This window comes from Canis lupus, chromosome 11 (assembly GCF_011100685.1).
Source record: "Canis lupus familiaris isolate Mischka breed German Shepherd chromosome 11, alternate assembly UU_Cfam_GSD_1.0, whole genome shotgun sequence".
In the NCBI taxonomy this organism is placed as follows: Eukaryota; Metazoa; Chordata; class Mammalia; order Carnivora; family Canidae; genus Canis; species Canis lupus.
The window spans coordinates 53,497,430-53,785,039 of record NC_049232.1 but is presented as its reverse complement, the minus strand read 5'-3'; the positions used below and the strand labels follow the sequence as shown (position 1 = coordinate 53,785,039).

Genomic DNA, 287,610 nt, shown 5'->3' with positions numbered 1-287,610 from the left:
CAAAAGCTGAAATTATAAGGTAAAAATGTCATAAAAATAAAAATTACACATTTAGCAGACAAGATCCACTTTTAAATAATCTATTATTATGCTGCCTTTATATCTGAATCCAAATCTGTATTACAAAAATATTTTATCCCCAGAATTACATCTCTATCCAGAGTTAATACTATCAGATCAAGAGTCAAACATTAAAAAAAAAAAAAAAAAAAAAAGTCAAACACTAAAAACAAGTCAAATCTATTCCATTACATATTCGTAAGTACATTTGTATAATTTAAAAAGAAAATGTATCCTTACACATGGTGGATGCTCAATTAAAGTATTTATTTCTTTATTATCAGAAGAATCAACAACAATCTGGCAAGTAACTCAAAATGCCAAAAACTTGACCAGGACAATAATTTATAACAAAGGTAAACAATGAATGAGAAAGTAAAAATTTTTGGCTGAGAAAATTCCATTAAGTCAATACTTTTACTTCATAAAGTGTTAACAACCAAGAGCACATTAGCAAGAGACTAGTAAATTATTTTGAAATTAAATATAAATTTAGCAGTCTTAAAAACAGGATCTCCTACTTAGAGACATGAATGGCCTTCATTCTTACAAGAGAAAAAAGAGTAAATGCTCTCCATTCTGTACTTCTTTCGAAAAATGTTTTACACTCTAATCATATGTAATTAACATCAAATTTACTTTCTGACCATAAAAATACACTGTCTATAAATTACTTCTTACACCAGTGATCACTATATGCAATAGATTATTTTTACAGCAAACAGCTATACGAAAATTACATTTCAACACTCTTTACCCAGACATCAGGATTCAAGTTCCTATGACCTGTAGATAAGAATGAAAATGTTGCCTGCCCATCTAATTTTATGATTCTCCATCCCCTCCAAAAATGTAAAACTGTAGCTGATAAATAATACTTGAATGGCAACTAAACCAAGTCATTAGTTCAATAAATGTACATTATGTTATTTTCATATTAAGCAGTTTCCAATAAATTTAATATCTTACATGAAAATCAAATCGGTTTCTAAAAGAAATGTCAAAAAAAGGGGCAAAATTTAATTCCCTTCCTAAGTACTTATCACTGTTGTAAAGAAAAGCTACTGTAAATGAGTTTAGACTAAAAGTCATAAACTGACTTTGGAAGAATGCATACCTAAATTGCTGATCAAAAGCGAAATCACAGAAATTAGCAACATACAATATCAACATTCCAAAATGTTATTAAAATCCAACCCAAAGCTGCCTTAGCATTTCTGGAATTTCTAATGAGATTTTCAGTCTGCTGAACAATGGCCATAAAAGGCTTTCAAACTTCACTCCATTCACAAGTAAAGTTGAAATTGAACATTTTTATTTCTTCTCTCCCTATGACAACTTCACCATGGAACAGTGAATAACACAGCTCAAGTCATTATGCTAATTAGAAATTAAATAAAAAGATGCCCTTACAATAGTTAAGTGTAAGGTGACATGCTACAACTAGAGACACAGTTCAAAAGCAGCTTTACGAATTGTGTAGTACAGGCTTACAAATGCTGAAAACATCAGGGAGGGAGCTCCTTGATGTTCTCGGTGACTGGAACTCTTAAGCATGTGGCCATTTTTCAATTATAAGGCAGAAATTAAACTATACATCAATGAGAAATATGTCAAATGGCAACCCACCCTTATGACCTAAAAGGCCGTAAGAGCTTCAAGAAACTGTATTTATTGAAATTAAGCAGACTTGTTATCTGATGAATGCAGAAAGGGGGTGGGGGGGGGGGAACACTACCTTAAAAGATCTAAAGAGAACTAAAAGCAAAGTTTAATTTATTAATGTTCCCAAACTAACCCAATGTGTTAAAAGACAGTAAAGAACACAATCTATGAGGAGCCCAAGTTTTATTTTAAGGTGTGTTCTACTTTGAACAGTCCTTCATAAAATATATTTTTAAAATAGCTGGTCAAGTCCTTTGACTAACCTTATAGCACCTGACCCACTTGAGGGATTTTTTTCTACCTGCCATAAAATATCCAATTTTTTTTTTAAAGGAAAAGGAGGAAATACACAAGCAAAAATCAGGTAGAAAACACTGGAACAAAATAACAACCAAAAAAAAATCTTCCAACAGCATTCTGAACACATATAAAAAACATATACAAAACCTAAATACCCTTTCTCATTTAGGCTGAGGCAGTTCCTAAAAAGACATGCTATTAAAATATTTAGTCATACCAAGACACATATTAAACCATTACTTTAGCATTAACGGTACCATACAGACTTAAGTTCTATTAGGGTTTTCAGCTTCTATTCTTCCTCCTTGCACTTACCCTGAACTAAAAATTCTATGCATTCTTCAGGACTCAGTTCAAAAGGCTACTTTCCAATTCAGTCTTGTACTTTGCCTATCTAAATATTTTTAAGTCTATTACATTCACCTGGAAATGATTTTGTAATGTGCTGGAGCATCGCTTGGATTTGTAGAAATGTATTTAACTCTGGCGTTACAGTGAACTTTCCATACTGTCAGGCATTTTATGGCTTCTAGAGGCAGGAACTACATAGCCCAACACCTAATGGTATAGTAACTTGTACATTGTACATATCCAATAAGTAATCATTGGACATATTTTAATAATTTAGATTTAGTTTAACTAAAAATGTCACCAAATCGAATACAATTTATTTAAGGAAAGCGCCATACTAGAGATATGTTCAAAAGCAACTCTCACAAAAAAAGCTGAGAACCTGCAATTGAAAATACCAAGTGGAAACTATATGCCCATACTTGCTACAGTCATCTTGCAGTTAGAGTTTAGTCAAAACATTTTCCTACTACATTAATTTAGTCTAACCACTGTCCACTTTATCTTATAAGTTTAATAAAATGAAATTATTTTACCAATAATGAGATTAAGTTACCCAAAGTCACAGCTAGGCAACTGAGGAGCTGTAACAGACATAATAACTACCACTAATTGAGAGCCTGTAGGTTACCTCATTCAGAACTCAACTTTAAACTGAGACCCAAGGGATGAGTAGGTATCTACCAGGCAAGGTAGAAAGTGATCCAGGTAGAAAAAAGCACCATTTGTAAAGACCCAGATGGAGTAAAATATGACCTATCTGAAAAACTGAAATTCAAATAGGTAACCCACTCTACTCAAATTTTAATTAGTTATCAAGTCTTGGTTGAGTGCTTAATAAATGCCAAGGATTCAGCAATTACCTGTAGATGAGTTCTTCATCCTCTGAAATTGTATCCAAAACTTTTATGTGCATATTTTGGGGGTGTAAAGGGACTTGATACATAAACAACTACAACACTGAGGCAGCTGGCTGACTCAGCCAGTAGAGCATGCCACTGTTGATCTTGGGGTCATGAATTCGAATTCCACATGGGAGACTGGGTTTATTTTTATATATATATATATATATATATATATATATATATATATATATAAACCATATATATACACAAAGTATATAGTATATATTCACATATATGTAAAATATATATACATACACATATATATTATATATATATATACATACACACACACACTTACTGCACTAAGTCACTGAAAGTCATTATTTTACTTCAATTTCAAAAGCCATGATTTTACTTCAATCAAGTCATAATTTCACTTCATGTAGTAGTTCTATGTAAAGAGCATTATGCTATATGCAAAAGTAGGACTTCAATTAAATTCACCTAAGATTAACTAGATTATCCACTATGTGCCAAATGCTGATAAACTAAAGAAACAATGTGTCAAACTGTACATACTGAATGAGCTGTATGTTAATGTAAAATTCTATACCATAACAGTTACATACTAGGAACTAATACAGCTTCAACTCTTAAACATGCTATATTCTTCATTCTTCACAAGTTATTTCCTTTTAATATCTGAATCTAATTTTTTGCTAAATCTGAATCTTTTAAAATTACTAAATGAGAAACAAACATTAAGGCCAGTACTAAGTATAAAGCATGCTTGTCGGGCGGCCCGGGGGGCTCAGCGGTTTAGAGCCCCGGGTGTGATCCTGGAGTTCCAGGATCAAGTCCCACGTTGAGTTCCCTGCATGGAGCCTGCTTTCCCTCTGTCTGTGTCTCTGCCTCTCTGTGTCTCTCATGAATAAAAAAAATAAAATCTAAAAAAAAAAAAAAAAAAAAAATGCTTCTGAAAGTGCAGTTAGACTATTACACACGTGTTTAAAAATTTTTTTTTTAAGATTCTATTTATTTATTCATGAGAGACACAGACGGAGAGAGAGAGAAGCAGGTTCCATGCAGGGAGCCCGACATGGAACTCAATCCCAGGTCCCCAGGATTACACCCTGGGCTGAAGGTGGCACTAAACCACGGAGCCACCCAGGCTGCCCTAAAATATATTTTAAGACTATAAAAGTATTCTATTCATCAAGTATTTTAAATTACTATTCATTCACTTCTAAAATGTATTTGTTACATGCCTAATGTATCCAGCTCAGAGTAGTGCAGACAACCCAAAAATAGTCCACAGTCCTAGAAATGAGGACTATCTTTATTACATACTACTATGGACTAATCTTCAGGTTATACTGTTAACAGGAAAAAAACAAAAAACAGTAGAGCAAAGTGTGGATAGTATACTACTGTCTAAGAAGGAGGAGAAAGAATACAAAGATATATATATATTTGCTTACATTTTTTAATATAAAAACAAACCATCAATTTTCTCTGGACAATTATCCGTAAGGGGAATGGCAAGAATAGGGTGAAGACTAGACAGAAAGTAGACTTCTCTGAATAAATTTTACCTTGTCTTGTTGACTTAAATTTGGAAACTTATAAACATTTTACATAATTACAAAACAAATTAAATTTTTAAAAGGCAATACTGAAAAATAAGCATATCCAAAGCAAAATGAAACCAGTAATCCATTCATGTATCTAGTTTATAGCATAATCACAGGGAAAGAAACCTGAATTTAATCAAGCTTCCAGCTTTCACTACCAAGTCACATGAAACACAGAGAACAGAGGATTATGTTAAACAATACCACAAAATTCAGACTATAGGACAACCAATCCAGTTAATACAACACATAAATTTCAAGGAAGAAAAAAAAGAATAAAGAAATAAAGATGAATCTATAGATAAAAGGACACTTAGGTTATCAATCAATTATAATAAATGGATCTGATTCAAATAAACTGTAAGAAAAAAAAAAAAAAATGAAGGGCCAGGATAGTAAATCTGAATGCTGACTGGGTTGTTTATTGTTTTTTAATGTAAGTTCCACACCCAGCATGGAGCCCAATGTGGGCCTTGAACTCACAACCTGAGATCAAGACCTGAGGTATGATCAAGAGTCAGATACTTAACTTACTGCCACCCAGGCACTCCTGACAGGGTATTTAATAATAAAAAAATTATTGGTAATTTGTTTAGTATGATAAGGATATGATTATGTTTCTTAAGAACTTTTACCTTTTTAAAAAAAATCTTTTATTTATTTATTCATGAAAAACACAGAGAGAGATGGAGAGACACAGGCAGAGGAACACAAAGAGCCCAATGTGGGACTTGATCCAGGTACTCCACGATCACACCCTGAGCCGAAGGCAGACCCTCAATTGCTGAGCCACCCAGGCATCCCAACTTTTACCTTTCGTAAATACACACTAAAATATATATATATGTGAATGAATGAATGAAATGATATGTCTGTGATGTGCTTCAAAATAATACAGGGCATGCAGCCAAAATTGAGAAAAGACTAGTCATATAAACTGGTTTATAAGACACTAAGTCCATTATAACATTCTATTTTTATATACTTTTTTAAGGTTTTATTTATTTATTTGAGAGAGAGAGTACGAGCAGGGGGGAGCAGCAGGCAGAGGGAGAGCGAGAAGCAGGCTCCCAGCACCTGGGATCATGACCTGAGCCAGAGGACGCTTAACCAGCTGAACCACCCAGGTGCCCCAATACTTTAAAATCTCCATAATAAAAAATTTTAAAAAGCTAATAATTACTCCTAGGGCTACTAATACTTCCCTATGCAGGAAAATAAGTGGCTGATTATTCCTCTATCATTCCTAAAATACTTATTGTCTCTTCCCATCAGTTGGCTATCTTGTATAATAATCCTTCCCCAACCTGAGATCCTCCTTACAAATTAAGAAACATGCTGATTTCCTTTGGTGCATCTTTTTCTTCAACCAGGAGATCTACCTTCCTAATACATGAGAATTGCAAGTCACTTGAACTGGAGATAAAAAAGGAAAGTAAAGGGTGAGAATTTCAAAAAGGAAAACAAATCACTGTTTTATAAAGAAGGCACTGTTATATAAAGAAGCCTTAGGAAAGAGTAAAAGAAAGTGAAGGAAAAGAAGTCTAGATTTCAGAAATAAATTCCTATATCCCTCAGTAGAGAGAGCAGAAAGCCAGATACAACAGGCACAGAGGCCTATGTTTTGGCATGAATTTATTACAAGCAAAATCCTCTTCATAACACTGCATGAACTGAAGAAGGCTAGGCTGAGCAAGTTATGTAAGTATTACAGCTCCAAGGCCACAGTAGAACCTCAGGAAGCTAATCAAGAACTTCAAGTCCGGGGCGCCTGGCTGGCTCAGTCAATAAAGAATGTGACTCTTGATTTTGGAGTTGTGAGTCTGAGCCCCACACTGGTTGTAGAGATTACTTTAAAATAAAACCTTTTAAAGGGGTGGGGGGGCGCACCTGGGAGTTTAGTCATTCAGATGTCTGCTTTTGGGTCAGGTCATGATCTCAGGGTTCTGGGATCAATTAATATAGAAAACTAATATATATCAAGGAATTACTCAAAATATGATAGGGAGACTTCTGGGTATGGAAAAGACCTGCCCTCAAGGAGTCTGTAATCTCTTCTATCATACCAATATTTTAAGTATGCCATAGTTTAGAGGTTTGGGGAAGAGGAGCAGTATACCAAATAGCTACTGCTACTGTTTTAACAACCATCATTTCAAAAGTATATCAGAATTTCTACAAATTTCCACCAAGATGAAAAAATCTTCTCTGTAATGACTACTATATAAAACTGAACTCAGATCGATTTATGAAAAGGATAATAATGGTTAGAGAGTAATAGTACACACAGATAAACATCAGTACAGAATATACTGCTTATTAACTGAAAAGAAATAGGATTATGACATTAGCAGATCAAGGAAATAAAACAGGAGATATATATTTGAATATCTGTCAGAACTTATAAGAGTCAAGCCAAGTTAATACACAAAATTACACACTTTCTTTAAATTTGGCTGGAACAGGGATCCCTGGGTGGCTCAGTGGTTTAGCGCCTGCCTTTGGCCCAGGGTGCGATCCTGGAGTCCTGGGATCAAGTCTCGCATCGGGTTCCCGGCATGGAGCCTGCTTCTTCCTCTGCCTGTGTCTCTCTCCCTCTCTCTCTCTCTATGTCTATCATGAATAAATAAAAAAATAAAATATCTTAAAATAGAAAAAGAAGAAAGACAGAGAAAGTAACCAAAAGAAAGAAGAAAAGAAAAGAAAGACAAAGAAAAGAAAAGAAAAGAAAAGAACCCACACGCCCAGCCCCCCACCCACGACCCCGGCCCGGCCGCCCTCCCCCCGGCGCGCCCTCCCTTCCTTCCCTTCCGCCCCTTCCCGTCACCGGCTTCCCTTCACCTTCCCGTCCCTTCCCGCCGGCCCACCCCTCCCCTGCCCCACGCCTCCTGCCTCCCCTCCCGCCCCACCTCCCACTCCACCCCCTCCCCCCCTCCCCCTCAAAGAAAAAAAGAAAGAAAAAGAAGAAAGCAAGCAAGCTGGAACAAAAAAACAAATCCTAGGCGCAAAGGGATAAATTTCAATATGGGTAAGAGAAATATACACTGAATGTAAGGAGTCAAGAATTACCTGGAATTACTTAGGTCTTGCATCTAATTACTAACGTTACTATTACTAATGTTACTAATGTTGCAGAAAAGGTATTACAAATGTATACACGCATACACACTAAACTTTAAGAGAATATATACCTATAAGAATCAGTTTCTTTAAAAACTCTAAGTGGAAGAAAAGATACAAGGAGAATCTGATGCAAAAAACAGCCATACTAGAGGCATCTGGGTGGCTCAGTCGGCTGAGTTTCCAACTCTTGATTTCCGCTCTGGTTGTGATTTCAGGGTCATGGGGTTGAGCCTTGAGTCCAGCTCTGCACTGGGCATGAAGCCTGCTTGAGATTCTCTCTCTCCCTCTCCTTCTGCCCCTCTCCACCTGCTCTCTCCCTCTCTCTCTAAAATAAAATAAAAGCTATACTAGAAATACATAAGCCAATATAAGCAACAAGTATAAAAAACGAAATACTAAGAGAAAAAACTATAATAATGAAGAGCATACTAGCACCTCAAAATAGAAATATGCAACATCACAAGTCATTGTTAAAAACAACGCAGTTAAATGGACCTCTCATACATACATTACTGGTGAGAATGTATAATGGTGCAGCCATTGCAGAAAACAGTTTGGTGGTTCCTCAGAAAGTAAAACATAAAAATCCCAGCTATACTGGGGGCACCTGAGTGGCTTGGTCATATGCGCAACAGACTCTTGGTTTTGGCTCAGGTCATGATCTTGGGATCATGGGATCGAGCCCCAAGTCAGGCTTCAAGCTCAGAGGGAGTCTGCCCCGCTCTCCCCCTCTCCCTCCCCACTTTGGTCCTTCCCCCTACTCACATTCTAAAATAAATAAATAAATCTTCAAAAAAAGAAAGAAATCCCAGCTATTTATTCTTAGGTATATACCCAAAATAATACCCAACATAGATATTCAAACAATACTTATACATGAATGTCACAGTAGCACTATTCATAATAGCCAAAAGGTTGAAATAACCCAAATGTCCATCTACAGATGATTGGATAAACAAAATGTGGTATAACATCCAATGGAATATTATTCAGCCTTGAAAAGGAATGAAGTACTGATACATGCTACAATACATATACACCTCTAAAACATTATGCTAAAAAAGAAGCCAGACACAAAGGTCATATATTACATGATTCTATTTACATGAAATATCCAGAATAGGTAAATGCATAGATACAGAAAGCAGATTAGTAGTTGCCAGGGTCTGAGAGAAGAAGGAATAAAGAGTTCTATGGGTGCAGGGTTTCCTTTGTATATACCAAAAATGTTTTAGAACTAGATAGATCTGACAGTTCCATAACACTGTAAATATACTAAATGCCACTAAATTGAGCACTTTAAAATGGTCAACTTTGTGTTATATTAATTTCACCTCAATAAAAATAAACACAAATATCCCCTCTTCCAAAAGTACAGTTCAAGAACAAGCATGTTTATTGTCTTCTTGTGACACAAAAACACTACAACTGTTTGCCAGATTTCTTGATATACCTAATTACCAACCTTCTCTTCTTCACTCCGATAAAACATACCTGACTAAATCTATCATTCCCTTCCTTTTAGAATCCTCACTTTCATATGGCTCAGGTCCCCTTTACCTCCTTTTCATGACCCCTCATTAATCTCTTTCATTTTGCCCTGAGAAACCCTCGTTCTACCGTGAACCACTTCACAGTCAACCTGCTCCTCTTTCTGCAGAAAAATAATCTTTCATTTCAATGTATCAAACTTTCAGTATATTAAATCTGAAATGACAATAAGACAACCAAATGGAAAAATCAGCGAGGTAGACAAGGGAAACCTGAGTTCAAGAAGAGTGACTCCTCCTCATGAACACACTGGTGTCTGATGAAACTAGGAGTGATGTCAGGAGAAGGCAATTTAGAGAAAGACTGGGCGACATGCTTTTGATCTGCTGGACCTTCTCTAACCGTATGTATCACCCTGGATCATTTGGTTTCCATAATCTTCCTCCAGATTGCCAAGTATTATGGGGAAAAAGTTATGAAATCCTTCAAAGTAAATTCACTACAAGGTCACATTGTTTCAATTTTGACTGAATACTACTTCTAAGGAATCCTTTTATTTTCTTATTGATTTGCTGGCACAGTGATTTCCCAACTGTGAGCCTTAGACCCCTGGGGAACTGCAAGATTAGTGACCACAATGGGTGCCCAGAAGCATGCATTATAAGACATATACACACATACGTATTATTATTTTTCAAATGTGCAGATGTTGTGGTTAATAAAATACTATCATGTGAAAGAATACTAAAATAGTAGCTAATATGCATTTCTCAATTAACAAATATTAGAAATATAACTACAGTCATGGGGGACCCACAAATTGCTGTGAAGTTAAAAAAAAGTTGTCATCTTCAAATTCCTGGGAACCACTAAGAGTATTCCCACTAGCACTTAAACACACTTTCCACACGCTAAGCTTCTAAGTATCCCCTGCGCACTTCCACTCCTAATTCTGCTTTCATTTTCCCAAGAAAATCAAACACATCCTCATATATTCCCTCATCCTCAATCCATCTAAATTTATTCTTTCTTCTCTACCTCTATAAATATCTGAGAATTTAGAAGTTAATGGAGTGTCTCTTCCTAACTTTTAAGACAAATTCAGATATACACACCCGATCCCCTCTACTTGGCCCACTATCCCAATCCATCAAACAGGTTTAATCTCTCCTTCTTCAAAAGTTTTCCCCTCTACCTAAAAACATTATCAGATCTACCTTATTCTACTAAAACTTTACTTGATTCCACTTTATGTTCTAGCTACTACTCCATTTCTTTCCTTCTTTTTGCTGTCAACTTCTCAGGACTGACCTATGAAAGACTGAGTCAGCCACTTGTTTCTGTAGAGATTTTGTTGAAATAGCCACCCCATTTCTTTAGATATTGTGGATGCTTTCAAAGTTAAGTAGTTAGGAAATCCTATGATCTGGAAACTTAAAGTTTGTATCCTAAAAAAAATGTCTGTCAATCAATGGGGTTCCAAAGCATGACCTATATATTCAATGTCATCATTTCCTCTGAGAATAGGTAGGTACTACAAAAGGTTTTGGAGCACAGTAAAGGACCATGAGTAAAAGGGCATCTCAAGACTATTAGTTTAACAATAGTGTGCAGGGAAGATATAAAAGATCATTTAGAAAACTACTGCAAGAAACCAGGCATTAGGCATACAGGGAGAGGAACAAAAGGGACTTTTTAAAGAAATAAGCACCAAGACTATGTGACAAAGAAGACAAAGTTTGCACCAAAATTTCAGTCCTTGATGATGTGGTTCTAAGAATGTGCATTTCCTCCTATAGTTTACTGTAGACTTATAGCTCTTCAGACTCTCCTATCTTAGGGACTGTGGAGTTCCTAAAATCTCAATTTTAATTCCATATCCCCAGTTATCAGGCATTTCCCACATTGCTACCAGGCTATCTCAGGGGTAAGCAAATCACTTAGGAAGAGGTGGTCCCAACAGACTTGGCCAAATGAAAGCACAGGACCAATGTCAGAGATGAATGGAGTACTCACCTGTGGTACCAAGCAGAGAGATTGGGGACTAAGATTTCAGGTCCAGAACTGGCTCTAGCCAAACAGGAAGAAGCAGCTATGAATTTGTTTAGAGTAGAAGCAGAGTGTCTTTGATATTCTGACATACTCTTTCTGATGTTCAAACAGACCACCATTAGAGTAGCCACTGGTAAAAGTCTCATGAGAAACAAGCCAAAAAACAAGACCGAAAGGTGAGGAATTAAATGGAGCAGACCCTATTGGTCTTTTCTCTAGGAAAAGCAGTCTTCCTTATTAAAGATGGTACAACTTTTCAAAATGGTCAATATGATACTAACCTTCATTTACAGAGTTTTCACATCCCACAAGATTGAGAAGGATATCATCATCTTTATCATCAACTTCACATCCCAGCAGCATCCAGTTTTCCACATTATCACTTTCTGAAATGGTGCTCTCTTCCTCTTCACTTGAACTGACCTCTATAATCATGACCTCTCGGATTGTACCTGGCATCTCTTCAGGTTTAGGCTGCTCAATATTCCTCTTGCATTTCTTATCACTCAACTTATTAGAATGAAGAGATGCAGGAGGACTTTGGGTCTTTTCTTTTGCTTGGACTCTAAAATTCTTTCTTTTGCATCTGTAAATACTATCTTCATCAGACAAAGTGATTACCTCTGACCCATCTGAGAGCTGGATGACCTCACTATCTGAAAGGATAATTAAGTTCTTCTGATTTGGTTTACTACTGGGTGATTCAGAATTCCCAGAGTTCTTCTCTTCATGTTCTTCCTCTCTAATGATATTTTCAAGATCTTGGGCATAATGAACTTGGCTGTAGAGCTGAAATTCCACCTCACTATCAACACTCAGTTCACTAGATGACTCTTCACGATAAAGGTCATCCTCATACGCTTCTATGGTCTCATAACCACCAAACATCATGGAAAGTCAGTAACCTTGATGCTGTAAAAGAGAAAATAATAAGAGAACATATTTTAACAGCTCAGATCATGCCTGTTTAATGCATAACAATATCACCTTAGAGCTAACTTCTGTGAAGACCATCACTGTTCTCAATGACATATTAAAATACCCTTTTCTCTTATAATACCTTTTTTTCAAGAATTTATAAATCCTGTTATGACTAATAATATCCACCTCTCCCAAATAAAAATTACTATCAACAAATTGAGTTATAGTTATTAAAGGAAATATCTTATTTTGCAGGTATGCTAGAAAGAACAGGTTGATCCTCTACCTCATAGACCATTTTTTTCCTCTAAAATGTTAAAAAATTACAAGAATAGTTTAAGTCATTATTACATCCATTCTTCATCTCTTCCCTGGTTCTGGTTCTGCATTTCATCTTTTCAGGTATACAATCTCACATAGGAATATTACTTCAACTTTTTTTTTTTTTAAAGATTTAGTTATTTGAGAGTGAGTAAGTGGGAGCACCAGGGAGAGAGAATCTGAAGCAGACTCCCACTGAGCACGGAGCCAAATGTGGGGCTCAATCCCACAACCCTGAGATCATGAGCTGAGCCTAAATCAAGAGTTGGATGTGGGATGCCTGGGTGGCTCAGCAGTTGAGTGCCTGACTTCAGCCCAGGACGTGATCCTGGAGTCCCAGGATCGAGTCCCACATCGGCCTCCCTTTGCGGAGCCTGCTTCTCTGTCTATCTATGTCTCTGCCTCTCTCTCTCTCTCTCATGAGTAAATAAATAAAATCTTAAAAAAAAAAAAAAAAAAAAAAAGAGTGGGATGTTTAACTGACTAAGCCACCCAGGCACCACAACATTACTTCAACTTTGACTAAATTCACTACAGGAAACAATCATCATATTTACTGTTTCCGTGCAGATTTTTATTCTCAATTTAAAAATTAATCTCATGGCCTTTTTTATCCTTGACTAAAAGAACACATAAAAATATCTGATAAAAAAAAATATCTGATAAACCTTGGTTTACTTTTGTACTAGCAAAAAGATGTGTCTGAAAAACATACTAAGGACCTAAATAAAACTAAGGCAAAACTTCTAGCTATAGGAGCACTTTATTTTCCTATTGTGGGCATATTAAATCTTGCTCATCCTTCAACTCAATTTATTCCTTCCACTTCCTTTTTAGCTATAAAAATATAACTTAGAAACACCAGCTGTTCTTAAGTTTACCAATTCTCTCCCCAAAATGTCAGGGTGTTCTGATGGTAGTTTTGGTAATACAACCAGCTGACTCCAAGAACCAAATAAACAAGAGCCAAAATTGCACTACCATTATGCTGGAGGGTTTTTTTTTTTTTTTTTTTTTTGTTAACAGAAATAAAGAAATAAACTTTCGTCATATACCTTAAACTTAGTCTTTTATATCAGGTATGCCTCAATAAAGCTGAGAGTAAAAATGCTAATTAAGTTCTGAGTTAACAATACTGTATTGTATACTTGAAATCTGCTAAGAAAGGTCTTAAAATGTTCTCACTGGGGGAGAAAAAAGGATGAATATATGAGGTGATGGATGTGTTAACTAATCTAAATGTGGTAGTCATTTCATATATCAAATCATGATGTTGTACACCTTAAACTTACACAATGGTATTTGTCAATTATATCTCGGGGGGGGGGGGAAGAGAAATCAACTTTTAATGCCTTTTTCTTCTAAAAGCTACAATACACCTGTTCCCTTCTTGCAATGTCCTTTAAGTTGTTATGCTGTTGTCATACAAGTTAAATGTGGCTGTCTGAATGATAATGCTCATAGCATTTATCAGTTTATATTGAAATGTTAGCCTCAGAGGAATTCAAATAAAAGATGAATTCTTTCCTCTTTATTTAATAGGTAAATTAATTCTAAAAGAAGTCAAAGGAATTGTGCTTCCTTCAAAATCCTCACTGGATCCACACTGATAAAACATAAATAACATAATTCCAGTGCAGTACAGAAAAAAATTAAAAGAGCTAAATTACAGAGTTACATATTTGTACTACTCTTGGAGCCATCCCAAAGGAAAGGGATTAAGAGCCATGGCACACCTGTGAATGTATGCCAAAAATAAACTAAGAAATATAATAAAAACTGACTTTCTTGGGCCTAGGGGTTTATCTCTTTCCTTGAAATGTAGAAAAATGAATTTAACAATTTAGCCCCTATGGCCTTTAAGAGGATTTTGTACTTCTGTACTTGAAAATTGTGCTCAGCATAACTTGCTCTTTTCTTTACGTAGCTTATGTATGCCAGGGTTAAGGTTTGCCGGAGGCCATTTTGATTTTATGTTTATGTTACTACTTTAATTACATTCAAATGCATTTAATTTTTTTGAGTGTATACTCGCAGGACAAATATGAAATTAATATATATGTCTTGAACTAGAAGACTTTCTCAGCTTTTTAATCATTATACACAATTCTCAAGCATATTTAACTAGATGAGGTCCCCGTGAGAGCCACAAAATTTTAAGTCTCACATAGACCTTTCTGATTATCTCACAAACTCCTCAATTTTCACATAAGGAAATTAAGGATCCAAAGAGATAAGGAAGCCTATCCAAGGTTATGCAGCTGATTAAGAACACAGGACAGATTCACATTACCCTGGTTCTCAGCCAAGTATTCACTAAGATTTTTTTTTAATTTGAAAATATTTTGAAAAAAAAAAAAAAAAAACAAACAAACCTTCCTTCAAAGCTATATTTGCATTGGTTCTAACACCTTTACTTCAAAAATTTCTATTTCACTTCCTAGTGGAATATAGAAACTATAGAGGCATTTTAATTGAAAGGAAAAGCATACATCTGAATTTGTCAGTTTCCTATCAAGAACCTTATCAAGTTGGTACTCAGAATACAGCAATCCCATGATAAAAAAAAAAAAAAAAAAGATGGTTCCTATATAAGAACCTACAATACCAGATTGAGAATGAAATTTATCTATAAAATTAAAATGGCCTAACAAATATTAAACTGCAAAGCCTCTCACCATTCATAAGTGGGAGTAGCTTTTTCTCCTTCACTTAAAAATCTTAAACTATACAACTTACAGCTTATTTAGACTTTCCCATTTTACTATACTATTTTTAAAGCCAATACTTATGCTCTAATAGTCTACCAACTGGTCATTCCAGACCTTTTGCTTATGTTTCCTTTCAAAGAACTTTCAGCCTCAATGTTTCTTCTTGAGGACACAGGTATGTATCTCACCATTTACATAAAATGTATAGCTTAATTTTAAGTCCAATGCTCACTGGAAACTGATTAAGACAGCTGATTTTCAACTTTAAATTTTGGCATACTTAGTGAGCTCTCCTGACAGTGACACATTTGAAACACCACTGAGTCTAGTAATAAAATCTCTGTCCATTCTGGGGCAGCCCGGGTGGCTCAGCGGTTTAGCGCCGCCTTCAGCCCAGGGCGTGATCCTGGGAACCCAGGATCGAGTCCCACGTTGGGCTCCCTGCATGGAGCCTGCTTCTCCCTCTGCCGGTGTCTCTGCCTCTCCTCTCTCTGTGTGTCTCTCATGAATAAATAAGTAAAATCTTTAAAATAAAACAAAATCTTTGTCAGATCTTCACTATGAAGCAAATCTGACTGTGGTAGAGAATCCTAACGTGTAAAACACCACTCAAAAAAAAAAAAAAAAAAAAAGGAAGCCAGAATACAAGATATTGGTGGGAGAAAATTATGTTAAATTTATTCAGACAAGTCCAGCTATTCTTGGTATACATAATCTTTGATGACAACGAATCCTATCTTAAAACACTTCCTTCACCTTTCTTAGCCCCTTCTTCCTTTTCCTACAGGGCACCTAAGCCTTGTGGCCACTTTATCCTCTTCACTTCACCCCTTCCAGAGTTCGCTCCCTCCTCTGATTATGGAAAACAGCAATCCTGAACTGTCTCCAAAGCGGAACGCTGTCTGGAATAGACACACAGCCCACTTGGAAGTCTTTGCATCGGACAAACTATTCAAAAACACAAAGTCAAGAGCTTTGCATGGGACCTGAATCCCTCAACTGCACGCTGTCGTTGGGAAACGCGCTCTGAGAAGCTTAATTTATTCATTGAGCCCTAAGATCTCCTGTGATCTGAAACAGAGGTAGTCTCAGCCTCAACAGGAGATTTCTAGAGTCCCCAGCGAGTCGGTGGAGCGGCGACTAGAGCAGAGGCCTGCGGATCCCCGGCCGGCGCTCCCACAGCACCTGCAGCTCTTCAAGTTGGAAGTTAACGGCGGGCTCACACGAAGTGAGGGATAAAGCAAATCTTAGCGAACACAGTCCGAGTCTCCCTGTTTTACATGGGGGAAGGGGCACAGCTCCCTAAATTGTTCTGGCCCCACGGCTGTGGCTGCTGCTTCTGACAGCAGAGGCAGGAGTTGGGACCGTCTGGTCCTCACAGGCCGGGCTCCCTCAGAGCGGCAGGACCTCCGCGTTTAACGGGATGACCGGCTTCCCTAAAAAAAGGGGGGGGGGGGACTAGGGGAGGGGAGGTTTAACAGGCAGAAACGCCCCCTCTCCCCACCCCCCACCGAGGCCAGGGGCGGCCAGAGCTTTCTGACCCGCGACCTCGCCCTTGGCGGGGTGAGGAGAAGCGAACACCCCAGCCGGCCGGCCGAGCCGCGTGAGGTAGAATACGACTGAAGGGCCACAGCTGCACCCTGCCCGGAGTTGGGGGCAGAGCCGGGACGCGGAGGCCGGCCAGTGCACACGCGCTAGTTCCACACCCCAGCGGGAGCGACGGAGGGCGGGCAGGGGTCCCCCGGCCGCGGGCGGCTGGGGGTCCGTCACACACATACTCACTGCCGCGGCTGCGACCAGGAAGCACCAACCAGGAACCAAAACGCGTAGAGGGACGGGGAGGGGCGAGGACAAATGAGGTAAGGAAACCTCGTCCGCGCGGACCCGGGAGGAGGGAAGGCACTTCCGGGGAAAACACAGCTCCCGGGAGTCTTCTTCCGTCCCCGCCCACCCCGCGGGCCCTCTGTGCGCGTGCGTAATAACTGTTAACCCTTTCTCTCCCTCGATGACTATCTCTTGGTTTGCCTTCTTTGCTTTGCTCCTTCGCCTTCATGACTTCTTTCAAAGATACGTAGGCAGCAGCTGTAATGGGGAACACTTGGTTTGGATCACTTGCACGCAGGAGATGCTAGTAAGTAGGCAAAACCAAGGGAGAGCTTGCACCCTTTCTGTGCCCACGAGGAAAACTACAATTCCCATGATGCCCCTGGGCGGGTTTCCGGATGGGCTCCGCCTCCTCCTCTCTTGACCTCTGGAGCACCCTTTTTGTGCCACGTGGCGTGGGAGGCGACCTGAGACCAAAGTAGGATGGAAGTGCTCGCTCAAGAGAGACCTTGCCCAGCCCACTGGGGCACCCCAGCGAGTGAGAAATCTCTTTGAGCCTGGCATCTAGCGTTAGGTGACCTTAGGCGGGTCCCTTCCACTTCTCGTTTGAAGTTGAATTTAGTTAGGACTGGGGCGTTAATGGCTGTCTTTTCCTAGAATTTGAGGCAACAGATTTAACTCTTTGTGAACTTTGAAGAGCTACCCTTTTTTTTTGTTTGTTGGTTGGTTTGGGTTTTTTGTTTGTTTGTTTGTTTTTTAAGTAAGCTCTACTCTCAACCTGGGTCTTGAGCTCACGGGGAGATGAGTCACTTGCTTACCGACTGAGCCCGCCAGGCACCCATGAAAAGCTGCCCTCTTGCAAAAAATGGAAGTTAACACTTGTCCTTTGGAAGCCTCCAGAGCAACAAGATTGTGTTGGAAGCCTCTGGCTTTTCTGATCTTCTCACACCTCAATACTTAGTAATCCATCCATACAACTTTCCATAAGGACAAAGCACTTTGTCAGTTCATTGATCTTTGGCAACAGTCCTGAAAGATAAGCTTGACTTTGGTTCTTTTTTTTTTTTTCTTAAAGATTTTATTTATTTATTCATGAGACACAGAGAGAGGTGGAGACATAAGCAGAGGAAGAAGCAGGCTCTGTGTAGGGAGCCGGATGGGGGACTCCATCCCAGGACCCTGAGGTCACGACCTGAGCCAAAGGCAGATGCTCAACTACTGAGCCACCCAGGCTCCCCGACTTTGGCTCTTCTTGCCAACATTTTTTGAGCATCTGTTAAGAGGCAGTGTTAGCAACTGGATATAGTGGTGAATTTTTTTAAAGTCTCTGCCCTCCCTGAGCCTAGCTGGAAAAACAAAATACCATTTGGATATAGTCTAGAGGTGTAGTCAGGGAAATAATTAGAAATTTTAATTAACAATGTGGTAAGTATTACAGGTTACAATGAAAGGGTAAAATTGAAGGAACCATTTTGCAGAAGAGAAAACAGGCTTAGAAAACACGGTCACAGAGGGGTGCCTGGCGGGAACAGTGAATTTAGCTTCTGACTCTTGGTTTCTGCTCAGGTGGTGCTCTCAGGATTGTGAGTGAGACGAAGCCTGTTTTGGGCTCAGCTCAGCAGGAGTCTATTTGAGAGTCTCCCTTAACCTCTGCCCCAACCCTCTGGTCCCACTCTTTGCTCTGTAGGAAGCCTGCTGCTCCCCCTGCTTGTGCTCTGTGTCAAATAAATAAATCTTAAAAAAGAAAGGGGTTTAGCATTGAAAATATATGAAGAACTTATAAAACTCAACATCCAAGGGATCCCTGGGTGGCTCAGCGGTTTTGCGCCTGCCTTCCACCCTGGGTGTGATCCTGGAGTCCCAGGATCGAGTCCCACATCAGGCTCCCAGGGAGCCTGCTTCTCCCTCTGCCTGTGTCTCTGCCTCTGTGTGTGTGTGTCTCTCATGAATAAATAAAGTCTTTTAAAAAATAAAAATAAATAAGAATAAAAGTCAACATCCAAAAAAACAAATAATCCAATTTAAAAAATGAGCAGAGGGTGCCTGGCTGGCTCAATAGAATATGTGACTCTTGATCTCAGAGTTAAGAGTTCAAGCCTCACATTGGATGTAGAGATTACTTAAAAAAATAAAATCTTTAAAAAAAATGTGTTAAGCTTTTATCAAGTGCAAGGCTTACTCTATAAATGCATTATAAATAAACCGTTTAAATTTTAACAATCTGGGACGCCTGGGTGGCTCAGCGATTAGGTGTCCACCTTGGCTCGGCATGATCCCAGGGTCTAAGGTGGAGTCCCACATCTGGCTTCCTGCGAGGAGCCTGCTTCTCCCTCTGCCTAAGTTTCTGCCTCTCTCTGTGTCTCTTATGAATAAATAAATAAAATATTTAAAATAAAATAATAAATTTTAACAATCTTTTGAGGATGATTCTTATTTACTTATTTATTTATTTTTAAGTAATCTATACACCCAGCTTGGGGCTAGAACTCACAACCTCAAGATCAAAAGTCACACACTCTACTGAATGAGCCAACCAGGTGCCCCTTGAGTTGATTTTTAATTCCTGTTTCACATAAAGGAAACAGATTCAGAAATTAAGTAACTTGCCCCAAGCCACAAGATTAGAAAATACTCCTAATTATTGTACCCAATCCTCCTATTATGACTCATGCATTCAACAGATTTACTACTTTCCCATGATCAAAATGCTTTAGTTACCCCCTTTAAGTTATGTCATAAAATCTGTAGTCCTGTGGATGGCATAAAGGGTACTTCATGAACTGACTTCTGCTCCTGTTCACCACCATGCTGCATCCTGGGCAGTTATCAGAAGACACTATGCTCTCCCACATCTGTACCTTTGCAGAAGGCATTCCCACTGCCTCCCTCTTACCTTCTTTCTGTTTTCCTAATAGCCCCAACTTATCCTACTCTGTTCAAGCCCTGGGTCTTCAGGAAGACCTTTCAAGTCAGCCAGACAGAACAGACATTACTTGCCCTGGGCTATCCTACACTTTGGATAAATTTCCATCAAGGCAATTGTATTGTTTACCTTACAGTTGTCTCCCAGCTGGATTGTGGACTCCCTGAATGCAGAAGCCTTGACATTTTTATCTATCTTCACCAGCTAATATAGTATTTGGCAGACAACAAACACTCACTAAAGGTGTTAAAAAAATGAAGACAAATTAACTCCCCAGAGGCTCTAGGAAATCAAGAATTAGATGTGGGTCCACCAGAATCACATCAGTGGAGAAACCATGTCATGACCCCAGATAAGTGGAATGCAGTGTGCTGCTCCATGACATTAAGACCGGTGACCGGTATAGGAGCACCTGGGTGGTTCGGTCAATTAAGTGTCTGCCTTCAGCTCAAATCACGATCCCAGAGTCCTGGGATCCAGCTCTAGGTCAGACTCCCTGCTCGGTAGGTAGTCTGCTTTTCCTTCTCCCTCTGCGTCTCCCGACCTGTCCTCCTATCTCCCCACTCCTGTGCTCACATGTACTCTCTCAAATAAATAAATAAAATCTTAAAAAAAAAAAAGATGGGTACAGAGATTTGTAATTAAGGAGAGTAGTGTATATATACACACCTTTTGCCTTTACATGGTGAGTTCTCATTTAGACGGTTTTTAGAAATCATGAGATCCAGTCTCCTATTGCAGTAATGGGGAAACTGAAGCCAAGAAAGGAAGAGACATGCCAAGAGTCATCTAGCAGAGGCAGAACTATCTATAATCCAAGTCTCTGAGTCTCTTCCTAAGCCACACACACACACACACACACACACACACATACTAGTTCTGTTTCCACCTCCCACGGTTTCTAGTCCACACTTCTTGAGATCATGAGTAGCAGTATGCAAAGTACCCTAAAGCTTCTCTTACAGAGAATGTTCCTAAGAGCCCATTTACTTGAAGGAAGCACCTGTTTTCCCCCAGGACCGTGCCAGTACTACATCAACAGTGAGCAGCTGTATGGGGGTGAGGGTCCAGGACAAAGCAGAAATCTGCTGCAGAGGGCAGACAAGATGGGGATATACTGTAGTAGGGTCTAAGTGAGTGTCACATATTACTCATCTTTACCCTTCTATTGCAGAGGGAGGAGATACCACCTTCCTTTTATTCCAGTTTATAGGTAATACCTAATACCTCTGAAAACTAATCATTCTGACCCCTTAACAATTGCCTTTAAAGTATTATTTATTTTAAAGTATTTTTAAAGTATTATTTAAGTTTAAAGTATTATTCATTCATCGAGGCCCTTGCTTGCCACTTCAGATATACTGTCCTCTCTCCCAACCTCGAAATGACTCTGCAAGGGAAGTATTAACACATCTTACTAGTATGGAAATTGCAACATGGTAAAGTCATATGACTCATTCTAATTCACACAGCTGGGATTCAAACCCAATTCTGGTCTGAATCCAAAACCCATGTTCTTTTCTATGCCCAAAGCTGCCTTTAGAAACTCAACTCTTTAAGGGTGGAGACTATGATGACCTACTGCTATCTTTACACCCAGTACCATTGAAAAGATCCTGGAGATTGCCCAATCTGTGGGCTGCAGTGTTGATGGCCACTACTCTCATGACATCATAGATGATGTCAGTCATGGGGCAATAGAATGCTTAGCTAGTTAAAAACTAAAAGGAAAATATTTCAATAGGGGATCATTTGACAACCAAAAAAAGGGGGAGGGATACAAGGATACATCTATACCACTTTCTAAAAAGCTATACCGCTTTTGAAAGACTGAGATCTGTATATACTGACATAGCAAGATCTCCAGGACATACGGTTATGTGAAAAAAAAGGCAAACTGCAGAGCAATATGTGTATTATATTTTGTTATATTTTTAGGATGCATATGTGTCTGTGTATAGATATGTTGTATGTAAATGCATAGAAAAAATACTGGATGAGTACCAATCAATAACAGCAGTTATTGGGATCCCTGGGTGGCGCAGCGGTTTGGCGCCTGCCTTTGGCCCAGGGCGCGATCCTGGAGACCCGGGATCGAATCCCACGTCGGGCTCCCGGTGCATGGAGCCTGCTTCTCCCTCTGCCTGTGTCTCTGCCTCTGTCTCTCTCTCTGTGACTATCATAAATAAATTTTAAAAAAATAAAATAAAAAACAAAACAAAACAGCAGTTATTGACCTTTGAGGTGGGGATTAGGGATGGGAGTGATGAAGAAGGACTTTCACTTAAAAAAAAGTGAGATTAAAAAAAAAAAAGTGAGATGTGATTCATTGAGAGCAGCACATCACTTCAGTGGTATTCCTAGCAAATTTCTTCCAAAAAATTACATAACCTGAATATACTCATGAGGAAACTATGAGACAAACACAAAGTAAGGGACATTCTAAAAATACCTACTCCACTCTTAAAAAATGTGAGTGTCATAAAACACAAAGACTAAGGAACTACTCCATGTTAAAAGAGAGTAAAAGAAACGTAGTCCCTAATAATGCAATGCATGGCCTATTTCTTTCCCATAAAGGATGCTTTTGGGATAATTGGCAAACTCGAAATAGGTTTAGATGTGATGACAGTGCTGTATCAAAGCTATTTTCCTGGTTTTTATATTTATATTAAGAGTTATATAAGGGACTATAGTTTTTTTATGCTATATCCCGTGAAGTACTTTGAGTAAAAGGGCATCATATCGTGTCTAGTGGCACCTGGATGGCTCAGTCAGTTAAGTATCTGCCTTCGGCTCAGGTTATGATCTTAGTGTCCTGAAAATGAGCCCTACCTCGGGTTCTCTGCTCCATGGGGGAGTCTGCTTGTCCCTCTTCCTCTCCCTCTGCCCCTTCCCCCTGAGCATACGCTGTCTCTCTCAAATAAATAAATGAAACCTTTTAAAATTATTTTTTCTCTTTCCCTCTGCCACTCCCCTCTCCGAAGAAAAGGAGCATTGTGTCTGAAACTCATTTTTAAGGAGTTGAGAAAACAATTGGGTTAGGAGAAGGGAGAGGAAGAAAGAATGATCACACAAATGTAGTAAAAAGTTAATGTTTTACTAGGAATCTAGGAAAAGATACATGAGCATTCTTTAAAGTACCTGGCAATTTTTCTCTAAATCCAAAATTATGTCAGAATATAAAATTAAAAGGAAAAATAAAAAGAATGTGTCAAGATTTTCCAGATAGAGAGGGCAGAGGAATCTTCTGGCAAAAGGAACAAGATTAAAAAAAAAAAAAGGGAACAAGATAAGCAGAGGAAACTGACAAATGTGTCTTCTGTGCTGAGAAACACCAGTGGCAAAAAAAAAAAAAAAAAGAAAAAAGAAAGAAAAAAGAAAAAAGAAACACCAGTAGCTCTGAGTATCCAGGACATAGCACGGTGTGGGGAGAAACGGAGACAGAGAGGAGGTTGATGAGCAGCTGGACCCACAAATGGACACATTTCACTGCTTCCCAGTCTTGGAAATGAAGATTTCAAGATTTCTTTATATTCAGCCTCAAGCCCTGCAAAAAATAATTTGAGTTCTTTGGCTGCTCAGTCATTTCATTGGTGATTTCTCTTCATACCCTAGGAAAAAACCCTAGAATATTGATGGAAGGGGACATCTAGCACAATGCCCTCATTTTGCAGAAGGGAAAGCTAAGGCCCCAAAATGAGAAGAAACTTGCAAGTTCCCAGCAAAACTTAGTGTTAACACTGGCTTCCAGTTCACAATCCATCATTCCTTCTGTCGCCCTTAAGTCTGGAAGGTTGAGGCAGAAATCGTCTGACAAGTGAAATGAGTGAATATTGCCCTTTAAAATTTGGGTGTTTTTCATTTGCCACAGATACAGACTTAATGTCTGTACAATTTTAAAATGTAATTGCAGACACTGTTGTCATTTAAAGACCATGTATTAGGACTGGTAAGGGATATTCAATTCAGGCTCCTAGTCTAAAGCAGCAATCAAGGTGATTCTCAGGAATTCTCAATGACATTGGTACCCATCTGGATTTGTTGAAAAGTTTAACATCCTTTTTTATTATTCATGATTTTGCAGTTCTTCAAATTGCAAGGTGATGGGGAGAGCATGCAATTTTCAGCCAGGCTATGAAATCATTCTTGAAAATTTAGACATTCATATAGATGGGTTTTAATTTTTTCTTAGAGACTGTTTTTCCTTATAAAATCATGAAATTTAAATATATATATACTATAAATTAAATTATATAAAGGATAATAGTCACATTACAATAAAATCCTAGGATATGGAGCTAGTATTTCAAGAACTCTATTCTCCTTTGTTATTATTCCTAGTTGGAATTGTATTCCTCAAGGCTTGGATCTAAGTGAGTATATAAGGACCATTGACTAGCAAAACCATTGAGATTCTAATTTATTTAAGAATCATTAGATTCCGTACAAGGATTCTCAAAGCATGTCATCCATAATGTGTTGAGAAGGTGCACACTCCAAAAGACATGCCTTTATTTTAAATGTCCTTAAGCCCTAAACCCACAGATTCTACTGCATGAAGGGAAACACATACTCAGACAGGGACAGAGCTTACTTAGGTGTCATTCTATAAGGGATCAGCTTTCTTCACCTGCCCGCCCCAGACTCCAGAATCATGCTTGCAATTGTCAGTCTAAACATGTCTTTATAACAACATTAGCATAAACTATTTTATCAGGATTTTAGATTGACAACAGAAAAAATTAATTGAGAATAATCAAGATTACCCTATCAAATGAGTTATATACAGTGGACAAGAGTCACCTTAAGCACAATTATATCAAATAAATTATAGATGTTATGCTTTGTGTCTCAACCATTAATACCCATTGTTTCTTACTAAATTGGTGAAACCATTCACAATGTGGGGCTTCAGAGGACTGCCACTATTCTAGTAGAGTCCATATGTTCTTCTGCCTTCAATCTGGATCTGATATTCTTCTAAGACTGATTCTAGTGTGCATTTGTGCTGTGTTTTTCTTGTATCAGACCTTTGAATCACAGAAGAGGCTGTCTCCTTATCTGTACAGTCTTCAACAACAAGATTTGCATGACCCTAGCAATCCCTGTTCTTGCTTTGCTACTAGACAGATCTATTACAATCCTGGACCCACTGCACATTTTATCAAAATGTTCTATGCCCCTCTCTCGAAAATGGCTTCTTTCTCCTGCCGTGCTATTGCCCTGGGAACTTACTCTCTAAACTTCTTTCTTCTATACCTGTGCTCAGCTGATGGGGACAGGGCAAGCTTTGATTGTTTGACTCAGTTTCTTGGCACAGAGAAGAGTCTATCTACCTAACCAAATATTACCCCTCAAAAAGCTACAGGCTGCTTAGTAGACAAAAACTCTGATTCTGTTCAGATAGTGTTATCAAAGAGTCTAGCTTCGTGTCTTCGAAGACCACCTCGGCAAAACTTTACTAGATTAGACCAGGATAGAACTGTGTGAAATGGGAGCAGGAAAGCAGTGGTCAGAGATTTCTAGGAGCATACTAGACAGCAGAGGGTAGAAGGCGTATCTCTCAGAAAAGAAAAAAAAAATAGCTGCAGGCTGCAAGGAGTACTGCCATCAAGTAAGGACTGGGAGAGTAAACAGACTAAAATGGATCTCATGTGGTATTGGAGAAGAAATAAGCATCAAAAGTCTGTGTATTTTGGTGTGTGATAAAGATAGCACTTCAAATCAGTGATAAAAATACAGAATATTTGATAAATGGCGCTAAAAACCCTGCAAACATGAAGTTAGAGCCTACCTTAACCCATTCAAAAGATAAATTACTGACAAATTACGTATGAATTAGAAAAAAATTTTTAAGTGTAGTACTTTAGGGGGAAAGAAAACATTTAAAAATTAAAAGGCAAAGTGGGAGAAAATATTTCTCTCACGTATACTAAATGATATTACCCATAGCATGTAAAGAATTCTCATAAATCAGTTAGGAAACTAAATGCCACCATACAAAAAAAGCCAAGGATTTGAATAGGTAGTTATAGACAGAGAACTAAAAACAGCTGATTAACATGAGGTGATTGATCTGCCTAATAATCAAGTAAATGGAAACTAAAACCGAATATAATTTTTTATAAATCAGACTGACAAATTTTAAAAGACTGATAATAACCTTCATTGTTTCCTTCATTAAAAAAAATATTTACTATCTACTATGTGTCATGCATGGAAAAATCATGAGAAAAAGAGACTCAATCCCTGCTTTATGCCTTTGGGTCAAAAATGAGTACTCCTCTTACAAGTAGTACATAGTTGAATCATATTTTGTTAATCCATTCTGCCAATGTCTGTCTTTTAATTGGTGCATTTAATCCATTTACATTTACAGTGATTGTTGACAATGCAGGTCTTACCCTTGTCATTTTGCTATTTGTTTTCTCTATGTCTGATATCTTTTTTGTTGCTGAATGCCTCCAATACTGATTTCTTTGGTTTTTCATTTAATCTAGTGTACCATTTTGATTCCCCCATTCATTTTCTTTTCTCTAAATTTTTAAGTTATTTTCTCAGTGGTTACCATGAGGTACCAGATAACACCTAAATGTATACCAATCTAGTTTCTATTAATACCAACTTAGCCTATCCAGCTCTCTCTGACAGCTCTAGGAGAGTATCCTTCCTTGACTCTTCCTAGTTTCTGAGGTTCTTAGCAACGCTAAGCATTTCATGACCTGTCGACACATCACTCCAACCTCAGCCTCTGTCGTCACATGGCCATGTTCTTCCTGTGTGTCTCTCTTCTCTTCTTATAAAGCCACCAGTCATATTAGACTGGAATAGGGGTCCACCCTACTCCACCATGATCATATCTATACAACTAATTATACCTGCAATAACTCTGTTTCCAAATAAGATCATATTCTGAGATACTGGGGGGTTAGGACTTCAACGTAATTTTGGGGGGAGACACAGCTCAACCTATAACAATATATCAACATCATTTTTAAAAAATTGTATTTATTTATTCATGAGAGACAGAGAGAGAGAGAGAGAGAGAGAGAGAGAGGGAGAGACACAGGCAGAGGGAGAAGCAGGCTCCATGCTGGAGCCCGACGTGGGACTCAATCCCAGGTCTCCAGGATCACACCCTGGGCTGAAGGCAGCATTAAACTGCTGAGCCACCAGGGCTGCCCATCATCATCATTTTGAAGGACTCCCCTTTACCTCACTGATTCATTGCAGTCCTAGAAGAGAAAATCCCTTATACATACATATATATATATATATATATATATATATATATATATATATATATATATATATATCAGAACATTTTGTTGAAAAGAAGCCCTAGGTGAGCAGAAAATAAAGAATCCTGAAATCCTGAACCGGAAGTAAAAGACAGGGGTGTAGTCCCAGGAGTAACATGGTTTTACTGTGTGAATTTTATCTCGTGTATTTTAATTTCCTTACTTATAAAATGAGGAGACAGACTTAATGATCACAAAGGCCAAGTCCCTTTGAGTTCTCAGATTCTAAGATCCTTAGCATATGCGTTCAGTGCTAATAGATTATTCACAGGTGATACCATGGCCTTTAAATTGTTTAAACTGATTCCTCAGGCTGCTTATGCTCAAGGTCTCTCTGCTCATTTCCATTACTCTCCCATTGTTCATGAGATAATTTATTTTGAAAACACCTGGAGGATTCACTAGCCTCAATTCCAAGTGTCAAATATGAAGACCCATTTAAAGCTCCACAATTAGACCCAGATGTTTCTTCTAATACAATTAAATGCTCTCATCTAATCTTGGTACCAGGAATGGTGTGGGGTTTCCTCTCAGAGAGATGTAGATAAAAGAATGTCATAGGGGCCACAGGGAGAAGGAAAGGAGTGGGAAGATTGAAAATTGTGCTGTATGATCTCCCTCAACATCCCACCTATGAACGTGGCTTCCATGCACCCCTGCCCCACTTATCTGCAGCAAATACTCCTCTGGGGCAGGTGCTCTGTTTTATCTCTGAGTCCCCACCCACATGTATTAGCCCCCAAGCCAGGACCAGAACCAGTGTTGGAGGGAGGAAGGGAAGGAAATCAGTCATAAGACAAGTTTCATCACTGCTCTATGCCCACTCCACTGGTGTCCTCAGATCTAGGAACTCTCTTTTATTTTTTTTCTCCAATTTTTTAAAAAGGTATTATTTTTAAAGATTTTATTTATTCAAGAAACAGAGAGAGCACAAGTAGGGGAAGAGGAACAGAGAGAGAGGGACAAGCAGACACCTCACTGAGCAGGAGCCCAACATGGGGCCCGATCCCAGGACTTTGAGATCATGACCTGAGACCAAGTCAGATGCTTAACCCATTGAGCCGTCCAGACACCCCTAGGAACCCTCTTTTATTTATTTATTTATTTATTTATTTATTTATTTATTTATTTATTTATTTATTTATTTATTTATTTATTCATGAGAGACACAGAGAAAGAGAGGCAGAGACATAGGCAGAGGGAGAAGGAGGCTCCATGCAGGGACCCTGATGTAGGACTTGATCCTGGGACTCCAGGATCACTCCCTGAGCTGAAGGCAGACGCTTAACCACTGAGCCACCCAGGCATCCCTAGGAACCCTCTTTTAAAAAAAATGTGGTAAATATACATAACATAAAAATGTGCTATATAACCATTTTTAAGTATATAGTTCAGTGGCATTAAATATATTAACATTGTTGTGCTACCATCAGCACCATCCATTTCCAGAACATTTTCATCTTTCCAAACGAAAATTCTGTATCCATTAAACACTAACACTCTATTTCCCCCTCCTTCCAGTCCATGGCAGCCACCACTCTACTTTTTGTCTCTATGAATGAATTTGAATATTCTAAATGCCTCATATAAGTGGAATCATATAGTATTTGTCTTTTGGTAACTGACTTAGCATCATGTCTCACTTAACATAATGTCTCCAAGATTAATCCACGTTGCAGCATGTGTCAGAATTAGGAACTCTCTTCCTGAGAGCAGCAGCGCCCTTAAATTCCCTTCTAGGTCTGAGATCCTTGATTTTTGTAGGAAGAAACAACTGTTCTGCTTAACAAGAGCAAGGGCTAGACTAATTCAGCCTCCTGATCTTCATCATCCTGTCTTTCCAACCAGGTTTTTGGCCTCCTTGGCCCTCATTCATTTACTCAATTAACAGACACCTATGTGACCTCCTTCTAGGTCCTAATCCTGCTCTGAGCTTCTACCATAGAAGCATTGTGGAATTCACAAAGACATGAGAGTGGAGGATTCATATATAACTGAAATAATGGGAAATGCCTCCATAAGTGACTCTGTGAATCTTGTAAGAGGAGTAGGTGGTAAAACCACTTGTGGAAACACCAGGACAGGGGAGAAGCGTGGTGGACAGGGGGCCCTGCCAGAGCAGAGGCCTAGAGGCAAGACCCAGCCTCATGTATTGGTGAAACTGCACATGAGTTGCCTGATTGGAGCACAGTGTGTGGGGGATATAGGGAGAGGTGGGAGACCCCATGAAAGAATGGTCTAGGAAGCTATCCAGGAAGGCAGAAGCCAGAACTCAAAGACCATGTATGCTACAGAGGGAATTTGGCTTTATTCTCAGGACAAGCAAGACCCATGGAAGATTTTAAGAAGGATGACATGATCAAATGCATGTTTTATCCAATCTGTCTGGCAATAGTGTGAGACTAGAGGTAAGACATCAGTTAGGAGACTGTTGCCTTAGATTGGGTGAGGAGTAACACAGTCATGGTGAGATGGGACAGTAATGTGCTTGAGCTGGCTCAGGCCAGCCTGTGAGAGCCAGCTGTCAAATTTTCAGGAACTTTGCAAGACAATTGTTAAACACAGTCATTGTTTAAAATTCAATTATGTAAACTCACAACTAAATACACTATATATTTAAAATAGTAGTAATACTCAAAATTCACTACTTTCTAATTATTACAACATTATCTTTGCTGTTACAGCAGTTTATGTCTATTGGATCTGCATAGTAGAAACACTAGGTAATATATGCTACTGCTCTTCTCTTCCCAGTAATACTTTCAGTGACAACTTGAAATTGGCCACTGGGGGAATATTTATACCATGGGAATTAGTAGAGGCTTTATTTTATAATTAATTAATTAATTAATTAATTAATTAATTAATTAATTAATTAATGAGAGATACAGAAACAGAGTGGCAGAGATATAAGCAGAGGGAGAAGCCGGCTCCATGCAGGGATCCCGATGTGGGACTCGATCCTGGGTCTCCAGGATCATGCCCTGTGTCGAAGGCAGGCACTAAACTGCTGAGCTGAGCCACCCAGGCGTCCCTAGTAGAGGCTTTAAATCAGGACTTCCCCCCACACCCTTGAGAACCATTATTAAACATTTACCAGGGCACCTGGCAGGCTCAGTAAGAGGAGCATTCCACTCTTGAGCTCAGGGTTATGAATTTGAGTCCCACAATGGGTGTAGAGATTACTGAAAAATAAAATCTTAAAAAAAAAAAACACAGTGATTGGTTGAATGTAGAAGAGCAGAGTAGTCATTGGGTAACAGGTGGAACCATCTAATGAGACAGAGAAACCAAAGGAAGAGCAGATTTTTGAAAGGGAACTACTTTTAGACTTGTTGATATTGAGGTGCCTTTGGACATCCAGGTGGTGAAGTCTGGTAAGCAGCTGGACATAGAGGAAAGATGCTCAAGAGGGAGAACCAAGCACATAACTGTGTTGTATATTTGAGAATCTTCAGCTGAGAGATGACAATTGAAACATTGGATGGACATGAGCTTATCTAGGAATGATATGGAGACTGAAAAGAGGTGAGGACACAAAGCTGGAGGTTGGAACCCAAAGTTTAAGAGGCAGACCAAGTAGCCCAAGGCAAAGGATCAAGGGGAACAATCAGATTCCAAGATAACGTGGTAAAAGTAGTAGGAGAAAACTGTAAGGCAGTGGTGACCTCCAGAAGAGACTTTAAGAGGCAGGAGTGAGGGATCCCTGGGTGGCGCAGCGGTTTGGCGCCTGCCTTTGGCCCAGGGTGCGATCCTGGAGACCCGGGATCGAATCCCACGTCGGGCTCCCGGTGCATGGAGCCTGCTTCTCCCTCTGCCTGTGTCTCAGCCTCTCTCCTCTCTCTGTGTGACTATCATAAATAAATAAAAATTAAAAAAAAAAAAGAGGCAGGAGTGATTGTGGTGTCAGATAACACCAAGTGAAAACTGAAGAGTCCACTGAATGCAGCAGTAAGAGGTGCCCAGAGTCCATTTTCAGATAAGTCCAGTTGGAGAGGTGGGAATTTGAGAGTGCTTGGATCTGAGAGGAAGTAGATGAGGTTACAGAGAAACACGTGGCAAGTCTTTGAAGACCATACTAGAGAGGAAGCAATGTGAAAATTTGGGGAGGGTCACCTGGCCTCAGTCAAAATAGCATGCTACTCTTGATCTCAGGGTCTTGAATTCAAGCTCCATGTTAGGTGTAGAGCTTACTTAAACAAACAAACAAACAAAAACGATGGGGCACCTGGGTGGCTCAGTCAGTTGGGATCTGCTTTCGGTTCCAGTCATGATCTCTGGATCCTGGGATTAAGCCTGTCATTGGATTCATTGCTCAGCAAGGAGTCTGCTTCTCTCTCTTTCTCTCTCTCTCTCTCTCTCTCTCTCTGCCTGCTGCTCTGGCTACTTGTGCTCTCTCTTTCTCTGCCAAATAAATAAATAAAATCTTAAGGGAAAAAAACGATAGGATAGAATTGGCGGTGTCAGGGTGGCTTAGTTGGTTAAGCTTCTGACTCTTGATTTCAGCTCATGTCATGATCTCAGCATTGTGGGATCAAGCCTTCCATTGGGATCTGCACTTGGCTTGGAGTCTGGTTGGGAGTCTCTCTCCCTCTCCCTCTGCCCCTCCCCCTGCTTGTGCACTTGCACTCTCTCTAAAATAAATAAATATTTACAAAAATAAAAATAAAAGATAAGAGAGACCTAAGCACATTTATAGCTGTGGGAAAGTGAAGAAGAGGTCAGGAAGGCAAGAAAGACTGCAAATGACCAATAAAATGACCTTCCAAGATAGAAGGGATTGGAATTGGCAGTTTCTTGGGTAATGTGCACACGAATTGCCTGGGGATCTTAAGATTCAGACTCTGATTTAATAGGTCTGAGGTGGGGCTTGAGGTTCTCCATTTCAAACATTCTTCCACTGAAGCCAATGCTGCTGTTCTGTGAACCACCCTTTGGGTAGTAGGGGCACTGGAGCTCTGAACTATAATTGCACTTTCTTTTGTCTGTCTCCCTCCATGGACCCTGAAGCAGAGTCCTTCCAGATAATCCCTATCATCTAGCACGGAACCTGTCATATAAAAGTTTGTTGAGTGTATTGAATATGTGAAGATTTATATTTGACATTATCTACAACTATGAAAAATGTAGGGAAGAATACTAAAAGTCCAATAACACAAGAATGGACAAGTAAATTTTAGTACAAGTATAGGTGAGAATATTCTTTTTTAAAAGATATTTATTTTATTTTACTTTATTTTATATTTTATTTAAGAGACAGTGAGAGAGAGCATGAAGGAGGTTCACAGAGGATGGGTGGGAAGGGTGGAATGGGCAGGAGTGGGGAGAGAGAGAAAAAAACTCCCCACTGAGTGGAGAGCCCTACTCTGGGCTCACTCCTTGACCCTGAGAACATCACCTCATCCAAAATGAAGAGTCAGATGCCTAACCAGCTGAGCCACCCAGACACCCTGACTTTGGAATATTAAGTAATTAAAATGATCATTGTGAAATCCATATGGTAATATAAGGAAATTCCTATGATAAAATTTTAGAAAGTAGGTGAATTTTTACTTATATTTTGATGGCCACTGTGTGAAATTATGCATTTGGCCAAGAATGGAACAGAAAAGCAAGTTACATATATTGGAACAACAGGATCATGAGTAAATTTTTACATTTAGATTTCTGTAAATGTTGTGAGATTTCAGCCCCCTCAAAAAAACAAAAAAAAAAACCCCATGTTACACATGGGTATTCTGTGGGAAAATCAAGACAGAGAGGAATAACCTCTGCACATGGGAGTTGAGATTTTGGGTTGTGTGTATTCTTTTAAAAATATATGTTAACTTTTCTTAGCATATTCTTTTATTTTCACTTGACAATTTCTCTCTCCCTTTGTCCCTCTTTCCTTTCTTTCTTTCCTTTCCTTATGCTTCCCCTCTCCCCTCCCTTTTTTTAAGACATCCCTTAAGGAATTCCCATTCCCAGTGATATCTCGTCAAAGGAGCACATGAATAGCTGACATTATGTAATGCTTTGACATTTGGCATTCCCAAGGCATTACCCCACCCCTGATGCAGAATAAGTTGTCAGAGCATGAAATTGGTATTTTTACATATTCTTAATGTACAGATGTCAGTCTGAAAACCATTCACTAGTATTATGATTACATTCTTTGTCTCATTTTCTTTCTATGCCAAGATCTGTTCCTGTGATTTCTTTTCTTTGGGGAGTTTCAAAGAGGGAAGACAAAACTTTAATAATCCCGCTTACTGATTCTGCCAAAAGGTAAAAGTAAACTTTTAAGTCTCTCACCATTTTTGGCAATGATACTTTTGGCACAAGAGCAAGGATGTAACAAGAAGGACCAGATGTAAGCTGGAAACGCAATCAGTGGCCCACTTGATGGTGCCAGATTCCTCAGTGTATTCCAAATCAAATCTGCTTGGAGTTTACAAGTTTGTTATTTTGTGTTAATCACAGAAATGAATGGCCTAGGCTTATGGGAGAAACAGCCTGTCTAAAAATAATAACCTTGTAGAAAATACACAAGATAAGGACTGGGAGGGATTTAGAGACAGTCCCGTCCATCTTCCTATATATGCCCCTATAGGATCCCTGACAGATAGGAAACCAGTCTCTGTTTGATCACCTTCAGTGATGGACATCTCACTACCTCATGCAGCAACCCATTTCATATTTGGACAGTTGGCAAATACTGTTCAGTATCCTTTCCTCTTTCTTTTTAAAAGATTTTATTTATTTGTTCAAGAGAGACATAGAGAGGGAGAGAGAGGCAGAGACACAGGCAGAGGGAGAAGTAGGCTCTATGCAGGGAGCCTGACGTGGGACTCGATCCCCGGTCTCCAAGATCAGGCCCTGGGCTGAAGGCGGCGCCAAACCCCTAAGCTACCTGGGCTGCCCTCCTTTCCTCTTTCTAGAACAGCACCAACTTCCTTTGGGGAACTGCTACTTCTTCATTCCATATGGTTCTGACGAACATGGAGGTGGTGTCCTGCTCCCTAACCTGTAATTCCCTCACGTCCATTCCTTGCTTTTCCCTGCCCCTCTCGGGCTTGCAGGGGGCCTACAGGTTCTCTGTCCCAGGCTTTCCTGTCAGCTGGTTTTGGGTGGGTCTGACCAATGGGAGGCATTGATAGGAGATTGCAGAGAGAGGAAAGGGAGAAGCGAAGGTATTTCTCCCCCCTCTTCAAAAGGAGAGATGGAGGGGCAGCCCTGGTGGCTCAGTGGTTTAGCACCGCCTCCAGCCCAGGGTGTGATCCTGGAGACCCGGAATCCAGTCCCACGTCAGGCTCCCTGTGTGGAGCCTGCTTCTCTCTCTGCCTGTGTCTCTGACTCTCTCTCCCTCTGTGTCTCTCATGAATAAATAAATAAAATCTTAAAAAAAAAAAAAAAAGGGAGAGATGGTGCCAGGTTCCTATACTGCATGTCTTCCATGGCTCAGATTTAGCCCTAGTCCCAACTTCCAGTTAGTGACCTCAGCAATACCAGCTTTTCTCCATCCCTCCAATTTAGGATTAGCAATGGCCTCTACCTGTTGGTGATATCGGAGTTGCTTCACAATTCTCAGGGAGGCTACTGATGCTCTTTTATCACTTGTATATAACCAATAAATTCCCTCTGTTCAGAGCAGTTTCTATTTCCCGGTTGGACCCTGATTGCTACAGTTCCACGTGTGACCAGACCTGACAATCATGGTTCCTGTTTTCAGCTGAGTGATTGGCTGAGGGATGGCATATAATGCCAGCCAGATCTATCAGAGTCCTTTTCTGGGGCTGTATATGCACTTTTCAATGGGAGTCACTGAGCTTGGGTTGGGTAAGATTGGAAACTACAGCTATGTCCAGTCACTGCCCATCTGCACAGCGAGAGAATGAAGTTAGCACAGAGAAAGAACTGGAAAAGGATAGGGAGACATCCAATGGCATCCTTCAAGTTCCCAAAATCCCTGAAGCTCTGCCCTGAACTATCCATTTACATGAACCCAAAGTCTCTTTTTCCCCTATGTTTCCTTGATTTAGGCTTCTGTCATTTATAATCCCCAAATAAGCCTGACTAACAGAGACAGACTTAGTTGGTAGGAAAATATTCCCTGGAGGGACCCCAAATCTGCCTTTCCATAACCACCCCATCATCAACTGGGTTCTCAGCACTGGAGAGTGCAGCATTCTAGGTTCCTACCATCCTATAGAGCTCTTCCCAACAACAGCATAGATCAAGGAAATCCCACTGTCTCCTCTCCATGTCCCTGCTGTACCTCTTTCTCCCCTTCCCCACACTTCTCCCCTTCTGGCTCCCACTGCTTCCCTCAGACAATCTTTAGACATGCTGCTGACTCATCCTTAACTTTTCTTCCCATGATGTGGGAAGCCCCACAGGAGCTGGTCAGAAGCCCTCCTCATCCTCTCTGTCAAATAAGGGCATTTGCTGACTCTCTTCATGGCACTTCTGGGACTGAAGGCAGCCTTCATGTTTCCCTCACCTTCCTTTTCCAATCAGGACCTTAAAACCCATGGCCTTCAATCATGCCTTGCATTTTGAGGTCTCTGGTCCCAAGCAGCCTGGCACTCCCCAACAAATGCGTTCTAGAACAGTTGCTATATCTTCAAGAGATGGGTTCTACCGTTCCATGTGGGACCAAGAGCAGAAGATCTAAAGATAACTGTTCACTGTTCCTTGAAATCCCCTAAAGCAGAGACATCTTCCCAACGATCCAGAGAACAGTCACCTGGGATAACCATTTACTGGGCACTCTGCTAGATCTTTATTTGCTTTTTCATTTTCAATCATTATAACACACCCTGCAAAGTGGGCATGGCTGCCCCCACATTTCAGATGAGGAAACAGACCTAGAGAAGTCAGGCAGCTTGCTCCAGCTCACATAGGTAAAGGGTGAGGCCTTACACTGGGCTAAGGAGCCACCCCTCACTTCTCTCCCTCTTCCACTACTGCATATGTTTTTAGGAACCAAAGAAAGAGAGAGTATCCTTCTCTGCTGCAGGGCTCTGATGTGTCCTGCTGGTTGTAGATGCAAAAGGCTCAGTGTAGAGTCACTGAGGTCTTCAGTGGGCATAGATATCTGTGAAAAGAAGGTCTAAAATGACGGGTGAGTGAGAAGATGCCCCATTTTAAAAGTGTGAAGCCAAAATCAGTGGCCTACATGATTTTGGCTTTGATTTACAGAGCACAGCTACCTCAGGCATATTGAGGAATCCTGTCAACCAGTGAGGAACACCTAGTAGAGAGATTAAAGGTTTACCCAAGACCACACAACAAATTTTAGAGGTGGAGCCTAGACTGGATCCAGGCTTTTGACTACTGACAGGGAGCTATCTTCTTTGAATTGAAAGGAGATGGGTGGCCCAGTCAATTAAGCATCCAACTCTTTTTTTTTTTCTTAAGATTTTATTTATTTATTCATGAGAGAAAGAGAGAGAGAGGCAGAGACACAGGCAGAGGGAGAAGCAGGCTCCATGCAGGGAGCCCAACATGGGACTCAATCTTGGGTCTCCAGGATCACGCCCTGGGGTGAAGGTGGTGCTAAACCGCTAAGCCACCGGGGCTGCCCAAGCATCCAACTCTTGATCTCAGCTCAGGTCTTGATCTCAGGGTTGTGAGTTCAAGCTCTGCTTTGGGTTCCATGCTGGGCATGGAGCCTACTTTTTTAAAAATGGGGTGCCTGAGTGCTGGGTGGCTCAGTCAGTTAAGCATCTGACTCTTGATTTCAGCTCAGGTCATGATCTCAGAGTTGTGGGATTGAGCCTCATGTCCAGCTCCACACTCAGTATGGAGTCTGCTTGAGATTCTCTCCCTCTCCCTTTCCTTCCCCCTCTTCCCCTCCCCCTACTTGTACTCTCTCTCTAAAATAAATAAATGAAACCTTAAAAAAAATTGAAAGGGGAGGAGCTGAACCCTGGGCAGCACTAGTCACTTCAGCCAACATCAGCTTCGGATGTTGAGGTAACACTTCCACTCCCTACCTCATCCCACTCCACCCTTACTCCCTTACATGTCCAGCCAGACTCCCTCAAGAATCTTGTTGCCCAGAGCACCTGCTGGTTCAGTCAGTAGAGCATGCCATTCTTGATCTCAGCAAGGGTGGTTGTGAGTTCAAGCCCCACATTGGGTATAGAGCTTATTTAAAAACAAAACAAAACAGGGCAGCCCGCCTGCAGCCTGGGGTGTGATCCTGGAGACCTGGGGTCGGGTCCCATGTCGGGCTCCCTGCATGGAGCCTGCTTCTCCCTCTACCTGTGTCTCTGCCTCTCTCTCTCTTTGTATGTCTCTCATGAATAAATAAATAAAATCTTAAAAAAAAAAAAACACCTTTTTGCCCGATATGCAGATCCTGGACTCTAAGAACCCTAGAAGCTTCTAGCTCAGATTCTTCAATCTACTGATAGAGACAGTGAGGCCAGAGAGAGGATGAGCATTTCATAGTTACACAGTAAATAGTTCAGATGTTCAATCACCAGGAATTTATCAAAAACTAATAATCTGCTGGGCCCTATGCTGAGTGCTTGGAATGCTTTGTGCAACCAGCCTGCCCTCATGGAGCTCTCAGTCTAGAGGAGAGGCAGAGATGACAAATGATAAAATTAATTTATTTTATTATTTTATTTTATTTTTATTTGTATTAATCAATTATAAATTATGTACGCTATGAATGAAACCATGAGCTGTAATTGAAAATAACTGGAGTGGAAGGAGACCTCTTCTAAATTAGGTCACCCAGGGAGGTCTCTCCAGGAAATGACTTTTAAGCAAAGACTTAAAAGATGAGAAGGGGCTAGGAATGCAAAAAACCAGAGAACATTACAAGCAGAAGGGGTAGCACGAACTAAGACTCTGAGGAAATAATAATACATAAACATTTATATAACACTATATTCTCAGCACTATTCCAAGCACATTGCATATATCACCTCCTTTGTTCTTCTTAGCAGATGAGGAGATGAAGCACACTAATGCTAGTAACTCACCCATGGCCGAGCAGCTAGTAAGTGGTAGCGCTGGGATTCAGACTTAGTAATATGGCTTCAGAGTCCACATGTTCAACCATTTCACTGACAAATTTGGGCCTGGAGCCCAAGTCTCCTGACTTCTATTTCTTTTCACTTTTTTAAAAAAGATTTATTTATTTAGGGGCACCTGGGTGGTCTAGTCAGTTAAGCATCTGCCTTTGTCTCAGGTCATGATCCCAGGGTCCTGGAATCAAGCCCCACATCGGGCTCCTTGCTCAGTGGGGAGCCTTCTTCTCCAATTCTGCTGGCTGCTTCTCCTGCTTGTGCTCTCTATGTGTCAAGTAAATAAATAAAATCGAAAAAAAAAAGATGCATTAAAAAAAAGATTATTTATTTGAGAGAGAAAGGGAGAGGGAGAGGAGCTCGACTGTGTGGGAATGGAGCAGATGGAGAGGGAGAGAGACAATCTCAAGCAGACTCCAAACTGAGCAAGTAGAATGGCATGGGGCTCTATCTCACCTGAGATCACAACCTGAGCCAAAATCAAAAGTCGAACACTTAATTGACTGAGTCACTCAGGTGCCCCTCCTGACTTCTGTTTCAAGGCTTATTCCATGGTCATATCCATGTATGAATAGGTTGGCATGCACATGCACAGGCATACACACACTCCCTAAATTTCCCTTTGAAGAATCTGAATGTAAGTAAAGGACACTCAGAGGCCCCTTTTCAATCAATAGTTGTTATAATTGGAATCCTATATGGCATTCCTGTGTTAGGCAGTGGGGATGCAAAAACAAGAAGTGCCTCCTAGTCCCAAGGGGCTCACAGTGCAGTGGGTTTGGAGAGGGCATGATTTGCAGCAGTCTTCCTGAGGGAGGTGACACTGAGCAGCTTTTCTGGAAGGAATGGGGAGAGAAGGGCAAGTTGGATGAAGGGCAAACCACACTGATGTGAGGGAGCTTGACCCAGTTGAGTAAATGCTAAGCCTTGGTATGGTGTGTCACAGAGAGGTCCAGAGCCCGAGGTCCAACTGATCACTGAGCAGGGCCTAGATTACAAAGGGCTTTGAATATCATGCTGAGGAGTTTACACTTTCCCCTGAAGGACCAGAGAAACACAGAAGAGTCTCAAGCAGCATTTTGCTCTTCATCATTTTAAGCCCCACAGCACCAGCTATGTTCTTGTATATATATATATATATATATATTCAATTTTATTTATTTATTCATGAGAGACACAGAGAGAGAGGCAGAGGGAGAAGTAGACTCCCTGCAGGGAACTGGATGTGGGACTCGATCTCAGGACCCCGGGATCATGCCCTGAGCCAAAGGCAGATGCTCAACCACTGATCCACCCAGGTGCCCCTATGTATATTTTTTTTAACTTTATTTATTTAAGTAATCTCTACACCCAATGTGCGGCTCGAACTCATGACTCTCAGATCAAGAGCTGCATGCTCTACTGACTGAGCCAGCCAGGCACCCCAAAGGAATAAATATTCTCACTTTTCTCTTTTCCCGTCCTCTGCTTCCTATATGGTGCCTCCTATCAGCTGAACCCAAAAGGAAGTAAGAGGGCAAAAATTTCTGGTTGGTGATGTCCACAAGGTCAGCCTGTCAGGGCACCAAAAGAGGGGAGAGAGTAGGTTTGGAAGAGCATCTGTTTCTCTCGAAAACATTTGGTACCTTTTCGAAAGGCTAAGAATGACAGAGGAGAGAGAGGAATTCTAGACATGAAGTCTTCATGGAGGAGGAGCGTGTGAAGTGGGTCTTGAAGATCAAAGATCCTCAAGGTACAGATAGGAAAGGGGTCTTCTAGGAAAAAGGAAGCACATGAGTAAAAGCTCAGGGCATATTCAAGGAGCCGTAAGCTCTCAGTCCAGTATGGCTGGAGCAGAGGGCAATGTACAAGAGAAGGGAGAGGGTGGCATCCAGAAGAAAGGGGGACAGGAACAAAAGTAGACTGGACTAGATCAGGAAAGCCCAGACTCTGGAGCCAGACTGTCTGCTTTGTAGCCCAGCTAAACAATTTTTAATCTGTGTGACCTGGAGCATGCTTCTTAACCCCTCTGCTTGTTTCCTCCTCTGTAAAATGAGCATGATGCTAGTGTGTCCATGACAGTACATATCTTGTAGGGTTGTTGTGAAGATTAAGTGAATTAAAATATAAGAAGTGCCTAAAACAGAGTCTGGCATCTAATGAGCATTGTATGAGTGTGAGCTGCTGCCGCCACTGCTGCTGGTAATATCATTATGAGGACTATCTGCCTTCAGCTGCAGGGTTTGGGTACAACTCCTGGAATGTGACCCAAGATCACCCAATGTTTCTAATGCTACTGTGCAACACAGGTTTCTCCTCCCCAGGGTGCTCGTGACCTGAATATGAAGAATGTGTATATAAATGGGTGCAGCAAAGGCTATTGTAAAGTGATCAGTGAAAAAAATGGAAAGGACACAGGCCTGGGGATCAGGAGACCCGGGTTCCTACCTGAGCCCTGGCATTAATTCAGTAGGTGACCTTGGGCACGTCCCTTCCGCTCTCTGGACTTTATTTTGACCCTCTGTAAAATGACGAGGGAGGATTATGATGATGTCTTAGGGGCTCTCTTCCAGCTCTATCATTCTGTAATTCTAAATCCCTTTATAACAAACTCTAGGAGAGGAGCTTTGCTCTTGCAAATGGAGTGTAAAGTTAATCCTGCCTGTGCTGAGGCTAACTAATGTGCGTGTGTGGTTTATCCTACTTCATTAAACCCTGACTCCCCACAGAGCAATGCATAAGGCAGCCGAGGCAGGTAATACTGAAGTGTTGCTGAACTGGGTCTCCTAATGGAAAATGATTTTCCCCCACTCTCTCAGGTTTATCAACACAAAGCCTATAACCCCCATTTTCCACACTGTTACTTTGTCACATGCGCAGATTCAGACCCACATAGGTATGGCAAGATGGGTCCCGATACTGATTTATATGCACACAGCCCATAGCCCACTACCACCAGCTGTGGGCGAACAACATCATTTCACAGAGGAAGAAATGGAAGCTCAGAGCAGTGGTCTTGCTGAGGGAAGCAGAAGGGGTGGTGTGTGTTGGAAGATGTGAGGGCAATGCTGCTGTTGACCAATTGTTGGAACATTTGCCAAGGGGTGGAAATAAGGGAAAGGTAATTAGGAAGCTCTGAGGCTAAAAATGTGTAAAAATTCTTGTAAATTCCCAAGTCACTTTTTCCTAAGACTAAAAGAGCTTTTTTTTTTAAGCTTAGATTGTCTCTTGAGGACAAAGTTGAACACTACTCCCTCAGTTTTTCTTCTTTTATTGTGAAACAGAGTACAGCTACTGTACTTTAATGTATGATAGTTTAATGAGTAATTAAAAGTGAACCCTGGCAACTCCCACCCCATTCAGGACAGAGTATAATGGTGGGTGAAAGAGGCAAGACACAGAAAATACATCCAGTGTGATCCCATTCTCATGAAGCTAGAAAACTGACAAACTCAATGTTTGGGCAAAGTAACCAAACTTTGTACTCACTGTCATAGAGAGACCTGGCAAGTCTTCTTCTTTTGCTTCACTGAGCACAGAACCCACTAATGACCAAGAGGCACAGATGTACTGAATGTTACAGCTGGAAGCCACCTCATGTGACTTCCATTCACGCATCCATTCGTTCATTCCTTAGACTCTCTGGGATCTCACTATGTAGGGGCCTCTGGGCTGAGGATGGGGTGGGGAGTGTACAGCATGGAGACATCTTGCACAATACTGCCCCCAAAGGATCAAGAAAAGCTAGAATGAGTTGAGTCTGAAATGGGGAGCAGCAATAAAGGTCTTGGAAGTGCCTGGCTGTCAGCCAGGGCATACCCTTGTGCTCCTCTGAAAAAGAACCAGCTGGGAGCAGGGCCCATTATAAGGGAGGGACTAGGAAAAACAACTTTGGCCTCAGAAAGAATGAATAGGCCACTGCTGATGACCACAACCAAGCCTTCGTGCCAAACTCTGTTCTCAAAAGTCAAGTAGGTGGCGGTTTATGCACAAATGAATGCCAAAGGGCTCAGAAATTAGGCTCCAGAATGTCAGAGAAGAAGGATCCAATGCCCTTGTTCTATGAATGGAGAGAATGAGGTGCAGAGTAAAGTGACTTTTCCACACGTCATCTGAATAGCTTGAGGGGAACCAGGACTAAAGTCCAGGTTTCTGCCTCCCTGACCAGTTCTTTTCCTCAAGCCCAGATGAAAACAATAGTATTTTTTCTTTCTTTCTCTCTTTCTTTCTTTCTTTCTTTCTTTCTTTCTTTCTTTCTTTCTTTCTTCTTTCTTTCTTTCTTTTTCTTTCTTTCTTTCTTCTTTCTTTCTTTTTTTTTGAGATTTTGTTTATTTATTCATAGAAACACAGAGAGAGGCAAACACTTAAGGAGAGGGAGAAGCAGGCTCCTTTCAGGGAACCCAATGCAGGACTCGATTCCAGGACCCTGGGATCACGACCTGAGCCACAAAGGCAGCCACTCAGCCACTGAACTACCCAGGTGCCCTGCAACAGTATGTTTCAAGATGAATTTTTAGAATCCTGGGTTTTCATGGTCATGAAACCATGAGGAAGAGACCATCAGAGCTGGAAAAGATCTTCTTGGTAATGTCTCTAGTCCAGTGGCTCCAAACTAAGCTGGGCGTCAAATCACCCGAAGAACTTATTTTTTAAAATAGAGATTCTGGGAGGCACCTGGGTGGCTCAGTGGTTGAGTGGCTGCCTTTGGCTCAGGTTGTGATCCTGGGGTCCTGGAATCGAGTCCTGCATCGGGCTTCCTGCATGGAGCCTGCTTCTCCCTCTGCCTATGTCTCTGCCTCTGTGTGTGTGTGTGTGTTTCTCATGAATAAATAAATAAATAAAATCTTAAAAAAAATTAAAATAAAATACAGATTCTGGGACCCTGGTCCCCAGAGATTGGGATTTCGTAAGACTGAAATTGAGGAGGACAGCTTGGCCATCTGTATTTTTTAAAAGCCCCCTGTTGATTCTGATGATTAGCAGGTAGGACCTTCACAAGCCTAGATAGCTCTCTCCAGTGACAGAAGAAGGAAGTGAGGCCCAGATTAGGGAAGGCAGAGAACCTGTACAAAGTGACACCTCATTTCATCACACATTCTTCAATTATCTAGGAGAAAACTGAGTCAGACGGCATATCTAGAGCCTTGATATATTAATAGTGTTGTCCCCCAATATTGTGTTTGTGGTTAACATATTGTATTTTTTGAAGCAGCTTAAAAGATTCCTCGCCACGCGGCAAGGCACTCGGCTTTGTGCAATGTTTGCGATGACTTTGTTGTTCATTAAACAAATTTACCCAGACTAACCCAACATGAAAAAAATCATCTTGTTTACAGTGAGATCCTGACAAAAATACGTGTAGCAAAGACAGACAAACACACATAAACCTGGATCGCCGAGTGGGACATGATTTGCTGCCGTATCCAATTTTTCTCATTAGAACTTGTTTTATTTGAACATGACTCAGTACCCCGTGTAAATGCAAGGCTGTTAATCTTATTACTATATGGAAAACAAATTAATTAGTATGCATGCTATTGGAGATGAGTTGTAAGGTCGGTGTTGGAAAGATTAGGAAAATACACTCATTACTCCAAATGATATCTGATATACACGTCTGACTTCCACTTCAAGATCGGTTCCATTATATGGGCAACAAATATAGCTAATAAAAATCAAGCTTTTGTGCTTAGCATCTAAATGTCGGGGTTGGCCAGAACATGCATACTGGCCTTCTTTGTTTTAAAACAAAGGTCAGTGGGATGAAAGACTGCTTGTCACTCTCCCTCCGCCCAGACTCACCTACAGCAAGCACCATTTCACATCCTAACTCCCGCTCCAAACCAACCCTGGCTAAGTGACCTTCTGTTTCTGCTACATGGCCAACTGCACTGCATAAAATCCTCCCTGAGCACTTTCTACTTTTTTGCTATGATCATAATAAGCACACTTCATTTTCCCAGAGGACTGTGCCCCTTGAGGGTGGAGACTATATTCCAATGGGAGGTTCAAATGCATATTGATCAGAATACCATGCTACAGAGAAAAGAAATACAAAGAATGAGGAAGATCTTTATGTTCCAATGGGGAACAATCACCAAGATATATTAAGTGTATATGTATGGAGTACAAGAAGTACACTGTCAACATTGATTACCAGAGAGGGAACACTGGGTAGTTGAGGGAGAGATGTAGGAAGAGACTTTTCAGGTTCTTTTTGTGCCTTTTGGATTATATATATAAATAATATAGATGAATATATATAATTATATATAATATAATATAATAATTATATAATCTCCAGTCAAATAAATAAAACAAATATTAAATTTAAAAAATAAAATTGAATAAAAAGGAAATATTTGCTCAAGAGAAACCTCAAAACACCAGAATGAATAAATAAAAACAAATTGCATTTGGGGTATCAAAGAGTTTGGTAAGTTCTTTAATAAATAAGCCTGTTTAGGGGTACCTGGGGAGGCTCAATCAGTTGAGCTTCTGACTCTTGATTTCTGCTCAGATCATCATCTCAGGGTCCCGGGATCGAGCCTGCTTGTCCCTCTTCCTCTACACAACCCCTCTTTTTTTCTCAAATAAATAAATAGAATTAAAAAAAAAAAGCCTGTTTAATTTTAACTATGTATTACCAAACATCTATCACCAGAGAGCTCAAAAAAATAAATAAATAAATAAATAAATAAATAAATAAATAAAGTATCCAGCATTTCCCAAATGACTTTGACCCTGAAATCTTTTTTAACATATTCTCACTTTTTAGTACCTCACAAAACACAAGTGACCCCCTAACGTGCTCTAGGCAACATTTTTATATTTTATGATTTTGTTTTCTACAAAATGACGAGGCTACACCCATGACGAGGCTCAAACTCACAACACTGAAATCAAGAGTTACTCCAGCTGTACCTACCAGCCAGTCAGGCACCCTTCTAGGCAACGTTTCAAATCAGAGGGTAGAAAGGAGAGTGGGTACTAACTCCAATGTTAACTCTGTGAATGGACCTGGACAAGTCCTTTCTCTTCTCTTGGTCACAGTTCCCCACTCTAAAATGAATCAGCTGTAAAAGATTATTTCTTTTTTAAAGTTTTTAAAAATATTTTATTTATTTTAGAGAGAGAGCAGGTGAGAGAGAGATCATGAACAGGGAGTCAGAGGAAGAGGGAGAAGCAGACTCCCTGCTGAGCAGGGAGCCTGACCCCCTGGGATCCTGACCTAAGCTGAAGGCAGACACTTAACCAACTGAGCCACCCAAGCACCACCGGTATGAGATTATTTCTAACATTTCTTCCAGCTCAGAACTTCAAAGATTCCCTGGCAAGAATACATCAAAGATTTCCTCTAAAGCAAGCCCATGTTTTGAGCAGCAATTCGAGGCAAGGAGGTTTATGATGCTTGCTAAAAGAACTTACAAATGTACCTGATGTGAATTTACTTTCCCAGCTTCTCCCAAAACCACAAGGATAACAAAAGCAAAGCAAAGCAAAGCAAAACAAAACAAAAAGAATCCCCTGAGACTATTCCAGGAGGTTATAAGAAACCGACGCAAACATCTTTGGTTCACCATGGCTAATGATATTGCCAAACATTCAGCACTTTCATTTTTCACTGTGCATCCTTGGGCAAAACTGTGAGTTGAGACTCCGTTTCCTCAGCTATACAGTGGGTATAATCATTGCTTTGCTGCTTTCCTCAAATTCTTGGTAAAGGCATTTAATTTATGACACCAACAAAGATAAGAGAATAGAGAGCCAATGACAGGTTGTCAAACCATTTATTTGATGACTAACAATGTTATCAAGCTATCTTTTATTTTATTATTTTTAAAATATTTTATTTATTCATGAGAGACACAGAGAGAGTCAGAGACATAGACAGAGGGAGAAGCAGGCTCCCCATAGGGAGCCTGATGTGGGACTTGATCCCCAGACTCCGGGATCATGCCCTGAGTCAAAGGTGGATATCTAACTGCTGAGCCACCCAGGAGTCCCAGATTGTTAAAATTTAAAAGGTTTATTTATAATACACTTATAGAATACGTCTTGCACTTGATAAAAGCTTAACATATTTTTTTTACACATTTTTTTTTAAAGATTTTATTTATGAGAGACACAGAGAGAAAGAGAGAGGCAGAGACACAGGCTGAGGCTCCATGCAGGGAACCCGATGTGGAACTTGATTCCAGGACTCAAGGACCATGCCCTGGGCCGAAGGCAGGCGTTAAACCTCTGAGCCACCCAGGGATCCCCTTAACACATTTTTAAAAAATATTTTATTTTTATTTTTTTTAATTTTTATTTATTTATGATAGTCAGAGAGAGAGAGAGAGAGAGAGAGGCAGAGACACAGGCAGAGGGAGAAGCAGGCTCCATGCACCGGGAGCCCGATGTGGGATTCGATCCGGGGTCTCCAGGATCGCGCCCTGGGCCAAAGGCAGGGGCCAAACCGCTGCACTATCCAGAATCCCAAGATTTTATTTTTAAAGTAATCTCTACATCCAACGTGGGGCTTGAACTCTTAACTCTGAGATCAAGAGTCACATGTTCTACTGACTTAGCCAGCCAGGCACTCTCTGCTCATTTTTAAATTGGATTATTTGTTCTTAGGGATGTTGAGTTTTATAAATTCTTCATATATTTTCCATGCTAAACACCACTGAGCCACCCAGGCATCCTGAAACTATCTTTTATTTTTCAAAGGATTTCCCTCAGTTGGGGCAAGACTGTGGTACAAAAGTATCCTACTTATTCACTATTGGAGGCAAAATCAATTTATAAAAGCCTTTCACAAAGTGATTTATCCATATATATCAAGAACTGGGCAAGTTTTTGAACAAACAAGTCTAGATCTGGGGATTTTAGGAAATAACAAAAAACAAACAAAAAACAAAGGTATGAGGTATGAAGATGTGTGCTTTGGGATTATCTGTAATAGTGAAAAACTGAGTCTTTCTAAATATATAATACTAAGGAATGATATATCTACTTAAAAAGGTATTAAGCAGCCATTAAAATAATTATTAAAACATTTCTTTTAAAATAATTATAAAGACCATGTGGCATAATAAACTGTTGCATGAGAAATGTGTGAATACAAGCTGTAACTGCGCTAACAAATTACCTATGTAAATTTTGCTAGCATGTAAATAAGGGCAGAAAAGGAATGCTGAACAGTTCATTTGTTAGGATGGTAGGATTATGGATAATTTTCTCCCCTTTTTAATTTCCTTTATTGTTATAACAGTGTAAACCAAAAAAATCTGGAAAAAAAATACAATGAAAGCAATAGATAGGTACGTTTCGTTATACCCTTTGTAAATCCTTTCACTGAAGAAAGGGATTAAATGTGGTTTACCATAGAAAATGATAAAAAAAAAAAGAACCACATATTGCATTTCTTCTAGACCTTTCTACCCTTCTGAGAATAAATTAAAATTTAAACACCAGAGTTGATTTTTAAAAATCCAGGATTATCTCATCATTCTATTTAAAACATATAAAGAAAGAGAAAGAGAATGCACTCTTTTTCTTTTGGATAAAAAATTTCCTCAGCCAAATTCCATATGTCTATTCTTCTCTGTCGATAGAGCTTGGGGAATCTCTTCTCAGTCTTTTGGCTAAGATCAAGTGTGGATAGAGCTTGGGTCCTTACTCCTACGTTATGCATTTCTCAACCTGTAGGCCCTCTACTTGGATGTATAGACACAGGTAGAGAAGGTCCAGTCACATGGAAGGAAACCCAACCGCTCCTGCTTTGAAAAATGCTAATTTCTGCCCAGGCTACAGCCTGGATCCTTTGTCAGGATTCCCTAAGATAATGTGTGTAGGGCAACACAGAATTGCTTCATAAATCCTAGAAAACTGCATACAGTTGGATCTTTTTTTCTTTGGCAGTCAGTGCAACATAATGGAGGACACACAGGGGTAGAATTTAGGTGAGGGTGAGGGTAGGGGCTAGAGAAAACTGAGTTTTAGGGAAGTGGTATAATGTTAACAATTAAGAAATGTGACTATAGGGATCCCTGGGTGGCGCAGTGGTTTAGCGCCTGCCTTTGGCCCAGGGCGCGATCCTGGAGACCCAGGATCGAATCCCAAGTCGGGCTCCGGGTGCATGGAGCCTGCTTCTCCCTCTGCCTGTGTCTCTGCCTCTCTCTCTCACTGTGTGCCTATCATAAATAAATAATAATAAAAAAATTAAAAAAATAAAAAATAATAAAAAAGAAATGTGACTATAAAGTCAGAGCAGGCTTTCAGATTCCAGGTCTGTTATCTAACTGGGTGATCCTAGGCAAGTCTCTGGGGCTTACCTCAGGGTGATAATGCTGTAAACCATGATACACAGTAAGTAGTGAGCACTCAAGAAATGTTAGGTGCTCTCGTCAGTACTGCCCTTCCCAGTAACTTACTGTGGAACCTTTGGCAAGTCTATTTCCTTCTCTGGACCTTAGTTTCTCCATCTGTCAAATGGGGCAAAGGGTTGGATTCAATGGCTTCCCAGTGGTGGTTTCCCAGTGGTGGTTGTACCAATGTCCCCCCCCCCTTTTTTTTAAGATTTGATTTATTTTATTTTTTTAAGATTATTTATTTATTTATTCATGAGAGACAGAGAGAGAGAGAGGCAGAGACACAGGCAGAGGGAGAAGCAGGCTCCATGCAGGGAGCCTGATGTGGGACTCGATCCTGGGTCTCCAGGATCACACCCTGAGCCAAAGGCAGGCACCAAACCTCTGAACCACCCAGGGATCCCCAATACTTGATTTATTTATTTGAGAGAGAGAGAGACAGAGACAGAGACAGAGACAGAGATAGTGAGAAAGAGCATGAGTAGGGAACAGAGGGAAAAGCAGGCTCCTCACTGAGCAGGGAATCTGATTCAGGGCTCTATCCCAGGCCTCTGGGATCATGATCTGAGCCAAAGATAGCTGCCTAACCAACTGAACCACCCAGGCACCCCTTACCAGTGTCCTTTTAAAGATAAATATACAGGGGCACCTAGGTGGCTCAGTCGGGTAAGCGGCCAACTTGATTTCAGCTCAGCTCAGGTCATGATCTCAGGGTCATGAGATTGAGCTTTCAAGCACCTGTGTCCAGCTCTGTGCTGGGTGAGGAGCCTGCTTAAGGATTCTCTCTTTCCCTCCACCACCCCTCCCTCTCTCTTTCTAAAAAAATGATAAGTTTACATAGGAATCTATAGCCTATAGGGATGCAGCCATCGGAATGGGTTTTCAGAAATTTTCTGCAGATTGGGCTCTCAGTCTCATAATTCTTCTCCTGCTTTACTCCTTTTCTTTAAAAAAAATTTTTTTTTTGTCATCTCTTCACCCATTGTGGGGCTTGAACTCACAACCCTGAGATCAAGAGTTGCATGCTCCGCTCACTGACTGAGCCAGCCAGGCATCCCCTGCTTTACTCCTGAATGTGCTTCCTTTAGTTGACATTACAAGACCACTCTTCTTTGCTGGGATTATTCATCCAAAGACGTACGGGGACTCCCCTTCCACCTTTTGAGCATATAGTTTCACAGGAAACTTTACTATGTTCCTTTGTTCTTTCATGAAGGCAATGACCCACAGAGGGAAGAACTAGGACCAACAGACAGAAGTAACATGAAAGCTGGTGTGTGCTCAATTAGATAAAGAATTCCTGGCAGCCATTCCACAATGAAAGGAGGTAGTGTGCCCCCTGTTCCTGGAGGTATTTGATCTTGGGCTGAGCGGGATGCTGTAGAGGGGCCAGCCTAGATACAGCTCATACAACTTAATGAGGTCCTTTACCCCAAGTGCTCATACTATTAATGAACTATTTACTGACTTAACTAGCAATACATCAATTGATAAACTACTGGTTGTATCATCTTAGAGATCTGGCCTATTCTAGGTTCTCTCTGTAGAGAATGCCCACTAGAAGACTCCTGGGATTAGGGCCTTGTGGAAAATCTGACAGAACACATGACTTACGACTCATCTTTCTGCACCTTCTTTCCCAAAGAGTGAAAGTCTTTCTATAATGTACAGGATGTGTGTGTGTGTGTGTGTGTGTGTGTGTGCATGTGGACAGCAGAGTTCACCTCATTAATGCACTATTGACTGTAATTATGTCTTTTCATTTTCCCTCTAGGATCTGAGGCTTTCTTCCCCGTTCAGCTCTGCCCAGCTGTGTGTTTCCCCAGCAATTCTAGACCGACATTGTCTTTTCAGAAATTTAGCAGCAATACCATGACAGCTGTTAACCTATAGCTCTCGGATGTGCTTGAGTTGAATTTTGTTTTCTTTGCTTTCTCTCTTGCAGGGCTGGCAAAGGATACTTTGAAAAGACCTGTACAATTTTGTAAGGTGAGTTCTGTCCGCCTCCTCCTATACGAACCTTCACTCACAGTGCCTGTCAAATGCTGTGCCATCAGCTCCTCCACCAAAGAAGTATATTTAGTCAACCAAACAAGATTTTCTTTTCTTTTCTTTCTTCTTTCTTTCTTTCTTTCTTTCTTTCTTTCTTTCTTTCTTTCTTTCTTTCTTTCTTTCTTTCTTCTCTCTCTTTCTTTCTTTTTCTCCTTCCTTCCTTCCTTCCTTCCTCCCTTCCTCCCTTCCTCCCTTCCTTCCTTTTTTCTTTTTTTAGAAAGAGGGGTGGGTTGGCAGAGGGAGATGGAGAGAGAGAATCTTAAGCTGACTGCCCACTGAGCACAGAGCCTGATATCATGACCCCGAGATCATGACCTGAGCTGAAATCAAGAGTCAGTTGCTTTACTGGCTGAGCTACGTAGATGCCCCCAAACAAGATTTTCTTTCAACAGCTTTTGGGGGGTATAAATCCAGTATTTCATGAGGTAAGAGCCTACCTATTCTATCATTTGATCCTCACAACAGCCCAGAGACATAGGTTGAGTGGTGTCAATTAATCTCTCCAACACACAGGTTAGCAAACTGAGGGGTAGAAAGGTGACATCATACTGTTAGGATGCTGTAAAGTGGGAGTTAGAATTGTGAGATCTCCAGAAAGGATCTTCCTTTCATCACATTTATTCATTCATCAGACTCTCGAATGAGCATCTTTTATGTGCAAGTCCTGTGTTATTCTGGGGTTGCAGAGATAGGTAAGATACTATCTTTGCTCTCATAAGAAAAAGGCAAGAGGACAGGGGCACCTGGGTGGCTCAGTGTTTGAACGTCTGCCTTTGGCTCAGGTCATGATCCCAAGGATCCTGGGATTGAGTTCCCAAGTGGACTCCCTGCAGGGAGCCTGCTTCTCCCTTTGTCTATGTCTCTGCCTCTCTCTCTGTGTCTCTCTTGATTAAATAAATAAAATATTTAAATAAAAAACAAGAAAGAAAATAAAAAGGCAAGAGGAAAAATTGCTATGACAGTGTGACAAAGGCGTTTGCAGAGGTGTGGGACCCAGAGGGACTACAATATGGTCACTCACAGAGTGATTCTAGGCATAATACAGACACAAAACCTCACAAATATAGGCAGCAGGAACCTCTGCTCAGCCAGAGAGGCTCAGCAAGAAAGAGAGTCTTGCAGATTTCAGAGAGAAGTTGATATGTTCCCATGGCATCACCTGGGAGTGGTGGGTGAATGGGCCAAATCTTGAGGTGGCTTAAATGCAGGGGCACCTGGGTGGCTTTCTTGGTTAAGCATCCGATTCTTGATCTCCGCTCAGGTCTTGATCTCAGGGCTGAGTTTAAGTCCCACATTGGACTCCATACGTCATGGAACCTACAAAAAAATTTAAAAAGGGTTGCTCTAATGCAGGTTTTACTGTACCTCCTTGAGGACTCCATTTTCTCAGCTGGCCCCAGTTTCATCACCAGGGAACACTCTACACTCCTGCTCTGCCACTTTCTAAACAGGGCACATAAGGATTTTCTACCTCTTACCCATTGACCATACTGAACCCTTGACCTGTAGCAAACACCTTTCTCCCCATCTTTTCCAACTAAGTCTTCCAAGCTTAGATCAAATACTACCTCCTTCAAGAAACGCTCATAGATAACCCCAAGCTGGAAAGGACTCTGCCTTCATTTTCCTAACGGTATTCAATTAAAAACCCAATCGTGTTCTACCTTATATTATAGGCTTATTTCTCTGTCCTAACTATAAGTAACTGGGGGGCAAGAGAGACTTGTCTCTAAGACTAAGTACTGGGGTCTTTTTGTTGAATAGAACTGAATGAAAAATGAGAGGAGGAGACAAATAGTTCCTTGGTTCTTTTGGGACACACTGGGGATGGTTTGCAAATAGAGGTGCTGGTATTTTGGGAATGGGGTACTGTGATCCTGACAAGCTCCAGATTCTCAGTGTTTGGGTGGGTGGAGACCTGGTGAATTAGGCAGGAATGAGTGAATCCCAGAGGTTCAGTCCTTGCCCCAGAAAAGCTTTTAAGCCAGTGCTTCCTCATGGATGGTTCAGGTACTTTTTGCATCTGACATCCCGAGGAAGTTATTATACATTTGAGTTCCATGCACTGTCCCATACCCCAGAGTTAGGGCCCAGGGATCTGCATGCAATTCTTACACTGAAGTTTAGAAATTAGTGTTATTAACAAACAGAATGATACTTGCCCCAGAGGTGGAGCCCTGCCCAAGGGAGTTTATAGCCTGGGAGGAGTGGTGAGGACTGGACACAAATGCTCTATTGCCAGTGCACAGGGAAACAGGAAAGGGAGAACTCAGGGAAGGGTGTCCCATTGATGGAGGATTTACTAAGATGCATGAGGAACATTCCAGGCTGCAATTTCTTTGTTTTTTTTATTTTCCCCCAAGCCGGAGGTTTTTTTTTTTTTTTTTTTTTTGTTTTGTTTTTTAATGAACTTTGTAATAACTTCGTAAATTTCCCAGGTCAATGTTGATACAAATTGAGCTTTCTTGTGTATCTCTCCTTTGGTCTAATGGCCTTTCCCTTACCTCTACCTTTCCACTCACTCCTCTAGTGATACATGCAGCTACTACTCTGGCCATCCTAAGGGAGGCTGGAGAGGCAAGAGCTTGCCCACGGTACCAATCCTCCTTCCTTTGCCCCACACCCCAATCACTGGGAACTTCGTCCCTCAGAAGCCTTTGCATTTCCCCCATCCAAGCCCTTGGTCAACTCTTTCCTGGCTTTTTGCTGATATATTGGTATCTAGGAGTCTCATCTGCAAAACAGGAATATTGCTCTCCCCATCCTTATTATCTAGCAAAGTCCTACTCATCCCTCAGGGCTCATCTAGGTCCCTCTCCCAAAGAGGTCTCCTCTGACCTCCTCCCCTCCACCATTCCAGAGTCTGGCTTCTGTGGCACCCTGTCCGTTCTCCCACAGCCCCCTCTGCTTACCCCCATCCTCACACTTTTGTGGTCCAAGGAGAGATCTGTCTCCCATCTGGACAGGGTCGGGGCTCAAGCAACCCTGGCTTCTGACACAGAGTTGAACACTCCTTCCCAAGGATGACTGTGAGGGTCAAGTGCCCCGCTGTGTGCACTCACTGAGGGTTTCTTTGCAAATGTTTCTTGCCCCATCTCCCTGACACCTGTGACAGCGGAGGGCACTTGGCTGGCCCACTAGGCCAAGTGGACAGGGCGCCCCAGAACCTCAGGCATCAGATACTCCCACGGGGTCCAATGGAAGGCTCCCTACTTGGAGCATGTGCCCTTCCGGCCCAGATATCTGCTCCCCTCCCCCAGACCAGCTGGGCAACAGCTTTCGCCTGGGTGGCCAGAAGGACTTTAGGGACTGAGCTTTCCTCTGTCCCTCGAAGCTGCCCCTCCTGGCACAACCCGGGCATCCGGCCTGCACTGAGGGCCTCAGAGGAAATGGAGGAACCAAGTGCTCGCGACACAGGGGCAGGTTATGGTGAAAGGACCCTGAACAAAACCCAGCTCTGAGCTTAATTAAAAAGAGTCCTTAATCCCTCCCCCAACAAATGCAGATCTCCCACAAAGGCGAACAGGAATGCCAGTGGCCAGGAAGACCCGCAGCCTTATAAACTAGCGCTTCGGGCAGTGCAGGGCAGCTCCGCTAGGATCTGATACAATGACTATTGTCAAGGAGGGCTGTTTTTTCCATGTTTTTGTATCCTTTTCTTCGCATCTTCTTTTGCTACCTAATTTCATGCATCAGAGGTCAAAAGACAAAAGGTCAGTCCTGGTGTAGAGGCAGCAAACTCCCCACCACCAGGAACGTGTGTCCAAAGGAGCGCTTTGAGGCACCGCCTGCGGACCCCGGCAGGTTTTCATCTCTGCCTAATTCTCTTGTGTCACTTCATGGGGTCCACGAGTCTACGTGCAAATTGCATGAGAAATGAGACACCAACTGCTGTACCAAACTAGAAAAAAAAATCGCCCCCCTTTCAATTTACCAAACTATTTCCATCTCCTACCTTGTCTGTAAGAATTTGTGCCTCACAAGAAGCCCATCTGGAGCTTAGCTTGCCTATCCACAGAACCTTGTATATACCTATCAACTTATACTGTAAATAAAGAATGTGAATAGATATTCCTTAAATTGTTTTTCTGGGAGAATTTATAAAGATCTCTCCAAAAAAATTACCAACGCTTGTCCTAAAAATTGTTTTCATTGAAATTTTAGCAGCATTTTTAGGATGAATAATTTGGTACGATTCTTTTAGTATGAATTTAATATGAATATTTTGTTCTGGATCTCCAATTTTTTCAATTTCCCATTTTGGATTCTTAAGTAGTAGTGTATTGCTAGTTTCCTTGTGAGATAGGTAGACACTTAAGTCATTCTAAGAAAAATACAGTATCATGATTTCTCATTAGAAATATTTTCATGATTTAGGGGGAAAATGACTTTGTAGTTCTGTGTTCATAACCTCCTCATTCCATCTTGGTGTGCCAAATGGCTTTCATCTGATTGAAAATAAATTAGGGGACAGCTCTAATTTTTCTTTTTGTAGACAATTTCTTAGTCAATTGGCATTCAGCGTCTGAGGTCTGGCCCCCACCTCCAGGACAAAGTAAAGGAGAAGTTGAACACTTTGGGAAGTGTCTCTGGTCACCAGACACTAGGGCTGGCTGCAGGGCTCACCTCAAAGGCCCTCTGGACCCAAGCCCAGCCAGCTCCTCTTTTGCATCTCACTCTGGGCTGGGTCCTGGTGGAAGCCACCACAGCAGATAGCTGGTTAAGTTGCTAAAATAGGCAATCAGCAGGAAATCTGGAAGATTTTTAGAGCTCAGTTTTATTTCAGGCATATTCTCAAACCCTGTAGTGTCCCCCCCCCCCATAATTTCCCCTCAAAAGAAAAAAATAAAATAAAATAAAATAAAAAAGCAGTGCACAACCTTCCAGGAGACTGAGGTATTCACTTGGCGATTTGCAAGGTCACACAACAGGCTCCAGGGAAGGCGCTCCAATCCTGCTGTGATCCTCTGCCCTAGCTCTGAAGTTATTACAGAAAAACGGGGAATGAAGTAAGTGAGAACATTGAAGGGCCTACTTACGGGAGCGCTGCCGTTTCACACTCTGATCTACGCCCCAAAACTAAAAGAATCGTTTAACCTGTGCACGCACTCAAAATCGCTTGTGAAGTAGGCTCTTTTATGTTCCAATGCTCCATGGAATCAAATTATATCACATTAAAATGTTATTAGTTTAAAACATATTAAATAGAATATAAGTCTGGGCCGGTGCATGAATATTTAAAGCTCACATTAGGCGGAGAACTATCGGAAGAAGGGGTGGGAGTGCTGACGGTTCATCGTATAAATATTGGTGGAAATAAAACGTCCTACGTATAAGCTTTCTTTAGCAAATTAAGATTTTTCATTATTTACAAATTATGGCATTGTTAAATTTAAAAGGAAATATAAGAAGAAAGAAACGGATTTAGACTTGTTCTCAATGTTAAGCGATCAGTGCCAGGAAATCTTCTCCATGCCCCGTTTTGAATTCTTAGGTAGTAGGGGATTGCTGGGAAGTGTAGGCAAATTTTAAATGCAACCGACTGCCTGTTTTCCATAGTCACGTATTGCGAATGTAACTCCAAGAGAGTAAATTTTATCTCAAAATTCTCCAACAATTGCCTTCAGACCTCGTCTCTGTGCATATGTATACGGCGTACACTTGACGTCTGCCATGTGTACCTGTGCCCTGGAACCCAATAGTGGAACTGAATTTAATTACTGGATTGGGTTGCACTGAACCCATGCAAACGACCCAGGTCTGCCCTCTTTGCGGCGGCTCTCAATAACACTTTTAATTAAAGCAAGAAAAGCAGTAAAGTAAGACAACAATAGCAATAACCCACCATGAGCACCAGGTTCCCCGAACGAACACGGCCCCATCGTGTTTTTCCAGCGCTACCCGAGTATTTCTGGGTGGCGAGCCGCTAGCACATGATGCTACCAGCAGCCAGACCTCGAAGCCCTTTATACGCAGAGGACCCCACTGGCAGCAGAAATGGGCGTTTTGACCCAAACCATTCCACGGCCCCTTTCTGCCACCGGCGCAGCTAGAAAACTTGCGGCGGCGACTGGCCTGCGTTACGCGCTCTTTGCGCTCTGCGCCCCGGGAGTTGCCAGCGGAGAAGCGCCCCCGTCCACCCGAGCGCCGCCCCTAGGCAAGCCCCAGGCTTATACCGCGAGGGACCTAACTCGCCGCGCCTCGGCGTCCACCCTCAACCCTGACACCATCCAGGCCAAGCAAACGAAGCAGGGCGGGGCTGGGCATTAGGGGCGCCGCCTGCGGAAGGTGCCGAGCCACGTGCGCGCTGCCAGGACCCGGAATCCTGCAAGTCCAGCTGCGGCCTCAGCTGCTCGCAGAACTGGGCCCCCGGCGTTAGGGCGGGGCCTCCTCCTCCAGCCTGGACGTCGGCTCCCACCCACCCTCAGCGCAGGCCCCAGCCCCGAGCCCCAGGGTCGGAGTCGTTCCCCGCGGCTTCTCCCAGGGCTCGCGCAGAGCGAGGCCCAGCGGCGGACCCCGCTGGTCCAACCTTTGCTGGATTCCGGGCTGGGGATCTCGGGGGGCCCTGGGTCGGAACCGAGCCCCAGTCCCGGCTCCACCTGCCCTGGAGCCCTCGGGCGTTTCCTGGCCGAGGGGAAGAGCCCGAGCTAGGCTCCTCCGCTCCCGACGTCGGGCTCCCCCTCCCTAGACCGCAGCGTCTCAGCTAGAGGGAAGCTCGCAGCGTGCCTAGGCCAACCCCTTCTGCGACTCTTTTATTTTCCTGTCACTCTCTGTTCTCGGTTTCTGCTTTCTCCCTCTTACAGAATACCAGAGCGCGCGGGGCCGGAGAAGCGTCCACACCAGCCCCTTTCCTGGGCCTCCAATCTGCCCTTCCCCACAGCCTCGTCTGTCCCTCGACATCTTCCTGGCTCTCTAGCTTCTCCCCGCATTTCCCTGCCGGGTTAGCCAGCATGTCTCTCGGCCTCTCTACGTTTGCCTCTCCCTTTCTTCCTGGTGTAGCATTAAACAAATCCAGGGGGATCGAGGTTGGAGAAATTCCGGCAACGTGGACAGAAAGAATGCCTTATTCTGTCCGTGTAACCTCTGCGGTCACTACAGTTTGGCCTCCCCTTGAGGTGGTGCCAGCGCGGGTACCGCCGTGCAGGCCGCAGCTGCCGAGGCGCCGGCTCGCTGTCTCTTGCTCTCTAGCTGTGTATGCGTATGTTCGAGTGTGCACTTTTGTGTCTGTGGTTGCAAACCAGGGCAGGCTCTCCAAACCGAAAGCTGAGCAGAGTTGGGTGTCTAGGATTCTAGGTCTGCGGGCCAGTGAGATGGGGGGACTTTTCCGGGGGTCCCGACGCCGATCTGCGCCTAGACTCCACGCGTCCCCAGCCCCCTGCTAAATCTCCCTAGGGCCGAAGCAAGGATTCCGTGTCGTCCGAAGAGGTTGTCCACTTGCTCGGCGGCGGGGATCCGCCCCTCGGTCCAACGCGGCTGGAGTCCGGGAGGTCCGAAGCAAGCTGGCCAGGCGCCGGGGGAGCTCGACCGGCAGCGGACAGGGTGCACAAGGGAACGGCGGCTGGGTCTGGGTACCCCGCGGAGGGGGAGGGGGTCTCTGTGAATTCTGAGCCTGGCACTGGCGCCGCGCGACCCGCAGGGCTGTGACTAGGGGCGGGCGCCCCCTCGGGAACTCACGTTTGTTTCGCGGTGGTCTGGAGCGCGCAGAGCAGGGCGCGGCGGCGCTGGGGTCAGGTATTTCGGAGCCCCGTGAACCCATCATTTCTGATGCCTGGCCTAACCCTCTGCCCTTCTTGGGTTCAGACAGGAACGGAGTCGTGCCTGGTGTCTCCTCCCCCATCCCAAAGCCCCACAAAACCAAAATACACACGCAAAACTCACCAAAGCATCTCACAAACACAACAACTGAAGCCAACACATGAAAACATAAACCAAAAAAACCCCCCAAAACAAAAAAACCCTCTCCAAACGCTCGGCTTGTAAAAACAAAATAAAAATCGAAGACAACAAAACACATACAAACACAAAATTCACCTAACGCAAAACACGCAGACAACATCCACTAATACAAAAATCAAAACACATCAAAACACCGCGTAGAAGCAACAGCCTTCCAAACGACCCAACAAAAGACAACCTCCAAGGACAAAACATAAAAAAATTAAAACCCACAAGACGGAAAACAAAAGCCACCAAAAAAAAAAAAAAAAAAAAAAAAAAAAGACCAAGGCTCCTAGAGCAAAACCCTGTGAAATGAAATCCACGAAAAAAAAAAAAAAAACAACTACACGCACCCCCCCCCCCCAAACAAAAGACTCTCTCACAGATGTTGAAAAGAAAATTCACAGGAAAAAAACAAAAACAAAACAACCCCTCTAAATAGAAAACAACCCCAACAACTCCCGCCCCCAGCCTGGGGTGAAATGTCAATTCCGGGAGGGCTTTTGATCTGCAGGCGCGGGCAGGCCGCTCCTCGGCGGCTCCGCCACCCCGCGCGGGCCGGGCGGGAGGGCGGGAAGCAGGGACCGGGGCTGGACGGCGGGAGGAAGAGTGCAGCGCTCCGACAGGGCCAAAAATCAAATCGCCGGGGCAGGGACCCGGACTCGAAGGCTGCGAGAAGGAGGCGGCGCAGGGGGACTGCGCAGATTACTTGGTGGTTGGTGGGGGGTGGGGGGGGCCGCCGGGGAATCCACAGCCACGTTTCCGATTGTGGCGAAATCGGCTCAGTGGATAAGAGATGTCCGGTTCCCGCCAGCCTCCCCCCACCCCCCCTTTCTCGGGCTCCGGGCTCTCCCCCCTAGATTGCGGCCCAGCCTCGTGACCACCCCCTCCAAAAAACAAACAACACTCTCGCTGAGGACGATTCACTTTCCGAAACTGCCATTGTCCGGAGGGCCAAGAGTCCTCCCTGCAGAGCGCTCCCCCCCACCCCGCCCTGGAGAACCTTGCCCCTGCGACCACCCCACAGCGGGGCCCCACAGACATCCAGTGGCCAAGCCTTGCAGCTGGACTCGGGACTGGGGAGGGGGGGGCGGGTAAGGGAGTGAAGTTTTAAGCCCGGGCCGAAGAGAGCGGGCTGGACATGCCACACCACTGCCAGGTCTCTCTCGGGCTGATTTCCCCTCTGGAAGCAAGTCCTGGGGGCCCGGGCACGCAGCAACGCCTCCGTGGCTTGAGGGCAAAGGGATTCCATTTATGGGCCGGGGTAAGGTGTCCAGGACTCCCGCCAACCTCCAGAGCCTCCTGAGATGGTTCTTCTCAGACCCAGCGCCCAAAGTGAAGGCCCGGATTCTATCTCCAGCATTTCACATGTGCTTCGGGCCAGAATGGGACATGGCGTGGGACGGAGCTCTGGGACCAGGAGGCTGAGTGGGGACCTGGGGGCTTTAGGGTTCTGGCACTACCCTAAAGTAAGGGACCCGGCAATGGTGTTAGAGTTGCAAGTGGGGGTGGGGGTGGGGTGGCTGGGAGCTCTGGGGGCGGGCGCCGCCCTAGGGGTCAATCTGAGGAATCTGGAACGCCCCCCTCTCTGCCGGGCGACACTACTTGCCTTGGCACCCCCTTCAAAAACACCTGCCTGGCAGGGTGGGTTAATTAAAAAAAAAAAAAAAAAAAAAGAACCCGGCCTGCACCCGCCTACGCGGCGGGGGCTTGCACCCAGAGGGGTCACCCGCCTGGCGCGCCCCGCACGGGGCCGGGACACCGAGACGCGGGGATTCGTAGAAGGGGCGGCCACTCGAGGCCAGGGCTTCCCCGCCTGCCTTCGGTCCGCACCTTCCCGCGGGCGCGCGGGCTAGCGCCCGGCTCTGTTTAAAGCCTTCCTTCCCTCCCCCCAACTCCCTATAAAAGTCCAGGGCGGCGCGGCAGCGGCACTGCTGCTCTCCCGGCCTCCGCGCGGCTCCGGCCCGGCCCGGCCCGCCCCGTCTGGCCAGCTGAGCAGGCCCGGCCGCACAGCGCGGACCCCTTGCCCTGCTCCGGCCCGCAGCGCGGGGCGGCACGCTGGGGGCGCGGCGTGTCTGGGGACATCTTGTGATGTTGGCGAGAACAGGACATGATCTCACATGGCGAGAAGCTCTTTAGTTCCTTAATCATTTCACGGTGCCTTCGGACGCTTTTTTTCCACCTAAAACGTTTAGTTTCAGCTCAGTGATCAGCTACCCCAGCTCGGCGGGGGAGCGGAAGGCTTGAATTATTCCGACCTGTGAGCGGCCCCTGGCACCAAAAAAAAAAAAAAAAAAAAAAAGAGAGAGAGAGAGAGAGAGAAGAGAGAGAGAGAAAGAAAAAAAAAGAAAGGAAGAAAGAAAAGAAAAAAGAAAAAAGAAAGAAAGAAAAAGAAGCACACAAAAAAAGTGGAAACTTTTTCCCTCGTCCACTTCAAGTTCTGAAAATCAAAATGGATTTAGAGAAAAATTACCCGACTCCTCGGAGCGGCAGGACAGGTAGGACTGCGATTCGGGCGCCAGGCTCCAGGCGTGCTAATTCCAGGACCCGGCCAGCTCTGGTCCTCAAGCACGTCGGCCCTGGGGGAGGGAGGGAGCCGCATTTTCTCAGATATTGACTGCGTGTCTGTCTGCGGTGAGTTTGTATGTCTTTTCACCAATTTGTTCACACACTTCTGCAACAGCCCAAGTGTCTGTGAGTTTGTGTTTTTCTCTGTTTCTGAACGCTTATATGGGTGACTATCTGGAGGTCTGAAAGTTCGTTTGGGTCTGCGTGTTTACATAGGGGCTCAGAGTGTGCATGAGTGACACTGAGTTTATAAGTCCCTGTGCATGTATTTTCAAAATGTGTGTGACCAAGGATTTATGTGCCTGTGTGTATGTGTATCCTTATATTCATGAGTGTGGTAGTGCATGTTTCTTAGTTGGTATTTCTGAGTACTGTACTCTGCGTATCCAAAATGTGTGTCTGTGAGTGGAGTATATGTAATTTGGGTAAGTGTCTGAGTGTATATCTACTCTGCGTTCACCAGTCGTATCCCAGTGCTTTTGGAGTTGAGAAGGAGGCCGTTACACTGACCCCTCCATTTTTGGAAGTCAACAGTTGTTCACTGTGTGCATGCCAACGTACACAAAAGTGCCTGCCTCTAGGCTCAGAGGTGGATCCAGCGCTCTGGTGGGTCTGTTGGGCTAAGCCTGTTAATAGTTAGGCTCAGGTCACATTCTGTTGGGAGAACCAGGAGTGGACGTGTGATTTCAGGGGGTGCAGTCCCTCGATGAGTGGTGCACACTCTTTCACTCTGGGCACTGTTTAGTGTACCATTTGTATAAAATCATCTCCTGTGGCAGGCACAACCTTAGCAGGTGAGGGCAGGCAACCTTTGGGCCACTTGTGACATTTCTAGGGACCTCCAGCCTGCCTTCACTTTCACCTAGACAAGACTAAGACTTTGACAATGGTGTGTGTGTGTGTGTGTGTGTGTGTGTGTCCTGTGTTGCTTGGGTTTTATCTTGTGGGTGCTGCTCCAATGAAGGAGAGCACAAGTAGATGGACATGTGTGCCTAGCATTCAACTCTGGTGCCTGTATACACAGTCCTTCCTGGCACAGGGCCCAGTGTGCCACCCACAGGCCCAGGCAGTAGGTAGTAGAATGTGTTTATATCTAAGAGGAGGTGGCAGGCAACAGGAGGCCTCAGTTTGTCCTGAGATTAAAGCTGGGTATAGGAGACTCTTTTACTCATTAGGCCAAGTGTACTAGCCTCCCCCAAACACACTGGCCTTGCTGGCAAGAATTATTCCACTTCTCTTATCCCTGTAGATCTTTGAGGCCTTACCTCCACCCCCAACCTTAAATACAGGTCAAAAAGCAGAGAGAGAGGGGTGGACTTAAACTGCAAGCCCAGGACAACTCCCTGGGCATAGGTAGATTTCCAGAATTGTAATAAGTGAGGGCAGAAATCTAAGAGGTGGGGAATTAAAAAGGATTCCTGGGCGAAGGTGCAAGAAAGGGAACCTGGAAACCGTCCCTGCTCCATCCCACCTTCCCTCCCCGCCTTGGGTCCCTTGGTAGCTGGGACTCCTAGAGTTGCCCTTCCCAGAAAGAGGACTAGGTGTTCTGTGTGTGTTGGGAATGGGTCAGAGGCACGTGAGGGTCTGGGGGAGTGTCTGCGTGGCTGGCACGGCTGCCTCTCCCTACGAGCTGTCTACCAAGAATGTAATTCAGGGCGGTCGATGGGCTCTTTGATTAGTTCAATCGCCTGAATAATCGTTTAATCAATAAAGCATTTCATTCCTCAGTAAGGCCGACCTGGGTGGGGCTGGGGGTCCTAGTCTGGCCCCAGTTTAAAAATCTGGAGAGCCACGCCCCCTCTTCTCCTTTGGGCTGGGGTAAGGGCCGCCTGCCTTGCAGAGGGCAGACCTCTCAGGTGACACTTCCTTCTGTCTGCACCTGCCTAGGTCCTAGCTGGGGAAGGAGGAGAGAGCTGAAAAGCTGGCGGGGGTGGGGGGAGGGGTGGGGGGGCGGGAGGGGGGAGTTGGGGGGGATGGACATCCATGTCTTGTTTCAGGGGTTTTGTCTGGACTTTTCCCATCTCCCAACTTCAAGGCCTTTAATGGGCCACTTGACCTCCTTTTCCTTCCTTCAGAACTGTGTTCCATTCTCTCTCATGACCTCAGTTTCCCCATCTGTACAATGGGGAAGGAGTGTATATACCCTTTTAGCTCTAAGCCCAAGATCAGGTAAGGTCAGCCTCGAGCACAGAACCACTTAAAGATCCTCCTGTCTAGCCTCTTCATTGGGGTACCAAAAAAGGAAAAACTGATGTCCAGAAAGGGGCAAGGATTTGTCTGACATCATATAGCAAGAGGTATGGAGGGAGTAGGACTGGAAGGTGACTTCTCTACCCTTAGACCTCTCATTCTTGCCAAGAGAGGAGATAGAGCTCCATCTGTCAAGGTCCCCCTTGGAGAAAAACGACTATTGGCCAAGCTGGCTTAAGGAGTCCAGGGCCAGGAAGGCTAGGAGAGGCCGAACACTGTCTGAGCATCAGCATCCAGTCTCCCAGCATCCAGAATGGGCATGTTGGAATAACAGTCCTCCCTAACCATGGATCTTTATCTTTCAGAACGTTGGGAGGCCTCATCTCAGGGGTTCTTCTCCCCATTAGATATATAGGGAAGCTGAGCCCTAGGAGAAGGGGCCTTTAGCCTGAAATCTTTGGGAGAGAAAAAGGTAGTGCCAGAGCGTCTGTCCTGCAGTGCCCATTGGTGGTGATAGCAAACCCTGACAAAGGCAGTGTACATGGTTTTTGAAAATTTTGGTAAATTCCACCTACTTCAACAATGCCTACAGGAAGACCCCGATCCAGCTGCAGGAATCACACAGGAATCCACGCTGCCCAACTATCTGCGTAACCCGGGTCAGTTGCTCTCTCTCTTTGATACTTTTTTAAATGAGGGTCTGAGAGGGAGCACCTGGCTGGCTCAGTCAAAAGAGCATTCGATTCTTGATCTTGGAGTTGTGAGTGGAAGCCTCCATGTTGGGTATAGAGATACTAAACAAAACCAAACCTTAAAAAAATAAAATAAAATAAAATAAAAAAATAAAATGAAGGTTACAGAGAGAGGACCTACCAAGTTAGGGCTGAGATGGGAGCAGCATCTCTAACTCTCCCAAATTGAGCAACTAATCTGAGCCCTGTATGCCTTGCTTTGCCTGAAGCAAGAGCAGGGATGTGGGCTGGAAGAGTCGATTTCAGGGCCCTAGAGCCCTACAGCAGCCTCAACCCCCGAGAGGCCCCTAGCTGTACAGTAGGGGGTGACCCTGCGGGGAGAAAGGGCAGACAGGGAGGGAGCCTGTTCTGAGTGACGGCAGGTTGCTGGCTCAAGATCAAGGTGGACTTGTTCCTCTGCAGGTATTTTGGCTTCTCAATAATTCTCAATGGGCTTTCTTTCAATAGCAAAACTTTCAAAGACAATTCGACTTCTGTAAATTGAGTTTCTTCCCGGATAGTTTCCTTTCCCAATCTCCGCCTCCAGCGCTTAGCACAGGGGACCCTGCCCAAAGTTGTGTGGTTGGGGGAATGTAACCCCCAACTTAACACACAGCGAGGTCTGACAGGATTCAGTGCCAGGGCTTTGAGACCAGCTCCCTGCTAGTCTGGTCCATCTCTCATTACTTGTCTCCCTGCAAGTCTCACTGACTTGTGTGCTGGTGAGCCCTCGGAGGAGGCAGGGCTGTGGCTCAGAAGCCCAGCTCTGTCATAGAATCGCTGTGTAATCTTGGGCTAGTTGTGTAACTTCTTGGGTCGCCGTTTGGTAGCCTGTAAGGCTGGGCTAGGTGGCCAGGTTGTCAGGTCTGGTGGCGCCTCTTGGCATTAGAAGAAGTTCCCGGAAGACAGCCCGCTTGGAGGCGGTGAATAACCCTACCCAAAGGGAATCTTCCTCTGTCCTGGGCACCTGTCGCCCCACAAATTAGGCAGCCCAACACCGTCCTGAAGCTGCACACTCTCTGTGTGAAATGGGAATCCAAGCTGTTCCTGCTCGGTTAATATCTGTGGTTCCATCCCATCCCGGCAGTACTCAGTATTCTGTCCCTGCCGCACAGGTATTGGGAGAAAAACTGGTTTGTACCGGCATACCCTACCTAACTGGATTGTTTGATTTGGGAGCATACACCCCCTCACCCCACCCCCAAACTCCCTGCTATCCCAAGAGTGGCTCTGGAGAGGCCCATCTGAGAAAGAAGTTCCCAGCCCACAGCCTTGCCTCTACTTTAGGCTTTCTATGTGACCTTGGACAAAGCCCTCCTCGCCTCAGGTTAGGCATCTGTAAAATGGGGGAAACCATAGCCTCAGGGCCCTTTAGGCTCTAAAACTTTAGAATTTGAGTTTCTAAGCCTGAACTCAATGAGTAGGGCTGGAGGTGGAGGTCTCACTGGCTGCATCCCTCAGGGAGTCCCCAGACTCCCGCTTCTCCAGGAACGCTGAGACACCACGTCGAATTCTAATCACTTTTTATCCACCGCTCACCTTGGGGGTGGAGAGAATGTGAGAACTTTAACTCATCCAGGTTCCTCTAGGCTTTTGCGTTCTTCCTGCTTCGAGACAGAGGTAGGGTTGAGGGAGTGGAGGAAGGACTTGGAGGTTTCCCTCTATCCCCCAGGATCTGGACCTGCGGGGTTCCAGACAAAGGAGAGAATGCAGCCACTCCACCCCAGTGCACATTACAGCCTTCTGGGCCCCCAGAGGCCCGCCTGGGGCCGTTTAACGCAGCTGTGCCCTGGAGGGGGTGGGGACGGTGTCAGCACCGGAAACTTATCTACCGGTCAGGGGCAGCTGGGTCTGGGACAGTAACAGGAGGTGAGACTATGGGCTGACCCCAATGTAGGGTATGAGAAATGGGGTAGAGGTAGAGAGAAAGGAGACTGAGGCAGAGAATGAACCAAGAGCCTTCTCAGGGTCAACCTGGGCTGTCTTCCTTATAAGCTCAGATCTGGAGAAGCCATCTCAGAGCCCTTCCTCTTTTTTTTTTTTTTTTTTTTTTTTGTGGACTTATGTTTACTATTAGAGGATCATTACTTGTGAATTAGAAATAGTGGGTCTTTGGACCACTTGCAGTAGCTGCGGGCACAGGAGTCACAGTAGTCTTCAGTGAATTTGCCCCCTGAGTGTAGGATAGTTGTCACAGGCTTCCTTTTCAAAGTACATTCCTTTGATTGTGGTCCCAGGGCCTCACACCGCTGAGAAACTGAGACTTGCTGGACCAAACTCTGCCCTTCTGGATCCGGAGAGTCTGCTAGAAATCCACCCATCTTGTCTTTAAAGCAACAGGAACTTCCCTGGAAGAGGGAAGGTGGGGTTTTCTTGACAGCAGCCTGGTAGCATGCCTGGATAGATAGTTGCAGATAGAACTCGCCTGCCTACCTGCCAGCTTCAGGAACGCTCATTACCACTGGACTAACGCGGCTGGCTTCGTTTAGTTCCCAAGAAGCCTTGCGCTAGATGCAGAATTACCCCTGGAAACAGAAGCCTTCAGTTGTGCATCACTAGCCCCCAAAACATCTGGCAACTCCTGGTCTGAGACTGGAAAGAGAGACTTTGGGCTCAGTGCTTGAACAACCTGGTCCAAAGCCACAATTTGTTTCCTCGCCCAGGAGCACCCTGATTACAGACTTTTAAAGGAGTGTGAGATTTCTCTCCCCTTAAGGTCTCTGCCTTTCTGTTAGCGCAGAATTGAGATCCCCTGAGGGTAAAATCGAGGAAGGGGGTTGGACGAAGAGGCGACAGCAGCGGCTTAGTAGGCGCTTGACAAAACTGCGAAATGTTTCCTCTGGAAGGAGCTTCCGTGAAAGTCTAGGTAAGCCGACTCCACCCATTTCACAGATGAGGAAACTGAGGTCGGAGTAGGGCAGATGTGCGCACGTTACGAGTCGGTCGCGAATCTGGCGGTGCTCAGATCGAACGCTGGATCTCTCCCGCGCTCCTATTCTCCTCCACCATCCGCGTGTATGTTTTCAGGAGGCTGCGCTTCCACCGTCACCCTTCACCTCCTCACCCCCACTCTGGCTGCCCCCAGTCCCTCGGGGTGTCCCAGGGTCCCGACGCTGTGGCAGGGAGGTCAGGCTCCCGCCGGATCTGCGAAGGGACTCTCCAGGCCCGGTGTGGCTCCCCCGACCCCTCCCCCCACCCGCGCTCCACTAGGCCTTCGCCCCGCGCGTTTGTCAATGAACGTGGCGCCGCCGCCTGGGCCCCGCCCCCCATTCTCTCCTATTGCCCAGGTATCCGCTAATCAGGCGGAGCCCGCCGGTGGCTCAGCCAATGGGGCGGTGTCTCGGGCCAGGGCCGGCTGCCGCAGCTCTGATTGGCTTGATGGAGCGTGATTGGCAGGTCAGCCCCCGCCTCGCCCCCGCCCGGAGGGAGGCTGAGCCCCGGGCGGCGCTGTCCACACGCAGCGGGTCCTGAAAGCGGCTTCGGGGCGGCGCGGTGGCGCACTGTGCGCGCCGAGCAGGCGGAGGGCTAGCGCCGGCGGCGGCGGCGGCGGCGGCGGCGGCAGCGGCAGCGCGGGCAGCCGAAGCCGACAGCGGCTGCATCTCAGCACCGGCGGTCCCGGCGGCCTTGGTGGAGGGGACCTTCCGTTATCTCTGTCCCTCGCTACGCGCCGGGGGGCAGGCGCGGCGGCCGTCCCGGAAGAGGCAACTGAAAAACAGTGGACCCAGACCCCTGAGAGAGGGCAGGGGGGCTCGAGGAGTTGGTGCGCGCGAGGCAGATACTCAGACGCGGAGGAGGTCGCCGCTGTGGTCCCCCTTCTCGGTCCCAGCGATGGGGCATCCTCGGGGGCCGGGGGAACTTTGAAGGCGGAGGGTCCGGCGGTGGAGAGCTGCGAGCGCCTTGGGGACCCGGGAGTCACGGCCCCAACGTCAGTGGCGGAAGCGTCTCCGAGCCCGCGGGGGCCCCAGCGCCGCCAGAGAGGAAGTTCTTTGCAACTTCGTCCGAGACGTCGGATTGCCGGGTGCAGAGAGGCTGGGGCTGCAACTCCGAGCCCCAGAGACTCAGAGAGGCAGGGGAAGGATCCAGCAGAGCCGAGGAGTCGAGGGGAGACTCCAGAGGCAGCGAGCGAGGCCGCGGAACCAGCCTGGCAGCCCTCGGGCCTCGCTGCCCGCGGACTGAAGCCAAGGGCCGTGCGTCCCGCAGGCCTCCTCGGAGCCGCTCCTGCGGGAGGCCGGGGGCCCCTGCGCTATGCCCCCGCAGCTGCCGGTTCCCTGGCCGCAGCTACTCCGGCTCCGGCCCGCAGCCGCTGCCTGAGACAGCCCCGGAGGAGAGGCACCGGGAGTTGCGCGCTCCGCTCCCGGCCGGACCGCACCAGCGCCGTTTCCCGCCTCCAGACGCAGCTCTCGGCGATCTCCGGCGGAGCGGCTCGGAGAGAGGCCCCGAAGCTCCCGCGGCGCTGTCGGAGCCCCGATCGCACAGTACCCGGCCTGGCGGCGCGGCTCCCTCGCCGCGCTGGGCAGCCCCTTGGCGCCGGGAGGCGGCGGCGTGGGCCGGCCTGCAGTCTGGAGCGCCCCGATGGAAATACACTGTAAGCACGACCCGTTTGCATCCATGCATAGTAAGTAGGCGGCGAGCTCGCTTCTCTCACTCTCCGGCCGGGACGGGGTGGGGTGTGCCGGACCGCGGGGCAGGAACCAGGCCCGGGAGGACTCAGGACTCCCGTAGCAGCGCAGTCAAGTTGGCAAAGTGAAGCGCTCCCAGGCAGGGCAGTGGAACTACGCGCCCGGTTCCCCGGCCGGAGCACCTGCCACGGGGAATCCCGCCTCCAGCAACCGGGTAGTATAGGCTTCCAGCTGCAGCCTCTCAGGGCTCCGGCTGCAACATCTCTGCATGTCGGGAGAATCCTGGCTCGGACCTGAAGAGGGCTCTAGGACTGGCTAGTCGGAGGGCAGGAAGTTGTAGGGAGAGGTCAGTCTTGAGTCTCAGACAGCGCCCCACACCCCTGCCCGGGTGTCGCCTTTTGCAGCCCTGGGGCTGATGAGGACTGAAGCTTGGAGGGAAATTGGGGCCCCAGCCATGCCTGTGTGCTTGTATGTGTGGAGGAAGAGGCCGAGAGGTAAGCAAGGACACCAAGTCCAGAGCTCTAAAGGCGTTCTGGAGTTGAGTAGTGGGATTTGAAAAAATTAACGCAGTGGCAGCCCCTCAGCTGAGCTTAGAAGCTGCCAATTTAAATAGAGATACCCTTAAAGACACTATCAAGTCCTTCTCTTCAGGACACTTGCCACATGATAGCTTCTCCCCTTAAAAAAAAAAATCAAGAAGTCAGTTCATCATAACAGGCGTCGCCAACCCCCCCCCCCTTTTCTGAAAGCCACGGGTGTGTAGGAGACTGGAAGGGTCATTCTGGGCACCAGGCAAGGCGGACTGGGCTGCCTGACCCGCCAAGATCTGCCGGTTCACCCTTTAGCACAGCCTCCTGTGAGATGAGCGCTCCTCTCACGGTGAGTTAACGCCGGATTAGATTCGGAGATTTCAAGGAAATTCCAAGTGGAACGAATCGTGTTTCCCTTCCGCACGCTGTAGAGCTGGGCCGGAGCAAGGCGCCAGGCTTTGGCGGCATCCAGCCGCGTGCCCAGCTCGGGTCCCCAGGGCGGCAGGTCAGGGAGTTGCTCCCGGACAGGGAGCTTACCCCAAGCCAGGTTCCCCTCAGACAGCCCAGGCTCCTGCTTACCCAGCCTTGAGTCCCCTATTTAACAAAGGCAGCATAGACCCGGCTGGAGAGAAGGCAAGCTTCCCGGGCGAGCGAATTGTCGGTTTCTGCCCCGGAGGGCGGAGTGGCCTGGTGAGCCGGGAAATGCTGATCTCAGCCGCCGGGCTGGTTGCGGGCAGGTCACTTTCTCTTTGTGTCAATTTCGCGAATACAAGGTAATCCACCAAAGCAGTGGGGAGATTTGCGCAGAGAAGCCGCTTGCACCGGTCCTACCCCAAACGATTCCTCACCATTTGGGGCCTGTGCCAAAACGGTTTCCAGTCCATGGTGACCCCAGCGCCCCGGCAGCCGTCTCCTGCGCAGACTTGAGCCATACTCCGGGGAGGATCTGCTCTCCAAGAGTGAGCGACAAAACAAACGAGTTGGGGTCAATACCCTGAGAGGTGGGCAAGGCTTTAGCTCACCCAAGGAGCGACTGAGGGACAAAATGAGGAGGGCTGACCCCTGCATGGTCTCTCTTCGCCAGCCAGAATCCACATAGCCTCACTGCCTCCTACGCAGAGCCTGGAGCCCCGGGGTTCGCCGGGCCCTTGGGGAGACAGCATCAGAATCAGTGATCTCCAGGCAGAGCATGAGGGTGGAGAGGGTGGTTCCTTCCAGGGGCCGGTTGGCCAACCGAAAATGCCTGTGTCTCTGTCCCTCCTCGTCCAGGCCTTCATCTGCCCCCTCCTCGAGAACTGCTCCCTCCTCCTGGTTTCAATCTTCCTGGCAGCATGGTGGGGGCTGGGCCCCAGCCAGCCTAGCTTTCAGAGCCGGCTCCTCTGGAAGCGCCCTTGGTTCTGACGCCTAAAGCTATTTGCTTGTACAATGTAGGCCCACCCTTGGCCCCAATTTGTTGGTGATTGAGGGGGTGCACAAGTAGATCCTGAGAGATTGCTGGTATAGTAGGGGTTCAGACCAAGTCCCACTTCCTCTTCTTCCTTCCTGGCCCTGGTCAGCTTCTTTTCGCCTACTTCCCTGCCCCCACCCTCTTGGAGCAGGACAGCTTCTGGGAGGAGGTGGTGTTGGGGGAGGGGAAGGCACTGCTGGGAAATCAGCATTCTCCTGCCCTTACCCCCTATTCTAGACTCATCATTTTCATCAGCACAATGGCCTCCCACCCCCCCTGCCTAGATGTTTCCTTCCCCCAGGTATGGTTTCCAGTTATAAAGCACTTTTATGGCCAGCCTCCTACCTGAGTCTCATCTAAACCTTCAGCTAAACCCATTTTAGAGTATGATATTGAAGTCATAGAGACAAAAAGACTGACAGGAAGTTCACATGGGCAAAGCTGGAGCTGGTTCTTGGGTCTTCCAGGATTCCCTGAAGGGGAGAGGGCGAGACTCAAGATTCCAGAGAGAGGGCAGTGGACTGTTCTGTCTTGCATGTACAAGACACTCTCTCTGGTTTACCTCTATCTGTATCCATGACCCGACTGTCCATCTGTGTCAGCGTGTGTCTGTTGGTTTGCGCCCGTTGAGGAAATTTCATCCCTGCTTTTTACCCTGTGTCTCTGTTTGCATTTCTGTGTGCCTCTTCATTTACCCTCTCCTGTGTTACTAGGAGGAATTTCAAGAACCCTGTGGGATTTTGGAGTAGGGTCTTCCCACTGAGTCAGCAGAGGCCCTCTCCCCACAACCCTTTACCTAGCCATGGTCTTTGGGGTTTGGAGAGGGCCCCTGGTGAGTAATATGCCCTTTTCAGGTCCTAGGGAGCATCTATGCAGGCCAACCCTCACAGACCAGAGCCACAAAGGCCTCAGGGGGTATCTTCAACCCTCTCCCCCAACCTCGAAACCCTGCATGGTCTGCCCTGTGGGGGTGGAGCTGTGTTTCCCTTGTATCTGTGTGTCAGTTTCCTGGTTTTGCCTTGATTTGTTTGCATCCGTCCCTGTGTCAGGCTCTCCTAAAATTCTACTTGGCCCTGAGAAGGGTAGCTGAGAACCTGCACCTTCATGTGGGATGAACCCTCACCCAGCTGGAGTCTGTAGGAAGTAGAGCCTGGACCTTGGGTTCTCTGAGGAGATGCAGGGCTGGAGCTGTGGTACCGAAAAACAAAGATTCCTCTCCAAACAAGTCCCCTGTCTCCCAGATGCCCCTATACTGGGCTTCCTCCATTTTCTCTTCTGGTCTTCTCGCCTCCCACTGTGCGCCACACTCACCTTTCTTTTCTTTGCCTGTACTAGCCAATGCATTCCTTTCCCCCCTTCTCTGCCTTTCTAACCTGAGGCTTCCCTTCCAGGCTCTCTGTCCTTGCTGTCTGTTTCCACGCTTTGCATCCTTCCCCCTTGCTTTTCCTCTTTTCTTTCTCCCATCCTGCCTCCTGCTCTCAGGCTTCAGGTTTTACTTCTTTCCAGTCTCAGGGTAAGTGGGAGACATTGCCTTCTCAGACCAGGTAAATTACCTCCCCACCACCCTTGAAATGCTCTATTGGGTAGGACTGTGATTGAGGCGAGAGGGCTCAGCCTTTCCAGGGAGTTTGGGAGTCTTTCCAGGAAGTTGAGGGAGACAGGGGGCCAGGTCATCCTGAGTCTGGTGTCAGCTGTAGTTATATGGGTCAGACCCCGAAGAACATTGGTAGCCTTGTCTTTGTGGTCAAAAGTAGAGGATTTGGGGACCTGCTGTCACCTAGAGTGTCGGATCCTTGGGATTTTTCCATCATGCGAACAATCCCCAAAACTCACATATGTCCTGCAGGACTGCTCTTGGAATTGAAGTCCTCTGAAGGTTGCCACTGTGTTTTGGGCAGAAATGTTAAATTGCCAGTGGTATAGGGAATAAGCAGTTGCAAATGGGTCACACGGCCCGGATAATAGGCTATCCAAAAAGTGTGCTGGATGCTTTTCGCTTCATTTTGGTCCTCTCAGATGAGCTTGTACCAATTTTGAATTTACTTTCTTCAATCCAGCATGTTCTTTAAAGATCTGTACAATCCCTTTTTATTAGGTGTTCCCAACCCTGGAACAAAGCCTTCCTAAGGCCCTTGACCAGGGGTGGTTCTAATCTTTCTGTTTTAGGTGAACTATGCAGTTTTGTTTCTAAGTGCGAAATCCTGTTTGGGATGGTTTTCCTTTTTTCTTATGTTTGGGGTGTTTCAGAACAATCAAAACCAATTAAAGCTCATTTCAAAAATCAGAGAGAAATTCAACTAAGAATTAGAATTAAGTACTGTCGTTACCTATAAAATTGCGTTTTTCCTTGAAATCAGCCTGAGCCTGGAAATTTGGGGAAATATTCAATTAGGACCCTCATGGAAAACTTTAGTGAATTGCTTTGGCAGTTTTAAGGAAATAGGTTATGTTATGGGTGTTTTTCCCCTTTTATTTCAGATGTTCTTCATGAACCTAGATATGTTATTGAATGTTTGGGGCGGGGGATAGCTGACATGAGGTGGCTATTTTATGTTTTAGAACTGGAGTGTGTGTGTGTGTGTGTGTGTGTGTGTGAGAGAGAGAGAGAGAGAGAGAGAGAGAGAGAGAGACAGACAGAGATGTCTGAGATGCCCTAGCTTCCCTAGTATAGTCTAATCCCAGGCAAGTGCCAGTTTAGATGGAGATTTCGCCATCGTTGGCCTCTGAGCTGCCTGCAGCATTGGTAAATAAATGCTTGGACTTGGATTTTGGCTTTTGACTGTCCTCAGTGATGTCAGTTAGTGGCTGATTAACGGCTACAAGGTCAATGATGTTGCTATCCTGGATCACTCTGTGTTTACTGGTTTCACTCTTCATTTACTTGAATCCCTGTTTCCCTTCAGATGGACTTTGATGTAAGAGAAGGGAGCTTGTTGGGTGGAGAAGATACTTTCCCTGACTCATTTTGCTTAAAATCCATCTCAGAGCCCTTGTAAAACCTGGGACTCGGAAGCCTTCTCCAGCTTCTTTATTCTCACCACCGAACCCCCCCCCTCCAACCTAAAGCTGCTTGTCAATGGCAAAACATTTCAGAAATTCCAGGGAAACTCCTGTATAACAGATCCTGATGGGATAGAGTGGAATGTGATCCTCTGACCCATTTCTTTTGTGTGCTCTGAGAGGGTACAGTGGTCAAGTCTGCATCTCAGCCTCACCTTTTTTGTTTATTTTTTCCCCTTATTGAGGGATGAGCCACATCTTCTAAAGAAAGGGTTTTTGTGAAGGCAGTGGTTGGATTTTGTTTCAGTACTGAGCAGACACTATTTAAAAAAAAATCTTAAGTCCTTAGACCTTGAATCAAATTGCTGACTTTAAATAAACAATTCATTCCCCCCCCCCCCCCCCGAGATCTAGGCTTATTGGAGTAGTCCTTTTCACTTTTACAGATATTTGTTAAAAGGAAAAGGGTTTTATTTTTAAAAAATCTCTTTAAATTAATGTGCTTTAAAACATATTTTCTCTCCAGGATATTCCTTAGACCTCAGCATTATGCTTGTAATAAGTTGTGTCTCTAGTATAGATTGGGGTCTTTTACATATTCCATTGTTAACAAAAATTACAAGGCGAATGCTAGCAACTAAAGGAAACATAGTGTGGAGATGCTTGTTATCAATAGCCCGATTGACTGGGTGAAGATGGACAAAGGCAAAGGTTAATTTTAAAAAGCAATGAGTTGCTCATGAAGCCTGCATGATCAGACTCTAGGCTCAAGACATCCAGCCTGTGGCCATTTCTGATCAGAGAGGCTCTGGGTGCTTGCAACAGCGCTTCTACTACTGTGTGACTGGTTCTAACCACCCTTTCCTTCGCCTTTTGTTTCTGTTTCAGGACATGGAGGAGTGAATCAGCTTGGGGGGGTTTTTGTGAATGGACGGCCACTTCCGGATGTAGTCCGCCAAAGGATAGTGGAACTTGCTCATCAAGGTGTCAGGCCCTGCGACATCTCAAGGCAGCTTCGAGTCAGCCATGGTTGTGTCAGCAAAATTCTTGGCAGGTAAAGGCAGGAGCTGCAGGCTTCCCTTGATTTTTCAGTTAACGACCGAAAACATGACCCAGCAGCTGTCCCATGTGCCCACGACATATTGAAAATCATGGTAGCACTTCGTTAACATGCATAGTACTTTAGAGTTTGCAAAGCCCTTTCAAGGCCGTTCAAAGTAGCCCTGGGAAACCCCTGTTTCAAGTGACACGTGGAATAGGGTGACTCAATCAGGAGGAATGACATGCTTTCTGAAAGCCTGGTGAATTATTCCAAAGGATCCACGAGTAAGAGGTTCTTGGGAATTTCCCCTACACATCTTAGGTGAGCCCGGGGCCTGAGGAGGGCGGGATGGAAAATCCACAGGTTATAAAATCACATTATCATGTTCAATGTTTCATTTTAATGTTTTCAAAAAATACATTCCAGTTTTAAGAGTCAGCTGTCATTTTCATCTTTGGGTTATCGTCAACCTTATTATGTTGGGCTGTAGTATTTTTCTCCTCTATGTTTTGTTTTCTTTGTAGTGACAGGCATCCTAAGTGTATATTAGAGAGAGAAAAAAAAAACCCTCAAACACACACTAACTCTCAGATCTGACATTTAAAAGTTGCCACTTGACCTGTCGATTTGCTGCCAGCAAAATACTAACAATGCCAATTCTCCCAGAGGGCTATATAGCCTAGCCTTTGAGCACTCCTGTTTATTTTCTCAGGAGAGCCTCAGTATGATCCAGGGAAGAATATTTTAAGATGAGGAAACAAATCTACGAGGCCAAGGGACTGACCCGGCTCCAGCCAGCCAGTCAGTACTCGGACTGGCAGGAGGCCTCAAGGACTCTTAGACCATCGGCATCTCACCGTGCCCCAAAGTCAAAGCCACAGGTTTGTTTCTGGGCACGTGAAGTTGTTAGAGGTCTGCCTGGCAGGCAGAGTATTCTCAGGTTGAGTTGTTCCGTGCTTTCTCAGGATTTTTCTCCCTGGGTCTGAAAACAGGCCTTGGTCTCATGGCTTGCATGATGATTTGAGAACAGTTGCCTGAACAGAAAATAAATATTTTGAAGTATGTCAGTGACATTGTGATTTTCTGTGTGCTCTCTCCCTTTCATCTGCTGGAATTTAAAAAATTCTCTTAGATGGAGGGAACAGCAGTTTCTAACCTTGCGGAGCCTTGCTGGAGGCCAAGGGAAGGAGTTTCAAGGCCGGGGAGCTGGCATTCCCTTAGGGGACGTTGGTCCTTGTGTGCCTCCCCTATCCCCTGCCCACCCCAGGTCGCCTCAGCCGGGGAGACTCTGGGCTCCACTCCTGTTTATTACTCAGCAGCGAATGAGCCCCAGCCCGAGCTCAGGGAGGAAGGCTGGACATCAGCATGGTGTTCTTGTTGCTTGGTGGTTTTAAGCAGGAGGATGAGAGTGAGGATAAAAGAAGAAAAATAGAGAAGAGAGGGGGATGAAGAGAAAAGAGAATGATTGATTCAAAAAAAAAAGAGAGGCTAGAAGAGAACAGTGAAGACAAGACAGAAGGAGAGAGAGAGAGGGAGGGAGGAAAGAAATATTTGAGACTATCTCAGTGTCAGACTTCAAGAGCCAAGTGGACCTTAGCTATCTTCTTGGGAAGCCTCTTCATCGCACTGAGGGAGAGAGGGAGAGAAAAAAGAAGGCCCTTCCTTTGTTTTTGCTGAGACATCGTTGCTGAGCCGACATCTTGTTGCTATTTGAAATCTTCTCAGGGCGAGATCGAGCCCTTCTCCGAGGGGACGTCCAGATGCCCGATCCTCGTGTTCTGGTGCCCGGGAGCCCTCCAGATCGCCCCTGGACACTGAAGGGGACGAGGACCCTCCCAGGTCCAGCCGGCGGCCTCCCGAGGCCCAGAATAGATTTGTCACTAGGTAGAGTGGCACTCGGAAGTTATGCGCCGCTCCGGTGCCTGGCCGTTTAAGTTGTCAACAATAAATTGGAATTTCATAGCTCATTATTTTCATAACTAAGAACCACAGTGGACAAAATGTCACTCTAATTAGAACTGCCTTTTAAGAAACAAGTTCAGCCCTAAAACAGTGTGACTGGGAATTTCTGAACTGGGGCTGTTCCATCCACTGACTTTTTCTTTCTTTTTTTTTTTTTTTTTTGGTCACCGAAGAATTTGATGGGCACACTCCGAGTGACAGATTATAGAGAGTGTGCTGTGTGTGGTGGCCGTGGTTTTCAGAGGCTGCATGACAAGGCAGGCAGAGTCCCTGGGGCAGGCAGAGACCCCGTCATCTCGGGAAGGTGGCGGTTTGCCAGGAGTGTGGGCTTCAGTCCACAGAGCTCGAGGCTCAGGAGGGGCTCGAGAGGCACAGCCTGGTGGCATGTGAGGCCCATTTAAATCCACCCAGAAAGCCTGGCTCTTGTCTTCTTTCACTGGAGCCTGGCTGGGAGGTTCAGGCCGTTTGGAATTGGGTGGTATGTTACACAGTAATAAACACTCAGAGGATTTTAATCCGCAGCACGTGCTCTTTATGTTTTGCAGAGCTTTTCCTTAACCATTCTGCGTCTCTGCCCGCGTCCTGGGAGGCAGGCTGGGCAAACGTCCTCCCCTTATACAAATGGGGTATCAGAGGCCCAGAGAGGCTAAGTGATTTGGCCAAGGTCACACAGCTCATTAGTGTCAGAGACCCTGACTGACACACCCAGCTCCTTACTCCAGCTTTTACTCGGTGTTTTGCACCGAACTACACGGTGTGTTGGCGGCCGCCGTCTGTCTGTTGTGTGGAAGCCAAAATGCTGCATGGCTATTTTGCTGAGATGAAAGAGCGGTTCTTCAGTCTGATTCCTCACTTTACGCAGTTGCCAAATGGGGTCTCCCCTGGGGTGTCAGGGTTGCCTTCTAAGGGCCTGGCTGATGTGTCAGTCAAAAGGCAGACAGAGAGGTCCCTTGTCAAGCCACGGCCTGGGCCTGCCGTGGTTGGTGCTGCTCAGGTGAGATGGGTGGAGAGCCCTGGGTGCTGCCACCGCCCGCCAGACAAGGGGGGCGGGCGCTGTGGGGGATGCTCTCCCAGCTGCTGTGCCAACACCGCATTCCCATTCCACTCCTACGTTTTGAGTACTCGGCACAAGATTGTCTGTGTGTCTGTAACCTCCACCCCAGACAGTGCCCGTCCTCACAGGCCCTCGGTGGCTAGTGAGTGAGTGAGTGAATGAATGCAAAGATGCAGGTGAACTGCCTGGTGAACGGTAAAACTTTCTACAGTGGCCAGGGGTCATCATCATCATTATTGTTTTCATTTTCACAGTTTGCCCTAGTGTGAAGAGCACTGGATTCCGAATCAGATCTGAGAGCTGACTTCCTCTAACTTCCAGAAGGGAGTTGGGCAAGTCAGTTATTCTTCTAATCATCAGCTTCCCCTTCCATAAAACCCTGCTGGCCCCTTAGGATTGATGTGAGGATCCAGATAATTTGAGGAAGAGCTCTGTAAACTTTAGAGCACTGTGCCTAAAATAAGGAGTTACTGTGTTGATAGTAACAAATGACTTTTTATCATAAAATTGGAAGCTGCTGAAATTGCTGTGTGCCTTGATTGGGGTACCTTCCTAAACTTCTGGCAAAGTAAAAATTTCTTGGATAGTTCTTAAAGCCTGTTTGTCACTAATAATAGTGTTTCAGTAATTACAGAAAGAAGGAGGATAGGTTGGGTTTTGCCTTATGGTCTCTTCTCAGTGAAAAACAGAATTTCCACTTCTGTATTACTGTTCCCAAATTATTTCATCTGTTTCTAGACTATCCACTAACTTTGCCCTAACTGGATTTGCCCAAACTGAGAATTTCAGCATCTCTTTAAATGTAACTAGTCATTGTTCTTGGGTGACACTCCCCATTCTTCCCAGAGGAGAATCACCTCTTTCTCTTACCTATTATAAACTCTGCTAGGTTGAAAAATTACCAGTCATAGGGGTGCCTGTCTGGCTCAATTGGTAGAGTGTGTGACTCTTGATCTCGGGGCTGTGAGTTCCGGCCCCACGTTGGGTGCAGAGTTTACTTAAAAAAAAATTACCAGTCGTTTCTAAAATGTCTCCTTTGCTAGAAAAATTCTCAACAGCAAGATAATCTCCTTTGCAAGAGAAGTCAAGAATTCCTCTGTAAATGTTGAGAGACATCCAGCAAAGGCTCAGATTCAGAAAAGGAATCAAGTAATTTTTTTCCCCTGAAATGATCTTTCACGGCACTCTTCTCCCCGGTCTCGGTTTTACTGTAAAACCCTGACATCCTATTTGTGTTAACGAGGAAGAGCTGATAGCATGGAAATGTCCTTAGAAACAGCGATTTACCTCAGGGGAGGTCCCTGAAAGAGCTGCAGTGACTTGTGGTTGGCTTTTTTTGATTGCTTGGGTTTTTACTTATATGTAACACATATTTCCAGTTAATTCTGGAATGCAACACTCCTTTTAATTTTATACCAGGGTTGTCATATTAATCTTAAGGCAAAAAAGCATGCATTTTAGGGGACATTTTCACAGAATGCAGATGGAATTTGCTAGGGGATGTGAGTGCTGGTAAATTAAAGGTACAAGCCAACTTTCTGGGGAAATTTTAGCTCAGGAGGCTGGGCCTCCATCCTGGTTTGGCTAGTGGGTCTTGTGTGACCCTGGACAGGCTGTTTAACCTCTATGGATCTCTGTTTCATGCCTATGGATGGGGACCCATTCATTCATTTTTCATTCATTTGTTCAAAATATCTATGTGCTTTAGAACTGTTGTGCAGATCAAATGGGAAGGACTGACTTGAAAGTTTTCTGTAAACTGTAAAATGGTAGATAAATGTGATAGATTAATTAATTAATTAATGCATAGCATCTGGACCAACACTATCCTATAGAAATACAACGTGAGCCACATTTGAAATTTAAAATTTCCTGGTAACATTAAAAAAAGGGAAAAAACCAGGTACAATTAATTTTACATATTTTATTTAACCCAGTATGTGAAAAATGTGATTGCATCAGCATGTAACCAATATAAGAATTATTAATGAGATATTTTATGTTCTGTTTTTCTACTAAGTTTTGACAGTCTGGTGTGTATTTTACACTTATAGCACACCTCAATTCAAATAAGCCATATTGGGCAGCCTGGGGGGCTCAACGGTTTAGCGCCGACTTCAGCCCAGGGCGTGATCCTGGAGACACAGGATCGAGTCCCGTGTCGGGCTCTCTGCATGGAGCCTGCTTCTCCCTCTGCCTGTGTCTCTGCCTCTCTCTCTGTGTCTCTCATGAATAAATAAATAAAATCTTTAAAAAAATCAACAACAACAAATGAGCCATATTTCAAATGTTCAGAAGCCCCATATGGCTAGTGGATGCTGAATTGGACAGCACAGATCTGGATGTTTTCCGGACAGAGTAACTATTTTGTTGCAAATGTCCATTTTGCTTGTTCCTCTTGGCTAAGCTCCTTTCTCCTTGGGTCCTAGGTATTATGAGACGGGGAGCATCAAGCCTGGGGTAATTGGAGGATCCAAACCAAAGGTCGCCACGCCCAAAGTGGTGGAAAAAATCGCTGAGTATAAACGCCAAAATCCCACCATGTTTGCCTGGGAGATCAGGGACCGGCTGCTGGCGGAACGTGTGTGTGACAATGACACGGTGCCCAGCGTCAGTTCCATCAACAGGTGAGGGGTTGGTGCCTTGGGGGACTAGGGATCTGGGTGGAGTGGGGCATTCTGGAGGCTCTGTGGGTGCCTTTCCAAAAGATCTGGTCTCTCCATTCATCAAAGCCCCTAAAGGGTTGTATCAGACAGGAGGGGTGCTAATGGGGCTTGGTGGGTCTCTCTATTGCCATTCTTGTCTTTCCAAAGTGCACAGGAGTTCTAGGCCTGGGGAGGGAAGGCCATGTCAGTATCCAGGCTGCTTCAGATTCTTCTGATCCCAGAGTGATTTTTATCTCTCCCTTTACCACCTGCCTCTGTGTGGGGAGCACCTAGCTATGAATTGTCCCAATCAGGCCCTACAAATGTCACTTCCTTGTAAGCCCATGCTCAAAGTCTTAGCACTGGCCTATATCAGAGCTTCCCAGGAATAAAATCCCTGTCTTCAGTTTGGGCAGAGGTTGAGCCATGGAGTGGCTCGAAAATCGAGCCTGGACTTAAAGTTGGGAGATTTAGTTCTTTGTCCCAGCTCTGCCGGGAACTCCAAGTGTGGCCCTGACAAAGCTCCTCCTCTCTTTGAGAGCCCCACACCTTGGAGGTTCTGATGTGGGTCTGTGATCTCCAAAAGTGACATCCAGGACACTAAGATGCTGTGGAGTTAGGGGCTGCCCTCTACCCAGTTACCCTCAATCTCACCCACAGAGAGAAAGAACCAGAGAAATAGCATGAGTAGGTTCCATACCCAGGCATGGGATATTTCCGGGAGCCACATAGGCACCTTCTTCTCCACAATTTGATCTGGGATGTGTCTAAACGGGCTCTCAGAGCTTTAAAAAATTCCCGAGAAAAGGGGCACGTGGGTGGCTCAGAGGTTGAGCATTTGCTTTCAGCTCAGGTCGTGATCCCAGTGTCCTGGAATCGAGTCCTGCATCGGGCTCCCCACAGGGCACCTGCTTTTCCCCCTGCCTGTGTCTCTGCCTCTTTCTGTGTCTCTCAATAATAAATAAATAAATAAATAAATAAATAAATAAATAAATAAATAATAAATATTTTAAAAAGGAGGGGGAGAATTCCTGAAAGAAAGTTTTCTATTGTAGATGATGCAGTCTCAACTCCATCTAAACCCACAGAAGTCAAGGATGAAGTTGTGAGATAAACAGAAATGATTGTTGTCTAAACTCCACGTGAAAAAAAAAAAGAGAGAGAAGCCAGCAGACTGAAAACATAATCAGTTCCTATCTCTCCGAGGTCACACCTGCCCCTTGTCAGGACAGAGCCTGAATGGGCATAGGAGACCCCTGACCCCTGGCTGAAGGAGGTGGTTAGACTAGAAAGTCTCAGCGATCCCTTCCGGGCCCAGCGGTGGTTTCTTCTGCGTTGACTCAAATGCACAGAATCACTGTATGAGAGTGTGTGTTGACGTTCTGAGTCCTGCTGTTTCATTACCGTTAGCCTGTTTTCTTTCTCTCAGCAAATCTTTACCTTGGCCCAGACATCCTGCAAGGTGCTGAGAAGAGAGAGGGGAATTGGGGACACTGTCTCTTAGTCTCTGTTCTAGAGGGGCTTCCTTGTCTAGGATGGGAATCGGGTGCATATTAGAGGTCTGGTCAGCCCGAGTTAGCTGGGAAGGTAACAACTATTGTGGTAGGTTTTGGGCGGGGGGTGGAGGGATGCTCCTTTCTCTGGATTACGAGGGGCTCTGATGTGCTTCGTGAGTCTCCTACTTCTGGCTCATTGCAGGATTTCCATCATACAAAGCAACATGACTTTCCTCCCACATCTCCAAAAACCCTAACGTGGAGTGAGGCGTACAGTTCCTATAGCAATGAAGTGGCAGGAGCCTGCTCTGCAGAGGAAACCTCTGCCAAACCCATGGCCAGGCCTTGGGGGCCCACGGATTTCCCAGTGTAGGGCCTACATGTAATTGGTAGTTTGAAAGATAACTTTAGGTTGCCCATGGGGATCCCAAATTCTAATGCTTGTGGCCAAGCAGTAACATAAGCAAGGCGGGCTACGTGTGAGGTGACAGGGAAACGTTGGGGCTGTGGCAAACCAGACATCACAGCAGTATTGCAGGGGCAGGTCCTTCTTAGCTCTGGCTGAATGCTGCTGGGAATGCAGGCCCAGTGTTTGCCAGAATTTTTCCACTCCTTTTTTCTTTTTTTTTTTTTAAGATTTTATTTATTTATTTTTAGAGAGAGAGAGAGAGAAAATGAGAGAGAGAGACGGAGAAATGAACATGAGCTGGGGGTAGGAACACAGGGAAAAGCAGACCCAGGACTCGATCCCAGAACCCTGAGATCATGACCAGAGCAGATGTTGGACACTTAACCAACTGAGTCACCAAACACCCAGAATTTTTCTACCCTTTAAGAGGATCTTGAAACTAGGATTTGTGTGTGCATGTATGCGGGTGTGTTGGTATATATAAAATCCCCATATTTCTAAATGGTGGCAACTAATTTCAGGAAGAAAAAAAAAAAGCCTTACAGGATAAGCATAATCATTTGCAGGGCTCCAGCTTATATTTTCTGTAATACAGGATGAAAATGATTTTTATAATGAATTAATTTTAATGTATTTTAGAAAAATATAACTAGAACACCAAGCTGGTCAGTGTGAACTTTAATGAACTAGCCCTCCCATTTATAGTAAAGAGCTAGAAATGCCTCAGAAAATAAATCTGTTTAAGTCAAAAAATAAGTTATTTGAAAGGAACATATGAAATAAATGGAGCACAGTAGCTTGACAGGGGTGGTGAAGGCTGTGAGGGGTACTTGAATGGGTGTCTAGGGAGACCAGGGACCAGCTGATGCTTTGTGCTTGGAGCTGCTCCGTGCAGCTCTGCCTGCTGGTTGCTAGTTGCTGGGGCCACCGCTAGCCTTGGGGCCTCCTGGGTGTCCGCAGCGGTGGCTGTGCCTCTGAGGTGTTTTCACATCTGTGGTCTCCTATAGCCCTCAAAGCTTAACTTTGTTCTGTGGCAGGTATAGAAACTGAGGCCCAGAAGGGGAGTGTAGAGGAATGATGATTTTGAGGTTAGAGCTAGGAGTAGAGCCTGGGACCCTGATGGTAAGAGGAGGGCCTGCCTCTTGCCGCTGCCCCTGCTCTGTAGGACTTAGCCAGTGACGGAACTGAAGATCCGAGGGAAGAGAGGCCAGGAGGAGTAAAACAGTCATTCCTACTCTGCCTCCATGCACTCTGTGGCCTGTGTGCTTTGCTGCCAGCCTGCAGCTCCCTCGGTGACTCAGAGCCCTCTCCTGCACACCCTGGGGCGGGGAGGGCTCTCCTCTGGCTCCTTCCTCTACTCTTGACTCAGAGCTTTTACTGCTCTTTAGCCAGCCAACCCAGCAACGCAGATAAACGAGGTGTGGGACACTGTTGCTGCCTGTGCTCCCCCCACCCCCATGCTGCCCAAGAAAGCCCCAGCCATCTCAGCAGGCAGTTTTATTTTCCACATGAAGGCAAGGTTGTGCTTCGTTCAAATGGATGCAGTTTCTAAATAACTGTCTTGCAGATGTCTTGGTATGAGAGTCCAGAGATTTCTCTCCCAGCCCCTGTCTCCCTTGGGGGCAACTTCTCACCATTCCCCTATTTCAAACAGCTAAGGAGGGAGTGGTGGCTGGATTTGTAGCTATTTCAGTGGCCACCGTGTCCTTTCCACTGTCCACCCCCACAAGTATCTGCCTTCCCGCTGTCTTCTGGGAGCCAACCCAGGAAGCCATGACTGTCATGGAGTTAAGCGCCACAAAACCTGTTCTGCTGAGCATGTGGGAGATTTCCTGGGACACAAACCATGTCATTTATGTGGTCTCCTAAGGACAAATAAGTGCTGGGATCCTGCACAGGCTGCATCAAGGATTTTTAGAATCCAGCCCGAGTGGCCGTTGGAGGTGACTGCCCAAGAGCTGACGGAAATGGGTGGCATGGAACCTGCCTTCTGTTCGAGTCCCATGGCTCTAAATCAGGGGCCAAGTGGTGGGCGTCGTGAATGGCATTCCCACTTAGAAGGACAGTGGTAGTTCACACAACGGGTTGTTGTCATGGGAGACAGTGGGCTCAGTATAGCTAGGTGTAAGGATTTTTCAAAAGAAGCTACAAATCCATGTATTTATGCAAAAGCTCCCACTTTGCAAATACTGGAAACTAATTCAAATAAAAACAAATACCGTGCAGGCCAAACAAAGCTTGTCCCTGGATGGATGTGGCCTGAGGAATGACAGTTTGTAAACTCTACTCTTCATCTGAACTTGGGCAGCAAGACTTGTGAGATTGTTTTCCCATTCCCTCTTTCTTTTCTGCGTCAGTTGCCTGCATGTCACCTGTGGGCCCTCTGCCAGCATGGCCCAATTGGATCCTTGGTTGTGGATTCTTAGCACAGCTGATGGCCCAAGATTCTTACTGCACCAGTGGCAGTTCGATTAGTGCCTTAGATGTGGGTATCTCTTCAGTTCTATCTTCCTTTTTAAAAAAACTTTTTTAAAATTTATTTTTATTTATTTTTTTCAGCCCTATCTTCCTATTTCCTTTTTAAATGCGCCATAATTGTCTCTTTCAGTGTAATTGTGTGTGTGTGTGTAGGGGGGCAATGAGGGGATATATCTGGGAAGACCTAGCCTTTCAAAGAAGTGACGATAATGTTGAGATCAGATCCTTACAAATGCCTGTAATGCCTGAAGTCCCTAGGACTTTAGTCCTTCAGTTGCTAAATGGATTTGGAATCCAAATAGGCTTTATGTGTCTCATAGAAACATTTAGCAGAGGGGCCCTTTCCTTTGAATGTGGTTCAAATAAAAGTGCTCAGGCATGGGACCGGAGTCTGGGCTGACCTGCTGTGTTACCCTGGGCAAGTCACTTGAGCACTCTGGGCTTTGGTTTCCTAATTTGGAGGAATTGGTTGATTGCTGAACTCTATTCCTTGTTGGATGTCTAGGAGGTTCACATGGCACCCAGGGTCATGCTCATGCTCAGCGGAGTAGAGGCTATACACTTTTTAGTATTAAGAGCCAGTTAGCCAGACTGTCTCTGGTTTAGAAAAGGTCCGGAGTATGACTCTTATTGTGACAAGTTTTGATGATTGCTTGTTAATTTTAAAATTTTAAAGAATTGCTAGGATTCAATTAGTCTTGTTCTTCCCACTACCATTTCTTCTCAGTGGAAGATAATGCTCTTTGTTCTTTTTTTTTTTTTTTTTTTTTTTGGCAGCTGCTGCAAGCAGATGGGCAAAATCTCTATCCCTGGGGACGGCTTTGGAGGGTTCCCTATATTCTGGTCTCGCCTATAAAGGATGGCCCCACAACAGCCTTAAAATAGGGTGTGGGGATGGCTCCTTTCCCCTTCCCAGCTCCCAAGGGGGATCCCCTATGTTTTTCAGGGATTTGTGGAAAATGTGAACTTTTTAAGGTTGAAGCTGGTCTTTAGTTGTTATGAAGATACAACTGAAAATAATAGCTAACATTTGTAGAGAATTTCCTAGGCCGTAGCCACTATTCTAAATAATTAGTATAATTTTCATAAGAACCCTATGAGGTGGGAACGCTTCTTGGTCCCATTTTGCAGATGAAGAAACTGAGGCACAGAGAGGTTAAGTAATTTACTCCAGGCCATGCAGCTGGCAAACTGGAAAACTGGAATTCAAATTCTAGTAGTCTGATTCCGGAGTCTGTGTATTTAATCAATACACTGCAGCTGCCTCTCAATGATTTATAACAATTGATAATGTCTTACTGAATGATTTATAAATATTTTAAAAGAAAAATAAGGGACATATAATTTTCTTTGCTTAAATTTAAGGTCTAGACAATACTTCTAAAAGTTAGGACTTTATGCTGGAAAATATAGGAAATAGTTCTTATATTTTACCATGCTTTTGTATATACGTAAACCGTAACACAGATTATATCTTATATATCCATATATTCATTGAGCATATTTCTGTAAACAAACACACATGTATCCACAGAGAAGGTGACATACACAAAGATACAAACATTAGATCCTAGCTTAATTCCAAATGGTCCAAAAGACTACCTCACTTCCAGGTCCTTGTCAATGTGCTCCACATTTGCTTGGTTAAAATAAATGGTTGGAATATCGGAGAAAACACATGCATGCACACTGAATGCATTTGATGCAACACTCACGCTGACTCACAGAAAAGGGCGAGGGACCCTGGAGGCTCAAGGGGCCTGGACTCCAGAGGACCTGTGGTTGGGCTGTGGTGTGAAGAGAAATGTCCGCTGCAGGCTCTCAGCCGAGCGTGCTGAGCTGCCTGGGTGCCCACCGATGAGCTGTGAGATCCCGGAAGGCAGAGGCCATACCCAGTGAGGGCATCCTCACTGCTCCCCATTTGTATAAGCTGGAGACCCAGTGCACCTTGAAACTTGAACTTCCAGAAATAATGGTCTGGAATGTGAAAAAGCCCCTCATAAGACACTGAGTGAAGAGAGCGGGATACCAACTGTATGTGTGATTTAGTGTTGACTTTGCTAATAGAAAATGGATATTTCCTAATATGCATAGGGATGTTAGCATGAAGGAAATGTGATTTGCATATACTAAAATGTGATTTTTAGATGTCTTCTTTATATTTATTGTCCCAATAGTCTACAATGAGCACAAAGTGCTTTTATAATTAAGAAAAGCTCTAATAAGTGAAGCTCTAATAAGTGCTTTTTTAGAAGGTAGTAGTTGAAGGCTGGAGTACAACTTTTCCAAAGAAGCTGAGCATTTTGTTACCACCTACCCTTCTCCCAAATGCCAGGGAAGGAACTTTCCTGTAGACCCCACAGGGGCTTTTGGTCAGGCCCCGTTGGTTACCCTGTGACACACAGGGCTTGGGGTCCCACGGAGGAGACCCATATCAGTGTGTTTTTCCAGATAGAAATTTACAGACTGAGCTTCCCAAAGCCCAACATTCTGCAGAGAAACACCAGAGCTGCCAGGTGCAAAGAGAAGGCAGTACCATTATTACCTCATTTATACAGTGGGTTTTTCTGCAAGATTTCCCTCCCCCTGAAAAAAAAAAAAAAAACAACGATTTACTTACTTGAAGTAACTAGTGTGGTCTGTTCCAATTCTCTCATTATATCAAAGGCCCACAATGGAATGGACTTGCCCAGGGTCACAATAATGTTCATCATATTAGAACTAGAGCAAGTCTCTGGAAAGACAGGCCAGGACACCCCTGGCTCCCGGCCCTGTTGGAGCCTAACCAGGAGATTTTGCACAAGGCAGCTTTGGAGGGTTCCTCTTAGCAAAGCCAGCTAGGTATGTCCTGGCAGCACTTTAACTCTTTTTAGGATCAGAGCAATACACATCTGCTTCCTTAGTAATTTTGAATGGGTGGGGTTGTGACTCCTCCTGTGGCTGTCTAAGGCAGAGAAACAGAGCATGTGGGTCTCCAGGGAACAGAGAGGTCACCTGGTTCGGTGTCATTCCACTGAGGGCAGGGGCAGAGGTCCAGGGAAGGGAAGAAACTCCCTAATGACACTCAGGGAGTTCCTTCTGGAGCTGCAGCTGCTCCAGAGAAAAAGATGCCCATTCGTAATATTAACATATCATCCTTTTTCTACAGAAGGTGCACGTGAATCCCAGAGAGGGCTGCAGGTTATTCAAAGACACCCAGGGAGGTAGGGGCTGAGTTGGGACTAGTCCATAGCTCTTCTAACCCCCTAACTCCCAATCTGGGGTCATAACCCCCTTCCTCCTCTGCCCCAGCTTGATATTGCTTTTCTGGATGTCTGTGCATAGCTAGTCAGGATATCTTCTCCATTATGGTAAATAGCCATTTATTTTTTTTCCCAATTGTCCACAGGATCATCCGGACAAAAGTACAGCAACCACCCAACCAGCCGGTCCCAGCTTCCAGTCACAGTATAGGTAAGAAGAACTTTTTAAAAAAATTTAAAAATCTAATGGGTTCCAAATATTCTAAAGAACTTTTAATCATTCTTATGGACAGATAATTCTGCATAAAACACTTCGGCACACGTACTAATGCGCCTTCTTTGTCATTCTCCAAGGGCTGAACCTGGTAAATGAATTTTATAAATACTGCTAAAAGGTTTTGAATTTTACTGATTATTATGATAAATAGCTTTCACCATGAGACAGAAAATTGAAATCTAAGCCAAAAAAAAAAAAATCCACTAATGGGGGTCTATAGAATGTCAGATAATTAAAGTAATAAATCAAGAAAGGGATACTTATTCATAACATTTTCTGCATCATTAGTCAGTAAGTAGTTTTGAATGTGTTTTTTTCTTCTATCAACCAGCCCTTCTACAATTCTTTGTGCACTTGCAGTCTTGAGTGAAGATGTGGCAAAACTTCCCAAACTTTCTCTCTCTCTCTCTCTCTCTCTCCCTCTCTTGCTTCAGTCTCATGTACTCCATGAACTGTCAGGGGCTGCCAGTGGGGTTTTTGACACTCACGGGAGATAGTTTGAGTGAGTGTGACGTGTAAGCATGGGGGTCCTATTTCCTTCTATTGAAGAGTTCAGTTCAGAGGTTTCCCTGCCTTTCCCTTCCCCTCAAAGACTGTGAGATGACAGTGACATGTGTCTCGTTAAGGTACATTATTTCACCACTTGGGATAAAGGAAACACCTCTGGGGGGAAGGTTATTCTACTATAGGAACGTGGTGACCATTCAGTAAACCTCTGACAGTGCCTATCACTGTCACTTCATAATGCTTTGGACTGTGTAATGTTTCCACATCTTTGTCACTCCCTCTTTAACTGAAAACTTGAACTCTCTGTGGTGATGGGGTTTGGACAGAGGCCGGATTTATACTTCTAGCTCTCCCATTAACTCATCCAGTGAATTGTGTATCCCTTCACTGCTCTGAGCCTCAGTTTCCCCATTTGTGGACTGAAAGGCTCACACTAGGTGCTCCCTGAGGTTTCTGAATCTTCATGGTTGTCTCTTTGGATAAAGGTAAGAGAGAATTCCTCCCTCCCATAAAATAATTCTTTTTTTTAAAAAAGGATTTTATTTATTTATTAGAGAGAGACTGAGAGAGAATGAGCATGAGCAGGGGGAGGGCCAGAGGCAGAGGGAAAAGGCTCGAACCCAGGACCCTGAGATCATGACCTGAGCAGAAGGAAGATGCATAACCAAGTGAGCCACCCAGGCACCCCTAAAACAATTCTTTATTTATTAGTCTATTCCAAAAGTGTTTGCCAAGCCCCTGTTTTGCAGGAGGCTAGTATTTTATTTTATTAAAGATTTTATTTATTTATTCATGACAGAGAGAGAGAGAGAGAGGCAGAGACAAAGGCAGAGGGAGAAGCAGGCTTCATTCAGGGAGTCGGTCATGGGACTGGATCCAGGGTCACACCCTGGGCTGAAGGCAGCGCTAAACCGCTGAGCTACCTGGGCTGCCCAAGAGGCTAGTATTTTATTTTTTAATTTTTATTTATTTATGATAGTCACATAGAGAGAGACAGAGACATAGGCAGAGGGAGAAGCAGGCTCCATGCACCGGGAGCCCGACGTGGGATCGAATCCCAGGTCTCCAGGATCGCGCCCTGGGCCAAAGGCAGGCGCTAAACCGCTGCGCCACCCAGGGATCCCCGCAAGAGGCTAGTATTTTAAAGGAGCAGGACCAAATCCCTTTTCTCAAGGGCTTCTCAGTTTAATGCGGGAATTCTCTTAGTTAAGAGAAGTTGGCACAGCACTGAGATAAGGCTCAAGAAGAAAGTATACGGTGCTGTGTGAGCCAGAGGTGAAGCTGGTTGAACTGAGGTGAAGAGGGTTGAGGAGGGTTTCTGGGGAAATGTTTGTGGCTGAGATTTCACTTGTAGCTTGAACTATTTCAGATCACGGAACAATGAATAGCAGACGAAGAGTACCTGATAATATTCTTGTAGTTGGGTTAGAGGAACAATTCTACTTGTAGGTCAGCAGAATGCTTTGTCTTGTCTCAGAAATTTTTATGAAAAACCTATCATATACGTGTACAGGCCCTGATAGTTTACAAACTTGTTGCTGGGTAAGGAAATGGAAGTTGAGCGGTTAAATAACTAGCCCAAGGGCACACTGCTCGTTAAGTGGTGGAGTCAGAATAAGAACTTGGGTCCTAGTTTAGTGCAGTCACAAAATAGCATTGGCTCTGTCTGCAACATGGCGAGCCTTGGTTATATGTGGTTGTTGTTTTTTAAAGTACCGAATGACTTGTGATCTTCTTTCTTCCTCTGTTCTTTGCACCTTAATACAGAAAAGGTTGTGAGATTTGCATAAATCTATTTTGAGGAGCTTCTTCTGGTGAAGGAAAAGAGAAGTTAACGATTTCTACTTCTGTGTCTCCTAAGGAAGATCTAAAATCTAACTCAGATATGAGAAGAAAGGCACTGTTCCCTCTAGGTCTGTAGGAGCAAGAGCTGGATATGCTCCAAGGAAAGCAACAAACAGCTTCTCACGCAATCACCACCATTTCTAGTAATTTCCTACACTTTAGAGTCAAAGGCAGCTCCACCTGCCTCCAGCTAGTTATAGCCCAAGGAAATGTGTCTGAGATTGGTTTGTAGGTTTTAATGAACCAAGAAAGAATTCCCACAGCCCAGAAATGGAAATTCAGTTGTATAGCTTGGGAGGACCCTGACGTCTTTCCCTTGGACTCTGGGCTTAGGAGTTAAAGTGAAACTTGCACAAAACCTCCCCTCCCCCTTGCTTTTCCTGAGGAATAGAGAGACCTGGCCTCAGCCACACACAATAAGTCACTAACCTTGGCCCACATTTCTGGACAGGGGAAAACTAGACTTTAAGTCAGTAGACTGGAAGCTAAATCCTAGTGCTACTGCTTACCGGCTAGATAACACTGAGCAAATCATTTCATCTTGTGGAGGCTCATTCATCAAATGAGGAGAATAATAGCACTTTAGGTTGTTGCAACCATCAAATGAAAAACACTGCATTACTGGGAAGCATGTTACTGTTTTTCATGATTACTTAACGAGAAACGGATTACTCTGGGGTCCAGACTTTAGTGACTCAGTCCTGTGGCCTTGGGCAAGTCACTTTCCTCTCTCTGAGCCTTGGTTCCCTTCCCTTTCCCAGGAGATGACATCGCCTCCCTTGTATGGTTGTTCTTAGAATTAAACAAAATAATGCCTCGGTAATGGCTGGCACAGAGTAAGTTCTCAGAACATGTTAATCATTATTCCATATATCAATATATATTATGTATGTGGGAGTACATATTCTATTATACATCATATCATTATTACATAATTAACATGAAATATTGAAATCCAGGTGAACTGGAAGGAGAAAAGACAGTGAGGAACTATAAAAAGAAGGAACGGTTTGCCATTTGGAGTTTTGCTGGCTGAGTGTATGAGTGTGCAGGTATTTATGTCTGCATGGATGGGTGGATGTGTACTCATCTACCTGTCTAATGAGTAGTGTAGTCTAAGCCTTTTTTTTTTTTTTTTTTTTAGCACTGGCTGCTGGTGGGCCCCGGATCCCCTCTCCCTGTCTCTCTCCTCTAGCCCCCTGCTTCCTGCACCCTTGGACAGGCCTGGATTTGAGCTAGTGCCCTTCTGACACGTTCCTGTGTTCCCTTCTGCGCCGCCAGGCCTCCTAGTTGCCCAGCAATCCACCACCCCCCCCCCCCCCAGCAGCAGAACACCCGGGCAAATGGCCCCCGAGGGCGGCTCCTATGCCCAGGTGTAGCCACTGCTACAGGGCGAGCGTCCTCCGCGCACACTTGCGTCTGCACCCGGCTGGGCCGGCGTCGCATCCCGGTGGAGGGTGAGCGCCTTTGTTCCCGCCGAGGCCCGCAGCGCCGCCGCACGGCCCGGCCGGCCCTGACCGCCCCTCTCCCTCTGCGCAGTGTCCACGGGCTCCGTGACGCAGGTGTCGTCGGTGAGCACGGACTCGGCCGGCTCCTCGTACTCCATCAGCGGCATCCTGGGCATCACCTCCCCCAGCGCCGACACCAACAAGCGCAAGAGAGATGAAGGTAAGAGACGCCCACGCCGCCCTGTGCTGGGGGGACTAACGGGATCTGCTTTGGGGCGATGAGTCGGGGTGGAAGCCAAGAGCCACTGTTTGCCTGCAGGGCGCCTGAGTCCCCAGGCGGGGTGGACCCGGGAAGGGGCTGCGTGCTCTGGGAGGGGCAGGCCAGGTGCTGGCTGGGCCTGCGGATTTCCCGGATTTCCCGCTAGCCTGCCCTCATCTTCACCCCTTGGGTGGAAGAAAGTGGGCCTAGCAGAACCCATGTGGCTTGAGCTTTGTGGTCTGTAAGAAGCCCTGTGTGCTGATCTGATGCCTGGGGGCAGGGTATGCAGGATGTGGGCGCACCCTCTCCTGGGGCTCCTGGGAAGAGAGGGAGAGCTGGGTGCCCTGCACTGAGGAGGGCACACGGGGGCAGAGGTGGTCAGCAGGTGGGTTCTTGAAGGACTGTGCACACTCTCCCAGAGGGCCTCCAGCAGTGGTGGTGGGGGAGCGGTTTGAGGAAATTAATCATCTCATCTCTGCCCTTGGGCCTGGAAGGAAGGAGTCCCCTGGCCTCTCTGGGATTACAAAGATGACAATCTTCCCAGTTGATTTTTCTCAACCCCTGCGTGCGCCTGCTGCCTGGGTCTCTGTCCTGGACAGGGCCCTACCTTAACCTGGCTCTCCGTTCCCTGGATGGGCTGCCAGTGTGGCTGACGTTAATGGGTTTGAGAGGAGAAACGAACCCCTGGGAGTTTGTAAGACCGTGGTCAGGAAAAGGGGAAATAAAAAAAAAGCCCATGGTCTAGGGCCTGAGAGCCGCGTGACAGAAATCTTGATTCAATTATTCTGTTCCTCAGCACAATTCCCTTTCTCAGCTCCCTGTAAGGGATGTATGTTCTTTGAGCACATGCCTAAGTACTTAAGATCGGTAACTAGAAAATTGAGTCGGCCCAGTGGTGGATTGGCCTGTGGACTGTCTGTTCCGGGCAGTGCAGAAGCTGGGCCTGGGGCCTCCGTTTGGAGCTCTGGGGGCACCTGGGGATGGTTCACGGCTTTAGAACCTGCCTCACCTTTCCCCTGCTCTTGACACTCGGAGCAGATGTCAGAAGTCTGTAACTCAGCGGGCACTGTGCTGTGTTACCGCAGGAGGCGGTGGGCCTAGCACCTCTGTTGGTTTATGGGGTTGATGCTGTCATCTTTTCTCCCATTGTCACCTGGACTCGCAGCAGATGTGCACAAGCTGGGGCCCAGCGGTGTTTGATCAGGGTAGAGGAGAGGCTTGTGTGACGCTCTTTCACAGGCTGAGGGATCCCAGCACAGATTTTTGGAGAAAAAAAAATATATATATAGTTTGATATTTACCACGAAACAGACAGGTCCTGATTTGGGAGGGGCGGCTATTTTACTGTGCTTGTGGAGCACGGTACCAGCTTTCAGTGTCTGATCAGCCACTCTTTAGCCTCTTCTGCTGCTTTAAAAGGTATTGAGGGGTGCCTGGCTGGCTCAGTCCGTAGAGCCTGCAACTCTTTTTTTTTTTTTTTTTTTAAGATTTTATTTATTTATTCATGAGACCTAGAGAGAGAGAGAGAGAGAAGCAGAGGGAGAAGCAGGCTCCATGCAGGGAGCCTGATGTGGGACTTGATCCTGGGTCCCCAGGATCATGCCCTGGGCCAAAGGCAGGCACTAAACTGCTGAGCCACCCAGGCACCTGAGCCTGCAACTATTGATCTTGGAATCATGAGTTCAAGCCTCACATTGGATATGGAGCCTACTTAAAATAAACAAATTTAAAAAAATGTATTGAGTAGTCAGAATAGAGGTGTGTTGTTGGTCTAGAATGCTCTGTGCCATCAGATCATTCCTTGAGGACTGTGGTCCATTTGGGGTGGAAGGACAGTGACAGATTGAGATGTGTCTGTATTTGGGTATAACCTAGATGGACAGGGATCTGGATATCAGAGACCCTGGACAACACCTTGAGACTCTAGGGTTGTTCTGATACAATGAAGAGAAAAATGAGCAGGACTGGATTGTTTTCTTCAAATATTTGGGGGGCTGGCATGGAAGACGAGAGGAATGAGACTTTGCTGTGTGGCTTTCAAGGCCAGCATGCAGCAGACACAGAGGAGATTTCAGCTCAGTGTGAGAAAGAATGTGTAAACATGAGGGCAAAAGGGGCTACCTTGGGAGGTAGTGAGTACCCTGTCGCTAAAGGCATGTAAGTGGAGCCTAGGTGACCATGTGCTGGGCTGCTGTATAAGAATATGAAGAATTGAAAAAAAAAGAATATGAAGAATTGGATGTAGGATTGGATAATCTTTGAGATCAAGTCCTGATCCCCAAAAAGACCTGGGAAGTGATCAAGTCTGTGGTCTGGTCTGGGAGATAAGGGAAAATGATTTGATGATGGTCCTGGAAGCTGACAGGACTGGGAAGAGTGGGAGGCACAGATGGCAGATCCCCTTCTCCCTTGCCTTGCATCACCATGAGAGTACTGAGCAGAGAGGTGGGCAGAAGTGCCCTTGCCCAAATCAGCAGCAAATTGCCCGGAGGAGTACTCCCACGTGCTCCCTGCTACCCTTTCCTGCCTTCCCTCTCTATCTCTCTGGAATGGCCATCTGCCATAGGGGAGGAAACTGAGGCACCAAAGAGTTCTGTGCCATTGGCAAAGACACATAGCTTTGCCACACACAGCTTTGGTGTGGCCTAGGTGGGGGCAGGAGGGGAGTGGGAGAAGAGCTGGAGAGCCCCTGACGGCCTCAGTTCCCCGGTATTTTGCTACTATCTGTTACCCCTCAGGCCCTCCAGAGAGATGCTTTGGAGGCAGAGCAGCCTGGGGCTGGGCAGAGCCTGGGACAGTGGGAGGAAGAGTATCAAGCACAAGGGCCTACACAGCAGGTTGGATGCTGCCAAGAGTATGGTAAGAAAGTCAGAAGCCAGCGTTGCTGGGTGCATGGGAGGGCTGGCCCCTTGCTGCAGACCATGGTACTGCTTTCTCCGGAGCCCTTGGCAGCCTGAGGGAAGGGCCACGAGGGAGAGAGGCATAGAGGGCCAGGGGAAGAGGCCAAGAGGAATCCCCACTCCCATGTCTCAGATGAGGTGACTGAGGCTCTGTGGGGAGGAGGTGCTGGCTCCATTCTGCTTTGCAGTCATCTCCAGCTAGGACTTGGACATTTCCTGGTGCCACCCTTCTGCCCAGGCCTCAGGGTGGTGGTGGTGGTGGTGGTGATAATAGAGTGTAGTCACAAAGGGCCTGCCCTCTAGGGCTCCCAGTCTGGTGGGCAAAACTGACAAGCCCGAAGTCCCTCGAAAGGGCAGCATGTAAGACGGCTCTGTGATGGGCAGTGACACTAGAGGGGGAGAGCAAGGCAGGGAGGGGCTGATTTTGACCAAAGGGATCTGGGAAGGTGCCTCCTAGGAAGTGGCCCTTTACTGAGGGAGAAATACTTTACATTGCTTGTTTTTAAATTTAAAATAATTAAAATCAAATGAAATTGAAAATTTAGTTCCTCGGTTGCACTAGCCACGTTTCACAGCATCCAGTAGCCCCATGATGTGCCCAGTGGCTGCTGTATTGGGTAATATGGCTTTGGTACAAGTGCTTAGCACATAATAGGCGCTCAGTAAGGGCTCCTTGGTGGAATGGGTCAGTCATATGCCTGTAGAGCGTTCATAATTAGTAAGTAGGGGGACTGGGTAATCTCCTCAACAGGAGGGTTTCTGTTTGGTATTTTGGGCTTCCACAGAAAGCTCTATTTGAATAAAGAGTTCTGTAGCAAAAACAAGTTAGAACAGTGTTGGGTTAGTGCATTGCCAAGGGCCCTTTCAATATAGAAATTCTAGGACTCTCCCTGGGACGTTTGCCTCCAAGATTGGCTTTGGGGATAAGACCACTATGTCCAAATCTCAGATGAGCTGTGTGCGGCTCAGGTGGCCGAGAAGGCCCTGGGGCCTCTGAGAGCAGAGCTGCGGCAGGCTGAAGGACATGCAGGGAGGCAGATTATAGCTCAGTGCAAGGAACAGCTTTCCAACAACAGCCAGATTGGGCCGAGGATGGAGGTACTAGGTTGGAAAGGTGATGAGCTCCCTGCCATGGGATGTGTGAGCAGGAGCTAGGCAAAGGAGAGGCCGGGGAGCCAAAGAAGTCATTCTGATCTGGACTCTGCGACTTTTGAGACCTGTACAATCTGGGTAGCAAATGACTCTCTGACTGCCTGTCTGAAAGTGCTTCTACCTACTGGATTTTCCCTCCTGCCACCTGACTCTGAGGTGGCCATCCACATGGACTTGCCTGGGCAGAGGCCACGTCACCTGTCTTTCTCTCCCCACTGGCTCCTTGGCAGAGAGCACAGTGCCCAGGATGCTCAGGAGGCTTGTGGATGGTACCGAGGGTCCAGCTAGCGTGCTGCCCAGATGTGGGATGTAGCCTCGTCTCCTCCTCGGGCCAGCCTGAGAGCTTTCACAGAGAAGTCTCTGGCATAGGCCCTCAGGTGTCCCACGGGGCTAGGGGGACAGAGGCGGAAGCAGTGCTTCCCTCCCCAGGAGGCCTGGAGGAAGCAGTGGCAGGGCTGGACTGGGGAGGGGGGTGGCCGTGGGTGAAAGGGCAGCCCCAGACCCTTGGTTTCTTCCTGGGCCTTTGATGGCTGGTGGGGCCTCTCTCCACTATCTCTGCGGCCCCCATTCAGGTCCCCTCGGCTTTCCCTTCGCCTCATAGCCCCAGAGTTTGAAAGGCCCTGAACACACCAAGGTCAGCCGCGTGGGAATCCCTTTCACTGGCGCCTAAAGCTGCCCAATCCAGCGCCAGTGTGGACTGTGGGGCCTGAGCTTCCTGTCGGGCAGGAGAGGGTACGTTGCCGGTGGGATTCCTGGCCTTCTGGCCTCTGGACTGCTCTCGGCCTGCGCAGGGCACGGGAAGGGCGTCTAAAACCCCTAGGTGGCCTGTCCTTTGCAAGAGATGCCGAGTCCAGCAAGATCCTCAAGGAAGGTTTGGGTGCTCCTGTCATGACTAGGGTCCACCCCTCTTTCTGGGGGTGCCTGTCTCCTCTATGTCTTTGTGTCCCTCCCCATGCCTTTCATTTGGGGGTGCATCTCCTCCAGTGTTATCCGCCTCTGTTGATGGGAATAGACTTTTTCTGTGTCTGCTTCTGTCTGCTGGTCTAGCACGCTCTCTCTCTTTTTCCCACACATACACTCACCCTTGGCCACTCTCTCTCTCTCTCTCTCTCTCACACACATACACTCACACACACACACTGTCTTGGTCACACACTCTCATATACAAATACACCCCCCCCTCCCTCTGTCTCTTTCATAGCACCCTGTCACACACTGTCATACATATATACTCTCTCACGCACAAACCTTTTACACACTCACACATACATATACACCTCTCTCTCTCTCTCTCTCACACACACTCACTTTCTCTCTTCTTATATTGCTCTTGTTCTCTCCCTCTTACCAATTCCCTGCTCCTCCTTTGACCAGGTTGGAAACCCAGCTCAGCCCTGCTCTACAGACCTCCATGGGAATCACAGCAGGGAGGGAAGGGCTTTCAGAAGCTTGCAGGCCACACAAGGCCCAGGCCCCCCTAACTGTGGGCAGATCCCGGTCTTCTTCTATTAGGTTCCTTTTCCTTGTTGGACTCTCAGACCCTGTCTTCTGCTCCAGGTCTTGCGATGGAAGGCTGGAGCAGAAGGTACAGAGACCTCTCTCAGATACCCCAGAAGGGAATGGGATGTGTGGAAAGGTCAGTATTTCTAAGTTAGGAGTTATAGGCAGCCCTGGATTCCATAGATCTCTGATCTCTGGAGGGCCCAAAATAAGAGGGTAAGGTATTGACGCAAGGATACAGGCTCATAGGCCAGGGACAGAGTGATTTGAGGACATCCTGTGGTGAAATCTTAAGCAAGTTACTTAATCTCTCTGACCCTCCACTTTGTCATCTGGAAAATATAGCTAGCAGAAGCCTGGCAGGTTATTGTGAGGATAAAACGAAATCATACCCTTAAAGGGTTTAGCCCCAGGGCCTGGTCATAGAAAACACTTAATCAGAGGCCACTGAGGGAGACTGGGGCTAGCGGGTATGAGGCCAGTCACAGGCTGAAGGCAAGCTGGTTCCAGCCACAGTTCTATTTGGCAGCTGAAACTAGCGGATCTGCTCACCACCGACTTCCTGTTTGTAGACTACTGTTGTGCCATCAAGACTGCACAACAGTGCCCCCAGGTGTCAGCAGCAAAACCAAGGGCCACTTGTTTTCCCTTTGCTTCCTTTCCTCAGGACCTTGGTCTTCCAGCCCCCCTGTTGGAAGGATAAAAGGATCAAGTCTCAGTTTTCCACAAAAAAGAGGCCTTTAGGCACACGAGAGAGGTTCCAAGGTAGAGGGCAGAAGGCAGAGCACCCGGGCCTGGGAGGGCTTGGGAGTGGGGTCACCAGCTTGGACCTCAAGACACCCCCAGTGGAGTACAGGGCCTTGGAGGACATCTAGGACATGTCCCTCCAGTCATTATTCCGTTGGGAACACAGGTTTGCAGAAGGGAAGGGGTCTGACTGGCACAGAGTAAAAGTCTGGAAAACCCAGAGGGAGAGAATGGAGTCCTCAGAACATCCTTGGTATCCTGCTGCTATTTGATGTGACAAATCTCCGTTTCCTCTTTCCCACCTCTCCCATTCTCCTTGGTCCTGCTGCCACCTCCACTGTTGACCCCACCAGCAATCCCACAGGTCTATGTTAGCCAGGCAGGCGGGGGAGGTGAGGTGGGGAGGGCTGGGCCCCTGCTGATCTCCAAGGAACTAACCTCAACTCTTGACGCAGGCCCTGACCTTCCTGCCTTGCCTCCCATTCCTCTTCTTCATTCCTTCTGTGTTCCACTCCCTGTGCATTCTCCGGGCTTCCCTGTCTCTGGGCTGTTACCCACGCAGGGCCCTGCAACACAAATGCTGTCCTGGTGGCTGGTCTGTTGACCCGGCCTGGTTCCCAGAGCCGGCCTGTGGCCTGAGGGGATTCTGAGTGTTGGACAGGTAGTTCTTCCCACCTGGCGGAGGCCCTCAGATTCATCAGGGCCAGGATGGAGCAGTGGAGGCCAGACAGGCTCTGCAGAGAGGGAGGGAAGCCACTACCATTTTGTCTCGATCTTTCCTGGGGCTTCACCAGAGCAGGGGCCCTTCTCTGAGGTGTGTGTCTGTGTGTGTGTGTGTGTGTGTGTGTGTGTGCGCGTGCGCAGTGCTTAGGACCGAGATTCTTGCTGGGAGGGGTATCACTTAGAACCCAGGTGGCAATTGCCAGTCTGGCCAGTCATGCTTTACTTGGCTTGCCTTGTGTTTAAAATATTTTCGAATTACTAACTGACATTTAAAAATCAGGAGATTTTATATATGGATGTTTGGCTTTTCTTGGAAAAAAAACCCCCCAAAACCCCAATCTGGCAATACTGGGTGGACTTTCCCACATAGCAGCAATCATCTGTAGCTGTTGACGCTGCGGTCCTCAGATTGCTTCCTACTCAGCTTACTGTCACTTATTCATGCTCCATTTGTCTCTACCTGGAGGCTTTTGAGTTTCTGGATTCCTAGTATGACCTCTGAAGAACAACTGTGAGTCTAGTCTGTGGCACCTGAAGCCTGTGGGATGTAGCACCCTGACCTGGCCCAAAGTTGCGCTGTGTGTGTGTGTGTGTGTGTGTGTGTGTGTGTGTGTGTGTGTATGTGTGTGGTCAGGGGAGTGAGCAGTCAGGTTTTTAGGCCAGTTGTGGGTGGGGTAGGGAAGGCAGTAGGGCAGGGTCAAGGAGCCACACCCCTTGTAGCCCAGAACAGTGAAATTGAGGTCATTCAGTTCACACCCACCAGATGGGTAGTCCAGGCTCAGAGGGCACAGGCTTGGCCTCAGGACATGCAGGGGGTGCTTAGTGGCAGTGATGATAAAGACCCAGGTTTCTACCTCCCAGCCCAGCCAGCCACTCTCCCCTGTTGCTCTGGCCTTGCCGTCATTGGCACTCTTACACGTGTCAGGCTTCCTCGGTAAAGCAGGGGGACTTGAAGCCAGGTGGCCAGTTGGAGGGGCTTCTTGGGCCTTTCCCTAGTGCCTGGGGCCTGTCCCTTGGGTGGGGGGGGATCAGGTTTCGGTTCCTCCTGGCCCCCAGGTCCCTGAGTTTCACTTTGATTCAGTGAGTGAGAGCCTGTGTGAGAGCCAACACCACCGAATACCCCCTCAACCCCTCCCTACCCCTGTTTGCACACTTGGCTTTGCCCGGGCCCTTCCCCTCCCCACCCCCAGCTCCTTTTCCTATGGACTGTATGCTGGTGTTCCAGAACACCCTAGGAAATATAAAGGGTAGGGTGGTGGAGTGTGAGGATCTCCATTCAGGGAGTCAGTTCTGAGATCAACCAGAACAATATAATAGTTGTGGGATCAGCTGTGGGGACAGCTTAAGGGGTATAGAGTCTCATCCACAGGGGACAGGCTCCCTGCCTGGAACTCAAGGTGGAGTGCACTTGGCTTTCTTCCCCACTCTGTGTGTCTGTGGCACTGTGGGGCAGAGAATCCCATAGCCCTTTCTCTCTGGCTTTGGAATATTGTTGAATCCTTGGCTGGAGTCTGCGGTTCAGGGGATTCAAGGGCTCCAAACTACTAGAGGCTTCTGAGACAGGGACAGGAGCCCAGAGGAAGGGGTTGGGACCTCTGGGCTCCTGTCCTGACTTTGTGGCCAACTTACTGTTGACTTTGGAACCCCTTCCTCTCTCTGCACCTCAGTTTCCTCATCTGTAATATGGGATTAAGGAATTCCTAAGGCTTTTTGTGGCACCAAGATTCCGTCCTTCTCCTAATCCCATTTCAAGTTCTGTTGCGGTATTTTAGAACAGTGGTTCTCAAACTTTTGATTTTGGGACCCCATTAGAGTCTTAAAAATTAGCAAGGACCCCAAAGAGCTTTTTAGTCTATGTGGGCTAATTAAAACATAAAAGTTGGGATGCCTTGGTGGCTCAGCAGTTGAGCATCTGCCTTTGGCTCAGGGCATGATCCTGGGTCCAGAGATCGAGTCCCACATAGGGGTTCCTGTGGGGAGCCTGTTTCTCCCTCTGCCTGTGTCTCTGCCTCTCTCTCTCTGTCTCTCATGAATAAATAAATAAAATCTTAAAAAAATAAAACATAAAAGTTTAAGTATTTACTTACTAATTTCTTAAAAATAAGAATAATAAACAAGTACTGTAAGTAATTTGTTTGAAATAAGAATCATATTTTCCAAACCAAAAAATTTAGTTGGAGTGGTGTTGCTTTATGATTTTGCAAATCTCTTTAGTATCTGGCTTAATAGAAGACAGCTGGAGTCTCATATCTGCTTGTGTATCCAGTCTGCTGTGATATCACACATCCTAGTGCCTTTGGAAGACCCTACTGCATACTTGTAAGAGAGTGAGAGTGAGTAAGGCCAATAAAATCTTGTTTTTTTTTAAAAAAATTTTATTTATTTATTCATGAGAGACACAGAGAGAGGGAGAGACATACGCAGAGGGAGAAGCAGGCTCCCTGCAGGGAACCCAATGTGGGACTCCATCCTAGGACCCCAGGATCATGACTTGAGCCAAATGCAGACTCTCAACCATTGAGTCACCCAGGCATCCCTTGAATCTTGGTTTTGTTGTCAAAATAGTTTTGGCTTCACAGGACCCCCTGGAAAGGTCTTAGGGAGCCCTTAAGGGTTTGAGACTTTGAGAATGTCTGCTTCAGGCTACTGTGAACATTGAGCTTGCTTACTTATCACTCATAGAGAGAGGGAGAACAGCTAAATGGTTTCAGTTAAAAGGAAAAGTACCATCAGTTTCCCCCATACTTAGCTCCTGAAGGCAATGGGAGCCATGGCAGGTCTTTGAGCTAAGGAGGCAGTGACAAGACATGCTGGGCTTTGGAAATCCTCCCCTAGCACACTGGGGGTATACAGTGCTTGCTTCTCTCCCAAGTGTGAGCTCCCATAGAAGGCCGTACTACTGAGGTTTCCCTCATTTCCATCAGAATTTCTGTAGGATTGGAGGCTTCCTGCAGGGTAAAAAGCAGCCACCTTGTGCTTCTTAAGACCCTAGGGAGTGGGCATTTTGAGACCCAACCACATCCCCCCATTTCTGGCTCAGCTCTGTACCAGCCAGCAGATCCCTGAGACCTCACCCTGGGCATAGTTTTGGTGGGGAGAAAACCCCAGAAACTATTATTGAATAGGAATGAAAACAAATAAAATGAAATAAAGTAGATAGTTTGGTATTTTTCGCGACTCCTGCTATTTGAGGAAAAGCAGGGTTGAAAGGCAACCAACAGGGGAGATTTCTGTTCTGATTCTATGGGGCTTCTGGGTGTCTCTGGAATGCCAGTAGTTGGTCACTGGCATGTGTGCATGTGTGCAATTTTACTTTGGAATGTCCAATTTTCGTGTTCATTGGTACAAGTTTATCACTTGTTCTAGTTTTTCCTTGGACTAACGGACTAACACAGAAGAGAGGGAGAAAAAGAGAATGTCCTAAGGTCATTTGAGAAGAATTGAGAGACGGAGGATTAAAGGTGTTAGGGAAGATGTGTATGAGAGGAGGTTGCTTGCAGTGAAATGAACTGCGCAGTGTGTGAGAGGAAACAGAACAGCTCTGGGCCCCTGGAGAGACTAGAAGATGAAAAGCAACCAGGGGTCAGACACTTCCCAGTACCAGCCACCAGGTGGCACCATTGACCCAAGACAGCTTAGTTGCTGTCCAGGGTTGGGGACCAGAGGGGTAAACAGGGCAGCGTGTACCCGCCTGTCTGGTGTGAGCTTGGTGTGCTTGTAACTCCATGGGGGGCGGGGAGGGGGTGGCCGTGGCCAGGGAACCTGACCACTTTCCCTGAGTCTCACTTCTTTCACAGCATTTAGTTAGGGTGGGAAGGGGCTGGACCATCTTTGTTGGGGATCAATCTGGCCCTTCCTCACCACCGTGGTGCACGTGTTTGATATAAACCTTCCTGGGAATCAAGTCCTTGGTTCTCTTCTAAGCCTTTACCAGCTGTGTGACCTTGGGCAAGTCACTTCTTTCTGAGCCTTGTTTTTCGCAGGTCAAAATGCAGAGATTTGAACAGGAGGTCTTAGGGGTCTTTGGGCCTCTGACCTTCTGTAGTGTGCCTGAGGGAACAGGAGAGCTGGAGTTAGATTCAGGATCATTCTCTGTCAGCTGTGTGACCTTGGGCAGGTCACTTCCCATCTGTGGGGGTTTCAGTAACCTCTCCCTCAGACTTTTATATAAAATAGCTTTGAAGAGGCTTTGTGATCATTTTTGGTCCTGTAGGACAGGGAGAGGTTGCTGTGTATTATTTTCCCTGGAATTTAAGTTGGCTAGATGCAAATGCTCCCCCATCCTCATAGCTTAGAAAGTTTGTGCCTCTGCCTCTGTGACCACAAGTAAAGGCCTGATGGCATCTCTTGGATCTGCTCATTTCTGTCTGTCCCCACTGCTACTGCCTTGGTCCAAGCACTCTCTCTTCCCTCTTGGACTGTTGCTGTGACTTCCTGGTGCATACCTGCTTCCAGAGTCCTTGACTTCTCCAGAGTCCACTTTCCACAGAGTAGTATCCATGATACATGCTCAACAAAGGGTGCCTTGGGCAGCCCAGGTGGCTCAGTGGTTTGGCGCTACCTTTGGCCCAGGACGTGATCCTAGATCCTAGAGATCCTGGATCGAGTCCCACGTCGGGCTCCCTGCATGGAGCCTGCTTCTCCCTCTGCCTGTGTCTCTGCCTCTCTCTCTCTGTCTCTCATGAATAAATAGATAAAAATCTAAAACAAACAAACAACAAAGGGTCTTCTGTGTTACTAGGATGCTTTTCCCACTGCCTTGAAAACTGTCCTCTCTCACCCACCACTCACCCAGGTCCCATTGCAAATCTTCAGGATCCAGTGTGAATAGCACTTCCTAAGGGACAGCTCCCTTGTTGCCGACTCCTCTTCGCTCCTCTGGTCCCACCTGTAGCACACAGAACCTGCCTGTTGATAAAAAGACCACATTTGTCAGTTTACTTCCCTGTGAGAATGTATCTGCAGTGGTCACTGTTGTTGCCTTAGTACCCAGCACAGGGGCTGGTTCATGGTAGCAAATATGTACTGAATGAGGACGCTGGAGGTCGTAGAAGCCTCTAGCCCATCTGGGCAGTGGGCGCAGGTAGCTGGTTAGAACCCAGAGCCTTGCACATCAAACATCCACCCACTCCTTCCTGACCCTAAAGGCTCTGTCCTCAAGCCTCTGCAGTCTGGCCCCATAGGAAGGATCTCATGGCAACTATTCTGGAGGAGAAGAGAGCTCTCTCATGTTCTAAATACACACTTATGCGTGGGTGCCGTGTACACACACACATAGATGTGCATGCTGGTGCCTTCAGCCTTTGTCCTGCTTGCTTTGCCTTGAGCATGTGTTCCAGTGGATATAGATCATGGCCCCAAATGGCAACTGCGATATGCCACAACTATAACGGCTAGGGCGTCTTGAGTGTTTACTATATATATTTGAAATCATTAATGCATTTAATACTCTCCACCATGGTACTGGGTAGGTACTCTTATCATCCTTGTCCTTTTTTTTTTTTTTTAAGATTTTTATTTATTCATGAGAGATACACAGAGAGGCAGAGAGAGACAGAGAGAGAGAGAGAGAGAGACAGAGACAGAGACAGAGACAGGAGAAGCAGGCTCCATGCAAGGAGCCTGATGTGGGACATGATCCGGGGACTTCAGGATCATGCCCTGAGCTGAAGGCAGACCCTCGACCACTGAGCCACCCAGGCGCCCCTATCATTCCTGTCTTATATTCAGAGAAATCCAGGAAATTGCCCAAGATCACACAGCTCCAACACTCAGGGGTGTCAGTGTTGGGCCAGGCTCCTGGGTGGCTGCCTCCGGAGTAGCCTTACCTGCCATTTCTGATCTGCTCCTCACATTGTGTCACAACAGGACAACATCAGTGGGGTTTCCCCAGCTTTCAAGTCCACCTCTCCGCTGCCTTCCGCCATCCCCATCATCCTGCCAGATAGAGCTCAGAGGTCTTGGCTCAGAACCTGCCTCATTACTCAGGTGTCCCATTTCTGAGTCTTCCTCCAGCACTGCCGTGCACACTTTCTTGTCTCACCTTCATGTTGATCGGTTTTAAGTGCAGTAATTGGCTGATCACATGTAGGCTGTAAACCACAGCAGGGCAGTGCAGGGGGTGGGCTAGAGTCTGGACCCAGCCCTGCCATTTACCAGCTGTGTGAGCTGTGACAAGGGCCTGCTTTGAGTTCAGTTTCCTCACCTGTCAAAAGGGGATAATAATTCTTGCTTTTCCTGCAAATTAAAAAATATAACTTGTGATATTTTGATAGGCACTGGCACATGGCAAGTTTAAGAAATAGCTATTATTTCTGTCATCAGAGAATTTTTACACTGAGTTCAGATTCCTTGGTGACTTTGAGAACTTTCTAGACTTCCAGTTCTTTTCTTTCTTTTTTTTTTTAAAGATTTTATTTATTTATTCATGGGAGACAGAGAGAGAGAGAGAGAGAGAGAGAGAGAGGCAGAGACACAGGCAGAGGGAGAAGCTGGCTCCACACAAAGAACCTGATGTGGGACTCGATCTCAGGACTCCAGGATCACGCCCTGGGCCAAAGACAGGTGCTAAACCATTGAGCCACCCAAAGATCCCCTTACTATTAGTTTTTTAAATGACTTAATTAATTTATTTGAGGGGAGGAGGTGGAGGAGCAGAAAGAGGGATAAGCAGACTCTGTGCTGATCGTGGAGACCGATGTGGAGCTCATTTTCGTCATGCTGAGATCATGACCTGAGCCGAAACCAAGAGTTGGACACTTACCTGACTGAGCCACCAGGTGCCCTTCTCCTTTTTTTTTTTTTTTTAACAATTATATTTATATTGCTGCTACTGATAACAGGATTATTCAGGCAATGGGTCAGAAGAAAAAGAAAGACATACCCACCAGAATTTACACTGCAGAATTTTAGTTCTATATTTCAAGAAGCTAATAATTCAAATTGTGGATGAGGACAGCTTGCAGAGGCAGGATGAGCCTAACATGGGGTGGAGAGGCCTGGGTTCCTGACCCGGGTCCAGCCACTATCTTGCTGTTTGATCTCAGTCAGGTCCCTTCCCTCTGGGCCCTCCGTTTGGATGTGATGAACCCGACAACCCTTCCAGCTCCGAATCCTTCCTTTCCCCTCTTCCCTCCTCCCTGCAGCCCCCTCCCTCCTCCTCCATCTCCTGTCTCTTCGTTTCCTTTCTGTCTGAGACACAAACGCCATCCAGCACTCTTGAATGGGACTTTTGTTCTGCTAACATCACTTTTCTGAAAAGGACCATCGGTCAGGTTTGTATCTTTTAAATGCTGGCACATTTTATCAGTTAAGAACCTGCATACCTCTCTCCCAAGACATAGCCTTAAGGAGCCCACACGCTGCAAAGGGGAGGTTTATGGGAGACAACAGGAGGAAAAATAAATAACCAAATCTCTTTGGGGGTGTAATGTAAAGTACGGCCCCTACAGAAAATGCCTTCTCTCCCAGAAGCCCCCTTTCCTGCTCTTGCCAAGACCCTAAGCATTTTGCAGCTCCACTTCAGTTACGATTCACGTCTCCCTCTTTTGGTTCCCCACAGACTGGGGAGAGGGGCCGAGAGCAGAGCTGTGCTTGCGTGATCCCCGTCTCCAGGCCTCCTTGAGGTAGGCTTTGGAGCACTGGACTTGGAGTGACAGGGCTGTGGGTGTGAGTGCTGGTGATCTGGGACAAGCCACTCTGGGCCTCAGTCTTCTCCTGGGCGAAAGAGAACAGAATGCATTCCTCCGGGTCTTGTGCAGACTCAGTGAGAAGCAATGTGTGAGAGAGCGCTTCGTAAACTGCAGAGCTCTGTGGGGGCATGAGAGGGTTCCTTCTAGCTCTCTCCATGGGCCTGTTCTGTGACCTCGAACAATCCGTTAACTTCTCCAAAGGTCAGCTTTGCCATCTGTAAAGTGGGAAATAGCTAGGTCGTGCAATTACTGGGAGAATTCCTTAATGGGTGCACAGCACCTGGCCTGGTTCTTGGCCGTGGCAGGTGCCCATGTAGAGGCCAGTGCCCTGTCCCCTTCCCTTCCTCATTTTTCCCCGCAGCCCTCCCCCTGTGAGCACAGGCCTGGATAACTAAGCTACGGGCTTCTGAAACTGGGCTGCCCCATGGCAACGCCAACTGGCTGCTCCTTGGCTGGGGCGGCTCAGGCAACTTGCCTAGCCCGAGCCGCCTCCCTTCCCTTGCCTGGAGAGAAGGGTAATAGTAGTGTCTGCCGGAGAGGGTTGTTGGAATTATGAGACCCTGCTCAGACGCCCCCCGGCCCGGAGTGGGCGCCGGGTGGGTCTTCGCAGTTCACCCAGACCTTGTTCCTCCGGTGGGGGGAGCCGGCCGGGCCCGAGCAGAGCGCGAACGGACTCGCCCAAGGGCGCACCAGGGCTCGGATGCCGGGATCTCAGGGATTTCCAGGGACCGCGCCGCCTGGCGAACGGGGGCCAGACCGCCCCCCCCTTCCTCGCCCGGTCCCCCTCGCCCCCCCCGCCGCCCGGAACGGGGGGCAAACCCCTTCCAGGAGGAGGGCATCGGGATTTTTCCAACGCGACGTGGAAGGGGAAATAAATCCAGCCGCGAATTCCGACGGCGGCGCGGGACGCAGGGAGCGCGCGGCGCCCTCGGGCAGGAGGCGGCCCGCCCCGGCCCCGCCAAGCATTTGCAATTTAATTGACATTTGGCGGCGGGAAGCCAATCAGTGTAAGTCAATTGACGTTGGGCGATAGCACGAGCCCGGCCGGGCGCCCCCGCCCCCCCCGCCGGCGGCCTCGGCCCGGCCGCGGGGCACAGCGTGGCGGCCCCGGCAGGTACCGGCGCTGGCGCGTGTCTCGGCCCGCGAGGGGGCGGCGGGCGGCCCGCTGGTTGCCGCGCGGCCCCGGCGCCGGGAGAGGCCCTAACGAATGACTTTATTTGCCGGGGCCCTGCTGAGAACAATTGAGTGTGTGACGGTAACGGCGGACGGCGGCCTCCCGGGCCGGAGCGCGGGCGCCGCGGCAGCCGCGAGCTGGGGGCGCGCAGAGGACGCGCCGCGGCCGGGGGCGCCGGGACCCGCGTGCGGGGCGCCCCGAGCCCGCGGGGGAGGCCGCGCCGGCCCCCCGGGGGCACCCGCCCTCCCTCGGCTCCCGGGCACAGCCGGGGCGGCAAGACGCTGGCTGTCGGGCCGGCCAGTCGTCCTGGGGGGCCCGGCCGCCCCTTGTGCCCGGGCCCCTGGGGCCTAGGGGGTTCTGGCGTAGGGACTTTCTGTCTCTTGCACGAGTGGAAAAGTAGAAAGAGGCACGAAAGGCATCCCCGCTTCGAGCGCCGCGGCCGGACAGCTCAGCGCTGGGTTCCAGCCCACCGCGGCTGCCGGCGTGGTCTCTGTCCCCTTCGCCCCGGAGCGGTGGCCCTCCTTCCCTCCATCTCAGGCTATCCCCACTCGGGGATCCCCGTGCTTTGTGGCACGGCACCTCCCACAGGAAGCCCTCCTTGCTCCCACAGAGAAGGCTGTCAGCCGCATGGCTGCCTCTGAGCCTCTGCAGCCTTCTGCTGCCTCCCCCATCAGACCATGAATTCCAAGGACGGGGCCACCTTCCATTCGTCCTCAGTGCCCAGCATGGAGCCCGGCGCACCGCACAGATGTGGAAGGAGTGGATAAGAGACGGACTCCTCTCTTCCTTGCCATCTCTCTCTTTCCCTCTGGTGAAAGACACCAGAGTTCCTTCTCCTTCTTTTCTTTTCCAGTTCTCATTTCAGGTGTGCTGTCATTCACTCACTCAACAAATAGTTACTGAGAGCCAACTATGTGTTAGAGACTCTGGAACTAACAGGTCACTGCCCTTGGGCAGCTTACTGGTCAGCGACAGAGGATGATGCGCTGCATATGATGAATATGTCAAGCACCTACCATGTGCTGCATAATGGCCCAAATTCCGAGTTGGCAAAAGCTTAATAAAGGCTTGCTGAGAGCTTCTCCCTGTCATTGCATTCGGTGATCCCTAGTGCCACCCTGTGACAATCACCCTAATTCACAGATGTACAAGCTGGTGCTTAGAGTGTTTAAAAAGCGGTTTGTGGCTGTGGAAGGGGTCTAGCTTGGGAATCTTTTTTTTTTTTTTTAAGATTTTACTTATTTGTTCATGAGAGAGAGAGAGCAAGAGAGAGGCAGAGACACAGGCAGGGAGAGAAGCAGGCTCCATGTAGGGAGCCCGACGCGGGGCTCGATCCTGGGTCTCCAGGATCAGGCCCTGGACTGAAGGCCGCTGAGCCACCCGGGCTGCCCTAGCTTGGGAATCTAACACTGGTTTGCCACGTGAGCTCTGCCTTCTATCCCTCAGTATTACCATCTGTAAAATGGGGGGATTGCAATTGACTTCTGAGGGTCACTTGAGGAGGAATGGGCCACAGGGGAGATGGAGCCAGGACACAGGTCTCTGTTCCCAGCCCATCGCCCCCTGGTCTTGCAGTGTGACCACTGGAAGAGAGGATACTCTTTTTTCTCAGCCTTATGAGGCTGGCAGTGAGACAGAAGCACTCACTATGTGGCAGGCACTGTGCTCGCAGCAGCCTTAAGAAGTGCAGGTGCTGGGGCCCTTGCCTGGCTCAGTGGAGTGTGTGACTCCTGATCTTGGGGCTGTGAGTTCAAACCCCACATTGGCTGTAGAGATTACTTAAAAATAATATCTTTAAAAAAAAAAAAAAAGAAAGTGCAGGTGCTATTCTGTTTCCCTTTTGCAGATGGAAAAGATGAGAGATTAAATCACCACCAGTCCAGGGTTATACAACTAGGAAGTATATTGCAGGGCTGGGATTCAGACCCAAGCAGTCTTGTTTCAGAACCTGTGCACTTAACCTGCTCTACTCGTGGCAGAAATAGCACACGGACCTCCTCCCATCCCTCCCCTACTCTTACACCTCACCCCAGGCTTTGTCCCACCTCCCTGGCCCTCTGAACTCCAAGTCCATTCTGCATGTTTGCAGGATTGCAGGAGCACTGATTTCTCAAGGTGTCTTTCCTTCCCTTGGCCTTTTGCTCTTTCCTTTGTTATAGACCCTGACAGGAAGGAGAAGCTGCTGCAGAACCTGAGTCCCTTCTTGGCTCTGTCCTGGTTGGATTATTGTATTTGGGAAATGGGTTTCTAAAAAGGATAGGGGGAATCCAGGTGTTGTCTTTTAGGAACAAGCTCTCACTGTTCATGTTGAGAAACTACATTTATGTTACTATTTTAAAGGTTTTTTTTTTTTTAAGATTTTATTTATTCATGAGAGACACAAAGAAGCAGAGACATAGGCAGAGGGAGAAGCAGGTTCCCTGCAGGGAGCCCGATGCAGGACTCTATCCCAGGACCCTGGGATCATGACCTGAACCAAAGGCAGACACTCAACCACACAGGTACCCAGATGCCCCATTTTTAAAGGTTTTATTTGAGAAAGAGAGAGAAAGCATGAGCAGAGGAGGGCAGTAATAAGCAGAGGGAGAAGCAGACTCCTTGCTGGGTAGAGACATATGCGGGGCTCAATCCCAGGACCCAGAAATCACAACCTAAGCCAAAGACAGACTCTTAACTGACTGAGGCACACAGGTGCCTCGGAAATACATTTATTTTAGAGTTAGTTTTGGCACCTGTCTCTCAAAAGGAGTCAGAGAACTCTTTCTCTCCCTGGATATATTCCTTTTTCAGGAAGACAGATTAAGGAAGAACAATCCCTACCATGGAATAGTCCTAACAGGCAGAACCAGAGGGGCCTCGGAAAGTATATATAGTGATTATCTGTCAACTCAGTGTCCCCTTTTTAAAACAAATATTTTGTAGCGCTTCCTTTGCCATCCTAAAACGAAATTTAGAAACAATGTAACCTATCTGCAAATATAATTTAAAAAACCAATGCCCCCCATGTGACAAAAGAGGGAAAGAAAAATAAAATCATAATAAAATGATGTATTTCATTATGTAAATGCTCAGGCATGACTACACCAGAAGACATAATAAAGTAGTCAGTTGCTTGCACTTATGCATAGAATCACCATGAATGCAGCAGCTACAAATGTGGACAGCTGTGTTTTTTGGCAATACCAATTCTTTCTGAAATTGTGAACATGTCTTGATAAAATTCCAACCAAAACAAAGCATAATCTTTCCTCAATTTATGTATGGTTGCATTCCTGGAAGTCAGTGTAAATTAAAACACTAAGTTTTTATCTGTAAGTAAAACAGTTAGGTTTTATGGCTCAGATATTTATAAAGAGAATTGTCACCAATCTGAATGTATGATGGGTCATTCCAAAGACATGTGAGCACACGGCAACTCTTCTCTGTGTTGGACTGGGCTGTGTGGTGCCCCGCCCCCCGCCCGGCTTTGCCCCCATAATTCCTCCCCAATAACAAAGACTCACAGATTCCCCACGTTTCTTCTGATCTGATCATCTTTGTTGAGATCCACTGGAACAAATAGTTTCTCTCTGGGGTCCCTTCCTCTGGGGGGTTCTGTGATTCTGTTTAAAAGCAAAAAACTGCATATGTTATGCACCTACTGTGTGCATGACCTGGCACCGGGGAGATAGAAATGTGACCTGATTTCTATCTGGGCTGTGAAAGAGAAGTCCCTGCTCTGTGGGTGCCATGCTCCCAGGAGGCTTCCATCTGTGATGTGAGCACAGCCTGCCTTGCATCTTAGTTCTGTTCAGGATACCCTTTGTCTCCTTCTTCATATTCCCCAGCCCAAATCCTGGCTCACATGCCACCTCCTCCCCCCAGGAGGCCTTCCCTGACTGTATCTGCCTCCTGCCCCCTGCCCCCCACACCAGACAAGTTCTATCTCTGGGCCCCCACTGCCTGCTGTTCAGGGTTCTCTTAGGGCACTTCCCTGTGCTTGAATCAGAGCTGCATCTCCAGGCTTTGGCTCCCTGCCAGAGGATGGGTTCCCTTGAGGGCTGAGACTGTTCCCTTCTGGGGCTATGCTTGGGGTCAGAGCATTGGCAAAAGATGGTCGAATGCTTGAACCAAGAGATGTGGCTTAGCCAGGTACCCCTCTCTGTATACATCTTGTTCTTTTAATTAAGCAAATGGCTTCTCTTCTCCTGCCCTCACTCCCGTCCTCATCAGCTGACATGAGATGCTTGCTGTGCAGACAGCGCTATCTCATTTGGGGTCTAACAGCCTGCTTGCTCTGACCCAGTACTTAGACTTGGCACAATTTATTTTTAAATATTTTATTTATTTATTTGAGAGTGAGCGAGAGAGTGAGTACAAGGAGGGGCAGAGGGACCGAGGGAGAGGGAGAAGCAGACTCCCCATTGAGCATGGGGACACAGGGCTCAGTCCCAAGACCCTGAGATCATGATGTGAACCGACGAGCCACCCAGGCTCCCCAACTAGGCACAATTTATTGAGCCCATTGCACAGATGAGATGAGCTCTGTAAGGTCACATAGCTGGCAAGCGGCAGAGCCCTAGCTGGTGCCGAAGGCACTGCTATCTGTGTTATCTAAATGCTTGCAAGGCTGGACCTTCCTTCCTTTTTTTTTTTTTGCGGGGGGGGGGGGGGGGGGCTCTCTTCCAGGAAGTCATCATTCATCCATTTAGTGGCTTCTGACTCAGTGTTGGGCACTGTGACCTCCATGGTAGACAAGGCCCTGTAGCCACCTTTGAATTCCCTCAGGGGGCTCTGTCTTCCAAGCCCCAGGCCAGGCATGGAAGGGAGCGTTGGATGCCCCCAGGGAGAGAGTGGACAGGCTTTACCAGCAGGTCATCAAGGAGTGGCAGTCTCCTTTCTACTTGTTTAGTTTTTCACTTTCAGTGAAACGTCCACTTTTATTCATTCATTCCACAAGTATTTATTTTGTGCCTGCTATGCGCTCTGGGTCCTGGAGACGCAGCAATGAACAAGATAGACAAAACCCTCTGCCCTCATGAGCGACATTCTAATAAGGGAAAAGAGAATAAGTAAATAAGGAAAATAAACAGCATGTTGCTAAGTGCTCTAGAGAATAGCAAAGCTGGGTAAGGGGACAGAGTGTGGAGCTGGGGGTGGAGGGCGTATGCTGGTGTACGGAAGGTAGTCACAATCATGAAAGGACATTTGAGGAGAGACTCTAAGGGAGGGAGGAGTGAACCAAACAGATATCTAGGAAAAAACAGTCCAGAAAGAGGGAACAACATATGCAGAGGTCTGAGGCAAGGGTGTGCTTGGCATAATTGAGGGACAGTGAGGAAGCCAGTGTGGCTAGAGCAGAATAAGTGGGGGAGAGTGGGAGGAAGGGAGGTCAGGAAAGCCCAGTTGCAGGGCAGGGTACCCAGTGCTGTAGGGCCTCCTAAGCCATGATCCACTGTGGATCTCACACAGTGAGATGGGGCATCAGGGAGTGGCAGCCTAGAATATCTAACAGGGAACTTCAGAGGCCTGTTTTGCAGCCTGCCACTGGCGACTCACTAGCTCCAGCTGATTTTCCCTTCTGATCATCTCCTGAACCTGGCTCTGAACCTGGGTAGTCATTCCCATCATCAGCTCTCCCCTGGGCAGGAATCTTCATCTGGCCCCCCAGGCCTCTGTCACCTCTCCCTCTGATGGGGTCTCTACTCTGTGGCCAGCTGAGACGACACGAACCCCTCCACTCCGCAACCCTTCTGCGTCTGGCATGAATTCTAAGTGTATTAATCTGATCAGACAAGGGCCCGACTATTTGGAAAACACACAAGGGGATCTGGGAGGTGGATATTGGGGTTACTGGAAGGTGGACTGTCGGTTTGTGGGTAAGGAAGGCAGCGTGCTGCAGGGGGAGGCCCAGGAGCCCCTTCCCACCCCAGCAAGCCCCCATCGCAGCCCTCTCTCCGGCCTCAGCAATGGCTCCCCCCAGAGGCGCCTACTTTATTTATTGCTTCTCCCCAGCTCCCTGCGGGCAGAGGAGAGGTGCATTAGTGTGTTTGCAGACCCTGCCAGCTTGGAGCAGATGCAGGGCTGATTTGCAAACTGTCATTGCCCTGGCCTCCTCCAGAGACCCACATGCTGGGCTCAGCCTCGTGGCTCCGAGAACCACCTCCCCCAGGCAGACAGCCGGACAGAGCCCCTGTCTCCTGATTTCCCAAAGTGCAGCCGCTTGGCTTGCCGTTGAGAAATTTAAATTAAATGCCATGGAGGAACCGTCGCAACGCATTGGGCCATGTTGACAGTGGAGAATGAAGTTCTCGCTGTTGATAGGAGCTTATTGGCCTGGCACAAATTAGACAGGTGTCGGACTCTAAAGTGCAAAGGGTCCTGAGCTGAGCACCTGGGATCCAGATTGGAGTTCTGGTTGGGCCGCTGAGTGTCTTTAGACAACTGTTTACTGCCCTCTGGGCCTCAGTTTCTAAGCTGTACATGAAGCCACAGGCAGTCTTAGAATCCACCCCAAGCTCTAAAATTCTCTGAACCAAAATTTGAGGATGTTTCCTTCATCCAAGTAGTCGAGGATAGTGGTGTGTCCAGCACGGCTTGGCAATTCTGGAATTGCCTGGAGGTTGGCAGAGGCACCCAGGAGCTGAGACACTAGGGCCTCTTAATCTCACCTGCCCTGGTAACTCTGCTGTGTGACTTGGGCAAACCACCTCCCCCTCTCTGAGCCCATTTCCTCACCCATAAAATGGGAATGATCATCTCTTGCCCTTAGGTCATTGTAAGAATCAGACAAACTGATGAACGTGGAAGGCGAGTGTGAGTAGACACTTGAGTGGCAGTTGTCGTTACCATTTTTGGCTATGCCTTACCCTGTACGGGCACACACATTTGCCAGTCTAATGCAAGAAGATGCCCCTACTGAGTACAGAGTCCAACCAAGTTGACTTAGCTACGTAAAAGAGAATGATGGTGCCTCTGTGCAGAGTGCAGAGCTCTCTTAGGGGTTGTGCTTGCTCGGTTCCGTGCCATCTTAAGTCCACCGTTGATGGAAAAACACACCACAGATAGACACAAAAGCCTCTCGAGTTCTTTTCAGCTGAGACAGGAGATGACACACATTGGCGGACAGAGGCCGATCTCTGTGTATCCAAGAGGAGTCGAGCCAGTCCGAGTATATCTAACAGGTCAAGCTCTGAAATGAAGAAGCAATAAGCCAGTGAAATGGTACTATCACCGAAACATGATTGATCAATTGAATTCTATCAGAGACAGTGGACAGTGAGATTAACTCAGGCCTGATAGGTTCAATGAGTTAAAGCATGATGTTCATTTCAGCTTCATTTCACCAGTCTTTGCTTGTGAAATTGGTCAATCAATAGAGGTTGAAGATCATATATATATATATATATATATATATCGGGGACCATCTTATGGGGAATATAATCTCAGTAGTTGGCTCCTGGCTGGGGCTGCCTGCCTCGGGTAATGGAGACAGAACAGGGACTCCATCAGCCCCATCGAAATGGCCTGATATCTCCTCCAAATGAAAAGTATTTTTGGATCTCTGATGATTTATCTTTTTTTCCTCCCTCTCACTTTGATCTATGACAAAACCCATACCCATCTTGGAGAAATATAGTGATTTCTCCTGAAAACATTTGTGCAATGATCAGAATGATACACTTCAAAATATGAACCTTCTTTTTAGTTATATTGTCCTTGGAAAAAATAAAGACAGTAATTTAAAAACCCAAATGGGGGTAATGCAAAGATATCAGTGTAAATATGATTTTTAAACTCTCTTATTTATTTATTTATTTCTGTGCCGTGGAGGATGGGGGACAGACTGCTGTGTGTGTGAAAGCCAAAAAAGGGGGTGCATGCACAAGGAGTCCTTCTAGGTATAATTAAAATGATGCCTTCAGCATTCTTTGATCTCATTTAAAAGCACGACTCATAGAAACAAATCACCCTTTTGCTCCCAGTAATATTTCATTTGCTCCGGAATATTTTCACTATGGTGGTTGATTTAACATCCCTCCTAATTAGCGTGCATATCTCTCTGTAAGGTGGAGTAATTAGGTACTACTGTACAAGGTAATGGACTTGGACAGTATGGATTAGAGAGAACAGATTTGTGCCGAGGCAATGCCCAAGGTATTGCCTATTCTTGGAGGTCATCGTGATTCAGTTCATCACAAAGAAATCCCATCTCTTCATACCAATGCCATGAGAGCTTCCGTTATGTATTGACCCTATGTGTACGTCAGAGCATATATTAGGCTCTGGATATGGATAGAAATGCTGAGAAGCTAGACAGATGGGAAAGAGCCTCGCTACTCTGCTCTCTCCCCCTTCCCCAGTTCCTGCATTCCAGCCCTCCTGAATTATAGCCATTCTCCAAGCAAAGCATTTTCCTGTGCCTCTGGGCCTTTGCAGGTGCTGTTCCCTCTAGTTGGAATGCACTTACATCCTCTCCCTGCCCTTTTCTTTGGCTAACTCCTTCCTACTCATTCTTAAGTCTTGGGCTTCATTTCTTCCAGGTGGCCTTTTTGGATCACCCCCGCCCCCAGCCTGGATGAAATGGGGTGATTTAGTATAAGGTTAGGAACAGACTCCAGTCAGACTGCTGGGGTTTGGGTTCTAGCTCTTCAGTCTCTTAGCTGTGTGACCATGGGCAAGTTACTTTAGCTCCCTGTGCCTCAGTTCCTCATCTGTAAAATGGGAGGGGCAGTAACGGACCTGACATTATTGGACTGTTACGAGCATCAAGTAGATAAGGTGCTTGGAATAGTGTCTGGCACAGACTAAGCTCTGTATAAGAGCTGGCCACCACCGTCCAGCTCCTGGGCCTGCCTCCACTTCTTAGGCTCCCAGCACTTACCTTACTTACCACATTGGAATGATTCACTTCTCTACGTCCTCCACTCAGGGCAGGTTCAGGTGACCCTCACAGGGCCGGATAGCCAGCAGGGGTTTGGTGCCTGTTGCTCAGGAATGCATGGATCCATGAGGCTTGGAGTGGGCCTCGGGGGGCCTCGTGCGTTTCCAGGCTCAGCTTGCTTTGGCCCTGCCTTGTGGCCCGGGACAAATCCCTTTGCCATCCTGGAGCATGGAATCTTCAGTCCTTTGGGGCCTCTCCCTCACTGACAGCCTGTGACTCATCGGGTAACACACGGCACAATCAGATTCACTCTGGTCGAACCTGAACGTATTTGGCAATTTTACAATTTTGCGTGTTCCTTCTCTGAGAAGAAAGAGTGAGTGAGACTAATGGGTGAATAATGGTAGTTCCTGTGGCGTTTCCTCCACGCTACTTTGATTTTTCGCAGCCCGTGGTCCCAGTTTAAGATGGGATTTATACAGTCACCCAGAACATTGATTTTGGTTCTGGGCTGCCACGGGACGTTTCTGGCCCTGCCACCCTGTTGCCTGGCACAGGGCCTGGCTCATGGTAGATGCTCGTAGTAGATGGCTCAGAGTAGAAATGTTGCCGGCTGAATCTTGTCTGTGCTGAGTCCTCTCCCCTTTATCGCCATGCCTTGTCTCTGTCTCTGGGGTCTGGCTTGGATGGCTCCTCCTGCAGGGCCCCTTCCCTGGTGTTAGTCATGTCTGGGTCACTCTGAGCATCCGGACATCCCCATGCAGAGTAGAAGAATGAATGGCATTTCGTCACTGTTGTTGGACTCTGAGCAGTTGACAATGTACTGCATTCTCCTTTCGGTGTGTGTCACTGGGAAGCTTAGAGCTCAACTGAATTTTAGCAGTTGATTATGCTCTCATTTAAACTTTTATGGACTGCCTCCAGTCCTTCTTAGAAGTAGGTAGAACAGAAGGCCTTGGTCGTTTCGCTCTTTCCTCCTCCGGGATCACTGATGTCATGGAGGTCACCCCGAAGGTTTTCTCCTGAGTTCTCTGCTGATGCCAGAGACCCATCCTGCTGCCAAGTTCCCCCAAACCATTTGGGCCTGCAGCCCTCAAGTCTTATCTAGGTTACGTATTCAGTCAACAAACCTTGATTAGCATCTCCTTTGCTTGAGGTGAGTCTGACGTGGGCTCTGCCCTCGGAGGGCTCATACTGTTCCCAGGGAAGGAAGGAAAGAACAATCCTAGAAACGGCTAATGTTTTTCGAGCACTTGCTATGTGCCAGGTACTATGCCAAATATTTTACCTGTATTCCCCTTCTGTTCTTTTGTCAAGCCCGGGTCTCCTGATTGTCCTATTTTACAGATGACAAAATCAAGGATTAAAGAGATTAAAGAAGTTTCTCAAATATCATAGCTTGTAAGAGACAGAGTGAGGATTTGACCCTGGACCTGCCCACATTTAGGGTGCCCAGGCTTCCCTGGTGGCTGTGCCACATCCACCACAGGGCCTAGCTTTGCTCTAAGACATGTTAGGAGGCGTGCAGGTGTTTGCTGTGGCCTTGAACAAGTTACTTCTTATCTTTGCCAGGTTCCTCAGCTGTAAAATGGGGGGAGGGGGGCTGACCTCACAGGATGAGTTGTGAGGAGTAAAATCCAGCCCATTGTGGTGGCCCACGCAGCTTGCTGAGGAGACCCAGAAGAAAGGGCAGTTCTTTCAGCCTTTGGACTTAGAGGCTGCTTCAGAGAGGAGGTGGTTTTTAGGTTGAGTCTTGATGGGCAGGGGTGAAGGTGAGCCAGCAGAGGGATGAGGAAGGAGGAGTAAGTAGGCCGCTGGGATGGTGTCATGGGGTGACTGGGGGGTGAGTCTGACTGCAGGGACATATCATGGAGGCCGGGAAGGCTTGGGCTTTATCTTGAGGAAGCCTTGGAAGGGTTTTCTTTTTTTTTTAATTTTTAATTTTTTTAAAAAGATTTTATTTATTTATTCATGAGAGACACAGAGAGAGAGAGAGGCAGAGACACAGGCAGAGAGAGAAGCAGGCTCCATGCAGGGAGCCTGACGCGGGACTCGATCCCTGGTCTCCAGGATCATGCCCCGACTGAAGGTGGCGCTAAACCGCTGAGCCACCCAGGCTGCCCACTTGGAAGGGTTTTCATAGTGAAAGTGATGGTGAGAGCTGTTCACATAGTTTGGACACTAACTTTGTGCCAGGCACTGTGCTAAGCATGTTATGGGGATTATCTCATTAACCCTTACAAGAGCCCCAGAGACCGTCCTGCAGACCACTATCCTAGTTTACAGATGAGGAAACGGGAGCATGTTAGTTTTAGTGGCTGACTTGAAGGGTAAAGGGGAGTGGAAAGAACACTGTAGGTATGAGGCCTAGGCATAAATCCCAGCTGAGTGACCTCAGTTACTCAACCTCCCTGAGCCTGACCTACCAAGACCTGGCTCTGCTCCGTCTGCACTGAGGGAGGCAGGCCTGGGAGCATGGGTGGCTGCCAGAGTGCTGGGGTAAGAGGTGGCAAACTGGCTGGGTGTCACGACCGTGGAACCCTGCAGGCCAGATCAGGAGAAGACCTCAGACCCTCGGGAAAGGGTGGGGGGCACTGTAGTGCACAAAGCAGGAATGGAATCTGGGACTTATTCTCACAAAGTCAAAAAGATTAAGGGGAAATATATCCTAGTGAAGAAGAAAGATTTCTTCCTCTCTGACTTCCTCCCAGAAGCCCTTAACAGCCTGCGGCTACCCACATGTCTGTTCCTAAACCAAGTATTGGCAAAGAGAATGGGATCCCCTATGTAGGCTCAGGCAGTTGTTTAGGGGTGGAACAGATATTGCAGTGTGTTTGGGGGGTGCCCTACAAAGACTGCACAAAACAACCAAAATGGGAAAATAAATTAACGTTCATGTAATACTATTTCATAGACAAAATCTAGGTGGATTTTGGAGGAGAAAATGATTAGAAATGACGGACTCAGCCTCCTTAGGTTGGTTGATAGGGCCTCTGACGCCCAGAGAGGGCTCACACAGCAAGTAAGGGCAGAACTGGGGCTAGAACCCAGGTCTACTGGCTCTCAACCCTTTTCCCACTGGGTCCTGCCGCTGCCCTGCCATGTAGAGGAGCACCTGGGAGGATGGAAAGTTCCATAAGGGCTCTAGCATTGGCTGGGTTCTGTAGAGAAATGGCACCTGGAAAAAGCTGAAGACAGACCCAGGGGCTCCAGCCTCCTTTCCTGGGACTCCCGGGCCTTTGGCTAGGGTTGCAGTGTTACATCCCAAAGGTCATCATAACAGAAGGGATTATGGAGATTCCTGTTTGTTTTTATTTTTTTTCCTCCCAGCGAGCATCTGCAGACATAAAGTACATGATGATTTTTAAAGAAACAAACCAGAACCCTTCAAGAAAAATGCAAACCCCCTGAATCTGCTGTGCTCTGAAGAAAACGCAATGGGTTTATGATCTTTTAAGACACACAAGAGACAGCTTTCTCTTGACAGATGGGAATCTGAGGCTATTTTGCTTCCTCCCCCTTTGCGTGACCAGACCCGATTGTGTAAAGCTTTTAGCTTCAAAGCCGGGTTGTGAATAACATTGGTTTAACCTGAAATTTAAAGCCAGCATTTCTTTGCTCCCCGAGACGGGGCTTCCTGCCCCTTGCTCCCCTGAAGCTAGCTTCCAGAATGTTAATTCTACGAGCCATGGTTGACTAAGCCCAGCACTGGGTCTATTACATATTATTTGATTTGGAGTAGAAAAAAAGATTTAAAGATACCATGCCCCTTGTATACCTTTGTACTTTTGCCCATGTCTGTCCATATATTTAAGCATACTATTCACATTGTGAGTCCAGATTTTTCTCCCTGGAATGAAATGGATCCGAGTGTTTCTGTAGCTTGTCTCCAAGACCACATTCCCCAGTGAAGTCAGACAGCATCTTTGCAGCACAGATGAGAAAGGCTACGACTTCCACTGGAGACTTAGAGGTTCAGACCTGCCCTTGTGCCAGGGATGGTTTTCGGGGATTCAGCTGTCTCTGAGCATATACTTGGTTGGTTTGGCTCATACTCGCTATATACCCACTAGGTGTGGCACCCAGAGGTAGGTCATCTGTGTCCCTGGCCTAAGAATTATGCATCTTTTTGTCAGAGTATTTATCTTGGTTGGCATGTGTGCCTTTTCTGGTCTGATTATTTTTCAATTAACAGTTGCCTCCTCCACTGAACAGAAGTGCATGAGGGCAGGGCCAGGCCAGCTCTTGCCCATCGCCATAGGCCAGCAGTAGCATGTGCTCACTGAGGTTGGTTAAGAGAAGAATGAATGATTGAATGAATGAGGTCAGATGGAGGGATGCTCCATCTTTGCAGACCAGACCTGCAGAATGAAGGTGGTTGTCACAGGTATTACTGACTTGTTCATTTATTCCACAAATACTCCCCGTGGAGGAGACCGAGATGGATTAATGGTGGCTTCCTCCTGAGGTAGCTAATAGTGCAGTGTCAGAGTGAAGGGCCCAGTGGGTTTGACTCTAAGAAAAAGGAGAAAGCGGTGAGAGCCCGGGGAGTAGGAGATGAAGCAGCCAGAGCAGAAAGGAAGGCATCCTGGAGGAGGAGGCCTGCATGCTCACAGGCTGTCTGTCCTGGCAGCAGTGCACACGGCAACGGGGAATGATTCACCTTCCCTAGCAGCACGGCGGCTGGCCTGTGGGTGACAGCCTGACCCCATGCATTGCATTCAGATGCCCACAGTGTGGATTTCATGTTGCTGAAATCCCTTAGTCTTTCCAAAGGATGAGGCTTGGGTGCGGGGCTTCGAAAACACAGCCTGATGTAAAGGAACTAGCAGTTCAGGGTGGAGAGTGACTGTTTCCCAGCCCCTCCTGGGGCCCCCCGCACTGCTACCCTAGCGGGACTCAGATCCTCCCCATGGCTTTCCATGGGTTCTGGGGCTGCCTGGCCATCTCCCCACAGCCTCTCCACAGCCCCCTGGGGTCTCTTGCCCTCACCATGTCTTTCATCACCTTCTCATGTCTAAGCCTTTGTGGGCAGCCTCCTCTGCCTGGCATGCCCTCTCCACCCCCATCCTCTGTGTCCTCCTGACCCCTTGTCTCTACTTTTCAAGCATGACTTCTCCTTGGAAGACTTCCTTGACTCCTCCCCGTGTGGTTACACCCCTTCTCCATCATCCAGAGTCCTTTGCATATGTTTCTAGACACTTTTTCAACTTGGCCACAATCACAGTTTGTAGCCATATGTCTGTGTGAGTATTGCCCTTTCTAGTTTGGAGAGAGGGGCCTGTCGTAGTCATTGCTGTATCCTTTTTTGTTTTTTTTTTCTAAACATCCCCTGGTGCAGGATCCCTGGGTGGCGCAGCGGTTTAGCGCCTGCCTTTGGCCCAGGGCGCGATCCTGGAGATCCGGGATCGAATCCCACGTCAGGCTCCCGGTGCATGGAGCCTGCTTCTCCCTCTGCCTGTGTCTCTGCCTCTCTCTCTCTCACTGTGTGCCTATCATAAATAAATTTAAAAAAAAATTAAAAAAAAAAACATCCCCTGGTGCAAAGTAAACACTTCATCAATATTTGTTAAATGGGTGATTATATGTGTAGAAGTGTCCCAGCCTCCTAAGGAAATGAGCAATGTCAGGCATCTGCGCAAAGTGACGAGGTAGGCTTACCTCACCTCCCACCCCGGTAGAGAAAGCAAGTGGGGGTGCTGGAGGGGCAAGGAGGAGTAGGAGGGATAATAGGTCAGGGCACACTCCTGGAGAGGTGGTTCTTCCCAGCTCTCTGTCCTCCACTACGAGTGTCCAGGTCACCAAGACAGCCTGGACCCTCTCACAGACTTGGCCCGTGGGTGCTGTGGTTGACTTTCAGAAAGCCGGAGCAGGATGCAGCAAGTCTTCTTCCTAGAACATGGCTCGGGTCCCTGCAGGGCTGCCTGTGTCTGCTAGGGAGCTAGGCTTCCAGGGACCCCCGGTGCATACACATGAGTTGGCCACGTATGCTGAGCCTTTACTCTGTGCTGGGCCATACTCAGTGACCAGATGGTGACTTTACCCTCAGGAGAGCCCTTAGTGGAGCCAACCTTAGCTTCCTTAGTAGAGGTGGAGCTCTGCCCTTCTAGAATTCTGAGCTGTCAAAGAGCCCAGCCTGTGAAACCCATGGGAGAAGGAATGAGCCTGAGGACATCTGTGGGAGGACCGCCTGGCCAGCATATCTGATGGAGCAGGCCGAGTGGGAGGGAAAGAGTGGCCATTACCCAACTGAAGGCAGAGTGAGGCCTTGGTGGTCCCTTTGTCATCAGGGACCAGCTGATAGGATCCTTCCTTAGGAGTTTGGGGCCTGGCTGGCAGGATGTGGCTGGGAAGTATAAGTGAGGTGTGGTGGAGAAACTTGATGGGAACATTGGGGACCCAGGGCAAGGTCATACTTCAGCAGGAGGGACTGGAGCCAAGATGACAGGCCAGAGCAATAGCTGAGGAGGAACAAGATGAGCATCCTCCTGTGTGTGTGTGTGTGTGTGTGTGTGTGTATACCTTTGATAATAGGGCCATTTGGCAGATGCCAACCAGTGAGGGGAGCATAGACAGGGCTGTGAGCTCCCACATTCTGCTGCTCTCAATGTCCTTGTAGGAATGGTCTCCATGGGGATAGACCATGATGGAAAAGGGGACTCTGAGGATGATGTCTTCTTGTGGAAGACTTGTGTCACAAGTGGCCAGAAGAGGGGCCCAAATTCTAGCCTGGGAGACATTGGCCAGAGAGACCAGCTTCCATAATGGCCCACATGTTGGGTTATCTGGTCATTCAGGCTGTAGCCTAGCCTGTGGTGTCCTCTTGGGTCAAAAGGGAGGTGGGATCTGTTTGCTCAAGTTGCTTTATGAGCTGCCTATGAAGGCCCTTCCCATAGAGATACTGGGGTGCTCTGAGCTGTCAGCCTCCATGTTGGGCTCTGGAAGGCCATTATGCATGTGAACACCCACAGCTGGTGTCTTTGCTGAAATGTTAGACCCTGCATTGCACTTTCCCCCAGATAGGACAGTTGGGGAAACACCCGCTTTTGGCAGCATCTCTGGCACAGCATCTCACTGCTTCCGGCTCTTGGTGTGGTCTCCTTCCTCACATGACATGATGGATGAGGTGTAGCCAGCATGTGCTGGCAGGTGGGATGTAGCAGAGAATCGGGCAAGGCCTGTGTGAAGGCACCTGCCATCAAGAGATTTGATGCATGCTGGTCTCCCCTGGGGCTTCCCCATGCAAAGGCAGAGGCCTTGCCTCTGGGCCTGGGTTCCAGCAGTGTCTGTGGTCAGACCTGCATGAGCAGCTGGGTCCTAGGGGGCCCTGGGGGATGAGGGCCTTTCAGGCCATTTCCTTGCTGGAAACTTTTTACCCTCCTTGCTGTCTTTCATTTTGAATGGTTCAAGCTCACAGCTCACAAAAAGATATTTCATCCCATTTTCTTTTTTTATGGGTAACTCATAATATTTTCTTTAAAATGTAAGCATCATCACCAGAGCCTGTTACAGTGTGAAGAGCTAGCAATACAGAATACATAGAAAATTTAATCCTGTACTTTCTTGGTAATGCATGTTTTTGAGTAGACAGTACATTTAAAATTCTGCAGTAAAACCAAAGCAAACAGAAAGCACGTGATGAGGAGTGCCCCTCCCTTCACCTCTCCCCCCTCAGTTCCTGCCTCTGGGAAAGGAGGGATAAGTGCTCTCGATGTTTCTCATGGTGCCTTCCAGAGTTCCTTTGGAGATATATATACAAAATGCACATAAAGTCTTATTTTCTTCCTTTTGTTTTTTTTACACAGTTATATGTTATACATGCTGTGCTGTACCTGGTTTATTTTTCACATGACAGTGTATCCCGAAGATCTTTCCACCTCGGTTCACAGTGGGAGTCCTCATTCCTTTATGCAGCCGCCCAGTAGTCCACCGTGCGAGCACACCATAACTTATGGAGCCAGCACCTACAAATAAATTCTGGCGTTGTTTCCAGTCTTTTGCTACTAGAACCTTGTACATACATCACTTCCATATGTGTGAGTGTAGTAGTAAAATACATTTCTAGAAGTGCAACTGCTTTATCAAAGGAAATATGCATTGTGATTTTGATGGATTGTGTCAAATTGTCTATCACGGGTGTGTGACCAGTGGGCTTCCACCAGAATTGTATGAAGGCTGTTTCCCTACAGCCGTCCTGGCATGGAGCTTTACTGACTGGTCACGTGATGTGGTGGCAAATGTCCTGGGTGAGGCCATCAGCTCTGTACCTTCAAAGGGGTGGGGGAGCTTCAGTGCAGAAGAGGCAGTGGCACCTGGTCATTGAGGCTGCCACTCCAGGGGCACCTGGGTGGCTCCATCGGTTGAGCATCCAACTCTTGATGTCAGCCCGGGTCATGATCTTGGGGTCCTGAGATTCAGCCCTGCATCAGGCCCTGCGCTGAGCAGGGAGTCTGCTTCTCCCTTTCCTTTTGCCTCCCCTTACTCTCTCTCTCAAATAAATAAATCTTTAGAAGTGAGTCCCAGTCAACCTGAGCTCCAATCCTCAGGCAAATTACTTGATCTCTCAGGCCTCAATGTTCACATCAGCAAAATGGGGAAATGTTTTCTACCGTGGGTGACTGAATTTCAGATGAGGTGATGTATGTAAAAAGGGCTTGGCATGGTGCCTGACATGTGCCCTGGGAGGCTGGCTCTGTTTCTTCTCCTGTCCAGGAAGGAGCTGGGCTCGGGGGTTTCGCAGCCCCTCTTCCTAGTCTCACTGTCTGGCATGCCTTTCTGCAGCAGCTCTGTAACCTGCACTCCCCCTTCCTGTCTCCTGCTCATCAAAGGTATTCAGGAATCTCCAGTGCCAAACGGTCACTCCCTGCCAGGCAGAGATTTCCTCCGGAAGCAGATGCGGGGAGACCTGTTCACGCAGCAGCAGCTGGAGGTGCTGGACCGCGTGTTTGAGAGGCAGCACTACTCGGACATCTTCACCACCACAGAGCCCATCAAGCCCGAGCAGGTATGTCCCACCACTCACTACCTGCCATACCTCCAGCCAGACGCAGGCTTGGGTTGCCCTCCCAAAAGCGTTTGGCGGGGTGTGGGTGAGGACGCCAGGTTCTACTCAGAGATGGGCTTCTCGTTGTTCTCGGCTAGACTTGGACAGTTGCAGCATCCCACGGGGTCAGGAGGACTTGTCTGAGGTTTCTGGCAACTTCTTGCCTTGGTGCCTCCGTCCCTCCGGCCAGCCTGGGGGGTGGGGGGTGGGGGCAGCGACATGACATGTCTGGCTGCTCTGCTGTTGCTGAATGGTGTCCTTTCCCCAGGCTCTTTGCACAGGGGTGGTGTGATGATCTCCTGGGCCACTCGAGGTGGTCTTGGGTCATTATCCTGTCAGTCAGGGTGGAGATGGAAAACCACATGACGATGGTGCTAGTGTGTACCCCATTGTCAGTTCACTTGTCGGGTCACCCTGGCATGCTTTTAGAGACTGAATCCAAGAGTCTGGAAATGAAGAAGTGTCGCACTGGACAAACTTCCAGCTGGGTCATTTGCAAGAGAGGGAAAGAAGTAGGAGGATGTCCTCTTGCTAACCCTGACAGGGAAGCAGTCACTGCCTTGGCTGTGGGACCAGGAAGGCTCTGCCCAGGGAGAGGCTCCTGAGTCCTTGGATACGGTCCCTAAAGGACCAGATTCAGCTCAGGAGGCTATTTTCTGATGCCCAGTCTGGGCTGGTTACCTGGGAGGCACAGGCAGCTCACCTGTGGTTCCTGCCCGCAGAGTGCTCCCATCTGGTGGGCAAGTCAGAGAGAGGTAGCTACTGGTACTGGTGTGAGGACTGGCCTCGCTGAGCTTCCTCTACTTGCTAACTAGATGGCACTTCTGTCTTTTTCCCATAGAGCTGTTCAGAACCAGGTAGGCTGGCTGCACAGGCTCCCACGGAGAGGAAAGATGCCAGAGGGGATGTTGAGTAGTGAGGAGTGAACAAAGCCTCAAGGGCCACCATCCTATGACAGTCTGGCCATCTGAGCAGTTCCCATGAGGGCTTTCATGGACCATCTAGCCACTGTGTTTTCAGATGAAGAAAGCGAAGCCCAGAAAGGCTTGCCTAAAACCACACACACAGCAAGTTGTGTATTCACTTAACAAACACTGAGGAGTATCACCTATGTGCAAAGTATGAAGCCAGGTACTAGGTGCTTCAGTGAACAAGACAGGCTTGCACCTGCCCTCAGGGAGCCTACAGGAATGTGAATGAGCCACATAATTAAGAATAACCCAAAAGGTCAGGGATTACACATGTGCTAGGTGCTGAGGCAGGGATGTCTGAGGGTCTCTGAAAGAATAATGTAGAGGCTGAGCCACTGTGGCCTCCAGAGGGAACTGCATTTATGCTGAGCCCTGAGGTATAGGGCAGAACCAGGAGAAGGGACTAGGGGTGGGGGGAATGTGCCTGGCACAGGGAATAGCAGGTGCAAGGGCCTTGAGGTAAGAGAGGGCACGGCAAGAGTGAGGAATGGAAAGGGAGCCAAGAGAGCCAGTGTGGCTGAGCATCAGGGCACAGGGGCGAGGGGAGGGGGCACAGTGATATTGGGGAGATAGGCCAGGCCTTGTAGACTCTAAGGCTTTGGTCTTTCTTCTACAAGTGAAATCTCTGGGAATGAGGTGGTACTATGTGCTGGACTGAGTGGATCTCACACGCTCAAGATCTTGAGTTTTCAGGAAGTCTGTTTCCATCACAAACAGCCTCTCCCACTGCTTACAGCCCTTCTGAGAGATGGCTGAAGCCACATTCCATCTGACACAGGAAGAGAAAGAAAAGGAAACTTCCTTGGATAAGGCCTACCTTTTCCTCCAGAATCAGGGAGAAAATGTACCTTCTGACCATTGACCAGGTCACGTGTCTTTAGAGCTAGCAGAGACTGCAGAGGCAAGCTTCCAACCCCTCATGTTGTAGAGCCCCACAAGGGGAGAGGATTTGTCCGAGGTCACCCAGCAAGTGATTGGTCAAGAGTGAGGGCTCGGGCCTCTGCATTCCTGGCCTCCGCCACATGAAGCCTCCAGTGCCTGTATTAAGCTCCTGTTCACTTAATGCAGACATTCAGTGTTAGAGACCGTGTTCCCCTCTGTGTTTCACGTGATACTCGGGGCTGTATCGTATTTCATTTAACTTGGAATGCCCAGGAAATCTGGGCAGAGACCATAGCGCTTCACTGGGAGGAGTCCATCTGTGTATTTACTCACTTGCTCAGACATTCGCTGCTCATTCATCCAACCTGTTTCTTGCACGCGGGCTATGAGGCTGGCCCAGCGCCAGGCACCCAGGGAGAGGAGGGATGAGGCAGGCACCGGCTCCGTCTGCCCAGTCTCTCAGGAGCAGTAGGACGTGGATTAGAACCTGCAAGGCAAGGGAGAAGGTTCTGTGGGCCCTGATGAATGGGGCGGGGGTCCCCTCAGTTGGCAGCATGGGGGGGATGTTATAGAGGTGCAGCCTGGGGGACAGGTCTGGTAGGCTCCCGTAGAGGTGGGGCCGGACTTGCCTACGCCGGGAGGGCCGCGGTGTCCTTCAGAAGGCGGGCGCGCCGCGGGCCTGCGCGGGGGCTCCGAGGCCCGGTAATGACTGACTCCGTGCTCTCTGGTTAATCTGCTTCACCTCCCCGTGATGCGCCCTAATGAGGAGAGATGGAAGGTGAGGCCGCGGGCCGCCGGGCTCCCACGCGGGCAGTGGACTATGAATGACGCACCCTCGCTCCGGTTCCCAGTCACTGGCGCTGACGGCCGCAGCCGGGGGCCACCGCCCGGGCAGGCTGCACGCCAAGGGCACGGGCTCCTTGAGCCCCTCAGGCCGCCGCCCGCCTGGCCTGTGAGCCCCGGAGCCCACGCGCGGCGGGGCCCGGGGTGCTCCTCTCCTCTGTGAGCAGACCCGGGCCTCCGTGGGGCCCTGCTGTCGCTTTCAGCGAACAGCCTGCGGGGAAGAAAGAGCTTTCACTGGCCTCGGGGTTGAGGGAGTTTGACTCGGACCCCGAACCCCGGCTCTGCCCTGTTGGGCGGATGACTCAGTTTCCACGCCTGTGGCGGCAGTAATTGGGACTTTGCCGACGACCACGATAGCGCGGCAGCAGCTCCCCGACAGTGGTCTTCCCCCTCTGCACGGCCCAGGACTGTTTCCAGAGGGTTTTCACCTCCATCCTCTCCTCTGGCTCCTCGTCTAAAGGCCCACTAACCAGCGTGGGTAAGATCGGTGAGCCCCATTTCACAGACTGGAACATTCCTTCCCCCAGACGGTTCACCCCATTTTCAGCCCAGGGAGCTTCCAGGACTTGTGGAGGCCGCAGAGCTGGAGTTTGACTTCAGGGTCTTTTGTCCTCATCATCTTGTGCTAGATGGTCGCCTGGGCCTCCTTGTTCCCGAAAGATTCCAGGAGCATTTTCCAACTGGCCGGTTCTCAGAACTGGCCTCCTGCAGCCGGAGTGTGTTATTCCAGAATCCTCAGAGTCTTGCCTTGGGCTTGGGTGGTCACATCCTCCTAAAGTGCCCGGCCCAGCCACTCGTGGGAGGAACATTCCCCTTCGAGGCCAGGCTGGGGTCCTGCCAGTCACGCCTACCCCCCACCTTGCCGCTCTTCCCACCAACATCTGCCCTGCGTGGGTAGGTCAGGCTCCTCGCTTTTCCAAGGAAACCGAGGACACCCTTGGCCCCGGGTGTCACGCATCCACACTCCTGGAGCAATGAAACAGTTCCTTTTCAAAGTGGTTATTCTGTTTTCCCTACACGTGGAAAGCCTAAAAATCACCCTGAAGGAGAAAGAGGGGGGAAAAAAGACAAGAAAGGAAACAACTGCTGGTAGGGTAGGGTGCGTGTTGCGAACCGTGGAATCTGTTTCAGCAAAACTCGCTGTGACGCTGTGGCCCGGTGCTGCTCGCGGGAGCCCGTCCCTCCGTCCCTCCGGCGGCAGGAAGGCCCAGGCGAGCACAGCCTGCCGTATTTACTCTCGGCAGACTATTAACCAACACCAGGCTATTAATCTGGCTTTTGAGCCTTCACTAAAGCCCATAAAAGCTCACAGTTGTCAAATGGAGTTCATTTTAATTTCCTTTCAATCACAGTAAATTATTCAGGTGATAAATCAGCTGGAGCAGCCTCCTGGCTGTAATAGAAACCCTAATTCCTGGCTAATTATCCAGCCCATTGCTGCCAACAGATCAATACGGGCGCAAAATGGAACCGGCCCAGGGCCCTCCCTCCCATCGGGCCGGAGACAGAAAGACAGCTGGGGAAGGGGACGTGCTACTGACCTCCCGGGAAGTTCAAAGGTCATGAGGGGTTAAACCGGGAGAAGGCTTGTCCCTTGTCTGAAAGAGAAAGCCACCAGAAATGCCTCCCGCTTGCTTCTGCTGCTTTGCCCTCTGAATGGTGGCATCTCTCCAGCCCGGTGGGCCTGGGCCAAGCATTGCCTGTTCCTGTGTGTGTCCTACTCCTGGAAAGGGGTTGGTCTGTGTTTTTGAGCATAATTGAGCTTAGTCATCAGGGATGGTCTGAACACCTACCTGAGCCAGAAAAAGAGCTGGGATTGTGGGGAAAAAATGAGGTGCTGGGCATGCTTCCTTTCTTCAAGGAGCTCATTTTCCTCTCTAGTGGATCGGGGCCCACTAGAAGGGGGTGGGGTAGGAAGAGGAGGGAGGCAAGTGTGCCAGATGAGGAAGGGGGAAGGCTTCCTGGAGGAGGGGCCATGAGTTTTGCATCTTGAGATATGGACAGAATCCAGATCTGTGAAGATGGTAGAGCTTGTGGGAGGGGGCATTCTAGGTGGAAGGAAGAATGTGGGCAAAGGTTTGAAGGAATGCAAGTGTGGCAGGGACATGTGAGCCAGTCCAAGTTGGCTGGAAGGTAGGACGAGTGAAGGGCTGTCAGGGACAGTGGGGCTGGAGGGGTGAGAGGTGAGCCAAACCGCAGAGGAATGTGGAGCTGTGGGTGTCTGACTTTGCTTTGGGGGCAGCGTGTCCCAGAGAGCCCTGTGTCTGGCCTGGGCTATTCTGCTCACCTGGAAGCAACCTTCATGGGAATGCCTGCCTTTTGCCCTGTCTCTGTTATACTGTTGGATCTCTCTCCCCGAAGCCCATCCTCACTAAAAAGTCCCTTCTGGTTTCCCCCACTGAGACCTCAGCCCAGCCCTGCATTCCCATCATGACCTTTACCACCACCCCACGTCCCTCTTGCCCACAGGATGCTCTGGCTGTTGGCCAGGCCTGACCTCTCACTGCCCCTCAGGGGCTGGGCTCCCCCTCTGTTTGAGGGGGCCACAGACCATGGGCTTGTGTGTGTGTGTGCGCACGTGCATGTGTATGCATGTGGACGAGCGGGTGAACAGCAGGATGGCAAGTACAACAATTATTAGTATTTTCTTAACATTGTTGCTCTAACTCCAAGCTCCTGCTCACTCTTTCTCTGCATAGAATCTTCCTTCAGTCGGTTTCTAAATCTACCCTGTCCAGAGCCCACCAGGATTCCTGCCTGCCCCGGGAGGCCTTCACCGACCCACTTCAGTCCACACAGACTTGCTTCTTGTGTGAGCTCATGAAAGCATCAGGTTCTAGTCATTACTGCAGTGATTGTTGTAGTGACTGCGTATTTGGTGTTTACCATGTGCCTGGCTCTCTTCTGAGGAGCACGTTCCTTGCACCCTCGCATTATGAAGTCACAACAGCACCATTTTCCCCATTGTGCAGGGAGGTGAGCAGTGACTCAGCCACAGGTTTGCAGTGAATGCAGGGCCGAGATTGGAAGCCAGATCCTTGGCTCCAGTGGTCACTGGGGCTGTCCCAGTTACAGCACAATCAGGCCACCTACTGATTCTTACAGGTGACCAGTTTCCTGGGAATGCACCTGGTGGTTTGATGTACTCATCCTGGGAGCCAGGCATAAGTTAGAAAGTGCTGGGGCTGCCACAGGAACCGGTGTGGTTTCTAGAAGTATGAGCAGCAGTCTCACGGCAGTGACTGTGCCGTTCTACTGTGACCTGGTTCTGCTCCACTCACCCTGATCCTCCACTCACGAGGCTGTGCTCAGGGCCAGGCTCTTCCTCTGCAGATAAAGTGGAGAGTGTTTTTAGAAGAAATGATTGAAAATTCTTTCCTACATAGGATACATGGAGAAATCAGGGCTATTTGGTGTGAAGAAGGGAAGACATGAGCAGGGAAGGAGGCAGGCTAAGAGAACTTGCTAGTAGCCCAAGCTTTCTAACCAGCTGAGTGGGCCTCCTTGTGAAATAGTGAGCTTCCTGTTACCAGAGGCATGTAAGTAGAGTCTATCCTTGTTCATACATGCTGTATTAGAAGTTTAAGAATCCACTGAGGACTCGATTAGCTAAAGGTCAAGGCTCTTCCAACCTGAATGAATAATCCTAGGGTAAGAAGAGCAAGAGAGGTCTGGTGGGAAGAGGGGAAGGAATGGGGAGACAACCAAAGGAGACCTTTAATGCTACGGGGTGGAAGGGACACTCAAGGGAAATTTGTCCCCAGGGATCCTCAGCAGGGTGGGCCAGCCTGGGTCCCAGGGGCTGTGGCCCTTAATGTAAGAGGCTGGAGGCTGCAGTGTCTCAGGAGGCTGGTGATGACCCCAGCTCCTCTTATGCACAGAACAAGGTGGGGGCTGCTGGTGAAGAAGCCAGCACCAGAAGTCTGGGTGGTGGTGGCTGCCATCAGCCCTGCTGCCCACACATGGCACCAGTCATCCTCTGCCTAGGAACTCAGGGCCAGGCCCCTCAGGGAGGAGGATTAAACAGACCCACGTCCTGCTAACACATGCCACAGCTTGCAGGGGGCTGGCCAACTTAAGATAAAGGAATCTCTCAATGAGAGATTCCACTACCCCCTACCTAGGACTGTAACTCAAAATGGTTCTGTGAAATAGAGATTGCCTGCAGCATGATCTGCATGTGGTAGATAAGGAAACCGAGGCACAGGGGGCTAAGTAATATGCTCTGATAATGTGGCTCAGCCACATTCTCTGCTCCCTGCCTTTTGCGGGTGTGGAGAGTCCTCTGGAGTCTGCGCCCTTTCCTCTGCATGTGCACACACTTCCTGATGGATTGATTGGTTTCACTCAGCATGTGCTTATTGAGCACTGCCCCTGTGCCAGGTGCTGTGCTAAGTGCTGGGATGCCGCAGCAACAAACACGCTCCCTAGAATTCACCCTACAGCAAAGGAGACACATGTCGACAAAATTACTACACCAGTAAAAATAGTGTGTCATTACCAAGTATCACAGAATGTGATGGGTGCTCTGAAGAGGAAGACCAAAGAGTAAAAGAGTGAGGCCTCATTTGGATGGAGGGGTCGGAGCATGTCTCTCTGAGGATACACTTTTGAGCTCAAGAAAGGGAAATGTGGTGAGAATAGCATTTCATGCAGAGGGAACAGCCTAGCCAAAGGCTTGAGGCTAGAAAGACTTTGGTCCAGTAACCAAAAGATGCTGCGTGGGGCTGGTAAGCGTGGACAGCAGAATGCGGCATGTGGTGCAGGGGCTGGTGTGGTGGGGACAGATGTGGACTAGGGCCGGGGTCTTGGATTTCGTCTTGAGAGCAAGGAGAAGCCTCTGTAAGACTGTAAACCAGGGACTATCAGGCTCCAATCTGGTACAGATTAGATTATTCTGCTGCTATGAGGAGACTTGGAGGGTTGGGGGACCAGGAGGCTGTTACCAAGGTACAGACCATGTCTCTGTACTCCTGGAGGTCACTGTACCCCTGGAGACAGTTGTCAGCCCTGTCGGGGGTTGGCCTGCTCTCCAGGCTGGAATCCAGAGCAGGGATTGTGGCCCTGTGATGCACTGCTTCTCTCCTCTCCTCTCTGCCTCCCTGTGTCTTCCTGCCTACTCTCAAGCCCCCCAGATCTGCAGCCAGACCCCCAGATTACTAGAGTTGCACTCAGATTTGACTCTGAGCTTTCTGATGGTCAAAGCAAAGTGGGATGCAGTCAGTTGTGTGCTTCTCATTGTCCACCAGGGGGAAAATAGGATAATTCCCCAAAGGAGGCCATGCTTTTTCTGACAGATTGGAAAGGAAATTGTCACTTGGGCTTTCAGTGGGTGGCCCTGTGGAGGCTGTGGCTCTGTCCTCAGCAACTCACACAGAAGAGCCATAGCAGGTTTCACAGGGCTCTGTGTTATGGGTGAGCGTGATGACCATACACTAAGCAGTACAGATCTATAGGGGCAGGCCCATTGGGACTACAGCGCTTGAGGAGGTGGCCGTTCTAGTAGCCCAAGTTAAACTAAGAAAAATCCCAGACATTCTGGGGCACCATTCCTAGATTTTCCAGTATGATGTGTGGAAGATGTGCCACGATCCTGGGGCTTTTGTGACTTCCTGCCACCACAGGGTACCTTAAGGGAAATGTCCTACCTGGAAGGTTTGGTCTATAAGAACATACCTCATCATCAACTCAACTCTAGATGAGGAAGAGGAGTTAGTAGTTTTGCATTTGACTTCTCTGATGACTTGGTGTGCGGGGACGTGGAGATGTCAAAGGAGGAAAGAGTTGTGTTTTAGAGATTAAAGAAGCAGACGGCTTCCCCACAGTTGCAGATGGACAGGATGGAATTGAGAGGCACAGTTGGGCCTTCCTACGGGAAGCAGGCACTCTCTGACCTGGTTGCACCTGGAATCCTGATGCCACAGGAAGACTTTTTTTTTTTTTAAGGTTTATTTATTACTTAGAGCAAGAGAGAGAGAGAGAGAGAGAGAGCACGAGCATGAGTGGGACGGGTAGAGGGAGAAGGAGAGAGAATCTGAAGCAGACTTCAGGCTGAGTGTGGAGCCCGGCGTGGGGCTTGATCTCACAACCCTGAGATCGTGACCTGAGCAGAAACCATGAGTCAGATGTTTAACAGCTGCACCACCCAGGAGCCCCCAGAGGAAGACTTCTGACCCTAAGGCACAGTGGAGGTGACCCAGTGAATGCTCTGGCCTTTGACCAGTCTGATGAGTGACTCTTCCCATGGAAAGAGCCATAAGAGTGGAGAGGGTAGTCACATCAAATAGAAGGACAGGAATTCTCTCCCCAGTTCTTCCCAGCATAAGGAAATGGGGAAGAAACGTCTTCCTGAACAGAAATGCAAGCAAGATTTAACTTGGATGTCATCCTGCCTCTGGAATGAGATAACAGCAAGGACTATGCTGGAGTTCTTGCTCACTAGGTCTCCAGAGGAGCTGGGTGCCTCTGGACCAGCCATATTCCCTTATCCTCCTGCTGTCATCATCTCAAAGTGACCCAGGGGTGAAACTACAGGGATGCTGAGGCCTCTATTTTTTCACTTACTCTATTCCATAGAGTCTTGCCTAAGATGCTCATTTCTTCCTGAACAGCTTTTAAAATATTTCCTAAACAATAGAATATTCTAAGTATTCTTTATCTTCCTGTGGGTCAAGCAGAAGGGTGACTTCCCAAGAAAAGCCATTGTGCTTATTTTGCAATATTGAGGGAACAGTGAGCAAGTTGCCATAGTATAAAAGCTTGGGACAGGCCCCTGGGCTTGTGTAATGCTGCTTGGGCTGGTCGCTTCTCTCTGGGGGATTAGACTGGGTCATCCTTGAGACCCATTCCAGCTCTAACATTCTGTGTTGAGAAATAAAACAAATTGGAAATCCATCTCTTATTTTTATTTCGACTTGTTTAGTTTCTCTTCCTGTCTGTTCCACTCTTTGAGATGACAGGCAAATTCTGTGTATGTGGAGTTTAAAGATTACAAGCAAATTGTCAAAGAGCTGCCTGTACCTTGCCAGGATATTCTTTCATTCATTTATTCATTCATTCATCCAAGAAATTTTTACAGATTTGCCATGTCAGTGACATTGACCACCTGTGCTGTGCCGTGTGGCATAAAGTAACGGCAAAAGATGCAGCCAAAGGTACTGTGTGAAAACTGACTTTGAGGTAGAGATATTTCCCCTACCCAAGGCTAAGCAATATTTGCAATTAAGAAAAAAAAAAGACAACAGAATATTCCACTCCTATAGTTTGTTTGTGTTGAGAGTACTCTGCAAGTTTGGCTTAAGGATTGGTTATTTACAAAGCTCTTAAGGAAATAAAACTTTATTGTTTCGTAAATTACAAGAAAAAAAAGAACATAGATTTCTGGTTCTGATAACAAGGTCTCAGGTATTACAGGCACCTCTTTCTTCTCAAACAATAGAAATACGGAATCAAATATAATAACAAAATACTTTTGATATATATCTGAGGTTGAATTAAAGATAGGGAAATCCTTGGGAGCTGGAAATTAGGAAGGAGCTCAGAGCCAGAACTTTAAGTGCATGAGCTAATGTCCCAGGGCCCTGGCTTCTTACCAGTCCTGGACATAGTTTGTGGTGAACAGGTGTTGATGCTGTGACTGAAGATCTGGCCTTAGACTTGTGTGATATGGGAGTTAGAACTGAAAACTACTGCAAAAAAACTTGAAACCCAGAAGAATGGCACTTTCCATGAAATGAGCAGTATGCATATTTCACCTTCAGGCTGACAAAAGCAGTAGAAACCTTGATTCTCCACGAGACTTAGAGTAGAGCAGAAGTTTCCCATGGGAGGTTAAAATCCCAAGCCTGTGCCACATATTAATGTGGTATCTCACTTTATATTATTTCCAAGAAACTCAAGAAGAGAAGTTAATATAAAAACTGGGCTCCTATCAATGAAATCCTTGAGTTGCCTAACAGAAGCACCTGAAAAACCCTCATCTGGATCCTTCCACAAACCAGTCTGTACAACATGCCTGTAGAGCAAACCGTAACTACTGAAGATGAGTTACAATTTTAAAAAGTCACAAATCACATGGAAATGAGGAGGAAGTGGAGACATAACCAGAAGAATTAGTACTGCAAGAACCTAAAATAACAGACAATCTGAAGGAAACTATAAAATGACTACAGAGATGAAAAAGGGACTGCAAAAGGATAAAACACCATGATAAAGGAATATGCAGATAAGAAAAAGAACCAAAGATATTTTCTGGAAATAAAAATTTTATTAGTCATCAAAATTAAAATTTGAATGCATTGTTTAAATAACAGATAAGACACAGCTGAGTAGAAAATTAGTGATTTGGAAGACAGAGCTGAGGAAATTGCAGGGAATGCAGTATAGAAAGGGTTACATGGAGTGCCTGGGTGGCTCAGTTGGTTAAGCATCTGACTCTTGATTTTGGCTCAGGTCATGATCTTAGGATATGGGATAGAGCCCCATGTCAGGCCTCATGCTCAGCACAGAGTCTGCTTGAGATTCTGTCTCTCTCTCTCCTTCTACCCCTCCCTACCATACACTCTCTCTCTCTCAAATAAATGTCTTGAAAAAAAGTAAGAAAGAGAAGGTCACAGATAAAGCAGAGTTTCATGAGAAGTTCCAACACATATCTTAATGTTTCTCTGGAAAAATAAATAGGAAAAATAGAGGCAATGCTATATTTGAAGAAATAATGGCTAAAGAACGTATAGACTAGAACTATTGCAAGACAAATGTCATTAGATTGAAGAAACATACTAAATCCCAAACAAGTTAAATAAAAATAAATATACATCTAGGCAAAGCTGTAGTGAAATCGAAGAACATCAGAGCCAAAGAGAACGTTATAAAAGCAACCATAGAGAAAGTATAACTTTTAGATCAACAGAACACTTTTTATCTAGCATCAGTAGGAGTCAGAAGATAGAAGATATCTGTGTTAAGAGATAATAACAATTGATCTGTACTCAGATAAATGCTCATTTAATAGTGAAGGCAAATAAAGACATTTTCAGACAAATACACAGAAGATTTACCACTCACAGACTTCTGCTGAACTGCTAAAGGATATACCTCAGGAAAAAGGATATGAGAGACCTGCAGTTTTAACTCTGGCCTATGAAGAGCTTGGAAGTCATTATTCCCATATTTGCAACAACAAATAAAGCTGAGCAAAGTGAAATCAACAACTTCTCTTGACCCACCAGAGACCTGAGGTTGAGGGCAAACAGCTACTGAAACTGCAGAAATAGGAGCATACAGAGTTATAGCTGAGATCTTCCAGATTAATATAAAACCTCTACTCAAGGTCTGTTTACCTCAGTTTCTATTACCCAATGCATTATGTCCAGCTTTCAGCAAAAAGTTAGGCAAGAAAAAAAGTCTGAAGAGACAAAGTAAGCGTCAGAAACAGATTCAGATATGACACAGATTTTAGGTTTATTATATAGGGAATTTAAAATAAGTATGATATGTTATGGGCCCTACTAGAAAAGTAGGCAGCACAAAAGGACAGGTGGGTAATGTAAGCAGAGATATGGAAACTCTAAGAAAGAATCAAAGAGAAATGCTGGAAATCAAAAGCACAATAACAGAAAGAAAGAATGCCTTTGATGGGTTCCTCAGTGGATTGAACAGCCAAGTAGAGAATCAGTGAGCTTGAAGATGTCAGCAGAACCTTCCCAAACTGAGATGCAAAGAGAAAAAAAAAAAAAAAACACAAAAACAAAGACAAAACCACCAAAACAAAACATCCAAGAATTGTGAAATAATTTTAAGAGGAGTAACACATGTATAATTGGAATACCAGAAGGAGAGAGAGAACAAAGAAGTGTAGTATTTGAAGTGGTAATGGCTGAGAACTTCCCAACTCAGAGAATATCAAGATACTTCAATATCTACACCTACACACACCATGTTCAAAAATCAGAAGACTAAGGACAAAGAGAAAAATCTTAAAGAAAGCCAGAGGGAAAAACTACTTCTAGAAGAACAGGAATAAAAATTACAGTGGATTTCATGTCAGAAACCATGCAAACAAGAAGAGAGTGGAATGAAATATTTAAAGCTTTGAAAGAGGGATCCCTGGGTGGCGCAGCGGTTTGGCGCCTGCCTTTGGCCCAGGGCGCGATCCTGGAGACCCGGGATCGAGTCCCACGTTGGGCTCCCGGTGCATGGAGCCTGCTTCTCCCTCTGCCTGTGTCTCTGCCTCTCTCTCTCTCACTGTGTGCCTATCATAAATAAATAAACTTAAAAAAAATTAAAAAAAAATAAAGCTTTGAAAGAAAAAACCCACTAACCTAGAATTCTACATCTTGGGAAATTATCCTCCAAAAGTGAAGGAGAAAGGGGCACCTGGGTGGTTCATTGGTTAAGCATCCAACTCAGGTCTTGATTTCAGCTCAGGTCTTAATCTCAGGGTTATTGAATTCAAGCCCTGCATTGGGCTCTCTGCTGTGTGTGGAGCCTACTTAGCAATAACAACCAAAGTGAAGGAAAAATACTTTCTCACAAAACAGAGTGAGGGCAGCCCCGCTGGCGCAGTGGTTTAGCGCCGCCTGCAGCCCAGGGCGTGATCTTGGAGACCCTGGATCGAGTCCCATGTCAGGCTCTCTGTATGATGCCTGCTTCTCCCTCTGCCTGTGTCTCTGCCTCTCTCTCTCTGTCTCTATGAATAAATAAATAAAAAATCTTAAAAAAAAAAAAGAGTGAATTTATGACCAGCAGACCTATTGTGCAAGGAAAAAAAGTTCTTCAGGAAGAAGAAAAATAATATAGGTCAGAAACTCAGATCAAACAAAAAGCAAGGAGGGGAGTCAGAGAAGGAATAAATGAAAATAAAATAAATTCTTTGAGAAGGAATAAATGAAGGAATAAGTGAAAATAAAATAAATTCTTTGATTTTTCTTATTCTTCATTGACCTAAAAGGTAACTGTTTGAAGTAATAATAATAACAATGTGTGGGGTGATTATGACATACGGATAAGTGAAATGAATGACAGCAATGTCACAAGGGGCAGGAAGGGGGGATTGGGAGGACACTACTCTGTTAGAAGATACCTGTACTACAATTGAAGAGGTATTGTGTTAACTGAAGGTGAACTTAGATTAGTTATATATGTATATTGAAAATTCGTAGGACAGCCACTAAAACTTTTTTTAGCTTTAAAATTTTTCTTAATTGTGGTAAAAAAATGTAATGTAAAAATTACTCTCTTTAAACATATTTAAGTGTACATTTCAGTAACGTGAAGCAGATAAAATGGAATCCTATAATATATTTAATTAAACCCAGAGAAAGAAGAAAAAGGGTGAGGAATGAAACAAAGAACAAGTTCAATGAATAGAAAACAATTACAAACATTTATATGTAAATGGTCTAAATATACCCCTTAAAAGACAGAGATCGTCAGAGTGAATTGAAAAACACAAAAGACCAAACTATACATTGCCTACAAGAAGAACATGAAGCACAGAAGGAAGGGATGGGATTTAAGGAGCAATAGTAACCAAAGATACTGATAAACAAAAGACAGTCTAAAGAACTGTAGATGATGGCAGAAATAATGACTAATTTTGGTGGGTTTAAAAACCAATAGAAAAAAGTACAATAATAATATGTAATGTTGGAGTGGGCTGCTCTGGATTAAAAATTCTAAAATCCTTGTATTAGGAGGAGGATAGATGTATTCACAAACTTTAGATTTGGTTCTGTCAAGGATGGAGATGAGCAAATCAAGTTAATCACTAAAATCATGGTAATGGAATGTATAACTTCCAAACCAGCTGAGGCAAAAAAAAAAAAAAAAAAAAAAAAAAAAAAAGTATAGAATACCCAGTGAATCCAGTAAAAGATAGGAGAAAAGAAGAAAGAATTTAATTTAATTTAATTTTAAATTAAAAATACAAAATCATGGGACACCTGGGCTCAGTGGTTGAGTGTCTGCCTTTGGCTCAAGTCATGATCCTGGGTTCCTGGGATTAAGTTCCACATCAGGCTCACAGCATGGAGCCTGCTTCTCCCTCTGCCTGTGTCTCTGCCTCTCTCTCTGGGTCTCTCATGAATAAATAAATAAAAATTTTTTAAAAATACAAAATCAGATGGTAGATAGTAGAAATAAATACAAATATTTGAGTAGTCTCAATAAATATAAATAGAATTTGTCAGATAATACAGAAGGTATGAAAAATAACCAAAACCTAGATATACACTCTTTATAGGAATTAGGAATTAACCTATAACAAAATGGTACTCAATGGTTACAAGTAAGGAGATAGGAAAATATAGACTGGGCAAATATTAACCAAATCAAATGTGATAGAGTATTATTACTCTCATATGAAATCAACTTTCCGATCCAAAGGATATGCAAAGACAAAGAGGATCAAGAATCATTTATAGGAAGATACAGCAATCCCAAAACTATGTATTTAGCAAGAGAGTCTCAAAAATTTTAAAGCAAAAAATGCCAATGAGCCCATTTAAAAAATCTTGTAACATATTTTGGGGGCCTTAACATGCCCCTCTTACTAGTGGATAGGTCAAGTTTTTTGTTTGTTTGTTTTTGATAGGTCAAGTTGACAAAAAATTGGCAGGGGTATTTATAAGCTCTGTACAACATAATTAATATACTTGATCAAATAGACATATAAAAGCCCAATAATTAGCATCCATACATAGTTTTCAAACACACGTGGAATGAACAATTACAGAGATTGAGTACGTGCTAGTTGTGAAAGCAAATCTCAACAATATCAAAAATTCACATCGTAGACCATGTACTTTGATCAGATTGTGCTAACATTGAAAATCAATAGTCCAAAGCAAATTATGGCCTCCAGTCTTCTGTATGTTTGAAAGTTAAAAAAAAAAAATCAACTTTTCTAAAAAACTCCATGGGTTGAAAAAGGAATCCTAACAGAAATTATGAAATACTAGAACAGAATAACCAAAAAACCCCACCCTCCCAAAAAACAACAAGGTTGCATATCAAACGTTGTGCAATGAAGCTAACATGGTACTTAGAGGAAATGCATAGCTTTAAATGGAATTGATTTTAAAAAGAAGATAAAACAAATGAGCTAAGCATTCCATTAAGCAGTTACAAAAAGAGCAGCAGATTCCAATAAGGCAAAGTGGAAGTAGCACATACTTGTTGCAAACAATTCAAACAATACACAATCATACTTAAAAAATTGACTCTTTTCCTACCCCTTGCCTAATCTGTGTCTCTATAGAGAGCCAACACTAATGAAAGAAGAATTTCTAGACTTGATGTTCTAAAAATAGCAGATGAATAGTTACAGCTATACCGAGTGGATAGGCCTCGGTATAGGAAAGGATCAATGTTTTTGTTGTTGTTGTTTGTTTGTTTGTTTTTTAAATTTCATTTATTTAATCATGAGAGACGGAGAGAGAGAGGCAGAGGCACAGGCAGAGGGAGAAGCAGGCTCCATGCAGGAAGCCCAACGTGGGACTCGATCCTGGGTCTCCAGGATCACGCCCCGGGCCGAAGGCAGGCACTCAACCACTGAGCCACCCAGGCGTCCCGGGATCAATGGTTTTATAAACAATAACCCCATAGTTATATGAGTAATATTTCAGGAAATTGAAGCAAGAGGACATGAAGATCAACAAAAGCACTGGTGAGAAAGATCTAGGGGTTTTAGTTGTCTGGGATTTCAGTCATGTGGCTGCCAGTGAACACAGACTTGGGTCAGCTTGCCTTGTGTTAGTCAGACCACACCTGTGGTGGAGAGCTCCAGGGAAGTACCTTACCTTTTTTTTTTTTTTTTTTTAAGATTTTATTTATTTATTCATGAGAGACACACAGAGAGAGACAGAGACATAGGCAGAGAGAGGAGCAGGCTCCATGCAGGGAGCCCGATGTGGCATTCAATCCCAGGACTCCAGGATCACGCCCTGGGTGTGAAGACAGATGCTCAACTGCTGAGCCACCCAGGTGTCCCAGGAGTACCTTACCTTAAGAAGGATAGCAACCAACTGGAGCATGGCCAGTGGGGTGACCAGGTTGGGAAAGGGACTAGGTCTAAGAGCTAATATTTATTAAGCCCTCAGGATGTGCCAGGGACTGGGTGGGACTCTGTGTAGCTCCTAACCTACCCTCTCTATGCTCTATGAAGTAGGTGGTATGCAACTTCCCATTTTATAGATGAGAGAACTGAGGACAGAGAGAACAACTTGTCCAAAGATGCACAGGTAGGAACATCTGCAGCCAGATCTTAAAGCCAGGTGATCAGCGTCCAGGGCCTATACCTTGCACTGCCATTTATCCTCCCCTCCCCCCACCTTTACCCCCGCTGCTTCCGCAACCCCAAACCTGTCTTGTGAGGCACTCCTAGAGAAAATGAAACTGGTTGACGTAGAGCAGAGAAAACGCAATGGGTATGCAAGAGCATAGTGTGGTGTCAGAAGGGCCCCTATGGAGGAGAAGCAGATTTATTTGTGGGTCTTTTAGGCCCAGAACCTACATGGAAATTATAGGCAGCTTTCACATCAGTCAAAAGAAACCTTCCAGATGGACAGAACTGCCCAAATGTGGGTTGGGCTGTGGGTTTCCTGTCACTGGGAGTGTTTGGCATGGGCAATGAAGCCACTTAGGAGGAAGGCCAAGGACAGTTTTCAAGCATTGGATGGGGCCTTGGAGGCAACGGCCACTAGAGTCCCTTCCAGCTCTGAGCTTTGACATTCTGTGACAGATGTGGTTGCCTTGCCTCTCTTCCATTTTGTTTTTGTTTTTGTTTTTGTTTTTGTTTTTGTTTTTGTTTTTTTTTTTTTTTTTTTTTGCCTCTCTTCCATTTTGGAGAAGAGATGGATTTATTTTTTCCCGATAACTTGGCTAAGAAACAAAAGGGTGAATTTGTTGAAGGCCTTCACATCATCCAGCTCAGTGTCAGAGCTTTTTTTTTTTTTAAATCTGTTTTTATTTTATTTTATTTTATTTTATTTTATTTTATTTTATTTTATTTTATTATTTTATTTTATTTTATTTTTAAGAAAGATGTTATTAAAAAGAGAGAGGGAGGGAGAAAGAGTATGAGCAGGAGGAGGGATACAGGAAGAAGTGGACTCCCTGCTGAGCAGGGAGCCTGATGAGGGGCTTAATCCCAGGACATTGGGATCATGACCTGAGCTGAATGAAGGCAGACACTTAACCAACTGAGCCACCCAGGCACTCCAGTGTCAGTGCTTTTTAAGAGAATACAGACAATTTTAGGGTTGGGGGTGAGGGAATTGGTCATGCTATTATCATTTTGGGCCACCAAGAGGGCAGATAACTTAATCTGCGTGTTGTAACTGTTGGAGGTCCTGGCAGGGGCTGGCTCATCAGGATGAGAGTGTGTTCTGAAGATGCTTAGAGATTTGAGGTCTGGGAGATGGACCAGATCTAAATGACAGGATAAAGTCCAACCTGTAGCGATCCATGGGACTGGAGCAGGGGAATGGAGGTTAAGATCAATGGAATCAAAGAGGGTGCTCAGTGAGGTTGAAAGCAGATGAAGATGTCAGTGGAGGTCCCCAGGAAGGGGGCATCTGTCAGGATGGAAGCGGGCAGTTCATTAACACTATGGAGGGACTGGCTGGGGCAGATGGTGAGGGTTTCCAAGGACATGTAGTGGCGGGGTGATGTGATGGAGCAGTGGCCTGGATGGGATTGGTGCTGGGGCACAGTGAGCCTGCAGATCCCTCTGCCTTATCCAGAGAGTGGCGGGGAGAGGGGGGAGGCATGCTCCCCATTGGAGAGGGCATCCTGGATGAACACGTGGAGGACTGCTGGAGGCAGTAGAGTGCCGTGGTTAAGAGCACAGGCTTCCAAAGCGGCTGTTTGTGACTTTGCAACCTCTTATCTTACTTTTGAGCCTCTTGGGAGAGCCTTACCTCCAAAGTCTGTGTGACTCTTTATTCCTGGGTGTGAGTATACAGGTCACCATCACTTTCAGAACAAATAATCAGCTTTTCTTCCTTTGTGTGCAAAGTTATTATTTTAAACCAATTTGGCTTTATCACTGCTTTAACCTCGGTTTTCTCATATGTAAAATGGAATAATAACGGTTCTGGTGTCATTTCCCTTGTACAGATTAAATGAAATGGACGAGAAGAGAATTTAGCAGAGGGTCCAGCCCATGATAGACACTCCACAAATGTTGCTTCTTTTATGTGATTCTTATCATTATCGTCAAGGAGCATTTGCCACAGCAGAGGTTCTGTAGGGCAGAGATGGGGTTATGATGGCACAGAGATCAGGGCGGGCTGTGCAGGGCGGGGGTTCGAGAGCAGGTGGGAGGGCTTTTGCTTCGGAGAGGCATAGAGGTTGGACTTGTCAGGTGGGAGGGATGGAGATGCACCAGAGGTGCTATGTGACCCTGCAATGGTGGGACACGTGCACTGGGGAGTTGCTGGAAACTTTGTCCCCCCTAGGCTGTTTTTACTGTTTGCCTGGCTACAAATTACACCAGCAAATGAGCTCAGGCTTTGAGGGGAAAATCCCATTAAAGTAATCAAAATAACAATTTGTATCACTTTTAGAACTTCTGCCGGAGGAGCTAAGAAATCTTTGTAATAAATTATTAATTCTGGATTGCATTATATGAATTTTCCCCTACAAACAAGCAAATTAATATTTCCCTTTTGGTGCAACAGAGGACAGGAATTCTCCAATCTCCTAGATCTGTCTTGAAGAGAGATGGGGGGTCTTCAAACACAGACTTTGCTACTTCTGAGCTCCCGGGAGGAAGGGACTGGACTGTGGCCACGCACTCAGGGATGCCTGCCACTATCTTTCATGCTCAGCCTGTATGGAAAATCAGGTGGCACTGTGCTGGTCACCTGAGCAGGCCACATGGCAAGGTGGTTCAGAGTGAGCTCCCTGGAGTTTGCTTGGTTCTGCAACCTGGTGCCTGCACCTGCTGGCTGTGTGAGCTGACCAAGTTGCCCAAACTTACTGAGCCTCAGTTTCCCCATCCACAAAAATAAGATAGAGATGTTTGTGTGCCGTATGCAGAGCTGGTGTGAGGACAGAATGGGAGTCTCGTGCGGGAGGTCATGGACAGCTCTTGGCATGTGTTATTTATCCTCATTATTTACATCCTCAGAGAATGCTGGAATGATACAGATGAGGCTCCTTCTCCCACAGGGGGGTCTGGAGAGCTGCAGAGGGAATGGGTAGGTAGGGGTGTGAGTAAGAGGGTGCCAGGCTGGAGAAGAGGAAGAGCAAACGCCGGAAGACCTGTGCTTGTGTAGTCTGGGGAAGGGGCAGTGGGTTTCAGGTGGTTGAGGGGAGTGGGGCAGGTTTGATGACTCTGGAAAGTCTGCTTAAATACACACACACACACACACACACACACACACACAATACAATATAATGCAATGCAATATAGTAACATAATATCTGGACAGTGCACAAGTTAAATACTTTGATTTATTTAATCCTCATAACAAACCCTTTCTGGTTGCTGTTTATTTTACTCCTTTAAAAGATGAGGAAGCAGAGGGAATGATCATTCATACACAGTGAAGTCTCAGGTGTTTATGTTACTTTTGCCCCCGCACCATACATGCGGTAGGTTTGGCTACAGTGTGATTCGTATCCTCTTTTTGACTTATCACCGTTGGATGCGGGAGTGTGAGGATTGGTGGTAGGGCTGATGTGGCTGTGTCTGGAGCTGCTGGGAAGGGGACACTGCTTCCCTATGGGACACCCTTGGAGGAATAGGTGTATCAATTTATACAGATTGTTCTCAACAAATTCATTATGAATAGATCCGGGTGTTAAATTATAACATGGAATAAAACTGGAGAAATCCTTTGCTCTCTGTGCTCTGGGGACCGTGCTGTAGATTCTCTTACTACTAACTTAGGCTTCTGATTCTCTTCAGAATGGATATTTGTGTAGGCATTTCCCTCCTGTAGTGGCTCTGGGCATGGCTCATTCGTCACTTAGTCCTTGTGGTTTGGGAGGGTAGGAGCTAAGAAGCAGAAAGTGGGCTATGGGGCTTTCAGATTTTTGTTGGGGACCTGCCTACTGGTAAATAAGTTGCCTCAAGGGTCTCCTGGGGATGCCTCACAGCTCACCAGTGAATTCCTAATACCTTACAACGGACTTTAACCACAAAGTGAGCCTATGACCTATCACTAGCACGCAGTTTTCTCTTCCATTATCCAAGTCAGAAATCCACATCTGTGCTGGGGGGGGGAGGGGCAAAAGAACTCGGAAATGTTTACACACAACCTTGAATGATGAACCTTTCATTGCCTTGGAGAAGCTTGGGTATAAGAAAGTCTTTTTTTTCTTCTTCTTCTTTTTTAAATATTTTATTTATTTATTCATAAGAGACACAGAGAGAGAGAGGCAGAGACCTAGGCAGAGGGAGAAGCAGGCTCCCTGCAAGGAGCCCAATGTGGGACCCGATCCCAGAACCCTGGGATCACGACCTGAGCTAAAGGCAGGTGCTCAACCACCAAGACACCCAGGTGCCCCGGCTATGGGAAAGTCTTAAGGGACAACCTAAGACTGGCCATTAGATCCCATGCTAGGGCAGATTTGGGGTCCTAATCTAGAAGTTCTAACTTGGCAAATGTGGACACAGGTTCTGGCTGGTTCTGGGGAAGTTTATTTTCCCAGCTCTATAAACTGAGGCCAGCTGTTTGGATTTCTCCAGAGCTTGAACAGGTTCCCAATGATAGCTACTTGACTTAAAAGCTCAAGCTGGCCATCTGTGCACCCAGAGACACATATAGGAATGCTCAGAGCAGCACTGCTTGTCACTGCAGGGGTCCTGAAGCTCAGGGGAAATGGGTGGGGGCACCTTAGGAAGTCTTGTGATGGAGTAGCACCTAGTTGCCTACATGCTCTTCTTTCATTTTGCTTCTTTTTTAGGACGGTGTGTGTGTTGCATGTGTGTGTTGGTGTGGAGAGCTCAAAGTTGGATATTCTACAGTCCACGACCATGCTACTTTATAACAGAGCCCTTAATGTTGTACTCAGCACTGGTATTCACTCATTAACCATGTATTAACTCATTTTATCCCTTCTACAGCCCTGTGGGGTGGGGACCTTTATGATCTTAATTTTACAGATGGGGAAACTGAGGAACAAAATGGCTGAGCAACTTTCCCAGGGCCATGCAGTGGGTGAGTAGTTGTGCTGGGATTTGAAGACAGGCTCCTCTATCTCCTTCAAGCAGTGGCCCAAACAATTGGATCAGCTGATCCCATTTTCCAGAAAGAATGACTGTGGGCCAAGTCTTCTAAAGTAAAAGTTACTATTCTTAGGGCCTGTCTCCCACGTTTGAGCAGATTTATAAATAGCAATCCCTTTTAACAATCTGTTTGATTTGGTTATCTTGGCATAGCTTTCATCCTGGAAGGTACCGGAAGCAGCATTGATCAATGCTAGCTGTCCAAGGGGAGTTTTATTTCCTTTTTTTTTTGAATGACAGAGATGGGAGTGTGGATACACCTGCCCCAGGCATCTTCTGGGACCTAACCCGTGTCAGTGCTAACTGTGGGAGAACCCCCGGGTCTCCATCATCTTGATATCTCCATGTTGGAGTAGATCCAAAACAATTTTCTAAGGAGACTCCTGTCCCTGCCACTGGATGTCTGCTCTGCTCACCTCACCTCTGTGTGGCTCCAGCCCCAGGTGCCTGCTCAGCCCCTCATTTTCACAGGCAGGTGTCAGGGCCGCTCCTAGCTCCCAGTTGGGTCTGTATTTAGCTCTGGGCACAGAGTAGCTTTCCTCCTGCCACTTGTTAGGGATCAAAATGCTTTCCATTGTTATTGGTTTGGCTCAGAGGAGCAATATTTAGGGAGGATTGCTTGGAGAACATATAATCCCTGAGTCTTCCATTTATTAAAGTTATTCCCTGATTAAACCATTCAACTGGGTAACTAAACCACACATGTGGTCCCCTTGGAGTTTACCTGTGCTGCATTGCATTTTGGGGTGATGCCTGAATCTTCATGAGAGACACCCTGAGAAATAGCCTGCAGCAGTGGTCCTGGGGTCTGGAGAGCATTCACAGTTTCTCAGCTTGCTCTTTAGGGAGGACTCAGGGAGAACCCTCACTTGGTCTGTGAGTCAGTAGAGGAACCTGTGAGCAACGGACAGTTTGTGTCTCCTGGACTTTGTGAAGTATCACACCAGCTCTCTCCTCTCCAGTGGCAGCCAGGAGGCCCAGATGTGGTGCCTCCTAGAGCAAGTTCATAGGCCTGTAGCCTTAATCTTGGCTGAGAGGGTGTTTGAGAGTGTGGGCTCTAGAGCCAAACTGCCTGGGTTCAGTCCCAACTCCCTCATCTATCAACTGTGTGGTCTTGGGCAGGTTACTTAAAGCCTTAGTTTGTTCATCTACAAAATGAAGGTAGTGAGTTCATGCTTTGTAGGATCTTGTGGGATTTAAGTGAGGGTCCCTGTGCAGGGCAGACCCTGTGCCCAGCGTGTCATTTGGGTTTGCTGTTGGCCCACTCTGTACTCTCTTCTTGTTTCTGTTTCTGCCCTCCTCGCCTCCTTGCATTTTTTGCATCATTGTGAGCTGCCTTAAATCTTTTCTGCAAAGTGATGAGGTATGAAAGAATGAGTGAATGAATAAATAAAGTTAATATAACAGTTGTTAATAGGAACAGTTGTTTGGGGACTCATTTACTCTTCTCAAAGTCTTTCATGTATCCTTTCTGATTTCATTATGAAAATTCTCTTGCGACATTATTTTACCCTGAATCCTCAGACAGAGACGCCTAGGCCTTCTCTTTGGGTATTAAATAGCTTGCAAAGATGTGGCTTTTGTGTGTGTGTGTGAACGTTGAACTAATCCACAAATCCTCAGCAATGTCTTTAGTGGAGCTGAAGTAAGCGAGTAACATCAGCTTTATCTCACCACAAAGTTCTGAATTTTTTTTAAAGATTTTATGTATTTATTCATGAGAGACACAGAGAGAGAGACAGACAGAGGCAGAGACACAGGCAGAGGGAGAAGCAGGCTCCATGCAGGGAGCCCAATGTGGGACTCGATCCCGGGACTCCAGGATCAGGCACTGGACTGAAGATGGTGCTAAACCACTGAGCCACCTGGGCTGCCCAAAGTTCTAATTTTTGAAAGAAATGTTGTATGGTAAAACTCAGGCTCATGTTCTAGAGGCCAGGTGTAACCATTTGAAATGAGGGATAGGAGAGGATGGGAAATGAATTGGAGCTAGTGCCAGTGCAATGCTAGGAGCCAGCCAGCCAGACGCTGGGAAAGGCCTGGGGACATCAGACCCCCTCTCTCTGCCAGAACTTACCCTCAGTCTACACTCAGCTCAAGGCAGTGTTCCTGGGGAGGTATGTTCAGTTATCCTCCAGATAGACCAGAGACCCACAGGGCAAGATGTTCCTGCTTCTGTCACTGGGAATGGGAGAGAAAAGGATGTGAAGCAGTTCAGGGTGGATGGTGGGACTGAGATGAAGAATAGACAGATTTGGCAGAGAGGGGGGCACCCTGGAGGAGGAAAGGCCTCAGGGCAGAGAAGACCCTGTTGGGGGGGCGCGGTTGGGAGCTGAGGGCTGGGTGCAGAGGAGGGGGCCAGGAGAGAAAAAGTTGTGGGTGTTCAGGAGAATCCAGGGCACTTGGAATCCCTGCCTCCCTGGAGTAGAGTTAGCTGTGCTGAAGGTGGCTTTTCATGGCAGCCAGTGCTTTGGAGAAGAAGCCAACAAACTCTACTGCTACTAGCAGCTTCTCTGCTAACAGTTCTGCCCCCAACATCAGCAACTGCAGCCACACGATCTCAGTTACGGTTCTATTGTGTGACCCTGGGAAACTTACTTCATCTCTCTGTGCCTGGATTTCTGCATTTATAGACAAGGAGAATGCTAATGACAGCACCTCCCTGATTGAGTTGGAACAAAGCTCAACATAAAAGGTGTATCAGTAGCTAAATAGTATTCTACTGTATAGAATATAATAATTGATTTAACAAGTTGCCTGTTGGTCACTTCCACTCTTCCATTTTCAAAAAAGCCTGCATTGGGCATCCTTATTGATATTTATTTTTGCACATGTGATACTATACCTGCAGGATAAATTCCCAGAAGTGGAAAGGCCAGATCCGTGTATTTGCACTTTGAATTTTGAAAGGTAGAGCCCCTGCTTGCCAAAGAGGTTCATCCCCTGAAATGAGACCTATTACCCCAGTCTGCCTACATAGTATTGTATCAACCTTTGAATCACTGCTAATCTTATAGATGAAAAAGGATTCAATGTAGTTTTAATTTGATTTTCTCTTATTATAAGTAAGATCTGGCTTCTGTTTTTTACATATACTTTTTATTTTGGAATAATTTTAAATTTAGAAAATGTGTGAAAGTATTACAGCAAGTTCCCATATACTTCTCACCTAATTTCCCCTATCATTAACATCTTATATAACCATGGTTCATTTGCCAAAAACGAAGAAACCAACATTGGTACAATACTTATAGCTAAACTCCAGACTTTATTTGGCTTTTGAGCAATTTTCACACTTTGGTAACCATTAGATAAATGTGTAAGCTGACAGTGATGTTGACTCCCCTGCACAGAGGCTGTGGGTGCCTGTGATTTGCATCATTCCCTGCAGCCCATGGCTAGGCCTCTGGTCTGGGAAGGCAGACTCAGTGGAGAAATGATCGCTCTTTCTCTAAGTTCCTCTGGGAGAGAGATGCATTGTTGTTAAATCACTGGATTGGCTCTTTAGTGCGGTCCCAGCAGCACTTCAGAACTTTTGGTATTCCGGCAGAAGGAATAGTATGTGCCAAGGTACAGGGGTATGAAACTTTACCAGCAGTTTTTAAAGAGATTTTTATTTATTTATTTATTTATTTATTTATTTATTTATTTATTTGAGAGAGGGAGGAAGCATGAGCAGGAGGAGGGGCTGAGGGAGAGGGAGAAGCAGACTCCCTGCTGAGCAAGAGGCCCAACGTGGGGCTCAATCCCAGAACCCTGGGATCACCACTTGAGCTGAAGGCAGATGCTTGCCCGGCTGACCCCTCCCCCAGGTGCCCCTGAAATTTCATCAGCTTGAAAAATCCCATGACGCAAGCAGTACTTCTCTTCTAATAAAAGTGACACATTACAGATACAGTTTAAGCTAGAACTCTGACCTCAGGCCATGTTTTCCCCTCCCAGAGGCCACACTGTGGTTGCCTTGGTGTGTATCCCATGAGGACTTTTCTGGAAAGCATGAACCCAGGGGAGGGGGTGGCTGGTGAGGCCAGTGGGCAGCTGTTGAGAACTCTCTCTCCTCCTTTTTTTTTTTTTTTTAAGATTTATTTATTTATTTATTCATGAGAGACACAGAGAGAGGCAAACACATAAGGAGAGGGAGAAGCAGGCTCCATGCAGGAAGCCTGATGTGGGACTCCATCCAGGATCCCAGGATCACGCCCTGAGCCAAAGGCAGACCCTCAACCGCTGAGCCACCCAGGCGTCCCTCTCCCCCTCTTTCTTTGCCAATGTCCATCCCTCCTGTGCAGACAGCACTTTATCCTAACAACCAGCTTCCCATCGTGACTCCATTTGAGCCTCATGGCTGCTCCAGGAGCTTGGTAGGCACCATCTTACCCGCTCTCCTTGGCCAGACCGGAGGAAGCCAAGGCCCAGAAGAGTGGAGTAGCCTGTCCTGAATCCCACAGCTGGTAGGGGGCCTTTCTGTTGCTTCCTGAAGAACAGCTGTCATGCCATAAATGATAGCAAAGCATGATCGAGCACCAGTTGCTTTGCACACACGACCTCATTGTGCCCTTAGAGCAGCTCTGTGAGCCAAGTACTGTTCTCAGGCTGGGTCTGCAGATGAGGAAGTAGGATGTGGAGGGATGAGGTGGGCGGTCGGAGATGGTGGAACTGGGATTCGAGGTCAGCCGTGCTCCTCCCCGACCCCAAGCCCACAGGCATTGCCGTTCTGCTGGCCAGCACTGCCCCCACCCCAATGCCTTTCTCTTACCCCATAGCCTCTTTGCAACACAGGTTTGAGCTACCTGCACACTTCTGCTCTCTCATCACCAGATCAGTGCTTCCGGTGCTTCTGGGCAGATCTTGCCTTAATTCCCACAGGGCCTGCCCTCCAGCTGTCTCACCTTACCCTGTTTTCAGAGCTCTTTTTAGCTGCTCACCACCTGGGCCCAGGGACTATCTCCTCTCTTTGCACTTCTCTAGGCTCTTTCCTGAGCACCTGCGGGTGCCAGGCGGTGGTGAAGGAAAAGCAGGGGACAGCGCAGACAAAAATCAGGAGCAGCTACCCTCATGGGGCTTCCATTCTCCTGGGACAAAAACTGTTTCTGACCTGAGGTCTATGGGATTCTGCAGGTCCAAGACTACTTCTGCCCGGGGCCTGAGGTTCTGAACATCCCACCCTCCTGCCATTTACTGGGATGATGGCATGTGCCAGCATCTATTCTACAGGCCCCACGTGTTTCCCCCTCACCACCTGCCTTCCTCCTCCAGTCCGTCCTGGGGATGTCGCTGCAGCTTGGGACAGGTCCCCCGGCTGCTCCTGGGGATCATGTGCCCGCGTGATTTACCGTGCCTCACAGCGCCACATGTCTTTAAAATTACAGTGCCCATTTCCTGCTGAAATAATTTCCACAAAGAGTGGCTCCTATTACCGCAAGAGGCGTGCAGACGTCATGATTTATTATTATTTATGGTCCCAAGGCCTTGTTTATGCAAGACGGGTTAGGTGCGTGCGATAGAAATGCCATTATGCAAATGACATTGAATGTCCTTACTGCGCCTAAATAATTTCTGTGTTGGACGATTAAACCTCATCTGTTATTGATATGGGCTGCAGTCGGGCTATTACAGAGTCCCAACAGTACTTACTCCCAGTAATGGGAAAATTGAGAGAGAGACACCAACACAATTGCCTCAAGTGGGCCGTGATGGTCAGAAAGGAGTAGAACATCTCGGAGGCCCGCGCACAGGGAGCCTGCCGACTCCTCTGGATAAATAAGGAAGGCAGCGCCCAGCAATAAATTAAGCCCTGGGTTGGAGTGGGTGCCTTGGAGGATTTGCGGCCTTCCAGTGGTGTGATTTAGCTATTTGATTGAACCAGGGGCCGAGGCAGCCCCACCCTGAGTTCCAGGGTGCCCCTTGCTGAGGGAGCCGCCAGCTTGGAGAGGAGGGCACAGGGGAAGAGGGTGGCCCCTGGTGACACCTGGGCATCCAATCTGCTGTGCCACCACCACCAGCCGCCTGCCGCCCAGCCCCTGCACACGACCGCCTGCCTTCGAGAGCTCTCCCTCGCTCTTGCTCTTTCTTTTTTTTTTTTGACACAGCTGTGAAGTCCCATTTTGATCAGTGTTGATAGCTTATGAATTCCAAAATTGACAAAATTTACAGAAAAATGAGGATAATCCATCTTCCTTAGCAGCCTGTCAGGAGCTGGCCATACTTCATAATCTCCAATTACAGATGCTATTTTCCGACATTTACATGCAGATATTAGAACCAAATGAAAATGAGAAACAAAGAGAGAATGGAAATGCAGCTATTTATATGTATAAAAGACAAACAGGTAAATTCAAGACATTTAGATTGGATTTGGGGTCCCTTTAGGAGGCTGGAAAGAGACAGGCTTGAGCACGTGGGGTTTCAGAATAAAATGGTAAGACACGTGGCCTCACCAGGCCTGCCCGTGGTCTGGCAGTTTGGGTTCAAAATGGGTCAACTCTGCTGGAACAGCCGGGGATTCGGGTGGGGGCGTGTTGGGCATCCCTCCGGGTTTTCAGGGGTCTCTGGGGATCAGCCATGGCTCATGGTGAGCCATCGAGTCCACACATGTTTCACAAATGAGTGAGCTTAGATCCTTCAATGTTCGTTTTAAACAATGGTGTGTGTGTGTTGCTGTGGGGAGACAGGATATGCCACTGGAGTCAGCTCTTTCTCCTAGGCAAATTTCAAAAAGTTGGTACATTCTGGTGACCTGTGCCCCCACTGCTCCTGAGTAGGAGATGCGTGAAGGTACCACTGTCTGTCAGAAGGGCTCTGGCCAGGTGCACCGAGAGTTGCACCAATAAACTTTTAAAATGGGGTATAAATAATAAAATTAATGGAGAGAGAAGGAGTTCTGATATATGGATCATCCACTTCCTTCTCGAAGCTAATCTGGCCGAGAGAGAGGAGGGTCTGGGAGGAGGCTTTGTAATGAAAATGTTCTTCCCATAAAATTGAAGGGAGAACAGCCTTGTTGCCCTCGCAGCTGTATGTGGCACTGGCTTCTGGAAAGCCAGGGATATTAATTAGCACAGCTTTGGATTAAACTCTCCCAACCATGTCGGATGGTACGATTTTTTCTCTTTGTGAGCTTGACACGGTGGCAAGGAGAAGTCGGCCTGGGTTTTCCCAGCTTAGTATCATTGCTGAAGTTTTCTTTTATTTGGGGATCAAGCCTCTTCCTCTCCCAGAAATGAGAATGAAGTATTTCAGGGTTTTCTGGGGCAGTTGGGGGAGAGAGAGAGAGAGAGAGAGAGAGAGAGAGAGAGAGAGACTGTTTTGTCAGAGAAGGCAAAGGAGGTGGAGAAGGTTGGACCGGGAGATGTGGCTTGAAAGCTTTTGTTTGTTTGTGAAGCCTGTTTCTAGCCAGCAGTTTTATATTATTTGAGGTTTGATTTGTGGGAGAGAGGTGAAGGAAATAAAACCAGGAGGCTAAATTTAATGTGTATGTGTATATGAGAGAGAAAAAGGAATTGTTAAAAATCAAACTTAAACCGGGCTCCCAGAAACGTGTTTGTTTACATGTCTGGTTTCAAGGCCAAGGGCTTGCTTATTTAAGTAAATTATAGGTATTAACACACACAAAATGCTTATTATGTTTTGTTTCCAGGTACAAAATGCGAGATTCATGAAATTAACCCGTTACTGCAAAATGAGAACATATTTTCAATAATTAAAAGCAAAAGCTTTTAAGTTAACCCTGATAAAAAGGCAAATAGAAACACTGCTGTCACTGTGCTAGTTTTTTCTCTATTACCTACATTAGCTAGAATTTGGGCTGAGACATAATAGCTAAAACCTAAGCCTAATGTCTGCTTCCTTAAGTTTCTGGTGTCTCTAAAAGCCAGAATGTTACCTTCAGTACAGAACAGAGGGCTTGGACCAAGCAGTCAGAGGCCTGATTTTTCCTTAGCGGTACTAACAATGTCACACGTTCTTCTTTGTTTCTCTGTTGGTTCCCACTAATGTTAGGATTAATTGCTAAATCTGACAGAGATCTGAGAATTGCACTGTCTTCCGAGTCTAAGTGGGGAGAAGAAAGAATAAAGTTAATGGCATCTATGGTTAGAAACATCTAAGCATATGTTTCCAAACCCATCTGGGTCTGGTGATGGGTTTGTCCCCATCTGGGATGGTGACAGGTGTAGGGTCGAGAGCAGGTAAGCATCCGAGGGGGCTGTGAAGCACGTGGAGCCGTGCCTGGCCTGAGAGTTGGCATCTCTGTCCCTGGGCCCCCCACACCTCCGAGTGAGGCAGTTAGAATCATGATGAAGAACACAGATCGGAGAGAACTTAGGCCGACACCCCATCCACAGCTCACCCGACTTCCCTACTCTCGGTTTTCTCACTCATCCCAGGATGGCAGAGAGGTGGTGCGTAGCGCTTTAAGATCTTGGACTTGGGGTCTCACTGCTGGGGAGAGATGGGGACGTGGTGGTTGGGCTCCATGTGCCTCACTTTCATCATCTTCCAAGGGTGGGCGGTTGATAATACCCATGGGGTGGTTGTAAGAATGAAATAAACGAATGTGTTTTAGCACCTAGAACAGTACCTGGTGTGTAGTAAGTATCCAGGGAGTTCACGTTATTCTGACTGGTTTAGGTGAGAGCCAGGGTCTTCTCAGCCTCCACCCCCCGCCCCCCCACCCCCGCCCCATGCTTCTCTTGCATGGTTTCTGTTTGGCCCTAGCAAAGCTCGGTGACAAAGGGGGCACTCCCTCCCGAGGCTGCCTGTGTTTGCCTTCGCAGAATATCACCCTTTAGAAAGTCCTGTCGGATAGGCAGCCGACAGGGCGGAGAGGCGGCCTGTGGCCTGAGGAGTGTGTGTGCGCGTGCACGCCTGTGTGTCACCACTCAGCAGCAGCGGGGTGGAGGAGGTGGTGGTGGGCAAGGGCATCCACCTCCCTGCCTCCGCCCTATTGGCCTTGCAGTACAGACGGGTCTCCTTCGTTATGGCCTCAGGGTAACCTCTGTCCTGCTGCAGCTGGGAAGTCCATCCGAAGGAAAGTGAAGTATGAGCATCTTGCGGTGCCCCCTCCACTCCCGTACCACACTTTAGGATGAGGGAGAGGGCTCCCTTTGCATGTCCCTATTCAGGGCCCTTGCTGGCCAGTGAGTCTGCATTCCTCTGGGGGTAATGGGCCTCCCTGGCCTAACCCCCTTTCTAGTCCTATAGCAGGATGGGACAGCTAGGCCCCACCATGGACCACCTGGGAGAAGCCCATAGAATTTGGCTGCCTAGAGATGGAGCTTTGTTTTTAGGACTCTCTCTTCTTCTTCATGTCAGGATCTGGAGCCACTCATCACACAGACAGAACCTGAGCAGGCCCTGGGGCTCCAGGACGGGGTGTCCTCTTCACCCTCCTCCCCTGCATGCTGCCCTTGCCCCCAATGCACACACCACCACACCCACACCACACCTTCTTATCACTTAAGAGACCTTGACCCTGGTTCCTGGCTCTCATCCTCCAGAAGTGGAGCTTAGCGCTCCAAGCCTTGTCATTTCTTTTCTTGCATTTGGGAAGACAAGAGCCAGAATGCTCTGAGCTCAGGGCCTTCTCTTAAGGTTCAGGGTGAGCCCCGGATTCCTTTGCCTCTTCTCCCCCTCCCTCACTCAGTTTCACTGGGGATAGGTCCTGTCCAGGCCTACTGGTGGGATCCAGCTTGGAACAGAGCAGGAGTGCTACCTATAGGTGTCTCCCCATCTCAGAGGGGAAGCAGACATGGTCCCAAATCACTAGAATAAAGTAGCGTGGAACAAATGTCCTAAAGGATGTGCAGGGGGAATGCCATAGGGAATTCAGAGAAGGAAATGATCTTTCCTTCTTTTTTTTTTTATAAAGATTTTTCATTTATTTATTCATGAGGGACACAGAGACATACACACACAGAGGCAGAGACACAGGGAGAGGGAGAAGCAGGCTCCATGCAGGGAGCCCGATGTGGGACTTGATCCCGGGTCCCGAGGATCACTCCCTGGGCTGAAGGCCGCGCTAAACCACTGAGCCACCCAGGCTGCCCTGGAAATGATCTTTCAACCGAAAACCTAAGAAAAGTATGAGGAACAGATGCTGTGTGATCTGGACGATAGAGGACGAGGGTTTTGACTGGGGCGGGAATGGGAAGGCAGTATGAGCAAAGGAATTGACGTGGGCTTTCAGGGATCAGTGTGTGTGTGCTGTGATTGGAGTAGAGGACAATGTTTTAAAAGTAGGGTAGATTAAAAGTGGAAGCTGGAAAAGTAGGTTGGAATAGGGTTGGGGCCTGTACAGTTCAGGTCAATGTTACCTGGAGGCAGTGTGAAGCCAGGGAGAGTTTATAAGCCCTGGGTCAGGGGTAGGAGAAAATGAACACTTAAAAAATTCATATGCATAATCACTTTCCATTTCTGATGAACTTGTAGTGAGCTCTGCGCTGATGAAGAACAGCATGAGTCAGCCAGGTGATGAGGTCACCAGAAAAGCAGAAGCAAGCTGCTTATGCCCCAGTCAGAGAGAATAGGTCCAGAATGAGGAGTGCGGGACATGTGGGCCCTGTATTGGGTCCAGGAGGGAACAGCACTGCCACTGTTAGAGGATGTTTGTTAGAACGGGAGCCACAGGGAGTACACCCGAGGCTAAGGCTGGGAGGCCTACGGGGACAGACCTAGCTCTTTCTCGTAGCTGAGCTGGGTGGCCACGGAGTGGTTGCCTCAGGAAATAGTGAGTTCTCCACCACTGGTGGGTTTCAAGCATCAGATAAAAAGATCAGCCCTCATCATAACTCCTGAGCTTCTTTGAGCTCTGAGATTCGGGGCTTACTAAAAATTCTCTAAGTGGTCAGGGGGTGGGGAAATAAGGGGCCTCCTGATTAGTCATTGCCAGAAAAGTTTCTCTTGGACAGAAAGTACAATATCTAATTTCAGTCCTGTCCCTGGGGCTTCCCCTGCTACTCCACACCACCTGGGAGTGTGTCTGGGGGTGTGCTGGAGGGATGCCTTGCAGACTGCAAACAGAATAAGGGGAGATGAGTCAAACTTTGCAAGTCTCTTGATTTGACTGCGCTCTGTTGTGGCCCAAGCATGGGCACAGATATAGAGAGCCAAATGGATAAAGACCAGGTCTCATCCATGCCGATAGTACTTTCTGATAAATAAAAGCATCCTGAGATCACTTATCCTCTCAGTGACCCTGGGAAGCACCTCTGGTGCTGTTGGCAGAGCCAGGCCATGGTACCTGTCCCAGTTCATTTGGTTCCTCAGGCATTTATGTCACATCTGTTCAAAGCTGGGCACTGGGCCAGGAGCTGCTGTCACAAAGATGAGGGAGACACAGCTCCATCCTCATGAAGTTCACACGCTAGTTGGGAGATGAGGACCCTAAACAATTAGATGTGTGATGCAAAGTGGTGAGTGTAGTGGTAGAGGTATGACCACTTAGATGTTCTGGGAACACAGAAGAGGGGAAATCGGGGAAGGCTTCCTGGAAAGGGGAGGTTATTCAGAATCCTAGGCAGTTCTTTCCCCCTGTAAATACTAACAGTACTGCTGTAGATTATGGAGTATTTTTGAAAGCATCATTTATAACACCCCCTTAGAGCAAACTTTTTTTAAAAGGTTTTCTTTCTTTATTTGTCAGAGAGAACACACAAGCAGGGCAAGCAGCAGGCAGAAGGAGAAGCAGAATTCCCACTGAGCAAGGAGCCCAATGCAGGACTCAATCTCAGGACCCTGGGATCATGACCTGAGCTACAGGCAGACACTTCACTGACTGAGCCACCCTGGTGTCCCAAAACTTTTTTTTTAAGAGAGTGCACACACAAGCAGGGAGGGGAGAGGGAGAGGGAGAGAGTGAGAGAGAATCCCAAGTAGCCTCCATGCCCAGCCTGGAGTCAAGTCAGGGCTTAATGCCACAACCCTGAGATCATGACCTGAGCCAAAATCAAGAGTCAATCAAAAATCAGACGCTTAATTGACTGAGCCATCCAGGTGCCCCTAGCAAACATTTTTTATTTTATTTATTTATCTTTAAAGATTTATTTTTTTTTTATTTGAGAGAGAGAGCACGGGAGCAGGAGGAGGGGCAGAGGGAGAGGGAGAGAAGCAGATTCCCCATGTTACTCATGAGAGAAGTGCCTGGCCTAGTTCCACACAGATCTTCAGATCTGAGCCCTGTCTTCCTGGTTGCAGGGCTGCTGGGCTCCCTTAGCCATTCTCCTCTCTAGATGGTAGCCAGGTGTCTGCATTCAGGGGCCTGGATAGAGTGTGCAACACCTTCACTAACCCACGGGGTGGCCAAACCTGACCTCAGCCACACCAGCGAGAAGCCCAGGGAGGACCACACCCGTGCAGAGCACAGCTCCCCACCTCTGCCTCAGGTGAGGCCTCACAGCCAGAGGGGCCCTGATGGTTCTGGGGTTCTGGTTCTTCTTCCTCATTTGGCAGGTGGAGTCCCTGAGGCCTAGAGTGGAGCAGGGTCTGCCCCAGGTTGAATGGGAGTCCAAGGCAGTAAGTGTCAGGTCTCTAGGCTCCCTGCCAATTGGTTTGATCCACTGTAATCAAGACAGAACTATTTCTTTTTTAAAAAGATTTATTTATTTATTTATTTATTTATTTATTTATTTATTTATTTAAGTGGTGGGGGAAGGCCAGGGGGTGGTGGTGAGAGAGAGAGAGAAGAATCTTAAGTAGGCTCCATAAGCAGTGCAGAGCCTGATGCAGGGCTCAGTCTCACGACTCTGAGATCATGATCTGAGCTGAAGTCAAGAGTTGGACACTTAACTGACTGAGCCACCCAGGCGCCCCTAAAGATTTTATTTTTAAGTAATCTCTACACTCAGTGTGGGACTCGAGCCCACAACCCTGAGATCAAGAGTGGTATACTCCACCGACTGAGCCAGCCAGGCTCCCCAAGACAGAACCATTCTTTAACACATGCTCTGCACATGCAGTTTTTGCGTACCCAGGTTTAAATAGTGTGGAACCTTCTTCCTCCTTGCTTGCAGATTCAGGGCTCTCTGTTTAGCTGGAGGAGTAGAGTTTGGCCGGTGGCCAGGGCATTTTACAGAGGACGATGTCCTACCATAAGTGTGTGAGCTTCCCCTCAGGGCCAGTAGCAAAGTCTTCGCAAATCCTCTCTGCTTCTGGCGTGATGGGCCAGCACTGAGCTTGGAGCTGGCACACTGGGGCTCCCCTCTCTGAGCCTTGTCTTTGCAAGGACTTTGCAACCTGGAAAGGGCCCATGCAGACGAGGAGGCCCTTATGCTTCTTGTGTTTGGAACCTTGGAGTCTCCGAAGATGGGGAGATAACAGGCTTCAAGAGAGCAAATTCCTGGCTGGCCTCACCCTCTGGGGTGCTCTCATTATGCTGCAAGTGTTTTTTGGACAGTTGATGGGTGTGGCAAGTGGGGTCATGACTCAAACACATGCTGTTTGGGACTTTTGATGTTATGGAGAATTTCAAAAGGAGACCAAAGAGTCTAACCTGTAAGCATCCCTCCCCTGGATTCAATGATCATCCTGTTTCCTCAATACCCTTGCTTTCTTTTTCTGTCTTTTTTTTTCTTTTAAAGATTTTATTCATTTATTCATGAAAGACACAGAAAGAGAGGAAGAGACATAGGTGGAGGGAGAAGCAGGCTCCCATCGGGAGCCTGAGGTGGAACTCGATCCCAGGACCCCGGGATCACACCCTGAGCCAAAGACAAATGTTCAACCACTGAACCACCCAGGTGCCCCTCAGCTTTAGTTTTCTTTTTTTTTAATTTTTATTTTTTATTTATGATAGTCACACACACAGAGAGAGAGGCAGAGACATAGGCAGAGGGAGAAGCAGGCTCCATGCACCAGGAGCCTGACGTGGGATTCGATCCCGGGTCTCCAGGATCGTGCTCTGGGCCAAAGGCAGGAGCCAAACCGCTGCGCCACCCAGGGATCCCTCAGCTTTATTTTTCAACAGCTTTATTGAATTTTCATTTTTCTATCAAAAATCCACTCATTTGAAGTATTCAAGTCAGTGATTTTTAGTAATTTATGGAGCTGTGCCGCCAACACCAACAATCCAGTTTCAGAACAGTCCCTTCACTCCAAGAAGATCCCTTCTGTATGTTTATCGTTAATCCCCCTTCCCACTCTGGCTCCAGCCACCCCCTGCTCTGCTTTCTGTGTTACGGATTTGCCAGTTCTGGCCATCCCACTTCTGTCTGGCATCTTTCACTTAGCGTGCTCTTGAGGCTCACCTGTACTGCAGCATGCCTTGGTGCCTTGTTCCTTTTTATTTTTGAATAGTATCCCGTTAGACCACAATTTGTTCACTGTAGCCAATTTCCTTAACTTTATTTTGAAGCAGACTCCAGACATCGTATCACTTTATCTGTAAGTGTGTTAGAATGACTCTTTAAAAGATGAGACCTTCACTGGCATAGCCATGATACCATTATCACGCCTAAAAAGTTAGTGAATCTGTAATGTCCTCAAATAAACCGTCTGTATTTGTATTTATAATAGGTTCGTAATATGTCATAGTATTTCTTTTTACAGTTGTTTATTTTTACAGTCTGTTTGTCAGAGTCAGGGTCCACATTGCAACCGATCGATATGTCTCAAGTCTCCTCTAACCTATAGCATCCCCTCTGTCTTTCGTTTCTTGCCTTGGAGCTCATCTGTTGAACAGGGAATCCACGCTTGGTCACGTGGCCAGTTAGGGAGGCAAAGAGCATCCGAAGTGGCAGGAGGCTTGGAGATCACATGCAAGTCTTCAGATAGCTGGGGAAGCAGAGGCCAGGGAAGGAAGACACCAGCCCCCAGGTCCCAGCTCCACCCTAGCTGCCGAGGCATCCAGACCCCTCTGCCTCCTCAGTCTCAGGTCACCAGGCCAGGCCCTAGGGACACACCTCCTCCAGTTCGTGTCCTCATTGGGGTAGGTGTATAGGTGGGCAGGCCTCTCGTCCCTCAGGATGGGAGTGGTTGGCCTGGTGCTGGCCCAGAACTCAGGGACCACCTGAGGCTCAGCAGCAAGCCTGGAGGAGCTTTGCAGGTGATGGGGAAGCCTCTTGGGCCGAGGTAGCCATCTGAGGTAGCCAGCTCTGCAGCTTTCGTCCCCATGCCCTGCCCTCCTTCATGCTGCCCTCCTTCTCACGTGTCTGTGTTTCTTTTCTCCTCCATGCTATGGCAGTGGTGCCCCGTGCTGATGAGACAATACTTGGTGCAGCCCCAGGCAGTCCTTTTCCAGGTAATTTCCTAGGGACCCAAATGACACCCAGCACACACTTTTCCCAGGGCATGTGCCTCCTGGAGTCCCTTTTAGGATGCCCTGTCCCTTGTGTTGCTTAGGGTCAGAAGTGCCTGTCCTTATGCTTCAGATCCTCACACTGGCCCTGGCAGACAGGCAGCAAGGGTTTTGACTTAAATCTCATGTTATTAATGAGGCAAACGAGGTACCAAGAGCTGGCCTGGCTTGCCTGAGGTCACACAGGAGAGGAAGAGGCAGAGCTGGGATGAGAACCTGGTGTTGCTGCTCCTGGTTCGCTGCTCTTTCCACCACGGGGTTAAAGGCTACAAATGATACAGATACAAAGTAGCCGAGGAAGTCCATTCCCTGCCCCATACCTTAGTTTTTCCAGGTTGGGGTAGATGACTCGGAGTATCTGTCTAGCTCAGACATTGGAGAGCGTGAGACTTTCCATCATCTGGAGCATAGTATCTGAGGAGGGTGTGCGTACCTGCTGGTCTGGACCCTGAGACCTCACAAGAATCTATGGCAGGAGGCAGAGGGTTGTATTCCCATTGGTTGCCCTGGAGTGAACAGTCTGTGACTTGCTGTTCATTTTTCTTTCTGGGTCGTGGTCAAGGACAGCACCCCGGGGCCCTGATGGGAAAGGAGCAGAAGCCCAAAATAACATCCTAAGAAAGAACCCCAAGAGCTCAGAGAAGTCAGAAATGTGGAACAAAGCTATTGCCTGTGCCTGGCAATGGTGGGAGGAGAGGGGAGCCACGTTCCCGAGTGTGTAGGCCTGCTGACACGCCTATGCACGCGTGACTGCCTTTGTTGCGTCAAGTTCAGCCCCTAGCCTCCCAAATAACTATGAGAAATGGGAGGACATTGTCGCTGTTACCAGAGGCACCGATTATGCCTTCTCTCTTCTTTCTCTCTCGTGACCTTCTTTACCATCTTTCTTATCCTGTCATCCTTTCTACCTCGTCCCGTCTCCACTTTCACAAAGGACTTGAGATGCCCTGCAAAACAAACAATTACGTGTATCTAAGTTAGTAAGTTAGAGCTAAAAAAAAGTTCAGAAATTATGTAGCGAGAGAGGGAAGGTCCTGACACCAGGTGCCAGCAATGCTGTGGTTGTGGTGGTTGAACACTGAATTTGACTGAGCTTCTTGGCAGCCAAAGCAAAAAGGGACATACCGTGGTTTCCAGAGTTCCTGTTGTTCAACCACAGGTGGGTTAACTGCTCATCAGGAGAAAAAATTTCAGGGGTGCTGAACTGTAGGAGGGATTGACAAAGACTTTGGCCATCCTAATGGGCAGTGTCTTCAGAGGTTAAAAAAAAGAATTTCTGGGCAGCCTGGGTGGCTCAGCGGTTTAGCGCTGCCTTCGGCCCAGGGTGTGATCATAGGGACCCGGGATCGAGACCCAGGTCAGGCTCCCCACGTGGAGCCTGCTTATCCCTCTGCCTGTGTTTCTACCTCTCTCTCTCTGTCTCTCATGAATAAATAAAATGTTTAAAAAAAATTCTTAGGGTGGCCCTTTTATTTCCTCTAACAAATGTTGAATGCCTGATATATTTTTAAAAGATTTTATTTTTTTTATTCATGAGAGATGCAAAGAGAAAGGCAGAGACATAGGCAGAGGGAGAAGCAGGTTCCCTGAGCCTGACACGGGACTCCATCCCAAGACCCTGGGATCACACCTTGAGCCAAGACACTCAACCACTGAACCACCCAGGTGCCCCGAATGCCTGATATTTTATCACATATGAGTGAAAGTGCTTCCCCAGAGGCTTTACCTAATGATGGCCAAGGGTGTTATTTCCTGGTCACCTAACTTGATGAGGGGAGTGATGGGGGTGGGGTGGGGGAAGGTTAGGATATCACTTGGGGTTCTTGTTCAAACACTTCTTAGTTAATTTTTGAGTGTTGTGGCTAATGTCATGCTATTGGACCATGTATTCATTTATTCAACAAACACTTAGGGGGGCTCTAGGGATGTTCCATGTTCCATGCTCTCAAGACATCCTCAAGGGAAATAGACAAATAGCCATTAAACATGATGGAAGTATGGTAATGGAGGTCTGTGGAAGTATGGAAGCAGAGACAAAGAGTCATGATTTCTTTGTAGAAATGGGGGGCCCAGGAATGGCTTCCCCAGGGAGGTGACATTGGAGCTGGGTCTTGTGGACAGTGCAGGAGTCCTCTGAGTGAGATGAGTCCTCCAGGCAGAGGTGGAACTGGCTGGAGTGGCTGAAGAGCAGCTGCTATAGCAAGGGAGCCCAGAAGATTGGAGAGGATCAATAGCAGCTCAAAGGGACAGTCAGTGATGAGGACTCAGGGGATAATTACACCCCAAAACTAAATGACAGCATCCCCTGGCTTACGCAGGAGCAGAGTAAGAGCTGTGGAATCCTACCAAAGGAGAGAGTCTAGGCTTGGGGCAAGCCCTGCAAGGTGGTGGTGTAGGAGGTACGGATAGCCAAGGGGAGCTGAGGGCTGGTTTCCAAGTCCCCTGTCCTCAGAGCCCCTGCTCTTGAGGGAAGTTCACTCTACCTTCTGGCAGCCAGGGGTGGTTGGGAGACTGGATTCTTGGACCTCCTACCACATGTGTAGCACAAGTTAAAGATTTTTTTCTTGGAAAGGTGATCCATACCCGACTGTCAAAGTGACTAGACAAACTTTGACAATGAATTTATTGACTAAACCAAAATCAAATACCAAAAAGACCTTTCCAACAGGACATCGAGGAAATTAAGAGGCAGAGTAACCCCATTGGCTACCATCTTGCAATTTTCTTAAATCCAGGTTGGCTCTGCTTTCTTGGTGGGGGACATAAAGGCTTTCCCTTGCAGACCCAGCTGCCCAGCCTAGAGCCTAGGAAGGGGGTAGGTCTGGCAGTGGGTAGGGAGGGGCGCAGGGATGCTGACCCTAGGTTGAGATTGCTGCCTGGCCCGCCTAAGGCCACTCATTCATTTGTTCATCTGTATGTTCACTGTGCAACTCTTCACAGGTGAATCCCAGCTCTACTGCCTTTCTGTCTTCGCTTCGTCTACTTTCACTTCCCCCAACTATTGGCATGTGCTCTGTTTCTAGACGCCTCCTGTCCTCTTACCTTTGAGCTTTCCTCCAGCACTTATCAGCCTTGGGGGCCGCGGATTCCTCAGACCCAGGTTAAATACCACCTGCCCAAGAACCCTGTCCTGACCACTTCCCACTCCAGGGTCAATCAACGGTTCTGCACTCCTGCTCCTCTTGGTTAAAGCTTCCAAGGCCTTGTGTCTTTTCCCTCAGGGGTTTGTGGATGAAGGTCAGAGAGCATGTCTGGTCTGCAAAAGAAAGGCTCAATAAACACTGAACATTCGTTATGCTCAGGCCTCCACAAGGGTACCCAGTAGCATGGAGAGGAGGGAGCCCTGTCCCCTACCCTAGAGTCCTGGGACCTCCAGGAGACACCATCTTGGAAGAGATCCTTACAGAATTGTTTTGACCTCCTGTCCTTGCTCACGGCAATGCACTGAAGGAGCTGTTCCAGCGAGTTCCTTCTTTAGCAAATTAGGAGGCTAATGCCATGACCAGGTCCCATTCTATGGAGGATGAAATCTAGATGGTGACCTTTTCCCAACAGCTCCTTGCTGTGTGGAATGCAGACTTTGCTGGTCTGGACCTGAAGCAAGAAAGATATTCTCATCTCCACCTAGGATGCATATATTCGCTTATATGTGAAACAAAGATTTATAAAACAGGTCTTGGCTCTTTCTGTGCATGAGAACCTTGGATATTTTCTGTTCTAGTTCATTCTGATTTCGTTGTTTAAAATATTGGCACTAGCAAATTGATTGCACATCTATTTTCAGGTCAGGACTCACAGTATGAAACTCATTAGAGTAATTGTCAAGACTTTGGAGTCAGGTGGATCCAGATTGGAACCCTGGCTGTGGCACCTAGAAGGTGTGTGACTTTAGGCAAGCTACTTCCCTTCTGTAATAGATCTCAGTTTCATCATCTGTAAAGTGAGGACAACGTAGAATGTATTTCATGGAGTTGCTGTGAGGATTAAATGGGAGATTCAGGTAAAGCTCCTGACACAGAGCAAGGGATCAATAAATATGAGCTTTTGAGATGGTTGTGAAGATTATGGTTCTTCTTGCTCTGGCATGACCACTTGGTGGGGCCAGCAGAGCAAAGGCAGGACTCTTGCTTCCTAAAGAATGGTAGTCAGGAAGGACTTCCTGGAGGAGGAGGCATTGGATGAGGGCAGCCCGATGACTGGAACCCACTCTCGTCTTCACAGTGACCAAGAACCCTGCATGAGCATCCCAGGACCACTTGTTTCCTTTTGAAGGGCAGGCTTGTCCCCAAGGATTTTTGGCTGGACCTAGAGCCAACCACATTAGATGCCTTTGCCTTTCCCATTTAGGTCTCCAATCCACCTGGAATTGATTTTTGTGTCTGGTGTAAAGTAAAGATCCAATTTCTTTTTTCCTTCTTGTTTCTGAATGGATAACTCGTTACCCCCGTACTGTTTATTAGAGTCCATCCTTCCCTGCTGATTTGTACATCACCTCTCTCGTATATCAAGTTTCCATATATGCACAGATCTGTTTCTGGACTCGCTTCTGTTTCATTGATCTATTTATCTGTCCCTGTGCCAATCCCACACTGTCTTAATTACTACAGCTTTACAGTGGTTCTGGATGTTGAGGAGGCGTGTCCCTCTCGTCCTTCTCCCTTAGAAGCCTGTACTCTTCTCCGCGTGTTTCAGAATCAGCCTCTGCTGGAGGTGATTGAGAGCCCCAGGAGCTCTGGACAAAGCTGTCCTCCGTGAGGCTCATGGCAGGGTGCCTGGGCCTGCAGTACCTCACGGACTCACTGCTGCCAACCACCCCAGTTTGAGCTGCCTGAGAAGTACTTCCTAATTCATATGCAGAGAGAATCACGAGGAAAATGCCTGGGTCTGAGTCCCCTCTGCCTGCGGCTTGCCGGGTGGCTCCCCTGCTTGCCTTCCCTGTGGCTCAGTCCTCAGCATCCTCCCCAGGTCACCTGCATCTTCTTTCAGGAGACTGCTTGCTTCCTTGTCCCTATCTACTGAGGACATAGCCCTGGACAGACAGACATGTGGCAATGCTGGCTATGCCAGCGTCCTGGAGGGAACTGCTCACGCCAGAATTTGGCCCGCACAACCAAATTCTTTGGCTTAGGTGTTTGCAAATACTTTCTTGTTTTTTTTGCAAATACTTTCTTTACCGGAAAATAGGCCCAGGGGTTGGGTGGAAGAAAGAGACCTGGCACTCATGCTTCTAATTTCATCTGTCCCTGAGCGTGAAGACCCAGGGTCTGGAGACCCTGCTGATGGTGGCTTGGATGCCAAGGACATGACTCATCACAAGCTTTAATTTCATGAGATGGCTTAAGGAAAGGAGCATGACTCTGGGCCACGCACACACGTCGATGTGGACTTGCTCAGTCAGATACGTGCATCCCGTCAGCATGTAGTTGTTTGTACGCTGCCAGAACTCAGAAACACTTGCCAAACTGTGGTTCGTTTGGTCTCATGTGTTGGAGGTTGGAGTGAGACTCCCTGGACTGGGACTCTACCCTGGTGGCCGTGACAAAGCCCTCTTCGCCTTGGGCCTCAGTTTACTCATCTGTGATTTGAGGGTTTGGCATGACGATGTCTGACATTCCTCTTGACCTGGTGGTGTCTGTTATTCTGTATCTGTGGTTTCAGAGCTTGGAAATCAGAAACTTCTCTCTCTCTCCTCTTGGCAACGAGACTCTTATTTCCATTCTGGTTTTGGTTACTGATATCTAGGGAGATGGAAGAGGCTGTCGGTGGCCGCTGGGGCTGGGCACGTGGAGCCCACAGGCCACGAGAAGCTAGGGTGGAATCCTTGTGAAGCTGCGCTGAACCCTGCCCACCTCCTCACCTGGGGAGAACTGTCGAGCTTGGATTCCTGTCCTGTTCCACTGAACTGAATCTGCCTTCCCAACACCGGGGGGCTTGTGAGCCCCTGTGGGCCTCAGCACAGGCAGGGGCTAGCCCCGCTCAGTGGCTGAACCCCAGAATGTGGTGGTGGCATTTGGCTGAGGTGCTTTGGAGTCTTGATACTGAGATGTTTCTGTTTTGTTTCCTCTTTCAGACCACCGAGTATTCAGCGATGGCTTCGCTGGCTGGAGGGCTGGATGACATGAAGGCCAACCTGACCAGTCCCACCCCCGCCGACATTGGGAGCAGCGTGCCTGGGCCGCAGTCCTATCCCATTGTGACAGGTGAGGGCACCTAGGGTGGAGGACAGAGAGAGAGAGAGAGAGATTGATGGAGAGAGACTGAGATTGCCTGCATGGTGGGAAGAGTGGCTTGGTGCTTTTGGACTTAACTGGCCATTTTTTTGTTTTAATAAGGTTATGAGGTCCTGGAATTGGTCAGGCTGGGAGTTGTGGCTCTGATGAGACATGGCTTGCTCTGAGAAAGCCAGAGGAGAGCAAATGCCCCACGGACTATGGGCTGGGACAGATGGCAGGGGAGGCCCAGGACAGAGGGGCCTCGGTGACTTCGGGATCTCCTGTGGGCTAGGGCCCCGGTGTTCAGTTCCTCTCATGGGAAGAGCAGCCCTGGCTGGCGAGACTTGAGAAAGAGCAGATTTCTGGCAGACTGTCTCTGGCATTTCAGATTTCCAGGCAGAGGCTGAGTCAAGAAGGGCAAGAGGTTTAGGCTGGAAGGTGCCTGGTGTATGCAAAGTAGCTGTCTTTCTGGAAGGCCCAGGGCCAGCCTCTTTAGCTATCAGCAGAAAGATTAAGAGTTTGGGCCCTGCCCACAGCCTGCTGCATGGGGTGGTGGCCCTTCTTGCGAGTCATGGCCGGGGCCTCAAGCTGCTGCTTGCCAGCGAGGGCGCTACCACCCAGGCCCAGGCCGCTGGTCATGCTGCTCGGGGCATCTTGGGCCAGGCTTAGCTGGCTGGTCAGCTGGCTGCGTCCACACTGCTCCAGCCTCTCTAACCCACGGAGTGGGAGCACGCGAGGGGAAGGGCTGGGGCTGCGCACTGAGCTGCCCGGAGAGCGTGGCAGGCACCACCTGGGTCCACAACCGGCTTCCCGGACCGGGCAGAGGGGAAGGTCTGTAAAGGCCCCAGCTCAGAGCCCTGGGCTTCTTTGGGATGGGGAAAGAAAACTATTTGCTAGGCTCAACTAAAACCATTCACAGCTTTCCCACACATAGACTGTAGTTGTTTTTGTCTCCAAAGCTTTCGGCTTTTGTATTTTTTAATTTTAATTTCACTGTTATCCTTGATTAATTGTCTTTTTTATTGAGTTGTTGGAGAAGCAGGAGCTAGTCGTGCCTCATCTATTATTGCAAAATGTAACAATAAACTTCCTCAAAATAAAAAATGAATGAATGAATGAATGAATGAATGAATAAATAAATAAATAAATAAATAAATAAATAAATAAATAGTTTGGGCCCTGGAGACACGCTGCTGGATTTGAACTTGCCCTTGACTAGGTCTGTAATCTTGGGTAAATTATATAAGAATTCTGGGCTGGGTTTTTTTAATTATTATTATTTATTATTTTTATAGATTTTATTTATTTATTTATTTATTTATTTATTCATTTATTCATTTATTCATTTATTTATTTGACACACAGAGAGGCAGAGACATAGGCAGAGGGCGAAGCAGGCTCCATGCAGGGAGCCTGATGTGGGACTTGATCCCAGGACCCCAGGACCATGCCCTGAGCTGAAGGCAGATGCTCAACTGCTGAGTCACCCAGGCATCCTTGGGCTGTGTTTTTCAAAAAGATCCCTAAAATGAGAATGATAATAGCACCTGACCCAGAGTGTTGTTGTGAGGATTAATTTGCTCATACAGGTGAGGTCCTTAGACTCTCGTTTATAGCAAGCACCCAATATAAGTTGCTGCTCTTATTCCTCTCAGGAGCCTTCTCATGGTGGCCGGCCACCATTGTTGGGCTTGGTGCTGCCGAGAGAGCTGGACTAGAAGGGCCGGGTTAGGCAGATACCTCCTCCTGCTCCAAGAGCAGTGGGATAGGATGGGGGGACAGATTCTGGAAGTTTGTCCAAGCTGGCAGACAGGGAGCAGTCTCAAGTACTGTAGAGACAGATGAGGAGAGGCTTGGGGGTGGTGCTTGGGCCAGAGTCCAGGGGTTCAGTGGGGGATGGTAGCAAAATGTCCCTGTAGGCTGCTAGGCAGGACATGGTAGGAAGTTACAGAGACAAGGGTCTTTAGAAGTACAGGAGGGCTATGGGTTGTGTCAGGGAAGCTGGGGACTGGGCTTGGGTTAGAACCTTGGGGGAGGGGGCTGGGTGTCACACAGGCACCAGGACGACGAGAACCCAGCTCTAAGACCTGTGCTTATGGTTTGGCATTGGGCCTCATGGGCTCAGACAGAAGCAGTGAAGGCCCTGTTTGCAGATCGTGCCAAGAGCCTGAAGGCAGCTGAGCCTGTGCAGGGGGAAGGTGTCAGCACTGGGAAGGGATAGAGAGTGAGGAGCCTCAGTTAGAGTGAGGCACAGATATCCCATGAGGTCCTCTCCCTCAGAAGGCTGCAGTTGGCCCAGGCAACATGTCTGGGCATGGATTGGGTTTTCAGTAAACCTTTGACCAAACACTTGTTTGTATTTCAGAGTGAAGTCAGACTTATGCTTGATCTTTAAAAAAAAAAAAAGTTTTTTAGATATAATTCTAGCCTCTGACCCATTATTACTCTTTGTGTTGCTTTTAACTTTCATCTTTCCTAAAAACACATTAAATTATCTGCTGTAGGATATTAAAAGCACTCAGGTAGTAGAAGAAAGATTTTCTGCCTTGTTCTGGGAAAAATAGAGAAAAAAGGCTCTTTCACATGCCCTTCCACACAGGTGTGTTTTCCGGGTGTTCATTGCTGAAGGAGTATTTTTGTGGAGGACCGCCTCGGGCTGTGAGAGCAAGATATGAGGTGGCAGATAAAAGCTGTTGGGAAAAATCAGTATTATATTACATAAAAAGCTCTTACCATATCTAGGACCACTCATGATCATGTGCAATTCTGAGCTATTTTATTTTATTAAAACATTTTTAAATTCAGGGGCACCTGGTTGGCTCAATCAGTGCAACATCTGACTCTTGGTTTCAGCTCAGGTCATGATCTCAGGGTGGTGAAATCTAGCCCCATGTCAGGCTCCATGCCCATGCCTAGCAGAGAGCTGCTGGAGATTTTCCCTCTCCCTCTGCCCCTCCTTGCACTGCACCCCTGCACCCCCTCCCCACTGCTCTTATGCTCTTGCTCTCTCTAAAAATAAATAAATAAATAAATCTTGTTTAAAATTTTTAAAATTCGATCTATTCTTTAAAAGTTCACCTTATGTCTTGATTTTGCATAACCATATGCTTGATTTTGAAATATTAGAAGTATTCTAATTATAAATACAACCATTAGCTTTCTTGCGAGTAAACAAACAATAGCTAGCTAGAAAAATAATAGAAGAGTCCTTTAACAATAGCACCAAAAAAAACAAATGTTGAGGAATAAACCTCACTTTAAACTCCACTAAGGACATAAAAGAATAAATGGAGAGATATAACTTGTTCTTTGGCAGGAAAACTCAGTATCATAAAGATGTCAGTTTCCCCTAAGTAATCTACTCATTCAAAGCGATCCCAATGAAACTAGCAGCAGAATTTTTTTTTTTTTTGGAACATGTCAAGATGATACTAAATACTGGAAAAATAAGCACTAGAGGATAGGTAAAAATTCTGAAATAAAGATATGAACAGAAGTTGTAGCCTATTTAAAGACATTATGATAAAGCAGCAATTAAAATTACTTTGAGGTTTTTTTTTTAACCTATCTTTCTTTCCCTTTCTTTCTTTCTTTCTTTCTTTCTTTCTTTCTTTCTTTCTTCTTTCTTTCTTTCAACTCTATGCCCAATGTGGATCTCAAACTCACACTCCAGAGATCAAGAGTCATTTACTCTCCTGACTGAGCCAACCAGGTGCCCGTAAAACTATTTGTAACTGAAACCAAAGTAAACAAACAAATATAACAGCATAGGGAGTCCTTAAATAGACCCAAATATATGTGATGTTTATAAATGTAGTATTTCAAATCAGTAAAGATAAATCATTCAGTTAATGGTGTTGGGACAGCTGGGCTTGTTGGAGACATACCTCACTTTGTATATCAAAATAAATTCCAAGTTGATTTAAACTTTCAATGTAAAAAAAAAAAAAACAATAAACTGGAAAAAAATGAGGGATACCTTTTAAATCTTAGAGTGGTGAAGTCCTTTTAAAATCTGTTCCAAATATAAAAGACAAAAAATAAAATAAATGGCAGTTAGAAATGTAAGTCTTTTGTCTGTATGTAAAAACATCCAAAAGACAAAGAATAAAGTTGGGGAAAAATAGAGAACACAGATGACAAAAAGCTAATTTCCTTAATATATAAAGAGCTTCTAGAAATGAATAAGGAAAAGATCAGTAGAAAAAAACAGGTCAAGAATATGGATAGGTGATTCATTGGAAAAAAATGCAGATGTCCAACAGCACATGAAAGATACACACCTGACTCATGATTCTAAAACTGCAAATTAAAATAATCATGAGACACTTTAAAAAACCCATTAGCTTATCAAAGATTGAAATGTTTCTTGAGGGCCAGTGTTGGAGAAGATATGAGAAGCAAATTATTTTCATGCACTGTTACAAATCAGTGTAATCTATTTTGGAGGGAAATTTAGCAATATCTATCAAAAATTTAAATGCACACACCTACCTTTTAACCCAGAACTTTTATTTTATTATTTTATCCCAGAACTTTTATATGAAGGTCACATATTCACATAGATACACAGTGATATCTCTATCTGTATAATAATTACAGAATTATTTATAATGGCAAACAAATGGAAATAATTCAGTTTCCATCAATAGGAGCTGGCTAAATTATGGCTCCTTTATAGCACAAAAAACCATACAACCAATTATACCAATTAAAAAGAATTAAGTAGAACCTTCTGTGCCGAAATGAATAAATATATATTTTAAGTAAATAAACAATTTGTAAAATACTACATGAAGTATGATCCCATTGGTGTGAAAAAATATAAAGGGCATACACACAGAGGCACGGATGCACACAGGCAGGTCGGAGGCTTGTATCATGAAGATTCAGTAGAAGATTCCCCAGTCCTTCCCCTGCCTTATGAGGCACTGTGATGTTGGGGTTCTCTGCCCAGTTCTACCCAGCATGCCCTTGGGATAGCAGATAATAGCAAGGCCCCTTTACCCTCCTGAAATTAAGTTCATAAAAACTATTTTAACATCTGATTTCAAATAAAATCAAAATAATGCCTTCATTATGAGATATAGGAAGAATGAGAGTGAAATTGTTTATAATTAAATACTATATACCTACCTAAGTAAATACTCTGCATGTTTATTTTATTTATGTATTTATTTATTTATTTTTATTTTATTTTTATTTTTCTCTGCATGTTTAAACTGCAAGACATAATGAAGTAGTTCGGGGCTTGCCCCGTGCATGGAATCACTGTAAATGCCACAGCCCTGAACAGGCTTAGGGACTCATACTCAGACTGTGAGTGTGATTTTATGAATAGGTAAAGAACTCCTGGCAAAGTTCCAAGTAAAATAAGGTACGAGCTTTGCTCGGTTTACACAGTAGTTGCATTCCTAGAAAATTCAGTGTATATTAAGACCACGGAAATTGCAAGTTCACATTTATATGTAAATGAAGCTCAGGGCTAGATTCAAATAATTATAAACAGATTTTTCACCTGTCCCGTTTGGCAGGACATGACAGGAGTGCAAGCTGAAAGGAAACTTCACCGTGGGGACTCTTCCACTGCAAGGCAGTGATGCCTCACAGTCGTAGAAAAGCACCCCCCAGAATTGTCAGAACACCCTCTAGGGGGGCTGACCCCACTGAGAACTGTTGGAACACCTTGAAGGAATGCCCCCAAGAGCTGTTAGGAGGGGCCTCCATGTTACCCCGGGGCAGTAATTGAATTCTGCTTGAGTTTGTGGATGTGTTGACACAGTTCTGAACTCCAGGGAGACCTAGAGTCTTCCAGCCCCACACCTTACCTTCTCCCCTCCTCCACAAAGCCCAGAGTGTAGTCGGTGCTCAGCTAGATTGTGAGCCAGCCCAGGGCACTAGCTAGAGTCAGGAGAGGGGTTCCCAGGGGGTGGGGGTGAGGGGGAGGTGGCCTCTGTCCTGCTCCGTCTTAGCCCTTACATTCGTGCTGTGCGGGGAAGATCTCATTAGAGAATGAGTCGATTTCTCTCCATCGTTTATATGCCACATTAAATATTAAGTTAAACTCGTGCTCTACCAGCCAGGGCCACGGTTCAGAAACTGCTCACCATTTGCAAACCAGTGACATGGCCAGCTCATTTCTGCATCATCAGCAGTTTGGGACCATCCTGATTGGGACTAATTATCTGCAGGTGTGTCCTTGGGCCATAGGCCTGCCGATGGGGCAGCCGCTGAGCCTACCTGCCAGCGAGGACAGCAGGTGGGGTGCCAGGCTCCCTGCTTCTGCTCACCTCCCTACTGGTGAAAGGCCCGGCAGTCTTGCCCTCAGCTGGCCCACCTGACCTTTGCCTGGAAGAACAAAGGAACAAGGCCAGCCTGTGTCCTTGCCAGCCCTCTTCCCCTGAGGACCATCTTTTTGCATCAGCAGCTAGCACGGAGGGAGGAGACCCAGGGAAGATTCTTCTCCTCAAATAAGTTTGGCGTGGTGGATGACCCTGGGGTATGAGGCCCCCCGGGCACTATCCCCTCTGAGCAAGAGAGACCACTAGTGGGGCAGTAGATGAGTACCACCAACTCTGATTTGCTGCACCCCTGGGTTCAATGTTGGAGCCTCAATACCCAGACTTGGCAGCCCAAGGAAGTCTACCCTCCTCTGCCTCTTTCATCTGAGAAATAGCTAAGGGCCAGAGGAAAGAGCACTAGATTAGGAGTCAGAGGGATGAGTGTAAACCTGAACTTTCCCACTTAATTGTCCTGCCTTTCAGCACATAGATTGTCTTCTGAGCCTCAGTTTTCCTGTCTCTGAAATGGGGATGGCAGCTCCTGCCCTTCATGTCTCCTTTGGCTGTTGCAAGGATATAATGAGACAGTGGAGGGTGAGAGTTTGAGTGCCTCCACAGGGGCATCTGAGGGTGTGTGGGTTGAGGGAGAAGATAATCTGGATAATCTGGAGGGTCCAGGATCCAATGTTGGCCTTCTTCCCGCCTCCCTCTGGACAAACATCCACAGGTGGGCAGGGAGGGAGGGTCATGCAGTCCATCTGCTCAGCTGACAGCTGGGGAGACCCAGGTCCAAAGACGGGAGGTGACCTGCTCAAGGTCACATCCAGTGAGTTAGAGCTGGAACTAGGGCTTGCTCAGGGCCCTGACCTTTGTGGCCTGTTCCCATTACATGGTGGGATGGACCAAAAAAAAAAAAAAAAAAAAAAAAATCCCAGTTTAAATTGCCAGAGGGCATTTCTTCTAGCATGCAATTGAGAATGTCAGCAGGAAAGCCAGACTACTTAGCTTGAAGCCCAGCATCACCATATTCTAGCTGGTTGACCTTGGGCAGGTTACTAACCTCCATGTCCAAGTTCCCATCTAGAAAATGAAGCCCAAACAGAACTCACTCATAGGCTTCCTGTGGGGATCACATGCATGGTCCATGCAGAGTCTTAGCACAGTGCTTGGTACGTGCAGACACTCAACAAATGATAGTTATTAACATATTTCTGGGCTCTTATACCAAAATGGTCTGGCCAGTGCCAACCCACTCTGAATGGCTGGCCTTTTGCTCATCTTCCCATTGGGAGCACTTTCTTAGATCTGTTTTTCTTTTTTTTTTATGAGCCTTTGAGGCTCAATCAGACCCCACAAAATACTTCTTCCCTCAGATAATGAATAACAAAAACTAAAATGTGAGAAATTCCTTATGTATCCGGTCTGCCAAAGATGCTTCAAAAAATATAATTAAAGCTACAATACAGTGTAATATCTTATAACCAAGGGCTCAGCCACGGAGCTTTCCTAGGAATGCCATGGAAGATGTTAGGGTGTCAAAGTTGTATGCTCTGAAAAAGGGTGCAGTGTGAATCGTTACTATTTCCTGGACTCGCTGGTGGTCCTGGTGGACAGCTCCTGCACTCACCAGGTTTATCTGCTGGGAAGAGCCAGACAATTCAAGCAACCAGAGAAAAACAATGTGCAACTTAACTTCCTAGTGGCTGGTGTTCTGCAGAAACCAGCTGGTTGAAGAGTGACAGTGAGTGGGGTTGGGAGACAAAGCAGATCCTCTCTAAAAGGGTGGCCTTTGATCTGAGATCCCACTGATGAGGGGCTTTGGGGAGATTTGGGAGAAAGGTATTCCTGACAAGATCAGCCTCGGACAATGCCTCTTAACTGTAAAATGAGTGAGTGAATGAGATGTGGGAAGTGTGGGACTGCTTCTCAGTTCTCTCTCTGCTGCTAGTTGGACCCAGCCCTTAATCAGGCTTTGGGGACTCTTGGGAAATTAACTTCAGAGGTTAAGCAGCCCATCCCTTTACCACCATGGGATCCATTCTATATCAGGGCTTGGTTACTTCTGGTGATGGGGATTTTACTACCTCAAAGGCAAGGAATCTTCAAGCAGTACCTACCTGAAGCCGTTTCCCACTGAAGTGATTTCCTTTCCCACTAGTGACCCGGCCTGAAGTGTCTGTAAAGTCCAAATAGGCATCCAGGCTATAAACGCATAGACCCGGCCACAGCCAACACCTCCTTCGGCTGGCATTCTGTGTACTCACTGTGCAGCCCAAAGGTTGTTTGGTCTGCATAGTGTTTTTTAAACTTAAAAAAAAAAAAAAAAAAAAAAAGCTTAGGCTAATGTTCCAAAGATCAGAGGAGAACAACCCAAATGTCCATCGGTAGGGAACTGTTGAAGTCAGGAGTAGCTTATCCATCCAATGTACTGTTGCGCAGCTGTAGGAAGGAATGGGGATGCTCTCTATGTCCTGATAGGAAAGGATCTTCCAGATACATTATTCATGAAAAAAGCAAGACTAGTTTGTACAGAATGCTACCTTTTGTGTAAGGAACAGGACAATGGGAATGCATGTTTGTATTTGTGCACACATGCATAATAAAGAAGCCTGGAAGGGTACTCAGGAACTTAACAACCATGTTTAAGCAGAAGCTGTGAACTGGGTGTGGGAAGAGGACTTTTTACTGAATGCTATTTACATTTTTAATTTTTCAAATGTTGTCAATATGTGACTGTCAAAAAGTTAAATTAAAAAGTGCCTTACAAGTCAGGAGTTTTCACATAAAGGTTAAAATGTCTAACTTGTCTTGAAAAATTGAACATCTTGTCTACCTGGGTCCCCATTGCCATGCAGCTACATGTGGTAGAGCTGAGAAGTGGCTGCTCCTCTAGGGGAGGCAGCACTCTCCCGTTTGCCCCGGACTCCTGGACAGCTCACTGATTTACCATGCCGGCCGCCTATCCTTCCTTGTCTCCTCTTGCTCCTGCTTCTGCCCAACAGAAAACCTCCCTCTGTCAAGCCAAGAAGGGCCGGCTGGTCACAGGCTGGCTGTCCAACTGGCCTTGCCTGTGTCTGACTCCAAGCCTTTGCTCAGGCTGTTCTGCTTGCCTGGAGTGGCTTTCCCTAAATATCAGCTCAGTGTGTAACCCACCCAGTGGGGAAGGCCTGGAGTGCTGAGTAGAAAGTTCTGGAGACTGCTCAACAACATGGCATTTCATCCCAGGGCAGAGATGTCACACTCTCTCTGAACTAGATGTCGTGCTTCAGGGGACGACACCCCAGAGAGAAAGCTCAGCATGTGAGACTGGAACTTTCCACAGAGATACAGGGCTATTTGCATTCTGGAAAGATCCAAGGTGAATCCGATTGGGGTTTAAAGTATTTGGTTTGGGATTATTAAATAGACTCACAGTTCTAGATTCTATAGAAACCTGGAATTCTGAAATCTTAGTGTTTGGAAGGATGTTCAGAGAGATTCAGAGAAGCTAAAGGTCTGAATCATTTTAAAGCCAAAATTCAATTCAAGCATCTCCATAATTAAAATGCACATCAAAGGAAAATATGATTTGCTTTCAGGTTAGCACAGTGTTCCTCAGGACTGTTGGTTGAATAAATGAATTAATATTTGTGGAAAGTGCAGTGTCAATTAAAAAAAATAATTTCAGCAGAAAGTACTGTGGTTATTTCTGACCTTGTATTTCGTAGGATAAAAATAAACAAAGCTGGCTGGCCGTCCTGGTAATGCACTCATAGATTTTTACACTTGCGAGCAGCTTGGAAGCCGACCTTTCCAAATAGCCTTTCGAGCAGGTCCCTGGACCTCCAGCTTCCCAGCCCCCCATGCTGTGATCCATCTTCCTAAAATAGCGATTTCATTAGCTTGTTCTCCTGGTCAGAGATCACCACTACCTTGCTGTATCTGGAGGAGAAAACGTACCAAACTGCGGTGCCTGGCAGTTTGCTGAGTGCTGCCATTCAATCGTTGGCTCACTCACTCACTCACTCACTCATCTCTTCATCAAAATCCAGCATCTCCTTCCTGTCAGACCCTAGCCGGGCCTGAGTTCCTGCCCTCAACATGCTCATAGTCTGATGGGGGAGGCAAATGTACCAAGCAAAACAAAACAAACAAGAAAAATAGAGATATTATGGGAGAAGCCATGGTATGTGAGGGCATCGAGGAGGGAATGGTGGCCTCTCTTTGACTGTGAGCTTTGGGGAACATTTTGTGGAGGAGGCCCTGGCTAGGCTATTCTGGGAGAGCCAAGCACTGCAAGCTTCTGTTTTGAAGCTTGGTTTGTTCTCTTGCAAACCCCTTTCATAATTCCTTTTTTTAAAAAAATGTTTATTGATTGATTTGAGGGAGAGAGACTGCATGCAAGCAGAGGGAGGAGCAGAGGGAGAGGGAGAGAGAGAATCTCAAGCAGACTCTGTGCTGAGTATGGAGCCTAACGTGGGGCTCAATTTCATGACCCTGAGACCATGACCAAAGCTGAAACCTAAGAGTCGAATGCTTAACTGACTGAGCCACCCAGGTGCCCCGATAATTCCTTTTAAATCACAACATAATATAATAAAGCCAAGTGGTGCATATGTGTGTATAGCTGCATGTGACCGTACCCCCCTCACCCCATTCCTAACTTATCCTGCTGATGCTCAGAGTTGATGGTTTGATACATGTTTTTCCAGAAACTCTTCTATGCATAGATATCAGGTTATATACCTGTGGTTTATTTCCTACAAATGGATTTTTACTCCTCATACTGTTCAATTTTTCGAAAATTTTATTTCGTGTTTTATGGATACTCAACATGTTGATAGGGACAGAACTTCCATCCTATCTGATGTTCTGGATGAACTGTCATGAACTTTTCTCAAGCAATACAGGTTAGAGAATCAGTTTTTCAGGGCTAAGGGGTGAATCCCTCTCAGTATTTGATACTGGGACTGCAGACGGAGGACAGGGTCCAGGAAGGAGGGCAGGCAGGGTACCTTGTCACCCAGTGCCGGTGGCTTAAGACAGCTGATTTGGGGCCTGGCTCCTGCCTCTCCTGTGCTCAGGGCTGTGGGGGAAGAGGTGTGGTTGCTAGGAGCACATCAGGGAAAGCCACAGGGAGGCAAGCTTTAGTTGAGTGCAGGGAAGAACTTTTTAACAGTTTGAGCTCTCTGAAGCTGGAATAGGCTGCCTCAGGAGATAATAACAATAATAGTGAATGTTTATTGAACAATTGTTATGTGCTTTGGTTCATTTCATCCCTTATTCCATGAAACATAGGTACTATTTTTGTGCCAGCTAACAGTTAAAGCAACTGCCTGAGTTCACGCACCAGTAAGTAGCAGAGCTGATTTTCTAACTTTTGTACTGTATCATTTCTGTTGGTAATAAGCTCCACATCATCAGAGGTATCCAAGCAGAGCTCTCTCACATTGACCTGCAGCACAGTTACACTAGCAGGCACTGGAGTCTGTGGAAGCTGATCAAACTGTACAATCTCTCATATAGACTCTGGAGCCAGACTGCCTGTCTTAGGATCCCAGCTCTACCACTTGTGAATTGGTGACCTCAGTTGCTCAATTGTTTGCATGTGAGTGTGTGTGCCTCAGTTTCTTCATCTATAAAACGGGGGATAGAAACCTGTTATATAATAAAATGGGTTGATATTTTCAAAAACACAAAAAAACGCTGCTTGGAACACAGTAAATGCTATATGAGTATTGATTTCAAGTTTTTGATTAAAATTAAGATAAAATAAAATTTTGGACCTCAGGAAAGCGGCCTGAGCCAGAGAGCCTAGGAGGTCCTCCACACCAAGAGGATGGTGAAAATGCTTACTAGGGGGTGGGCTCTGTCCAGCATTGAGCAGACTGCTTGGCTCCCTCTTCTGGATATTCCACTGGCCTCCTGAATCTGATTTTAGCTGCTGCTGTCACAAATTACCAGAAGCATTAAGCTTTGAGGCTTAAGATGACACAAATTTATTATCTTACCATTGGGGGAAGAAGTCCTAAAATCAAGGAACTGTGTTTTTTCTGGAGGCGAATCCTTTTATTTGCCTTTCCAGCTTTTTCTAGAGGTTGCCTGCATTCCTTGGCTCATACCCCTTACCTTATCTTCAAAACCGGTCAGGTAGCCTCTTTTCCCTCCCTTTGATCTCTACTCCTGTCATCACATCTCTCCGTGACTCTGACTTCCTACCTCCCTCTATAGAGACCCTTGGTGATGGATGACATTGGGCCCACCTGGATAATCCAGTCACTACCACATCTCGAAATTCTTGATTTAATCACGTCTGCAAAGTCCCTTTTGCTTTGTAAGGTAACAAAGTTGCAGGTTCTGGGGGTGAGGATGTACACATCTGTGGAGGAGTCATTCTACTGTCCACCACACCTCCCCAGTGCTCATTAGAAGGGTCTCCGTGAGGACTCCACATCTCCTCATACCTGGCCTGACGCATCATCTGGGAGAGAGTCAGGCACCTCCTTTGCTCTGTTTCTGCCTGGCCTGTCCCCACCGCGCCTGCAGTTACTGCTGGTCCTCACTCCGTCTCCTCCATCTACCCTGCTGTAGTGAGCAATCATACCCTCCCTGGGTGCCCAGGGTCAAGAGGGTGGACCTTTGGTGCCGGATAGGCCCTTAGGGACCATCTAGTGCAACTCCCTGGGTGAACACATAGGAACAGCGGTGAGGACCAAGAAGTCAGAGTCTCCGAAACTAAGACAGCAAGCACATCCTTTGACTGCCAGTCTAGTGCTCCTCCCTCCATGCTGGACTTAGCCTTTGTCCTTCCAGAACGGGACTATTTCCCTTTCCCATCCTTGTTTGTCAGCCTGACTGGTCACTGCCATCTGACTACCTCATCTGTGAAGCTGTCCAATGGAATGCTTTATCCAGGCCTGTTTTTTTCTTAAACCACCATCCAACTCAGCCATGCCTGGCGTGACTCCAAGCCTTCGCTTCTGCTGGTTCCTCTGCTTAGAATGCTTGTCATTTGCCCAGAGGTGGCGGCAGCCTGCCGTGAAAGGAAGAGCGCTGGGCTGAGTGGGGTCAGGATCACAGACCTTCATCCCAGCTCTGCATACTCCTCGCTGGGTTTGTGGATGTCTTGCACCTGCCAGAGCCTCAATTTTCACATCTGCTGGTGGGAATTGCCGTCGGGGCTCATCCCTTCGTGTGGGACTGTGGTGAGGTGCATGTGAGCTATAAACTGTAAGCTGTGCCCTTTCCTGTGACTTCATGGAACCCCTGCTGCCTTGACTATACCAGGTGCTCAGGTCCCATCTCCCAGCAAGAGGGAAGATGGGAGCTGATGTAGGGCTTTGCCTGTAAAAGTCTTTCATGACATCTGCTGAGGAACTCAGGAGCCAGCAGGCTTGCCAGCAGTCTGCCTGTATGCCTTCAGGGATAGTCTCCTGGGAGCAATCCCCGGGTGCCACCTCCTCCGAGAAGTCCTAATTACCCCACAATCAGAGTGATGTCCCCCTCACCTGGCGCCTGGGGATCAACCCACCTTGTTACTCTATTGTTCCCTGATTTATAATTCTTTGTTACCAGCCTAACTTTCTCCTTAGGAGGTTCTAGAAGACACCTGCCTTCCCCCACAACAGCCTACCATGGAACTGGAAATGTAGTAGGTACTTAGGAAGTGTTTGGTGAATGGGCGGATGGATGAACAAATGTCCACTGTGAGGGGCTGATACTGATTGCCCCAAATCCCACTCTCCTAAGTTATTTCCAAGATTATCCTTATAGGTTATTTTGATTCACACACTCATATCACTTTGGTGAGTGTAAGGCACATTTGAAAGTAAGGTGTTATCACAATTATTATTTCTTTTCAAATGCATTAACTTTTACTGGTCTGCCACCTTTTCTCCCCTGGTGTTCTTTCTCTAATTTATCTCAATTAGCTCTTATATTCATTCACTGAGAGGCTGTAGAACTTCTACTCCCACCTTATATCTCCTGTGAATGTTTGGTGAGGCTGCTTTTGGCACGAATCCTTATGGATCTGTTTGTTATCTGTCCAACTTGCCCATAGGAGACATGTGTACATTTCCAGACCTGCTGCTTCCTTTGTAAGTCTCTGTTAAGCCCTGTCTGGGAAGGTGTCACATGCCCACGTCAAGGATAGGGTGGTCAGGTAGTGTATCTGAGGGGTCAGCTCTAGGGTGGGGGCAAGGGCAAGGGCCTTCTCCCCAGAGCTCATCTTAATCCTGAATGGGATCCGAGAAGCCAGAGTCCCCAGCAGGAGTGGTAATACTTGCCTCCCACTCACTAGGCACCAAGAATCATTCTAAGCACTTATATAGGTTAACTTCTCTAGTCTGCATAAAACTACCCTATGAGAGAGTTAGTCTTATTATCCCCATTTTACTGATGCAAAAACTGAGGCACAGAGGAGCACAGAAACTTGCTTAAGGTCACACAGCTCCTAAATGGTGGAGCTGGGTTTCAAATGCAGGTAGTCAGATTCCAGCAGCCACACGCTTGACCACTGATTCTCACCAACCTGGTGTCCGTGGCCAGCAGGCGATCTGTCCAGAGGAGCTCTGAGGCGGGCAGAGCCTCACGTGGAGAACAGACCACAAACAAGATTGATGGATGGATCAGGGCCACATGTGGGGGCCTGGCGTTGCCTGGCAGGATTACAGTATCTTTGATAACCAGTAATGTCAGTCTGGATAGTTGCGCAAAAGGTATTGCCCAAAAGAATACCATAGCTGGCGCAGGCAGCCATCTGTGCCAATAAGGGGGTGGATTACAAAAACAAAAACAAAAACAAAATCCTGTGGTTTGATTATTATCTTTAAATCTTTCTTGTACTAATGAGGCTGATGGAGTAAGAGACCCCCATAGAACCCAGCCTGGAGCCACAGAGCCCAGGGTACGGCTTCCTGCCCCGCTCTGGTCTCGCAGCCTGTTTCAGCTGGCTCCCACCCCACGCTCACTGAGCCTGGTCTACGTTGGCCTGGGCCGCCTGGAGCATGCCCTGCAACTGCCCAGCTTCTCTGTGGGCTAAGCGCACCTCTGGCAGGGAGTGGCCCGGCCCGTGGCACCCCCCCCAGAGGAATCCCTTCTTTGACCTTTGTAATTATTCCTGTTCAATCTTCCTCCGTGTTTTTTTCCTCCCCCTGACCCCCCCTTCCGAGGTGCTCGACTCCTGCACTCTCTCCAGTGTATTAAGGATGTGAGTGAAATTGATGACTGGGATGTCTCAGGTCTTTATGATGATGAATGACTTTCACTGCCAAAGCTTTTATTGTCTGTGATTTGGGAAGAAGGGGGAACTGATATATCAAGGCTGCCTGTCACACCATTTAATACAGTTATAAATCCTGACGTCACTAACTGGTGGTCAGAAGCTGGAGAATTCCACTGGCCGCCGCGTTGCCGAGCCTTTATGGATTTTTCCCCCTCGCCTTTCTTTGCTTGACTGTCACCGTTGTGTTTTGGGAGGGGGATGGGAACAGCTGGATGATGACTTTAAATATCCCAGGGGTAATCTGGGCCAGAGTGGAAAGTGGGAGTCCTCCCCACACCTCAAGGAAGGAGGACATGGCCAACGTTTGATTCTAAGGCAAGCAAGCCAATTGTTTGGTGAGCCAAATTCTAAAAGTATGAGAGCCCCTTCCTCCATTACTGGAAAGGGTGATATACCCTTACCAAGTGATCTCACATCTGTTACTCTTTGGATCTTACTCCCATCCCTCAGGAAGGTGGCAAGGAGAGGCTTGATCCCCCATGTGATAGAAGAAGAAACAGAGTCAGTAAGGCCAAGTGGCTCAGCCCAAGTTATGCCACAATAGGCAGATGCAGAAGGCAACTCCCTGGGTGAAGCCAACAGGACATCGCTGTTCAGAACTTTGAGCATAGTGTCATACAGCGCAGGGTTCCAATCCTAGACTCACCCCTGGAGTCCAGCTGCTGGTCTTGGGAAGGTCCCTTCAGTTCTCTGATCCTCAATTTCCTCCCCTGGAAACGGGAATGACACTTTTCTTGTGGGGTTGTTATGAGAATGACATGAGGTAATGCATGTAAGATTCTTAAGAAGTTTCTGTCCCATCCAAAGAGCTCAGCGAGAGTTTTTTTAAAGGTGGAACTTCAAGGAGAGACAGCTATGGTAAGTATCACAGGAGCAAGAGGAGGGCCACTAGGTCTTCCTGAGGTTGTGCATGGAGGTGGTCAAGGAAGGCTTCCTGTAGGAGGTGAAACTTGAGCTGATTGCAATGAGTAGGAATTAACCAGGCTGCGAGGGCAGGAAGGAAAAGCATACCAGGCAGAGGGAACAGGATAGATAAACGCAGAAACGACATAGGAAGTGCCAGCAGCTGGAGGAGTGGGGAGACCCCTGCTGGACATAGGGGAGGGCTCAGACCAGGGAGGCTACCAGTGTGACCTGAGATCTAACCTCCTCAAAGGGCTTTAAGGAGAGAGTAGCATCTTCAAAGATATCTCTCTGGGGTCTTGACAGAAGGTGGATGTAATGAGGACAAGACTCAGCAAGAAAGCCCAACCCATTGACGGTGGTTGCAAAAGTCCAGGAGAGAAAGGATGAGGGCCTGGACCCAGGAGGCAGAGATGAGAATGGAGAAAACATCCTGAGGGGTAGAATTGGCAATAGTCAAATGTGGGGACAACTGGCATGCAGGAGTCAAGGGTGGCTCCCCTAATTGGAGTTTGGGGGACTGGGTGGTCAATGGAGCCACCAGTTGAGACAAAGACAACCAGAAGTGGAGCTGGTTTAGATACTTCGACTTTGTGGTACCTTGAGGACACCCAGGTGGGAATGCCCAGGGGGCAGTGGTGAGGGGGGCCAAGGGCCGGGGATGACAATTTGAAGTCGTGAGCCTGGAGGAGATGAGTCACCCAGTGAAGATGGGGAAAAAGGAGCAGAGACCTAGGAAGAGGCTCTGGGGAAACACTGTTGCCTGGAGAGAGGAAGCCATGGAGAAGGCCGGGGGGGCGGGGGGGGCGGGGGTGATTCACGAGGATGAAGCAGGCCACCATTGCCCTGCACCTTGGAGGCTATAGCAGTCAGCCCTTAGTGGAGACCGACAGAATTTTTTCCAGCTGCTCCAGCAGAAAAGGGATTTTCCAACAGATATTAGGATACTCCAGAGGCTTGGAGGCTTCTCAGCCGGGAACCTACCTCAGGACTGATTCTGTGGAGATGCCACCCCTTGGCCCGTGGACACAGAGCGCTCAGCTTACACTGCTGTCACTGGACACTGCATGTCACTGCTAGAACCTGTACCTCAACAGATGGACTGCATGGGTGCCTGCTTCTTTGTGTCACTAGCTTCTGAATTAACAACTCACACCCTGTGTCTACTTGGTAGAGCCAATAAGGTGCCTGCACCCTGGCTATAAGGGAGACTGGGACATCAGGCTGCTGGCCTCTGCCTTAAGGAGACTAATAAACTCTTAAGATACAAAATTCCCAAAAGAGGAGTGTTCAGTGGTATCAGATCTCCAAAAACGTTTGAAGACTTAGGGAGCGAGGAAAGAGATCCAAGATAAGAAGAACTGAGAAGCATCCCTCGGCGGTGGCATAAAGGAGGGCCATGTTCTTTGAGTCATTTAATGACTGTAGTCAACCTCTTCCCACAGGATTTGAGGTATCATTAAGTTCAAACCCGAGGACATCTGCAGATAGACCAGAAACCACTGAAGGAAAGGGGGGAAACGATTGTGCTGGATGGATGCCAGGAGAGCCCTGGGGAGGAGAGGCAGCTGGATGTGGAGACTCTGGGGTTGGGTTGTTTTTTCTGGATTTGACCTTTGGCAAGTGGCTGGCCTGGGAGGAAGGAGTAGGGCCAGGAGAGAAGCAAGGGCCCTGAGGCCCAGCCCTGGATCGGGTGGCTGGGAGGCATTTCTCTTTGCTGGAACTTGGGTAGCTTCTGTGTTTGGGCTACTGGCCTTGTCTTCAGTGGAGAGGATCAAAAGTATCACTTGTCAGGCTTGAAGAGAAAGCTTCCTGTTCTTGAGAAACAAGGTACAAAATCCCTAGCACCTGATGACATGCTGGGCACATAAGAATGGTTTGGAAAATGTTTTCTGAGCAAATGAATGAATGAATGAATGAATGAATGAACCAATAAGCATTTGTTTGGCCTCAGCTCTATGCCGAGCTTTGTGCCAGCACCGTGGGGAACTGTGAGTAGGATAGGGTCCCTGTCCAGGAAGGGTTTGGTCTAGTGTCATCTGGAGAGCATCAATGAGGGCATGTATAACTTTGGGTGGGCAGGGCAAGGTGGGACATCTGGGAAGCTTTTCTGCAAGAGATGACATCCGTGGAGTTTGCTGGTGCTGCCAGGGTGCGGCAGCAACATTCGCTAAGGCCTGGAGGTGAGATGGGAAAAGAAAAAGCAAGTTGTTTAAGGGCTGGAGTGGAGGTGGGGGCTGGAGGCTACACTGTTTCAGCAGGAATGGGGGTAACAAGGGGTTTGGACTTGATCCAGAGGCGGTGGGGAGGCATGGAGAGTGGGATCCGAGGGTCTGGCGTGTTGGAGGAGGCTGGGGCCAGGCAGGGAGACAGTCATGGAGCAGGTGGCAGTGGGAGTTGGCTGTGGATGCAGAAAGCCTGCGACATGCTGGTGCTCCCCAGTCTCCCCCATGGTTGGGTGTTGGTGGGAGAAGCTGGGCCTTGGGTGCTGTGGGTGCCAGGGTGTCCAGGCTGGGCCTTCTTGCCCAGGGCCACTCCGGAGCCTGCTGGGTGCCCTCATTATGCCTCTCACGGGCGGCGAGAGACGAGAGCAGCAATTGAAACGCCGGCTGCCTCCTGCTGGTGTGCGGAGCGCCGGGCAAACCACATGAGATCCCATCTCGCGCATAATGTGCATCCGAGGACAAAATTAGATTGAGAAGTAAATGGAGCCGAAAATTTCCAAAGCATTTCCCGTCAAGAAGCTGTTTGATTGCGTGTTTTAATTCTCAGAGTCCTCCTGCCCGGTGAGGTTCATTTCGGTGGGGACGGTTGGAGCCTGAGGAGCTTGACCCGGGTCCCGGCACTGAGGTCTGGGGAGAGGCCACGAGTCCTGCCTCCATCTCCTGGGTGACCTGGCCAAGGTGGCGAGCACTGGCCCGTCCAACTTTAAAACTCAAGCTGATGGCACACTGGGTTCCACACGTGTATATTTCCTTTCCCCCTCCTCGCCCAGAAGCTCTGCTTTCCTGCTCTTCCTCATTCCCTCCCTCTCTCCTTCCTCCATGCCAAAGCCCAGGAACCCAGGGGGGCAGGGCAAGGGCTATTACTCCACTTTGCAGATTTGGAAAGTGGGGCTTAGCCAGGTGCCATCATTTGTTGGTAGCCCAGAGGGTGAACGTCAGCAGATATCCTGTGGCGTCTGGTTCCTGTGTGGGCTACCCTACCTGTTCCTGACCACGAAGGTCAGTAAGTATAAAGATGTGACAAAATCTCTCTCTCTCTCTCTTTCACACACACACACACACACACACACACACACACACACACACAGTGAGTTCTGAAGCACAGCATACTGGGCGTCTCTGGCAAAGCCTGGCCTGGCCTGTCAGTGCCTGCCCCTCGGGGGCCCCAGTCCGCGCTCTGCACCTGCTCCCCCGGGGAGGGTTCAGCCCCTCCTGGGCTCCCGTGTCCCTGCCGACTCCAGCCTCCTGTGTGGAGCCCGTGAGGATGCTTGCATCTCAGGCATGTCCACAAGGAAAGCATTCTGTTCACTTTATTAGGAACATTTGTGCCCGGACCACTGGAGGAAAAGAATTGAGAATCGGTTTCTTGAGCTTGAGGGGTGTTCTGAGAGAGGTAAGAGGCAAGAAATGAGTAGAGAAAACAAGAAAAGGAATTTTGCATCTGGGACCATGGTGGTTCTAGGGCCCAGGCCTGGCCGTGCATGGCTCTCTGGGCAAGGCCTGGCCTGGGGGCCTCTTCACTGACCTGAGTGCGGTACAGACAGGCAATCTGTGATTTTCTAACCATTGTTAAATTTTAAATTTTTTTTGTCAAGAAGACTCTTGTTCAGATAAAAACCTTCATGGGAAGCCCTTTATATAAACCAGTTAGAAACAAGGTTCTCTAATTAAGGGAGTGGAAGTCCCAGAGGCCCTGAAGGTCCCCCAAGAGGACCAGTGGCACACAGCTGGAAGCCCCAGCACTGGTCAGCCCTTAGCGTCCTCTGGGCCCTGGTGCTCCCCAGTTCCTGAGTGGTTTAGAGCCAGTGAAAGTCAGCTCACAGAACAAGTGTGCCCTTTGCTCAGTCTGGCTCTCAGTTCCTACCTCTGGGACCCAAGCCATCTCATGTTGCACCCCAGCCACCTGCCCACCTCACCCAGCCTCTCCCAGTGCCTGAGGATGCCCAGACCCAGTCTCAAGCATCTGGCTCCCTGAGGCTCACCCACGGGGGTGAGGGGACCCACTGGTACTGCTTTCCCCACCACCACTCAGCCTGAGCCCCAATCCTGACACCCCTGCTGCAGGAACCCTACATACTGAGGCCCAGTTCCAGCCGCCTTCTCCAGGAAGCCTGCAGTCCAGCTGCCGGAATTGAATCTCAGGTCTGCTCTTTGCCATGCGTGGGATCTTGGGCAGGACTCTAAGCCTCCGTTTCCCCAGCTGTGGGCACCAAGATGGCAAATAACAAGCAAATTGAACCCAAGCCTGACTGACTCATGCACTTGTTCCCAAATAATGCACCCTGCTCTATAGTGTTCCCTCCCCATGTTACATGAGGCACTCTCACTTCTGGGATCCCCTTTGGGACTCTAGCCCATGAAGGCGGCAGAGGCAAGACAGGAATGGTCCCAGAACTCCCAATGGCTGGCAAGCAAGAACTCAAGCTACACTGGGCGTCGCAGAAGCCCTGGCACCTGATTCAGCCTCTCTGGGAGGGGAGGGCGGGGGAGGGAGGGGCCGGCGCCTCTGCAGCCTGCAGTGCCAGCAGTGCAATTTAATGCGTGTTCTCTGCAGCACATTAATTTGCCATGCACCCTGGGAGGTGCCTCTGCGGGAAGTGGTGGCAGGGGGAGGCTTGGTTCTCCCTGACAAGCAGCACACCTGCCCAGCCTGCATCTAATGTGTGGCCTCGCTGTTTGATTTGGGGAAACAATTGGAGGGGCAGGAGACTTGTCTGTTTGGGTTTTCTCAGTTCCAGGCCTGGATCCCTGTGACATCCACCGTCCTGTTAGCCTCTGGACCAGAAGTGGACCAGCGGAGACCCTGGTGTAGGATTTGTGACAGGTGTCAGAAGAGATCAGAAGCCTATCTGAGGCCTTTCTGGCTTAGACTTTCACCTATTGACTATTTTTTTTAATTTATTTTTTATTTTTTTATTTATTTATGATAGTCACAGAGAGAGAGAGAGAGAGAGAGAGGCAGAGATATAGGCAGAGGGAGAAGCAGGCTCCATGCACCGGGAGCCCGATGTGGGATTTGATCCCGGGTCTCCAGGATCGCGCCCTGGGCCAAAGGCAGGAGCCAAAGTGCTGCGCCACCCAGGGATCCCACCTATTGACTATTTCTTAGAATAAACAGGCCATCAGCCAGATATGAAAGTAGGGCAGAGAACCTGGTAGTATGCATTCCACACACCTCGGGCACTGTTTGATCCCCCGGGTCGCTGGCCTGGGATTGGGACTCAGGTTCACAGATGAACATGTTCAGAAAGAGGAGAGGAACCGCCTGAAGGCACTGTGAGGAAGTGGAGGGCTTTCTGACCCAGCCCCAGGCTGGCTGTGCCTACCTTCACACCCGACCGTCCAGCCCTGACCTTGCCCTTAGGTTGAAAGGTCCAGTAGGTCCCTCCCACCATATTTGACTTCATTTCAAACCCATCCTCCATGAGGAACTTCCCCCACCTCTGCCTGGCCCGGTCCCACCCGTGCAAACTTGGGCAAGTTGCTTTACCTCTCTGAGCTTCGGTTGCCTCCTTTGGTTGCTGGAGGTGATAATAGGCATGGCTGACATTTGGGAACACTTTCACATCCTGGCTCTTTTAGTCCTTTCAAGCAGTCTCAGGAGGTGATGGTATCATGAGCCCCACTTTATAGTGAGGAAACGGAGGCATATCTTGGTCAAAGTTACAGAACAACCAGTGAAGAGCAAAGCAGGATTTGGATGCAGGCAGCATGCTCCCAGAGCCTGTGCTCTTAATCGCTGCTCTCGGCCTCTCAACACCACCACCACCACCAGTAATGATAATTTCCACTTCATAGGATTGTCTTGATGATTAAATGAGATCATGTGCAGAAAGCACTTGGAAGAGCGTCTGGCAGATAGAGCTCGATTAAGCTGCTTCTGCCGTCTGTCCATTGTGTACATGTTCAGTGATCTGCGGGGGTGCACAGTGATGGGTGGGTGAGTGGTTCTGAGGCTTTCCACCTTCGTGTGAAGTCCTGTTTCCTTCTTGTCTTCTTTCACATTTTGGTCTCAGGTGTTTTACGTGGGTGCAGGAGCACGGCGCAGAGGAAGGTGGCGGCAGGGAGGTGCAGTGTGTGTGTGGCATAGGGAGTGGGCAGTGAGGGGCTTCGAGGCCAGGAGCTGGGCTCACTGGGAGAGCACAGTCATCCCACTCGAGAGGAGCTGTTGGGGCGCTCTTCCCCCTGCCTTCAGCATGCGGCGAAAGGGAGCCTGGGGCACCTGCGCAAGGTCATGTAGCTGGTAAGAGGCAGAGCCCGGGACCCTGTGCTCCTTGCTGTGTCAGCAGTGGGGAGCCACTGACATTTGGCAGCAGCCTGACGGAGCAGAGCACACTTGCAGAGCTGAGTCGGTTGCACTCTTGGGTGAGCCATGGAACAGTCGTTGCATTACCGAGTGCCCGCTCTGTGCCAGGCCCTGTGCTGGGGGCCTAACATATATTTGTTCATATAATCCACTCAGCAACTCTATGAGGTAGATGTTTGTTGAGAGGTAAGAAAACTGAAACACAGAAAGGCTAAGCAACTCTCCAGATCACACAGCCGGCAACCAGTGGAACCAGGGTCTGGATGGCTCGTGCCAGCCTGTGGGCCTTGTCATTAACCATTCTTCACTGCCGCCCCTTTACAGGGATGGAATGTCCCCTAGTCTGGAAGGTCACCTCAGGGGAACTCAACTCTGTCTGTGTATTTCATTAGTTCATTCCATTTTCCATTTAGCAATCATCTTAGGTTTTTTGTTTTGTTGTTTTGTTTTGTTTCAGAGAGAGAGAGAATATGTGACTGGGGGTAGGTTGGGGCAGAAGGAGAGGGAGAGGGAGAGAGAAAATCTTAAGTAGGCTCCACTCCCAGTGTGGAGCCCGATGTGGGACTCAGTCTCATGACCCTGAGATCATGACCTGAGCTGAAATTAAGAGTTGGATGCTCAACCGACTGAGCCATCCAGTGCCCTGCAAGCGTCTTAGTTTATGTAGATTCCAACTCTCAGGAAGACAGACTTTCCCAACCATTAGAATTGGGAAATGTGTCCTGCATTAGTAACCTGGTAATGAGATTGCTGTTGGCCCTGAATCGAGAGTGTATGTGGTGAGGGAGGAGTAGGACACCCCAAGTTTTAGTCCAGCCATGGGATTCCGTGATTCTGAGACATTACGAGGCAAGGGTACATTTTCAATATTCTCCAGCAAGTGTGGGTGGGCGCACACCGTAAGCAGGAATGGAGGCGTGGTGGGTGTCCATCAGCAGGCTAACCTCCGGGCGGTCTTTTCTGTTACCCTGCACTGTACAAGGGTTCTCTAGGGACCCATCCTAGACTGAAACGGACAGTTGGGCTTTTCTCCATCTGCTCCATCTGATTATATAGGTCCCAAGCCAACTTTCAAAACACTTGTTTGTCATATCAGTTTCTCGGGTAAGAGATACACATAGTCAGGGTGGAGTGACATAAGCTCCCCCTCCCCCAATGACAGCACCCAGATTCACCTCTGCGGACTGGCACTATCGAATCTCGCCCAGTACAGCGGCAAAGCCCCTGGAGGTCTGTAAGCAGGCAGCCTGCCCTTCTACCGAGCACCCCAGACTGCTGAGGTTTGGACTTTATGTGTGATTATATTGTTTTCCTGTCTCTATCCTTGCTGCTCACCTGTCACCTGTCACTTCTCCTAATGTCAGTTTGCCTGGTTCTAGAAGGCTCTCTCCCCCTTTTTATTTTGCTGTTTTTAGCCTGCTGGGGGCTGGGAACCCAAGCCCCTGAGCTCTTTGGAACTGTGTGCAAATGAGGATTGGACCTGCTAGAGCTGGTGCCCAGCGGGACTCTAGGGACAGGCTTTGTGCCTACCTTTCAGCTACTCACAGCCAGATTGTCAGAGATGAGATTGTTTAATGGCACATCTCAGCGTGGCAGGACATTGTGGTATTTCCTGTCTATGTAAGGGCTGGATGCTGGTTTGGGGGTGGCCTGGTGGGACTGTGAGCTGTGAATATGTGACTTGGCCAAGGTACTCCTGCCATCATGATGCTTTCCTCAAAAGGAAGAAGTGCCTTCCAAGGTAGCTTTTGCCTGAGACCTGCTGAGGTGGGAGCAGAGAACAGGAAGCAATTGTGCATCTTGGATTCATTATTATCTCTCTGTGGAGACTGTGAGTGGGCCCCTGGGGCGCAGACAGTGTCTGGTTCTTTAAAAAAAGTTAATTTTAAATCAAAAGTTAATTTCAAATAAAAAGTAATACATGCATGTGGTTAAATATTCAAACCATACAGAAAAATATAAAATGAAAATGAAATCTCTTTCCCCCAAATTCAGTCCTCCCATCCATAGCCCCTCACCCCAAGGTTGAGTGTCTTGTGCATATTTTCAGTAACATTTTTATGCATCTATCAGCATATAGCTTTTATTGGCTTTTTGCTAGCACAAGTAGAATTATACTGTATGCTGTGTTCTTCTGTACTTTGTTTTATTCACATAATAATGTATCTTGGAGCTATTTCCTCAATCCACACATTCCCATCTACCTCATCTTTCAGAACTTTGTAATACTCCATCATAGGAAAGCATCATAATTTATTTAACCCAGCCAGTATGGTTGACATTTGTATTGTGTCTCTGCCCTCAACCCCAATCTCCCTTCCATCCACTAAATGTAAATCTTGGTGTACCTTTCCGCATATTTCCATCAGTAAAGTTCTCGAAATAGACTTGCTGGTCAAAGAAGAGGTATGTTTTGTATTCTGTAATTTACCTGTTGAAGGAGAAGAGTGTGGGGAAGTGGGTGGTAAAGGTACAAGACTCTAGCATCAGATGGCCTCAGTTTACAGCCAGCTCCACCTCTTTCTGGCTGGATGAGGTATCTTACCTGCAAATTGGGGATTTTAAAGGTTTATATCTCCCAGGGTGGCTGTGATGCTTAAATGAGATAATACATACAAGGCACTTAGAGTGGTGCCTGGAAACATGATAAGAGCTGAATAAATAGTAACTGTTACTATTGTGGGTATTATTATTATTCCTCTTATTCCTCTTATTTTGCTCTCCGGGGTCCTCTGGAGCATTTAGGAATGTTCTTAGAACTTAGTAGGTATCAGATAATGCCTGGATGAGTGAGTGAACAAATGAGTGAGTGAAGACATGAGCTAGCCTGCAGCTGCCTTCACCATCCTCCTGCTGTAACTATTGGCTTCCGAGTGTCCCCGGAGCAGGGCCTGTCCTGGCAGGGAGGCCGGGAGCCGTGAGCACGGCAGAGCTGTTTGCAGCCTTGCTCATTAGAACTCTGCCTTCGTAGGTTTATTACATTGGATCAACAGTTGCTAGTTCACAGCGGATCATGTCATAAATGTACATGGAAATATTGACTGAGCCCCAGTATCTGCTCTAAAATGCCAGGCAGATAAAATTCAAGCACGCTCTCAAAATTGAAACACTCCAACTTCCAATTGGAGACTGGAAGTTCCCAGGGATTCCAGGGAAGTAGATGAGGTTGGTTCAAATGGAGGAATGGCGGTGTTGAGATTGCAAAGTAAGCAGCTTGCTGATTAGTGAATTCTCAGAGTTGTCTTCTCTGCTCTACAACGCCAGATTTGATCTTTAGCCAGGGCAACTAGAGGAAGGCCAGTCAGAATTAGTGCAAAGGGGGGATTAGGTAATTTTGGGAAAAGAAATTTAGGGTTACTACCTGTAAGTAAGTAACACCACCTAAACCAATGGCTAATGAGCCTGTTCTTAGGAGCTGCCCAGGACGGCTCTAATGACTGGATGTGGCTCAACTGCGATTAGCGTGTCCATTGTCTGCAGGCAGGTTGGGCTGTTCCAGCTTGGCCAGCCTTCTCCCTCTAGGTGAAACACTCCGCCTCTGTGCCACCCAGCTCAGTGCACCCTGTACTCGTGGCAGGTCCGAACAAAGGGAGACTTCAGAGCAGCCCTGTTCAAACTGTCACATATTTCAAACGCCAGCTGGAGCAAACGGGCCTGGTGGCGTGCGCATCACATGTACACGTACGCCGGGGTTTGCAAAGCAGGATGAAACCCCTCCCCAGACCCCATGTCCCGGGCGTTGGGCTGATTCTCTCCCCCTCCCCTTAGGTGGCAGTTGTTCACTCTCATTTGCTTTGATGTTGGGTGAAAATCTTCAGCTCATGTCACTCAGGCATGGTTGACTTTTTCCAATAACAAGTGTCAAAGTATAATTTTTAAAAAAGTTAAGAAGATAGCTCATGTACAAATACAGAACGAACATGTGAAGATTTTATTCCACTCATAAATTAACCAGGGGACATAAAAAGATAAAAGTGGCTCCAAGAGCATTTGAGGATCAGGGGTTTATATCATCTATAGGGACAGAATTTTTTTTAAATGCTGGAATAGAATTGCTAGATTAGATACAAAATTGATTAATGTCCTATGGGACAAAAACCCCCAAACCTTTGGGTTTATCTTTTCTACTTGATAGAAATCCACACATTATTAACACATACCTTTCCCATATCTGAGCTCTATTCAAATAGTAAAAAAAAAAAAAAAAATCATTAAACATGGGAATATTCTCTTACAGATGTGATCCTTTGGTGTACCTGTTAAAAAGTGCCCTGTGATATTGAAAAGCTATGCTTCCCACCTATGTGACCTTTTTTTTTTTTAGGTTTTAAAGAATGTTTCTTAATATACAAACAAAAAGGTTTCTTATGATTCTGTGACTCTAAGGAAGGGTTTTCTGGGAAAACATTGGAGAAGTAGAAGTGTCTGTAAGTTTTGGTTTATGATTGGACTAAGACAGAAGCTTTGGCTCCGGAGACCTCACGGAGTTCCTAGATGATGCCAAGTTGGCCTTCGGTGGCTGGACCTGGGGCGCTGGAAGGAGAGCCTTGCCAGGCAGGGGATGGATGGAGAATCAGGAGGGGCTTGGGGCCTGACTGGGCACAAGGGAGGAGGGGTATCTTTGCAGCCAGCATGGCTGGGAGCCCAGGGCTGTCACTAGAGAGACAGGGAAGACCGTAGGAGGTTCAAGCAGCCCTGGGGCTCAGGCTCGGTTTCCCAGAAATCACCTTTTGCAGTGCTTTTACTCTGTATACTGGCCCATTCCACCCACCAGGGTGGTTACCTGTTGGCAGTCACCTGGACACCCAACTAGGGCCGATGCCCTCAGAAGGCCTGCAACTGGTGAAGCTGGTAGGGGTGGTGACGGTAGTAGGGTGGTTCAGACAGAACTCAAGGGCCAGAAGCTGGGTAAATGTTGAAAATTGGCCGTGTGAGGGCTAAACATGACCTTTGGACAGGTTTTCTTTGGCCCTCAGTGTATATTTTAAAAACTGGACTAATGTCAACATCCACATAGGCAGGAGATTTCCAGATGAAGTGAAACCAGAGCTCTGGCGTCTTTTGAAAATTAACAAGAGCCCTAAGAGGAGGCAAAGTCACCATTGCCCCTGTCTGGGGTGTGCAAGTGTCCTGGGCATTCAGAGTCCCCAGTCGATAGGATGGTCAGTTTGGGACTTTGCTTCTCCCAGCCAGCTCCACCAGATCCCTTATAGCTTGGGTCTAGAGATCCCCCTCTCTGGGCACATCCTCTGGCCCGGGGCTGTCAAGGCTGGCAGACACACTCTGGCCATCGAGCCATCGCCAGCGTCCTGCCCCCACCTCCCATTTTGTTCACAATAATTCATGCTTCTTTCTTTCTCTACACAGTCAGGTAGATAGAGGGGGAGTTTGGTTGGTGCCCTGTGGTATTCAAAGTGAAGGGTCTTCATACTGTCAGGGTAATGAATTCTGTAAGGGTTTGAAGCAAGGGGCTGGGAGGATCTCTGTGTCATGTGTCTGGGAGTGACAACCCCCAGTGGTTAATTACTGCCACACAATGAGAACCGAGCTGGTAGCAAAATGAGATAAGTTCATTATGAGCTAAATTTGAAGTTAATTGGATTCACATTTCCCTCCATTAATGTACATAGAGCCTACCTAGAAATGGGCTGTATAAAAAAAGAAAAAGTTGCATCCAAGCAAAAAAATGGATAAATCAGACCTGGTTATTTCGTGGAGTTCGTGATGAAAGGCTTTCCGAGATCTTGGTGAGATGGGAACCGAAGTTTCTTTCAGATGGTAAAACCAGTGTCATTTGAATAATTTCATCTTGGCAGACATTTTCTGAGCACCTGCTATGTGCTGGACCAGTACAGCAGGGAGATATCTCTTACTACCTGGGGACCTCCAGTCCAGAGACAGGAAAAGGACAAGTGCCCCGTATGTTGGGGAAATGTGGGGGAATCTGGTGCCAGAATGCCTGGGTGTGGCTATGGCTCTACTTCTTACCAGCTGTGGGACCTGGGGCAGGTCCCTAATCCCCCTGGGTTCTAATTTCCACGTCTGTAAAATGGGGATAATAATAGAATTTACCTACCGAGTTTTTGAGGATTAAAGGAGTCAGTATCTATAAAACACCATGAACAGTGTTTAGAACACTGCCTAGTGTTAGAACAGCACCTGGTTTGTAGTAAAATGTTAGCTAGCATGACTATCAGCTCTGGGACCTTGGGCACCTCAACTGCTTTGAGGTTTCATTTCCTCATCTATAAATCTTCCTCATCCCCACCTTCTGGGGTTGTTGCGAGTGTTGGCAAGGTACATGCAGTGCCCAGGGCCTGACTCATAGGAACCTCTCGGGAAGCTGTTGGTTGCCCAGTCACCAAAGTGGACTAGATTCAAGGCAAGGGAACATAGACCCCATTGCCCCATGAGAAGGGTAGCGGTGAATTTGCAGACAGGTTTAATACCATCACAGCAAACATTATTATTTCACTCCCAATAGATACCCCCTTCTCCTAATCATAAAAGGAAGACCAAGGTTCAAATGATTGTATTACTTGCCAGAGGTCACACAGCTACTAAGTGATAGTGCCAAGATTTGAACCTAGGCCTGTGTGACTCCAAACTCCACCTCCCCTTCCTTCCCTGTACCCCTCTGCTGTCAGTCTTGGGAACCTAGATTTGGCTCTAGGGACAACTGGGGGTAAAGCAGGTGCAGGTGGCTTCATGCCCTGTAAGTCTGACACCCTTGGTGCTGGCTTGAGCCTCTCCTCCCTGGAGATGGATCTGCCTTCTGGAAGTCACTTCCTCCACAATGTCAGCCACGGCTTGCCTTAGCCCCACCCTCTCCCCAGGTGCATCTGAGAGTTCATACCTTCCCTGCATTTCTTTGGTTTGTTTTTTGTGTGTGTGGCCAGAGATCTTTTTTTTTTTTAACCTTTTAAAATTTCATTTAAATTCAGTTTGTGCAACATATAGTATAACACCCAGTGCTCATCCCATCACGTGCTCTCCTTAGTGCCCGTCACCTAGTCACCCCATCCCTCCAACCACCTCCCCTTCTGCAATCCTTTGTTTCCCAGAGTCAGAAGTCTCTCATGGTTTGTCACCCCCCCTCTAATTTTTTTGCCACTCAGTTCCCCCCTTCCCTTATGGTCCTTTGTACTATTTCTTATATTCCACATATGAGTGACACCATATGATAATTGTCTTTCTCCGGTTGACTTATTTCACTCAGCATAATACCTTCCAGTTCCATCTATATCAATGTAAATGGTAGATTTTCTGATGGCTGAGTAATATTCCACTGTGTATATAGACCACATCTTCTTTATCCATTCATTCGTCGAAGGGCATTGTGGCTCCTTCCACAGTTTGACTATTGTGGACATTGCTGCTATGAACATTAGGGTACAGGTGTTCCCTGTACTTCTTTTTATCTTGAGCATCCCCAAGTCATGTACCTCCAGGATCAGTAATCTACTTTTGTCCCTTCCCTACCATTGTTCCTTCAGGGCTCTCCATTGGTCATTTAGAACCTGAACTTAAACTTCTCTGAAGGCTCTGGCCTGGAATTGTGTGCAGTTCTGCAACCTACTGCAGGGGCTTGGGGAGGCCAGGGTTTAGCTCCTGGACTCCACTTGTGCCAGGCTGATGCCCCCCAACTCTTCATTCGTTTGCACAGCTGCATAGTGCCCCATTGTGTGTATGCATCACAGTTTATTCACCTGTTTCTCTATGTTTGGACCTTTAGATAGAGTTTCTAGCATTTTGTAGTTACAGATAATGTTGCAATGATTAACCTGTGCATATGCATTTGTGTAGTGCTGAAGGTGTACGTATGTTCAAGGTAAATCCCTAGAAGTAGGATTGCTTGTTGGAAGGGTACATGCATGTATCATTTTGTCAGATATACAACCTCTATATGGAGTTGTACCATTTTGTGTTTAATTTGCATTTCTAGTAGTATGAGTGAACCTGAACATCTCTTCAATTTATTTTAGTCTCTCTCTCTGTCTCTCTCAAAAAAAAATTTATTTATTTATTTATTTATTTATTTATTTATTTATTCTGGTGGGTTTTCTGTCCATGAATTTTGCCCATTTTTCTATGGGACTTTTTGACCTTTTACCTTTACTTTTTACAAGTTCTTGGTATATAGGGATAGTAGCTACTGATTTCACTTTTTGGCTGTTATAAATAATGAACATTTGTGTACATATTTTTGTGTGAACACAAGTTTTCATATTTCTTGGGTATATACCTAGGAGTGGAATTGCTGGGTCACATGGTGACTCTACATGTAACTTTTTGAGAACTGTTAAGCTCTTCCAAATGGTTGCACAATTTTACATTCTCACCAGCAGAGTGCAAGTGTTCCAGTTTTCTACATCTTTAGTCAATGCTTGTCATAACTTTTTTGATTATAGTGGGTGTGATGTGGTGTCTTATGGTGGTTTTGATCTGCATTTCCTTGATAGCTAATGAGTTGTATGTCTTTTCATGTACTTATTGGCCATTTGTACATCTTTTTTATTCAGATGTTTGCCCATTTTTAAATTTGGTTGCTTGTCTTTTTATTGTTGAGCTATAAGAGTGCTTTTAATTTTCTAGATACAAGTCATTTATCAGATATATGACTTGCAAATATTTTTTCCCATTCTCTAGGTCATCTTTGTACCTTCTTGATGATGTCCTTTGAAGCATAGAAGTTTTAAATTTTTATAAAGTTCACTTGATCTAATTTTTCTTTTGTTGTTTGTGTCATATCTAAGAAATTATTGCCTAATTCAAGGTCATGAAGATTTATGCCTCTGTTTTCTTCTGTGAGTTTTATAGTTTTAGCTTTGATCTTTGACCCATTTTGAGTTAAGTTTTGTATGTGATGTGTGCATCTATCTGATTTTGAGTCATGGTGAGAAAGCTTCTCCTTGCACATGAGAGAGGAATTCACCTGTGTTTTCTTTTGGTATATGCATAGTTTATTTTTTACATTTTAGAAAGATTTTATTTACTCATTTGAGAGAGAGAGAGAGATAGTGAGAGAGAGCTTGAGCAGGGAGGAGAGGGAGAAACAAGTTCCCTGTGAGCAGGGAGCCAGATGTAGGGCTTGATTCCAGGACCCTGAGCTGAAGACAGATGCTTAACTGACTGAGCCACCCAGGTGCTCCTATTTTTTACATTTATATCTCAGATTCATTTGGTGTTTATTCTGGTATATAGTATGAAGAATCCATCAATTTTATCTTTTTTCAAAAATGGCTCTCCAGTCATCCTAACACCATTAAATAAAAAGTCTGTATTTGCTCAAATGATTTGCAATCCTACCTTTGTTGTATGTTAGATTTCCATATATAGTTAGGTCTATTTCTAGACTTTCTATTTGGTTCCACTGGCTTTCTATCTATTCATGTGCTAGTATCACACCTTTAATCATGAAGGCTTTGTAGACTGTTTTAACATCTGGCAGGAAAAAAAAAACATCTGGCAGGGTTTGTCCCTTTGAGGGGGGCATTTTGAGTAATCCTTCAAGAATAGCATTTAACTAGAAGTCATGTGTCGTAAGTTGAAGTCCCTCTTCTACCACTTACTCTGCAACCTTAGGTCAGTCAAAACTCATTTCTGAACCTCAGTTTCCTCATTCATATAGGGATAGGTTCCTTCCACTTGGGGTTGAAAAGAGTGAGTTATTTTAAACTAAGTCTATCTCAAAGACTTTTGTATTGACAGAAGATCTGTATGGACTCATTTCTAAGGCCATTGCTATATGGACTCATTGACCAAGGCCAAGTCTTGATCATTCTCTCTGGAAAGAGGAAGCAACACATGAATTGTCCAGGATGTACTTGTGTGCTGTTAATAGGAAGACTTATGTTACAAACCTAAATCACTGTGTGCAAATGTTTTACATGCCATCAATAAGATTCAGTGCCATTGCAAATGATATAAATAAATCATTTCTTCCTTAGCAAAAAAAAAAAAAGATATAAATATGTGTATTGAAGTCATATTGATTTCAGAAGCATCGATTCTGGCATCCCATTGAGTCTAGAGGCCTGAATTAGAGCGCAAAGGAGCAATAGCATCTTCGTTGTCTTGTGTGGGCCGGTTGTTAAAACCCCCAGCCGTGGAGACATGCCTGAAATGTTTAGGGCAGGGACTGAGAGGGGGAAAGTGCTCATACACTCCAGGGTCATAGAATCCTCAGCTCAGTGTCAGGAGAATCCTTTTAGGCATCAAAGCAAAGGTGAGGGTTAAATTTACTTTGTGGGTTCCCACCAGATGATGTCCATCTTCTGCTCAGCTTTAGACAGATGTCCTTAGAAAGTCCCAGGCAGAGTATTCTCAAGCAGAGAATAACAATGAAAACAAGAACAGCTAACATTTATGAAGTCCTGTGTCAATCAGCTATTGCCACAATACTGCTGCTTAGCAAACCACCCCAACATTTGGGGCTTAAAACAACAATCATTTATTCTTGTTCATGTACCTGGGGGTTGGCTAATCAAAGCTGGGCTTGGCTCCATTTGTAGGCTAGTCCATCTGGGCTCCCCATGACTCCTTTCTCTTGGCAGCTGGCTAGCCAGGGCCTATTCTCATGGTGTTGGGACACCCAGCATATAACAGGCTTCTGCTTGCTGAATGTCTGCTAACATCCTATCAGCCAAAGCAAAGCACATGGCTGAGCCCGAACTAAAGGGGTCAACAAGCACACTGTGCCTCTAATAGGAGGAAGTTTCTTTTTATTTTTTCATAAAACTGAATTTCCCCGGTCTGAAAAAGTTTAATATTTAATAAATAATATGCTTTCCCTACATTTTTGGTGTCAGATTACCATTTCTTTTTTCAAGAGGACGGTTATCACCGTGGGTTGAGGGGTTGGAGCCCACAATTCAGTCTTCTGCAGGTGCTTGCTGTGGGCTAGCACATGCTGCATGCTGGGCATGACCATCTCACTGACTCCTTATAGCACCCCGTGGAAGAGGCGTGTTACTGTTACCAGTGCCGGGTGGCACAGTGTGAGGGTGGAGAGTGCAAACTTGCCAGCCAGACTGGCTGCTTTTAAAACCTGGCTTCCTTGGGATCCCTGGGTGGCGCAGCGGTTTGGCGCCTGCCTTTGGCCCAGGGCGCGATCCTGGAGACCCAGGATCGAATCCCATGTTGGGCTCCCTGCATGGAGCCTGCTTCTCCCTCTGCCTGTGTCTCTGCCCGTCTCTCTCTCTCTGTGTGACTATCATAAATAAATAAAAATTAAAAAAAAAAAAAAAACCTGGCTTCCTTACTTACCAGCTGTGTGACTGTGGCCAGACACTGGAACTTTCTATGCCTTGGTTTCCCCCTCCCTAAAATAGGGATAATAGGTAGCTCTCGAATAGAGTTATTGTGGGAATCAATGAGTTTGAGTGTGTCTGGCTTTCTAAGTGTTAACTACTGTTTGCTCTAAATAAGTGTTGGCTACTATTATCCTCATTTTACAGATGAGGAAATGTAGGCTCAGAAGGGTTAAGAAACCCTCTCAAGGCTGCATATCTAGTAAGTGGTAAAGCAAGGATCCAAGCCTGGGCAGACTGGATACTCTTTTTTTTTTTTCTTTTTTAAAGATTTTATTTATTTATTTATTTGAGAGAGAAAAAGAGAGAGAACATGAGTAGGGGGAGGAACTGAGGGAGAGTGAGAAGCAAGCTCCCCACTGAACAGGGAGCCTGATGAGGGGCTCCATCCCAGGACCCTGAGTTCATGTCCTGAGCCAAAGGCAGACGCTTAACAGACTGAACCACCCAGGTACCCCCAGACTGGGTGCTCTTAATTGCCATATTCTGCTACCTTCCTTTCTATATTGACCTGCAGTCAGCCTCCCTGTGACTTCCCCATAAGATCTCATTAAGTTTATTGGAACTTTTTAAGTTTGTGAGGATTAAATGGAATAATGTTCATGAACAGCCTATCCCAGTGTCTGGCACAGAGTAGGAGGGCTCAGGAGGCTGGAGATGTCATAGACACAGTCTGTCTTTCCCTTTGCTGTTCACCACAAGTGATAACTCAGACTTCTGCTTTTATGGCCAGTCCAAGGAAGGTAAATGCAGCCACAAGCCTTTGATCGTAGGGACATTTGCTGGGTGAAATTGGAGCTATGGGCAATGCAAAGGAATTCTCCAGCAACAGGGAACTCAGAGGCAAGGTTATTTGTAGGATAGCCATTTGTCAGGTCCTCACTTTGCTCGCTGCCACTCTAATGACCTGAAAGGAGGGACCGGGAATGGCATGAATTCATGGTGTGGTGGCCAGGGCCTGAACCCTTGCTGGAGCTGATCCAAGCCCCCACTGAGACTAGAAGCTCAGAGAACTGCCTGCCATTGTCCTAAGGAGGGCATATTAGCCCTCCAGGCAACAGGATTACATTACATTACAGAATTGATTGCCGAGGTTCCAGAGCTGGGGTGCAGTGGGACCTTAGAGCAGAAAAATCTACTCAGAGCTGAATTATCCTTTGGGTATATGCACACAGAGACCAGGATGAGCTTTGGGGACTCTTGGAGAGTATTGAGTTAAGAGCTTTCTTTTAAATTTGGGAAAAACTGAGGCTCCGAGTGGAGGGGCTTGCTCAGAGTTCCACAGCAGTTTCTTAAGTAGCAAGACCAATAAATGGGTCCTGGATGGGCTTTGTGTCCTGCTTCCCCACCGAGAGTGCTGAGCACTCGCTACATGCCAGGCACCGTGCGGCCCCACCCCCTGGAGCACGTGTCTAGGTAGTCTGGCGGACTAATATTGGTGAGTTTCTGCCCCAATGGGCACTGACAACCACTTTCTATCCTGACTCTAGCAGCCTGTCTTTGACGCCCCATACTCTCTCCCTCGCTCCAACCTGCTCACCACTTTCAGCTGCTAACCTGAATAATTGAACCTCCTAGTTCTCCATCCTCCTTCGAGGCTCCTTCTCACCCACACACCCACCCCCTGCTGCCACCGAAGCAGCTCAGGCTGGAGCCTGGGCACCTGGGTTCAAATCTCCGCTCTGTCTCCTCCTAGCAGGGTAACCTTAGGCAAGTTATTTAATCTCTCCATTCCTCAGTTCTGGGCATGATCATTGTTTGAGGCTCACGGAGTTGACAGGGTGATAAAATGAGTTAACGCATGTCAAAGAGTGTCTGGTAAGTAAGTGCTGTCTTCTCATCATGAACACCACCCCCAGCTTATCTGTTCCCCTGACATGATGCTCCCTTTGCACAGGGACAGGGTGGGGAGCAGAAGGACCTGCAGAAGAGGAACGGACTCTTGCCAGCAGAACTTGGAGATTGAATGCAATGTTGAATTGAATGAGAGAAGGGCAGTGAGAAAGGGAACAGCATGAGCACAGGTGGTGTGGGGATGGGGTAGGGCAGAGCAGGTTTGGGGAAGGGCCCTGGGGGAAGTCAGGGTTGATGAGGCTGGAAGGTTCATAGGTTGGGGGCACAGACAGAGGAGGGCTTTGGAAGCCAACCTGAAAAATCTGCACTTGATTGGATAGGTGGTAGGGAGCTACTGAATCTAGAAAGATATTGATTCTAGGTATCCATTACCCAGCTGTCTCACCAAACCTTGTCACTGGTTCTAGTAGATGAACTAATTTTCCAGGCTCACAATCTCCCCAGCTAATGATCATTTTGGTGTTTTCCCCACTCACAGTGTTTAATTCCTCTTGGATCTCTATCTTTTCTTCTTGTACTGGCTAAAACTTTTTTTAGTTTTTGATTTTAATAAAGAATGTTACAAGTATTTCACCAATTAAGTATGACGTTGACTCAAAATTTAAGATCAGTACCAGATCAAAGAAGTATATTTCAATTCTTATTTACCAAGAGGTATTGCAAGGAATTAGTATTGAATTTTAGCCAATGCCTTTCCCACAGCTTTGATATAATCATATGGTTTCAACTTTTGATCCATTACTATGATTTTCCAACCAGGGCTTTAATACTGAATCATCCTTGCATACTTGGAATCAACTTTATTTGTTCATGGAATATTATTCTTTCTAATATTATTTGATCAATGAGACCGTAGATTTTTTGCATGGATATTAATAAATTGTGACACTAGCCCTTAATTTTCATTTTTGAAACATCTTTGTTATGTTTTCATATCAGGATTATGCTAGCTTGGAAAAAATGAATTGGGAAGATTTTCTTCAGCTTTATATATCCTGGAACAGTTTAATAACAAAAGTATGTGTCCTTTGAAGGTTTAAAAGAACTTGCCCCAAACAAAAACAGAGAAGATACTTGCCTGAAAGCTAAATGGACATCGTATATTAAAAAATAATTTAAAAAAAAAGAATTTTCTATTTCTGCCAAAGTGATTGGGCTGTTCGTGTTCTCTCCTTCTTGAGTTAATTTTGGTAATTCATGTTTCCCTAGAAAATTGTCCCTCCTGTTGAGATGTCCACATTTATTAGTGTAGAGTATCTTTGCTTTTTTTAATATCATCTCTCCTATGCTTCTGGTTGTACCTTCTCCTCATTCCTTTTCTTGATATTTGCATCTTCCTTTTTGGATCTTGCCCTAGGTTTGTCTGTCTTACTGGTCTTTTCCAATAATAATTTTTGGGTGCATTTATTGTTGTATCTGCTTTTCTCTGTTTCCTAATTCTTTCTCTTTTACTTTTTCTTTATCGGTTCCTTCCTCCTGTTTTCCCTAGTTCATTTCATTACTTTGTTGTTGTTGATGATGATGTTGTTGTTGTTAGAGAGGGAAAGAGGGAGAGAGGCAGAGGAAGAGAGACAATCTTAAGCAGGCTCTATGGCCAGCATGGAGCCCAGTGTGGGACTTGATATCAAGACCCTGAGATCATGACCTGAGCTGAAGTCAAGAGTTGGACACTTAACCTACTGGGAGCCATTCAAGTACCCCATTTTATTTTTTTATCTGGCTTCTTGAGTTGAGTGCTTTAGTGAAGCATTGCATTTTCTGCTTTAGGGGTCAAGGTTTTAAAGCATGTGTAACACTGGCAGAAACTGTTGGGGTTCTGACCAAAGGCACAAACTCTTGTTGAAGAAAGAATCTAGTCCTAGGGGCAGGAGAGCTGCTTTCCAGTCCTAGCCTTGCCTCAAATCAGCTGAGTGTCCCTGGTCCAGCCCTTTTTCTTCCTAAGACCCTGTTTCCCATCTCAGGCAACCAGATGTGGGCCTTATGAGGCTTGGCTCCCTTGAACTTCCTGCACCAGGCTGCCTCCTATCAGGATAATGCCCTCTATCTTTCAGGAGACAGATTTGGCCTCTCTCTGTTGTGGTCCTGGCTCCTATGCCTACACACATATCCACAAAACCTGCAAAGTTGAATTTTCTTCTGCATGCCAGAGCCAATAAGCAATGGTGACAGTGTGGCCTGAGCCTGGGTGTCTCAGCCGAGAGATACGTGGATCCTCTGGACTCATGGTCAGAGCATAGCCAGGTGTATGTCCATGGCAGTGGAGGGAGTGGCTAAACATGTGACCTCTGTCATTGCATTTATGGTTTGTTGTCATCATCAGGGGTGTGAGCCTGGGGCAGGTGCTGGGGCTGGAGCTCCACAGCCTATCAGAGCTCCAGCCATGGTTATTTTCTCTGCATGTCTCACAGCCTTGTACCAATTAGTCTGACTCTTAGGCTCACTCTGGCTCCTCAGTTACCCTTTTTAGCAGCCCTCGGGTCACCAAATCTCTGTGACGGTGTGGAGAGGGCTGTGTGTCGGGTGTGAGTGCTCTTCCCACCTCTACCATGATGCTGCTTAAGGTAGAGGAGGGTCCTGGGCTGATGTTACGAAATGTGAGCTCAAGTACCTGCTCTGCCTCCTGCTCCCTGTGGGATCTGAGCCAGTTACTCCCCACCCACCGTGGGTCTCAGCTTTTCCATCCACAGAATGGCAACAGGGGTTGGCTAAGAAGAGCTTCAAGGGCCCTCCCTTCACCAATTCTTGACTGCAAACGGAGGGACCCTTATGAGCTCCAGAAAGCTCTTGCTGCTCCAGCAGGGCCGCTTCTTTCATTCACTTGACAAATATTTGTGGGCTTCTGCCTTTCTGACCTTGTACAAATACTTGACTCTGGAGTTTACTTCTGGAGAGAGGAGCTGCCACAGAGGGCCGTGAGGGCTGGCTCAGAGGAGGATGGCAGGAGGCAGGAGAGGGCTGGGGAGAAAACCTTCTTAAATCACCTTTATTATAAATGAAGAAACATGAGTGATGCTTATCACAAGCTGAGATGCCCAATCCCAAGCCAGGGAGGTGGTGAGCAGAGGGAAGGGGGGAGCCACATGCCTGCCGTTTCATAAGGTTCTGGAAGGTAAGGGGAACCCTGTGAAATGAGGCAGCTTCTGGCTGTTGGCTGGACAGCCTTTGAATGACTGGCACTGGAAAGGCTGTTGGTTTATCTGGGGAACAGTCACAGCCCATACCTTGTGCTGGCTTGGATTCTTTGGGGAGTGCTGTTCAGAGGTGCTCTCTCCTTGGGCCACCTGCTAGTGGGGCTGAGCTCAGAGTCAGCTACCTGTGGTAATGCCTGCACCATGCCCCTGGGCCTCAGAAGAGGTTCCTGGGACCTGGCTTGGCTCTTCATGGTCAGGAGCTGCCCTCACCCAGTCTTTGGTGCCCACATTGAGAGGAGGTCAAGGTTCCACTTTCCTTACACTTTCTCGGTGCCATCTCCTTACAGAGTTCTGCTTCCTGGGGTTTCTCCCACACAGCATGAAACCCAGCACATTTGGACACTCCGTTCGTTCTGCGTTTACTCAGGGCCTACCGGGTGCCAGGCCCGATGGTGGATAAATGAGGTGTCACCCCTGCCCTCCAGAAGCTGGCAGCCTGCAAAGAGGTGAACACATACCCACCAGAGTGTCTGCTCCCAATGGCCGAGGCCTTAATCTCCACGTCCCAGGGCCCAGAACAGTGGCTGGTACGAGGAGGTACACTTCCTGCGCCTTTGTTGGGTGAATGACTAGCTCTGGGCCAAAGGAGGCAGGATTTAGTAAGGACCAGATACACAGCGGTAGGGTCTGAGGAGGGAGGTGGAGTGGGAGGCGGGAGGTGTTTGGGCTGGCCTCCAAAGGTCGGTGGTGTTTGGCGGCTGCGGCTGCGTGAAGCTGGAGGAGAGGCTGCTTTGCGCAGAGGCACAGCAGAAGCAAAGGTTCGTGAGGGGGAGAGAAGTCCGAGTGCTACTTCAGCTCTCGCAAGGTGAGCTGGCCTGAGCTCCATTTCCCCAGGGAAGCAGCCGAGCTGTCCTGGGTTCCTGCTGAGTGGAGCCAGGGTGGCTGGAGGGGTGTGTGTGTGTGTGTGTTGTGTGTGTGTGTGTGTGTGTGTGCAAGTGCATGTGTTTGCATGCATGAGTGACTGGAGGGAGGTGGGGCACACTGGCGTTTGGTGCCCAGACGTGACAAATGTGCAGATGTCCCAGGAGCCGTGGACATGAGCGGCTGGCCGCGGAGACACTCACCCCGTGATTTGTTGCTTTGATTCCTCAGGCCGTGACTTGGCGAGCACGACCCTCCCCGGGTACCCTCCGCACGTCCCCCCCGCCGGACAGGGCAGCTACTCAGCACCGACGCTGACAGGGATGGTGCCTGGTGAGTTTGCACTGCTGGCGTCTCCACAGCAGGCAGTGGACGGGGTTTCGGGGGGGCTTCCCCCCAAACAGCCTGGGTGACCTCTATGCTTCTGAGAAGTGGACCTGAATAAATGAGGCAGAGGTCTGCACTCTCAGTCTCTTTCTCCGCAGCTGGGCCTTAGTGGGGCCAGCATGAACCCAGAAAGGGGGGGCCTTGACTGTCACTCAAACGGCCCCTTGGCGGCCACAAGATAGTCTGAACACAGAGGGGTGCGGGACCTGGCCAGAGGTTGCCCGGCCAGTGCTCAGTAGGGGGTCCTCCTCCATCCCCCCCCCACCCCCCCCCCCACCTCCCCACCCCCCACCCCCCCCCCCCCCCCACCCCCCCCCCCCCCCCACCCCCTCCCACCCCCCCCCACCCCGCCAACTCGTGTGAGGTGAACACCAGGAGGCTCCCTGGGGGTGGGCCCAGGTGTTCTCAGCAGCCTTACTCCTTGGGGTTGAGGACCATGTGCTCAGGGCACATGGGGTGTTGGCTGGTGGGTTTGTCACTTGATTCTAAACTGAATACCCTGTGGCCACAGAAACCTCATCCCCTCGGGCCAGCAATGTATCAGTTTCTTTAAAGACATTTTAGAAAGTTGGCACCATGTTCCTTCCATTGTAGGATGGTGTGGGGAAAGACGACACATCATCATGGTGCTGGCTTTCTATGTACTAAGGGCATGAGCATTGCAGGGAAACCCAAAGTATCATTTTTTCAAAGATGTTTAAAAAAATCAGGGGGGATATTAGGACCGGATTGGATGTTGTTAAACTTCTTTTAAGGGTCAGTATTGTTTGTTGTTCTGAATCATTTACCTGGTGCTGAAGCTCCTCCTTCTAGCCCATCCTAGGGGTCCCGCTCAGATAACCTCATGCCTCTTCCAGTCTCTTCCTCAGCCCATGTCACGGGCATGTGCGGCTCGGGCCCGAGGATGGGTGGGGGATGGACAGAACTGAGTCTGAGACTGGGTGTTCACACCGACACATGAGTCCCCATAGGATGATGAGAGAACCTAGGTCTGAGAAGGGAAGCAGGGCAAATTACAGCCTGGTTGGGCTTTCCACGTGCAGCCAGGTCCTGGCACAGATGCAAAGGAGTCCCAGAATTCTCAATTCACTCCTGGCCTTCCAGGTTGTTACAAAGATGTATTTAATAAGGTAGGAGGACAGAGCATATTTCATTTAACGGTTTGTTAGCTTGATTTATGACTTTTAAATATGAGACATATGGGAAATGGCCTCTGCGTGTACTGTTGCCCTGGGCCTCCCCAGTGCCAGGGAGGCCTGCCAGGTTCACACCTGCAAAGAGCCTTTGCCTTCCTGCTGGCCGGATGGGATACTGGCAGAGCATAGGGAGATAGTATGCACAGGGCCAACAGAGGCCAGGGGGGACCCAGACCACTTCCCACCCCTATTCTCAGGGAGATGGAGTCCAGGTCCTTCCCCCTAACAGCCCCTCACGCTTCTATAGCACTTTGCAAAAGGCAGAGTGCTTTCCCAGAAACCCTTTATTGTTCCAACTCTCTGAAGTAAGCTGGGTAGGAATCGAATCCCCATTTTTCCAAAAGGGGAAGCTGAGACTCAGAGCAGTTAGGGAATTGCCCAAGGCGGCACAGCTTGCAGGTGGGAGGCTTGAATCTGGGTCCTTCCCTTTACTGCGCTGCCTCTGTGTGCTCTCACTCCATCACCAAGCTGCTCATGGATGGGGATGGCCATGGGGATGGCCAAGGGCCAGGCAGCCGCCCCAGGCCCTCCCCCAAGGGCACTCTGGCAGGTAAGGCTGAGACCACCCACCTGGCCTCGCTGGCTTCCCACTGCACTCCCCAAGGAGGCCAAGTTCAGAGAAGCGGCTGAGCTTTGTTGAGTTTATCCAAACAGAGCCTGCCCTGTCCCCGGCCCTCGTGATTTCTCCAGCCCTAATAACTGGGCTCAAGATACAAATGGCCGTGGGCGGTGGAACTCCCAGTGGGAACCCACGGCGATTTCCCGCCTCGTAACTGCAGCAGCAGGAATCACAGGCCTGAGCAAGCCAGCGGACAGGTGCTACCACAGGGTGGGCCTGCTGGTGAGGTCCCCTGGCATGGAGGGAGGGTCCACGATGTGGAGGGAGGAACACCAGCATGTTGGCTGGGAGCCCCCGTTCTGCCTCCCACTCTCTCCCTTTCTTCTCCTTTTGCTTTCTCTTCTCATACAGCCCGGGTACTCATTCGCTTCCAGACCTAGTGTCAGGGTTGGGACTCCATGCTCTGGGGCCATGGCCCTTAGTTCCTGTTCTCAGGGTCCAAACTCTATCACATCTTTGGGATTCCTTGCCAGTATGATCGCCAAAGCTGTTTTTGAAATGGCTTCATGGGGCACTGCTGGCCCACCGGCATGGGGGCCCCAGGGCTGGCACACAGCAAAGAGGGCCCACCTCACAGCAGAGGGGTCTTGGGCCTGCCATTCAGGCATCACGTGATCTGGCCTCAGCTTACCTTTCTGGTCAGCTGTCCCAGCTCACCCCTCTCCTGACCGCTCCCTGGTTCCCCCCACGCCCCACATTCTTATCGATCAGTGTCACTCTTTGGTCTGTTTGACCTTGGTTTATACTATTTCCTTCCTCTGCCTGTTGGGATCCAACTTTACCCTTCAGGCTAAGTAGAAACATCACCTGCCCATGAAGCCCTATGGTGTTGCCCCCCTCTGGGGGCTGCTTGGTACTTGGCTTTGCTATGCCCCATGGCCCAGCATGTTTGTGGCCCAGTTAGCTATACCACTGGATGGTGAGTCGTGAAGGCCATGCCCTCTGCTTTGTCTTCTGTACTCCTCACAGTCCTCTAGCACATAATAGGTCCTTTTGTGTGTGGTGGCAGGGGAAGGGGGCAGGGAAAATGAATATTAAACTGTGGATTAGCTCCTATGACTTGTTGCACAGTCCTGGAGCCGAGGGTTGTGCTCCCTCTGGAGGTTCTAGGGAAAGATCCCTTCCTGTGGGTCTCTCTCTTCCACCTTCACAGCACAGAAAGGGTCAAGTTTCCCTTTTTGGTTAGATACATAGGGCCCGCCTGAATAATCCAGGATACTCTACCCATTTTATTTTAAGATTGAATTTATTTATTCATGAGAGACACAGAGAGAGAGGCAGAGACACAGGCAGAGGGAGAAGCAGGCTCCACGCTGGGAGCCCAACATGGGACTTGATCCTGGGACTCTAGGATTATGCCCTGGGCTGAAGGCAGACGCTCAACCGCTGAGCCCCCCAGGGATCCATCTTCCCATCTTAAAATCCTTAATCACATCTATAAAGGGAACCCCCTCCCCCATTCCTCCCTCCCTTTTTTTTGGTCCATATAAGTAACATTCACAGGTTCTAGAGATTAGGGCATGGATAGACCACAACCTGTTTGGGGATTTCAACTTTGTTCAGACTTTTTAAAAATTATTTTATTTTATTTTATTTTATTTTATTTTATTTTATTTTATTCATGAGAATGAGAGAGAGAGAGAGAGAGAGAGAGAGAGAGGGAGAAGCAGGCTCCATGCAGGGAGCCCAATGTGGGACTCGATCCTGGGACCCCAGGATCCCACCCTGGACCGGAGGCAGGTGCTAAACTGCTGAGCCACTCTAGGATCCCCCTTTTTTAAATATTTTATTTATTTATTCATGAAAAAACAGAAAAAGGCAGAGACAGAGGGAGAAGCAAGTGCCTCGCAGGGAGCCCCATGTGGGACTCGATCCCTGGACCTGGGATCATGCCCTGTACCGAAGGCAGCCTCTCAACCACTGAGCCACCCAGGTGTCCCTGTTCAGACTTCTGATCCAGTATCTCTTGGGCTTCTGAATCTGGGAGATGTTCATTGACTGTGGCTGTGCTAAAGGCGATACCATTTCACAGCCTTCAACACAGCCAGTGTGGAGTTGGTACAGTTTGGAGAAACAGATTGAGCAAGGCTGTAAGAGATTGTTTAACCTGCGTTGGTCTGAAGCTGTAACATGGTAATGGTCTGTTTCACTATATGGAACAGTCGCCCTGCCTCCCCTAGCAGCAAATGCAGTGGGAACCTAGAGATCTTCTAAGTTGTTTTTTTCCATGCTAGGTTTTAGGAAATTTGGCTGCCTCCTTTTCTTTTAAGGGAAGACTTGCACGTATAAAGTTTGCTTTTAGGACACCTTGAGGAGGAACTGCCTCCAGAGGGTACTTGGGCAGTTGAACTTTTGGCCCTGAGAAAAATAGGCATTATGTTTTTTCCGTATTAAATGCCATCTTGTTGGCTTGGACTCTGTATTTTCAGTCCTGATTCCGCCATCAGGGTGTTCATTGTATGACATTTCCCGCTCCAAGGCCTTCCCATGTGTGCATAATGAGTCTTCTTAATCTTCTCTGGTATTTGTTGATTCCATTTCTGCAAAATCTGTATATCGATCACTTACACTGAATAAAGCAAAGAGGGCACACATCAGCTTAGAGTGGACACAGTTCAGTTTTATTTTCATCAATTCCTAGCAAATACGAAAAGTTTTGCACCAAAGATTCCATAGTGTCTTGATCGGTAGAAGTACTTGATTCCTGCCTGGCGATATTTGTACAAGCTAACAGATACCGACATGGCATTTGAAACTCTTAAAATTTCTAGGCTCCCTTTGGCTTCAGTTAGTCTAAGCAGTCAGGAAACCGTATTTGAGATGACCCAATCAGGGATGTGCCATCTTTGTGTTGCCCCTTTAGGAGCTTTAGGCCAGAGTGCCAGGAAATCTTGACCACGTCCTATTTGCCTCCCTTGGGCTGCAGCAGACAAGAAGCTTATTGGAGGCCCTAGAAGGAGCACAGCAAGTTCCTCCTGGCCTGGGCACTGCACTTGCCATGGATTGGTGTACATCATTTCTAGGTGCTTTTCAGTTAAATTGCTCAGTTAGGGGCACCTGGATGGCTCAGTTATCGAGCATCTGCCTTCAGCTCAAGGCATGATCCCAGAGTCCTGGGATCGAGTCCCATATTGGGCTCCCTGCAGGGAGCCTGCTTCTCCCTCTGCCTAGGTCTCTCTGTGTCTCTCATGAATAAAGAAATAAAATCTTTTAAAAAAGTAAATTTCTCAATTAACTGATGGCTTTTATTTTCATAAAGAAGGGGGTGAAGGTGGATAGAACAGGAACCTGAGGCCAGTGAGGAGGTATGGATCAACAGGGAGAGATGGGCAGGCAGATGCCCACTGGACTCTGGCAGAAGGAATGAGAGGCAGGCGCAGCTTCTCAGCCCCTCTCTGCTGCTCTTACAGACCAGCCCTCTCCCGGCTGTGGGTCTCACCTCAGAGCACCCTTCCCAGTAACCAAATGCATAGTAATTTCCTATTGCTCATGTAATCTGTGACCACAAACTAGTGACTTAAAACATAAATTCATCACCTTATGGTTCTGGAGGTCAGAAGCCCAAAATGAATCTCGGTGGGCTAAAGTCAGGGTGTTGGCTGGGCTGTGTTCCTCCCGGAGGCCCCAGGAGAGAACTGTCTTCTTGCCTTTCCAGTGTGTTGATACTCCCTGCATTCCTTGATTCGTGGCCCCAGTGCTTTATCTTCAAAGCTGGCAATGTCAGGCTGAATCTTTATTGTGATGCCATCTTTCTACTTTTCTCTCTGGCCTCCCCCTTCCACTTATAAGGACTCATGGGATTTTATGGGACCCACCCAGATAATGCAGGGTAATCTCCTTAGCTTCCAGCTAATTGGCAGTTCCCCTTTGCTATATATAGCCTGCCATGCTCACAGGTTCCAGGGATTAGGATATAGACCTCTTTGGTGATGGTGGTGGGGCATTATTCTGCCTACCACACCATCTATTTTTTTTTAAGATTTTATTTATTTATTCATGAGAGACACAGAGAGAGAGGCAGAGACACAGGCAGAGGGAGAAGCAGGCTCCATGCAGGGAGCCTGATGTGGGACTTGATCCCAGGACTCCAGGATCACGCCCTGGACCGAAGGCAGGCGCTAAACCACTGAGCCATCCAGGGATCCCCAGCCTACCACACCATCTAAACCAGGACCCCCATCACTCCTCTCACAAAGTCTCCTGTTCTTTTCATTCACGATACTAAGCACAAGTGAAGGAATTTACTTAGTGGTCTATGCCTTCCTCATCTGCTTTCCCCTCAGCTCTGTGCAAGTATACAAGGGCTGTGCAGCACACAAAGCTGTCTATTCTGTTCGCTGCTGTGTCCCAGTTCCCAGCCACAGGGTGCACTAGGGAGGCTGGGTGGTTATAAGCATGGACCCTGGAGCCGGATCGCCTGGTTTTGAATCACCATCCTATTTCTCACCAGCTGCGTGACTTGAGGCAAGCTGCATAACTTCTTTGTGTCCTGTTTCCTCCTCATCTATAAAATGGGAGTGATGGAAATGAAAGGGAGCATTACAAGATGTAATTTATGTAATATGCTTAGAATTTTATCTAGCATATAATAAGTGCCATGCAAGTGTTGATGATGATGACGATGACTGTTGTTCATTCAGGGCTCTGAGCTGGGTGTGGTGCTGAGAAAAGACACCTAGCTGGCATGCCTGCAGTGGGCCTGATCTATGCTGGTATCAGGTTGAGGACTCTCCAGCAGAGTTCAATGGCCCATGGAGCCCACGGATCAATGGGAGAAACAAAGAATCCAGTCACAAAGAGTGTTGCCAAGCAGGAGTGGAGGCACACTTTGAAGACAAGGAGAGGCACCTGGGGTTAGTTCCATTGAGAAAGGTTTCCTGTTGCAGGATCTGTAACATTGAGAAGGGTCTCCTGTTGCAGGATCTGTATGTTGTTGGCCAACTGAAAGGAGGGCAGGGGCTTCGGGATGGAGCAGGAGTTGAGCCCAGTGGCTAGGGTGGGTTGACGTGGGTGGAGCGTGGCCCAGCTAGCCCACATCTGGGTAAATTACGTTGGCAGGAAAGGGAGCTGGTTGAAAAGGAGGAGGCTGGTGGCCAGCAAGATTGGGATTTGAGTTGTCAACTTTTAGAGGCCAAACAGACATCCAGGCAAGGCCCTCAGCAGGTAACAACGCAGTTCAGGAGCGCTGGGGCCAAGCTCTGGCCCAGAGAGAGAGAGAGGGAGTTCCTCAAGGAAAGTGAGGGGTACAATGGAGGGAGTATGGCTTCAACACTGATCGCTGTCTGGCTATGCACGAGCTCCGTCTGAGTCACCCTTGCCTATTGTTTTTAAGAATCGTTAAAAAATTTTTAAGAGATTATTTATTCATGAGAGACACAGAGAGAGGCAGAGATACAGGCAGAGGGAGAAGCAGGCTCCCTGCAGGGAGCCCGATGCCAGACTCCATTCCAGGACAACAGGATCAGGACCTGAGCCAAAAGCAGACCCTCAGCCACTGAGCCACCCAGGTGCCCCCGAGAATCATTTGAAATGACAGTTGTAATGTTACTGAAGCACCAGCCCTGGGTGGCAGGAGAGGGGGGGCAGGAGGGCTCCTTTTGTCTTTCTATAGCAAACCCCTCCGTGACTTTGAGCCTCCACTGCTGGGCAGGCCTGCTCTGTGGAAGCCAAGCAGGTTTGGGGGAGTGGGGGTCCAGCAGGGAGGCAAAAGCCTGGATTGTGGCCAAACTCAGCCAGGGACTCACTATGTGATCAGACATGCCATTTCCACTTTCCGGGCTTCATTTAGCATGTGGACCATGGGTAGAGTACACTCTACACAATTCTGAAAGGCATGGCTAGGACCGGTGGATGGGAGCCAGAGGGCCCCCTTTCCAGACTTGTATAAAGACCCTTCCCCGAATTAGAACTGAAGATAGGCAAATGGGCAGGTGGGGGGGGGGGTCCCAGAAACCAGGAAGTAGCTGGTGGAGGGCCTGAAGCATGGAGAGGGAGGGGGACTGGACCGTGCTCCCCAAGTGCCTCGCAGGCCTAAGCATCAGGCTCAGTGTTTGCTCAGAGAATGAATGGCCTTTGGTTTTAGCTCTTTCTTCCCCATCACCGTCACCGTCACCAGGGCTTCTGGTGGGCCCCCGACCTGAGAGCTTTTGAGGCTCCCTCCGCCTGTTTCCGAGCTCAGCCTGGGCTCCCTGGCGCCCACCTGTTGCTCGTTCCTGACTCTTTGCTGCCCTCTAGTGGCCCCCAGTCACTCTGCCACACCAGGAACAGAACTGACGGGGAATGAATACCAGGCACAGCCGGGAACAGCAGGTGGCTAGACATTTGGTCCATCAAACATTTCCTGGCAGTGCCAGTTCTGGGCTATAGTGTGGTTTTGCAGACACAGTCCCTGCCCTCAGGGAGCTCACAGAGTGGCTGGGAGACAAACAAAAAGTCATTCCTGTATGCTGTGTTAGGAGCTCAACTGTAGGAATGTGCTGAGGAAATGCGAAGGAGGGGGCTGCTGAATTTGCTGGAGCCACGGGGTGAGGTAGGGGAAATCCAGGAAGGATCCCCAGAGGAGGTCACTTGGGCCGGCCCTTGAAAGGCAAGTTTGCAGTCTGAGAAGTTGGAGGTGCGTTGTTGCACGAGGGACTGGTGCATGAGAAGACCCAAGGAGCAGAGAGCATGGGCACCCGGCAGGAGCTCTGGGGTGTGTGCAGGGACAAGCAGGAAGGACAGGCTGGGCTGATTGAGGAAGAGCCTCTCCCAGCACCCAGATGTCAATGCCTGGAGACCTCGGGTCGGGAGGGAGTGCCACCAGCAGGCTCGGCAGGTGGCAGGCTCTTCCCAAGCAGATCTGGATGTGAGTCAGGGCAAGGCAGCTGCGCCCTCACGGAATGGAGCATGAGGGGGCTGGAGTGATCTGATCTGAACAGTCTCTGTAACTAGCTCCTGGGACTCCTGTGTTGAAGTGACACTGGGACTGGGGAGAAATGGATACCCCGTGTGAGCTTGATGATCTTGCTGAGGTGGGGAAAGAAAAGAATTGTAAGGCGGGGCGCCTAGGTAGCTCAGTTGGTTAAGCGTCTGACTCGATCTCAGCTCAGGTCTTGATCTCAGGGTGGTGAGTTCAAGCCCCGTGCTGGGCTCCACACTAAGCACGGAGACTACTTTCAAAAAAAATTGCAAAATCAAAGACTCAGAGATGGAGAACACACTGAGAGCATGAAGGTCCTATTGAAACTTCAGAGATCTGGGTTCTGATTCTGGCTGCAAATACTCGTAGTGTGACCTCGGGACATGGCCTTGGGGCTCCCTGCTCTCTCAAAACAGGAGCCAGGAGGTGGGGAAATTGGGTAAGATGCTTCCTGAGGGGCTTTCTGGTCCTGCCATCCAGGATTTCTAAGCCTGTGACACCTCTCCCAGCTCAGCTGGAAGGTTCCCTGAGCCCTGCCACCTCTGTTCTAAGTGGGCAGCAAATACACTGGAGTTCCTTTCAGGTCTGGGTCTGTGATGTCACAAGGCAATGGCCCTGGGCTATCATGTGTAATTTGAAAATGACTTCCCAGGGGTACAGCTGAACAAAAGGGGGCTCAGGATATGCTAATAATGTACACCCATTGCCACGTCTCCACAGGGAGGGTCCCCTAATACTGCGGTGACCGTCAAAGACTAGCTGTCAGGGCCTCCACACCTGGGATGGGTTCTTAAAAGACTTTAGAATCTAGAATGTTAGGACAAGTTTTAGAAGCAGCAAAGGTCACCATGATTAGTTCTATCTAAATGCTATTTTTGTTTTAGATTTATTTGTTTTTTTATATTTTATTTATTTGTTATTTATTTATTTATTACAGAGTGTGCATGTTGGGAGGGAGGGGCAGAGGGACAGAATCTTCAAGCAGACTCCCTGCTGAACGCAGAGCCCAGTGAGGGGCCCTAGGTGCTCCATCCCAGGATCCACAAGATCATGACCTGAGCCGAAACCAAGAATTGGATGCTCAACTGACTGAGACACCCAGGCACCCCAAGTTTTCAGTTAGTAATAATTGGGCCTTGCATAAACCGCATGGCTATAATAATGCCACAGTGCAAAGCTACTTCCATCTAAACAGTGTCCTTTTGGGGCTTGTGAGGGGAAGAGGGAGGGAGCACATCACAGACCTTTCTCACACATACCCTGTGGCGGAAACAGGTGAGAAGCAGAATCCTAGCTGCGGAAGAGTGCCCTGCTGAGCCAGGAGCTCACTGGCTGCCCGGGAAGTATCCAGCACTGGGGAGCTTGGAGGAGGAGCTGAGACCGGCTCACCTCCTCCAGGCTGCTCTGCGTCTAGCGCACTTGGTAGCTTTCCCTGTGTCTGCTCCTTCTGATGGCAGTTACTGAGGACCAGTCATGAGTGAGGGAGACCATATGTCTGGGCTCCTAATGTGCATCTGCAGTGGTATTTTTAAAACAAACAAAAACTGGATTGTGATGCCTTTTTGGGAAATTGGGGGATATAGTCAGGATTTGCTTTAGAAGAAATTGAAGTATTTGGAGGGCATCTGAGCACTGGGTGAAATGAAGTAGGGCCAGTTGGCCTAGTGGCTGTTAAGGGCTTCTTAGCCCCAAGAGGTTGGGTTCCCAAGTTGGTTCAGAGAGAAGTGTGGGTACACAGCCCTAGAGTGTGGGTGCCCTGAAGAGAATGAGTGGCCTCACTGGGCTGAGGGCCTTTGTCCTCCTAAATCCTGATGGCTAAGTCCGATTCTAGGAGATCCTCCCTCCGTGGACAAGGGCGGCAGCTCATGGATGCACAGGCCCGAGCAGAGCAGCAACAGAGAAGTCATCCTCAGCACCTGGCCGCACAGTAAGTGGCGGAGCAACCTGACCTCAAGCGCCCGGGGTTTGAAGCCATTCTATTGTTCTTGCCTGAGGCTCTGCCAAAGGGTTGGGTGGCAGTTCTCTCTGGTTAAGTGGCTGAATCCTGGTTAGGGGCAGATGAGGAAAAGGTGCTCTGGGCCTAGCCCAGCCAGGTGGGCTGGGAAGGGAGAGGCTGGGAGGGAAGGGGTCCCCATGCAGGAGGGATATCCAGGGCTCAGATGGCCTTCTAGCCATCTACCCATTGCAGGCTTAGGGCTCAGTCCACTTCTTCTGGTTAATTTTACCCTTAGTGTTTATGACATTACCTGTGAGTGCATCTTAGCCCCTACCAGACTCAAGCTCCTGAAGAAGGAGGTTGACATCCTAGCCAGGACTTCCCAGGGAACAATAAGAGGAAATGCAGGGTCCCTGGGCTAAGGGCCTAAGAGTTTTTCAGGAATTCACAACAATTTGAGGGCTGGCCCAAACTGTTTTTGCCTTGAAAATTCAATTCACCTGGCTGGCTCAGTGGTTGAGCATCCGCCTTCGGCTCAGGTCATGATCCCAGGGTCCTAGGATTAAGTCCACATTGGGCTCCCCTCAGGGAGCCTGCTTCTCCCTCGCCTATGTCTCTGCCTCTCTCTTTCTGTGTCTCTCATGAATAAAAAAATAAAATCTTTTTTAAAAAGAAAGAAAATTCAAAAAGGAAGCTGGAAACCTGGCATTAATAAATGTTACCTTTAATGTCTATAAATTGTAATATGATGTCACCTCCATTATCTATTACATTTAGTGCTCCTAAAAATTTCATTACCTCTGAAAACAGTATCTAAGTTGGATTTTCTCACTTTACAAGAATTCCCTGGTCTGTATCTTGATTGCTGAGAAATCATAGCCAACCATGGATTAGATAAAGTGCTTGTGGCCAAATAATTTCAAAAGCAAAATTATAAAAATAAGCCTTTTGTGTTTTTTGGAGTGAGAAGTATCATTATTGTGGTACCTTTATGGGTGAAGTACAATAAGGTGAGTAGGAGAGATTCCCTCATAGGAAGACATTTGGGGGTCTGGGAAGAAGCAGTGTGGGAGACACTCTGATTTCTTCTTTAACCATATTGAATATAAAAAATAATGATGGGGACTTGAGTTGATCAGATTTCACCATCCATCCAGTTTTCTTTCCTTTTCTCCTCCCTCCCTCTCCCTTGCTCCCTCCCAACATTTATTAACTATCGGCATGTGCCAAGCATGAGCCTAGGGATATAAAGGTGAAAACCATGAACCTTGTCTATGGAAAGGTCTTAGTCCATAGTGCAGATGGGCAAGTCAGTGAGGGTCTATGGGGACTCTGAGAGTACTGAGAAGGGGGTGCAGCCTAGACTAGGGATGTCAGACATAGGGGGCCCCAGAATTTCTCTATAGGAAGGTTGGAGTGGGAAGGGCATGTCTGAAGCTGATTTTGCAGAGTTTTGCTAAAATTGTGAAATACTATCCACATCAAAGAATTTAAGAGGTTAGGAGTGTAGCTAACCCTGGGTCAGGGGAGGAATCTAGGAAGAGATGAATCTCTGGCTTGGCTTGTCATTGGGGATGAAGCATATGTTAGCCAGTGGGAGGTGGAGTGAGGTGGGAGAGAATGAACGGATCGAGGTAGGGGGCAGTGAATACAAAAGGTATGCTCTGCTTCTATACATCCTGGAGTTCTTCCAGAAAACCAGACTGAATCTACCGGGGTTGTCTGTGTTTTCCTCCCTTTGATTTGCTGGAATCTCCAAGCCCATCTATGAGACCTCAGCAGCTGTCAGCCCTCTGCTGACTTGACCACCATCTCTAAGCCTGTGGGTCTCTCCACCTGGGACTTCTCTCTAGAGAACTTCCGCAGGCTCGGAGTAGGGAGAGCCAGTAGGGCTTGGCTCCTGCTCTCCAGAAGACTTCTTAATGAGGCTTATGCCCACGAGCTAATTCCACCAGCAAACCACCCTACTCCCACCCCCATCCCCCCCCCCCCCCCCGAAGGGTGGTGTAAAAGGAGCCTTCTCTGTTATCCTGGTTGCAGTCTGAAAGCACCTGGTGAGGCTGGAGTGTTTATACCCACTTCAGGAGCAGGCTAGCGGAGTTCAGAGAGGTACCGTGCCTCTGCAAGTGGTGTTTTTTTAAAAACAAACAAAAATTGGATTGTGATGCCTTTTTGGGAAATTGGGGGACATAGGATTTGTGGCCAGGGGTACACAGCCAACAGGGGAGCAGCTGGGCCTGGCCCCTGGCGCTCATGTCTCTAGTTCACCCAGCTCCCAGTGCCCATGAAAAGAAGGAATGGGCTCTGGGTCCGGGAGATGATCTTGATTTCCCTGGTGCTCCGTCCGGGCTGTGGGTGGCCTTTCTGACCCAGAGGCCTTTTTGTGGCCCAGAAGAGGCTCTTCCCAGTTGGGACACCAGAGAACCACACTTTGGATTCCAGTATTTTCCCTTCTACTCCTCATCTTCCCTGTTTGTGTTCCACATCCTTCTCAGCCCCCAATCAAATGCTCTTATAGGAAGCCTGCCCCCCACCACCCCCCACCCCCAGGGCCCCGTCTCTCCCGTGAGCACGTCCCAAGGTGCTGCCTGTGGTCTACCTGGGTCAGCGCTATAGCAACAGAGTGCTCCTATCTCCTGGTTGTCCTCTTGGAATCCTACACCTGCTCCGTCCCTGAATACAGTAGGCACTCAATGGAGATGGGTGGAATTCATTTGAATCAGGCACATGCCCCTCCCTACCTTGTCCGGTCCAGAGTCAGGGGCTGAGGGCCCAACTGTGTAATTAAACAGAGCTTCAGCTTGACTTCCGTGCCCCGACTCTTTCTTCCAATATTTGCTCTGGCTCCTCGCTGGAAGACGCGGAGACAATGGCCCTTGTTACCCTCTGTTTGAGTTATTTATTTTTTTCACTTTTCCCTCCTTCCCCTCTCAGGGGACTCGCCTCTCGCCCTCATCCCTCATGTTTTCCCTTTCACTTGACTGTCACTCTCATTGTCCTCCCGGGGCCGGGAACGCGGGGTGACAGGCAAGGGGAGCCCAACCGGGCCGGGGAGGCTGGAAATATAGTCATTAATGGGACCCGCGAAGCCCAGATGTCCTCCCTGAATGCGGGTAATTTGTTTTTAATGAAAAACCACGCGGTGACCCTGAACAAATGAATTTTCTTTATAAGGAGTCTCTGTGCAACGGCACAAATAAAGGACCCAAATCAGGGAGACTTAGATCCAGGGTAGGAAAAAAGAGAAAGGAAGAGGGAAAGAGTGGAAAAGAGCAGCGAGAAAGATAAAAGAGGGAGGAAGGGAAATTTTAAAATGACAACTGTGTTATCATGTCCTTTTGTCTAAAGAGCAATCCCAGGTCACAAATGCCTTGGGCATTGTCCTGCCAGAGCAGGATGCATGACAGTTGTGGCCATTTTGAGGTCTTGTTCACAACAATGCGAAGGATGCGAACCACCATCTGGACAGACCTTTACGATTTACAAACCTCTTTAGTGTGTGATCTCAGAGGATCCACACCGTCGTGTTAGGAGGGCTCCATTCATAGCCCCATTTGACAGAGATGAAAACCAAGGCTTAGGAAAGATGGTTTGCATCAGGTCACACAGCTAGGAGGAGCTCCAGTCCAGATGACAAGGACTTTGCAATTTGGTGTTTGACTCTTAGAAACATCTGGAAATAGCTTGCTAGAGAACGATGTGCACAAGCGGATCTAGGTAAGGGGAGATACCATGTCTGCAGCCGGGAGTCTTGGGTCGAAGCAAATGCCCACAGCCCCTGGACTTCCTCTCCATCAGGGCTTTGTTCAGTGTGCAGACTTTCTGAGACCACTTTGGGTGCGGTATTTGTGGAAACAGAACTCCCCCAGGAGGAAGCCAGAGACACTTGGGAAAATGGGTGTGAGGGAATCCAATCTGGAGGCCAGCCCAGCTGTGTATCACTGGCCATTTACCCGGGACCTTGTGGTGTGCAGTGTGGAGCAGGTGACTGGGGGCAACCGCAAAGTCATGGACTCGATGGGGGCCCCAGCGGAGGCCCCACCCCTGGCTTTGGGGGAATCCTCCTGTGGGTAAAGCATTAGAGGTGGTCAGCACAGGTCTAGATTGGGGTGTGTCTCTGTGGAACGGGGAGGGTGTGACTAACACATAACCTCACAGAGGGCTGGAGACAGTCCTCATTCTGTGGCTGCTGCTCCCTCCGGCACAGATGGACAGGGCTGGACTGAACTTGAGAAATCAGCCTGCGAGTGTGCAGTGAGGTCAAGGAAAGCACTTGTTCAGAGTCACACAGCAAATCAGAGGAAGAGCCAGACTGGCCTTCTTGCTGCCGGAGACGTCTGCTCTGTTGTTCCCACCCCGGAAATACCAATGTTCCCCTTCCCCCACTTTCAGTTTTCCCCTGAAGCAGTGAAAAGAAAGCATTTTGTCTCCTGACCTCGGGCAGGCCTGGTATTCCTGGGGTGAGCCCTGGGTGACTTGGCTTCTAGAACCACTCAAAGCAGGACTCTCAGCCCACCCACCCCCGCCTTGGCAGGTTCTTCCTAAGCCCGCATCTTTCCCCCCAGCCCTGGGACCCGGCCAGCTGGGAGAGCACCCTCTGGGATAGAGACAGTTCCCGTCCCCTGGCCCATCAGGGCTTCTGCCTGGGACCTGTAGGCCACGCCAAGGCCCCAGCTCCTCCCATGCTCTGCTTTTCCCCCAGAGTCAGGCAGCTAGACAAAAAAGAAATGATTGTTTTCTTTTCCTGGGTTCAGTTTCCCTCTGGAAGTTGTGACCCAATTAGAAAATCAGACAAATAGAAAAATCTGGCCACGACCCCAGCTGAGGTTAGAAAGTCTCTGCTCGCATTTAGGTCTCTGCCTCCCGTGCTCTCCTGTGAGTCCCGGGCGGCGCAGGCTCCCTTGGCCACCTGGAGCAGACCTTCCTCCGTGCCGTGCTCCTCCGTAATTGATGATTTATTCCCCACTGACTTCCAAAATGGATTTGAGACAGCTTCTTGACCTTTCAATAATATCAGCCCAAACCCAAAATCCCTGTTATAAAATAGGAGGACCACTGGTGGGTCACACGTAGAGGCCCAGGAGTGGAGCTGCTGCTGCGTGCCTCACCTCCGCAAGTGGACTGGTTTTTGACAGGGTCCCACCATCAAGCCCAGCTCTGCACCTGGAGCTGCCCAGGCTTCACTGCTGGGAGCAAGGGGCTCACTTTCTTGGAAACAGTCTCTGTCTGAATGCGTTCCAGAGCGTGCTTCCAAAAACATAGTTTTAATCAAAAAGAAGACCACCAGAAAAACTGGGACAAATTGTGATTTTTGACAGTGGACAGTTGTAAATGCCAGGAGGGGTTGCCAGTTGGCAAACAAACTCCTCTGATGAGGTCTTCGATTAATTATACAACCAGTGAGCTGACCAGGGCTGGGGTCTCTTAATTGTCCTCAATTGTGGGATGAGTTCTGGTCTTCCTTTCCTCCCTCCCTCCCTCCCTCCCTTCCTTCCTTCCTTCTTTCCTTCCTTCCTTCCTTCCTTCCTTCCTTCCTTCCTTCCTTCCTTCCTTCCTTCCTTCCTTCCTCATTCATTCCTTCCTTCCTCCAGCAATCCCTCTGCTCCTCCTGGGTCCTGAGCCCAGTTCACAGAGTGGGCCCAGAAATTACTGAATTTCTCAAGTCCTTGGAGTGTCTGTGGGGAGAGTCACCCACGTTACTGACTCAGAATGGAAAGAGACCAGCTCAGTGGTGGCAGGTTTGTGGGATTGCTAGGCCCAGGGACTAAGCAGGGACTCTGGGGGACCAGAAGGTGAGGTTTGGTGGATGCAGGAGCCCAGGGCTGGCCTGCTGACAGGAGGGGATGCTCTGGCCTGTGGCCAGCCTCCCCGGGAGGGCTCCGAGGGAAGCCTGGCCCCTGGAAATCTTCATGCCCGAAGTGGGTGCCAGGCCCATGTGTACAAACAGGGGGCTCAGTATTTAGGAGTGGGGAGGAGCAGGGAGCTGCCCTGAATGGCTGCCCGCTTTGGAAATTTCTATGCATTTGTAATAACAAAATTACCATAATTTGCTCGTTAACGCAGCTAGATCAGTCAAGCATTGTTCCATCGCGGGCAGGGAGGCCGCGGCGCCTCTCTCTGCACACTCTACACACCCCAGCCAGCCTGCCAGCCCGCGAGAGCGCTGGAAATTAGCATGCAAATGGTCCTAATTCGGTGGGCGAGCTGTCAGGCAGCGCCTCTCCGGCCTCGTCTCCGTGAAGGCCCTGACAGCCCGGCTCCGGCGCCGGCCCACCCTCCTCGCTCCAGCCAGGAGGGGCTCCGAGGGCCACCTCCAGACTGACAGCTTGGCGGCCTCCCTCCCTCGTCAGCGCCATCAGGCCTGGCGGCGGACTCCCCGGGGAGCGGGCAGGCCCTGCCACCGTGCCGGCTGGGGCTGGCCGGAGGAGGCAAGTAGGCAGGTGGGCCGGTGGGGGAGGCTGGCCAGGGCTGGGGTCCACCAGCCTTGGCCGGACGGGCCGTGGGAGAGAGTGAGGGTGGAGCCGTGCCGCCCCCCAACCCCGACTCAGGGCCTGATTGGGGCACGGGGACCCTCAGTGCTGGTGGGTTTTGAGAATGGGGACTCTGGGGCACCTTCTACCAGGAGCAAATTCAAATCCTGCCTGGCTCTCCCTCCTTTGTCTTCCTGGTCTGACTTAACACAGGACTCCCCCTCTCCCCTATACCTGGAACATCTCTGCCCAAACTGTGCCTGGAGTTCCTTAGGCCATAATGGAGAATGGGGAGGCTAAGAAGGAGTGTGCTGTGGGCAGGATGCCCTAGACCGGGCACACCCTGGGCCTCAATCCTGCCTCCAGGATCATGAGCCTTTAGGCTCGTTCCCCTCTCTGGACCCCAGCCTCTGCATCTTTATAGTGCGGGTGTCTCTATGATTCTCCTCCCAGGGCTGTCCTGAGGATAAGAGAGGGAGACGGCCCCGCTTTAGAGCAGTAGGTGCCATCTAGTGAGAACTTCCGTATGCTGGTCCTTCCCAACCTGCGTGCCCTTCACAGTAACCCCACCAGGTTGGTGTTGATCTTACTTACCTGAGGCCTCAGCTCACACAGAGTAACTTGCCCAAGTGGCAGGGCCAGGATAGAGTCCAGTCTTGCTTGCTCCAGCGCCCTTTTAGAGGAGAAAATACAGAGCCCTGAGAGCCAGATCTGCTTCTGAGAAAAGCATGATGACACCACCTTCCAGGCGACTGGTGCTCTTACATGCCTGGCACATCCTCAGTACTGAATAAATGTGGGCTGATGGAAGAGAACCCGGGTGGGACTGTCTTTGGGGATCCTCTGTATCCATCTTTATGTTCCCCTCTTGACCTGTAACAGCAGAATGAAGAAGCTGCTGCAGGAAGAAGAGGGGGAGCCACAAGCCTTGAAGTTTCCCCCATGCTGTTTCTCAGGAGCTTGTTCCTTCCTCTTCATGAGCCAGATACAGCCCCATACCAACATGCAGGGTTTGGTGAGTGGAGAGCAGGATGGGTTTCAGTCCCCACTTACCTAATCAGCTGGTAGCTCTTATGCGGTGAAGAACCTACTCACCCCTACATGGCTGCCCTGCCCTCTTTGTCTGTTTTATGGGAATCTCATTGGGCCTTTTGAGCCTTCAGATAAATGCAGAGGTAAGAGCGACCCTGAGAAATCCAAAACCCTAGCTGGCTCCTGGCTGTCCTGGGGTGGGGGCAGAAGAGGGCTCATGAGCCTGAGTCCCTGCTGCATCACAGCACCACCCATTGCTCAGTGTGGATCCTACCACAGAGCAGATGCTCAGGACAGCTTTGGAAGCCTGTTTAATAACATGTGGACCAAGAGAGAAAACGTGCAGACATGTGCCCGGGTGAACTAAAAGTCATCCAGATGTGTGCCTCAGACCACAAACTTTCAGCCATCGGTGGCTTCTTTTCCACCTAGTCTTTGGTTCATTTATTTGGGGCCCATGGCATGAGCCTGATGGAACCTTAGGGCTCCATGTACCAACCAGTCTCTCAACAGTTGCTGTTGGGCTCTTGAAAAGAACGAGTCCTGCCAACCACAGGGTCCCAGACACTCTGAGGACAGCTCAGGGGCCCAGCCATTCCCACTCTAGAAGGCCATCCTGGGGACTTCGAAATTCCGGGGGGTGAGACTGGAGGGATGCCTGCAAACTGCATTTCTGCTCTAGGAAGAATTGCCCAGGCTCCCCCTAGTGGAGAAGCGGGGTGCAACGCCCTGCTGCATTCCTGGTAGGCGGCAGGACAGGGCAGGAGTGCCTCCTGCCACCATACTCTTTCTACAGTTGGTACAGGCATACTCTCCTAGAATCCTCATCACAATCCTGTGGGTACCCTTGGTTATCACTTTTGTTGTAGACTCAGTGAGAGGAAAGGGCTGGCCCCTTGTCATACGGAGCCAGGTGCTTTCCCTTCCACCCAACAGCCTACATCTAGCCTCATTCTGTAAGTGCCCTTGGCTTTGGCCAGCTGGCCATCTGCTTGCATGGCCCTTCTCAATTTTGTGGCATTAGACTCCAAATGGCCAGAGGGCACCCCTCTGTAGATAGGTTAATCTTTCAGTACGTTTGCAGTAGCCTCCTTACTGGCCTCCCTACTGCCAATGCTGCGCCTTTAGTCCATTCTCAACATAGTGACCAGAGCAAGCCATTAAAATCTGAGTCAGGACATGTTCCCGACATGTTCCTGACATGTTCCCATGTGCTCACTTAGAGTCCTTATATGATCTCCCCCTCCCCACTTGACCCTTGACCTCATCTTCTGCCTAACTCCCCTTCACTTCTCTGCAGCCGTACAAGCCATACAGACCTCCTCACTGCTCTTCCAACACATTGCCTACTCATGCCTCAGGGCCTTTGCACTTGCTGTTCCCTCTGCTTGGAGAGCTCTTCCCACAGATAGTCACATAGCTAATTCTCACTTCCTCAGCTGGTTATTCAAAAGTCACCTTTTTGATGAAGCCATTCCTACTCACGCTATCTAAAATTTCACCACTTTGTTTTTTCTTTAACATATGCTATATGCTGTGTTCTTAATTATTTGTTTTGTTTATACAACTAGAATACAAGCTCTATGAGGGCAAGGTCTTTTGTCTGTTTTGTTCATGGCTGTATCCTCAGTGTCTAGAACAGTGCCAAGTATTTAGTAGGCACTCAGTCAAAATCTGGTGAATAAATAAGTGGATAAATAGACTGTCTGCTGTGTGCCTGGCATCAAGATAAACACAGACTGGGTCTGCCCCCCACACCTGTGGTGCTCCCCCACCCAGCCCTACATTTGCTCCCTTAGGAGGCTTTTCCCCTCCTTCTTGCTTGGCCACCAAAGACATCTCCCCTCCTCTCCCATAGCCCCAGGTTGTTCCCCCCAAAGCCACCGTGTCACAGTGGACACAGATGAACATGTCAGTTGAATTTAAGAAAGAAGAAATCTCCATCAGCACAGCCAATTTCAGGGCTGACCTACTCACTACACTCCTGGGGAAACTGAGGCCTGGATTGAGGAAAGGCCTTGCTGCAGTGAGTTTGTGGTAGAGAAGAGACTACCTCCTGGTCCTTGGATTGTGAGGACTGGCATGAAGGGAGGTTCTGAGTCAGCTCCCTGCACAGAACAAGCGCCTGATCGAGGTCCCCGAGTAATGGTGGTGGCTGCCCAATGACCTGCATGGAGTTCACCCCCACTAGCTGCCCCTTCTTGGTGGTCTTAGAGGTTGGCCTCCTTGGGACCTGGGGACTAGACACTAGTGTGTCCCCGAGGACCCTGGGAAACCCCTTCACGTGGGACCAGTGCTTCTCAAACTTTTCTGTGGCCAAGCCACTGGGGGATCATCTTCCAGAGTAGATTCTGATTCAGTAAGCCCAGAGAGGGGCCCAGGGTGCTGTGTTTTAAACTTTTTAATGGGGCCCAGTGATGCTGATGCAGCTACCCTCGAGTGGCTATCCAGTGGTTCTCAAACTCATTGCACATTGCAGTCACCTCAGAAGTTTGGACACATACTGATATCTGGCTCCACCCCAGAGATTCCAGTTTAACCGGGATGGGGTGTGTCTTGGTTGTCTGGGGTTTTCAAAACTCCCCAGATGATTCTACTAGACAGCAAGGTTTGAGAACCACCAGTCTGGGTCACTGCACATTATTCTTGCACCGAGGGCAGCTCCACTCTGGGAGAGCCATACAACTTAAAGAGAATGGCATGAGGAGCTCAGAGGCTGCATCCCACTCCTGGGCAGGAGAGAGGATAGGAGAGGGGCTCAGGTAGTGAGCTGGAGGCCAGCATGGGGGGAGGGATACGAGAGAGCCTGCGGAGCCCTTCCCAGCAGAGAAGCAGCCAGGAGAGGTGAACCAGCTGCACAGCTCTTCGGAGCCCCGTCTTTGGCTTCATTCTTAACCCTGACTCTGATAGAGAAATAACTCCCTTTCTTCCCCCCCCTCCAGCCTCGCCTGCCTCTGTACCTGTATCCCCACACTAGTCCCCAGCCACCCAGGATCCGTGTAATTTATGTGTGTGTTGCCCCCTCCCGCAGACTGTGGGCCCTCGGTGGGCAGGGACCGTGTCTGATTCATGTCTGCCTCCCCAGGCCCCGGGCCCTGCATGCTGGGGGTAGGAAAGGTGTGCGGAATTGAGTGTACTGCTTGGGGCGCGCTGGTGCCTGGGACCTCTGTGCTACCGAGTTCCCAGTGCACGGCAAAGCCTGTGCATCGTGGTGGTAATTGTGAAGGTAAATCTTGTCTGGTGTCCTCGCAAACACTTGGTGAGGCGTTCCATAAATATGTCAGCAGCAGCATTAAAATTTGATGGCAGGCGGCTCAGGTCGGGACTAGCACTGTGACTTCCCAGCAAGGTATGACACCATCACCTCCTTCTCATTAGTCAGCGGCAGGATGCTCAGGCTTCTGTACTGAGTTGGGCCTGGTCAGGGGGAGGCGATTTCTTCAGAGGAGGACCGCTGGCTGCTCTGAGGGACAGGCCAAGGTCGAGGCCATGGAAAAGTACGTCAGCTTTGGATTGGCATCCAAAGACATTGGGCTGAGAGTCAGAGTTCCTGAAGGCTCTGGGAATGTGCCCAGTGGCTAGAGGGCACCCAAACTGGAGGAGGCTGGAGCCACTTGGAGTCTGGGAGCCACTAAGAAGGGCTTTACAGTCCAACCTGGTGGAAATAGTCGATTTGCCCCCAAAAAGGCCTTGTAGGATACTTTTTTTTAAAGATTTTATTTATTTATTCATGAGAGACACAGAAAGAGAGAGAGAGAGAGAGAGAGACAAGCAGAGGGAGAAGCAGGCTCCATGCAGGGAGCCCGACGTGGGACTCGATCCTGGGTCTCTAGGATCAGGCCCTAGACCAAGGCGGCACTAAACCACTAAGCCACCTGGGCTGCCCTCGTAGGATGCTTTAAAGGGGCATGGCATCAGAATCATCATTTAAGCAAGCAAAGGGTCATTTGGACAGGAGTCTGGGAGGCAAAAGTATTTAGTGGCGCAAAGAATGGAACCCAGTCTTGTCTACTTTCCACCCCAGCACTGTCCACTTGGGGTAACCGAGGTTAGGTGAACTTGAAAGAGACATGTTCAAGGTCACACGGTGGTAGAGACAGAATGAGGTCACTGGCCTAACTCTTAGATTAAGGCTTTCCCTATAATCAAGTGTTTGGGGCACTTAATGAAATACGAGGAAACTACCTAGGAATACAATTTTCATTAAAAAAAACAAGCCAAGTGCATCCACTTTTTTCAACAATCACACAGAGCACATGCTTTGTGCCAAGGACTGACTCATGCATCAGGGAGCCCCTCACATTCTGATTCACAAAGGACTTCGAAATGCATCAATATCCTTTAGTCGTGTGAGTGTTGTAATATCACGTTGCAGATGAGGAGGTCAGGTGCAGTGAGGTAAAGTGACTTCTCCAAGGCCACTCAGCTACATGGCTGAGGGGCTTAAATGGGGACTGCTGGCCACAACCCCCTGCTCTCTCCATCCCCTCAGTTATCAGCACAGAGTGGCAGCCACAGCTGTTGCCAGTGCCTACACAGAGAATCAGGCCCACTGTTTTACAGTTACTTCCAAAAATTATGATGTGGTTCTGAACGGTTAAAGAGTTTCTGGGTTTATTGGGTGGTGTGCCATGGTAGCAGCTGCCTCATGAGGCCTCTCAGGCCAGGAAACACGGTGTCCTGCTAAACTGGCCTCCTGTTTGGGAACATCCAGAGACTGACCTCGTCCCCAGGCTCCCTTCCCTGGAGATGGAAGCAGCACACTTTGACTCTTGAATGCAGCCAGGGCTGGCAGGAGGTGCATAGGGACAGGTTTCGGTAACCCACTAAATGACGTGGAGGCCCACATCTCAGCCAAGAAGCCCTCCTGGATACCCCAACCAGGATACATTTTACCTTCCTCTCTGCTTCTAAACCTGCCTCACCCTTTTCTAGTACCTGAATTTCTAGTTCTGGGCCTAAGAACCCCTTAGATGCAAGGAGTTCCTGGAGAACTAGAGTCTGAGACCCTCTCCCTGAGTGGCGTAGGACCTAGCACAAAGCTCTGAATGGAGTAGGGCCGTTGTGACTGCTGAATCGAATAGATTTCCCAAAATCCTGGTGAGTTTATTAGACATCTGTCACAGATGTGTGAGCTGGATTCCTTTGAGAATACAGTTCAATGTTATTCCAGAGGAACTGTGTGGAATCAGGAGCCTAGCAGGTTAGGTCATGGAATGGGGGCTTCCAGCAAGGTCACTCAGAGAGACCTTCAGGTGTCCAGACTGAGTACCTTCTGATGGCCAGGTGGGTGGTAAGGAAAAAACCCTTCCCGGTTATCCCTCCCAGCTGCAGCCCCAAGCAATGCAATTTGGTTTTGCTCTTTTTCTGAGTGTAGCAATCAGTGTTTTGCTCTTGCCTTACAAAAACACAAAACCAAAACTGCAACGATGAAACCTCTCTTCAATTCTTGCAGTGAAGCCAGGCTTGGTGCTGTCCCTGTGTGTCAGAGAGGCCTGGTAAGGGCCAGCCCCTTCAGGAAGCACCCATGTACTGTTCCTCTCCCTGTGTGGGACCCGCACCCTCACCCCTGCAACAAACGTGGCCCACTTCCCTTTTCAGTGTGTCTTGCCGCCTTTGTCTCTCTCTGTTTCATGCTCCTGCCAAAGATTAAGAACTAGAGTTTTATTACTGCTTTTCTAGCATGTTCTCATGACCTGTTTGGATCTGACACTGACAGGGGCTGGCCAAGGACCACGCAAGACCCCCTCAACTAGCATTTCTGCTGTGGGCGGGCCCTGAGCTGGGGACAGTGGAGGTCCTCGCCCGGATCTGTCACTCACACGTGGTGATGAGTCTTGGCTCCCGCCCTCAAGGAGGAACCAGACAGACTCCCCAGTGGAGGAATGGAGATGAGGGTCACATCTATCCTAAGTCTGAGCATCAAGTGCTCCGGGCTGTGGGGCTGAGGCCTCAGGGGAAAGTGGGGCATTGCTCTCAGCTAGGACGATCAATCCAGAAAGCAATATTTGAGCTGGGTCTTGACAAGCTGGGAGACTGGACATGAGGAGCAAGAGGGAGGTGGCCCTTCAGATGAAGGGCACAGCATGCGGAGATGGAGATGAGCCCCCTGGAACCTGCAGGGAATGGCACTTGGCTTTTGGGGCCGGGAGGTGGGGGACAGTGGGAGGTGTGACTCAGAAGCTCACTGGGACCAGACCCCGCAGGTCCTTGAATGGCGCAACGGGGCTTCTGGCCCCTGCCTCGAAGGCTTGTTTCTGTTTCTCACAATGATGCTGTGTGAGGGCACTCCCGGGTGAGGCTCACCAGAGACTCACGAAGGAACTCCGTTGCCCCACACGCATACACACAGATCAGGTATGTCTTGCACCCTGGTGAGGCTGCAAGAGCCATTTGCACATTGCGCATTGTCTTGTCCATTGTTTGCTTAGATGAGCGCATTGGGACAGAATTTTGGAATAATACCACAGCAGGAGAGCAGATTAAAATTGCATCAGAACCACTCAAAACATACCATAGCAGAGCCAAGGGCCTCCAGCTGAAACGTCTACAGGGGCCAGACATGTACAGAAAAAGATGAGAAATCAGACTTGGGGGACACGACAATAGTTATAAATTGCTTGTGGCTGATGACATACTTGTCCCTTTAAAACACTGGGTTGACCATCAATATATTTTGATTGGCCCCATGTGGCTCAAAAGCCCCAGTTCTTGCCTCTGATGACAGCCAGCTGGTGGGGTCTAGCATGTGCCCCATAGCCCACAGCGGAGGTACTGTGATGCGAAAGTGGAGTTGTTTCCCTTGAGGTCCCTGGAGGGTCCTTGCATTCAGGTTCTGGTGGTTGTAGACGGCAGGAATTGGGCTCAAGGCACAGCAGGCTCCTGGCACAGAGGACCAGGTTGAGGCCCACAACGGTCACCCACCCGCCTCGTGGCCGGCCAGCAGCAGAGCCTGGTCTCACGGGGGCCCACCCGGCACCGCTGCCCGATTGCGAAGCCCTAGTTCTCTTGAGAAACAGAAATGAGACACATTCTGCATTCGCTCCCTCACTCTTGCCCTCTCTCTCGGTTTTTCTCTTCTCTGTTTTTCTGAAGGCCTTCGTGGCTGGCTTGAGCTGGTGGGAGAAGAGGTTTTTCCCAGAAATGGATCGATGCTCTATGTGCCAGGCTGTCTGGGCTGACACGGCTGACCTTTACTGAGTTTGCTCAGGTTTTCCTTTCCCTGTTGGGAGCCCGCGGAGGTCTTGCTCTGCAGAGAGGGAGGTTGGGAAGCATTGGTCTTCAAGGGGGCCTGTCTGGGTGTGGGTGCAGGGAGGGTAGGAGAAGGAAGAGTGTTGGTGCCGGAAGACTTTTGAGGCCACTTGTTGGAATCTCGGCCATACACATTTCCTGTACAGATGAGAAAACTGAGTCTTGGTGGGGGGAAGGAGTTTGAAGTCACTCAAGAGGTTTTGACTGAGCCCCAGGATCTGGTGTGCATGCACACACCTACTCACCCACGCACGTGCACACACACATGCACATCTGCGTATACACATATGTATCCACGTATATGTGTATGCATGTGTGTTATACATGTCATACCTAAAATAGGAATATAATATATATACAATTGCATATAACATACACACATTTGAAGGTTTGTGCCTGCGTGGCGTGTTCTAGTTGGCACGGCGATGCAGAGCGCCCGCTGATGCCCGAGTCGTGGCATAGCATGCAGATCTACAGGACCACGGGGAGGAGCTGGAGAAATCTCATGGTCCTTTCCAAATCTTTCCTTCCTCCTCCTCCTCTGTAAAGCTTTTCTCTTAAAGCCCAGCTTCAATCCTTCAGAAATAGAACTTGGCTGCGAAGTCACTTTGAAAGACTTTCCGTATGTTAATTACAGCCGGCCAAGGTCTCGAGCAGAGGTGGGAGCCCACCATCTGCAGATGGGGTCGGCCCCCGGCGAGCTCTGCAAATCCCCATCATCTGGCAGGTGTCGTTTTGGGTTAATTAAGAGCTACACTGAGCCGGTTTACCTGTCACTTCTGAGAATTTTAGGAAACTTCGACTTTCTTGCCATCTCTGAGCTTTTAGCAAAGGAGAAAGAAAACATCTCTGATTCTGACAATTTTCCTGGCCCTGGAATCTCCAGGAAAGCTGCTTTAAAATAAAGCTGCCTAAATTTTTTTAAATGGATTTTAATCAGTCCTTTCTACTTACCCCATTAATCTTTACCACTAGTTCTTTTATATTTGGAAGGCAGTGCTGTTCTGTGGAAACCCATCATTTACCTAAATTTCTTTAGCCTCTGCTTTCATTCTGAGTCTTCGAGGAAAGAACATACATCCTTCAGCTTTATTCTGTTTAGTGGCTTTGGAAGGACTTTCGATTTGCGTGTCAGGGGCCTCTTTCAGCAGTCAGGGGACAGAGCGTCTGGGGTGGAAGCAGGAAAGACTGAGTTTTCCCTACCATCAGTGATGAGGAGGCACCAGGTCCTCCTCACACAGGGGTTTGTAAAGATCTGTAACTGTTAAGTCATGTGATCTTCCCAAGCTTCAGAAATAGAGATTTTCCTTCCTTCCATTTTACAGACAAGGAAACTGAGGCTCAAGAGGTAAATCCATGTGCCCAAGGCCACCCAGCCTCTGAATGGTAGGGTCTAGCCTGGACCATGGGCCTGTCTGACTCCAAAGGTAGAGAGATCTGGGCAGAAATGTAGGGCAGAGCACACCTGCTGGTGTGGTCCTGGGTGCGAGCCTGAGAGAGGGCCAGCCCTCTGTTCTTGGACCTGTTGACAGCTGGTGGGGTGGGGGTGGGGGATCTGGCTCCTCGGCCCAGAGCCCCATTATGTACCATCTGCCTGGTCCCACCCCCTTGCTTTTGCTCATGCAGTCGGCCCTCTGGCCCCACCTCTCCTTTACCCAGGGCAGAGTGCCGACAGCAGCCAGCCAGTATCTTCTGGCATCTTGAGATCAAGTAAGTTGGACTCGAATCCTTATCCCCTGCCTCATGGAAAAGTCCTATGTCTTTCCCAGGATTTCTGCCCCATTTCCAGGGGAGGCTCCCATTCACACACTCTGGCTCAGGTTCCCTGACATCACCAAATTCTCGGGCTCTGTGATCTCTCTTGCTCTTGGACCACATCCGATCACCTCAGCCTCACGGGCTACCCAGACAAGCACTCAGCCACCACCTTTGATTTGCATGTAAGGAGAAAACACCAACCTGGTCATGAAAGGCATTCGGATGGGTGACAGGCTTTACTGGATGTACCTGAGGTGGTAGTTGGGGGAAGGGATAGTTACAGCCCCCGATAAGGACAACTTAGAATGGGAATCTAGACACCCACTTAAATGTCCCTCACCCCCTACTCTCTAGACACACACACACACACACACACACACACACACACACACATGGTAGGACATGCACAGGGCTTTTTTAATGCACTGCACTTGGGTCTCTAAATCCTGGATGGCTTTCTTTTGCATATCCAAGAACTCAGTGAAAGCTGTAAAAGTCCTTCTAGGGCCTTCCTCCTCCCTCTCTTCTCTGCTACCTTAGCGTCCTGGGTGTGGGGAGAGGGGAGAGTTCTCTTCTTCTGGTAAGATTACCTTGTTTCCCCAATCCCATGATGTAGGCCCATATTCAAGATGAAGCGACTCTGCCCAGAGACGTTCATTTACCCAAGGCCACACAGCCAGTAAGCAGAAGGCTGAGTGCAGAGCCTACCCTTGCCCACCCTTCCTCATCTGTGGACACACCTTCCCTGATCCCTCTTCGCTTTCAGCTCCCATGGCATCTTGGGGGCAGGGGGCAACCTGCAGTGCTGACTCCAAGTCTGGTCTCACTCCAATCCTGGCTTCCCCCTTGGAACTGCTCCTTCCCAGGAGGCTGGGGATGGAGAAGATCATGACATGTTTTGCTGGTGAGAGTTCCTAGGGGCTTATATGTGACCAAGTCCAGACAGCCCAGGAGCTGTCTCTAAGGAGGGCCCAGGTGCTGTGTGCTTCCCAGATGGAGGTCTCACTGTCCACTGAGTGACAGACACCTGGGCATGAGCTGGCACCCCAATCTACCTCACAGAAACTTTTCTATTAATGGATAAAGGGTTCCCAGTTGAAGCAGTTGGTATTTTCTGAGAGATGCCAAAAGCCTGGATTGGGTGGTGGAAAGACGCAAGGGGCCCATGCTGTCCTTTGTGCTGGGTGGGGGTAAGAGAAGGTGGTTTTTTTTAAATTATTTATTTATTCATGAGAGACACACACACACACAGAGGCAGAGACACAGGCAGAGGGAGAAGCAGGCTCCATGCACCGGGAGCCCGATGTGGGACTCGATCCCAGTCTCCAGGATCACGCCCTGGGCTGAAGGCGGCACTAAACTGCTGAGCCACCCGGGCTGCCCAAGAGAAGGTGTTTATTTTTTAGTTCATTTTTGTAGGAGAGTGAATTGACACACATGTTACATTAGTTGCAGGTTCTACAAGTTTATACATTGCAGTTCTGCTTACCACAAGTGTAGCTGCCATCTGGGAAGGTGTTCATTGTGTGATCTTTGTCTCAGGCAGGCTAGCTGTACTTCTGGGGGTCCTAACAATGAGCCTGAGCCGGGGACTTCATTTTCCGCCCTGGAGAGCATCGTTCTGTGCCTGCGGTTGTTGTGGCCATGCTGTCTCCCAGGCTTCTGTTCCATCTGCTTGGACTATGGCAGCAGGCACCTGGCTGGTTTTCCCTGACCACAGGCTCACCCTCTCCAGCCTGCCCTCCAGATTCTGCTGCTCCCTAGTCTTCCCTGGGTCCCAGCTCTACTGGAAGAAAAGCATAATGTTCTGGCCCCACGCAGTTCTGGCTTGCCTCTGCTGGGCCTCATGATGACCTGGCCATGCAGGGCGTCACGCTCTGACCAGTCCCACCCCGACCTTTCTTGTGCCTGTCTCCCTCTGCATATCAAAATCCTGTCTCTGCTGGCTCACATGCTCTTCTGCACTCCAGAAAGTACCACCCAGTGCTTTCTCCAGACCTTCTCTTGGTTGGACAGGGTTCATTTTTCTAAGCTGCTGTTGTAAGGTTTGAAGGAAAGAAGGTGAATGTCCTTTGGATGTCATAATGTGGTGACTTTAAGCAGAAGAGATGAAATAGGTTATTGGAGCCTCCAGACCCAGAGAAGCCAGCAGCAGGTGGGATCCACTGAGCCCCCAAGGACAGGGCCTCCTTCCCTGCTAAAAGGATCATGGCCCCTGAGAAGTGAAATTCAAGCTCAGCTGACAAGAATGGCCTTTAAAAAAAATAAAGAGACAGGCCAAAGATGGGAAGGCAGTGTCACATAGGCAGAGAGTCTGGGACCAGAGGGCAGGAGGCCAACCTCAGAGTCCCCCCACCTTCCTGGGCCTCCATTTCCTCACACAGAAGACGCAGACAGTTGCACCCACCTGTGTGCTTCATAGGGTTGTCAGGAGGGTTAAATGAGATTCTGGATGCCGGGGAGGCCTTGGTGACCAGTATCAGGTCATTGTCATCATGGCCGACATTTGCTAGCATTCACTGTGTACCAGGCACTCTGTGTATCACCCATTCAGTCTTTACAATGACCACATGCAGTGGCATTTATTAATTGCTCCTACTTTACTGCGGAGGATACTGAGGCATGGAGAGGCTGAATGATCTGAAGGTCACAGAGTTCAGAAGAGGCAGACTCAGGATTTAAATCCCAGCAGTCTGGCTCCAGAGATTTTGTTCCCAGTCTCTGTGCCGAACTGACTGGAGACCACCGGGTTGAGTGGCAGCATGTGTGCTTGATCCTAGGCAGTCTGCTGCTTCCCAGCCACAAGGGCAGGCGAAGCCAGGTCTATAAGGCAGGCAGCTTCCTTGGTATTTGAGGACCTGGCCTCCCCACATCCCCTGGGGTGAGGACTCCCTACACTAGTTTTCTGTGTGGTCCATCAGATCATCCGAGAACATTCCAGAGTGTCCAGCAGGTGGCCGGATCACCCCCATGGGTCAGCCTCATGCCCCAAGATGGTGAAGCTCCTCTTCTCCGAATTCTCACTCTCCCAGGGCTTCTCATGGGACAGGGCTTGCTGAGGATGGCCACGAAGCCCCCCACTCAGCACACCAGGCAGGGGGGTCTCCAGGGGTTCACATCATCCATCGAGGAGCAGAGTGTTGTTGTGAGTGGAACCCAGCAGTGGATCAGATAAACTGGTTGGCATGCAGCCGGTGCTCAATGCACCCCTGGCTCTCAGTACTAATAGCAGAAGTAGTGGAAGCCACCATCTGTGTCCCTGGTTGATTGTGGGGTGCCTGCTCATTCATTCATTCAACAAATAGCGTTCAGGGCCAGCGAGATGCCAGGCCCTATACTAGACACTGGGAGGGAGACGTGACTTTGACAGACAAAACTCCCTGCTCCCCATTGTACTGGAGGAGGCAAAATTAATAAGAACAGCACAACAAAAACAAGATATGTTGGGTTGTCATCAGTTCTATGGAAAAAAAAATATAGCAGGAAAGAGGGGTGGGGTAGAGTTTCCATTTTACATTTGGTGGTCTGGAGATGAAATTGGAGCAAAGCCTAGAAGGATGTGAGGGAGAGAGCCATGCAAACAGCTGTGCAAGAGCAGTATGTACCAGGTAGAGGCAGGTGAGCTACCGGCGATTTGTGGAATGCCGACTATCCACTGTGGACACAGCATTACCCGGGGACTGTGGGGGGTGGCACAGAGGTGCACAGAGGAACCACACCCAGACCTGCAGGGCAGACACTCCCATGTCACAGGAGACCCCCCATGTAGGTGCTGTGTGATGCTGCGGGAAACTGGGTGCACCTGAAGTGGGGGCTTCCCAGAGAAAGAGATGTTAGCCAATTTGGGGACTGGGTGGTGGTGGTGGAGGCTGAAGGGTGGGTAACACACAGTTAACTCCAGCTGAATGGACCCAAGGCTAGCACTTCCAGGAGCTGGAGATCAAGGAGGCTTCCCGGAAGAGGTGGCCTTGGAGCTGAGCCTGGCAGATGAGCATGATGCTGCTAGATGGAGAAGCTGAGACAGCTTTTGCCAGCAGAGCCCTGGGCCCAGGCACAATGCTGTCAGGAAGTGCCTCTGATGGGGCAGCCCAGAGCCCTGAGGGGAGGGCGGCTGTCCCCTCTGATCCCCCACCCTGCCTCCTAGGAGGAGGAGGAGGCTCTGATGGATATGTGGAGGCTGGGCTGCTACGGCCCGGCCCGGCACTGTCACCATGCTCTCCCTCCCTACGCCGGAACCTGACACCCTGACCACTGAGGCATAAAAAACAGAGAATTGGAAGGCTCAGCCTGTCAGGCTGGGAGTGGCCCCCAGAGAGGCCTGAGGAGGAGCACGTGTGTGTGTCTGTGTGTGTGAGTGTGCACACGCTCCGCCAGTGGCTGCCTGGAGGAATGGGGAGGAGGCCAGCCCTTCGGCTTCCTTCATTGTTCCTGCCCTACCTGGTGGGTTTCCAGGGACCCTGCATCTGGGCCTGGCCGAAATGGGGGAGAGCAGTGCTTCAGGTCCTGACTTCTGGTTGGTCCTTCTGGAGGCGCCTGCCCTTTGGCCCTTCAGCAAGCATCCTGGAGAATGCATGGAAGCATGTCTGGGCTGAGGGTGGTCTCGTGGGGCTGTATAACTCCTGTCACCACGGCCAGGGAGGGGCCCACATGCTCCGGAACCAGTGGCTTAAAAAGCCACTCAACAGCCAGCCACCAACGCAGCCGGTGCCAGGCATTGAGTCAGGCCCAAACGGTGCCCTCTGGGGATCCCAGCCACTCAGAGGAGGCAGGCAGGGCCCTTCCTGCTACAGAGCCCAGGCAGCAAGGTTTGAGGGCAGGAATTTTCCTTTCCTATGACTGGCTGGTGGTAAACAGGCTCTCCTGAGGCTGAAGAAAGAGCACAGGGCAGTGCCAGATGCAAGAATCACTGCCCCAGGAGCAGCTGGGCAAGAGCGAGCCATTCCCAAGTCCTACTATGTCCCCCTTCCCCGATGCTGTGCCCACCCTGGCACAGCTTGTGGTTTCTGCTTCAGCAACCCCAGCAGTGACAGCTGCCCCTTTCCCAATGCCTAGAAGGCCCTGACCCACTCCCTCTGCTGTGCTCCCCAGCCCTTTGGCTCATCCCTTCAGCTCAGCAAAGTGCCATCTGCTTTCTCCTGGCATGGGGCCTGAGCCTCTGTCTCATCCTCCCCATTAGGCCAGGGCCCCGGGAGCAGACACCTCTGGATTCACAACACAGAGGGCCAGACTAGAGCAGAGGTCACCTTTGGCTTCTCAGTCCACAGCCACGTGGGAAACATGTGGGCAGTGGAATTCAAACCACACTGGGGTGCTGGAGTGCCTCCGTCAGGGCTGAGAGCCAGGCAGTCTGGAGCTTTGAACTTGGGTCAAGGTCATTTTGTGAGAGACCCTGGGCATCAGTTTTCTCACCTGTAAAATGGTCCAGTAACCCCAGGGAACACCTGGCATGTAGTAGTTTTGTGGTATATATGTTAGAGGCTGGTATTCACTCCCACCGTTAAGAAAAATGTTGCAGGGGGAAATACAATGCCAGTGTTAGCCGTCCACTGGATAAGGACGTGGACCAGACTTGCCCTCATTGGTTATGAAAAGTGCCTGCAGTTCATGTAAGAGGCAAATGCCATTGGCATATTCCAAACCTGACCTGACATTTGGTTCCTGTTTCTCTCCCCGCCCACCACATGCAGGGAGTGAGTTCTCCGGGAGCCCCTACAGCCACCCTCAGTATCCCTCGTACAACGACTCCTGGAGGTTCCCCAACCCGGGGCTGCTTGGTGAGTACTGGTGGAGGCCCTGTGGGGCTCCTGGGCCATCAGCTGCCCCAGTAGAATCCCTCTTTGGGCCGGGTCCTGTGACAGCCTGAGGTCTGGGCCCTGAGTGGGGGTGGGTAGCTTGCCTCATATATTTGCCATCTGAGAGTTGTGATGGGAGCTTTGGACAGTAAACACCACTCCAGCCCTGCTCATGCCCTCCTCCCTTCCCCAGAGGTTTTGGTGGATAAGGCAAAACGGCAGAGAAGGAAAACAGAGAAAAAGAGGCATTGAAGGGATGGTAAGAATGTAGAAAATGTGCTTGCCTGAGAGTAACATATTTCTTAAGGATCATTGAATATTCCAGGGAGAAATCCCTGAGAGGCAGTAAGGAGGCCAACCTGAATTGATTGGTAGTGGTTACCTGTCTTGATCAGAACTCAGAGGCTTAGTGATTGATTAGTGATGTCTGCCATGGACATCAACAGAGCCAGCTCCTTTTGGAAATTGATTGCAAGCGGCTAAAGGCCTTCCAAGTCAAGCCATTCCAAGCTCAGCTGGCACCCAACCTCTCCCCAGGCCTCAGGCTGGCAGATGATCCATTGCTGGGGCCAGCCTGATCTGTGTACATCATCAAAGATATTTGGGCCACTCTGAAGACCAAGTAGGGCTAACTCAGCCCTCAAAAGGCCAAGGAGAGCCTTTTGTTGTGTTGAAATGAACTTACATGAAACCAGCTGGTGAGCAATAATGGGAGCTGAAGGTTCTAGAGCATGAAGCAGGGGCCCAGGCTCACAGATGTCACTTACCACCTGGGGGCAGAGCTAGCCAATGAGCTTGCAGTCAGCAACATGGATCCTGCCCCAGCAGTCAGCTGAGGAATTCTTACACAGGTCAGGACAAGTCTCAGAGACCACCCAGGTTTGTCCAGCTTAACTAGAGCAGCCTAAGTATAATAATAATAATAATAATAATAATAATAATAATAATAATATATTAATTCCTAGATCCTGAATTACTTTAGGACTGGGAAACAGACCTCATCAGAAAAGCAAGAACCTGGTCCCTTCAGACTCAAGTTGCCAGGTCATGGGTCTGTGAAGGAGGCCATGTGGTCACCACTGTGATTAGGTGACTAGGGCAGACATGTGACATAGACACCATCCCTTCCTGGCTAGACTCTTCCATGCACTTGGACCTTGGGCTGCCTCAAGCTGCCCAGAGCACTATGATGTGTCATGTAAGACTAGTGGGTGCAGTAAAGAACAATGCCAGGTAGTACTCCAGGTCCCTATGCCTGCAGATTTCATTTTATAGAAGACTAGAATATTACCTTTTATGGGGCTGGTCTGGAGGGGCTGATCTGTGGACTGATGTCTCAGACTTCTTTTTTGGTTTTGGTAAAAATTAATTCTAAGTATTGAACCATGTCTCTCCACTTACCTAATGCTTTTCCTTAAATAACCCCCCTGAGAGGCCTGGATCTCTGAGTTGGCCCAGCTGTCATTCTTGGGAGGCAACGGTTAACCATGGTCTCCCTGAACCAGCATCTTTCAGAGAGGTAGGGGCAGAGGAATGGGTCTGGAACCCAAGCAGATGGCAAGGGGAGGTGGAAAATGGTGGCATTTGAGGCCTTTACTGCTCACACTGGAGTGAAGGCCAGCTCACATCCCCAGGTGTGAGGCATGGGCTGTGTGCCTCATAGGAGAAAGATGTGGACTCTGTCTCAGGGAGCCTCCACGCTGGAGGTGAGGGAGTCTCGGGTGAGGGTGTCTGTGCCGGGAGGTGCTCAGTGCCTTGAGAGGGGCTAGAGCCAACATAGAGAAGAGGAGAAAGTCCCCAAACCCTGTCCATCTAAATGACTACCTGCTAATTGTGTGGATACTGGGCAAAACTTGTCATGTGGGTCACCTTATTTTTTATCATTTCAACAGCCCAAGAGAGCACATGCTATTATCTATATTATACAGATGAAAACAGTGAGACTCGGAAAGGACATTAACTTACCTGAGGTCACACAGCAGGAGATTGCAGAATGAGGACTCAAACTCAGGTTATCCTAATCCCAGAGCCTATATTCATAACCAGTATACGATGTGGTACTCTTCTCCCTGGCCAACTAAGTCTGAATAGTACTACAGCCAGGAAAAGAGGCTTCATCCCTCTGTAAGAAGCCTAGAGGATCCTGAATACTCAGACCGTATATGTAATGAGAACAGCTCTGATCAATTTTTGAAAGCCAGATTATTGTATTTATCTGTCAGACTTGCAGTTGCAAACAACAGAATCCACTCTAGCTGGTTTAAGCAGAAAACCAATTTATTAAGGAATATTGCAGGCTTCCAGCATCTCCTGGAGGACCAAAGAGACAGGTGTGAGACACACAGCCGGGAACAACACCCAGCCACACCACCAGGGCTGCTCTAGGCCTCCTGCTGTTGCCAGTTGGCTCTATGCTCTATGCTGCTGCTCCAGCGAGGGTGCATGAGAGCTCTCCGCTGCCACCACCCAGAGCTGGATGCCTCTGCCATCCACTCAGCAGATGGAGGCTCTCAGCCCACCCACTTCCTCATGTTGCTTTCTTCACAAAGTCATATGCAAGAGACTCTAATTGGCAGAGCCCAGGTGACACACCTGTGCCCTAACTGCAGGCGGAGCTGGGAGAATTAATTCGTTCAAAGAGGCAGGCCTCATACACAGAAAATCTTGCAAACACAGGAAAAGTTTAAACCATGTTGGGCAGTTACAAACATGAGAAGTGGCCCCTGCACTTCCCAGTTCTGTAACCTGGGGAATCATAGTCAGGTCATCCACCAATCTGGGCCTCAGTTGCCTCAGGTGTGAAATGAGGATAATTGCCACTGGCAGCTTCGTTCAAGCAGGAGCTGAATATGATGCTCTCTTGAGGCCCACAGTCCCGAATAAGCAGTGATCCCACTTTCCTGAAGATGAGTGAGCTGCCAGGCTCACTCTACCATAGTCTTGCAAATAAGTTCCAGGTCCATTCACGTCTACCAGACTGCCCTTTATCCAGAGCATTTTCGGGGCTTTAGCTGAAAGAATCCCACTGAACCAGAGATGTAGACTGATTATTTCTGGGGAAGGTACCAGGGGTGTGGAGACCCGCTGTGAGACTGCTTGGTGCTCCCGCTAGATCAGTCGGAGCTTTGGAAACAGGTGAGACCCTCCATGCATGGAGCCCCTCCATGTGCTCCCGCCCCCACATGCATACTGCCCACACCTCGGCCAGCCTAGTCGAAGCCCCCTTCACAGCAACACCACCAACGCGAGGATGGGAAGCACTTCTAGGGAAGCTGCACACTGACTTCTCGGGAGGACTCCCCTCCCGGCCGTGCCTCCTGTGCTGGGGCTGCCTGCAGGTAACCCACAGGCCCAGCCAGGCCGGGAGGGCGCAGAGGCAGGGGGTGGGGAAGAAAGCAGTGGCCACTCAGGATTAGAATGGGTATGCCTGTGGGTTAGGCAGTGAGCAGGAGCCTGGAATGACTGTGTCAGAAAGCAAATTGACAACACTGTGAATTAGAGAGGGAAAATGACAGAAGAAATGGACAGGTTTATTCTAGATGGAGGTCGAATGGGCATCAGAAAGAGCACTTTGTAAGGCGATGTCTTCATTTCTCATGGTAAATGCATTTTTGACTTTGCAGGACGGGCTGGCAAGAGATTAGGCTTTGGAAAGGGAGTGAGTCAGAGCTGGGGGTGAGAAGTGGCCAGTGGGGAACTCAGAGGGCTGAGCCAGGAGCTGCCAAGGAGCCTCACTTCCATTTGCGGCCCCTTGAGGCCCCTTTGTGAGGGCAGCCCCTGTGGTTTTCCCACTCCTGTGCCATGCCAGGCCTGCAGGGATGTCCCCACTGAAGACACACACACACACAAACACACGTGCACGCACACACATTCTCTCCTGGTCTCATCTGAGGGCAGGATGCAGGGCTGGCACTGCAGATTCTCTGTGGGTGACTGTCCTAATGCTGTCCCCATCCAGGGGAGAGAGTGGAGGAGGCTGGCTGACAGGTGTTTCTGAGTCAGGGCTCTAACTTGGAAGGTGACAGAGGCGGTAGCAGAAAAAGCCATCACTGTGAACACCTAGGCATGGAATTGGTGTCTTCTGGAATAGCACGGCAAGACATTTCCTGCTCCTCCTCTGTTGTTATTGTTGCCTGAGCCATCCTGCCTTCTCGGGAGAAAACAAAGGGAGGAAGTAGTATGTCTGTTCATTGAGACTGGGTTTCGAGGGCCGGTGGCACATGCTAAAGTGCCTCCCCTGTCCTGCCCTCTTGAATACATACCAGCTATATCATCTTGGGGAAGCTACGTACCTCAGCTTCCTCATCTGCTACATGGGGACAATACTAGTTCCTGCCTGATGGAATTGTTTTAGAAGTTGAAAGAATGATTGGCTATAAGTGGCTTAGAAAAATATCTACTTCCAAAGTACTTTCACATCTTTATCTCATGGTGCCCTCTCAATAGCCCCATTGTGACCCCCTTTTATAGATGAGAAAACTGAGACCCAAGGGATCACTCAACCAAGAGTGATAGAGTCCAGGCCTTGGCGCTCAGTTATGGTATCCGGGAGAATCACCAGGATTGGTCTGAATTTGGCTGGGACTTCAGAATAAACCTGAGTCTGTTCCCCTGGGAAATTAAGCAGCTCACTATTCCCACCTCAAGAGATGCATAGTCTCCATTGCTACCAAGACCCCTATACTGTCCCCTTGGGTAGACAGGGCCCTGCAGCATTGGGTAGACAGGCTGTGAACTGCACTGTGGTGGGAAGAGTCCTGAATGCAGGCCAGGCTCTGGCGCTCAGAGGCCCCGTGGCTTTGGGCACATGGTTTTGGTCTGTTGAGCCTAGTTTCCTCACCTGTAAGATGAGGCAGTGGTGGCCTCGCATCTCTAACCTGCATGATTCTGAGAACCCACTGGTCTCCCAGCACCGCCCCCAGACCCTTTTACTACTGGGGAGGAGTTTGGGCCCAGTGTAGGCCTCCTGGAGGCCTCATCCAAAGCAGGTAGTCCCAGGATGAAGCCTTGAGACAGTGGGAGGAACCCAGTTTGGCCCTCACACTGGCTCTGTCTGGAGGTCACAGGCAGCAGGGCTGCACTTCACCCTTCTCCCAGGGACTCACGTACCTCAGGCGCCCCATGTCTCTATCTTCCTGCCCTCCAAACCCAGCCCAACCCCCATCCTCCAGAAAACCTGACTCTTTCTCAGAGCTCTCATCCCCCTGCTGACTGGACATTGGTCTGTGATGTTTGTGCATCATTGCCCCTTGCGGTCTCCAGTAGAGCCAGCAAATAAATGAGTGAGTGGGCAGAGGGCTCTGCTACTGTGTGTTTACTCAGCGCTGTTGTTCATTTACTCATCAAGCCTGGCTGTGGGCACCTGGCATGTGCCCGGCTGCAGACTGGGGCCTGAGGACCTATGGCAAGAAGAGCAGAGCCCAGCCCCTGCCCTTGTGGGGCTCTCTGTCCATAGAAGGGGGAAGAAGCAGTAAAAGAGGTGATTGGAGCAAGGGTCCAGGCCACAAAGGAGCATGTGCTCAGGGCAGGGGGCTTCAGGCAGCAGAGCGCAGAAGAAGGCACAGAGGCAGGACAGCAGGATGAAGTGGCCTACCTCACCTGCCCAGGAGGTGCAAAGGAGACAACACATGTGAAAGGCATAGCAGTGTGGGGCAAAAGAAATGTTTATCCAGAGGTAGTTGCTATTAGCACTAGGGTGCATTTGAGACACCTGCAGAGTTTGATTTCACTGGAATGTGGGATGCGAGTCGTATGGGGTAGGAGGCGATGGTTGTGGGAGGTACGTCCAGGGAGGTCAGCAGAGCTAGGTCACAAAGTATCCACAGGGTGGACTAAGAAGTGATGGCTTTTCATCCTCAAGTTGGCAAACTTGTTCTGTCAAGGGCTAGATAGTAAATATTTTAGGTTTGCAGGCCATGTGGCCTCAGTTGCAGTATTCAGCTCTGCTATAGTAGCATAAAAGCATCCACAGACAACACAGAAACAAACAGGCAAGGCTGAGTTCCAGTGAAACATTATTTACTAAAATAGGCAGCAGGGAGGATTTGACCTGAAGGCCCCAGTCCGCCCACCCCAGCTCTGGGTGGTGAGGGGGCCTGGAAATCTTGTTGGCAGGAAGCAACCCTGATTAGGTTTGCAACTGGGGGCACAGACTGGGGCAGAAATCTTGGTGGCCTGGGAGGAAGGGGAGAGGGTGGGGGCCACCAGTGGAAAGGGGACCCCAGGTATGGGATTATGGGCACAGGGTCACCCCGGAACCTCTGTGTCCTCTTCTGTCTCTCCCAGGCTCCCCGTACTATTACAGCGCCGCAGCCCGAGGAGCTGCCCCGCCAGCAGCCGCCACTGCCTACGACCGGCACTGACCCTCGGAGCCAGGCGGGCGCCAAGCACTTATCACACATATCACTGAGGACGGTAGCCTCTCGGCCCCTCCGAAGATGGCCAGAGGGGCCCAGCGAGACCATCCTCCAGCAATCCCCACTCGCCTGAAACTCCCTCCCAACCTTTTCTTGCCAAGGACTCTGGGGCTCTATGGTAAGGCTGTTAGACTTCTAGACACGCGTGTGTTTCTAAGAGTCAATCAGCGAGCTGCTCCCAACAGCAACTGGGTCTCTGCAAAGCAACGGACTATTCTGCAGACAACTGTAGCCCCAGCCTAGCCTGCCAGTCCCCAGCTGTCTGACCATCCACCTGTCTTCCTGCCCCAGGCCTGGGAAGGAGAGCTTGCTTTTGTCACTTCAACAGCACCCATGTAAATACCTTCTTGCTTTTTTGTGGGCCTGAGGGTCCAACTGAGGCAGACCGCCTCCCCATTATGCATCCAGTACTCCCGATGTGTCACAGGACATCTTAGACCTGTGTGCAGAGCATTCCCTCTGTCCTGGCTGCCCCCCACAGGTGGGCTTGTAGTTGTCCTTGAGACTAAGGATGCCCACCTCAGGGCCCAGCCTCCTGCTCATTGCTACTTCTTCAACGTCTGGACTAGGAGTCTTGTTGGACTGGTTATGCTTCACGCTTCCCCCCTGAGACCCTTCCTCAGGAGAAACACACTGGAGAGTTGCCCTGGCTTCCTGACTCCCATTTTTCCTGGGCCCAGTGCAGTGTGAGCAGCTCTTCTTCCATAGCAAAGGACTCAGAGAACAAAGAACTGTCTGGGAGATTCCTCAGCTACTTTTCTAAAGTAAGATGCTGTCCAAGGTGCTGACCGCATTGTGGACTCAGTGCTGCGGCTGGGCAGGACCCAGAAGACCATAGTCCAAGGCGAGGACTCCCAAGCCCCTGGAACCACTGAACTGAACTGGGATGTGTTTCTGAGGTGTTCCCAGGCTCATATCACATTGGACACCCACCATGGACATTTCTTCCACCCTCCAGGATGCTAGAGAGTGGATTCTGGGCAAGCCTGTCCCTGCCATGTAGACAATAATTCACAAAAAGGAAGTTCTTGCACCAAGGACCACAAACCCCTACAGCAGTCAGCCAGAACTTCCTGATCAGCCTCTCCCAATTCCTGTGGAGCCCAGTGTGCAGTTGGGACTAGAGGTGCTGGGGTGGGAGCAGATGCCTAACTGCACAGTGGGTATATACCTATTGATGCAGGGGGTTGTGATGGTCAGCACCATGGCCAAGGGCCCCTGGAGCCTGGAGTGGGAGTTTGGAGAACTCACTGTAGGCTGGAGTGGTCAGAAAAAACTACCTGGGAGAATGTGGGGGACAGAGGAAGGCCTTCTGGGAGAGTGAGGAACTGGTGTGTGAACTAGGAGTGATTTTGAAATAGGGGTTCCAGGGGCCACTATCTCTTTGCCTGGGACCTCAATTCCTTCAATAATCTCTCTTGCCAGCTCCAAGCAGCCAGGTGGAGGTCTGTCCAAATCTGGGCTGAATTACAGTGATGACAATGGACTTTGCCATCTCATGTGACAGGATACCCAATGTCTACATGTCACCAAGTTGGCAAAGAGCTGGGGCAGAGCAGAGCCTGCACTTGAGGCTATTGGCCCTGAGAGGTCTTATCCTGGCCACACCATTTCCTTGCTGTAGGACCTCAGACAAGACCCTCACCTCTCTGAGTCTCCACTGCTTTGGTACAGCAGGGTCACCTGCAGGGCCATCCTATAGTTCTCTCCTCAGCTTCCTCTTTCCCCAGATGCTGGGGCTGTGACTGGGTCATCTGGGGCAAGTCCTCTACTTATAAGCAAGCGTAAGAGTTGGGCATCTGAGTCCTGCTAATATTTGGACCAAATGGGAAATAAGAACACCCAAAGAGATGAGAATCAGCCTTGAGGAAGATCTAGCCCAGCTCCCCTCAGGGGAAACTGAGGCCCAGTTTGGGGAAGCCCAGTATGATGCAGGGAAATAGAACAGATATCCTCTGGCCACTATCAAGTGTTTTCTCCCCAACATCCTACAAGGTGGTGGAAGAGAAGAGGAAACAAGCTTACCAAGGTGGAGGCCACAGGCAGTGACTGGCAGAGGTAGGGCTGGGATTCAACCCCCCAACCCCTGGCACAAGGTGATCATCCTTCCATCCCTGGGGAGGGAAGTTGACAGTGAGGGCAGTGGGAGATCGTTCTGGGCCCACTGCCACAGATAGAGTGTTCTGGGCTGTTAGAACTGCCAAGAAAGCCCAGGCACCCAGGGCAGAGGTGGAGCCAGTGGGCTCACCATAGGCACACCCACCTCCTTGGAACCTGCTGGGCAAAGAAGAGAGGCAGCTGGGGGCAGAGCCCACCTTCAGGAACAGGATGAACCAGCTCCAGCCTCCACCTGCCAGGCAAGGTAGGAGAAGGAATGTCATCTGGCCTCTCCTTTCCTCCTTCCCTCCCTCCTTCCCTTCCACAGGAAATGGTTGGCTCAGGAGTCTGAAGCACAGGCTCTTGGCCTCTTGCACCCACATCTTTGGTCTTCATCCCTCCTTGTGGTCTCAGGATATTGGGAGGTCAGCCTTTCCTGAACCAACTGCCTAAAGCACACACTGTCCTTCCTCATCAAAGCCCAGCCGGCTCCATTCTGTTCCTTCTCTTGCCCTGTGATGAGGTCCCCCCATACCTCTCCTCTCTCCCCCGAGGCTCTGCTGGTCTTCAGATTGCATTTGTATTTATTAGACAACCACTTGATTCCTGGGCTGCCAGGAAGAAGCACAAGAGCACATGGATGTACACGCATGTTCTCACACATGTACCTGCTCTCTCCAGCTCAGGGTACACACACTGCCCAGTGGAACGCCTGGGAGCTTGGAGAGAAAGGTTCCAAAGGACACAAGCCGTTGAGTAAATGCCAGAGAATTCTGAATGGAAAACACAAGGCCAGAGCTCTCACGAACATTGTGGCTGGAGGCCTGGGGCACTCCTCCATGGGCTTTCAGCCCTATGTTCCAGCTCTGAATTTTGGAAAGGACCTTGTGGATTTTATGAAAAAGCTTCATATCATTAGTCTAGCTCCAGCCTTGAAAAATCTGATGACATATCAAATCCAATCTCCCTTTTCCAAGGCGCCTTAGGTAGGGTTAGCCCTTTCATAACTCACATTTGTATGGTGCTTTGCAATCCTTGACCATTCCCTGGGGCAAAGACCACAATGCCTATTCTACAGATGGTAAAACTGAGATTTGGGGTTTGCATGGCAAGAGAGAGGTAAAGTGAATTCTCAGATCTCTGGGCCCCATTCTCTCTCCACAGAATTGTGCTCTTGTCATGAGAGCATGTGGCTTAGACAAATGCTTCAATCCCCTAGAAACCCCCTAGACCCACAAGGAGGAAAAAAAGAACAGGGACCCAGAGGCTGCCCTGACCAAATAGCCTGGGGCTTGGTGGCATTGCCAGTCTACCTTGATTCTCATTAACACCAAACCTGCAAAGTCTTTGCCCAGATGCATTCATATCAGTGCCTCTGAGGTTTTATCCACACTTCTTCCCTGCTGGGTCCTGAGCCTCCAAGGGGATCAGACCACACCATTAGCCCTGGCAGAGCCTAGACACGGGCCCGCCTCCAACTCCCAGGGTCTAAGATTCCAGGGTTATGAGATGTCCCCTCACTGGGGTTCAGACATCAGCCCTGTTTGTGACAACACGTAGGAGTCCCCCAGCAGGGCCCTCAGAGCAGCCACAGGCCTGGGAAACACAGATCGCAATCTCAAGGGCCCTGAACTGCTGCTTCCCAGGTTCAGACGGAGTAATCTTGTCGCTCAGGCCGGGCCAGAGGCAACCAGAGGGCTTGCCCCAACCAACAGCATTCAAATGTGAAAGCTTTTAAAATGCTCTTCCAGCCAAAAACCTACATTTGTGGGCCAGATTTGACCCACCAACCACTAGCACATAACTCCCAACTTTTGTCCAGTGCTCCCTTTCTCCTTCACTTGCTCTTCATTGAAGATCTGGGGGAGATGGGAACCCAGAGAGGGATGGGCTTCAGGTTTTAGGCAGTCACTGTCAGGGACAAGCATCCCCAGTCCTTACCCCCTCCCTCCTCACCCCGGGCTCTTGCAGACCATTTGGGCTTTGAAGTGGATGGGATAGAACAGTTTGGGGGTGGTGGGGGTGGAGGGACTATTGGCTTCGAGAGGAGGTCAGTGCCTTGCCGCTGGGGTCTTTCATATGTGTGGGAAAGTGCCCCAGATGTGGCCACAGGGCACTGAAGGTTGAAATCCCTTTATGAGAAGTCGTATCCCAGAGCAATTGCCCTGCCTTTGGCAGCCTCTGGCACCAGCTACCCCTCTTCTGGATGACATTTCAGCTAGAATTTAGCTCCAAGCCATGGGGAGCAAATCTCAAAAATAAACCAAGCACTCCTGACAAATACTTAGAAACAAGATATGTCTGAGACACAGCTGCCCGGAGGGTAGAGACAAATCCAGGCCCCTGGAGAAGCCAGGTCCAGGCTGAAGTGGGTGGATCCCTCAGCACTCTGGGCAACACCAGCTCCCGGGTGGCCCCAGCTAAGAAGCTGGCTTTGCAACCATGGCCTTGTCACCCATCTAGGGGCCTGCCTCTGATGGTTTCCAGGCACGCACGTCAGTGCTCCCGGAGAATTTATTCCTTTAGTTCTTTTGGCCTCGGAGAGGTCCAAGGCAAGTGCATTTCTTAAAAGGTAACAAAACATTATCGGAAAGTTGGACAGTCAGGCCATGACTCCTAGCCGGCAGTCTGCCCCACCTCCCAGCAGCCCCTTCAGCCCCTGGCCCTCTGACGACCCCTTACCTCAGGATTCCCTCTTGCATATTCATGGCGGAGCCACAGTGTTGATCCGAACTTCCCCAATGTCAGCTCGTGGCTGCGCCTCCAGAGTGGCGGCCAGGTCCCCAGGGGCTGCTGCGGAGGGCTGGAAGTGAGTCCCTGGCCTGCTTCTCGACGTGGGCGGCTTGCTAGGAGCAGCCAGGCACCAGACTTTCTTTCATTCACTGTGATTTCTCGACACTGGGGTTCCGTTCCCGGACCCCCCCACCCACCACCCACCCCAGGATCCAAGGAGACCTCAGGATCTTGTCCCTGCCGATCTAAGCTGCAGTGCATGTATTTCCAGGGGTCCATTTAGTCCATGGCTGAGTTGGGGGTAAATGTAACCACCACGCAGTAAGTCTAGATAGTCTCCTTCCAACATCTTAGACCCCAAAGCAGCACAAGGAGAAAACGCAGCTGTTTATCTATTTATGGAGGAAATCTTAATGAATTCTAAAATGGAGTTGGTCTCAGGTAGCGTACTTGGCCTGTGAGTGGGACAAGGCGGGTAGGAATCCCACCTGATTTCAGCTCTAGACAGCTCTGAGCATGGCTGGGGAAGGGAGCATGTGAAACAGCAGGGGGCGGGGCAGATCGGAGTTAGTGCCCCCTTGCCTGATCTAAGGCCTGCCTGGAGGAGGTCAAGCTGAGCACCCGCCCCAAGATCGGGCCCACCCAGTCCTGCAACTATGGCCACCAGGCCACCCTCATCCCCAAAATCACCACGCATAAGGCCAAGTCCCTCATCATCTCTAAAGGCACCATTAAGAACAAGTGATTTTGGATGATGGATTTTTGATTTACAAACGGTGCATTTCCCTTGGAGTGGAACAGAAAGGAAACCACTTAATGGCTCCCTTATTTTCAAGCATGAATACATTTTAATGAAACTATTTTATTGTATTTGAGGAAATGGAGAGTTGAACATTCCAACCAATCGATAGCCAATTAATTGCTATAAAGCTAAAAATAAATAAGTCTTGAGTCTTTTTGAAATGCCCCTGCAGAACTCCGAGCCTCCGGATCAGGCCTTGCCCTCCATATGTGCGCCTGTGTGTACATGCATTCCCACATGCGCACCCCTGCACCTCAGACATACTTGAAACTCAGAGATCGTGCTGAGTCTCCTCATGCCAATTCTTGCCTGCTCTCCTCGCCTCTGGTCAGAGATGGTGAGCAGACCTGGCAGCAGCCCATGATGGGGCTCAGGAAGAGGCAGGGCCATCCCTTGGCCCGGCACCACCAGCTCAGTGTGGGGGATACTGGGCAGTGAGGGCCCCCTCGTTGGCCCCCACTGCTGAGCCTCCAAGTCTGGGCCGAGGGTGGAAATTTGACTTGGGTTTTGCCCTGACTCTTGCTGGAAGATGCTGTCCTGGTTCTTCACCCTCTAGTGGCCTTTGGACATTGAGTATTTATAGAAATAAATGCAGATTACATTGCAAGTGGAACTCTTTGCCAGGAAGACACATGGATTTAGCTTCTCATTCTTTGAGACATTTGACTTTGTCTTAGGGACTGACCTTCCAGCATCAAAGAAATACATATCTACTGTATCCGCCAAAGTTTGTGATGCCTGCATAGACGCTTACTTGTAAAAAAAAAAAAAAAAAAAAAAAAGTACAAAAAAATGACAAAAAAAAACACAATTGAATTGCCTTTGAAAGTGGGAGATGATCTGTCTCCAACAGATTGAAAAAAAAATGCTTCTTAAAAATGTGTATGTTTTGTATTCTTTTTTTCTAGTAGAAAATAACTGACTTGAAATATTGGTGGGTTTTTTTCTTAGTGACGTGTGTTGCTTTTGTGTGTAATAATATTTGAATGTAATTACAGCAGTGCCAATTTGCCAAAGATGTCGGACATATTTTTCTTTTGTTGGGAGGAGGGCAGGGGCCGGGGGTGGGATCGGGAGAAAACAGGGGTGGGATTTTGGTTCAATTTTTTACCTTTTTTTCTCGTCAAACCTGAAATTTGTGGTTTTATTCTAAGTTAAATGGTTGACTGCAACACTTTTATTTTAGATTAGTTGGAGAAACTTGCAATAAGATTGGCGTAGTTTTAATATCTGTGTGTCTTTTCATGAGTGACTGTTACTTGTGAAGAATTGATTTTATGTAACCTTTATGTGAGATAATTATTTGTAAATATTTGCCATAATTTTATTGGTTCCTAAAATAAAAGTAATTTTTTAAGTTCAGAAAAAGAACTTGATTTCATTTGTTTTTACAACTTCATAGATGATTTTTGACAACTTTGGCAAAGCCACATGGGGCATGGGGAATTTTATTGGCTCTGCTGATGACGCTGGGTCCATGCAACTACAGCAGCGCGGTGTGGTATTGGACCATGGCCTGGGCAGAGCAGGAGGGGAGCCTGCTGGGCACCCTGGCAGCCTACTGGGCAGGGTGGAGCCCCACCCTGGATTGGACACCCAGCTGTGATAATAGTTGGAGAACCTTGGTGGGGACTGTGACTCAACTTCATTAGCTCCAAAATGGTCAGTAACATCCATCTCATTTACTCATTCAACAAACAGTGTTTGAGCATCTATTCTGTCCCCAGCCCTGGGGACACACAGCAGTGAACAGAGCTAACAAGGACCCCAGTTACATGAAACCCACAATCTAGTAGGTTCTTGGGAGGGTAACATTAACATGCTTTGGATGTGTGCTCAGTAATGTTGTATGTGTGCACACATGCTCTTAACCCGGGTCTTAAAACTGCCTGAAATAAAAAATGTCTGGGTATTACCCATACACCTGTAACATGCAGACAGCTTAGGAGCCCATCATACCAGGAGACCTTGTCTTGGCCTCCAAAGCCAGCCTCCGAGCCCAAGAATCCATGATCCTTCTGTGGAAGGCGCCCTGTCTCTACACCTTCAGAGCAAAGCATTTTGACTGCATGGGAGCCCAGGAGCGGCTTTTCATCAGGAGCAGTTGCAGACCCGAGCCCTGCCCCTGCTGGGCGGTGTCAGTCTGCAAGGGCAGGCAGGGACCGCTGCGCCCCTTGGCACAGTGTGTGCGACGCAGTAATTGCCAGAGATGGAGTGGGCGAGTGACCGCGTGGGGGCCGTGGGCTGCGACTCATTCATATTTAATAAAGCCGGCTGTGCAGCCTCCATTCGTTTTGGCAATGGATGGTGACGAAGGTGATTCCTGAGGGAGAGAGACATGCTGGGGCAGCGGAGCACTGGCCCAGCGCCTTTCTTCCCACCACTCACAGCTTAGGGGCAAGAGCTTCAAAGAGAAGTGGCAGCATTTGGAACTGAAAATTGGACCCTCTGATGAGGCAGAGTGGGCTCCGCTGTCCCTGATGCTACAGCCCTCGTTCCCAGCTCCCCTGGGACAGCGGCCTCAAGCCTGCCGTCCTCGGGTGGGGGGCACCAGTATCTGCAGTAGCCCGGGCATGTGCAGCCCCCACATGATGGCAGAATGGAGGCCATGGCAAGGCCTCCAGTGAGGACGGTAGAAGTATGCTCAAGCAGCGTCCAGCAGCACCTCTGACCTCAGCGACCACCACAAAGACGAGGATGGGGTGCCTGATGTCTGCCGTGAGACTCTAGCCTTAGGCCCATCTGTTACTCAAACTCCCAGTGGAGCCAGGCCCCATGCTAGGTGCTGCATCCAGCGGTGACCCAAGGAGGGATGCGGCTGCACCGAGGCTGTGGAAAAGGCAGAAGGATAAAGGTTCTGAAGAGCCTGCGCTGGGTCTCGGCTCCAGATCTTGGCGGTCAGTCTGCTGATGTAAGCAGTCTCTCAACTTCTAGGAACCTTGGTGTTTTCATCTGTACGATGGGTATAAACCTCAGAACATTCATTTCAGAGGTCTTGTGAGGAATACATGCATTGTGGGAAATTTTTTCCAAATGACCGATGTGAGTTTTGCCAAGATATTTTCTCAGCTGTTAAGAAGCCAAAATTTGGGGATCCCTGGGTGGCTCAGCGGTTTAGTGCCTGTCTTGGGCCCGGGGCATGATCCTGGAGTCCCAGGATCGAGTCCCGCATTGGGCTCCCCACGTGGAGCCTGCTTCTCCCTCTGCCTGTGTCTCTGCCTCTCTGTGTCTTTCACGAATAAATAAATAAAATCTTAAAAAAAAAAAAGCCAAAATTTTACATTCAAAGGTCAAACTCTAATTGAAATCTTCTCTGAGCCAGACTCAGTACTAAATGCAGGAGGAGGGTTTCTATAAACTGAATGTTTGTGTTCTGGTGAAATTCATATATTAAAACTTAATCCCCAGTGTGATGATATTGGTAGGAGAATACTTCGGGAAGTGATTGGGTCGTGAGGGTGGTGCCCTCATGAGTGGGATTAGTGCCCTTATAAAAGAGACCCTGGAGATTTCCCTCATCCCTTCCACCACATGAGGACATAGGAAACAAGCCTTTGCTAGATACCAAATCTGTCGAGGCCTTAATCTTGGACTCCCAGCCTCCAGAACTGTGAGAAATAAATGAGACAAAGCAATGAGACAAAGGTAAAATGCAGAAATGAACCATCAAGGAACCTACAAAGTCCCAGGAAGATCTTTACCTCACATCGTCACTCAAATAAGCCCCTGGTGGATTAAACAGTTATTTTTTTTTCTTTCAAGTGGGCTCTGTGCCCAACGTGGGGCTTGAACTCACAACCCTGAGATCAAGAGTCGCATGCTCTACCAACTGAGCCAGCCAGATCCTCCTAAACAGTTGCTTTTTAAATTTTTAAAATAAAACTAGTGGGGTTCACAGATGAATATATCTTGAACCTCCAAATGGAATGTGACTTTGTAAGCTTAAAAAGATGGAAAAACGTTCACAAATTGAACACCAATAAAAAATAAATTTATTTTTTAAAAAAGATGGAAAAACCTCAAAGGAAAAGATAGAATTTTGACTACTTATTTTTTTTAACTTTAAATGTACAATAAAAGGACAAGTAACTTGGAAAAATAAAACTATGAAACATGAAGAGATGCATTGCCCTTAATATACAAAAATTTCGTGTGCAATTATATGAAAAATACTACTATCCTCAGTAGCAAAATAGATAAAGAACATGCATAGACCACTCACACATGAAGACATGCAAAACAGGAGTACATGTGTAATCTGAGATTAAGAACAACACAAATCAGTTTCACAAAGATCTCTTTTTAAAATACCCAGTTCTGGTGAGGGTATGAGGAAATGGACACTGTTCTATGCTGCTGCTGGACTGTGTGACAATAGGAGGAGGGCCCAGGCTGGTGCTGGCCCCAGGGACGCCTGGAGGAGCAGGGACTCCGAAGGGGTGGTTCAGGGACCCTACACCCACGCCTGCCCATGCCAGGTCTACGGTTTTTCCACTAGGCTGGCTGCCTGCAGTCCCAAGATGACATCTACAGCCCAGGTCAAGTGGGGAACATGGTGTTTCAAGCCCAGCAGTGTCATCAGGAAGGGCACACAAGCAGCAGAGTTTCCCACATTATCTACAAACATGTGTAAATATCACGACGGCTCGTAATGTAACCAAGAAAATCACTTCCCATTGTTTCCCCTTCAGTGATATTTTCTGCTTGGCTGAGTTTGCTTAGCACACTGGAAAGGCCAACTCATCAGTTCTTGTTGTTAATCAAGAGCAGTAATTGTCCGAGTTCAAAGCCTCCTGACTTAGACTCTGCTGAATAGGATAACAAGTTCCAAAAATGCTAAGTAGTAGTTTCTATAAATGGGACTTTTTAATAGGGAAGGCCCCTGAAGAGGGTTTGGAAAGAAAACCTTTCTGTAAAGTGGAATTAAAACATTGTGCAGACTTTATAGAGCATGGCAGATAAATGCCTGAAACTCCTAGAAGTTCTTAAAGCATGGACAATGTAGACACAGACTAATTTCCTCATTTGCTCTGCAAACTTGTGTATTGGTTAAGGCCATGCCAGCTGACGTAACAAACACACCCTATAACGTAAATGTCTACACACACACAAAATATGTCTTTTGCTCAAGTAATTGTTAGTTGTGGGCATTCCTGGTCAGCAGGCAGCCTTCCACAAAGTGACCCAGGGGTCCAGATCCCTTTTACCATTTGGCTCTGCTGGCTTCAACACGTAGCCTCCAAAGTTATCTTGTTTGTCTGCATCAAGCCGGCAAAAAAGGTAAGAGCACAGAGGATCATGCCATGCAGGGTTTCATGGGCAGGGCTGCAAATGGCAGACACCATTTTCACTCACATGTTATTGGCCAGAACTCAAACTTGTGGCCATACTTAACTGCAAGAGAGGCTGAGAAATATAGTCTACCCGTGTGCTGAAGAAAAAGAGGAAATGGGTCTGGGGATAGCTAGCCAGGCTGTATCCTCATGACACCATGGACGGTGGAGAATTTCAACCTCAGCTTTATTCAGTTCTTTCCTAGCAACTCTGAAGCAGTGAAGGACAAAGGTGGAAGCAAATGAAAGGCATGAATACGTCCTGCCCACCTCCGGCCCCCTGCTCCTCACCTTTGCCCTACCCTCATTTGAACTCAAACTGATACCACGCTTGGGGAACAAGTGTATTCCTGGCCTGGAGGAACTGAAGGAGTCCCTCGACTTGTCACATGCAGCTTTGCTCCGGGTCCACTCTGATCTTCTGCCCTGCTTCTAAGTACAAGACTCTTTAGGTTGAGTTCTGATCAATAATATCTCTTAGCATTAATTGAGCACTAACTGTTTACCAGGTGCTGAGACTTAGTGGAGTTTTTCCTGTTGTCCCAGAATTGTACAGCCAAGACCCAAAGTTGAAACCAGAAGTTCCTGAAGCCTCTAACAGTTGGGTCCTGTCACCTTCTGCAGTGCCACCTGAGAGACAATGATTCAGAGAATGGATGTGACTATCCAGGAACTCCTCCTGCCTTCACCCCTCCACTACAAATATAAGAAGACTGAGAGAGTAAGAGGTGGTCAGCTTGGGCAAAATGCAGGTTCAAGTCCTGAGGGCAGAGATACTGCTTCCTGTCTCCAAAGCCAAGGGAAGGTGGATTTAGGAGCATCTCTTAGAGAAGTTTGCAGATATTTTCAAGAAAAGGAGACTGGAACTTTACTCCCCGTGTAGCCTGCAGATTTGGTGACCTGTCCTTTTATTTACTGAAGCAGGAGAAAGGAGACTAGGCAAAAATAATGGGTGAGCCTTATGGGTTGCAGGGGCACCATAGTTGCTTGCCACTTTTACACTGCCCTACAAGAACCCTGCCCCAAAGATCCTCTCCCTGGTGAGGGGACATCTGAAAGCTAGAGGCTGTGCAGTGACAGTCTTTGGTGGGGCCAGGGGAAGGAGAAGAATTAGAGTCAAATTTCCTACATCCAGAAACTGTGTGCAGGAACTGGGGAGGTAAGGCACATGGGATTACCACAATGTGGGAAAGGTGAAGAGATTCTGCAGATGTTATTAAGGTCCCTAATCAGTTGACTTTAAGTTCATCAAAGGGGAGATTATCCTGGTGGGCCTGACATAAGCAGGTGATTTCTTTAAGACTATCTAGAGGTCAGAGAAGCAGATGCCCTACTTTTTTGGCCTTGTAGAAGCAGAGTGTCATGTTTTAGAGAGGGCTGTGTTGCAGGGGATGGGAGACAGCCTCTAGTAGCTGAGGGGGCCAGTTGTATAAACAAGGAACCAAATTCTGTCAACAATCAATGAACTTGGAAGAGGACCCCAAGCCTTAAATGAGAATGAAGGCCCAGTCAACACTGGATCTCAGTCGTGGGAGACCCCAAGGAGAGCACCAAGCTAAGTCATGCCAAACTCTTGACACACAGAAACTGTGGGATAATAAATTCTATTGTTTTAGGCCATTGAGCTTGTGGTAATTTGTTATGCAGCAGTAGAAAACTAATACAGTTTCTCTGTAGGCGATGGGAGACACAGAAATATCTAGTCTACTCGGAGGGATGAGGGTAGAGCATCAGCTTTGAGTTATGTTTGAGACTAATGTTTCAAGAAAAACAGGACCGAGTATTAAGTTCCAGAACAAAACTGTTCTAATTTATTAGAAATTACTTGTATTATCTAGTAAATCATGGTATTTACTAGAAAGTTCTAAAATATGACTATGATGTCCATAAAGATCCTGCTGCACTACCAGAAAAGGTGGGGGGTATAGTTCTATACAGCACAGCTGGAGGAGCTGGGGAAAAGTTAAATCATGTTTATAATTCAGAGTTGTGACTCCTTAATAAATTGATTTCACATGCATTATCTAATGAAATCCTTATATTAACCCTATGAGGTAAGTACATTTATTATTATCTTCACTTTTACAGGTAAGGATACTAAGCCTGGAGAGCTCAGCTATCTTGTCCCAGCTCACACAGCTGTGAATGGTGGAGTCAAGATGTGAATCCAGGCTGTGTGACCCCAGAATTGCACAGAGTGGACCCGGAGCAAAGCTACATATGACAAGCCTAGGGACTCCTTCAGTTCCCCAAGGCCAGGAATACACTTGTTCACCAAGCATGGTATCAGTTTGAATTCAAATGAGGGTGGGGCAAAGGTGAGGAGCGGGGGGGAGGGGGGCTGGGAGGTGGGGCAGGACATATTCATGCCTTTCGTTTGCTTCCACCTGTTTGTCCTTCACTGCTTCAGAGTTGCTAGGAAAGTCACTGAGAGTCACTGCACTCTGGCTGTGGGCTGAGTTTGTGAGTACTTAGTGCCCTAGCCCAGCAACAGATAGGTCCTCATGGAGATGCCAGGAGGACTTTCTTATTCCTTTTAAGAAAAGCACTCTCTGGGTGATACCTTCAGGCAGAGTTTCCAGAGTTCCCTTCTTCTAGCATGCCTCACCTTGGCACTCCTTGGGTTCTGCTGAATGTTGAATCCTGGAAAAACTAAAACTCCAGTAAAAATCATGAACCAACTGGAGTTTCTGGGAACTGTCAGCATCTGCATTTAAAAATGAATTACCAATTGTTTTCTCCTTCCTTTGGCCAGTAAATGCTCCTTGATCTCTAATTCATGCCAGGGTCTGGTCTGGGCACAGGGGGGCCAGGAGCAGAGATGAATGGAAAACAATCTCTGCCCTCGGGGATCTCCCCCTCCAGTGGTGAGGAGGCAAGCCATATCAGGACAATTGTACGTGCAAGCAGTGTCTACGAGGTGCTGTGGAACATGCAGGAATGACAAGCTGGCGTGGGTGTGATAACAGTAATCACCACCTTTGCTGAGTGGTTAGGATGGGCCAGCTCACCAGGTGTAGTCGCCACAGCCCTGTGAGGAGGGCCTAGATCTTCCCCAACTGCAGAAACAGGTTCGGAGGTTGGCGTGTTTTTTGTTTCTCCTTGTCCACAAAGAGGTTAAGATACTTAGGGAGGAGGCATGCACCCCATCACTGAGATGCTGAAAGAGGAGCTGGATGTCCATTTGGCAATACTGAAAATGTTCCTTTGATAGTAACTAGACTGGGGGCCTCTAAGGTATAAAATGGTATTTAATTTATTTTTAGATTTTTGCATTAAAAAAAGAGAACATATACATGTGTGAAAAAAATTCAGAGCAAAAAGAGAGGCAGTAAGTCTCGTGCCCACCCCAATCCTGAGGCCTCCAGTTCTTTCCCATGACTACAGTATCTTCTAATTCTTCCAGAGGTAATTTAGGCATAGAAAGAGAGAACATGTGTATATACACATACCTCTTTATTTCTCTTCATTTTTAGCTAGAGAATCTAGTTTCTTAATAAAATTTCCTTTTGAAAAAAGTCCAATGTTTTCTTGGCAAAGCTAGAAAGAATGGAAAAATTTTTTAAACTCTGAAGTATATATTTTACTACCCACAATAGAATATATCAGCCATAGAATGCCTGAAAAACGCAGAATAACAATGGCTTAAATAAGCAGAAGATTACCCTCTCTCACATCTGAAGTCTGGAGGCTGCTGAACAGGGCTGATAGGGTGACTTGGCCGCAGGAGACCCACAGGGACCTCCTTTTAGTCACTCAACCCCAAGGTCCGAGATGGCAGCATCAGAATCCCAGGGAGCAGAATAAAGGGCACAAAGAAAAGAGCACCAGCTGTCTCTTATGTGAGGTTCCAGGAAGCTGGCACCTGACACTTTGGCCTATATCCCATCAGCCACAACTAAATCACATGGCCACGTCCAGCTGCAAGTGAACCTGAAGAATATGATCTTTACTCTGAGTGCCCTATTTGCCCACCTACAAATTCTGTTACTATGGGAAGAGAAGAGAGTGGATAATGGAACATAAGCAGCAGTTTCTGCTACACTACCTTGTTTCCGTTGCCTACAGCACTCTGCCTGGTTCAGAGTAGAGATTCCTTCATTTTTTTATTCAACTAGTCCATCCTGAATGAGTGTTTGTTGAATTGAGTTGAAGGAAGATGGAAGATAGGACAAACTTGTATGAGATTGCAGAGGACTCAGAATTTCTGCTTCAGAAACTCAAGAGGGAGTAGTTGAGACCCCCCTACCCCACTGAGAACTGTCATCTTCCTGCCTGATTGCTCTCACACCCATGTCAGAAGGTCCTTACCTCGGGTTCAGACTCTCCATTTGCACCGTGGTGTAGGAGATGTAAGGTTTAACCACATGTTCTCCAGCCCTTCCAAATCAAAGTCTCAGTGAGTCCATGGTTCTAAGTAAATTGAAGGCAAGGGACTAAGTATTGACCATGAGGACTCAGAGTCAAAGATGAGGGATCAGAGACTGAGGGCTCCTTGGGTCTGGCCTTACCTGTGTTGACCTTTATCCCTCAGAAGGCCTGAAGTCCCCAGGCACTTGATCCTGCTTAGCCAATGAGCTGGATCTCAATCAACACTACCCACCCAAAGACTGGGAAGAAAGTAGAAAATAAAATTGCAGAACTTAAAAAAAAAAATTGCAGAACTTTGGCCACATGAGATGTCTCTCATTGGATATTACCCCCCAAGCCAAGGAATGTCAAGCTGCCATGGTAGCAGACTGCCTGCCAACAGAAGGTGTCTGGGAGAAACTATCAAAAATAGTGGCTTGGGAGTCCATGAAGGACAAACCATCAGAAGGGAGGAGTGCAAAGAGAAGCCTGTCTGCCTGATCCAGGAAGCTTTTTTTGAAGAAGAATGATGTTTGGATGAGAACGAACTAAAGGATGTCATTATTGAGTCTTCAAATGGCTTGGGGACACTCCACAGCAAACACAGTAAAAACAGTAAGATTTTCAAGAAGTCTTGAGACATTTCCTCATCAGTAACAAACTGGCTTAGGGAAAGGGAAACCAAATGTGAGGATAAATAAACACTTGTCTGAATAGACTACAGTAGCATTATCTAATTCTCTAGGGCCTGGGGTTAACTGACTTTAGTTAATATTTGATAGTCATTGGGGGGAATTCCTTGTGAGGAAGATGTTAAGCCATTTGAAACTCAAGCATTGGAAAAGCTCCTGGGCTCCTTGGAGGTTTGAAATGAATCATGTCAACTTCAGTGGGGGGAAAGGACGGGCTACAGATTTGGGGGAGTAGAAGGTATAACCCAGGAGCTATGTGTAGATCACAGCTGCTCAGGGACTCCCCAGAAATTGAATCTATCAAGGAATCTTTTAAGTAGAGACTATGCCTACAGAATGTGTGGCCACTGACGTTTATAGCAGCTCTAAAATGTAGAAGGGAGGCCAGCTGAGCCCTGCTGTCCATGGTCCTGAAGCATCCTTCAGCCCTTGACCAGCCAACAGTTGCTTCTTCTTTTGCCAGTACACTAGGCTTTCTATCTAACTTCCCCAAGCAATTCTGAACCTGGTGAGGATTTTAATTTTCTATCTTATTGAAAAATGTGTGGTTTATACACTGTCGCAGAACAAATAGAATTGGGATTTATGTTTCACAACTTACATGGTTTGTTTGAGCTTTTTCTATATGTCTTCGGCAGTCCTATCACATTTCTGACAGTTACATTTTTTTTTCTTTCTGAGAAGTTGGGGAGAAGCAGAGAACATGTTTTTTTCTCCTTCCTGACCTTTACTTGGGAGTATTTATCTGTAGTCTATGGATTTACCCATGTGTGTCTCTTGTGAGAGAATATTTGCATGTAAGTGCCCAGAGTGTGGGGTTGTATGTTTGAAAGTGGTGTACAAGTGGGCTCCAAGTGTGTGTACATGTATACATCAAACATAGTCATATGTGTTTAGTTATGTTTTTGTGATGTGGCAACGGTAGTGGTGGAGTACAATAGAAACAATTAGCCAATTAATTAGATGTTATTCCAATTCAGATGTCATTAGTAACCAAACCTTTCTCTTCACAGTGTCATGCACTGATGTGTACTGGGCCTGCCAGCAATTGGGAGGAGTTGAATTATTCTCCATGTCCCAAATTCCATGTGTTTTTAATTAATTTCACATCATGTGTTTGCAAGGGCAGCACTTTAATTAAATAGGTGAAGAAAATACTCACTCTAAGTTATTAATTGAGATACATTTCTTCACTTTGTGCTGCAGAGTCTTCACCAGGAAGTGCTGTTAAACAGGACATTAATCCCGATACTTTAACTAATTCCTTTTTCATTATTAAAGCAGATTTACAACTTTGGAGTCAGGACATTGGTGTGGGGTTTGTTTGTTTGTTTGTTTGTTTTTCCTAGAAAATTCATCTGTATCCTAGAATCAGCTTGTAACCCAATGTAAATTCAGTGTGGAATTTAGTCAGTTATTAAGTGGATTTAAGTGGCTGAACCCTGGTGTAATCTGACCAGCAATGCATGAAGGAAAGAGTTGGAGGTGTAAAAAATGTCAAATAGCTTTCTCAGATGCATTAAACTATTAATAAAGATAAAACGATCTTTATGTTTGGGGTTTAGAACATCTCTTTTATGATATCGAGAAGCCACTTTGATTCACGACTCGTTGGCTTCAAGGTCTGCTGTCATTATTCAGAAGGTGTCAGATAAAAAACAGAGACAAGCTGCTCAGCAGGGGGAGAGGTGAAAAGAGAAACAGTTTAGGACTGTCCGGGCCCGGCTGGGCTGAGCAGGTAGAAGTACCAGTGAAGGGATACACGGCAGCTGGCACTCATGTCCATGCCCTGGGGAGCCCTCTGTAGAGGATCCCCACTTAATCCAGAGGCAGGTATGCTGTGGCCCTTCTGGGGTAGTCCTGGCTTCTCTGCAGAGGGGCTGGCCCATGACAATGTTGGGAAGTATGGGGAGGTATTCTCCGTTTGTCCCATACCCCATCCCTACCAAGGCATTCCCCCCTCCTTTTATTTTTCTGTTCCCTGCTCTGGATCCCAGGAGGTTGATCTCTATGGCCCACAACACTCAGACCCCCTGGCCCTCTGGGAGGCACCAGTCAGACACTAGAGGGAGAGAAGAGTGGGAGATCAGAGGATTCATTCCCAATCTTTCCTTGCCTCATCCCAACTCTGTGGTGACTGCTTTCTATTTACATCTTCTTTCAACCCCTCTTCAATGGCTCCTGTTTCTTCCAGGGTCTTGCAACCGCATTCCCTCTGCCTTGCCCTTCAGGCCTTAAGGTGTGATGGCTCCCTACCCATGCCTCACTATCCCATGCTGGTCTCCCTAGCTCTGCTCACAGCTCTGCAGAGTCCTGTCAGTAAACCCTCCTCACTGAACTCTTTGAGTGGACCAACCATTTTCTCCCAGACCCTGATTCATGAGTTCCTCCCAGAAAACCAGACTCTGACCCTTCTGGGGCTGGGAGGAGGAGGGGCAGGAGGCAGAGTCAGCAGGATGGGGATAGGGGAGCCAGAAGGGAAGAGCCTTGGCATACGCTATTGCTGCTCAAGGAATGCTGGTGTGTGGCGGCCTCTCTGTCCAAGGCTGCTCAGGCATGGCACTGTTTGTGCTCCATCCACTCTTTCAATGAACGTTAGTTGGGCAGCTTCCAGGACCAGGCTCTATGCTAGGCAGGTCCTGCCCTCACAGAGTTTGCGGTCCAGAGGGGGATGCAAGCAAACGGTTTGGTTGTATGTGCTAAATGCTATTGTAGGTAGGTAGGGGGCTCTGGGATGTACATAGGACAGACATTAGGCAGAAGGGTCCGGGGAGGGAAGATTTCCTGGAGGAAAGAACATCTAAATTAAGAATTAGAAGGATGAGAAGGATGTCTGAGAAAAGAAGTTGGGGGAGAGGGCACAGGGAGAGTGGTATTTCTGCAGAGAAAACAGCCTGCACAAAATCCCAGGGCTGAGAGAGGGCTCCAGGCATTTGACAACTGCCAGGCTTGCAGGGAGTTGAAATGCATAAACAAAGGAGGGGTAAAGCCAGAGGGTGGGCAATGGTAGATCCTAAAGCCTTTTCCCTGCCTTCCCCCAAGCCCTAGCAAGGGCTTCCACCTTCATTCATGAGGGCCTTTGGAGCAGGGCATACAGCCAGGTTTACCTTTTGCAAGGGACCCCTTGTCAACCGGATAAAGAATGGAAATGACTGGAAACTGGGTGATGCCATCAAAGGCACCAAGGTGAGGGGGTCTTGGCAGGGGAATGCAGAAAAGTGGCCCCACCTGATCCAATCCGAAACCTCCACTTTCCAGATGGGGGACACGAGGCCCAGAGAAGGCCGGACCCTGCCCAGGTCACACAGGGAAACACTAGTCCAGGGTGCCAAAATCTGAGTCGGAGGGAGCAGCCAGGGTCTGGAAGCCACCTCATCCTGGGAGAAAGACCACTTTGGGAGAGGTTTCAGGGGCAGACTGTGAGGCCTTGGCTATCCACATGCTTCCTTGCAGGGTGGGTAGTCTTTGAACCAGGGGAACCCCACCCTGGCAGGACCTGGACCCTCACCTAGGTACACGCTGGGCACCTCGGCCCAGCGCCAGGGCCTTGGCACAGGTGACTGGCGCTTCCCACTGAAATCATGTGAATATTAAGCTAATGAAAGCCTTGCCTGGAAAGGGATAGGGGCTGGGAAGGCGGCCCTAACGAGCGCGTGTCACTCCCTCCACCCTGCGCGTCTTGCGCTGTCCCATTTGTCTGGCTGTAATCTACATTTCAAATGATTACATGGGAAGCTGAAGTGGTAGTGACAAGGATAAACGAAGCTTGTTAAACTAATAGCTGCACTAATGCCCAAATATGTGAACTTCCCGACGCAGGCCGCATCCCAGCCTGGCGGAGCTGTCAGCCCCGCTCCCCCGGGCTCCGCCGCCAGCCGCGGCCACATGATGAATGGCCCTGTCGACCAAACTCATCCGGGGCCCAATTAAACAGGCAGAAATGAACTGGAGCCGTCAGGCAGCCGGGGAGGGGGGAGGCAGGGAGGGGGGGAGGCTGAGCCAGACGACGGGGGTGGGGGGGGTAGTTAAACCTTAGGCAGACTGGGAGAAACAGAGAGGGGGCGGTGGAGTGGGCAGGGCTGGGGGTGCGGGAGAGAGAGGAGCCTGGGAGGAGAGAGGCCCAGAGACCCCAGACGAGAGAGGCAGCCACAAAAAGAAGAGATGCCCCTTTGGGGGGGAGGGGACGAGAGACAGGCAGAGACACCCAGAGATAGAGAGGGACAGGGACACCGAGAGACTAGGAGGGCAGAAACAGACACACATATGCAGAGAGAGGCAGAGACAGAGAGAGACAGAGACACCCCAGGGACAGCCGCATGGCAGGGACTGCAGAGTCGTGGGGGAGGGGGCTCTGGGGGAGGGGAGCAGAGGAGAAGAGAGGGCCAGAAGAGAAAATATGTCCTGGCAAGCGGGGAAGTCGTTCTGTCAGAAAATGGTCATTTAATGGTTTGCCGAGCCCGCGACAGATATGTCATCTGAGGCGGCTCGGCAGCAGTCCCAGGGCATTTCATTTATTAATTACCAGCTTCCAGCCAGCTCCCTCCATCCCCTGCCTCATGCCCATCATCAGCTCAGCCCCCTGGCTGAAGGCCCCCGCCTCGCCCCATTTTCCAGAGGAAGCAGCCAAGGCCAGAGAGGAGCGGGTGGCCAGAGCCTGGCACCACAGGCTCCAGAGGGAGGGCTCAGGGCACCTACTGGGGGGTGGGCGGTGGCCTTCCTGACCCTGCCCACCCAGCCTCCCTCCCCACCAGCACTGGGCTAAACCTCCAGGACCCAGGGTGGGGAAGCCAGCCCTCCCCATCCACCACAACCACCTGAAGGAAAGTAGACACACTGTCCACTTCTTCAACACACAGTACCCTTCCTATGTCATAAATACATCACACATTGCTTGTACAATCATTTTGTTTCCTTTTCTTTCTTTTATTTAAACTCATTTTTTATGGCCCTCTGATTGGATCTTTTCCCCTCTCAGTAGTTCCTAACCCTTTTAAATGGCTTGGACACTAAGTTTCTTGGAATTCAGACTAGACACTAGTCTCCATTTTGAAGCGGTGGTGAATGCTAACATCTTGTAGTGCAGCCCCTCACAGCTGAGAAATACTTCACCAGGAATGTTTAAGAAAACAGGAATGCACACTCACATATCACCCCTTCACCCCGGGCAGCCTGCATACCTGTGCACCTGCCTGCCCTCGCTTCCCCCACACCAAACATGAACATTCCAAGCTGGCCTGGAGGAGTCGTTGAGCAAAGAAAACTGCAGGGGCATCTCCTGTTCCCAGAGAGTCGGGCCCCCCTCAGGACCCTCCAATCAAGAGCCCTTCCAAAGAAGGCTCCTCTGCCACTGGGACTTATAGTGAGCTGTCAGGGCAAACTGGACACTGGAAGGGTCCAAGGATGGAAGTGTGCCCCTCTCATGGGAGGTGTGCAGCAGCAGCTAGAGAAGCATTCTCCCGGCTGCTGGGGAGGAGCCTCCAGCATAGGATGGCAATCTTGGCTCAGAGACCTCTCGGGATTTAACTAAGGGAAGACTGATGGTGCAGGAGTGGACTGCAGTCAATTTGATCTCCCAGCAGACATCATGCTGCTCATTGTAAAGATGGATAAACTGAGGTCCAGAGAGAGGAAAGGAGTTGTCTCAAATCACAGAGTGACTATGTGCAGGCCCAGAGCCAGAGTTCAGATGACCTGACCTCCCTCCAAGGGTCTTCCCCCAAAGTAACAGAGACACCTAACCCTTAGCATCAAAACCCCTTGGAAGAACAACTAAACCCCTGTAGAAAATAACTCTACAGTTTTAATTAATCTTGTCATATGGAAACTATTGACCGTGCCTGTTTCCAAAATATCATTTAAATATATATAATTAGGGGATCCCTGGGTGGCTCAGCAGTTTAGCACCTGCCTTTGGCCCAGGGCGTGATCCTGGAGTCCCGGGATTGAGTCCCACATTGGGCTCCTAGCATGGAGCCTGCTTCTCCCTCTGCCTGTCTCTCTCCCTCTCTCTCTGTCTCTCATAAATAAATAAAATATTTTTTAAATAAATAAATAAATAAATAAATATTATACTATACTATAGTACTATACTATATATACTATATTATACATATATATATAATTAGTATTATGCTCTCCCTAAGTGATTCAGCCTCTCAGATTTCTAGGGTGAATATTAACAGTCTCCTATGAGTGATTTGCCCTGTGGTGGACAACGTGAGAAAGAACCATACAGCTCTGGGTTATTTTTTTTAACCCTGCTTTACTTTCACGGGGGCTTTGCTCTCCTCCACTGTGTGTGATTTGGCCGCCAATCAATCTCAGGACAGTGCCAACCATAGTACCTCATCTCTGTGACAACAGTGATTGGTCCAAGAGATGCGCATCTGACTCATCACGGCCAATCAGAGTGCTTCCCTGGGATTTTTGTACTGACACAGAAACTCCCCTCTCTGCTGCAATGTAAGACAGGACTTTGTGTGTGTGTGTGTAGACAGGACTTTCAACAGCTCTTTTCTTCACCTGCATCAAGGAAGCCCAACTACAATGACAGATGGAAACAAGCCCGAGAGAGAGAGAGAGAGAAAGAAAGAATCCTGATGACTTGGTTTAAGCCCTGGATTCAGCCATACTTGAAGCCACAACAATCCTCTGAAGGTACCCAGTTCCATGGCTCAATTACTTCTGTTTAGTCTTTATTTTAGATTGAACTGAGATTCTTTTCCTCACACATTAAAGAATCCTAAAACTAATACAAGGCCCTTTCTCATGTCAGCCTGTTTCACACAACAGTTGGTGCACACACACATACACACACACACACACACACACACACACAGCTCTCTGTTTTGAGGCACCTTGGATATAGTGCTCACACACACATACATTCTCTTGCCACTAGAAACCTCTCAGCTTCAGAACCCTATGTCCACCATGCCCCTGTCATGGGTATGGTGGATATAGGGTCTTTTCTGCATTGTATCCCCAAGACCTTGGGATTTCCTCTTGTGGGCAGAGGAGAGCTGAGCATTGGAACCTGAATCTGAGCTCCAGGGAGGCCAGGGGCTCTGATATGCTTTTGGGTTATAGGCAACATTGTCTCTAGGGGGACAAAGAAGCTTCTCTCATTCAAGTGCTCTGAGCACATCACATCCTGTTCTGACACCTTCATTGACTCTCCACCAGCAGGGGAGGTCCAAACTCCTTAGCATTATTCAGAACTCTTCACAGTATGTCCTAGATTTTTCACCCTCTACCCTCTTACTTCTGGGTCTTTGCTTGTACCTTTTTTCCTGCTTCCACCTGTGAGAATCCTTCCTGTCTTTCCAGGCCCAGTCCAAGCACCATCTCTCGTAGGCAACCTTTCTCATTCCCCCAGTAATAATGAAACTTGTTCTGGGACCTCCTATAGTATGTTATCTGTCCCTCTTTTGTAGCCTATCATATAGCCTGTCTTGTATTAAGTGTATTGTTTCTTTTGCCTGGCACTTCCACTCCCCCACCAGCCCCCAGGCTGGGTTAATTCATCCTTTAGGTCTCAACTCAAAGGTCACATACTCAGAGAAGTCTTCCTTGGATGCTCCTCCCTGACAAAGTCTATTCCTCTTGTTTTCTTCATCTCATAGCACTCTAAAGTCTTCATCAGTGCTTATCACAGCTTATAATAAAATATCTATGACTGTAATTATTTGGTAAATGTCTGTATCCCCCTATTAGAATATATGCTTCTATGACAGTTGAGGCCTTGTTTTGTAGGTAGAATGGTACCTGGAATATCAATCAATATTTGTGGAATTAGTACAAGTAGAATCAATGACCACAGGTGAATGATTGAATGAATGAATGAATGAATGAATGAATGAATGAATGAATGTCTCCCTTAGCCCCTTGCAACTAGAAGCTCACTGGGTTTGGGGACTATGTCAGTAATTTTTACATCCCTCATAGTTCCTAGTATGTAATTTTTACATCCTCATAGTTCTACAGCAGGTAGTCAGTGAACATGAATTTAACCATCAGCAGGTGGATATTTTATGGAAGTTCCTGGACTCCACCTATGGTGCTATAACATGAACCAGGAACCTAGGGTCTCAATCCAAGCTGGGCCAACAATTGAAAAAAATAATAATCATAAAGGACATTCCCTAATCCAGGCATGCTAGGGCTGCAGAAATGACAGGAAACAAGCTTCCCTGCCTTTGGGGAGCATATAGCACAGTTTTCCTGAGTGAGCTGCTCTGACACATCTCCTCTCCAATGGAGTATGACATTGTTCTCAAGTTTTATTGCTATAATATGGGTTTATTCAACTCCTCAGCAAACAACATTACACAAACGCCATGCACACACATGCAAATCCAGAGTGGACAATAACCCTAGGTATGTTAGAGTGTTTGATCACTGGTAAGCAAGCCAGGAGCCAGCTTTAAAAACAATATTTATTTATTACAATTGGCAGAGCAATGGAGAAAATTGCCACTTAGATAGGATTTTACATTTTGCAAAGTATTTTTGTAATCAGCACAATTTTTCCCAACAATTCACAAGGACAAGTTGTTTTTGCCATTCCCATATGCAAGGAAGAAAGTAGTGAAGGAAAATGCCATGCTTCTACTTTACCAAGCACAAGTCAAAAGGAGAATCCTAGCTTAATTGTACGTAAGAAAGAACTTTTTTTTTAAATTTATGCTTTGTGCTGGGCATTAGGAATCTGTTTGTACACAAGACCTACAGAAGATTCTGGGCTTTGTCTCACTGCTGGTGTCTCTAGGGGTATATGTACTTTGTCTCCCTGAAAGAAAAATAAAATGATGTATTTTCTTACATTGCTTCCACCTATCATTTTGCTCAGTCATCTCTCTTTTAAAACTTCATGCAAGTTGTATCAGTCAGGATAGGCTAGATAATGCTGCTATAACAAAAAAAATCTCAGTGCCTTAAAAAAATAAAATTTTATTTCTACCTCAAGCCATATGTCCATTGTGGGTCAGTGGGAGTGGAGGGAAGGTGGGGGGAGGAGTTAGGAGGCTCTGCTCATTCAGAGCTCCAGGCAGTTAGAGTACCTTTCATTTGAAACATCATCAGTTAATGTGCTAGAGTAAAAACAGAGCTCTGGAGACTCTTGCACTAGTAGTAGTTCAATGCCCTCGTGTGGAAGTGACACATCTCATTTCAGCACTCACACAGTGGCTGAAACCAGTCACAGAGCCCCACTGAATCATGAGATACCAAAAAAGTGCAGTGCTACCTTGTGTCCAGAAAGCGAAAGACTAGGAGCACTTGCCAAACAGCTCTAAAAACTACTATGTGAGTTAAATTTCATCCCATGAAAAAATAAAAAAAAGGAAAACAAAATTATTGAGTTTGTTCTTAAGTCTGAAAAAATACCAACCCTGTAAATATAAGGGACTTTTGCAACTGATTATTTGTGCTTTTTTTTATGAAGGCAAAACCCACCAAGACCATGCAAAGAATGACTTTTACCAAAATTAAGAGTTTCTTAAGATGCATTAAAGGAGAAAAGTCTAGCTAATGCAATAAGACAAGAAAAAAATAAAAGGCATACAGATTGCAAAGAAACAGCTAAATTTGTCTCTATTTGTCAATGACATGACTGTGAATATAGAAGATCCTAAGGAATCTACAAAGAAAAAAAACTACCAGAACTAATAAGTGAATTTAAGATATCACAAAAAAAAAAGATATCACAAAATAGAAAATTCATATAAAAATCAACTACACATCTATATATTAGGAATGAACAGTTAGAAAATACCACTTATAATAGCATTCAAATGCATCAAACAATTCAACAAAAACTGTGAAATTCTTCTACACTGAAACTATAAAACAATACCAAAAAGAATCAGAAAGACCTAAATAAATTGTGTAAATTAAAAATTGAATGAAAAAAATCATGGATTGGAAGACTTAATATTATTATAATGTCAATTTTCCTCAAATTGACTAAAATTCAATGTAATCAGATGATTACAGCAAGATTATTTTAAAATTTCTTTGGAAAGGTAAAGGACCAATAATAGACAAGACAACCTTGAAAATGAATTATAAAATGAGAAGATTTAATCTACCAGGTTTTAAGACTTACTCTAAAGCTATAAGAATAAAAACTGTGTGGTTTTTGGTAAAAGCATAAAAGAATAAATTCATGGAACAGAATAGAATATTCAGAGATAGGTTCACACATATATTGTTATTTGGTTTTTAACAAAGATGACAAAACAAATGAGGAAAGGGAAAAGTCTGACAAATAATGCTGAAACACAAATACCCATGTGAAAAACAAAGAACCTAGACCCTGTGTTACACTTTACACACACACAAAAATAAATTTAAGATGGACTATAGACCTAAAAGTAAAAGTAAAAACAGGAAAAATAGGAGAATATCTTTGTGAATAATGAACTAAAGATTTCTTAGAAAGGACACAGAGTATAAATCATAGGGGGAAAAATGAGAAAATGGACTTGATCAAAATTAAAACATCTGCTCATCAAAAAACACCAGCCAAAAAATAAATAGTAAGCCATAAAATGAGAGAAGATATTCACAACATATTTTTCTGACAAAAGATTTGTGCTCAGAATGCATAAAACTCTGCAACTCAATAATAAAGACAAACAGCACAGTTTTTTAAAAAAAATAGACAAAAGACTTAAATGGACACTTGACAAAAGAAGATATACAAATGGCTAATAAATATATGAAAAGTCTTTTAACACCATTAGTTATCAGGAAAATGCAAATCACAACTGCAGTGAGATATCACTGCACACCTAGAATGGCTAAGAGGACAAAGGCTGACAATACCAGATGTTGGAGAGGACATATAGCAGCTGTAACGCACACACTGCAGTTTGGAGTATAATATGGTACAACTACTTTTGAAAAGTGTTATGTGATTTCTTGAAAAGCTAAACATGTATCTGTCCAATGACCCAGCAAGGGTGGATTACAAATTTCTGAATATCACAGGGAAAGGGGATCGGAGTTCTCCTGGGTGGCTCCAAAGGTTCAGGTTAAGATCAATGGAAAGAAGAAACCAAGTGTTAGGTTCTAGTTCCCTGAAGGGAAAAAATGTTCTCCGAAGGACAGCCACCCCTTCCTCAGACCTCAGCCAGAGTCCAGTGATGGAGATATGACTGATCACATCCCTATTCCACAGACCAGGAGATTGAGTTGGGAGAAGTCTCATGACTCTGGGAGGAGGTAGGGCTCAGTGGAGACTCTGGAGTCACACAGACCTTGGTGAATATCTCTACCAATAATGAGCTGCGTGACTTTGGGTGATTTTCTGGTCTTTAGTTCTCTCATCTGTAAACTGAGAATGATAATAGTAATAATAGCTATCTCATCAGATTGATTTGAGGACCAATTGAGAATGCAGGTGAAACAGCAGAACATCCAGCACATAGTAAATGCTCAGTAAACGGTGGTTATTACTGTTCACCCTGGAGATCCAATTGGCATTGCACCCAGGACCAGTGGCCTGATGTAGCCTTAAGCTCACATCCTATAACATGGAAAAAACATCTGGATCTTGTGCAATGTTTGCCACACCAAGAAGGACTGCAGGCCTAATTAAAATTGCTGCTCTGTTTGCATTATCAAATGTCAGGGTTTTTTTTTTTTTTTCTACCCACAGAGCAAAGATTTTTCTTATCAAAAATCTATTCACTAAAATGCTAATGATCGTCAGTGATTAGAAACTGCTGCTCAAATTTTGAAAGTTCCCAGTGGACCTCTCAGACATGGCTTGTAACTTGTCAGTTGAAGAAATGTACTCAACAAATCAAACTTTGCTGTATATGTTTAAAAAAAAAAAAAGATTTCATTTCCTTAACGCTTCACTGTGCGGGTCCAGGAGGGACTTTTGAGTTAAGTGACAGAGACTACATTATTAGTTGTGGAGTCAGTTCTAATAGAAGTCTCTCAAGGCAAGATATTCTCAGATAGGCCCCAAAACTGCTAACAAAAGTCTGTCAAGCTTATCTTAATTTCAATAAGCATTTAGTTTGCCAAAGAGAAGCACAGTGTGTGATGTGCTTCTATTATCTTCTTTCTGTCCTTCCTCTCTGCTTTCTTCTTCCTCTTCGGGAGGGAGAATCTACAAGGCTGTGTGCTTCAACATGCAGCCAAGGGTCTCAATGCCATCAGCAGTACTCTCTGGTCAGCCTTGGGTATCTCAGGCCTCCCGGAATGGGTCTACACAGCTCCAGAAGAACCAGACGGGCCAGTGCTGTGGTGCGTTGGTTCCTCCTGGGCTCTCAGCCGCCCTGCCACATGTAAGTGGTCAGAAACTAGAGGCCCTGCCTCTCACAGTACCCCCAACTGCTCACCTGGGCTCTTGGCCTCTCTAGGCTCCAGAGAGTTTCCAGGACATACAGGACCAGACCGAGGCAGAACAGTCACTTTGCCTACAACCAGAGATTTGGTGCTGATTTACCCAGGCAGGAGCCAGCCCAGCTGGAGGACTGAGACTGAACCTGTAAGGTACAGCCCAGCACCTGTGCCTTAAGCTCTACAAGAGACTTCTGGTACCTGCTCAAGTTTGAGGACTCTGGCTATAGAATGATGGGGTAGTTGGGGGGGGGGGGTTCTTGACTGAGGGTGGTCCAGAAGGCTGTCCTGAGGAAGTGATGCTCAAGGCTAAAACCTCAGGATTGAGAAGAATCCACGTGAGGTGCCAGAGGAAAAGCATCCTTGAGTGTATGTATTTGGGGCTCAGTTCTCTTCTCTGTGAATTGGGAGTGACAATAGTTCTAGCACCATAAAGCTGTGATGAGGATTTAGTAGGTGAAGCGCTTAGCATAGACTTCACCAAAATATAAACTCACCATCAATGATTATTTTTACTGTTTAGAGCATGATATCAAGTCCCAACCTTGGGGCAAGGAGGCTTCTTGGAAGCCCACAGGCCAGCCCAGGTGCCACCCCCAGGTGTTTGCTCTGTAGTGTCAACAGAGTCAGAGCCACAAGTGGGAGAAAAAGAGCTTCCAGAGGTCTGCATTCCAGGGAATGACAGCATAGCTTCTGGCTAGAGCACGTGCACGTACACACACACACAACCACGCGTGTGCGTGCACACACACACGTGTGCACACACAAGTGTGCGCACACAGACTTTTTTCTATATGCAAGAAGTCCAAGGTAGCAGGGTTTTGGTGCATTTAAGGAGCACAGATCCTAGATCTTTCCAACAAAATGAGGCAGGACACTTGGCTAAAATCAGAGGAGTTCCATCGTCAAGTTAGCAGCTTTGCCACAAATCTTGCCTGAGAGCCCACTGGGTGCACAGTTGCTAACCTCAGGAGGCTCAGCACCTAGTTGGTGGCTCTAAGACACATAAGCAGCTGCTTGAAATACCAGGTAGGAAATGTTATTAGGGAGATGTTGGGCATTCAGGGGATAGGGAGATTGATTCCTGCTGGGGGGCTGGGGACACCTTTCTGGATGTACCTTCCCTTGGGAACATCCATCATTTCTTGCAGGAGCTTCCAAGTCAAAGGAACTTATTATTCCCTCCTGTACCACCTTGCTCTTGGGACCATAAATCAAAAATTCTAGTTCATAGAAATCCTCAATTCTTGAGCAGAGGAGCAAAAGACTCACAGTTGGTTTAATCTCCGTGACAGCCCTTTTGAAGGGGAAAAAGATGTTTGAGAGCCACCCCCACCATGATTTAGAGCTTAGGGGATATGTAGACCAGTTCTCTCATTGCATAAATGAAGAACTGAGTCCAGAGAAGTTAAGGATCTTGCCAAAGCCATGCTGTGTTGGGGAAGGGCTGGGACTGGAATCACGGCCCTGTGCCCCACCCTCCACCTTCATGGGGGTAAGATCTGGGGAGGGAAGAGGTTTGCTTGTGGACACTGGTCTGGGCTTACTACCAGGAACTCCTAGGAACCCTGTGCTTGGTCTTTTTGCTTATCGATTATAATCCATTTCTTGTCCTTATATTCAGAACTTAGGCCCACCCCCTTAGAACTGCCTCCTGCCCCAGGGGATCCAGACAAAATGCCACACGTTATGGCAGGGACCATATTTTGTCCGTACCATTCCTCCTGCATTTGCCCTGTTTCATCACCTCTGACCAGTTCCTTCCCACTGCCCTGGGTTTTGGCCAAGGGCTGGACCATTTTGTAGGATTATGGCAATTTCTGCCAAGAGCTTGACTGCTCCTTCCAGACTCCCCAGCTCATCTGACTCATGTTCCTGTCATGTCTTCCCTACCCACAGCTCCTGCTCACCAGGCAGGTCCTTGGCCTTTGCCTTGGTCTTCTATCCATCCAAGGATTGATCTCCCACCCCCAAGCTTCTCATCCTCTAATAGCTTCTCTAAGAAAGATAAAAACCTACAAACCCTATGGAGCGTCACGAAAAACTTCCCAACTCAGCACTGCTTTAAAAGTCAGGTAAATTAATAAAGCTAGAAAAGAAAAACATAAAAATGCAGTCTTGACTAATGAAAATTATACTACTTAGAGTCAATGAAGTGAACTTAGGTTAATTGATCATCCAGGTAACAACAATTATTTGCATCATTACCACGTGTCAGAGTAGCTTTGCTATGAGTTTAATCTGATGATACTACTGAGCTCTGGAAAAGTATCCTGGGCCTTCATATTTGCCACTCATGTAGCTTTGTCATCTGCTCCCAATTTTCAGTAGGGAGAGGATATATTAGTTTAAAAACTTTCTGCCATACTCAGAATGTCATGACAGTTGTTGTGTTAATAAATCATTAAATTGAAGGATCACAGGAACCATCTGGGTCGACCTGGAGCCCAAGGAAGGAATTCCACCCATGCCTCCCTGGGAAGAGGTCATCATCCAGTCTGTGGAGGACTTTTGGTGATGAGGAGCTTACTACCTATCAGCAAATCTGTTTGATCTTTGAACAACACTACTTGAGGACAGCTCTTTCTTAGGTGAGTCCAAATCTGCCACTTTGTGGTTTATACCACTGGCCCTGGCTCTGCTGATCAGGAAGTTACTGAAAAGCCTTCACGTCATCATCTTCCACACGACAGTCCCCACAGTAGCTTAAGACACTAAGGTTACTAGACCCCAGGAGGTAGTATGATGTAGTGGTTAAGAGCCTAACTATTTGGGTCCAAGTGCAAGTTCTACCACCTGTTGGCTCCGTTTATGTTTAGAGAGTTATGCAATCTTGATCTACCTCAGTTCCCACAACTGTAAAATGGCAATAATAATGTGTGTTGCAGAGATTATTGGGACGATTACCAGTCAAATACACTAGAGGCACTTAGGATGGTGCCTGGCACATAATGAGCTCTATAGACATGCCAGCTCCAATATTTTCTTAGTCTCACAGGCCAAATGCTCTCCATTGATTCACTACTTTCCCCTTAAAGATTACTTAAGAATCCTTCATATGGAAATGACTTGGGAGTCTCACGAGTTTCTTAGGTCACGTACCAGAAAGAGTATAGCGTCGTTGTGAAAATTAAATGGGTTACTTCAAATAAAGTGCAGAGTACAGTTGCTTAGCACCTAGCCCCAGTAAATATTTGCAGTTATGGCTATTGGTGCTCATTCAACTATTCCAAAATAGAGAAGAGAGATTGTTGGATGACACACATGTCTCAAATCTAACTGACTTTTGAATAACTTAGATGTGTACCTAAGTGAAATGTCTTAAATAAAGATTAGGCATGTGTGCAGAAAACTGCTCTAATTACTCCGCTCGCGCAGGCATACTGCCGTCTTCGGAGACTCACCAGGTCTCAGTTACCGCTGCCCCCCAGGTATTGCGCTTCACGGTGATGAATGGGAACTGATTCTTGGAATAGAAATGCCATTTCCACAGGGCCTTGGCGGCGGCAGTCAAAACATAAGGTTGGTGTTTGAAATGCACAGTCTCGGAGAGGAAGCCTGAGTGTGCCTCGGAGAGCACCCCAGCTCAACCCTGAGACTCACAGACAACGGGAAAGACTTTCCTAAGCAGGAGTTCCTGGAGCCCCGGGGACTCCTGGGGTCACAAGCAGAGCAACATCTCAGATGCAGCTGCTCCAGGCACAGCACCTTTTCCCAGGCAAACTGATCATCCTGTCTAGGAAACTCTGAAAGGAATAAATGCTTCACTTTATTCCCCTTCTTGCCCATACTTTGTTTTTCCAGCCATCATTATTTGCTGTGACTAGACCTTTGCATTCATTCTCTCATTAGACTCACAATGCCTACCTGAGGCTGGTACTTTTATTCCCATTTTATAGATAAGGAAGTTGAGACTCATTGTGTGTGTGTTTGTGAAATGTTCATCACTATTGCGATTCTCATCCCCACACACTCTATGAAGATAGGCACAGCAAGACAACTTTTGGCCAATATAGTGAGGTGGCTCATTTTAAGAACCAGTAACTGATGGGGATCCCCGGGTGGCTCAGCAGTTTAGCGCCTGCCTTTGGCCCAGGGCATAATCTTGGAGTCCCGGGATCAAGTCCCACATCAGGCTCCCTGCATGCAGCGTGCTTCTCCCTCTGCCTGTGTCTCTGCCTCTCTCTCACTGTGTCTCTCATGAATAAATAAATAAAATCTTTTTTAAAAAAACAAACCAGTAACTGAGTCACTATGCTCGCGTCTCATTGCCTTAGTCACAGTAAGGAAAAGGAGCCTCCATAAACCTGTTTTTTGGAGTCACTAGTATGAATACAGCCTCCAGCAAACCTTTAATGAACATGTAACATGAACCAGAGATAAACCTCCATGATTTAAAGCCACTTAGGCTTCAGAGCTATTTGTTACTGCAGCAGAACCTAGACTGTCCTGATACAGAAACATTAAATAATGTACCTAAAGTTACACAGCTGTGGAGTTGGAAGCCAGGTTTGTCTGATTTCAAAGCGTGTGCTCCATCCAGTACATGATTACACCATCTCCTTTCTTCCTAGCTCCCTAGTTCTCCACTTACTGCCTTCCCCATCCCAGCCTGCAGACTGACTAATGATGTTCCAAGGGTAAAGCTCTCACTCCACTCTATCTGGCAGAAAGTACTTCCCTGACTCCTGGAAATTCTCCTGGGCTCCCCATTTTTATTTTTACACAGATAGCCTGGACCCTCAGGCAGAGGAGAAAGTGAATGAAGTCCTTTGGACTTAGAGACCTGGCCATCCTCTTGTGTCCACTGCCCTGCTTCCCATCCGGAAAGACCCTTCCCCTAAAACTCCAACCTTCCTGGTTGCTCACTTTATGGAAACCACTTCATGTCTCCTCACAGCTCTGGCCCACCATGAACTGGTTCCTGCTTCCTTCCCACTTTTTATTCTTAATTTTCCTCCATAGGAGACCCTTGTGCTGGCCACCGTCCATAAGCAACCTCATCATCCAGTCCTCATAGGCACAAGCATGTAAGAATCCCCTCCTTCCTGAACTCTTCCACCTTCTGCCGGTTATACTTACACATCAGTTGCCCCCCGCCCGCCCCCCAGCTCTCTGTCCCCCCTCATCAGAGCCTGAATTACTCTGCCTCGTCCCTGTCTGCATGCTCGGTCTCCCCACCCGGACTGAGGCACTCCGACCAGGGACCACAGCTGACTTCTCTGTCTGCATCCCCAGTGACCCCACAAAGCCTGGCCCAGGGTGAGGGCTTCTGACATTGTGGCACAGGATGCAAACAGGGAGCTAGCCAAGGCCTGAGCTCCCAGAGCAGACCGAAACGGGCATTTTGCAATGTCCCCTTCACCTCCCTTGAACAAGATCCAGCTGAAACAAACAAAAACAAACAAAACGTGCTCTCTTCTCTAAGCCCCAGACTGCTTCTCCCCTGGCGCTGTGCTTTCAAACATCATCTGCTTTCCCGCTCCAAGGTCTATCTATCATCTTCGCCAGAATCTGTCCCTGCGGGGCCGTGGCATGAGAATAGTCAACATTTAACACAATCAGCTTGTTCCATCATGAGGGTAGTGGGGGTGGGAAGGTGGCAGGGCTGAGCGCAAACGCCTACAGGCAGGGTGCTCTCTGGAGACTCTCCTCCTCCACCCCACCCCGCCCCCACCCCATCCCTAATTTTCCTTTTATCTAGGAGGTAGGGCAGGACAAATGCAAACACCGGCCCCACTGACTCCTCCCCTCTCCACCCTTCCTGGCCACACATCTCAGCCTCATTTAAGTGTTCTTACCTACCCATCACTACACAGCAGTCAGTGGCCAGGGACTGGGGAATATAGGTCATTTTCACTTCTTTGTGCCTTGAGCAGCAACTGCTAGACCTGAATATTCAGCTCATGGTGGAAAATTCTAACTTAAAGAAGCCCAGTGGAACTTGAGGCAGCTCGACATGTTTGGAAAGGGGAGAGTAAGGAGAAAGACCACAAAGGGACATAGGAAGTTATTGTCAATGGGACCTACGGGTAGGACCTCCCTTCCTCTCAAGTCTTTGGTTTGAAACATTTACTTAGGGGTCAGGGCAGGAATGATAGGTAAGCACTGGAGACCCAGTTCTAGATTCCTCTACAGTCCATGTCCAATGAAGTCCTATTTCTGGACTGGTCCAGGAGTAGCCATCAGGTGCCCTCTTTGACCCTCTGTAAGTGCTCCCTGACACACGATTGAGACACCTTCACAAAGGTGCTTCTTAGAGGTGCCTGGTTTGGGAGTACAGAGAAAGAGCAAAGCAATGATTAAGCATGTGCTATTCCCAACTCTCCACAAAAACAATCCGGTTCCAGACACTCCACTTTAGGTGACACCAAGCCTCCCAGGTCTTGGAGAGAAGGTTGCTTTCCCCTAAAACACCCAGAAACAGGCTGATTGATAAAGATGAATTCATTTTTCCTCCCAAATAGAGAGACAAGGGACGCCTGGGTGGCTCAGTGGTTGAGCGTCTGCCTTTGGCTCAGGGCATGATCCCGGAGTCCCAGGATCGAGTCCCACATCAGGCTCCCTGCATGGAGCCTGCTTCTCCCTCTGCCTGTGTCTCTGCCTCTTTCTTTCTGTGTCTCTCATGAATAAATAAATAAAATCTTAAAAAAAAAAAAAACAAATACAGAGACAAGTGCTTACAAATTGAAAAAAAAATGATGGTATGTCTGCAAATGAAGTTATTCAATTTCTAAGGGCCTTATTCTCTTAGTGTGCTCCTCACAGTTTTAGGGCAAATAATAGTTGTTTTCTCCTTGTACAAATATGAAGATTTTCCAGCACTCTGAAAGCCCCACTTTTGGGTATTTGCACTGCATTCCATTTCTGTAAGCATTTGCCGAGGTGTTATTAACTGATACCTGGCAGTTGGCTAGCATTCCTTGAGGACTTAACATGTGCCAGGCATTTTTACATGTATGATCTCATTTGATCTCCTGAATGGAACATTAAACCCTCATTTAAACCCTTTGAGGGGATATTACCTCCACTTCACAGACGAGGAAGCTGAGATTCAGAGAGGTGAGAGGCTTGCCCAAGGACACACAGGCTTTCCCTAATGCCAGGCCCTTTCTCAGGCCCCTGTCACCCTGAGACTGCAGGGCTCTAGAATAGGGTTAGGCAGCAACAACTTGAGCTGCTGGTGAGTCATCAGAGTCCCACTCAGACCCTGGCAGAAAATATTTATGAATGAATGAATGAATGAATGAATGGTGTGACTTGCTGTCACTTAGGTCATATACTCTACCATTCTGCTTTTCTAACCCTGCTCTGGGATCCCTGGACCCAAGACCTCCTCCCAAATCACATCCCTCAGTCTGCAGCCACATGTGGTTATACAGCACATAGAACCTTAACACTGACACCCCCATGAGGAGGAAACCTCTGAAAACCACCTCTGTTCCTCGGACAATTCATTTGTGCATGTGTGAATGCCAGTGCCCAGGCCAACCACGACCACCCAGCTGGCATGACAGCACTCCACAGCCCCGCAAGCTCCTTCAGCTGTGACCTTGACTATCATCACAAACGGCCTCAGCTGGCAGGCTAGGAGGGGTTCCCTCTCATTTGAGCAAAGGGAACCAGATTCAGGGAGATCGCAACAGAACCAGGCCAGGCTTCCTGACACCAGTTCCTTCCTCTGTTCTGTGATTTCCAGTATCTTCTTTTCTGACTACCAAAATCATGGAGATCCACTTACTCCAGGCCCTGGTTTGCAAGTAGGCTTTGTTCTGAATGAATAGGAAAGAGTATGTGATTGATTCATAATGTCTGCTATGAGCCAAGGTAGGAGCCATACTCTAGGTGAGGTGTATTTATGGATCATTCCCCAGACCCCAACTAATATGCCTTTTCCACCTTAAAACAAAACCATTTTGAAATTACCTCCTTCTTACTGTTTCCAGCTCAATAAAATTTTCTGACTTAATGGCCAGAACTTGAGAAATTCCACCTGAATGCTACCTGGGAAGGCAGAGTTTGATAAACAATTTAACATAGGCTTCAAGATTGCAAGGGGAGTGTTTAATTTGCTCAAGAGACCCACTGTCCTCAAGGACTCCAGTCCATTAGCTTTTGTCCAACTAATGACAAGTGAGTTTTCTATATTCATTAAAGCAGACTTGGGATTTGGCTTGAGGGGCAGTGAACTGAAGAGGAAATAGCACTGGACTCAGGAGGAATGTTCCTGATTACTTGCTGTACGTTTTGAAAAAGAATAAAATGGTGTTTTCTAAAATCCTTTTAGGTCAGTCTTCTCTCTGATACAGGTTTTCATCTTCTAGTGAAAACCAGGGGTCTGCCCCAGAGGAGGTTTCCAGGCCACCTCAAGCCAGCTCCACTCAGCTCACGTCACTTGGCCAGCCACCCCCAACCCCCGCCTGCCCCCACAGGGCTGTGTTGGCAGAGGCGGAAATGCAAGATGCCCAGCTTGCCCTTGGAGGACTCGTGGTCAAAGGAGGCACCTGCAGGTGAGAGCAGCAAGGGACAAGCACCTGCGGGTCACCGTTACTCATGCCCCAAGCCCCCACCTCTCCTGCCCCGGCTCGCAGAATCCATCTTATCTCAGCACCACAAACTTTCACGGGGATGCTGCTAGGTGCCAGGAGTCTTGGGGTGAAAAAGGCAGAAAGTGTCCCCATGCTCTGCTCTTATCCCCACACTTCTGTTTTGGCTACCCCCATAGGTGCTGGCATCTGGGTGGCCCCGAACCCCTGCTGGGAATAAAGCCCCAAAATGCCATAGAAGAAGGTCAGAAGGCTCTCGAAGCTGCTGTTTGTCCAATGGCATCTTTGTGTCGATTAGGCTAGAGCCTTGCCTGTATGGGCAGGACACAGGTGGCTCATTCAAAAGGGGTGACTAGAGAGAGTTTAGTGGAGAGATTGTTTATTAAGAAAAACCAGCCCGTGATGGTGAAACACCGTAGCAACAGAGGGGAGCCGTTACCACTGTTGGGCCAGAAGGGACGGCCGGAGAAAACAGCCCCAGCAGAGCCGCCTCTCTGGTAAAGGGTACCTAGCAGGAGCGGTGGTCCTTGATAGAAGGGCACAGCCACCAGCCACCAGCCACCAGCCACCAGCAGGGAGGCAGCCGAGGGAATACATAGCCCTGCCCCAATCCCCAATCTCTCTCTCTCTCTCTCTCTCTCTCTCTCTCTCTCTCTGCCAGCAGCCCCCACCCCCACCCCCTCCACCTCCTGCTGGCGCCTCCCTCTGGCTACACGGGATGCCAGCCAGTAGGAAGCCTGGTGGATGCAGGCCCCCAACTTCGGCCTCCCAGGGCACAGCGAAGGAGAAGGGTGGAGAGAAGATCCGGGCACGGAGATGGCCAGCAGAGTGCCCCTTGCTCCAGACATTTGCTGCCATCTGCCGGAATGTCACAAGACACGTT

At 47.5% G+C, this 287,610-nt stretch overlaps 2 protein-coding genes and 1 long non-coding RNA gene across 12 annotated transcripts in view; 1 reads left to right on the top strand and 2 right to left on the bottom strand.

The window, feature by feature from the left end:
• Positions 1-17,412, bottom strand: part of ZCCHC7 (zinc finger CCHC-type containing 7) — a 252,236-nt gene extending 234,824 nt beyond the window's left edge. The window contains exons 1-2 of one of the 3 annotated variants that reach the window (XM_038552843.1): positions 17,257-17,412; positions 11,803-12,433 (exon numbers count right to left, since the gene is read on the bottom strand). In XM_038552843.1, the coding sequence (XP_038408771.1) occupies positions 11,803-12,412 (610 nt within the window). In that variant the 5' untranslated portion in view covers positions 12,413-12,433; positions 17,257-17,412. Of the gene's footprint in view, positions 1-11,802; positions 12,434-16,659; positions 16,977-17,252 lie in introns of those variants that run through there. The other 2 variants (XM_038552844.1, XM_038552845.1) reach the window with 2 other exon arrangements.
• A 43,681-nt stretch (positions 17,413-61,093) lies between these two features.
• Positions 61,094-256,252, top strand: PAX5 (paired box 5). 8 transcript variants are annotated; one of them, XM_038552835.1, is made up of 11 exons: positions 61,094-61,380; positions 74,856-75,021; positions 80,455-80,652; positions 88,442-88,506; positions 92,464-92,592; positions 126,210-126,385; positions 163,536-163,592; positions 169,720-169,849; positions 210,291-210,392; positions 243,294-243,380; positions 249,684-256,252. In XM_038552835.1, exons 1-11 carry the CDS (start codon positions 61,335-61,337, stop codon positions 249,758-249,760), a joined length of 1,233 nt encoding a protein of 410 aa, XP_038408763.1. In that variant the 5' UTR covers positions 61,094-61,334; the 3' UTR covers positions 249,761-256,252. The 8 variants fall into 8 exon arrangements, with proteins under 8 accessions (XP_038408763.1, XP_038408767.1, XP_038408765.1 ...); XM_038552840.1 differs by lacking the exon at positions 61,094-61,380 and adding an exon at positions 67,955-68,956; XM_038552836.1 differs by lacking the exon at positions 61,094-61,380 and adding an exon at positions 67,955-68,986.
• Positions 104,298-106,077, bottom strand: LOC119873944. Its single transcript, XR_005367006.1, has 3 exons — positions 105,482-106,077; positions 104,445-104,561; positions 104,298-104,354 (listed from the first exon to the last, which is right to left on the bottom strand). It is a non-coding gene; the product is annotated as an uncharacterized LOC119873944 (long non-coding RNA).
• Positions 256,253-287,610: the final 31,358 nt, after the last annotated feature.

What these genes read in the sequence shown, in the direction of transcription:
- PAX5 (XM_038552835.1), top strand. Translation starts at nt 61,335, where the DNA reads ATGGATTTAGAGAAAAATTACCCGACTCCTCGGAGCGGCAGGACAG. An exon ending in CAAGCGCAAGAGAGATGAAG is followed by an intron (nt 92,593 to 126,209) that starts GTAAGAGACGCC and finishes TGCTCATCAAAG; the next exon opens with GTATTCAGGAATCTCCAGTG. An exon ending in GTCCTATCCCATTGTGACAG is followed by an intron (nt 169,850 to 210,290) that starts GTGAGGGCACCT and finishes TTGATTCCTCAG; the next exon opens with GCCGTGACTTGGCGAGCACG.